Genomic DNA, 288,358 nt, shown 5'->3' on the forward strand with positions numbered 1-288,358 from the left:
AGCCGCCAACCTCGCCAGGTCGTCAGCTACTACGGAGGGGACCCTGGGAGATCCACTGACAGCAGAGCTGCAGCACGGGACACAAGCTGTCAGGGGCTGGAGGAAGCCCCAGGTAAGGAGATCAATTTATATTAATTTGCCTGATATTTCCTTTAAAGGTTGATTTACTTACAGTATATTCAGGTGTATAAGACTTTTTAACCCTTGAAAATCAACTGAAAAGTTGGGGTTCGTCTTATACGACGGGTGTCATTGATGCCAAGTGATACGCCCTATCCTGTTACCGTCTCTCAGATCTTGCTGCTGAGGACTGTAGTGAAGCGGCGCAGGCGCACATGTGTGAGATCTGAGAGGCAGAGAAGGAGGTAAATAGGATACAAGGGTGGGGCAAAAGGGTGAAAGAGGCGTGTTTTATGGGCACAGCGCAATCTATTCTTCCATACCGCTCTAATAAACAGGGAGACAAGGAAAGCTGACCAATCCGCTTAGGGAGAGGGAGAGCTGACCAATCCAAACAGTCAATCGTCTATATACTGTTGTATACTGGGTACCACATACAGTACAGCATCAGTATCTGTTCATACATAGCACCAGTCTTTGATGTTTTTTTAACTGCTATTTGGTGTGAAACTAAGCACAGACTTAACAATATGTCTGCTTCCATGAATCAGGAAGTAGAAACTATACAGATTTATTGCAGGATTTGTATCAGCTGTAACGAAATGTTTTTTGTTTAAAGGTTATTATGCTGTTGAGTATCTTTTAGAGCACAGAGGAAGTTCTAAGTTCAGGTCCGCTTTAAATAATAAGGGTCAGCCATACTATCCCAGGCAAAAAACAAATACATTATTTCATCCTCATACAAACAAGGCCTTATAACTAGAGATGGCCCGAACGGTTCGATCGCGAACTTATTCGCGCGAACTTTGGTGGTTAGCGTTCGCGGTGAACCGCAAACTTTATGTGAGTTCGACCCGCACCCTATATTACATCATTAGGGTCAACTTTGACTCTCAACATCACAGTCAGCAGGCACAGGGTAGCCAATCAGGCTACACTCCCTCCTGGAGCCCCCCCCCCCCCCCCCCCCTTATAAAACACAGGCAGTGTCAGCCATTTCACTCACTCCTGTGGCTGCAGTAATTAGAGAAGGGAGAGAACCTTGCTGCTGCTGACAGGGAAAGCTTAGTTAGGCTCTTGTGTTAGGCTTGTTAGCTTGCTCCTTCTTGCTGATCTTATTGCTAAAAAGCACTCCTCATCCTCAACAGCTCTTTTAAGAGCTAATGTTGTTCTTGTGATCTATTTTTGTGTGTGTGTCCCACAGACACTTGTGTTGCATATACAGCCTTGGTAATTCCTACTGTGCCACTGCCAGGCCCAGCACATTCAGTGACTACCTGTGTGTGTGACAGGCAGCTGCACATTTGCAATACCAATCACTGCATACCCACCTGTTGTTGTTCAGTGCACCTACCTACCTACGTGACCACACGAAGTTTTTTCTACCTGCACGGAAGGGGAGGCTACTTCTGACTACCTACACTGGGGGGTTTCCTCTGGCTACCTATACTGAGGGGATTACCTTATACTGGAGTTGGGCATTTCTGTCTACTGGGGGGGGGGGGGGACACTCAAAAATTTGCTATGGGGCATTATGATTTCTACCTACACCCCTGACTCCTTCCTACTCACTAGTACTTTATTAACCCAGCCTGAGCCTTTCTTATGACCATAACCTTATTTGAGGAAAATCTCTAACCCAACCACAACGATTGATTGCAATTCTTTATCATTTAGTTCATGTGCTGAACGGCTCTTATAGACTTGCACTGGTACCCTGAGTGAATGCCTATAAATGAAGTTGTGAATGCCGACAAATGGCAGTGACACCCGGCTATTGATGATATTCTATGATGTGATGCAGCGCTAGCGATGTGCACATTTCATCTTTATAGCATGGCAACACTTGTGTTAGAAACGTGACCTGACAGCGGAAACGAATTATTGTGCAATGGTGACCTTGGCAAATACAAACTTTGGGCCCACTCTTGATGGCCAACTGACTTTTTTTGAAAGATTTACTGGGGACTAGCATCAATATTCCCCAACTCTCTCTCAAGGCCCCAGGCACCTGCCTATGTTGCCTTGTGGATGATCCGCCTCTGCTTGACAGTCTGCATTTTTTGTAACCAGGCGTTCAAACTTCACATCTTGCCCAAAAAGAGGTGGTCCTGGCACAAAGGTACATCAACACCCAAGACACACATGAACATATCAAACACATATACGCACATATACACTTGCACACATACACAAATAAATACACATAAACATATACGTACCTACACAGGGAAATAAACAATTCCATCTTCCTTCTTCTTACGGATCACTGATTGTTCAGGAAGTCACGGAGTGTCTGTACAGGAAGTCATCAAGTAATTAAATACTTGTGACAGGATTAATAATTGAATACAATTTATGTTTTTATCCACAATAACACTTTTTATTTTAAAACCGAGAAATAGTTTTTTTTTTTCATTTTTTTCTTATTTGCTTCCTTTAAAATAGACCCAAATTAAAAATACAAGATTTCAAAAATAAAATCGATTTTCTAAATTATAATAATAAATAGCAGCCTTTTTTCAGCTGCATGATGACAAATATAAAATATTTTACATTTATTGGAGAAACCCCTCCCTTCCTTTCATATTGCCGGGACAGAATCTGGCAGACTGGTGGAGTAGGAGGTGTCCGGCAAAGGAGGAATTGCTAATGGCTGCCACCTGTATAACCCTAGTAATGAAAAGAGAAGGGTGAAAAGCAGGCACTGAAATGCTCATAGGCTTGTGAGGAGTGTTTATTTATCTTTGTATGTGTCAGAGTGGTGCAACTAAATATTTTGAATTAAAAAAATGTTTGGTTTGGGTCCTCTTTAAAATACATAGCAAATAATATAATTCTTGAAAAAAAATCACTCAGTTTGTGCAGTTGTGGAAAACAAGCAACAAGTGTTCTTTGTGCAGCTAATCACTCCTGCATGGAAGAGGAAGTCACTCGGTCTGCCAGTACTGAAAACTAATGCTGTATATATAAAAACAATGCAATTCAGACTTAAAACTAATGTCAAGTGAAAAAATAAAAAACAAAACAGATACTTAAAGGGAAGGTTCAGGGAGGGTGGGTAAAAAATAAAAATCAATTTCCACTTACCTGGGGCTTCCTCCAGCCCGTGGCAGGCAGGAGGTGCCCTCGCCGCCGCTTCGCAGGCTCCCGGTGGTCTCCGGTGGCCGACCCGACCTGGCCAGGCCGGCTGCCAGGTCGGGCTCTTCTGCGCTCCAAGGCCCGGAACTTCTGCATCCCACGCCGGCGCGCTGACGTCATCGGACGTCCTCCGGGCTCTACTGCGCATGCGCAGTAGTTCTGCGCCTGCGCAGTAGAGCCCGGAGGACGTCCGATGACGTCAGAGCGCCGGCGTGGGACGCAGAAGTTCCGGGCCTTGGAGCGCAGAAGAGCCCGACCTGGCAGCCGGCCTGGCCAGGTCGGGTCGGCCACCGGAGACCACCGGGAGCCTGCGGAGCGGCGGCGAGGGCACCTCCTGCCTGCCACGGGCTGGAGGAAGCCCCAGGTAAGTGGAAATTGATTTTTATTTTTTACCCACCCTCCCTGAACCTTCCCTTTAAGGAGAGGGAAGGCTATGAGTCCGATAGAGCAGTGTTTCACATTTTATTGGTATGTACCCCTTTTAAAATCCTGTACTCACCAAGTACCCCCTAGCATAGTAAACATTATCACAAGTACCCCTTTACAAATACCAGTATATATTTAATCGTAGTACATGATAATTGGTTCTAAACAATTTCCAAAGAATTACTATTGCTTTTAATTAGCTAAAATACTAATTTGGCTTTGCTAAATAAGATTTATTATTTTCTAAAGAACTCTAAATTTGTTATTCTTGGTTAATTATATCAAACCCAAGTACCCCCTGGAACCATCAGAAGTACCCCCTCTGGCACGCGTACCACACATTGAGGACCTAGGCCTTAGAGCTTTCCTGTTCCTCTCACGGTCCCCTCGTTCCAGCACTGTCACCTTGTTTTAATCTGCCACCACAGGAATCTACAGAGCAGAATTAGACTGTTCGGTCAGATACCGCTACTACCGGGGATGACAGCGCTGGAACGAGGAGCTGAAAGGCTCTATAAGACCCAGAGCCTTCCCTCTCCATAGGTAAGTAACTGTGTTTTTTTTTCTATTTTGGCGTGGACGCGGCGGCAGCCCTAGGACCGCTCAACGCCAATTGGCATGAAGTCCTGGGGTGGGGTTTTTGCAGGAGATTGTGTGCGCATCTCCGCTCCGTCATTAGTCTCCCAGCGGCAATTGCCGCCTATTTACACTGTACAGCGCTGCAATCTAAGGCAGCGCTATACTGGGGTCAGTTGTGACACACTGCTGTGCCCTGGGGAGACTCACAGAGTGATCCCCTTGCATAGGCTGATGCCTATCAGAGAGGATTGCTAGGATTGGCTGACAGGGGGTGGGAGGGAGGGGTTAACAAGGTAATAAACAAAAAATAGCAACATTTAACAAAAAAGCACAGACAAATAAACAAACAAACATGCTGGCAGGGATCAGAACCCACCAACAGAAAGCTCTGTTGGTGGACAGAAAAAGGGGGGAATCAGTTGTGTGCTGAGTTGTATGGCCCTACAGCGAGAACTTAAAGCTGTAGTGGCCTAATTAGTAAAAAATAACCTGGTCACTAAAGCCTGTGGTCCTCAAGTAGTGAAAGTAAGTTTGGGAAATTCATTGTTCTCTGAAAACTGAGATTGGAAGACATTTCATAAAGGATACCAGAGCCAAAGACAATAGGAGAAACAGGGGAGCAGGCATGTATGGGGAGCCGTCCTGATGCTCGACGTTCTCCTTTCTGCCCCTCCAATGCTTGTTAATGCCCACTGGCACACTCTTCTGGGTCGCTGGAGTCAACATCACTGCGTCTGCGCTGGCCTGGCTGTGTGCGCTCTGAGGTAATTGTTACAAGCATCAGTGGGACAGAAAGGAGAACGGGGAAGTGGTGGGCATCAGAACGGCTCCCCATACATGCCTGCTCTCCCTGTTTCTCCTATTGTCTTCAGCTCTCGTATCCTATAATAGGAGAGAGACCAGTACTTCACTTTTGAAGGTTTTGCACTGGGCATGATTTTAGAAGAAATTTCCTTCTGGAGGAATGTGTTCCAACACTGAGCTGAACTCCCGGAACCTCTGCCGGAGCTCTCAGGTGACTGTTGAGCATCTGCCTGCTCCAGAGGTGGCAGCTCGCAGCTGCTGCTTCTCCCAGAAGGTTCCTAATTAAAAACCTGAAAAACCGTATCGATCAATAACAGTTTCCTTTCATAACGGATGGCAACGAAGTTGAGCAGCTATCGATTTTGTGTTCCACTCTGCAGGCCTCACTTCTGTTTCTATATTAAAAGGAACATTTGTTTCGAGGGCTTCTGTCATGACAAATGAAAAGTAATAATGATTTTGCCAGCATGGGGGAATTCGTTCTATGACTTAAAGGTCGCTCGACTAAATAAAACAGTCAAAAGCCCATGAATCCAAATCTCGGTGATCAGACATGACTGGGTTTAGCTACCATTCGGTGATCAAAGCCTCGAACCTCATCCATCAGCGGTGACTCTCTTAACCTCATTATGCCTCTGGGATTTCAATGATCAAATTGGTTTACTTTTATTACATTTATTTATTTTAAAAAAAAAACCCTCCCCCTCCCCTCCACTAGTTAACAAGAAACATCGTCCGCGCATGACTCTGTAATCGTGCGAGAATAAACAGCTCAATATCTCTCAGGTCTGTAAATGGCAGATAATTTATACCTGTGTTATGTATTCTCCTAACAGCTCCTGTCTGGGGAACATATTTCATTTATCACTGGAAGAGGCATCGTTATGGACAGCACCAGAAACGTGAAGGCTGATACGGAAATCGGATAACGTTTTATTGCGAGCCGGGAGGCAATCCCGTTTTGGGATCCGCAGAGGAAACAGATATCTCAAGGGAAATTTTTAAAAATGTTTTATTTATTATCTTTTTTTTTCATACTGTAAGTCACAATAGCATAATTTAATCCTTCTGAAAAAAAAAAAAAAAAAAAACATACAGGTGAAACTCAAAAAATTTAATTTTTTTTCAAAAGTCCATTTATTTCAGTAATTCAACTTACTGAGGGATTGCCAGCCACAAAATCAAATTCCATTTGTCCACTGCTGTGTGTTTAATATGCAGCCCGCAACCTGACCTTGCATTGCAAGCATTCCAATATAACCATAAATCAACTATGCTGATGACATCTTAATTGTAGGTATTGTCACCACCAACAACGAGCGGGCATACCGTCAGTAGGATTACAGGATCTGTCACTGGTAGGGAGAATTGGTTGGTCCTCAATACAGTTAAAAAAATTTGAGATGACCATACATTTCAGGAAGCAGGCCCCCACACCACCTCCAATCTACATCGTCATCGACGGTACTGAGGTGCCAAGAGTACCCTGCGCCCGCCTCCTGGCTCTACAGTCTCCAGTGACCTAAGCTGGAAGGCTAACACTGGTTCCACCCTGCTGAAAGCCCAGAAAAGACTCTTCATCCTCCGTATGTTTGGTTCTCATAAGATTCTACTCCGCCAGGACCGCCACAACTGAATATGTCCTTTGCTCTTCCATCCTGCTCCTCCGCCAGCGACAGTCATAAACTTCAGAGGGTCATCAGATCAGCAGAGAGAATCCTCAGGAAACCTCTTCTCCAACTTGACCCCCACTGCAACTCTAGACTGCGTTCTAGAGCGATGAGGACCGCAAAGGAACACTCACCCAGGCCATTGCTACTTCAGTCGGCTCCCATCGGCCAGGAGGTTTTGAGCCATCCCCATCAGGACTACAAGACACAGGAATTATTTCTGCCCCACTGCTGTCAACATCTTGAATTCCATTCATGCGCTCCCAGTGTGGCCCCCCTCCCCAATAGGTTCACAGTGCAGTTGCTGCTATGGTTTACCTACGAAGGCACTGTAACGGCACTGAATATATGGTGTGCTGAGTTATGTATGTGCCAAACCCATGTACCAGTCATGCTTGGCGAAATAAAGAATATTGATTCTGAAAAGGCATTTTATTAATAAGAATAAAAATAATTAAATATCACATAGGAGGAAGAGTGATTTGAATAAGGGCCTATATTTGACACATGTGGCCCCACCCAGTTGTTGGCCCTTCTGTTTCCCCATCACCTTCCTCCAAGGGCAAATCGGTTGTGTGTGTCCCTCAAGTCAAATAGCCTCTATTCTGTAATCAGCCCACTTGTTTCAGGAGGGATTTTTATTTTCTAAAAAAGTTTATATTTACTTTTAAATGCTAGTTTTGGCTAGCGACAACCTCTAAACCAATGGCAAAAGAAAATATACTTGTATTATTTTCTCAAGAAACAGACATTTCAGCACTTTTATGTGAGCACAAATGGAACTATTGACTTATTCAGGAAAAAAATAAAAATCTAAGCCTGCAAATCTTTTTTCCCAAAAGCGGAATGTAAGTTGAATTTCTTCTATGTTTTATCAAACCGTGCTAATCCCCTTAAAAATACAGTGTTTGAAGCAAATGACACATTCATAATGCCACTGACAATCAGACTTAAGCTCCCCTGCTAGGCAGATGAGCTAAGCCATCCTGATGACATTCGCCTTCCGCCATCTTATGCTCACACAACTCGCGCCTTCCCAAGGACACACTGATAGCTTAACTAGGATAACTGCCTAGACATCGAGCCACATGGAACAAAACCGCTCATCTTACTTATGGCAGCGCTAGAAGTTCAAAGAGATCTCTTTCCGTGAAAGGTCACGAGATTTCAGCGTTTCAACATTGCATTGAGAGGGAGTCTGGTGAGACTGGCAGCTTATACAGTCTCCCTGTAGAGAGAGAGAAAGAGGGAGATGGAATTTCATACTTTGCACAACACAAGGACAAGCAGTCTTTGGGAACACAAACCAGATAACAATAGGATGCCGAGCAGGTAAAGGACACCCACCTATAATTACCTATTTGTGTCCAAGGGGAAGCAACGCATGTGGCTACTGGGCTATCTGGGCACCGCAATTGAGTATAATGCTAAAAAGTGGCAACCAGTTGCCAAGACAGAAACTTGGGAGCATGGGAAATTAGCAGCTACAGTAAGCGGCTATAACAAAGAGTATCAGATACAGCACATTTGGTATTGGGAAAGCTACAGCAATAAATAGCGGCTACAGCAGTACTGGAAAACAAGGCCGGATTTATACTTTGTGTGTCCAAAGGCCAAGTATGTTGTGGTTCCCCTTCCATGAGGCGGCAGTGACAGGAGAGAGGCATCTTCATCACTGCGGTGCTGCGGGTCGCCCAGAATCTGAGGTCTTTTAGTGAGGGGGGGATCGGATACTGTCGTTAAGAAGGAGGAGGGGGGGGGGCATGACCGGATACTGTCGTAGAGAAGGCAGCCGTCAGTCAGAAGGTAAAACGAACGCTGGCTGTGGGGAAGGAGCAGGCTGGCTACATATGAGGCCGGAGGCACCTAACTGGCTAACCTATACTGGGGTTACTATATTGGCTGCCTATACTGGGGGCAACTATATTGGCTGCCTACATTGGGGGCAACTATACTGACTAACTAAACTGGGGGCAACTATACTGGCTACCTACACTTGGGGCAACTATAGTGGCTGACTATACTGGTGTAACAATAGTGGCTGCCTATACTGGGGGCAACTATACTGGCTGCCTATACTGGGGACAACTATACCTGGCTACCTGTACTGGGGCAACTATACTGGCTACCTATACTCGGGGCAACTATACTGGGTGCCTATACTGGGGCAACAATACTGGCTGCCTATACTGGGGGCAACTATACTGGCTGCTTATACTGGGGACAACTCTACCTGGCTACCTGTACTGGGGGCAACAATACTGGCTGCCTATACTGGGGGCAACTATACTGGCTGCCTATACTGGGGCAACAATACTGGCTGCCTATACTGGGGGCAACTATGCTGCAGATTACTGGGCCCGCCTCCAAAACATTCATGGAGTCACCCTCAGAGCCGGTTCTAGACTTTTTGCTGCCTCAGGCAAACTGAGGATGCACCTCCTCCCCCCGATTTGAAATGATCGCACAGCACTTGAAAATGTGCACCATGCGTTATAGCTGCGGTGTGTTTCTTTATCACTGCGGCACTGTGAGGACTGTTAGTGGGGGGGGGACCAGGGCCTGTTATAGAGGAAGCGGCCCCGGGGAAGGGCGGGGGGAAGCCTGTCTCCTGTCACTGCCGTCTGATGCACGCCGTTTATGTGGCGTCCATACCTCCCAACTTTTTGAGATGAGAAAGAGGGACACTTAAGCCACGCCCCTGATCACGCACTCCCGCCACACCCCTAGTCATGCATACCATAAATATTTCATAAGAAAAATATGTTGTTTTATGATTCAAACCACACTGGTCCTTTCTATCCTGGCTAATTTTCCTTCATATTAACATTTTAAAATTAGTAATATATCAATTGAAAGGATGGGAATAAAGTTTAGAGTCAATAAAACACATTTTTTAGTAGAAAAATATATATATTTATATAGAAAGTGGGACAAAGTCCTGAAAGAGAGACAAATGAGGAAGAAAGAGGGACAGAGGGACAGGGCTCCCAAAGAGGGACTGTCCCTCCAAAAGAGGGACAGTTGGGAGCTATGGGCATCATGGGCGGACTGCCCCTGGTCCCCCTTCATATGTTACTTCATGTGACATGGGGAAAAGCAATACGGAGGTAAGCCCAAACACCACTGGTGCGCTGGATCAGCCGGGGAGCATAAGAGGGAGGCTTTGGGCCCTACTCCCTGCAGAGCTCCCCAGCAGTTGCAGTTGCAGGGGCTACTTCCCCATAATTACACCACAAATGTCACGTCTGAGTGTGGCTGCCACTATTTTTAGGTCCATTAGACGTGCATCACCCCAATGCCCCCCCCCAAGTGCTTTTTATCTGGATTGGCTTACAGTTGATGGAGGCTAAGCCTATCGGCTGCCTGTGTGGAAAAGGCAATGATGTGAGATTTCATCTTCATTTGAAACACGCAAAAACTTACATTATTGGCATATCAACCCGATTACAATATGTACTCACAACATAAGCTAATTTAACAGATTGTAGCAATTACTGAAACCCGTATATAGTGGCTCAATGGAGAAATGTTATTCGAAATGACTACACTATTCTGATATCAATAAACACTCGACTGGTGTATGAAAAAAATAAACACCATGATTCAGGATAATCTTCTGAGATTGGAGAGAGCCGTGAACTTAGTGGAAATGAAAGTGAGTCAGACATTATATATTTGTGTTCTGACTATGTGTGCTTTGGTTGAACCATAATATTAAAGCTCAGAAGGATATTACATATAAGTGTGAAAATAACACTGAAATGCAACATGCCCACAGAAATGGGGCAAATAAATGTGCATTTATGATGCTTTTGCTCTTTGATGGCATGCCCTAATAAAATAGATTTAAAGAGAAACTGTGACCAAGAATTGAACTTCATCCCAATCAGTAGCTGATACCCACTTTCCCATGAGAAATAGGGTTGTGTCAGGGGAGTGATTAGGGATGTGGCAGGGGCGTGGCTTAAAGAGGAACTCCGGTGAAAATAATGTAATAAAAAAGTGCTACTACAATAGCTTTTACAATAATTATGTATAAATGATTTAGTCAGTGTTTGTCCATTGTAAATTCTTTTAAATCCCTGATTTACATTCTGAAATTTATTACATGGTGCCATTTTTACTGTTGGCAGGTGATGTAGCTGCTGCATGTTTTTTCTTTGGCAGTTGGAAACAGCTGTAAACAGCTATTTCTCACAATGCAGCAAGGTGCACAGACAGGAAACTGCCAAGAGTACGTACTCAGAATTTCTTTGTGGGAGGTGTTTCACCACAATATCAGCCAAATAGCACCCCCTGATGGTCTGTTTGTGAAAAGGAATAGATTTCTCATGTAAAAGGGGTATCAGCTACTGATTGGGATAAAGTTCAATTCTTGGTCGGAGTTTCTCTTTAAGTATCCCTCCTTCTTATCTCAAAAAGTTGGGAGGTATGGGTAATGTATAGAGCACTGGGAGGGGGGAACATGGAACATTACAGGGGACAGCGTCTGGGTGAAGCGAGGCTGCGAATTTAGCACCACAAGGCCTTCCAGATCGATTTCAGCATGAAATTGATCAGGAATTGGCCTGTGGTGTATAGAGCAGGCAACAGATCTCTCTCCGCTCAGATTTGATCAGAGAGATCTGTCTCTTGGTCGATCTGCCTGTACATCGCCTGATGTATAGGCACTTTAAAGGAGGCTGAATTCACACTATAGGTGCATTTACAAAAGCTCAGTAAAGTTACAATGTGCAGGGAGTGCAAGGCGATTTCACCATTAATTACAATGATTTGGTAGCGAGCGTTAAAGGACACATATAGCATAAAATTGTAAAAAAAACATGCACATAAATATACTTTCTGCCAGAGCAAAATGCACTTTAAGTTATGTTTTCCTATGTCGCTATCACTTTCAGTAGTAAACAGTAAAAATCTAGAAATAAACAGATATAGCAGGTTTTGGACTAGTCCATCTCATCATGGGGGATGCTTGGTTATTTTTTAATCCAGAAAAGAACTTACTGAATGGTATTTGCCCAGTTAAACTGTCTATATAGTAGGGAGGCTGGCTGACATCCTTGTATAGATCCTTTGCAGGCAATGCTTTTATAAAAAAAAACAAAGGAACGAACTACTGAGATCCCCCATGAGGAGATGGATTACCCCAAAGTCAGACCTGTCAGCTTTTTACTATCTGCTGTACATGACAGAGACATAGGAAAAATTTATTTAAATTGCATTTCACTCTCTGAGAAATGTTAATTTTACGTGTATGTATTTTAAATGGTACTTACTTTTAACCACTTGAGGACCGTTGGCTTACACACCCCCTAGTGACCAGGCTATTTTTTGCAATTTAGGCCACTGCAGCTTTAAAGCGGAACTGTAGATATATAATAAACACATTGTTTCACCCCCAGCAGCCATCCTGTCCCGCGCCGCTCCTCAACGAGCCTCCTTTCTCCCTCGGCCAGCTACTTTCGGTTTCGCCGCCGGGCCACTGCGCCTGCGCGGCTCTGGCCACGCATATCCTTTCTTCACATTCACCACTATTTCAGATGGGAACGCAGGGCTGCGCTGGCCTCAACTTATGAGGTACGGGACAGAGCGGCGGCAGGAGAACGGAGGCTCGTTGAGGAGCGGCGCGGGACAGAACAGCTGCTGGGGGGCTTGGGGAAGCCCCAGGTAAGTGAAACAATGTGTTTATTTTATATCTACAGTTCCGCTTTAAAGGGAACGTAAACTGAGATGGATATGGATGTTTCCTTTTAAACAATACCAGTTGCCTGGCAGTCCTGCTGATCTCTTTAGCTGCAGTAGTGGCTGAATCACACACCTGAAACAAGCATGCAGCTAATCCAGTCTGACTTCAGCCGGAGCACCTGATCTGCATGCTTGTTGAGGGGCCATGGCTAAAAGTATTAGAGACACAGGATCAGCAGGCGATTCAGGCAACTGGTATTATTTTAAAAGGGAAAATCCATATCCTTCTCAGTTTAGGTTCCCTTTAAGGGCTCGCTGCAGGGCCTTACTACTCAGCACACAAGTGATTTCTCTCCCCCCCCCCTTTCTGCCACCAACAGATCTTTCTGTTTGTGGGCTGGGATCGCTGTTGGGGTGTTTGTTTATTTTTTTATGTATTTATTTTTTTAAATACATTTTGTGCAATTTTTTTTATTTTATTTCCGGCAGCCAATCCCAGCCATCGCCTCTCATAGACATCAGCCTATGAGAGCCGATCGATCTCTGACTGTGCCTCTTAAGGACGACAGCCATGTCAGACAGCTGTCAGTACAGCGCTGCCTTAGATCGCAGCGCTGTACATTGTAAATAGACTGTCTTCAAGCAGCGATCTCCGCTGGGAGACAGATGACGGAGTGGAGCGCGCACGATCTTCCACAAAACCCCGCCCCAGGACTTCACGCCAATTGGCGTTGAGCGGTCCTGGGGCTACCGCTGTGTCCACGACAATTGCCATTGAGCAGTCTTATAGCATTTAAGCTATTAGTTTGCCCAAAGATAAAGCATGTTCTGTTATTAGCATAGCACGTATTACTCTAACAACAGCTTACTAGCTAGTCAGTGTAAAGGTGCCCATTAACGGTACAATTTTTTCACCAAATGCGATCTTTCGATGCAATTTTTACGATCGAATTGTATAGAAAATTTGCCTTTTATGGAGGCAAGCGATAAGGAACGATTCTTCAGTTGATTGGTAAATAGGATAAAATCGATCCAACAATTGGATTTTACGATTGCATTTGAAGAAAGAATCGTTCAGTAAATGTGAATAATCGATATTCCGATTAGTTACGATGATTAAAATTGCATCAAAAGATCGCATTTGGTGAAACAATTGTACCGTTAATGGGCACCTTAACTGTCCCTTACTTTAGCAGAAAACCCCCTATACCTCTCTGACAACTGTCCAGGGAACAATCCTATATACTAAACGAACGATGTGATTATGCAAGGACACATTGTGGCCAGTTTATGGCTAAACTGCACAGTCAGCAATCAATAACTGTTTATTCAACAGCTGATCTGCCAGGAATCCTTACTAACCAACAGATGTAAATATGCATGGACCTGGATTCACCTGTGGCAGGCCCGGATTTACCTCACAGGAGCCTATAGGCACAGATGTCCCGGCACCCTAGACTTCTCCCTCCATGAGCCTACAAACACGCACTGAACTGTGTCGTAAGTCTGCTGGCTGGACCAGCTGCAGCTTTCACTTCTCTCTTACTTCCCTTGCCCTTCGTAGCTACAGGTGCCCCTTAGCATTAGGTAGCCAGAGGTAGCCTCAGTATTAAGCTGCCAGTGGTGCCATCGACTGAAGGGAGATCTCGTCAGTGGAATGCCAAGAGCTGTGTGAATAACCTCTCATTTACACTCTGTGCAGGACTCTGCATAGGGAAGGAGGCACTAGGGTAGGGAAGTGAGTCGCTTTTCCACCATCAGGCGCCTGTAGGCACGTGCCTACAGTGGCTTATGGTAAAGCTGGCAATGACCTGTGGGCTGCAGCTAAGTGTGGGTGGTGGTTTAGTGTGGTGGTGGCTTAGTGTGGTTGATGAAGTTGTGGGCAGGGGCTTAGTGTGGGTGGTCATGGGTGAAACCAAATGTTTAGATAGCCAGGTGCCCCCCCATTTAGATAGCCAAGTGTGCCCCCTTCCACTGTTGAAACAGCCAGTGTATCCCCGTAGATAGCCAGATGGGCCCCCCTTTAGATAACCAGATGTGCCCCACTTACCTCTGTTCAGATAGCCAGATGTGCCCCCTTGTTTAGACAGCCAAATGTGGCCCCTTCTACATAGCCAGATGTATCAGCAGAAGACTCACCAGCTACAATGTTCCAGTGATGACGTCATCTCTCCTCTGCAGTTTACCCAGCATCCTCTCCTTGGAAACAGCGGCATCTCTTGTCACATGATGCCGCTTTTACCAAGAAGAGGATGCTAGGCACGCTGCAGAGGAGCAGCGGTGGGCCGAAATTTCACACATGCAGAATTTTGCATCGAAAATTCGCAAATACGTATCGTAATCATAATGCGAAATTTCTGAGAAAATCGTATTTAATTTCGTATGTAATAGTACTATTTCATAATTTTGCCTAATTTCGCATGATTTTCTGCCGATTTTAGTGGTTAATAACAAAGCTCCCATACATGATATTGCTACCAAAATTAGTACATATGTTAAGCTGAACAGTGGGTACAAATCAAAAAAGAATTTTTCAAAAAGACCTTGTAGTTTTTGAGAAAATCGATTTTAAATATGCAAAAAAAGGTGGTTTTTAAACTGTCATTTTTCAGTTTAAAAAAACATTTTTCTTTGCATTTTTAAAATCAATTTTCTCAAAAACTACAAGGTCTTTTTGGAAAGATCTTTTGACTTGTACCCATTATTTTCCTTAACATACGTAGCAATTGAGGTGTCAATAGCATGTATGGGGGCTTTCCTATTCACTGCTAAAATTGGCATTAAATTACGCAAAGAATTCACAAAATTGTACGTGAAATTACGAAGGACTATATCAAATTAATTGAATTTACAAAATCGTAATTACGTATAGGCGTAATTGCAAAAATTCACGTGAAAATGTGCATAATCGTAATTAGCTAATTACGATCATCACTGCGAGAGATGACATCATCAATGGAACATCAGAGCCGGTGAGTCTTCTGCTGTTATTTTGTTATTAACGTTGCCAAACTCCTCTCCAGAGGGAGGGTGAGAAGCGGTGGCACTGAGGGTGGCCAGCGAGCCGCCCATTATGCACATGGAGATGCGACGGTCGTACTGAGTGCCCTCACAGTGCTGCGCCCGGAGACATATGCCCCCTTGCCCCCCCATAGCTACGCCTCTGTTAGTGTGGCGGTTGTGATGTGCGCACCAAATGTGCAATTCTTTTGAGAATCGGGGGGTTCCTGGTTGCTTCAGGACAAATGTGGAAAGGAGGATCCGCAAACCAGAGCAGGTTGAGGTAAAAAGGCTGATAAGTTTATTCGAAAAAAAATACACAGATAGTGCAATAAAATCACAGGATCAACTCACGCGTATCGAGCCTATCATCTGCCCTTAGTCGTAGTCCTGGTTGCTTCATGGCTGGAACCCACTAGAGCGATTTTTTGAGCGCTTGGAGAGCGCTTTGAATCGCTATCGCTTTCCCTAAATGCTCTGCCAATGTAAATAAATGTAACAAATTCCACAGTAGCGATTGCGATTAGCAAAATCGCAATCGCAGGACATGCAGCATTTTGAAAGCATTTGCGCTTCAATGTAATGCACTGAAGCGCTGGCAAATTGCTCATGAATCTCTACACATAGCGATTTGAGTGCGATTGCAAACTGTAAATAAAATTATGATACATTGAAAGGACCAATCAGAATTAAAATCACTAATCGCAAATCGCTACACAATTGCTGGCAAAAAGCTTACACTTTGTAAAATCGATCCCAAAAGCGCCGGAAAACGCTCATGAAATCGCTTACAAATCGCTTATTAAAAACGCTAGCGTTGTACTAGCGATTTGTAGTGGGTTCCAGGCCTCAAGGTGGACCTGTACATTGCCGCAGCACACGTCCATAAAATGCATAGTCACAGCAAATTCAATACAGCTACCCTAAAGGGATCTCCCGCATACACCACAGGTGAAACTGGGCGGCCTCCAGAGTGAAATAAACCCCAGACCTGCATTGTCTCACAGAGGGCAGCGCCAGAGCACGTCCAATTGGCCGCCACGACGAGTGCAGCTCAAAGTTAATCTTTGCTCAAGGCAAAACAGAATTGAAACTCGGTGGCTGCAGTTGCCAGGCAATCGGGACGAGGATGAGAGAACCTTGGCAGGGCGGAGAGGAGAATAAAAAAAACCCTGAATGAATATGGCTAATCTGAAGTATAAAACTCTGGATTTTGTCAGCCTTTTAATTCAGTTCCTGCAAGGCATGATTAAATGTCAGCGAAAGTTACTAAAAAGCAATATCCTTAATCAGCAATTCTGGCGCTGGAAATGCCAGGGTGTCTGGCAGCGCCGCGTTTTAAAAGATAAATGAAGTTATAATAAATAAATGACAAATTATCCTCTGACACATGAGACAATTATAGTGTATAGCGGATTCTGCCCTCGGAAGACACCGGAGAAAAATGCCGAGTTGTTTACATTGACTTCTGGTTAAAGCGGACGGTACTTGCGCGCAAAACGATGATCTAATATTGTAGAAGGGATTGCAGCGGCGTAACTAGAAATTACTGGGCCCTTCGGTGAAACTTTGGATGGGCCCTCCGGCTCCCCCCCTTCGCTTTCTGCACAGGTAAACTGAGAACCAATGTCATTCAATTGGCTAGTGCACACTTGAATGTGTTTTCCCCATGCAGATAATAACAGACAGCAGTGAAGCACTGCACGCAGTGGCGTAGCTACAGACCTCAGGGCCCCGATGCAGAATTTGGACATGCCCCCCCCCATACTTACTCTGCCAGTGCCCTATGTATTCTTTCAAGTGATGTGGAAGCAGACAGCAATATAGCTGTCACCTGCAGGCCAATGTAGCTGTCACTGCAGGCCAGTGTCCTCAGCAAACAGGCGTGTGCACCATGTGACGCCGGTAGCATTGGATCTGGGGGAGGGAGGGTAAGGAATATTGAGGGGGTAGTGAGAAGAGAAAGCGGGATTATTAGGGGTCTGGGAAAGGGAGGGTGGGAAATATTGAGGGGGGAATGAAGAGAAAAAGGGGGGTTATTAGGGGGGGTGAGTGAGGAGAGACAGGGGGGTTATTAGGAGTCTGGGAAAGGGAGGATGAGGAATATTGAGGGAGGAGTGAGGCGAGAGAGGGGAGCTATTATTAGGGGTCGGGGACAGTGAAGAATATTGAGGGGGAAGTGAGGAGAGACAGGGGGGTTATTAGGGGTCGGGGGAGTAAGAAGGGAGAGCAGTTAGGAGTCTGGGAAAGGGAGGGTGAAGAATATTGAGGGGGGAGTGAGGGAGGTTATTAGGAGTCTGGGGGAGAGAGGTTGAGGGGGGGGGGGGCTAGTGAGAATTCTGGGGGGTGGATAGAAAGACAGGAAATTACTAGGGGTCTGGTGGAGGAAGGTTAGTGAGCCCTGTTACGGGCTCTGGATACAGTAAAGGCTGATAAGCAGTGACAGGGAAATAAAGAGGGAGACAGCACTCACCTCTCATACCTCCCACTCTGTTTGCCTGGGGGAAGGGAGCTCTTGGCTCATCTCCATCTTCTCCCATGCTCTGTCCTCTGTTCTTGCTGTGCCAGCCAATGGGATTTGCAGGGGCAGGGCTCGGAAGAATCAAGCAACTCACAGGAACGATCCTGTGAGAGGCGGAGCTACCCGCGAGTTGGGGGCGGAGCTACCCGCGATTTGGGGGCGGAGCTAAGCGGCTGTCACGGAGGGCCTGGGGACAGAGGAGAATGCCGGGAGCAGGGGCTGGTACGGGCCCTAGGAGATCGCGGGCCCGGTCGCCAGTGCGACTGCTGCGACCCCTGCTCATTTTCTCTATCAATTACATTCGCTTCTGTGATAAAACGTGCATGTTTTCACACATATAGACACACATGGGGCTTGATTTACCAAACCGTGATAACTGATATCACGGCCACGCTAGCGTTTTGCATGCATTATAGCACACGTAATGGTTTTTGCGTGCAACTTCAAATTTTCGTGTGAAAACGCTGGCACGACCGTGATATCAGTTATCACGGTTTAGTGAATCAAGCTCATGGTGTGCAAAAAACGCATATAGAAACACAGACAGAAAACTAACAGTCCCAGCTTCTTATTACACTCACCCTGTCCTCCTCTGATGAAGCAGAATTGGCTCTGCAGACTCCAGCATCATTACAGTACTACACAGCACTTGGGAGAGTTTGGGGGCAGGGTTCTTTACACGAGACACTGCTGCACACTGGATAGGGACTGTCTAAAAATCTTTGTCTACAAAACTTTGTAAGATTCCTTATCAGTGGCTAAGCATATGCAGTCATTAAAACAGACGCGCAGAGAGCAGAACGTTTTTTCTCTCCGCACCTTTAGTTTTCAGTCTCTACCCACGGGGCCCCTCTGTGGGCTCACTGATTAGGGACTGTCTACAAATCTTTGTCTACAAAACGTTGTAATATTCCCTATCAGTGGCTGAGCAGATGCAGTCATTAGAACAATTGCGCAGAGAGCAGAAAGCTTTTTCAATCCGTTCCCTTAGTTTTCAATCTCTCAGGACAGGAAAAAAACAACATATCCCCCAAGGGCCCCCTGTGGCTTCTCTCCCCATGGGCCCCCTGCCTCTGCATCCCTTGCAGGGTCAATTGTTATGCCCCTGAGGGATTAAGTGGTTCTTGTAGGGACCAGAAGCACATAAACGAGAAGTTGAGAGAGACCAGGAGCCCAATGGTGCAGTATCGTTTGCTATAGGGGGATGAAAGTATAAAACGTTTATACACTCACAAAGGCGAGTTGCAGTGCAACCACCGTATAAGTCTGCAGGCAGGGAATTCACTGTCCCCACTCGTTGCTCCAGGTCCTGCTGGATACTAGATGGTCGCTCTCCTATATTTCAATACACTTTCCAGAAAACACCAGTTCAACTGGAACACATGGCCTGCTTCCCCAAGTCAATACAAAAGATGCCTAAAACAACAAATATACATATCTATATATATAATAGAGTAAGTGCCTCAACCTTCGAGCAAGAAGAAGAAGTAGCGCCCAGCCCCCAGGGCTGGTCCAAGCAAGAAGAAGGGGCTGGTCCAAGCAAGAAGAAGAAGTAGTGTCATATCAAAGCAAGGGCAAAGAGGGATAATTTGCATATTCAGTAGCAGTGCATTGTGGGTAACCAAAAATGTTCACTTATAGCTCAATTATTGCAGATTTGCTTCTGTTTTAAGAAGGAAAATTACACCAAGCTTTGCTTTTTTTTAGTAGGAGGGTTTTTTGGTCTCTTTTATCCTCCTATACATTCTTAGTAGTTTGGGTCACCCTGAGCTGCTTGGTTACTCTGTTGTACTGGTCAAAGCCCTATCTCATACAGCCATATCAATTCCTGCTATGTACTGATGAGGACCAAATGTCTGAAACAGGCTGTCATATGTGGGTTTGATATGACTGTGTAAAATTTAAAGCTATAGGCTTGCTTGACTTACTAAGGGAGAAAATGAATAATTTGCATATTTAGTAACAGTGCATTGTGGAAAATCACAAATGTTCACTTATAGCAGAATTATTGCATATTTCCTTCTGTTTTAGGAAGGCAAATTACACCAAGCTTTGATTTTTTTTTTTGTAGAGATGGGAAGTTTGGATCTTTGATCCGAATCTCAGATCATTTTACTAGGGAAGCATTCGGGGGTGAAATGACTAGCAGGACAGGACTTTCCCTACCTTGGACAGAGAAGGGGAGATGTTGAACTTAGACGGGCAGGGAGTGGACAGAGAAGGGAGGAGGGACGAGTAGAGAGCAGAAATGTTTGTTTGCACACAATACCCACATGCTGCAATCATATGCTTTATATATATATTTCAACTATATGTTCATCTGTATACTTTGAATGCAAATGTCGCACAGTGAAAGAAAGAAATCCCCAAAGCATTCCCAGAAGATAAGTGCAGCTGTTTAGAGCAGTGCAGGAGGATCATATTGCCCTGCAATCACAGTGCCTGCCCTTCTAGCCCAGCACGCTGTCTACAAAGTTACTGAGCTGTGCTTCTGAGCCAAAAGTTTCCAATTTGTTCACTGTGCACAACTACGGAACAGACAGCATAAAATAAGCAGCACATTGTAGCCAGTATGTGTGCTCTACACATATCTGGCAGTGGCACCTATGTCCCCTCTCTCTTATCTACCTGTCCCTGCAAGGCTGGCTCCCCTCCAACAGAGCGATCCATCTCTGCTCTGCTTCCAGGACCCCGCTGCCCGCTGAGAGGGGGCGTGCCGCTCCTGGTCACGCCCCCTTTGCGATCCGAATCACTCATTTTGATGATTCGCATGATTCGACTCACAAAAGAGATTTGGATCAAAGATCTGAATCGTTCATGATCCGGACAACACTATTTTTTAGTAGAAGGTCTTTTTGGTCCTTTTTACCCCACTATACATTCCAAGTGGTTTGGGTCACCCTGAGCTGCTTGGTTACTCTGTTGTACTGGTCCAAGCCCTATCTCATACAGCCATATCAATCCTTGCCATGTACAGATGAGGACCAAATGTCTGAAACAGGCTGTCACATGTGGGTTTGATATGGCTGTGTACATTTTAAAGCTATAGGCTTGCTATACATCAGTGGTTCTGGATGCTTGCTTGGCTTACTAAGGGGAAAAGAGGTAATTTGCATATTTAGTAGCAGTGCATTGTGGGTAACCACAAATGTTCACTTATAGCTGAATTATTGCATATTTCCTTCTGTTTTAGGAAGGCAAATTACACCAAGCTTTGCTTTTTTTAGTAGGAGGTCATTTTGGTCCCTTTTATCCCCCTATACATTCCAAGTGGTTTGGGTCACCCTGAGCTGCTTGGTTACTCTGTTGTACTGGTCCAAGCCCTATCTCATACAGCCATATCAATCCCTGCCATGTACTGATGCGGACCAAAAGTCTGTAACAGGCTGTCACATGTGGGTTTGATATGACTGTGTAAAATTTAAAGCTATATGCTTGCTATACACCAGCAGCTCTGAATGCTTGCTTGGCCTACCAAGGGGGAAAAGGGGTAATTTGCATATTTAGTAGCAGTGCATTGTGGGTAACCACAAATGTTCACGTATAGCTGAATTATTGCAGATTTCCTTCTGTTTTAAAAAGGCAAATTACACCAATACAGTGTGCGGCATTGCAGGAAGTGACGACAGTGGAACGCACGATGGAACACGGAAGAGGTGAGTCATCCCCGCCCGCTGCCTCTTACTAATAGTGGCGGCTGCTAATGTGCTTAAGGAGGGGGAGTGCACATGGGGGACCCAGGTGAGGGGGGGTCCAACCCCCCTCCCCGCCGCTGTGCCCAATACCCCCTTCCTGCCCTCTACCCTCTTATGCGGCGTATGCTACGCCGCGGGTCGGCTAGTATTCCATATTTCCCCAAAAATAAGACACTGTCTTTTATTAATTTTCCCCCCAAAGATTTGCTAGGGCTTAATTTAGGGCAGGACTGATAATTCTGAGGGGTGATACTATGTGCTCCCTGTAGCCAGATGTGCTCCCCTGTAGTCAGATGTTCCCCATGTGTCCCGGTCCCCAGCGGCAGCACCATGACGTGCATGCGTCATGTGACAAGTGCCGCCGTTGTCAAGGAGAGGAAGCCAGGCGCTGCTGAGGAGAGACGCTAATGCTGGCACGTCGGAAGCCGTCGAGTTCGGCGAGCTGTATTGGTAATGCTCCGCTCGCCACTCTGCAGAGGGAGGCAGGGAGTAAAGGGGGGACATTGGGCGGACAGTGAGCTGCCCCCTTTGCAGAAAGCTAGGGCTTATTTTTGGAGGGGGGCTTATATTTCAAGCATCCTTGAAATATAAGCTAGATCTTATTTTCGGGAGAAGTCCTTTTTTCAGGGAAAAACAGTACATATTTACATAAACATTCCCCTACATGTGCAGATATTCATATTTAATATACAATGTTGACATTTAAAGAGTAACTGTTAAGCAATAAATACAAAATTAATTTTCTAGTGCAGGCTGTTAAAATAGTCAAGAGGATTGCTAACCAGGCAAATCCAAACTTTAAAATCATTCTTAAGTTGGCCACTAACGGTCCAATTTCTAGCGAAAAATCGTTCGAGCGATCAGAAATTCTAATCGGACGAAAAATCGTTCACTACACCATCAACTAACCAATCATTGCTTCCTATCTATCACGACCACCAAGAAAATCCAAATTTTCGTTCGACGAAAATTCATTCGGGCGACATTTTTTTCACTCGTTCATAATCGATTGTTTCCACCAATGGAGGTTATTTACAACCAATCCGATCAGAATTTCTGATCGCTCGAACGATTTTTTTGCTAGAAATTGGACCATTAGTGGCCACCTTAACACAGACGCAAAAGAGAAGTGACATGGTATGCTGTATCAGCCTGATAAATGCTTGCTCTACTTACATGTCAGATGTATTGCACTGTCCACGTTTTGGTTTTCTCTTTGTTTTCAATTTGTATTAGTCACCTGGTAGGAGCCATCTTGTGCCCTAAAAACACAATGCAAACAGGAAAAAATGGAAAATGCCTAGAGCCAATGTGACCAAGGCAGCTCGCAGTGGCGCCATCTTGGTCATTTTTAGGCCATTCTTGCCTAGGGCCCCATTTCAAGTTAACCCTTCTTTGGCAGGATGGGATTACAACATATCAGAGCTTTGCAAATCTATCAGATAATCAAGTAAATCACACGCTTTTCCGTGAGTTCTCCTAGACATGACTATCACAGTCAATATAGGTATGTAGCTGCTTCATGAGATATAAAACGTATTGCCGCAGATTAGGTGACCTGTCAAGACACACAAACCACTCTCCCTCGCATGGACTTAGGCTTTTAGACTGCATTAGTGGTTTATAGCTTTATATTAAACTCCACAGATACAGAAAAGAAAAACAACCGCCTATATTGCGAAATAATTCCAACCAAGAAAAGATTGACTGCGGCTTTCAAGCAATTTGCTGCTTATTATGGCAAAGCTGTGATTGTTTTTAAGATGTGGCTTTTACTTTTACGATTAAAAAACAGAATCATAAAAGGAGACACTTTAAAAGTTAGCAGGTGTCAAAGCCCGAGACGTTTTAATAAAACTTCACCAAGCAAAGCACTTGAGGTTAGCCTCTCCCTGACCCACCTTAATCTGCCTTTATGGCTTAACTTGGACCAACTTTACCCCGAATGCAATAATCGAACGGACATACGCACAACGTACATATCATTATTAAACTTTGCCTGACCTTCAATTTTAGATCAATTTTTAGGGTAGGAGCCGCTCTGATGTGTCTGCGTCTGCAGCCTCAGGATCGTTCATCTTGGTTGCAGCCAATTTAGCAGGTTGGTGAGAGTATTTATCCATCATAAAGAACTTCAGCCTTTTCAACACTCACAGAGCTAAACCAAAATAAAAAATCTATTTCTGAGGGACAGAAATGGAATAGGTCAATCGTGAAGCAGTTTACTGGACTGAGGATTTAAAGCTGTGCTGGTGTAGAGGCTGAAAGTGAGGCAAAAATACTAAATATCCATTGATATGTGAAGCCATTTTTAGCAAAAGATTGATGTCGCCACTAAAGTAGTCATGTGACTTGCAGGGCTGTCATAGCCCAGCTACACAGTACAGTCAGCTTCCTGACTTGAGTTCTTTCCAGCAAAAGACAGGCCTGCAGTGACGTAGTAAGACTTACTCTACCTGTGGGTCAAATAATTTAATCGAGGGAGACAGCAGGGAACAAGGGCATGGAGAGAGAATCGGAAGGCTTTATGGAATACAGACGTCCCTCTAAATTTTTTTGTAGCTTTCTTTAGGGTCACTTTAATCCAGTACATACGTTCCCGGTGGCAGCTGGGTGTGGGGAAAAGCTGAGAAATGACTCTCCCTGCCCTAGGTAAGGTAAGGGAAAATGGCAAATATATTCCCCTACTAGTAACCTAATGTATCCCTCTGGTGGCATAATTAGGGCTCAGCTATTGTTGGCACCCCAATTACAGTGTTTTCAATGAAATTCCCCTTGGCACTGATATAGCCATAATTAACATTATGATCTATGGGCTGGCAATGCCCAAAGGTGCCAAGAAGACCTGTCTCCACTTAAACCTTTTTGCAGTTTCAAACGAAATAATTTGTTTTAAAACTGCTCTGCATTTTGATCTCTGCCGGCTAATCTCGTTTGGCTGCCTAGTGCAGCCATGCAGGGAGAAGTTATAGTTACGTGTTCCGGATGGCTTCTTCTCTTCCCCCATCACTGGCTCTGATCTTCCAACATGTCTTCTGGATTCCGATCACATGATATGACATGTGATGTGTATCCGGGAGATGGTGTCATCATTACAGCTCCACTCAGTGGTGGAAGAGGGGTGGTGAAAGAGACTCTTCCATCTCTACATTTCCATCACCGAGTGGCGCTGTAATCATCCCCATCACACGTCATATCATGTGATTGGAACCCAGAAGACATGTCGACTTGGGATTACATCACTGCTGTGGTGGAAGGGAGAAAAAGCCGATCCAGCCATCCAGACCGGTATGTATAAAAGCTCCCTGCCGCCCGCTCTGCATACTCTGCCCAGTTCACCCAGACCCTAGTCATCCTGCTGTCATGCGGTGCCTGTTCTCAACATTCTGTGGGTGGCATTTCCTGGCTTGATTTATGTCTGGAATGGCTGTATTGTTATGTATGCTACCAGCTTTTGCTGTTCAGATGTACACTATGTATATAAAGGCCTGAAGGTGGGTCACTTCGATCCAAAACCCGATACATTGAAAGAACTGTTCACTGATTGTGTCTTTTGCACATATTTGCATACAAAAAAGGAAAAAGTTTCTGAAAATTAACCACCTTAGCGTTACGGACAAGCTCAGCTCGTCCAATACCGCCACGGTGGATATCTCAGCCCCTGGTGGGTCTTTTTTTACAATTTTTTTAAAAAAAACACGCAGCTAGCACTTTGCTAGTTGTGTGTTTAATTCGATCGCCGCCGCTCGCTGCTGATCCGCCGCTACGCGCTGCGACAGAGGGGCCCCCAGACCCCCAGTGCAGTCTGGCCAATCACCGCCAGGCTATTGGGTGGATCGGGACTCCCCCTGACGTCATGACGTCGATGACATCATTCCGATCATCGCCATGGTGACGAGGGAAGCCCTAACAGGAAATCCCGTTCAGAGCGGGATTTCCTGTTGGGTATGATCGCCGGCGGCGATCGGAGGGGTGGGCGGGATGCCGCAGGGAGGGGCAAATCATGTAGCTAGCTCTAGGCCAGCTACATGATAAAAGAAAGTTAGGTTAAAAAAACCCACCCGCGACCGAGCGCCGCAAAAAATCAAAACGCCAGGGTGGTTAAAAGCCTTGCTATTGTTACATATCCTTGTATTTATTATAGTAGCCTGTCAGGCTGGGAAAGGCACACTTCCTCAGTGGCAGGAAAAATTCAGCCCTGCAGCCAAATAAAGTTAAAAGGTTAAACGCCTTCTTGGTGTTTCCCTACCTCTTTCAATTCTATATAGATGCAAGTAGTTTCATTCTCACAGTTTGCAGAAGGCAGATTGGCAACCCCAGTGAGCAACATATTCTACAGCTCTGACCAACAATGCTGGGTGACAATGTGCATGAATAGAACAATGCTGTATAGGTAGGTAGAACATGACAGAGGTTAGATCCGCAAGCCCGGATTTACATCACTGGAGCCGATAGCCTCCATGAACCTGCAAACCCCCACCAAACTTCATCACAAGTGTGCTGGCTGTCCCAGCTGTCACTTCTCCATGACTTCCCTTGCCCGTCATAGGTAGCTACAGGTACCCCTTAGTATTAGGTAGCCAGAAGTACGCTCATTATTAAGAAGCTAGAGGTGCCCCCGACTGAAGGGAGACCTGGTCAGTGGAATGCAGAGACCCGGGAGAGTAACCTCTCATTTACACTCTCATCAGGACTCAGCATAGGTAAGGCAGGAGGGAGTCACTTGGAGAGGGGAGTGAGCCCCCTTTCCATCATCCTGTAGGCCTGTAGGCACATATCGGTAAAATAAAAGTTTATTTCATGTTTTCTTTAACCTTTTGGGGACCGCATAATGTAAATCCTATGCTGCGCCTGCAGCTGTCTAAGCCTGATGCGGCGTAGGATTTACATCTCTTGCCATTTTCACCCCCTACGCGATCGTGCGCACCCGAGAGGGGAAATTAAGCTGTCATATGACAGCTGGCATCTCCCCTCAGTGATCAGGAGCCATCGTGATTGGTTTCTGATCACGTGATCACTACAATCGCCAGCAGATCGTAGTGATCACTATTACAGCAGCGGCGGTAGGTGGGGAAGAAGAGGATCCAGTCACATTCCCGATGTTTCCCCAGCGATCGTCGCTCCCCTCCGCTATGCTCACTCTGACATAAGTGTCGGGTCCAAGCTTGATGACATCATCAAGCCGGGACCCGACACTTATGTCAGAGCGACCCGGAACTTAACGGCAGTGTGAGCGGGGATGCTGGCCAGAGTGAAGGGGGCTAGAGCTGCTCACCGCTGGAGCCTGGGAGGTGAGTAAAGGCTGCTGGCTTTTCGGGGGACACCGAGCTACACAGGGGTCACCATGCCCAGCTAGCAATACTGCGGATCCGGCTGCCTGACCCCCCCTTTCAAATGCGCCCCCCCCCTCCGCATGTAAAATGGCCTGGTCCTTATCGGCGGGCGTTCGTAAGTCAGGAATTCCCTGTCTTTGCCGTATAAGACGCAGGGAATTTTTCTCCCTATTTTTGGGGAGAAAAAGTGCGTCTTATATGGCGAAAAATACAGTAAGTTGCATATGGGCCTTTCTGTCTAAAAATTTGACTTTAGCCAAAACTCTAATTTTTCAAGGAGTGAGTGATTAGGGGGTAACATACAAAGGTATGTGGATCCAGCATGAGCATACCTTTACTCTTCTTACCTTAGCTAGTGTTGCCTTGAAAATAATTATGTTTATTGATACATAAATCAATATAAAATGCAGCTTAAAAGAATTATACTGCATGTACCGTATTTTTCGGAATATAAGACGCTTCGGCATATAAGACGCACCTAGGTTTAGGGGGCAAAAATCAAAGAAAAAAAAAAACTAATCCTAGGTGCGTCTATGGTGCAGGGGGCGTCTTATGGACCCTTTCTCCCTAAACTACACTGTCCATCTACACCACACTGGCCTAAGCTACACTGCCCATCTATACCACACCACACTTCACTTCACTTACCCCTGCTGCCCCCACTACACTACACTTCACTAACTAACCCCTGCTGCTGTAACCACCTACTACACTACACTACACTACACTAACCAACCCCTTCTGCCACCACCAAATACACTACACTAGCTAAACCCTGATGAAACATCTCACCTGATCCTGTCGCCACGATTCTCTCCTCCCCCATCTGGCTTTCTTCATCAGAGGGCGCCCGTCATTCAGGATGCAGGTCTTCAGGGTCCAAGCTGCGGCACTCCTCTTCAGCTGCAGTCTCCTCTCTTCATCCCAGGACGTCTTGTCATGTATTGTGAACGTCTTCAGAGCACCAGCTGCCCGCGGTCCTCTTCGCCGCAGTCTTAGCATAGACTGCAGCCTTGCGATATACATGTGCTGCCGCCGCCATCTTTCCTAGTTACGGCGTCCTCACCCGACGTCCTCCCTAGTTACAGCGTCCTTCCCCGACGTCCTCGATAGTTACAGCGTCCTTCCCCGACGTCCTCCCTAGTTACAGTGCCCTCTGCTGGTTGATCTGCGAAGCACATGTGCGCGTGACGTCAGAGGCACTGTAACTAGGAAGGACGTCGGGGAGGACGCTGTAACTAGGGAGGACGCCGTAACTAGGAAGGATGGCGGCGGCAGCACATGTATATCGAAAGGCTGCAGTCTATACGAAGACTGCAGTGAAGAGGCGCGCGGGCAGCTGGGGCTCTGAAGACGTTCACAATGAATGACAAGACGTCCTGGGATGAAGAGCGCCAGACGAAGAGGCGAGGATCGCGGCAACAGGAGCCGGTAAGTATATTCCAGAGCCACATTTACCGCATCTTTGGAATATAAGACGCACCCACTTTCCCCCCTCATTTTTGGGGAAGAAAAAGTGTGTCTTATATTCCGAAAAATACGGTATTTGTTGCCAACTATTTTATAATAACAGTATAAACTGTTGTTATCTCCAACACATTTTCCTTGTGGTATTAAATACATCAAAATTAAATTAGGCAATCATAAACTTCAATCCACAGGGATATAAAACTCATAAATGGCAAGAAACAATATTCTCGCTACGCGTTTCATAAAGCAACTGTTTTTGTCAACAGGAGGTATAATTGGACCCGAAAAAAATAAAATAATGAAGAAAATAAATAAAATAATGAAATACTGAACAAAAAAAATGTCTGTGTGGACAACTGCCCCATTAAGAAGATAGAAATAAATCCAATAATCTTTATAACATAACCAAAATTAAAAACAATAACATTCCTTCCATAAAAACAGTTTGAGACACAGCCTTGGTTTACAATCTCACATGTACCCAGGTATAACTGTCAGCTGTGCATAAATGCAGAGAGGAAAAAAACAAAAATATTTCAACCAAAGAATAAATATTCACAATACAATACAATAACATTTCTATAGCGCTTTTCTCCCATAGGACTCATAGCGCTTAGGCTCTCTCAGATTCAGTAATTGGTAGTAGGATGAAGTATTCACACAACAAAAGTTATATTTCTGCAAATGCCAAACTAAACAGGTGGGTTTTCAGTCTGGATTAAACACGTCTAGGGATAGAGCTGTCCTGATCTGTTGAGGTAAGGAGTTCCAAAACGTAGGGGCAGCATGACAGAAGGCTCTGGGACCAAAAGTTACCAAGTGGACTCTGGGTATGACTAGATTATTAGAACCTGTGGATCTGAGATTGCAGGGATTGCTACGCAGCTGTAACATTTCTTTGATGTATCCAGGGCCCAGATTATTCAGTGATTTAAATGTCAGTAGGCCGATCTTGAATAGGACCCTCCATTCTATAGGTAGCCAGTGAAGGGAATGCAGGACTGGCATTATGTGGCAGTGACGGGGTTGGTTGGTTAGCAGTCTGGCAGCAGTATTCTGTTTCAGCTGTAGGCAGTACAAGTCCTTTTTTGGAAGGCCAGTGTAGAGAGCATTGCAGTAGTCCAGTCGGGAGGTAATGAAGGCATGAACGGAGACAACAAGAATGGAGACAACAGAACTCTCAAAACAAGTGGAACATAGGGTTCAGTAATGGATTCCTCCTTCCTCCTGTGGAAAGAAGGAATGACCTCATTAACTACTTAAGGACCAAGGTGACTGAAATCTACACCCTGTTTTGGTGGTTACCTTGCTGGCAGGGCTTAGATTTCAATCACCGCCGCAGCGCGCATCCGCCTTTTTCCTCGCTCTTGCCAGTCTCGCCACTGAATCTCCAACGTGTCCCATTCCAGTTCACTTGCTCTGCCGGTCTCTATGACGGCAGAGCCCTGTGAGCCGGTCAGGAGCCGATTTCATTGGCTCCTGGCCGTGTCTATCAATGTAAGCAACTCCCATTGGCTTACATTGACAGACACGGTCAGGAGACAATGAAAGCGGCTCCTGACCAGCTCACGTGACTCTGCCGTCATAGAGACAGCAGAGTGGATGTTCTGAGGATCTCGGCGCGCGGCGGTGATGGCGGTTGCTGTAGGTATATCCAGCAATTTGTCGGGATTCTGTAGTTATTGTAACAGCGGTCTCTTAAGGGGGCAGAGAGCGCTGGTACTTAAGTGGTTAAGATACATCCCTGAAACACCTCCACTCAGGCTTCTGCCACACAACTAGTCTAGTCATACTGCAAGGTAGACCCAGATTTACCACACAGGAGCCTATAGGTGGAGATGTCTTGGCAAGCTAGACTTCACCCCCCGATCAACCAACAAACACCCACCGAACCACACCAAAAGTGTGCTGGATGTCTCTCTTACTTCCCTTGCTCATCATAGGTAGCTACAGGTGTCCCTTAGAATTAGGTAGCTAGAGGTACCCTCAGTATTAAATAGCTAGTGGTTCCCCCGCCCGAGGGGAGAGCTGAGTGAGCAACCTCTTATTCACGCTCTGCTCAGGACTCTGCATAGGGAAGCAGGGAGGGAAACACTAGGAGAAGAGAGAGAGAGCCGCCTTTCCATCATCAGGCGCCTGTAGGCATATGCCTACAGTGCCTTAGGCTAAATGCAGCCCTGCTGCAAGGGCTTGACAAGCACAAGGAATAGTTTCATAACTGAAACCACATTAGACCTTTCCACTACTTTTCTGTGTGTCAGTAATGTTTGAAAATAAGCAGTGTAACAATTTAGAATAATGATGAAAATAAAGTTTAGAGGCATGAAAAAACATTCTTAGTTGGGAAATACTATGTATTTACTCTGCATATCCCAGACAACTGATCAACAGGTCAGTAGAGACACAAATGAGGTAAAGGAGGGAGTGGCAGAGAGGCTTGAGAGAAATACTGTATTATACAATATACTGAGTATATACTATATATATATACAGTTAGGTCCAAGAATATTTGTACAGAGACAACTTTTTCTAATTTTGGTTCTGTACATGACCGAAATGAATTTTAAATGAAACAACTCAGATGCAGTTCAGGGTCAGATTTACCATAAGGCACTGTAGGCACGTGCCTGCAGGCACCTGATGATAGAAAGGCGGGTCACTCCTCCCCTCTAGTGCCTCCCTCCCTCCTTCTATATGCAGAGTCCCGAGCAGAGCATTACTCACCCAACTCTTGCCATTCCACTGGGTGGACACCTCTAGCTACTTAATACTGAGAGTACCTCTGACTACCTAATGCTAAGGGACACCTGTACCTATTTATGATGGGCAAGGGAAGTGAGGCAGAAGTGACAGCTGGGCCAGCCAGAACACTTTTGGCGAGGGTTTGTAGTCTCATTGGGGAGGGGGGGGGGACTCTAGGGTGCCAGGACATTTGTACCTATAGGCTCCTGTGATGTAAGTCCGGGCCTGATGCAGTTGAAGCGCAAACATTCAGCTTTAACTCAGTGGCCTGTATGCAATTCATTTTTTCTCCTGAGTTTTCTCCCAGGTGACATTTTCACACCTTTTAAGCCATCAGCAAGCAAGAAAATAATCAAAATAAATTTGATAGTACTTTTTCACCAATGTTTAGGTAATTTTTCAATTGTAAAATGCCTAGAAATTGCTTAAAGGGAACCAGAGACGAAGCACCCTTGTGTATTTTACCATATATCAGTGGGAACATTAGAGAAAACACTTACCATGCTCTCTGGTCTATCCTCACTGCTAAAAGTGTCTGTTTCAGCTGTGATAAGAATCCCAGACTGAGCATTCAGTCTAGCTTTGCCGGGAATGATTTTAGCTGAGTCATTATAGCAGAGCCACAAGGGGGCAGGCTTGGGCTTGAAAAGACACCAGAGAAGACAGACTCAGCTATAATCATTCCATAGCAAAGCTAGACTGAGTGTTCAGTCAGGGATTCTTATCAGAGGTGATAACAGTCAGATTAAACAGAGAACAATGAAACAAAGAGCAGATTAGGTGTTTACTGTCATGTTCCCACTGATTTATAAGGTAAAATACAAGAGGGTGCTTCATCTCTGGTTCTCTTTAAAACTTATTTTGAAGAGAATATGAAAATGATCTCCTAGGAGAAAAAATAAATTGCATTTGGGCCAGTGGGGTGAACAAAACGATTGCGAAAAATGTGAGGCAACTAAAGCATTGTTTAACACAATCACATTTTAGGGGCTCAAAAGTAACTGGACAGAGTAAATGACTGGAAAAAATATGTTCATTTCTAATAGGTGGCTGAAAACCCTTTGCTGGCAACAGCCTGAAGTCTTTAACTCATGGACATCACCGGATGCTGTGTTTCCTCCTTTTCAATGCTCTGACAGTCCTTTTCTGTGGCGGCTTTCGGTTGCTGTTTAGCGTAGTATGGATACAGGGGCGCCAAAAGAATAAAAGTATCTAAAAAGTTTAAAACATGAAAAGGCAATGGTGGACTTATCTCCTCCAAGCAGATACAAAAATTGCAGGGGCGTAACAATAGACCCTGCAAGGGATGTCTCCGCAGGGGGGCCCAGAAGACACAAGGGGCCCCGTGGGGGGGAAAGTTTGAGAGACTGACAACTAGGGGCATGGAGAGAAAATGTATTCTGCTTTCATACCATTGTTATATTGACTGCATGTGTCCACAACACAGATAAGGAATCATACACACTTTGGAATTTGTACACTGTCCCTGCTCCCTAGGGTTCGTAAAAAACATCTGTCTCACACTGCAGCAAAGTTCTGATGACTTCATGTACAACGTTACAAACAAAGGAGTCATAGGTTAAAAAAAAGTTGTAGACTGGCCCTTATTCCTAGAGATTCCTAGATTATTATCACACAAAGGGTAGTGACTTAATGGTGTCTGATTATGGACACAGTGGAGTGGGTAAGATTGATGTCTGACTGTCGGTGCCTCATTGAGAGCTTGTTGTCTCATACTGAGTCCAAGTTCCTGTAATTACAGTATCAATCAGTGACTTTCTGAATGTTTTGCCAAAGTTACAGTGAATACTATATCTTATGTTCAGCATGTCATTGTTGTTCCTCCATATAGTATGTGCTCTCCTGTAGTAAAATAATACGGCTGTATGTGTATGCATGTACTGGGAGCAGAGCTGCAGCGAAGGACTTGTCGGCTGCAAGGGGCTGGAGGAAGCCCTGGCTAAGAAGATCAGGGAGAAGCATAGATTGCCTGACGTTTCCTTTAAGTCTAAGGCTGCATTTCCACTTGTGCGGTGCGAATCGCCGCGGTAAAAATTCGCATGTGGATGCGAATTTCGCATACGGGTCTATGCGAATTTTCATGCGAATTCGCATAAAAATTCGCATGGATGACGATGTATGCAAATTTAACCATGGCAGTGCTGGTGTGCTTTTCCATTGTTTCTATGTGAATTCGCATGCGATTTCGCATGAAAATTCGCATACCCAAACCTCATGCGAATTTCCTATTAAATACATTGTATGAGATTCGCATAGCGGTATGCCATATGCGAATTCTGATGGCTCTGCCATGCGAATTTTTTCTGCACAGAAAAACGCAAAGGAATCCTGACAAGTGGAAACAGTCCCATTCACTTGTATTGCTATGTGAATTTGCATGCGAAAAACGCATGCGAATTCGCGATAGTGGAAATGGGCCCTGAGTGTTTTTATCTGCATGGGGAAAACACATTGGTCCTCAGTTTTCCTGTGCAGAAAGCGAGGGAGATGGGGGGGAGGGAGCATCCAAAGTTTTGCAGGGGGGCCCAGTGATGTCTAGTTACGCCCCTGAAAAATTGCCAATGTGTTTGACAATTAGAACAAGTTTATTATTTACATACTCCGGGGACAATGCTCTTCTACTGTCCACATCTGTTATTACTCCGTTGTTATTGCCCAATGAAGCGGGCTCAAACCTGTGAAACGTGTTGCATTGTCCCCAGCAGTATGTAAATAAACTTGTTCTATTTGTCAGACACATTGCCAATTTTTGTGTCTGCTTGGAGGAGGTAAGTCCACCACTGCCTCTTCATCCTTTTGGCACCTCTGTACCCATACTACACTATATCAAGTCCACCAGTGGTGGGTGTTACCCCTTTTTTCCCTCATCTATGGAGAGCGACTTCTTAATCCTGAGTAGGGTCAGGTCTAATCTCCCCACCTGCCTATACAGTGGTTGCTTTTGAAGTAACCCTGCTTTGTAAGTATAGATTATTACTCTATTATACTTCATTTTAACTACCAGTACATACTACACTATATTTGGTTCTTGGTGTCCCTACTCTGTGTTCAGTTGCTGTTTGTTTGTGGGACTTTCCATCCAAAGATCAGTCTTCATCTTCAACAAGTGAAATGCATGCGCAATTGGGTGAAGATCAGGTGACTGACTTGGCCATTCAAGAGGGGGTTTGGCACCAAATGGTGGGAGGGGCACCTAACACTGCATATAGGCAGGGCAAGCACTTCCATAAAGGCAAAGTGGGCAATTGTGAGGCCCCCTCCCCCCAAGGTGCCTTCCTCCAGCTAGGGTGACTCATGAGAGTAGGGATGTTGTATGCACACTCCATATAGGCAAAAGGAGGAGGTGAATAATGGGAACCCCAAAAATGCTTTTTAGGGGATATATGGACACCTAATGATATTGTGTGAGCTGAGAGGGGATTGAATAGAGCCTGGCAGCTTGCTTAGGGGCTTTGGGGGTGATTTGGTTGCAAGGGGGTGTCAGGGGATCCCCACAAGTTACTTTTGCCCCAGGGCCCAGTTATAGCTAGAACCGGCCCTCCATATATGGGGGGGGGGGGGGGGTGATGGGGAGAGCAGGGCAAGGGGGCGTAGTGTTAATTTTTTCCAAGGGTTCATTTTAGCTAGACCCAGTCCTGGTAGGTTGGGGGCACAGCTATAAAGAATGTAGCTTTACCGATAGTTTAGATGTTAGCCATCTGCTTCGGGAGGCATTTAACCCCCTTGCCGTTCCAATTGTGTCAGCAAGGGGGCGGCGCAGCACTTTTTTTTAAATTTTATTTTATTTTAAATCATGTAGCGAGCCCAGGGCCCGTTACATGATAGCCGCTGACAAGCGGCATCCCCCTACCTAAGCCGATCGCCGCCGGCGCTCTCAGAAAGCAGGAAATCCCGTTCAGAACGGGATTTCCTGCTGGGCTTCCCCCATCGCCATGGCGACGGGGCGGGATGACGTCACCGACGTCATGGACGTCAGAGGGAATCCCGTTCCACCCCTCAGCGCTGCCTGGCACTGATTGGCCAGGCTGCGCAAGGGGTCTGGAGGGGGGGGGTGGCGCGGCGGGTAGCAGCGAATCGGCGGCAAGCGGCGGCGATCGAAATATGCACGCAGCTAGCTAGCTGCGTGCAATTAAAAAAATTGTAAATCGTCCCAGCGGGGCCTGAGAAATCCTCCTGCGCAGGATACCCAGAGCTGAGCTCGGGATAACCGGCAAGGAAGTTAAAGAGCAAGCAACACCCATGCTAACCTAGAAACAGAAAACACATATATAAGTAGATAAACACTACTTCTACTTACATAACAGATGTATTGTGCTATCCACGTAATGATTCCTGTGAATTTTATAAAGGAAAAGCAGAAAATCCTATTCTAGGCAGTGGCCAACTGGCCATCTTGCCAAGCTAATGTTGACATCATATCCTCCCTGACTCTTGTCCCCCCCCCCCCCTTCTCTTGCTCATTGTGTATTCATTAGCTGCCCTCCTCCCAGAGTCTTCAGACACTGCCACTGAGGTGTATACAAACAACTGCACTGACTTTTTTTTATTTACACATCCAATCACTGAGTCACCTCAGCCTTGCTTGTAAACACAAGTAATCAGAGGGTGTTTCTGATAAGCAGCTAGGCAGGGAAATAAATGGTAGAGGAGGAATATATTATAGATAAAAATAACTCCCAGCATTGAACTCTTTTGCACTATTTGGCACTAGGGCCAGTGCTCCTAAAGTATGTGATAATTACAAACCATAACAGCAGAAAAAGTTTTGCAAGTTTTGACTGTAGGATTAGCATCTTCATCACTTAATACACTCAGACCAGTTACTGTTGAAATTTAATTTTTATGGTGACAATCCCGCTTTAAGGGAATAGAGCTGTCTGAAGATGTATTATTACACATACTATAAATGTCCACCTCCTTCCATTAGCATAAACCTTGCTAAAGTTCTGAAAGTCACAGACCAATAAATCCAGACAGCAGACACATTAGCCTGCTTGGATTTATGTTAATCCGCCACACATTTATCAGTAATATTTGCAAGGGTTGGAATTACAATGACTTGTTTGCTGAGAAATGTGTACAGACTCAGATGTCTGCAGAGTTGTGAGACTCTCAGTGTCGCTGTACACAAAGCAGAGGCTTTCACTGCTGTTCCTCCGGGCTCAGGCTGCGTCCAAACTGATTATCAAGACTCTACACCATGATAGGAAAGCGTCAAAAGTATTGCTGATTATTAAGGTCAGGAAATGTTGAAGTGGACCTAAAGTCTAGCACAGGACAGAAGGAAAACATAGAGAAGTACACCCTGTATGTATTTATAGAGTTCAGACCCCTCATCTACGACTAATCACAACTTTAATTTGATTTATCAGCTGTGTCAGCTTGCTACCTCAGTAGATCAGCTAATTTGTAAAGACAGGATGTTAACCATATGTCTGCTTCCATGAAAGCAGGAAGTAGACACACTGCAGATTTATTGCATTGATTTGTATCCACTGTAACAAAGAAATGTTTTTCTTTAAAGGTTAGTATGCTGTTGCTTATCTTTAAAGTGTACCAGAGACGAGACAAATTACAAGTTTTATACATACCCAGGGCTTCCTCCAGACCCATCCGCACGGATCACTCCTACGACGCCATCCTCGGTCTTCTCCCTCTTCTGTACTGGGTGCTGTAACTTCGGCCAGTTGCGGGCAGTCTGAGCATGCGTGGTGCTCTCCTCCATCTCTCTCCATCTATCCCCTGTGGCTAGGAGCGTACTCATTTTCTTCACCAGACGAGTTAAAAAACACAACCCGGTGTGTCCCGGTGAGTCCGAGAATCTGTAGATGCCTCACCACCTGTCACTGCCAGCGAGACATCTGCCCGTCTTTGGACGGCCTCAGGTTTAATGAAAATTTGATTATGTATAATAAGTGAACTGAAGCAACAGTAACTGACTTTCCCATCGCGTCTCCCCTTATTGGCTGCACGAGAAAGTGATTAAAGGGCTGTTCTAGTCAAGCAAAGCACTTCTGTAGGACTGGCGGTAGACCGTACAAGTTGCCACACTACAGAGCTGCGCGCTATCGGTTTAGCCTTGATAGAATCAACCATCATTTTCTCTACATTCCCGATTACTGTCAGGGCTAATCTCAGTAAAAATTGACTCCATGATCTACTGCCGTTTTAACAAATGCTCTGTGTGAGTGGAGATGACTTGTTGAGGCTGTCATGTTGCACAACAAACGGAGATGTGCTAATTGAAAGGCTTTCCTTTATCTAAGATCCAGCGTTTGACATGACACTGCGCACAGAAGCATTATCCGTTCTTCTGAGCAAAGGCTAAATACGCTAATGATGTTGGAAGAGTACACTGTCAAAGAGCAGTACCTGTGGTTACCGGTGATAATTTGTGAGATAATTTTCTGTGTATCTGGGGTAAGTCGGAACATTTCAACATTAGTTCCACACAGTGGCGTATCTATAGGGGTGCATGCATGGCTAATGCCATGGGCGCCGCAGCACATAGGCCTGCACCCCACCTCCTTTTGCTTCCGTGCTTCTTCCACTCCATGTTATTGCGCCCGCCTCCCCAAAACCAGACCTCAGTTCATTGGCACTGAATAGAAAAGTGGCCAGCGGCGCTCAGTGACCGCCCCTCCCACACTTGTTCCCTGTCGCTCTACTTGCCGGGCAAGTTCGGAACTCCTCACACCATCATGCGAAAAATTCACACATAGTGGAAATGAGCATTTAATGACCCTTCGCAGGTACGCTCAGAGGCGTAAGTAAATCAGAGTATCATTGGAGGGCTGAATGATTTGTAGTTATGGCTCTAGGACTATTATAACCCCTAGGCAGCCCAGTACTGTGCCATCTAAATTGGAGAGGAGAGGTACTGACAATGTGCAGAGCTATGTGGATCCAGCATGGATGCCTCTACACTTACCTTAGGCAGCATTGCCTTGTCCTTTAAAGGACACCTGTGAGTTTAATAAAATAAAAACAGATACTTATCTGGATTCTAATGAGGCTCAGGGCCGGATTTCTGGAAAGGCCAGTAAGGCCACGGCCTAGGGCGATAAAATAAGATAAGATAAGAAGGGCATGACTTGGAGAGAGAAGAGGTCATATGTCAAAGTAAATCATCTCTTCTGGTCCCGCAGTGCAGCCAGCCAGCGCCCTGCTCTGCACTAATAGCTGATTTCCAGAGTTCCCCAATCCCTGCAAGTCTCTCACAATTTCTGGTGTGTTATGACAATCAACATCTGCTGTCACCTCACCTGATGATCAATTCCTCTTATCATGATCATACAAGTTGATGTGAGAAATACCAGGGATTTACATTACAAAGCAGATAGAACTAAGTTCCGCTGAGTTTTAATGCAGGCATTCACAGACATCAGTGAACTCTGCTAATGTCTTCACTTTCTCCTTTATAGCTGTGACACTGACCCCAGCAGCTCTAAATTACACTTTCTTATCTCTAGTCTAAGTAAATTTATGGCTTTAGGGTTTTTCTTCTTCCTAGCCAGCAGTGGTCTCAGTTAACTCTTTCCTGACTCATTTTCTGTCGATCAGTTCCTACCATCTATGAGAGGAATAAAAATGCTGTTTGCTTTACTTTCATTGCTAAACTGTCACTGTCACCTGAGCTGTTACTACCTCAATGCTAGTGTGTATGGTTTGGCATCCTTCTCCTTTCTTCAAATATAAATAAATATCATTCAGATACTTTAAAGTGGAGCTGAACTCTTGCACAGGACAGAAGGAAAACATACAAAAATCTACCTTGTATGTTTTTAGAGAGCCTGTGTAATTCCCCCTCATCTGTGTCTAATCTGACGTTGTAATTTGATCTCTCCCGTGTCCCCTGACTGCCACAATATCTAAGCTCATTTGAAAGCACAGGATGTTAACAATATGTCTGCTTCCATGAAAGCAGGAAGTAGACACTGCCAATTTATTGCAGGATTTGTATCAGCTGTAACAAAGAAATGTTTTTTTAAAGGTTATTATGTTGTTGTGTATCTTTTAGAGCAGAGAGGAAGTTCTGAGTTCAGGTCCGCTCTAATTACAACCAAACATCCAAAGTGGGTATTGAGAGGATGTTTGCTACTTACCTGTTCTCTGTTTCTCTCCATTGAGCTGTCCTGTCACCTGTTTGTGGCTCTGACTGCAGTCAGTTGCAGAGGACAAAGAAGCAGCACATGCTCTGGCCACTTGCGACTTGCGCAAGTTTTCTGCTCCTGCCCAGATGTGCACAGCAACCAACGCCAGTATAGTGTTATGCATTCTTGAGAAGTACATATATCAGCATCATTTCTCAAGTATGCATGCCCAGAACATGCCCATGCCCAGGCTGCTGTGCACATTCGGGCAGGAGCACAAATTGCAGGAATTATTGAGCAGACAGACCATCCTCTGATTCTTGGCTGAATGGGAGGCAGAGCAGCACAACTGAAATGAGCCCGTTCAAACCAATGATCGATAGTCAGAGTGTTGGACAGAATGTTTTTTGGTGGAGGTGGTGGTGGCGGGGGGGGGGGGGGGGGGGCTAGATGACTGCAGGCCTAGGGCACTGGAAAGTACAAATCCGGCCCTGATGAGGCTCCCCCCATCCTCCTCTGCAGGCCCGATCCAGCGCTTGCTCCCCCGGAGAAAGAGGCATCATAATATTTACATCAGCCTCTTACTTGGGCTTCAACAGAAATAGACAAGCCCGATTGTGTCCATGTACCCGCTGCTTCCTGCGTTGGGTCTCCATGGCCACAGGGCATCATGTGACACATATGCATCACATGACACACTATCAGGACATGCCAGCGTATTACATGCTGGCTGCCAGTGTGTAATACGCTGGCATGTCCTGACGGTGTTTCACAGGACACCCTATTGCAATGGAGACACAATGCTGGAATTGGCGAGCAGGTGAGTTTTAAGCCACTCTTATTGCCTGCTTACGACTCTGCAGGGGGGAGGGGGTAGAGGAATCCACCGTAGTTTGCCTACCGCTGCCCTAAGAGCACTTTCTTTCCCTTCAGGTACACTTAAAGGGGCACTATGGCGCAAAATTGTAACATTTAAAATATGTGCAAACATAAACAAATAAGAAGTACATTTTTTCCAGAGTAAAATGAGCCATAAATTACTTTTCTCCTATGTTGCTGTCACAGTAGGTAGTAGAAATCTGACAGAAGCGACAGGTTTTGGACTAGTCCATCTCTTCATAGGGGATTTTCAGCAAGGCTTTTATTCTTTATAAAGATATTCCCTAAAAAGGATTTAAACAATGATGCTGGCCAGCTTCCCTGCTCATTACACAGTTTTTTTGGCAGTTGGACAGAGCAACTGCCATTCACTAAGTGCTTTTGAAAATAAATAAATACCTGAGAATCCCCTATGAAGAGATGCACTAGTCCAAAACCTCACGCTTCTGTCAGATTTCTACTACCTACTGTGACAGCAACATAGGAGAAAAGTAATTTATGGCTCATTTTACTCTGGAAAAAAACGTACTTCTTATTTGCTTATGTTTGCACATATTTTAAATGTTACAATTTTGCGCCATAGTGCCCCTTTAAGTGTACCTGAAGGGAAAGAAAGTGCTCTTAGGGCAGCGGTCGGCAAACTACGGCAGATTCCTCTATTTGCTTATGTTTGAACAGATTTTAAATTTTACAATTTTTCGCCATAGTGCCCCTTTAATCATCGGCAAAGTAGTTACTTAGAAAGGTGGGGAGAACTTAAATAGCAGACATCAAAATCTGACATTTTGCCCTACAAAAAGTTTCTTTGAAACTTTACAATCGAAACAACAAAACAACAAATTACAGTATTCCAATCTATTAATGCAGCACGTCCCAGTCTCAGAGAGAATAGGGACGGGTGACAGTGGGTGTCCCATCTAGCGTGCCGCAAACATCCCAGGGTAGGAATACAATTACCGTTAAAAACAATAGGATCATTTACATTTTGTACGCCGGATCCTGTATTGTATTGTGTCTTCCTTTATTACTAGGATGTACAACATGCCTTTTATGCTGCCGGCATTGTCATTGTGATTGCAAGAGTCCCGTTTTTACGACGGTGAATTCTAAGAATGAGTCATTAGCTGCAGAGCTGTAATTAACAGATGGCCACCTACCTCTTCTGTCTGCTGATTCCTTTATTAATGAGCGCCACGCTGAGAGCCTATTATTTGCAGGTAAGATGGAAATATATTTAGCTATGCTATCTCTATGATTAGAACATCACTCAGCATGTTGTGGAACTCCTGCTTGACTGACTGCGCGGATGATAATATGCCTCCTGTAATCCCCATGCTAATGTACTGGCCCCGAGAAATCTCATGTATCAAAATGGTACAATGTGATGTAAAGGGAAACACCCAAAGCAAAAAGAAAAAGACAATGGGGTAGCTGCTGAACAATGATGCAATGGATCACATTTTATTGTTTTAAAAGTGTTAAAGTGAACCTCCAGACTAAAAATTGACTCAGCAGCACTGAAAAGGCCTGGTGTTTCTTTAACAGTTTCACAGCATCAGAACTTTGTTTCTCTTATACAAGTCTCATTTTTAGCTGCACAGAAGAAAACTGCCCGGGCTTTTTTCCCCTGATGCTGTGCAAAGCATGATGGGATGTCTGATGTTGTTGTTCTCGTTCTGCTGTTTTGGTGCAATAATTTTTTTTTGACATTTTGAATTTGACATTTAAAGCCTAGCGCATGCATCTGGGAGGCGTGATCAGCACACAGGACAGTTGGAACTGTGTCTCCTGCTCCTTATCACCTCCTTTCAACCAAAAAGATGGCTGCCCCCATAACCAAGATGGCAACCCCCATGAATCACAAACATTTGCCTGTTCTTTTAAAACCAGGTGGGTAAAAAATGATATCACCTATCAATTCTAATTAACATAACTAATGTAACTTAATGACAGTATGTTTGTTTAGGCTGAAGTTCAACTTTAAGGTGGCCGTACACCAGGCAACTTCAATGGCAGCTGATCGACCATCCGATTTGATTATTATAATCAGATGAAAATCGGTGGCGCCAAGGGCATACCTGATCGACGATGCAACCAATTTCAGTCCGAAATTGGTCATGTGTATTGATTGTATCAGATAAAGTTTGGTTCGCACATCTTCATTCAAATGCAGTTTCCGCATGTATTTATGCTTGAAAAAATCTATGTATCCCCTTTTGGTGCTGCATGTATAAAGCTGTCTGTACCTTCAGCCTGCAAGCAAACAGGATTTAAAGTCAATGGGAACCATCTCTAAAAAAAAAAAGGCAGATACCTAATGCCTAAGGAGAGGGAAGGCTCTGAGTCCTAATGAACCTTCCCTCTCCTCTCCCGGTGTCCTTGGTGCAGCGCTGGCTCCCCTGTTTGAATCCCCGGCCACGGGGGACTTGGGAAGTCTTCGGGAGCCGAGTCCTCCCAAAGACAGGTGGCTCCATGCTGCGCACAAGTGAGTGCGCGGGAGAGGGTGCTCGCGCGTGCGCAGAATGGAGCAGCCTGTCTTTGGGAGCACTCGGGCTCCCAAAGACTTTCTGAGATTTCCTTAATCAGCGGAGCGAGCAGTATTTGACTAAATTAGTCAAATACTGCTCCCGGGACAGTGCTGCACCAAGAGCACCGGGAGAGGAGAGGGAAGGCTCATTAGGACCCAGAAACTTCCCTCTCCATAGGTATTTGGCTTTTTTTTATATGCAGGGTTCCCACTGACTTTAAAGAGAACCTGTACTCTAATATTCTTACACTAAAAAGCATACCATTCTATTCCTTATTTTCTTCTGTGCCCCTCTGTGCTGTTTCTGCCACTTCCTGCTGCAATCCTGGCTTGTAATTAACAGTTTTAGGCAGTGTTTACAAACAACTAACCAGCTTGTGATAGGCTCACATAAGCAGAGTGCGTGAGTCATACAGAGCCTGCAGGGGGACTGCAGAGTGTGTGTATCGCTTCTATCCAATCACAAGCAGCCCTGCACATTCCACACATTCAAGCCTTAGCCCGACAGACACGACAGAGGAAAGGAGATAAGATTTATTACAGAGACAGTGCAATTAGGAAAGGCTGCAGTAAGTCAGAGCACATTAGAACAGGCATAGGAAATTATAGGATAGAAGAACTAAGGCTGAAAATTTTGTTACAGAGTCTCTCTAAGCCCGACGAAGGCTGCAAAGCCACCGGGGGCGCAATTCAATAGAAATGCGTATTTTCGCATTCCAAATGCAAACAGTTGTATATGAATGCAAAGGTAGATACATCCAAATCCATGTATATCAATATGCATGCAAAAATTTGAGAGAATTGGAGAATTATATGCATAAAATTTCAAAACTCGAAATCGCAAATATAAAAAAAATGTGTGGGGAAAAAAGGCCACAAAACACTGTTCAAAAAAAGGTACCCTAAGGGAGGGTTCACACTTATTGCAAAAAAAAGGACACAGGACGTCACAGGACAACTGCAGGGGGCCGGTAAAAGCCCCAGGTAAGTTCAACTCTTTTTTTTTTTTTTTTTTAAAGCTTACAGTTGACCTTTAAGTTGTAATGTGGCCCTGTTTAAGGTAGTAGATTTTGGGCCCCCTTGTGGTCCTTTTGGTAAGCTGAAGTGGAGAGAGGGCAGAGAAGGTGGCAGGTGGATCCCTTGACACCCATTAGGCCCCACGCACCTGCCTAGGTTTCCTGGTGGATGATGCTGCTCTGCCCAAACCCCTGAACTAAAGCCAACCAAACTTACATCCTGGTAAAGGCAGGGGGTGGATGAGCTTCTGTGTGGCCAGGGGCATAACTATACTGTATATCATGGGGCTCCCCAGCAAAACTTTGATAGAGCCCCCTTCATGTTCACAACCCTTCCTTTGCCTACCCTTGGTGACCCGCACAGCCTGGGGGCCCATCTCACATGGGTCATAAAACAAGTGGTCATCAGGATCTTCACAACTAGGGAGGATCGGAACCAGCAAATTCCGTTCCACTGGAATTCACAGATTCCGTCAGTGTTAAATTCCGTCGCTATGAAAATTCCGCCGGATTTGTACTAATTCCGCGGAATTCCGGATTCCGCCGGAAATTTTCTCTCAATCTCTCTCTCTCTCATCATCTTGTATCATCATCTTCCAGGGAATTGTAGTTTTTCAAAAGCCAGCTTACATACCATGGCTGGGAATTGACCCCAGGTCTCAGTGTGTGGTAGGTAGCTGACTTAACCACTATACCACCAACAGCACTACATGCTGCTACATGCTGAAGCCAGCCTGAACTCCGCGGAATCCAGCGAGCATCCCTATTCACAACCATAACAAGTGTACCCACAAAAACACCTGAAGTATTGGTGGGAACAAAGGTTAGTAGCCCCCCCCCCCCCCACACACACACACACACACACCCACAACTCAGTTGCAGGGGCTTCTCTGGGTGTGGCATTTTCAATGATGTGGCCCATGAGACTGAGTCAGGTGAGTTTGTGTCTCTGGACAGTCTGTAGTTCTCACTGAATACAGGATACAAGAACGATGGGCAGAACTAGAGGGGAGCAGCCCATGCGATCAGAGCTGTAGGGGGCACCATCTACTGGAAGCAGGAAAAAAGGGCGCTGGCAGCCAGCTAGTGGACAAAAAGGGTGCCGCCATTCACTACCATAATAAATATCATTTAGTAGGCGCCGAACAGGAAAAAAAGGTGCCGGAGATTATTAACGTTTTATAACTGCGCCCGTGACAAATCACATTTACAAATATATTAAACATATCTATCGTATGTGACTAAAACGGTATTTAAAATGTTATGACTTTCTGTTTGTAAAACATTATTATTCACATAATAAAGCGATCAGTAAGTAAATCGTATTATTTTTTTACAGTCACTATTTGTAAAACATTATTATCCACACAATAAAGCGATCACTAAGGGGGGTCTTAGGGTTAGGCACCACCAGTGGGGATTTATGGTTAGGCACCACCAGGGAGTGGTTAGGGTTAGGCACCACCAGGGGGGGGGGGGTGGTTAGGGTTAGGCACCACCAGGGGGGTGGTTAGGGGTAGGCACCACCAGGGTGGTCTCGGGATAGATACAGGGAGGGTTCTGTGTGAGAGTAGGGTTAGGTTTAGTTGTAGTAAAATGTTAGTAATATTTAGTAGTGTTTTACTACAGTTATTTTTCATTGTTACAAATAATATTTTCAGATTTTGTTTCATGAAGAAACGATAAATAAAGGTAATACACAATATTATACAATTATAATTATTATACATATATTATTATTTTTTAACAAACGTTATTATCACTTTCAAAATAGGGAAGATTATCGTTTTTACAATTTGCGAACTCATACACATTATTTAATGTTTTTTAATTGGTAAAACATTATTTTTAAACGAAATACAACACATTATTTCTTATAAACGTTATTGCCACTTATCGTTTACACCCCGTGCCCTCTTTTTCCGATGCCATATTTGCATGTACGCCCATCTACTAACCTTCCCTTCCTCCAATACAGAGGATTATACTTCAGATCAGGTGTTTTTGTGGCTACACTTGTTATGGGTATGAAGATCAGTGCTGCTCGGATACCCCTTTTCAAAATCCGGATTGGATCCGGATCCGGATAAAGGGAAACACTTATATGATTATGTGAGGACTTAAAATCCCCCTCCCCCCCACCCCCCCCCAAAAAAAATGGCACAACTGGGACATGGCAGTTTTCAGCCCAGACACCTCCAAAAAATTACGCAGCAATTGTGTTTTGGGTTAAATAAAGGTGGTATCAGCACAGCAGCAGTGGCCTGTGGCGTCCTGGCGGTGGGCTCAGCAAAGGCAGCAGGGCAATGCAGCAGCAGCAGGTGTAACGTCTGCCAGGAGCATCCTGGACATGGCACTGGGCAGTGGCACGCGGCACTTTGCATGTGGCACTTTGCACTTGGCACGTGGCACTTTGCACGTGCCACGTGGCATTTTGCACGTGCCACGTGGCACTTGGCACGTGGCAGGTGTCACGTGTAAAGTGCCTTGTGCAAAGTGCCACGTGCAAAATGCCACGTGGCACGTGCAAAGTGCCACGTACAAACTGTCAAGTGTCAAGTGCCACGTGCCGAGTGACAGTCAGACAGCAGAGGAGAAGACACTACCTGTCACACAGGCACTGCTCAGCAGCACAGCAGTTCTGTAGTAAGCTAACGCAGTAGTACTACTACTCTAACAACTACTAGCACTGACGGCAGTACTACAGTACTAACTACACAATAACACAGTAATCCTAACCTAACCTATACTGTAGCCAGCTAAGGCTAAAAGCTGGCCAGCAGGCAGCAGCTGGCCTGGTCTGTGCACAGCACACACAGACACATAGCAGCTGCAGCAGCCCTGCAGCACACACTCTGACTGTCACACAATGAAATCAAGCTAATTAACAATACAACAATAGTGTAGTGATAGTGAAGGGGTTAATCACTGAACTGCTTTAGGTTTATCACTGTGTACAGCACTTGCTAGGCCAGCAGCACTGGAGCATGTCTCTCAGTGAGCATTCACAAGCAAGGAGGATATTTATCATCATGGCAGCCCTCCTTATTATACAGGGGAGCCTGGCCAGGGTTCCTTTCTGTGATTGGTTGCTAGGGCTTCTGCTGGGAGTCCTCTGATTGGCTCAATGATGTCATCTCCTTAGTTACAGTATTCGAATCCAGATATCCGCCGGATATCCGTGGATATCTGGGTATGCTAACAAATATCCGCAGATAGCTATCTGGATTTCCACAGAAATCCGGAATCTGAATTGGATAGCTGAAAAAAGGTTGGATATCCGGGTTACCCGGATATCCGGAATCTGGATAAGCAGCACTGGTGAAGATCACGATGGCCACACTTGTTTTATGACCCTTGTGAGATGGGCCCCTCAAGGCTGTAACGGGCAACAAGAGGAGGCAAGAGGACATTGGAGGGGCGGGGGGGCATCAAAGTTTCACTGTGGGGCCCTATGAATTGAATAGTTACGCCACTGGCAGGAAGTATACTTTGACAAATCCATGTGCTCCGATTCGGTGGCTTTTTTGTTGTCTAAACTGTACGTTTTCCTCCTGTTTATTCAGAGTGAACCTAAAGCAACTTTTCTGAAGCACCAAAAAAAGCCGGCAAAATGGTAGCTATATAGAAGGCAGCCGATGCTTTTACAATGCTTTAATGGTAAGAGAAGTTCAATTCTCCTCCATTTAAGTTTAGTGCTACCTCGAAAAAAAGAAGTCCGAAAAAAGGGTCTTTTCATTTCAGAGCTGGGCGAATCATCAGCTTTTATAAGCAGAGAGTCGGAGAGGCCGCAATGCCTGCTCTACCTGCTTGTAAACAAGGATGGGCACAAGTTGTGCCGCGCGGTGTGTGCATGAAAACCCACGCGGTGTCTCTTTGTGGAGAAATACATTACTGTTTATGAAGTGCTGTTCCTGCAGCCCTGCTCCCCGCCATGCCAATTAAACCATGATTGAAAATACAGAGCGGCCTGCCTGGCCCACTCCGCTTGCAGTAGATGTCTAAGCTTCGTTTGTGGCGGTCAGATCTTAATCCAACAAGCTACCAAGGCTGAAGTCAACGCATAATGGATTCCGAAAAAATAAAATAGCTACAAAACATCCACGGCGCACAACTCTTTTTGTAATTTAATATTAATGGAAATGATCTTTCCATCTCAATTGGCAGACAGGTCCGGGGACACAAAGCTGTCTGTAAGTTCATATTGTACTTTTTTGCTAGCCTGTGCTGTCTTTGGAGTACACACTGCCTAGAATGTCCATCTTACGGCATCAGTAATGAGGTGAATGGTGCAGAAGGCTTGCATTCCTATCGTCAAGGATACACGAGGGGCAGTAGCGTAGCTTAAAGAGGAACTCCAGTGAAAATAACGTAATGAACAAAAGTGCTGCATTTTTACAATAATTATGTACAAATGATTTAGTCAGTGTTTGCCCATTTGTAAAATCTTTCCTCTCCCTGATTTACATTCTGACATTTATCATATCTTGACATTTTTACTGCTGGCAGGTGATGTCTGTGGAATGAGGTGCTGCTTTTTTGGCAGTTGGAAACAGCTGTTATTTCCCATAATGCAACGAGGCTCCCACAGTGTGATGTCAGAACCATGGTCCTGACATCACACTGTGAGGGCTGGAACCCACAGGAGCGCTTTTGGCAGCGTTTTGGCAGCACTGCGATACGCTAGCAGTTTGCCAAAACGCTGGGCTAATGTTAATGGATGGGGCAACTTCCACAGGAGCATTTGCGTTTCCCAGAAACGCAAACGCAGGACCTGCAGCATTTTGGGAGCGTTAGCGCTTCAATGTAAAGTATTGAAACGCTAGCAGAAATGCTCAGCAAAACCTAAACTGAGCGGTTTTGCTAGCATTTTGCGGTTCAGCACACTGTAACAAAATGAAAAATAATTCACAGGACCAATCAGGATAAAAACGCAAAACGCAAAACGCTAGGCACCCGCTGGGCAAAAAAATACAATGTTGCAAAACACGACCAAAAACGCGCATGAATCCGCTTGCAAACCGCTCAGACAAAACGCTAGCGGTTGCGTTTTGCGTTTGCTGATTTCAGTGGGTTCCAGGCCTGAGAGGAGTTTTAACACAATATCAGCCATAAAGAGCCCCTGATGATCCGTTTGAGAAAAGGAAAAGATTTCTCATGTAAAAAGGGGGTATCAGCTACTAATTAGGATGAAGTTCGATCCTTGGTCACGGTTTCTCTTGATGAGCTCTGGGCCCCAGTGCAAGTTTTACATTGGGTCCCCCAAGCGCTCTATACATAGCAAATGATATGGAGCACCAACACCTGCCAATGACAGCTGCAGTGTCAGAGAGGTGTAAGCTGGGGAGGAGAGCTGTCTATTAATGATTACAACTAATCAAACCACATATAGGCCCAGTGCACACCAAAAACCGCTAGCAGATCCGCAAAACGCTAGCGGTTTTTGAAGCGTTTTTTCTTATTATGAAGCGTTTTGCGGTTTTGTGTAGCGTTTTTTTGTGTAGCAGATTACAGATATTGTTACAGAAAAGCTGTTACTGAACAGCTACTGTAACAAAAACGCCTGGAAAACCGCTCTGATCTGGCGTTCTATCAAGCGTTTTGCGTTTTTACTATACTTAACCTCCTGCCGCCCGCGTCACGCCAGTAGGCGTGGCCGCGGCGGCAGCCCCAGGACCGCCTAACGCCAATTGGCGTAAAGTCCTGGGGCTCTGCTTAGCATGAGATCGCGTGCATGGTGCGAGCGCATCTCATGCTCGGAGGGCGGAGCTCCGCCCCGCCTTCAGTCTCCGAGCGGCTATTTCCGCTCGGGAGACTGTTAGACGGCGATTACGCCGTCTATTTACTAGGTGCAGCGCTGCGATGAGCAGCAGCACTGCACTGGGGACAGCCGTGTGACACAGCTGTCCCCATGGGGGACAAGAGAGTGATCGGCTCTCATAGGCAGAAGCCTATGACAGCCGATCGCCATAATTGGCCGGCTGTGGGGAGAGAGGGAGGGAGGGAGGGAATAAATTTAAAGAAACATAGGATTTTAGAAAAAAAAAACTAACAATAATATTTATTTTAAAAAAAATAAACATGGGGGGAGCGATCAGACCCCACCAACAGAGAGCTCTGTTGGTGGGGAGAAAAGGGGGGGGGGGATCACTTGTGTGCTGAGTTGTGCGGCCCTGCAGCTTGGCCTTAAAGCTGCAGTGGCCAATTTAGCTAAAAATGGCCTGGTCACTAGGGGGGTTTAGCCCTGCAGTCCTCAAGTGGTTAACATTGGAGGCAGAAACGCCTCCGAAATAAAAAAAATGCTGCAGCCTGGGAGTTTTCATTTCAGCTAAAACCGACCCGCTCTGGTGTGCACCAGCCCATTGAAATACATTACCCAAGCGTTTCCTCAGCCGCAAGCGTTCCTAAAAACACGACCGAACTGCTCTGGTGTGCACTAGGCCATAAAGGTGATCAATGCCAGGCACTAGAAAAGCTTGTCTTCCCACAAGAGGTGTGCATGAGTCAGGGGTTTTATTTGTTTGTTTTTTGCCCAGTGCATCCCCAGCATATCTTTAGATGTGTTGCAGCCACTAGGGGGCTCTTCTGTATACCCGCATATAGATATGCACAACTAAAGGGATACAAAAAATACTTTTTAAATGTCTTCTTCTCCTGCTCTGCTATTCTGTAGTTCAGAGTTGCGGCTCAAATAGAGTGAGAAGCAGGGCTGTGTGCCGCTCCCTATTGGCTGTCTGGCTCTCTCTATTGGGTGTCTGCTTTACTGCATATTACTGCATGGAGATGTGAGTTACCGGCTGGTCAGAACTGGATAAATACTAAATACTTTTCTTTGATTTACCAAAAGCTTTAATCTTTGTAAACTACAATTTATTGACATTTCCTGAGTGCCCTTTCACACTGGTGTGGTGCGCCGCGGCAATTTCCAGCGCAGCTACCAAGCTACCAGGGCAATGAAAGTCTATGGGTGCTTTCATATTACCTACGATGCGGTGCTCCGGAAGTGCTCAATCTAACCCGCTTCCAAAATGACGCTAGTGTGCGTACCTGCATTGAAATGCGGCAAACCGGAAGTCATGCAAGTCTATGGTGACGTGGAGTTTTAAAAATTTTGGCGCCAACGACGCGGCGACGTGCATCCGTAGAAGTGCATTTTTACAATATGCTTCCGTGCACTTCCATATACCTGAAACAGGAATTTACCGAAAACGCGCGTGTCCCAATGCCAGAAGGGGAGTACCGCATAGTAATGCGGTATTCCCCAAAGGACTGTTTGGGCGGCACGACATGCCCGCTGCACCGCACTGCGGACAGCAATATATAGTGTGAAGCCGGCTGAGGTATTTACAACATAAGTCAAACACAAACAAACACAGAACATTTATATCGCACTTTTCTCCTGGCGGACTCAAAGCGGCAGAGCTGCAGCCACTAGGATGCACTCTATAGGTAATTTACCTCACTAGTCGGTAATTTTTACTTTTCAGTGCGGTAATAGGTTTAGTGAATTGGCATTTGGCAAGGTGATTGTTAAAATCATCTGTTTTTTTGCATTACCGAATGCGGCAATGCTTAGTGAATTAAGGCCATTATGCAGGGCTGGTTCTCTCATGAAGCAAGGTGAAACACTTGCATCAGGCTCAGAGATTTCAGGGGTGACATGTTTGTACTGTGTTTACACTTACAGCATGCAGTCAGGCCTGGTGCACACCAAAAAACGCTAGCAGATCCGCAAAATGCTAGCAGATTTTGAAACGCTTTTTCTTATTTTTCTGTAGCGTTTCACCTAGTATTTTGCGGTTTTGGGAAGCGTTTTTGGTGTAGTAGATTTCATGTATTGTTACAGTAAAGCTGTTACTGAACAGCTACTGTAACAAAAAACGCCTGGCAAACCACTCTGAAGTGCTGTTTTTCAGAGCGGTTTGCGTTTTTCCTATACTTAACATTGAGGCAGAAACGCATCCGCAATCCAAAATCTGCAGCAGCCCGGGAGTATGCGTTTCTGCAAAACGCCTCCCGCTCTGGTGTGCACCAGCCCATTGAAATACATTACCCTAGCGGATCCGCACCCGCAAGCGGATCGCAAACCGCAGCAGATCCGCTCTGGTGTGCACTAGGCCTCAGAGTAGGAGGAGAAGCAGGAGGAGAGTGAGCAAGGAGAAGAGGCCATCATTGGGGAAAAGCAGCTTGTTGTGCTGTGTGAGGAGTCTGACAGTGAGTGAGGAGGGGAGAGGCAGGAGATCAGCAGTGTTTCATTTGACTTGCACAGCAGAAGGGAGGAGGTGGTGCGGCTGCCTTGTCTGAGGAGAAATGGAGGATGGGCTGAAGCTGAGGGTGAGCAGTTTGTGTGTCACAGACTCGCATGTCTCAAATTGTTGATTATGCTACCTTGCTGGCTGAGCAAGAAAAAAGAAGCAGAGTAAATTGTCGGGTGCTGTATGATGATTCCAAATCGGGAAGGGGGGGGGGTGCATCCACTAAAGTTTGCCTCAGGCAGCAAAATGTCTAGAACCGGCCCTGTTGTTATGTTTAAAAAAACAGGAAAAAAAAAAAGCAGCGACAGCTTGTCTCCAGGTCCATCAGTGCAACAGCCCTACACACGGCGCACAGAGGGACAGAGATGCGGCGGAAGCTGTCGCCAAAGGTTCCTCCGCCCCCCCCCCCCCCCCCCCCCCCCCGCCGGAAGCTCCATACATTGTGTATGGAGTTGCTGTCGCTAGTCCGCATACACGCGGCGGACTAGCGACAGTTGCGGCGAAGTTGCGGCGACAGCTGTTGCAGGTGATTGACCAAGTCAATCGCCCGGCGACAGCTCTGAGTAGCGACGGTTCGAGGCGCGCGTGCCACGTGGTTGCGGCGACAGTTGTAGCCCATGTGTATGGGCCATTATGCGTTAGGCCTGTTCCCTTTCACTGCAAGAAGCCTTTTTTATATAACTCTCATTATAACCAAACCGTACATTTTCAGTTTGCGTTCTATGTTCTTCTGGGTCCCGACCTATACATTAGCCTTTCCGGCCTCTAACGCTGCAGTAGGTTACAAATCCTTTTTTATATATATATAATACATTCAACTCAGTATTTATTTCTTTGGCCCAGTATGTACATATCATTATAACAGCTTGAATCATTCAGGTCACGATTATACGGCGCAGTTGACTTTTAGTGCTCCGCTCACAATACATGAAGATGTGCAATGATCAGACTTTGAGTCGCACCGAATATTTTGTTTTAATTATAGCACAAGCAGACTTGTGGCTCTTTAACGTTGTAATTGCTCATATCGGTGTAAAGAGTCTGGCTATTCTGTAATAATTGCAGTCTTGCGAATACGCCATCCATTATAGGGCTGCGTTGTAAATCAAGCAGCTAAGGTTAAATTATCAAAGCATTTCTGCAGCGTTATTTTATTCAAAGCTTTAAATCTAGCACTAAACCGGCAAAAATTACAGCAGGTAGCGATAGCCTTTAATTAAGTAATTAGGAATTTATGCAATGGAAGGCCAGGGAGCTTGTAGCAGTTTGGTTAAAAGAAGAATAATCCAATTGATATTGACACAGAAAAAAAGCTGTAAATTTAAAGGGAACTTGAACCGAGTAAGATTATTTAAAATAAATACATGATGTGCCTGGAAATAAATATTACATACTTACCTTGCAGTCAGTTCCTCTCAGAAGCTCACCATTTTCTTCCAACAATGATTCCTTCCATTTCTGACAACATTCTGTCAGAACTGAAATATATCAGTTGCTCTCAGTTATATATCAGTTGCTGTCAGTTATAACTGAAAGGACAACTGATGTGCAAAATAATGTTCATGTCTCCATATGGCTTGAGTGGGCAATATTACAGTTTAACATTGTGCTTACCAGGAAGCTGTTTTGGGGTAATGGCCATTTTCAAAATGAAGGACAGAGAATCAGTGGCATGAAAAAGGGGTAGTGCCTCCCCTGGAGCCTCAGTGTCCTGCCGCCGTGCAGAGTATAGCGCGCAACGGAAGTGGTGTGGCTATCTCACCTGCTCCCTGGAGTCCAGCGATGTCATACTGCCTGTCACCGCGAAGGCTTCCTGCATGTGTGTAATCACGTTATGCAGGAAGTGGTGCCAGGCAATAGGCGAGAGCTGAGCAGTGACAGGAAGTCTGACATGGCTGGATTCCAGCGAGCAGGTGAGATAGCTGCAGTGCTGCTCGGATACCCCTTTTCAAAATCTGGATTGATCCAGATCCGGATACCCAGAAATCCGGATCCAGATCGGATATCCGGATTTGACCTTTTTGGTATCCGACCCGGATCGGATATCCGACCCCAGTATCCGGGATATCCAGGCAAATTCGGATATCTGGAGAGAAAAACTGGAAGTGGCCTTTAAATTGCTTTAACCAATTTGTCCTCCTTGACGTATAAAAACGTCAAGGAGGACATGTGCGCTCCCGCGGCCGATCGCGCACGTGCACGCGCACTCCCGGCCGCGGATTTGTTAGCCCAGGAATCAATGTATCGGGCTATGGTGCCCGATCACTGATTCCTCTCCCCCGCAGAAAAAGCGACAGCTTCTCTCGGAAGCTACGCTTTTTCTGACTCTATGTCCCTCTAAGCGTACATTGTACGCTTAGAGTGATGTCATGTAAACAAACTCAAGATTGCCATCTTGTGGCCAAAAAGTAAAACTACATCTAAAAGTCAAAAAACATTACAATACACAAATATTTCCCCAAATAAAACACTATTTATATCCCATCCTCCCAAAAATACCCACATAAAATGTTTAATAAAAAAAAACAAAAACATTACTCTAAAAAAAACACATAAATATTTACCTAAGGGTCTAAACTTTTTAAATATCTATGTAAAGATAAAATATTTCTATACATTTTTTTTAATAAGCTTGTAAATAGTGATGGATGCAAAACGAAAAAAAAATGCTCTTTCATTTCCAAATAAAATATTGTCGCCATACATTGTGATAGGGACATAATTTAAACGGTGAAATAACCGTGACAAATGGGCAAATACAATACGTGGGTTTTAATTATGGAGGCATGCATTATTTTAAAACTATAATGGCCGAAAACTGAGAAATAATGATTTTTTTCAGTTTTTTTCTTATTCTTACTGTTAAAATGCATTTACAGTAAGGTAGCTCTTAGCAAAATGTACCCCCCAAAGAAAGCCTAATTGGTGGCAGAAAAAACAATATATAGATCAGTTCATTGTGATAAGTAGTGATAAAGTTATAGGCTAATGAATGGGAGGTGAAAATTGCTCGGATGCATAAAGTGAAAACGACTGAGGGCTTAAGTGGTTAAAAACGTTTTTTAGGGTAAATGAGGCATGTAGCATCATTATTTTTATTAAAGGGAAACACTAATTGATGATGTGGGGACTTAAAATCTCCCCCCCCCCCCCCCCAGCAGGGCAATGCAGCAGCAGCAGGTGTAACGTCTGCCAGGCAGTGCTGGGCCGAAATTACGCATTAGCGTAATTACGCATCGTAATTCACTACAAATGCACCGTAAGCGTTACGTGTAAGGTTACGGTATTACGCATAATTAATTACGCGTAGACCGTGGGGTTACGTTTTACGCGTAACAAATTACGCGTAAGACAGTAAACTCCCATTGAAATTACACAGTCTGCCGTAATCGCGTAATATTACGCTCCCGTATAATATAAAAAAGCCGCCGACTTTAAGGGTTAATAGCAAAGTGCTAAGTGCTAAGAGCCTCAAATTTGGAGAATATATTAAGGAGATCAGAAGGAATAAGAGGAAAAAAAAATTTGCAAAAAGACCTTATAGTTTTTGAGAAAATCGATGTTAAAGTTTCAAAGGAAAAATATATACATTTAAAAACCCGCCGACTTTAACGGTTAATAGCAAAGCCTGCTTAAAATTTAGGAACACCAAATTCACAGGGTATATTAAGGGGATCAGTGGGAATAAGAGGAAAAAATTTTTTTCAAAAAGACCTTATAGTTTTTGAGAAAATCGATTTTTAAGTTTCAAGGGCAAAAATGTCTTTTAAATGCGGAAAATGTCAGTTTTTTTTGCACAGGTAACAATAGTGTTTTATTTTCATAGATTCCCCCAAGTGGGAAGAGTTTTACTTACTTCGTTCTGAGTGTGGGAAATATAATAAAAAAAAAACGACGTGGGGTCCCCCCTCCCAGACCTCTTTAACCCCTTGTCCCCCATGCAGACTGGGATAGCCAGAATGCGGAGCACCGGCCGCGTGGGGCTCCGCACCCTGACTATACCAGCCCGCATGGTCCATGGATTGGGGGGTCTCGGAAGGGGAGGGGCAGCCAAGCTTTCCCCTCCCCCTCCGAGCCCTTGTCCAATCCAAGGACAAGGGGCTCTTCTCCACCTCCGATGGGCGGTGGAGGTGGAGGCCGCGATTTCCTGGGGAGGGGTTCATGGTGGCATCTGGGAGTCCCCTTTAAAAAGGGGTCCCCCAGATGCCCACCCCCCTCCCAGGAGAAATGAGTATAGAGGTACTTGTACCCCTTACCCATTTCCTTTAAGAGTTAAAAGTAAATAAACACACAAACACATAGAAAAAGTATTTTAATTGAACAAAAAACATAACCACGAAAAAAGTCCTTTAATATTCTTAATTAACCATTAATACTTACCTGTCCCTTTAAAAGCCAGTTCCCACGCAATATCCTCGGAAATATACTAATCAGTTACAATGTAACAAAGTTATTACAATGTAACAACTTTGTTACTTTGTAACACCACCGCACCCGACGTCACTCGCCGCTCACCCGCCGGCCGCCGCATACACGCTAATCCCCGCCGGCTCCCGCCGTCCACTCCGCCCACACCTGTCACCCATATCCATGCTGGCACCCATGGGTGCCAGCATGTATATAGGTGACATGTGGGAGAGGCGGGGAGGGCAGCGGAGCCGGCGGGGACTTAGCGTCCCTTCACCCGACAGAGCTCTGAGCTATATTAGCTCAGAGCTCTCGAAAGCATCTTTGTATTTGGGCTCCAAGGAGCCCCATTGGTCCTTAGCAGACCAATGGGGTTCCTTCAAATCAGAAGGAACCCCATTGGTCTGCTAAGGACCAATGGGGCTCCTTGGAGCCCAAATACAAAGATGCTTTCGAGAGCTCTGAGCTAATATAGCTCAGAGCTCTGTCGGGTGAAGGGACGCTAAGTCCCCGCCGGCTCCGCTGCCCTCCCCGCCTCTCCCACATGTCACCTATATACATGCTGGCACCCATGGGTGCCAGCATGTATATGGGTGACAGGTGTGGGCGGAGTGGACGGCGGGAGCCGGCGGGGACTAGCGTGTATGCGGCGGCCGGCGGGTGAGCGGCGAGTGACGTCGGGTGCGGTGGTGTTACAAAGTAACAAAGTTGTTACATTGTAATAACTTTGTTACATTGTAACTGATTAGTATATTTCCGAGGATATTGCGTGGGAACTGGCTTTTAAAGGGACAGGTAAGTATTAATGGTTAATTAAGAATATTAAAGGACTTTTTTCGTGGTTATGTTTTTTGTTCAATTAAAATACTTTTTCTATGTGTTTGTGTGTTTATTTACTTTTAACTCTTAAAGGAAATGGGTAAGGGGTACAAGTACCTCTATACTCATTTCTCCTGGGAGGGGGGTGGGCATCTGGGGGACCCCTTTTTAAAGGGGACTCCCAGATGCCACCATGAACCCCTCCCCAGGAAATCGCGGCCTCCACCTCCATCGGAGGTGGAGAAGAGCCCCTTGTCCTTGGATTGGACAAGGGCTCGGAGGGGGAGGGGAAAGCTTGGCTGCCCCTCCCCTTCCGAGACCCCCCAATCCATGGACCATGCGGGCTGGTATAGTCAGGGTGCGGAGCCCCACGCGGCCGGTGCTCCGCATTCTGGCTATCCCAGTCTGCATGGGGGACAAGGGGTTAAAGAGGTCTGGGAGGGGGGACCCCACGTCGTTTTTTTTTATATTTCCCACACTCAGAACGAAGTAAGTAAAACTCTTCCCACTTGGGGGAATCTATGAAAATAAAACACTATTGTTACCTGTGCAAAAAAAACTGACATTTTCCGCATTTAAAAGACATTTTTGCCCTTGAAACTTAAAAATCGATTTTCTCAAAAACTATAAGGTCTTTTTGAAAAAAAATTTTTCCTCTTATTCCCACTGATCCCCTTAATATACCCTGTGAATTTGGTGTTCCTAAATTTTAAGCAGGCTTTGCTATTAACCGTTAAAGTCGGCGGGTTTTTAAATGTATATATTTTTCCTTTTAAACTTTAACATCGATTTTCTCAAAAACTATAAGGTCTTTTTGCAAAAAAAATTTTTCCTCTTATTCCTTCTGATCTCCTTAATATATTCTCCAAATTTGAGGCTCTTAGCACTTAAGGGGGCTTTGCTATTAACCCTTAAAGTCGGCGGCTACCTAACATTGATCCATGCGTCAACTTTTCCGCTTGGCAGCATGACCTTACGCATTAATTGCTAGTAGGATTTTACGCGTAAGCCTATAACGTAATAACCTGAATTACGGTATACTTACGCGTAATTGCGTAAGTGCTATGCGTAATTACAGACATGTACCGAAATTGAATGTCTATGCCGTAAGCGTAATTTCGTAATGCGTAATAGCGTAAAATTACGCGTAATGATCCGTAAGCGTAGCTTTCTCCATTACGACCAGCACTGCTGCCAGGAGCATGCTAGACGTGGCACTTGGCAGTGGCACATGACATGTGGCATTTTGCACTTGGCACGTGGCACTTTGCACTTGGCACTTTGCACTTGGCACGTGGCACTTTGCAAAGTGCCACGTGCAAAGTGCCACATGCCAAGTGCCACGTGCCAAGTGCCGAGTGACAGTCAGACAGCAGAGGAGAAGACACTAACTGTCACACTGGCACTGCTCAGCAGCACAGCAGTTCTGTAGTAAGCTAACACAGTAGTACTACTACTCTAACAACTACTAGCACTGACTGCAGTACTACAGTACTAACAACACAATAACACAGTAATCATATTCCCTAACCTATACTGTAGCTAAGGCTAGCTGGCCAGCAGGCAGCAGCTGGCCTGGTCTGTGCACAGCACACACACAGACACATAGCAGCTGCAGCAGCCCTGCAGCACGCGTATGTACAAAAAGGGCGCTCGGACAAAAAGGGCGCGGGGTGTAAACGCTAATTAACAATTAATCATTAATAGCGTTTATAAAAATAGTGTGCTATATTTCGTTTACAAATAATGTTTAACAAATTTATAAATCATTAAATAATGTTTATGAAATCGGCAATTGTGAAAACTTTAATCTTCCCTGTTTCAAAAGTGAAACTTAGAATTACGTTTATTAAAATAACGATAATATATTATTAATTGTTAAAATTGTATATTATTGTGAATAACCTTCATTTATGGTTTGTTCTTATAATAAAATCTGAAAATATTCTTTAGAACGATGATATAAATATAACTACGTTCGTAATAAGTGTTGTAAAACATTAGTAAATATTAGTAAAATTGTAGTAAAACTATACCTAAGCCTACTCTCACACAGAACCCTCCCTGTACCTATCCCTAACCCCTAGACCCCCCTGTTGGTGCCTAAACCTAAGACCCCCCTGTTGGTGCCTAAACCTAAGACTCCCCTGGTGGTGCCTAAACCTAAGACTCCCCTGTGGTGCCTAAACCTAAGACCCCCCTGTTGGTGCCTAAACCTAAGACCCCCCTGTTGGTGCCTAAACCTAAGACCCCCCTGTTGGTGCCTAAACCTAAGACCCCCCTGTTGGTGCCTAAACCTAAGACCCCCCTGTTGGTGCCTAAACCTAAGACTCCCCTGGTGGTGCCTAAACCTAAGACTCCCCTGGTGGTGCCTAAACCTAAGACTGCCCTGGTGGTGCCTAAACCTAAGACCCCCCTGGTGATGCCTAACCCTAACCACCCCCCTTAGTCATCGCTTTATTATGTTGATAATAATGTTTTACAAATTGTGAATCCAAAAAATATATTGCAATTTACATTACGTACTGATCGCTTTATTTTGTGAATAATGTTTTAAAAACAGTAAGGTATAAAACTTTAAATAATGTTTTAATTAGTTAAATAAGATAAACATGTTTAGTATTTTTATAAACGTTATTCAGCACTGGTGCATTTTATAAACGTAAATCACCACAAGCTCAGTTATAAATCATTAAACATCTCCGGGCGCCGTTTGTAAACTTTATTTAGCTCCGGCGCCCTTTTTTCCTGCTCGGCACCCATTAAACGTTATTTATTATGGGAGTGAATGGCGGCGCCCTTTTTGTCCACTAGCTGCCTGCGCCCTTTTTTCCCAGCTCCCTGCAGCACACACTCTGAGTGTCACACTATGAAATCAAGCTAATTAACAATACATCAATAGTGTAGTGATAGTAAGGGGTTAATCACTGAACAGCTTTAGGTTTATCACTGTATACAGCACTTGCTAGGCCAGCAGCACTGGAGCATGTCTCTCAGTGAGCATTCACAAGCAAGGACGATATGTCTCATTATTATACAGGGGGGCTGGCCAAGGTTCCTTTCTGTGATTGTGTGCCAGGACTTAGGCTGGGAGCCCTCTGATTGGCTCAATGAGGTCAGGTGGGGCTGGGTGCCAGGGCTGGGAGCCCTCTGATTGGCTCAATGAGGTCAGGTGGGGCTGGCCAGGGTTCCTTTCTGTGATTGAGTGCCAGGGCTTAGGCTGGGAACCCTCTGATTGGCTCAATGAGGTCAGGTGGGGCTGGCCAGGGTTCCCCTCTGTGATTGGTTGCTAGGGTTGCTGGGAGCACTCTGATTGGCTCAATGACAGCCTGGACGTCATACAGTATCTCAATAGTCGGATTTCTGCGGATATCCGCAGATAGCTGTGAAAATCCGGAATCTTGAAACAAATTCGGATAGCTGAAAAAAGGTCGGATATCCAGGTTACCCGGATATCCGGAATCCAAATGAGCAGCCCTGGATAGCGGCACATCTTCCCGGAACTTCCTCCAGCCCCCTTCAGGCTGATCGCTCCCTCCCATTCTCCGCTACCTCCGCTACCATTGATGAGCCGGTTACTATACCTTAGAATGTGGGGCTGTGCGGACTTATAGCTGCTGGCTCCCGCGGTCTCTCCCCACCTGCCTGCACCTGTCACCCTCACCTAGGCTGGCACCCATGGGTGCACCAGGTGTCAGGCTATGTGAGGGTGACAGGTGAAGAGGCGGGGAGGACTGCGGGAGCCGGCGCTATGCGTCGGCAGGACGCATTCTAAGGTATAGTATAGGTAATTGCCGTGGGAGATCTTCAATCAACTTAATTGAAGATCGCAAGATAAGAGGATACTGTATACGTTGGATCATTACCGAGGATATTGCCGTGGGAACATTTTTTTAAAGGTACAGGTAAGTATTTCTGGTTAATTAAGATTATTAAAGGACTTTTTTCGTAGTTGTGTTTTTATTTCGTTTAACACTTTGTGGAAATGGGTAAGGGGTACTTTGTACACCTATACTCATTTCTCCTGGGAGGGGGGTGGGCATCTCCCAGTTGCCACCATGTACCCCCCCAGGGAGTCGTCGCCCCCAACTCCTCCTGGGGCACCGGAGGTGGGAAAGAGCCCCTTGTCCATGGATTGGACAAGGGCTCCGGGGGGAGGGGGAGGCTTGGCCGATCCTTCCCCCCGGAGCCCCCCCATACCATGGACCATGCGGGCTGGTATAGCTCAGAGTGCGAAGCCCCAGTCGGCTGGGGCTCCGCATTCTGGCTATCCCAGCCTGCATGGGGGACAAGGGGTTACAGAGGCTCGGGAGGGGGGACCCCACGCCATTTTTTTCCAGATTTCCCACACTCAGAACATTCCCCAAAAATAAAAATGTTTAATTTTTTTTTAAATATTGTTTCCCACTATCTTTTTAACATATCCTGCACATTTGGTATTGCTAGGATGTAAGGGGCCTTTGCTATTAACCTCCTTAGCGGTAACCCCGTGCTGTACAAGGGGTAAGCCGCCGCAGAGGATTTCTCAGGCCCTGCTGGGCCGATTTGCATACATTTTTTTTCAAACACGCAGCTAGCACTTTGCTAGCTGCGTGTTTGGTCCGCTCGCCGCTGATCCACCGCTACCCGCCGCGATACATGGCCCCCCCTCCCCCCGCAAACCCCTTGCGCAGCCTGGCCAATCGCCGCCAGGCTGCGCTATGGTGTGGATCGGGACTCCCTGTGACATCTCCGTTTGTCACCATGGCGACAGGGGAAGCCCTCAAGGAAATCCCGTTCAGAACGGGATTTCCGGATGGGCATATGCGCCGGCGGCGATCGGACTGTACGGGGGACGCCGCAGGGAGGGGGAAGCATGTAGCTAGCGCTAGGCTAGCTACATGCTAAAAAAAAAAAAAAGTGGCCGCCAGGGAGGTTAACTGCTGGGGAATATTTCCCACGATCTGTCATTGACCGGCATTTAAATGTATCGTTTTTTTCTTTGAACTTTTAAAATCGATTTTCTCAAAAAGTATAAGGTCTTTTTGAAAAAAATGTTTCCCCTTGCTAGTGTTGGGCGAACACCTAGATGTTCGGGTTCGAGAACGTTCGCCGAACATCGCCGCGATGTTCGGGTGTTCGCGCCGAACTCCGAACATAATGGAAGTCAATGGGGACCCGAACTTTCGTGCTTTGTAAAGCTTCCTTACATGCTACATACCCCAAATTTGCAGGGTATGTGCACCTTGGGAGTGGGTACAAGAGGAAAAAAAATATTTGAAAAAGAGCTTATAGTTTTTGAGAAAATTGATTGTAAAGTTTCAAAGGAAAAACTGTCTTTTAAATGTGGAAAATGTCATGTTTCTTTGCACAGGTAACATGCTTTTTGTCGCCATGCAGTCATAAATGTAATACAGAGAAGAGGTTCCAGGAAAAGGGACCGGTAACGCTAACCCAGCACAAGCAGCAGAACACGTGATGGAACAGGAGGAGGCGCAGGAGGAGAAGGCCACGCTTTTTGAGACACAACATCCCAGGCCTTGCATGAGGACAAATAGCGTGCGGATATAGCAATGCTTTTTGCCGCCATGCAGTCATAAATGTAATAAAGATGAGAGGTTCAATAAAAAGGGACCAGCAACGCTAACCCAGCAGCAGCAGCAGCAGCACACGTGATGGAACAGGAGGAGGCGCAGGAGGAGAAGGCCACACTTTTTGAGACGCAACCCAGGCCTTGCATGAGGACAAAAAGCATGCGGATATAGCAATGCTTTTTGCCGTCATGCAGTCATAAATGTAATAAAGTTGAGAGGTTCAATAAACAGGGACCGGAAACGCTAACCCAGGCCAGCAGCAGCAGCAGCACACGTGATGGAACAGGAGGAGGTGCAGGAGGAGAAGGCCACACTTTTTGAGACACAACATCCCAGGCCTTGCATGAGGACAAATAGCGTGCGGATATAGCAATGCTTTTTGCCGCCGTGCAGTCATAAATGTAATAAAGATGAGAGGTTCAATAAACAGGGACTGGAAACGCTAACCCAGCAGCAGCACACGTGATGGAACAGGAGGAGGCGCAGGAGGAGAAGGCCACGCTTTTTGAGACACAACATTACAGCAGTAAACACAATGCTATATAGTGTGGCTGAGCGAGGTACACAGAGTGGCAGTAAACACAATGCTATATAGTGTGGCTGAGCGAGGTACACAGAGTGGCAGTAAACACAATGCTATATAGTGTGGCTGAGCGAGCGGTGTACTACTGTTCCCAGCAGACACAGAGTGGCAGTAAACACAATGTTATATAGTGTGGCTGAGCGAGGTACACAGAGTGGCAGTAAACACAATGCTATATAGTGTGGCTGAGCGAGCAGTGTACTACTGTTCCCAGCAGACACAGAGTGGCAGTAAACACAATGCTATATAGTGTGGCTGAGCGAGGTACACAGAGTGGCAGTAAACACAATGCTATATAGTGTGGCTGAGCGAGCGGTGTACTACTGTTCCCAGCAGACACAGAGTGGCAGTAAACACAATGTTATATAGTGTGGCTGAGCGAGGTACACAGAGTGGCAGTAAACACAATGCTATATAGTGTGGCTGAGCGAGCAGTGTACTACTGTTCCCAGCAGACACAGAGTGGCAGTAAACACAATGCTATATAGTGTGGCTGAGTGAGGTACACAGAGTGGCAGTAAACACAATGCTATATAGTGTGGCTGAGCGAGCGGTGTACTACTGTTCCCAGCAGACACAGAGTGGCAGTAAACACAATGTTATATAGTGTGGCTGAGCGAGGTACACAGAGTGGCAGTAAACACAATGCTATATAGTGTGGCTGAGCGAGCAGTGTACTACTGTTCCCAGCAGACACAGAGTGGCAGTAAACACAATGCTATATAGTGTGGCTGAGCGAGGTACACAGAGTGGCAGTAAACACAATGCTATATAGTGTGGCTGAGCGAGCGGTGTACTACTGTTCCCAGCAGACACAGAGTGGCAGTAAACACAATGTTATATAGTGTGGCTGAGCGAGGTACACAGAGTGGCAGTAAACACAATGCTATATAGTGTGGCTGAGCGAGCAGTGTACTACTGTTCCCAGCAGACACAGAGTGGCAGTAAACACAATGCTATATAGTGTGGCTGAGCGAGGTACACAGAGTGGCAGTAAACACAATGCTATATAGTGTGGCTGAGCGAGCGGTGTACTACTGTTCCCAGCAGCGACACACAATGAGTGACTGGGGGGACCCTGGCTAGCGTGGCTGGAGCGCGAACTACCCTGCCTGCCTACCCAAAGCTAAACCCACAGACAAATGGCGGAGATATGACGTGGTTCGGGTATTTATTTACCCGAACCACGTGACAGTTCGGCCAATCAGAGCGCGTTCGGGTCCGAACCACGTGACCCGTTCGGCCAATCACAGCGCTAGCCGAACGTTCGGGGAACGTTCGGCCATGCGCTCTTAGTTCGGCCATGTGGCCGAACGGTTTGGCCGAACACCATCAGGTGTTCGGCCGAACTCGAACATCACCCGAACAGGGTGATGTTCTGCAGAACCCGAACAGTGGCGAACACTGTTCGCCCAACACTACCCCTTGCTCCCACTTTTCTTCTTAAAGTGGACCCAAATTAAAAATACAAGATTTCAGAAATAAAATCTGTTTTCTAAATTATAATAATAAATAGCAGCCTTTTTTCACCTGCATGATGACAAATATAAAATAATTTACATTTATTGGAGGAACCCCTCCCTTCCTTTCATATTGCCGGGACAGAATCCGGCAAACTGGTGGAGTAGGTGGTGTCCAGCAATGGAGGTATTGCTATTGGCTGCCACCTGTATAACCCTAGTGATGAAAAGAGGAGGGTGAAAAGCATGCACTGAAATGCTCATAGGCTTGAAGGAGTGTTTATTTAGCTTTGTATGTGTCAGAGTGGTGCAACTAAATATTTTGAATTAAAACAACGGTTTGGTTTGGGTCCACTTTAACATAACCTGCAAATTTGGTGATTCTGGCATTTAAGGGGGCTTTGCAATTACCGTATTTGGTGCCGTATAAGACGCTCCGGAATATAAGACGCACCCAGGTTTAGAGGGCAAAAACCAGAGAAAAAAAAATATACTAAACCTGGTGCGTCCATATTCCAGGAGCATCTTGTACATGTTATCCCTCAAATGGTGTCCTCATGTCTCCGACATTGTTTCCCATGTCTGCCCTAAGTGTCCTCTGTGTCCCCAATACCTGCCCCATGTGTCCCCTGTGTCCCTCATACATGCCCGATGTGTCCTCTGTGTCCCTCATACATGCCCCATGTGTCACCCGTGCCTGCCCTATGTGTCCCTCATGCATGCACTATGTGTCCTCTGTGTCCCCCATACCTGCCCCATGTGTCCTCTGAGGCAACCCTGCATGCCCCATGTGTCCTCTGTGTCCCTCATGCCTGCCCCATGTGCCTGTGTCCTCCATGTGTCCTCTGTGTCACCCATGCATGCCCTGTGTCCTCTATGTGTCTCTCATGCCTGCCCGATGTGCCTGTGTCCCCTTGTGTCCTCTGTGTCACCTATGAATGCCTCGTGTCCCTCATGCCTGCCCTATGTGCCTGTGTCCCCTGTGTGCGTGTCAACTGTGGCTGCAAGTGACGTGTGCCTCTGCCCTCTCCCGATGCCTGTTATGTTTGGCTGCGTGTCCCCGCGAGTGTATACTATGCCCGCTCCCCCCGTGTGCCTTATCTCCCTCCGCCATGTGGTTGCTGCCCCCCCCCCGGGTGTTAATCTGCAGCGGGCTTACCTTTCCGCCATGCCCGTGAGGATTGGAGACTTCCTTCACAGCCGCGCATCTCGCTCTAGTGATCGGCATGTGATAATGACGCAAGATCGAGATGCGCGGCTGTGAAGGAAGTCTCCAATCCTCGCGGGCATGGCGGAGAGGTAAGCCCGCTGCAGATTAACACCCGGGGGGGCCAGCAACCACATGGGGGAGGGAGATAAGGCACACGGGGGGAGTGGGCATAGTATACACTCGCGGGGGACACGCAGCCAAACACTCAACAGGCATCGGGAGAGGGTAGAGGCACACGTCACTTGCAGCCACAGTTTACACGCACATGCAGGGAATTCCCGACGTGGTGGCGGGTCGCGGTCCGTATCGGTGGGCGTTTATATGTCGGGGATTCCCTGCCTTTGCCGTATAAGATGCAGGGACTTTTTCCCCCTATTTTTTGAGGAAAAAAAGTGTGCCTTATACAGCAACAAATACGGCAACCATTAAATTCGGCGGGTTTTGAGTCACAAATTTGCGATCGCGGCCAAATTTTCCCCTGACCAGGATCCGAATGAATGCACCCGAATCAAATTCGAGTCCATTCCAACTGGGCGAATCCGAATTTGACCCCGACCCGAATTCGAATGTACTCGAATCGAATTTGGGTACATTCGAGCATCACTGCCTCTTAGATCTTCCACATTTGGCCACAGTAAGTTGTCCAGTAGGAGAAAGTTGGTGCAGACGCAGTCTGGCCACATGCCCTCTCCCAGGCCTCGCGCACGCGCAGTACGTCCCAGACCGCAGGAATATCCAGGGCTGATTGCGGAAGATCCAGGGAGTGGCAGTCTGGCAGAGGATGGCGAGGGAGCAATCAGCCTGGAGGGGGGAGGAAGCCCCAGGTATGAATACATTTTCTCTCCTGCCCCATCTCAGGGTTACTTTAAAAAAAAAAATTGAAAAACTGAATGAAGGCAAAGGTGAGATAATTAAAGAGAAAAACAAATTGTGAATCAACTCCAACGTTCTATTTATGCGGCTGGAAAAAAATACACAGTAAAATACCTGAAATATATAAAGACGATTTGGAAAATACTTTTTTTTTGAGGAAAAGTGAAGATTTCTTCGCTCGTTTAATCTCCTGCTCCCCAGCCAGAATGAATGATGTCCGTGGATATCGAGCTCACAAACAGGGGGCGGTATTCAGCGAGTCCATCCACCACGTCTAAGAATAATAGAGTTCCAAATTGTCAGTGATTCCAGACAGGAAGATTCTGATGCAAATGACTTGCGGATTAAAAATAGAAGATCGCTGAGGCGGTAATTACTTGCCAAGGGATTTTACCGGCCCCGAAAAGAGAAGATTGACTTCCTGTAGAACGGAAATCATCTGGGGGGATTGGACCTGTAGCGGAAATTACAGTGACACTTACGGATGATTATAAGGGTAATAATGCAGATTAATGATGCAGAATGAGATAAGAACAGGCCTGTGGACAGCGGAGAGTAATGTCCTAGGCTGTCCACAGCAGCTGGATTCATCAGATCCCAGAAATGTTACCCAAAGCTGATAATAGAGTGACCTGACTGCTGAATATATGTCGGAACACACAGCGCACTGAGGCGTGAGTCCCATAGAAATAGCTACATTTCTAGCGGTGCTAATCAGACAGAAGGAAAGATCATTTCTCGCATGCCGGGCTTGACTGCTAAAATTCCTCCTAAACCGCCCATTAGCGGAAATGCCTTCCTGTGTTTATTCGAGACGTGTTTAGCAAGGATGATCGTAATATGCTAAGTACGATTACGCAAAATTTCACAGTTATAGCCACATGTGCTTACAATTTGAATAGACAATTCATTTTACATAATCCATCCATAATTTTGCATAATTATGTGTAAAAATGAAAAAATGTTTTAAAAACGTTTTAACTTTTTAAAATCGGTTCTCTCAAAAACTACAAGGTCCTTTTGAAAACATTTTTTGGCTTGTTCCCACTATTCCTTTTAATATACGATGTGAAGCAAGTAAGAAAAAGAAAAGCTAGCACTGCTGCAGGTGCTTAATGTATTAAAGTGGATGGGAACAGCATTTAAAAAAAACCCGAAGCAAATACCTAAGGAGAGGGAAGGCTCTGGGTCGTATAGAGCCTTCCGTTTCAATCCCCCGTCCAAAGGGTATTTGGATGTCTTCGGGAGCCGTGTCCTCCCGAAGACGTGCGGCTCCATACTGCACAGGCATGAGCGTGCAGGAGAGCGTGCTTGCGCAGGTGCAGTACAGGGCCGCCCTTCTTCAGGAGCACTTGGGCTCCCTGAAGACTTCTGAAGCCTCCTACAGCCGGGTAAAGCAGTATTTGACTAATTTAGTCAAATACTGCTACCGAGCGAGCCAGCACTGGAACGAGGGGACCAGAAGAGGAGCGAGATGGCTCTATAGGACCCAGAGCCTTCCCTCTCCTTGGGTAAGTATCTGTCTCATTTTTTTAAATGCGGTTCCCATTCACTTTAATACAAAGTGGTTCACAGATGCAAACTTCAAGGAATATACAAAAGTCGTAATGCACATACCAGATGTGAGAGGAGGCACAGTGGTGGTGGGTGCTGGGTACAAGATGCTTGACGGCCGTTTGACGCACTGCTGTGCTTCTACGGAGGCTTTAAATCCATGTGTAATGGCTTCTGGCTAACATAACGCCTGCAAGCCAGAGTGTGACATCACGTCACATGGTAGTGCCGCCATGTAGTCCTCCGTACGCTGCAAACGTCTGGAACGCATTGTAGTGCGTTTGTAGCCTCCGTAGAAGCGCAACAGTGCGCAAAACGGCTGTCAGGCATCCTGTACCCAGTATCCACCACCACCACTGTGCCTCCTCTCACATCTGGTATGTGCAATACGTCTTTTATGTATTACGTGAAGTTTGCATCTGCGAACCACTTTGTAAATAATAAATTAAGCACCTGCAGCAGTGCCAGCTTCTCTTCTTTCTTACTTGCTTCACATCGATTGTCTATTGGCTAGAGCACGCTGATGACGTTTACCAGGAAGAGTGCACGTTGGATTCCACTAGTGCATAGTTCAATACATGTATGTGTTCCAGAAACACTGTAGTGCCAACCTACTGCAACCTCTTTGGCCACCTCCCTTTAACATATGTTAATACATTTCGGTGATGATAACTTTGCTATTAACAGCTAAAATCAAAAGAAAATAATGCAAAATTACGCCTAACTACAAAATTTTCACTCCTGATTACGGATTCAAAAGAAATAAAAAATGTTCCCAATATTTTGTGTAACCGACCAATCGATTACTATCACAAGGAGAGAGTTCCCTTATTACTCTTAAAGCGGAAGGACAGCGACTGACCAGGAGGATAAATTGGTGAAAAATAACAATTGATTTTATTTGGCAAACAAAGAAATAATGTCCACTAACATGCAGAACAAGAATACAAACCCCCAATTGAAATCCTCAATATCAAGACCACCCTTGAAATACACTAAATTAATGAAGTCAAATAAGCAACAAATTCAGAGTTAACACTTCTTGCTTGAAGATCTAGCACCTGAAAAGAAAAAGGTTACTTCCTGAAATATCATTAGAGGCTACTACACTTGGACCTTGCTTGAAGTTCCTGCACCTGTAGGAAAAACAAAGAACAAAACACAGCAAATACACATTTCACAATACTTCATCAGACCTTTTTCTTCATCTCACTCTCAATACGTCTATAGCGATACAGTTTTCTCTTTCCTATCTAAAAATATGTATGCATACATGTATGTGAACAAATACACCTGAGAGAAACCAAATAGGAAATGGACTAATGCTTCTGGTTGGGTAGATAAGTAGTGACTGACTCGAAGTAGTCCTTACTGTATGGTAATGACCCTAACAGTCTTCAGTTCCTTGCAAAAGTCTTATCTAACCATACAGTGGCTATGAATTCATATTCACACTTAAGCCTGTATATGATCATGGAGTAGGGGTACCCCTTTAAAAGAACTGATGATAAGTTGCTGATGAAAGATCTTTTCCTGAAGCAGATGATAGCTTATAATAACCTTACTTTACTTTACATGCAGCACACTCCAAGATGCCAGTTCAATAACTCTGAAGTAAGTTTCTTCCCTTTATTGTTATCAAAGTTTTTCTTTTTCCTGTATGTCACATATGTAAGTATCAATTCTCTCCTTTTATTACTTCTCACTGCAGGTTGGTTTAAGCTCTAAATGCAATCACTTCACTTGCAGAACACACAGAACACAGCAACAGATCTCTTCACAGGTAAGTTCCTATTTTTCTCCCATGAACTGATAAATTTCTTTACTAATGTGTTATTCTCTTTTCTCCACACAGAGAGATTAACACTCTAAAAATATCGTCAGGTAAGTGTCTTTTCCACTCATATCAGGCAGAGCCACACTGGGGATTATTCTTGAGGCATATGCACAGTCAATGTACAGAGCAAATGCATTCAAACACAGGCTGACTGGCTTTACTGTGGAGAGACAGATGAATAATCAGTACCAGTGAGTGCACACACAGATTCTCTCACTGATCAGCTCTGTGGTGACAGGTAGGGAAACACAGTCATTGATTCACATTATACAGTACTCTGGTGTTGCTATGACAACATTTCTTCTCCTCACACACACTGTATATATATTATCTAACTGTAGAGAATCAGACGAAGAAGATTTAGCTGATTTGATTTGACAGTCTGATTTTTGTGTCATTACTATTAGGAAAACTCCTGTCATTTTCTTTCTGTGTTTCTGTGTGGTGAAATTTCACTTATCTGTCAATTTTTCCTGAAGCGGTCTCCTTGGCCTTGCTGAGCTATCTCTCACTCCTCTGTGGATGAGGTGTCTCCCTGTTTTGACTCAGGGAGCTGTCTCTCATGGTCCCCTTTTTGTGTGTCATAAGTGAGCTAAATTCCTCTGCTACTGAATGCCATTTCTCTCTCTGTCAGCTCAGTTTCTCCCCTTCTGGTCTCTGTCATCTCTCCTCACGCTGCCTGTGTCACCTTCTGAGGTAAAAATCAGAGAGGGCTTGCCTCTTCAGCTGGAGGGGCGTTCCCAACCTGTGTAACTGACACCCACCCCCTGACTGAGAGCAGAACAGCCATCTTGAGTGCTGGCTGCTTGCTCTGTGTAAATACAGCCTGTGCCAGCACTAATTCTCATAACTGATGCTGGCCAGGAATAAAAATACATGTTGTTGTTTTTTTTAAATTAAAGAAGCTGCACTATTTGTAGCAGGGCTACATTTGCATTACTTTTTGTATCGTAATTGAGAATTACTATGCGAAATTATACTATGGGCTTGGTTCACTAAAAGCGTGAGAAGACAAATATCACACCTTATCAAAGATATCACACGATATCAAAAGTTATCACGCATTATCAAAGTTAACAAGAGCAATTCTAAATAATGAATAATAAAGGAGCTTCAAATTTATTTTATAGTTTAACGTCAGTGAACAAAAAAATCAATGAAATGCAGAAAGGTATGTAAATGTCCCGAAACGCTCTCTCCAAAGATTGATGGTCCCCAGGTGTGGCGCACAAATCCAGCCAGTGCTAGCCACAAAGGTTCTAGTAATTAACTGAGAGGCATCAGGAATTATATGAGGCCTTGATATTAAGCCCAAATCCACAGTGGTTACGTGATTTAAACCCTTGCAAAGTTCAACTGGATCTCCATGCAGTAAGCAGAGTATATCAAAAGCAGATGCCGGTGAGAATATTCCAGAACTTAGGGGCACGGTGTATAACTACTTTAGGACATTTACATATGGCATGAGTGCAAAGAGACACTGAAGCGAAAAAAAAATGATGATTTAATGAATTGTATGTGTAGTACAGATAATTACTAGAACATTAGTAGCAAAGAAAAGAGTCTCATATTTTTAGTTTCAGTTATATAGTGTTTTTTATAACATTGCATCATTCTCTTATATTTGCTGTTTACACACTACTCAGCATTCTAAATGATTTTGCAGAGCAGCCCAATGAACTATTGACCTGTCCGCTGGAGAGAAAAAAAAAATACAGTGACTGACAGTTGAGATAACAAGCTTCAGAAGACAGAGCCCTCTGCGACTTTGAAAGTCATGGAGCTCAATGGCTCTTTTGCATAGATAACAACTGGAGTTTCTTAACTCTTCCTGTACTGGAAACAATATTAGACTTATGTCTCTGCTCCTAATGTTTTATTTCTTAGCTGTACAACACATACAAATCATTATATGATAATTTGTTTTTCGCTTCAGTGTCTCTTTAACCAGTAAATGGCAAACTGACTTATTAAAACGTCCTGTTTGACGCTGTTAACAGCAACAGGACGTTTTAATAAGTCACCCACTCGCGACGCCGCTCCGCACGTGTGCGCGCCGCTATTTACTGTCGGGTTTTCGCGATCTGGGATTGGGGAAGAGAAACGAGCGGTCCTCTACCCAATAGCAATGCTTGGAATGAATGGATGTGTCCGCGAACAGCGGCCACGTCCATTCATAAAACAGGAAAAATTTACAGCATAGTTAAAGGAATACTTAAGTCTAAAATAAAAAATTATCTTTACTCACCCGGGGCATCCCTCAGCCCCCCGAAGCTGGATGGTGCCTTCGCAGCCCCGCTCCGATCGTCCTGTCCCCGCCGCCGGCTACTTCCGGGTTCGGCGACAGCCGCCGACAGGCTGGGAACGCGGCTGATTTTCCGCGTTCCCAGCCGCTATATACCCCTCTATGCTGCTATAGCGTATAACATATATATATATATATATATATATATATACAGTAAGAAGAACATTTATTCCAGAGTAAATTGCACTGTAAATGACATTGCCTATGTTGCGGTCAACCTTTTAATTAATCTGACAGGTCTAAACTTCTTACAAACTCTTTTTGGACCAGTCCATCTTTACAGTTTCCTTTAGGGCTAGATCATAGTGTTCAGTTGCGTTGCAGGATAATTCTACGAATAATACTGCCCATACAATTCTATGGGCCAGTTCTCAGTAACGGATTGGGTCCAGTAAAAAATGGCGCACATGAAAAATGGTGCACGGTGATGCTGCTGTTTTTTTTTTTTTTTTGCCGCTTACTGTTATTTAACAATAAGCTGTAAACGTTATTAAACATTATTTAACGTTTAGCTATACAATTTTATCAGCCAGATGACAGAGGTTACAAATATAAATGGCAGGGCTCTGCCACTGTCACTGAAAGTACTTTCATACCCTGTGCATGATGCTCCAGGCTGGTGGCTGGCAGGCAATGCCCGCTGTCTAGTGGTGCTGGAAGTGGTCAGGCAGCCTATCCCGTGTGGGTGACCCAGCACACTGCCGCCTGTGTGGCATTCCGGCTCCTGCTGCTGCGCTCGCCTCCTGCCAGCATCCTCACCCCAGGAGGGCAGCGGGTGCAACGTTATCATCGCATCGCGCACTATAACTGTGCTGCCACGCTGCGCGCGATCTGGGTGGTCCAGTGAGTGATGTAGCTTTGCGCTGCTATTACTGCGCGCAAAGCTACATTTTGTGCACTAAGTGGCTTTTCACAGCGGCACTAACACTTAGCGCCGCTTTGTGAATCAAGCCCAATGTGGGCTGCACGACCGCTAGAACCAGTCCTGATGTTAATTTACAGCCCTTTTTTGGGGGGGATTATAACTCCCAACATAAACAATTACTGTTTTTCTTTAAAAAAAAAAAAACATGATGCTACATGCATCATTTACTATAAAATACGTTTTGGAAGCAATTTAAAGGCCACTTCCGGTTTTCAATTCGGATACTTGGTTTAACCCGGATAATGGGTTCGGATATCCGGATCTTTTTTTCTTTCAATTCGGATTTTAAAAAGTGTATCCGAGCATCCCTGGCCTTGACTACTAGGACTTAGAAGCAAACCTGCTGGCCTGGCGGTGATTGAGTGGGGCTCTGGGTGTAAAGAGGGGGGTTTGAGGGTAGCATGTGGAGTATGAAGTTTACCAGCTGGTCTTGGGAGGGTTAAGGAGGGTTTACAGTGGGGATATTTGAGTACAGGGGTATACAGGGAGTACTAGGAGCAAGTGATAGTGGAGGTGTAGGGTTAATATTGGGATGCTCAAGGGAGTGTAAGGTGGATATTGGGAGTTATCAAATGTTAGCACTTGTCTTGGATGCAGTGCATGCATTTTTCAGTCTAGCAGAGGCGGTGTATGCCTGTGCGATTAACCATTCAATTGCAGCATGTGTTTAGGGATGCGCAGCCTTTCCCCCCACCTTCTCTTAACTTTCTAACTATGTAACTGTCAGGTTAGCTGCTACCAGCCCCTCCTCCTGAGTTTCCTGTTTGCATAATAAGTAGTAGCAGATTTGCATATGATTTGCATCTGAATTGAATGCAAAGTGTGCAGAAAATCTATTTAGGTGCTGCACACTGAGCTGGTGGTCATTTCGGATGCAGCCTCAGTGGTATGCGCTGGCGTTCTCCTCGCTGTTCAACCAAATGTAAGTTACAGATTTTTTTGCTTAGCTGCTCCCAAGGTTTTAAATTTAGGTTAGGTCACTTGCCCGGAGGTTTGCCTCACCGTGGCGCAAGTGTCTAGTATAATATACTTTGCATGCAAACCATATTGGAAGCTAAAGTTCCTCCTAGTATAATAAATGTTAGCACTTGTCTTGGATGCAGGGCATGCATTTTTCAGTCTAGCAGAGGCGGTGTATGCCTGTGCGATTAACCATTCAATTGCAGCATGTGTTTAGGGACGCGCAGCCTCTCCCCCCACCTTTTCTTAACTTTGTAACTATGTAACTGTCAGGTTAGCTGCTCCCAGCCCCACCTCCTGAGTTTCCTGTTTGCATAATAAGTAGTAGCAGATTTGCATATGATTTGCATCTGAATTGAATGCAAAGTGTGCAGAAAGTCCATTTAGGTGCTGCACACTGAGCTGGTGGTCATTTCGGATGCAGCCTTAGTGGTATGCGCTGGTGTTCTCCTCGCTGTTCAACCAAATGTAAGTTACAAATTTTTTTGCTTAGCTGCTCCCAAGGTTTTAAATTTAGGTTAGGTCACTTGCCTGGAGGTTTGCCTCACCGTGGCGCAAGTGTCTAGTATAATATACTTTGCATGCAAACCATATTGGAAGCTAAAGTTCCTCCTAGTATAATAAATGTTAGCACTTGTCTTGGATGCAGGGCATGCATTTTTCAGTCTAGCAGAGGCGGTGTATGCCTGTGCGATTAACAACCATTCAATTGCAGCATGTGTTTAGGGACGCGCAGCCTTCCCCCCCCCCCCCTTTTCTTAACTGGATATTGGGAGTGCTTAGGGGAGGTCTGAGGTGGATATCGGGGTGCTCAGAGGACTGTGGGGGGGTATAGGGTGGATATTGGAGTGCTTGGGGGGTAGCGTGATTATTGATGTGCACGGGGGAGTGTAGTATGAATATTGGAGTGCTCAGGAGACTTTGGGGGTGTAGTATGGATATTGGGGTGCTCTGGGGGTGTAGGGTGGATATTGGTGTGCTCAGGGAAGTCTGGAGGTGTAAAGCGAATATTGGGCTGGCGGAGGGTGCTCAGGGTACTGTGGGGTATGTAAGATGGATATTAGGGTTCTCAGGGGACACAGAGCATGAGGTGCCCCAGCTGCAGTTATGTGACTAATTGGGACTCTGTGTACAGAGGCAATAGTGAGAATATAACATTAATGAGCCATCTTGGGGGGTAATGGGGATAGTTCCTGAAAGTAGATGGAGATAATGAGGTGAGTGAGGTTGTTGTTTGGTGAAAGAAGTGTACCATTTAGTCTGGGGTTGAGGAATACTCTGGCTAGTGTATGGAGTTTTTTTGTGTGTGGAGGAACTGCTGGGCAATTATACGTTTTTCTTGAGGGGGAAAATCTGGCTAGTTAAGCGTTGTTCTGGGAAATCTGCCTTAATTGGTGTTGTGAAACGTATGGAGGGGGGGCACATGATTTTTTGCTGGGGGGAGGGGCAGGTTTCTAGTTATGCCTCTGCTTCCATCAAGTTCAACTTGATGGATGTGTTAGAAAGGCTTACGTGGGAGTCCTTGGTATAGGCACATTACCCTTAATTCAACTGATTTGATTGCCTTTCTATAATCATCCGCTTTGTTTAGCTTTGGGCAGCAGCATATGGCCATTCAGGATGACAGATGAGATGAATAACATTAATTAACCTCTATCAGATGAATTTCTGTAGGAACATTGTCATGGAGCAGAGTGGTCTGTACATTGCAGATAGACACCCCCATACCCCATATTGTCCCTTACACCCTCCACACACCTATGGACTATATACCCCAACCCCCTATATCCTTCCCTTATTCCCACAATCCCCCCTCCCCATGTTAATGTTTTGTTTTGCTTTGGCAATGCTAAATGTATTTGGTCCTGCCAATAAAGCTTTTTTGGATTTCGATTTGGATTTGAACACCCGGTATAACAAGTTAGGACTCTTTACTAAAGAGTAAAAAAAATATGCAGAGATAGATCATACACCATCATCAGGTAATGCAGCTTACTGACAGGTGCCCCCCAGTGTATGTAGTGACAGGTGCCCCCAGTTTAGGTAGTGACAGGTGCCCCCCAGTTTAGGTAGTGACAGATGCCCCCCAGTTTAGGTAGTGACAGGTGCCCCCAGTGTATGTAGTGACAGGTGCCCCCAGTGTATGTAGTGACAGGTGCCCCCCAGTGTATGTAGTGACAGGTGCCCCCAGTGTAAGTAGTGACAGGTGCCCTCCAGTGTATGTAGTGACAGGTGCCCCCAGTTTAGGTAGTGACAGGTGCCCCCCAGTTTAGGTAGTGACAGGTGCACCCTAGTTTAGGTAGTGACAGGTGCCCCCAGTTTAGGTAGTGACAGGTGCCCCCCAGTTTAGGTAGTGACAGGTGCCCCCAGTTTAGGTAGTGACAGGTGCCCCCCAGTTTAGGTAGTGACAGATGCCCCCCAGTTTAGGTAGTGAGAGGTGCTCCCCAGTGTATGTAGTGACAGGTGCCCCCTACCCCACTGTAGGTAGTGACAGGTGCCCCAAGTTTAGGTAGTGACAGGTGCCCCCCAGTGTAGGTATTGACAGGTCCCCCCAGTTTAGGTAGTGACAGATGCCCCCCAGTGTAAGTAGTGACAGGTGCCCCCCAGTGTATGTAGTGACAGGTGCCCCCCAGTTTAGGTAGTGACAGGTGCCCCCAGTGTAAGTAGTGACAGGCGCCCTCAGTTTAGGTAGTGACAGGTGCCCCCCAGTTTAGGTAGTGACAGGTGCCCCCAGTGTAAGTAGTGACAGGCGCCCTCAGTTTAGGTAGTGACAGGTGCCCCCCAGTTTAGGTAGTGACAGGTGCCCCCCCAGTGTAAGTAGTGACAGAGAACCCCAGTTTAGGTAGTGACAGATGCCCCCTAGTTTAGGTAGTGACAGGTGCCCCCAGCCCAGTTTAGGTAGTGACAGGTGCCCCCCAGTTTAGGTAGTGACAGGTGCCCCCCAGTGTATGTAGTGACAGGTGCACCCTAGTTTAGGTAGTGATAGGTGCCCCCCAGTTTAGGTAGTGACAGGTGCCCCCCAGTTTAGGTTGTGACATCGACCGGACCACGTGACCCGTGCCATGGAGCGCAGAAGACGCCACCCCGGAACCCAACCTGGCAAGGTCGGCTGCGCCACGGAAGAAAACCAGGAGCCTCCGGAGCTGCTGCGAGTGCACAGGACGGCTGCCACGGGCTGGAAGAAGTCCCAGGTAAGTGGATCTTTGTTTTGTTTTCTTACTTGGACACTCCCTTTAAGGATTTCAAAAAATATTCAAGCTTTTTACGGGATTCATTTCACTCCATTCCATTTCTTAAATGTATTGGAGACAGTTATAATAATGATTACTCTAAAAACCTTTTGTTTAGAGATTCAAAACTACTGAAAATTCTGAGTTAACGACTTTTTATTACAAAGTTGTTGCCGAGTTCTAGAGTTTAATATTGTCAAATCCCAAATACAGTAAATAGGTACTTCCAAAGAAAGGTCTTAACTTAGTTCGAGGCCCGCTATCAGGATTTTTATTTTTTTACATTTAAAATACATACCTATAAAATATACATTTATCCCATACTACAATGTAGTTTGCCATCAGTTAGTAAAAAAAAACTGACAGATCTGACAGATTCTGAACTAGCCCATCTCCTCATGGAGGATTCTCATTATCAACTTTAATCTTTACTAGCACCCTCCTTGAAAAGATCTATACAAACATGTCAACCAACATCTATACTTGTTTGCACACTATTTTGCCAGTTGAACTGAGCAACTGCCCTTCACCTTCAGTAACTTCTTTTGTAAATTAAGAAATAGTGGAGAATCCCCCAAAAGGAGATGGACTAGTCACAAACCTGATAGTTCTGTCAGATCTTCACTTCCTACTGTAAGTGACAGTGACATGGGAAAAATGTAATTCATAGTGCACGTTACTGTAGGAGAAATGTGCATTTTATATGTACAGTATGTATTTACATTTTTTGCAATAGTTGTCCTTTAAAAGGGAACTTTACAGAAAAAAATATGTAGAGGGAAAAAAAATCAATCAATTCATTGCAAAGTGAGAAGTTAAAAATAGAAGAGAGATCAAAAAATGATTGCTATTCGACATGCAATTCTTCATGTTGTTTGATCCACAATGTGTCTGCAGACAATCATCTTTATTACTGGCAGGCAAGAGAAAAAAAGACTAGACATACCAACTGCCATTACCTATAACCACACCCACTAACAATGCGATAGGCCAAAAAGTTGTTTTTTTTATAGCTATACAATATATATGCACAGAAGGAGATACTGGTTGCTTGGCATGTTGGAAACAACCGTTATTTCCAGTGCTGCTCGGATACCCCTTTTCCAAAATCCGGATTGGATCCGGATCCAGATACCGAGATATCCGGGTCGGATATCCGAGTTCAAAATGTTCCAATCCGAATCGGATATCCGACCTCAGTATCCGGGCGGATTCGGATATCTGGATAGAAAAAACGGGAGCGGCCTTTAAATTGCTTTCAAAAATTTTTTTTTAGGGTAAATGAGGCATGTAGCATCATTATTTTTTAAAGGGAAACACTAATTGATGATGTGTGGTCTTAAAATCCCCCCCCCCCCCCAAAAAAAAAAATGGCTGTCAATTAACATCAGGCCTAGGTTCCAGGCAGCGGTCATGCAGCCCACATTGTGTCCAAAGTCCAACCGCACAACTGGGACATGGCAGTTTTTAGCCCAGACAACTCCAAAAAATTACGCAGCAATTGTGTTTTGGGTTAAATATAGGCGGTATCAGCACAGCAGCAGTGGCCTGTGGCACCCTGGCAGTGGGAGCAGCAAAGGCAGCAGGAGCAGGACAATGTATCAGCAGGAGGTGTAACGTCTGCCAGGAGCACGCCGGACGTGGTACGTGGCACGCTTCTGTTCTGGGAGGATTTTCTCCGCTGCCCTGAGACCGAGGAGGACAGGGGAAGCCTCAATAGGATTCGGAGGCTTCCCCACCCGCGGAGAGTACCCCCCAGGGGAGGTTTTCTACATTACAGGTTTTCTTTAAAGAGGAACTGTAACGACAAAACGTCCCCTGGGGGGTACTCACCTCGGGTGGGGGAAGCCTTCGGATCCTAATGAGGCTTCCCACGCCGTCCTCCATCCGTCAGGGGTCTCGCTGCAGCCCTCCGTGCAGCGGTGACGTAATATTTACCTTCCTGGCTCCTGCGCAGGCGCTCTGACGGCTGTCGGCTCGGAAGTAGGCGGAAATACCCGATCGCCGTCGGGTCTGCTCTACTGCGCAGGCGCAAGTTTCCGGCGCCTGCGCAGTAGAGCGGACCCGACGGAGATCGGGTATTTCCGTCTATTTCCGTGCCGAAAGTCGCCACAGCGCCCCCGCTGGAGCCAGCAAAGGTAAATATTGAAGCTACAGTCGGCTCTGTCGCCGGCTGTTCGGAAGGGCTGCAGCGAGACCCCCGTGGGACAGAGGACGGCGTGGGAAGCCTCATTAGGATCCGGAGGCTTCCCCCACCCGAGGTGAGTACCCCCCAGGGGAGGTTTTTGTTGTTACAGAGTCTCTTTAATACCAGGCTACAGATTCAATGTAAACTGTCCCCTTAGAATAACTAAGGGCCCTTTTGTACTTGAGCCGCACGCGTCTGCGAGACGCGCGGCGGCACTTCCGGGGCTGCGGCTATGGAGACGAATCCCATCAGCCGTGCCATGCATGGCTATGGGATTCGCAGCCTCCCGCACCATTTCGGATGGCAATGTCGACCAAATCGCTAGCCCAAGCGATTCGGCCGGCGGTGCCATTGTACCTATGGCAGAGTTTCCCTGCGCGATTTGCCTGCGGGGAAGCTCTGCGATTCGACGCAAAAACCGCGCAAGTGGAAACGGGCCCTTACTGAGTCTACCTATTAAAAGGCTTATTAATCCAATTAAGAAATTAATTAACTTTCTCCTGCTGCCTGCTGGAAATAACCTCATTTTCGGGCAGATCCAGCTATATTTAAAATAGAAACAGTGTGCACAGTTAATTGTTTGATGGCAGAATTGGAAGGAAAAGCACTATTGGCAACTCTTATCTGGAACAGGACACACAATAAATATCAGATAAGCAGAACTGGGCATCATAAACAGTAAATAAACAAGAATGTAAAACTGACAAGAGGGAGCAACACAAAGACGTCAGAGCGCCGATTAGGTACAACATGACCAAGAGGACTGTTTGAATGATTTACAGCATATACATTATTATAAGTTGCAGAAGTTAAAGACTATGGAAAAGGAAATCTGAACTTTCCTGGAATTTCCTCCAGCCCCCTGTAGCCCTCCAGGTCCTCTGGCATCTTTTGGGTCCCTTCCGCGGTACCACTAGTACGCGCAACTAGGGTGTCATCATGCCGGTCGCCTTAAGCGTCCTGTGCATGTGCGAAGTCCTCGGATTGATAGAGCTGGTAATTCAGCGACTTTGGCTGCACGTCATCACGCTGGCCGGTGTAAGGGTCCTGCGAATGTGCAGTTCTCTAAGACTAAACCGGACATGCACAGGACTCTGCGTTAAACGCTCCCATTCAAGTTCAGATCCCAATTTTCCCTGGTGTTCGAGTTGACCCTGGACGCTACATGTAGCGTCCTGGGACGGTTAACCGCTGCGGCTAATGTCCCCCTGTAGGGGAGAAAAACGATGACTGCAACTGAATGCCAGGGAAAGTCACTGAAAGCTCGAATGTGACGCTGCCACAACGCCGCCGAACGCAACGCCTCCGAAAGCCGGGCAGAGGCCCGTGTGAACCAGCCCTTAAGCTAGCCGTCATAATGACGTGCAGCGGAGCCCGCATGGGCAACTTCACCCGAAGCCACCGGATTACCGGACCCGGGACCAGGAGGACCACGGAAGGGAACAGGAGGAAGCCGGGGGACCTCGCGGGCTACGGGGGCTGAAGGAAGCCCCAGGTAAGTGCAGATTTTAATTTTAAGGGTCTGCTCAGGATACCATTAAACAGCAGTCCGCACTATAATTTCTCAGTTATTTCAAAACAGACAAATGGCTCCTTCAATCACAGCCTTCAATAACACCATGAAAACACTTCTAATTCTCACTTCTCCTGTATGCAGCGGGTAACAAACCAGGCTGGTTAATTCAGGTCTGTGCCGCTGACACGGCATGTTCTTAAAATATGTAATTCTTTTATATATTGATCATTACAAACTAGAAAGTAAATCAATAGGCGGCATTTTAGCCATTAATCTTGCCGGTTCCTATGTTTTAGATTTATGCTGGTGACACATCATTCAGCACCTTGTGATTACATACTGTACCTCTAGAATTAATGGTTATCAAAAAACGTACTAGTCCATAAATTTCTCCATCGATCAAGAATGTCAGAGGTTTGTTTCTTTGTTAGACAGGTCTGACTTTTGAGTGCAGAGTAGGCAGCTCCTGAGGTCATCCGCCTGAGGTAACTGTGTGTCAGGGGCAGACTAGGGTCTGCTGGACAAAGGATGGAAATTAGGGCAAGTCCTGAAATCGAGGGGACAAGAGGACAATTGCTGAGAGCAGCTGCTGAGACCAACCAATCAGGAGAATAATGCAAGACCTTCTGGTTACAAGTAACTGGTCAAGAATCCCCAGGCATTAACAGGTGACCACTTCTTTAGAAACATACTGGAAGATAATGCATTTACATAATGACATTAAGTAAAATGCATTAAATTATTCAGGATACCCACTTTTACGTGAATTATCCTGGTTTCAGCATCAGAAACACTAAACATTTTTCGGATCGATTTTCCGTTCACTTCTACATAAAATTGATCAGAAAAACGATTGGGAATGTGATCGGACCTGTCGGAAATTATTAATTCGCCCACACCTATCTTACGGGAAATAGCATGGTGTGTACCAGGCAGTAGGGTGCCCATACATTATTTGATTTTGCAGGCCGATCAACCTTTCGATCCGATAACATTGCTGCCTAATCACTCTTATAAGCGATTTCCGGATGAAATCGGTCAAAGGATAGATCAGTAATGCTGGAAAATCTTGCGATGATCAATTAACCCCTAGTCAGTGCCCCTCAAGTGAATGTGTGGTATGTATGTCACCACCACCCCATCCCCCCCCCCCCACACACACAAGTTTGGCATCAATGTTATGCTGCGCGGGATGCGTAAGGGTAATTCGGGCTCCGCCCGTTGCCTGACCCCAAATTACAGCTCCCTCTGACAGAGCTGGGACAAGGTCCTTCAGCACCCAAGGCTGAGACACTAAAATGTGCCCCTCCATCCCTCCTACCTCCGCCGTCACACACTGATTGCTATTAGACTAAGAGGCACCCCAGGGCCCCCAACACCTTAAACTCTAGTTATCTGGTTTGCAGTCACTGCCATGTATCCCCTTTTCTCAAACACAGTAGGGGAATGATAGCTGAGTGAGTTGTGCGCCCCCTCCTACACTGCGCCCTGAAGCTGGAGCCTCTCTCGTCTCTGCCCCGGGCCACCCCAGCCCTGCTCTCCGAGTTACAACAACTATGAGGGGGAACAGTATTTAATGCCACTGTGGAGTTTTGTGGCAGCAGGGAGAACCATCATCAAGCTCTTTCGATGCTTAACTCACCGGCGACGCGTACAAACTAACACCCCCACCCCCTCCCCCATGCACGTGTGTAGTGGAGAAGGCTAACCTGTCTACAGACACAAATCCTGGGCTTTGGAGTCACAGTGAGCACCTGTACCATGTCACTCACTACATGCGCGTGGTGTCACGTGGTCAGGGCCGCCATCAGAAATTTTGGGGCCCCTCACACAACATCAAGCCTGGGCCCCCCTACAGACTGCTGTGCACGCCCAGTACAGTGCCCCAGTATAGCCAGTACAGTGCCCCAGTATAGCCAGTATAGTGCCCCAGTATAGCCAGTACAGTGCCCCAGTATAGCGCGCCAGTATAGTGCCCCAGTATAACTAGTATAGTGCCCCAGTGTAGCCAGTATAGTGCCCCAGTAGTGCCCCAGTATAGCCAGTATAGTGCCCCAGTATAGTGCCCCAGTATAGCCAGTATAGTGCCCCAGTATAGCCAGTATAGTGCCCCAGTATAGCTAGTATAGTGCCCCAGTATAGCCAGTATAGTGCCCCAGTATAGTGCCCCAGTATAGCGCGCCAGTATAGCGCCCCAGTATAGCTAGTATAGTGCCCCAGTATAGCCAGTATAGTGCCCCAGTAGTGCCCCAGTATAGCCAGTATAGTGCCCCAGTATAGTGCCCCAGTATAGCTAGTATAGTGCCCCAGTATAGCCAGTACAGTGCCCCAGTATAGTCAGTATAGCGCGCTAGTATAGTGCCCCAGTATAGTCAGTATAGCGCGCCAGTACAGTGCCCCAGTATAGCCAGTATAGCGTGCCAGTATAGTGCCCCAGTATAGCTAGTATAGTGCCCCAGTATAGCCAGTACAGTGCCCAGTATAGCCAGCACAGTACCCCAGTATAGTGCCCCAGTATAGCCAGTATAGTGCCCCAGTAAAGTGCCCCAGTATAGTCAGTATAGTGCCCCAGTATAGCCAGTGCAGTGCCCCAGTATAGCCAGTACAGTGCCCCAGTATAGCCAGTATAGTGCCCCAGTATAGTCAGTATAGTGCCCCAGTATAGTCAGTATAGTGCCCCAGTATGGGTAGGTGGTGCTCGTCCCCGCCGCTGTTGTTACCTTAACAGCGGCGCTCTCCCCTCTCCGGCGCGTACTTTCCAGCAGCATCTCCCGGCTGCTCTGTGTGAGGCGGCAGGAAGCATGGCAGCGGCTTCCTGTAACGGCGATCTGTATCGCCGTTACTATGGGAACCGAGCCATGCTTCCTGCCGCCTCACACAGAGCAGCCGGGAGATGCTGCTGGAAAGTACGCGCCGGAGAGGGGAAAGCGGCCGCTGCTAAGGTATTAACAGCGGCGGCCGCTGGGGGAGGGGAGGTGGGAAAAGACCTCTCAGGAGGTTAATGCCTGGGGGGGGGGCCCGAGGCTGCGGGCCCTAGGCCCGCCCCGGGCCCGTGACGGCAGTCACGCTTGTACCCCCCTGATGGCGGGCCTGCACGTGGTACAGGTGCTCGCTGTGATGCTAGACATGGGAAGAGGCCAGGACAGGTGAGCCTTCACATGCACTTGAGTAGCAGCATCAGGATGACTTTCAATAGATTTCATTAAAGAGGGATTGACAGCCATAAAATCAAATTCCAATTACACATTGCTGTATTTATTAAGTAGTCTACATCATGACCCTGCAATGCAAGCATTCCAATTTAATCATAATTGTGTGCTGTAATGAATCTTATCTCAGTCAGCCTGGCACTTTTTTTGTACATTGCCGATGAGAGGGAAGCCCAAAAAAAAATACCGTGTTACCTTCCCTTCTTCTCCTCTCACATTCTTGCTCCTCGCTGATGGGCTAAGGGGAGTTCAGGAAGATTGTGTGATTTAATGCTGAGAAGAAAAATAGAAGCAAAATCTCCTCACCCCTCTGCAGAAGCTGCTGAAATACGATCTATGCTGTGCTCGCATGTGTTTACCAAGCAAGCTAGATATGACAGTGCAGTTCATACTACATAGCTTAGTGGAGACGAGGGCGAGAAATGCATACACCATATCAGGTCGAGGAGAAAAAGAGACTAAGGATGGAAATTATATTATTATTGACTTTAGTTAGAGGCAGTAAAGATAGAAAATGCCTGGAACAGTTTTCTTTTTATTTACTATATATATTTACTATATAAAATTCACTAAAATCAAAACACAGACTGTACAATACATAAGTTATGTAAGTAGAACAAGTATTTATCAACTGGTATTGCTTAAAAGGAAATAAATATGGCAGCCTTCATATATACTACAGTTGTCCTTTAAGAAATCCATTGGAAATCACTGTGCAGTGTGTGAGCAGGTAATAGATCCCTCTCTGATCAGATGAATTGGTCTTGATAACAAAAACATTATTTTTTATGGAATTATTATAGCCAGTAGCTGATTATATGAAAGAAGGTTGGAATGGATTTGTGGTATAATTATGGGCAACCCACAATTAGCATATTTGTGGTGTGACTAGTGTTGTAAATGAGAAAATTGTTCTTTCCTTTCCATATCCATGGCAGCATTACTACGGGGTTAGTCCCGCCTCCTAACCCCTACAAGACCTGTCAGTATAAGCAGAGCAGGGACAAGGTCCTCCAGCACCCAAGGCTGAGACACCAAAGTGCGCCCCTCCATCCCTCCCACCCCAGCTGTCACACACTAATTGCTATTAGACTAAGAGGGCAACAGGGCCCACAACCTCCCCAACACCTTAATATCTAGTTATCTGGCTTGCAGTCACTGCTATGTATCCCCTTTTCTTATTTCTTTCTGCTTCATACACAATTAGGAATGACAGCTGAATGAATTGTGCGCCCCCTCCTACACTGCGCCCTGAGGCTGGAGCCTCTCCAGCCTATGCCTCGGCCCGGCCCTGAGTATAAATCCCTAGGCCTGCCCCCTTCCAGGTGCTTTTTTTCCCCGTCGACCTACAGGACTGTCACCTTTTATTTTATTGGTATCTTTTTTGCCTTACCGGCTGCTTTCCTGCCAGCTACCGCACATTGCTTCCATGCGTGAAGCCCCGCCGTTTGATCTTAAATAAATGAAGGCGGCAGCTTCCCCCTCTTTCTGCTGGTTTTTCTGGGGGTCTTAAGACTTGTTGGATGATGGAGCGAAACACTCTGTAAATCAGGAATGAATTAAAGTGGGCGGCAGTGAAGATTGTGGAGCGCTTCACGCTAGGAAGCAGAGCAGGGCAAGAGAGGCTCCAGCCTCAGGGCGCAGTGTAGGAGGGGGCACACAACTCACTCAGCTATTATTCCCCTATTGTGTTGGAAGCAGAGAGAAATAAGAAAAGGAGATACATGATAGCAGTGACTGCAAGCTAGAAATTAAGGGGTTGGGGGGGGGGGGGTTTGAGGGCCCTAGGGTGCCTCTTAGCCTAATACCAATCAGTGTGTGACGGCTGGGGTGGGAGGGATGGAGGGGCGCACTTTGGTGTCTCAGTCTTCGGTGCTGGAAGACCTTGACCCAGCTCTGACGCAGAGTACTTCCGAGTGGAAGTTGTGACAGCTATTTCCTTGCGAAGGCGGAGCAGAGTGGTGGTGCTGTTATTCTCAGCTGGGACGCTGAACGTCAGACCATATTGCGGGGATTCCCGCCGTGCATTCTGCTGGAGCTGGCTCTTCCCTGTGGTGAGCAGGTATGTGATATCCTGAGTGGGTTTTAATTATTGTATATGAATGCGCAGAGTGACAGGATATAAGTATGTCTTTGTTCTTGTTGCCTCAAGTAAACTGTGTACTAAAGCCTTAAAGTGACTCTGTAACAAAAATTACAACGTTTTTTCTACCATCCTACAAGTTCCTAAACCTATTCTAATCTGTTCTGGCTCACTGCAGCACTTTGTACTATCACGGTCTCTGTAATAAATCAATGTATCTTTCCCCTGTCAGACTTGTCGGCCTGTGTCTGGAAGGCTGCCAACTCTTCCGTGCTGGTCTGTTCCTCTATGCACACTCCAGTGTGTGTTTTATTTACATAAGCCAGCAGCTTCTCTGCTATCTTATCAGTGATAGAAGAGAGCTGGATAAAAATCCTCCTCTGGAGGCTGTGAAAGGAGCTGGTCTGTCACATACTGAGGAATTAACGACATAGGTAGAGCTGTCTGCAGGAAGCCTGTAATGTTCAGTGCATGAGAGAAGCTGGTGACAGAAGGTAAACACACACAAGTGATCTCTTGAGATTCAGAAGTAAGGCTGTATACAGCCTGCTTGTGTATGGATGTATTTTCTATGTGTGGACATGCTGTACATCAACCTACTTCCTGTTTTGGTGGCCATTTTGTTTGTTTATAAACAAACTTTTTAAAACTGTTTTTGACCACTTTTAATGTGGCGGGGAGCGGCGAAATTGTGACAGAGGGTAATAGGAGATGTCCCCTAACGTACTGGTATGTTTACTTTTGTGTGATTTTAACAATACAAATTCTCTTTAAAGAGACTCTGGATTCTCTAAAAAAACATATTTTTATTTCATAAATGTGTTTAATATGTTATCCCTAACTAAACCGCCGCACCCCCGCCGCAGTACGCTATCTAAATCCCCCCTACCTCTCTCCCGCAAAATCCACGACTTTCTTGGTCGTGGATTTTGCTGCCCTGTGTGCTTCCGTGTGAGGCAGAGCTATGGGCTGCAGCCCTGCCTCACACGTGTCTGTCAGCGGCAGATCTCCGCCTCTCCCCTGCCTCTCTCAGTGAAGGAAGACTGAGAGGGGCAGGAGAGAGGCGGAGATCCGCCACTGACAGACGCGTGTGAGGCAAGGCTGCAGCCCATAGCCCTGCCTCACACGGAAGCGCTGCCTGGATTGCCCCCCGAGGAGTTTGGGGGGATTTAGATAGCGTACTGCGGCAGGGATGTGGCGGTTTAGTTAGGGATAGCATAATAAACATATTTATGAACTAAAAGGACGTTTTTTTTTAGAGACTTCAGAGTCTCTTTAAATAGCCAGCATTTAAAGGTACAGCATTTCTTATTAGGTGTACGTGTCTTCTTGTTGGCAACTGTTACACGCTCCTCATGCATTCTCCTGTTTTCATCAGAGCCCGTTGCTTGTGGAAACATGGAGGATGCTGCAGCTGCCCATGAAACAGTCCTGCCAGATGATAATAGGTAGGGCACAGACTACTAAGACGCCTTAAAGGTCTATGGGCAAAACTCCGCCAGAAGACATTACAGCACATTCTACATGTTCGATTGCCTCTTCTTGGGCGGTATTCGTGAAGGTTTCTCCAGAGACTATTTGCCAATTGGTCTTCAGAAAATATTTCTCATTATAAAGTAGACCTAGGAGCGTTGTCTACGCTCAAGTTTGGACGGGGGGGGGGGGCTTATCTGCTGTTAAGACCACCATAACTAGTTAAATTTATCATTTACTTAAGATTGACCTGGCGAGTGGCAAGTTATAGAACTAATTTTGTTTTTTTGTTTAAACTGAATAAAGAGTTATTTGTTCTGATTTCAAAGCAGGAAACGGTGTCCCTCCCTTTTTGTGTGCAGTATAGTTAGATCCCCGTAGCAATGCTGCCATGGAAATGTAAAGGAAAACTGAAAATTGTATACTTACCTGATAGTAATTTTCCTTTTAATATCCATGGCAGCATACGGAGATTCCACCCTAGTTATGTTCAGTCAATTGGTGGAACTATCAAAAAAAAGCACCTTGGAGGGGGCAGTCCTAAAGCTTTTATACTGACAGGTCCTGTAGGGGTTAGGAGGCTGGACTAATGCCGTAATAATGCTGTCATGGATATGGAAAGGAAAATTACCATCAGGTAAGTATACAATTTTCCGTTTTGCTGGACCCTCAGACTGCATCTATACTGTAGATATAAAGCAAAAAAGCTAAGAATAACCGTAAAAGAAAAGCACAGTGAAGCTTCGTCTTCTTACACTCAGCCTTTCTATACATACTAAGCACTAAACATTGGAATGGAAATTGTATGTTTCCATAAATGGAGGAAAGCCAAGCATTCCAAAGTCATAAAGAGGATTCATAATTATCTTCAAGGATGCTTCTCAAACATTGGCTTATTCAAACACTTTAATTAATTTCGCTCTAGACCATTTCACAGAATAGTATAACTGCTTCAATTCATTCAATGAGCTGCAATATGAATTATTTTGGTTTCTGATATCTTGGATATAGAAACTCAGGAGAGCATTCCATTGGGTTTGGAGTCCCCTCAGTTGTTATATGGTGAAATGTATTTTGTAGATTATGTTTTAGATATCAATGCTGATCCTAGAGCATGTCCACTAGTGAGATAGATGCAGATCCTAGAGCAAGTCCGCTAGGTGAGATAGATGCAGATCCTAGAGCAAGTCCGCTAGGTGAGATAGATGCAGATCCTAGAGCAAGTCCGCTAGGTGAGATAGATGCAGATCCTAGAGCAAGTCCGCTAGGTGAGATAGATGCTGATCCTAGAGCAAGTCCGCTAGGTGAGATAGATGCAGATCCTAGAGCAAGTCCGCTAGGGGAGATAGATGCAGATCCTAGAGCAAGTCCGCCAGGGGAGATAGATGCAGATCCTAGAGCATGTCCACTAGTGAAATAGATGCAGATCCTAGAGCAAGTCCGCTAGGTGAGATAGATGCTGATCCTAGAGCAAGTCCACTAGGTGAGATAGATGCTGATCCTAGAGCAAGTCCGCTAGGTGAGATAGATGCAGATCCTAGAGCAAGTCCGCTAGGTGAGATAGATGCAGATCCTAGAGCAAGTCTGCTAGGTGAGATAGATGCTGATCCTAGAGCAAGTCCGCTAGGTGAGATAGATGCAGATCCTAGAGCAAGTCCACTAGGTGAGATAGATGCAGATCCTAGAGCAAGTCCACTAGGTGAGATAGATGCTGATCCTAGAGCAAGTCCGCTAGGTGAGATAGATGCTGATCCTAGAGCAAGTCCGCTAGGTGAGATAGATGCAGATCCTAGAGCAAGTCTGCTAGGTGAGATAGATGCTGATCCTAGAGCAAGTCCGCTAGGTGAGATAGATGCAGATCCTAGAGCAAGTCCGCTAGGGGAGATAGATGCAGATCCTAGAGCAAGTCCGCCAGGGGAGATAGATGCAGATCCTAGAGCATGTCCACTAGTGAAATAGATGCAGATCCTAGAGCAAGTCCACTAGGTGAGATAGATGCAGATCCTAGAGCAAGTCCGCTAGGTGAGATAGATGCAGATCCTAGAGCAAGTCTGCTAGGTGAGATAGATGCAGATCCTAGAGCAAGTCTGCTAGGTGAGATAGATGCAGATCCTAGAGCAAGTCCGCTAGGTGAGAAAGATGCAGATCCCAGAGCAAGTCTGCTAGGTGAGATAGATGCAGATCCTAGAGCAAGTCCGCTAGGTGAGATAGATGCAGATCCTAGAGCAAGTCCGCTAGGTGAGATAGATGCAGATCCCAGAGCAAGTCCGCTAGGTGAGATAGATGCAGATCCCAGAGCAAGTCCGCTAAGTGAGAAAGATGCAGATCCTAGAGCAAGTCCGCTAGGTGAGATAGATGCAGATCCTAGAGCAAGTCCGCTAGGTGAGATAGATGCAGATCCTAGAGCAAGTCCGCTAGGTGAGATAGATGCAGATCCTAGAGCAAGTCTGCTAGGTGAGATAGATGCAGATCCTAGAGCAAGTCCGCTAGGTGAGATAGATGCTGATCCTAGAGCAAGTCCGCTAGGGGAGATAGATGCAGATCCTAGAGCAAGTCCGCTAGGTGAGATAGATGCAGATCCTAGAGCAAGTCCGCTAGGTGAGATAGATGCAGATTCCAGAGCAAGTCTGCTAGGTGAGATAGATGCAGATCCTAGAGCAAGTCCGCTAGGTGAGATAGATGCAGATTCCAGAGCAAGTCCGCTAGGTGAGATAGATGCAGATCCTAGAGCAAGTCCGCTAGGTGAGATAGATGCAGATCCTAGAGCAAGTCCGCTAGGTGAGATAGATGCAGATCCTAGAGCAAGTCTGCTAGGTGAGATAGATGCAGATCCTAGAGCAAGTCTGCTAGGTGAGATAGATGCAGATCCTAGAGCAAGTCTGCTAGGTGAGAAAGATGCAGATCCCAGAGCAAGTCTGCTAGGTGAGATAGATGCAGATCCTAGAGCAAGTCTGCTAGGTGAGAAAGATGCAGATCCCAGAGCAAGTCTGCTAGGTGAGATAGATGCAGATCCTAGAGCAAGTCCGCTAAGTGAGAAAGATGCAGATCCTAGAGCAAGTCCGCTAGGTGACTGTGAGATAGATGCAGATCCCAAAGCAAGTCCACTAGGTGAGATAGATTCAGATCCTATCGCAAGCCTGCTAGGTGAGATAGATGCAGATCCTAGAGCAAGTCTGCTAGGTGAGATAGATGCAGATCCTAGAGCAAGTCCGCTAGGTGAGATAGATGCTGATCCTAGAGCAAGTCCGCTAGGGGAGATAAATGCAGATCCTAGAGCAAGTCCGCTAGGTGAGATAGATGCAGATCCTAGAGCAAGTCTGCTAGGTGAGAAAGATGCAGATCCCAGAGCAAGTCTGCTAGGTAAGATAGATGCAGATCCTAGAGCAAGTCCGCTAGGTGAGATAGATGCAGATCCTAGAGCAAGTCCGCTAGGTGAGATAGATGCAGATCCTAGAGCAAGTCCGCTAGGTGAGATAGATGCAGATCCTAGAGCAAGTCCGCTAGGTGAGATAGATGCAGATCCTAGAGCAAGTCCGCTAGGTGAGATAGATGCAGATCCTAGAGCAAGTCCGCTAGGTGAGATAGATGCAGATCCTAGAGCAAGTCTGCTAGGTGAGATAGATGCAGATCCTAGAGCAAGTCTGCTAGGTGAGATAGATGCAGATCCTAGAGCAAGTCCGCTAGGTGAGATAGATGCAGATCCTAGAGCAAGTCCGCTAGGTGAGATAGATGCAGATCCTAGAGCAAGTCCGCTAGGTGAGATAGATGCAGATCCTAGAGCAAGTCTGCTAGGTGAGATAGATGCAGATCCTAGAGCAAGTCTGCTAGGTGAGAAAGATGCAGATCCCAGAGCAAGTCTGCTAGGTGAGATAGATGCAGATCCTAGAGCAAGTCCGCTAGCTGAGATAGATGCAGATCCTAGAGCAAGTCCGCTAGGTGAGATAGATGCAGATCCTAGAGCAAGTCCGCTAGGGGAGATAGATGCAGATCCTAGAGCAAGTCCGCTAGGTGAGATAGATGCAGATCCTAGAGCAAGTCTGCTAGGTGAGATAGATGCTGATCCTAGAGCAAGTCTGCTAGGTGAGATAGATGCAGATCCTAGAGCAAGTCCGCTAGGGGAGATAGATGCAGATCCTAGAGCAAGTCCGCTAGGTGAGATAGATGCAGATCCTAGAGCAAGTCTGCTAGGTGAGATAGATGCTGATCCTAGAGCAAGTCTGCTAGGTGAGATAGATGCAGATCCTAGAGCAAGTCCGCTAGGTGAGAAAGATGCAGATCCCAGAGCAAGTCTGCTAGGTGAGATAGATGCAGATCCTAGAGCAAGTCCGCTAGGTGAGATAGATGCAGATCCTAGAGCAAGTCCGCTAGGTGAGATAGATGCAGATCCTAGAGCAAGTCCGCTAGGTGAGATAGATGCAGATCCTAGAGCAAGTCTGCTAGGTGAGATAGATGCTGATCCTAGAGCAAGTCTGCTAGGTGAGATAGATGCAGATCCTAGAGCAAGTCCGCTAGGGGAGATAGATGCAGATCCTAGAGCAAGTCCGCTAGGTGAGATAGATGCAGATCCCAGAGCAAGTCCGCTAAGTGAGAAAGATGCAGATCCTAGAGCAAGTCCGCTAGGTGACTGTGAGATAGATGCAGATCCTAAAGCAAGTCCGCTAGGTGAGATAAATGCAGATCCTAGAGCAAGTCTGCTAGGTGAGATAGATGCAAATCTCAAAGCAAGTCCGCTAGGTAAGATAGATGCAGATCCTAGAGCAAGTCCGCTAGGTGAGAAAGATGCAGATCCTAGAGCAAGTCCGCTAGGTGAGATAGATGCAGATCCTAGAGCAAGTCCACTAGGTGAGATAGATGCAGATCCTAGAGCAAGTCCGCTAGGTGAGATAGATGCAGATCCTAGAGCAAGTCCACTAGGTGAGATAGATGCAGATCCTAGAGCAAGTCCGCTAGGTGACTGTGAGATAGATGCAGATCCTAGAGCAAGTCCGCTAGGTGAGATAAATGCAGATCCTAGAGCAAGTCTGCTAGGTGAGATAGATGCAAATCTCAAAGCAAGTCCGCTAGGTAAGATAGATGCAGATCCTAGAGCAAGTCCGCTAGGTGACTGTGAGATAGATGCAGATCCTAGAGCAAGTCCGCTAGGTGAGATAAATGCAGATCCTAGAGCAAGTCTGCTAGGTGAGATAGATGCAAATCTCAAAGCAAGTCCGCTAGGTGAGATAGATGCAGATCCTAGAGCAAGTCCGCTAGGTAAGATAGATGCAGATCCTAGAGCAAGTCCGCTAGGTGAGAAAGATGCAGATCCTAGAGCAAGTCCGCTAGGTGAGGTAGATGCAGATCCTAGAGCAAGTCCGCTAGGTGAGATAGATGCAGATCCTAGAGCAAGTCCGCTAGGTGAGATAGAAGCAACCAAGGGTGCAGCATCCTCTGAAGTCTTTACTGGAGATTAAAAATGGAAATTTAAACGGTTTGTCTAAAATGAGTTAAATGATGTTCGTTAACTCAATCAAAGCTTTATTCTCGAAACACATCACTGGTGTTTTAGTCATACTTGTCCAAAGAAACTGCCATTATTTAAAGTATAGAATGGAAAGGCTGGAAGCTGCAGGACATCAATGGAGGTGAGTATGGATCTTCTCTTTACAGACATCACTGAACATTCGTGAGTTAAACCATTGGGGGCTCCTGCTGCCTAATTACATGTAGCCAATCTGTCTATTTTTACTTGAGGGTATATAGCAATTTTTTGGGAAAAGGGAATGGGGATACAACACCTCTTAATGTTGTTTGGGAGGACTGTACTGCCTAATTATGTTGTCTTGGGCTACAAGCTGCCTTAGTATGTTGTTTTTAATGACACTCAAAAAATTGTGGTACTGGGGGAGGGGGCACTTGTTTTGGGTATATGCTGCCTAATTATGTTGTTGTTGGCAGTGGGGCTGCTTAACTACATTGTTTTGGAGAATACTGTCTAATCATGTTATATGGAGGGATGCTCTACATAATTATATTGTTTGGGGGACAGGCTACCTAATTATGTTATTCAGGGAGACACTGCCTATTTATGTTATTTGGGGAGATGTTAATCAAACTTTGTTGGTGGACTGGATACGCCTGCTTAATTGTGGCCTAAGTTTTTAGAAGTGTTTTTTATGGGAAACAGTATGTACAGTGTTTAAATGTAAATGTCATATGGCTGCTTAGTGCTTATACGATAGTTGGAGCATAATGTATTCTTTTAAAAAAAGGGAGCATCCAAAGTTCTGCAAGCAAGAGGCACAGCTGCCAAGCATTTAAGAGAATCATGCGAGGAGAATCTGTCCCTCAAAATTGTAAATAGATAAAAGAGTCATTTTATTTAGCAGCTTGATAAGTAAAACCAAATGAACCAGGAAACTGGAAAAGTACAAAAGAAGAATGCTAGGAGCCAATATTGTGAACACCTTATAATCAAGGGCTTGGGAATATTACTCATACTTTTGCAATGAACCACAACACATATATATCTTATGGGAGAATGCCGCTCGGGTTGGGGTAACCGCCCCACGGTGGTCACTCTCCAGATCTTAGACTACTGGGTGGAGGTAGATTGCCAAAAACAAACTCCCACCTATGGGTAAAAACTAAAATTACAACATCCCAACAAAGGTACAAACGGTAATAACTGACGGGTGGATAAATAATAAATAAAGTCTAAAACTCCTAAAAAGGAGACAGTCATTGCACAATAGCAGACAATGAGTTTTGCAGGTGCCTTCCTGCTTCCTCAGGTCAATAAAAAATGTGCCTGGAGACTGTAGTGAACAGGGAACGAGCTGCCAATCAACCCCCACCCTGTACATGTCACCTAATGGGAGAGCTCAAATAGTGTGGCATGTATCAGTTATTTGACAATTGTCAACAACTATGGTTTTCTGGCTCAACCCTGGAAACACTTTTGACTGAATTAATTAGTGCCCTCTACTAGTGGGAAGAGCAGCTCAAGAAAGTGAAAGTTTTATTTTAGAAATGTGCAGGTCAAACAGAATGAAGTGTCTTTTGGGGTGTGTGTCACTGAGATCACTTCTAGCGTTGCTGTTCCAATCGGGGTTTCTTAATTTAGTCCATTGCACTTCAGCACCAAAGCTAGAGGATAGGAGCAGGAGGTAACAGTCCCCACTGCTCTAAACGTTATTCGGATGCTTCTCCTTCCAAGCTGGAAGGGGAGAGCATAGGAGCCTCATGCATCGTGATGTGAGTGACCTCCTCTTGACTCTCTCCACTAGCTTTGGTGCTGAAGTGCCGTGTTCTCATAATTATGGTTTCCAAGTGCAGGAACCCGAATTCGAAGCACTAATCATTTCTACTTGAAAGATGAACTGTGACCAAGGATTGAGCTTCATCCCAATCGGTAGCGGATACCCCCTTTTCCCATGAGAAATTATTATTATTTAGTACTTATATAGCGCCAACATCTTCCGCAGCACTGTACAGAGTATATATTGTCTTGTCATTTAACTGTCCCTCAGAGGGGCTTACAATCTAGTCCCTACCATAGTCATTTGTCTATGTATGTATCGTGAAGTGTATGTATCCTAGTCTAGGGCCCATTTAGGGGGAAGACAATGAACTTATCTGTATATTTTTGGGTGTGGGAGGAAACCGGGGAAACCCATGCAGCCACGGAGAGAACATAATAATCCAAACAAACAAACATTTGTATAGCGCTTTTCTCCTGTTGGACTCAAAGCGCTCAAGAGCTGCAGCCACTGGGACGCGCTCAAGAGGCCACCCTGCAGTGTTAAGGAGTCTTGCCTTGAACTCCCTACTGAATAGGTACTTGACCTAGCCAGGATTCGAACCCTGGTCTCCCATGTCAAAGGCAGAGCCCTTAACCAGTACACTACCCAGCCACTACAGTACACTACCCAGCCACATAACAGCTCCTTGCAGATGTTGACCTTGCTGGGATTCGACCTTGCTGGTATTTGGGGACCCAGTGCTGCAAGGCAAGAGCACTAACCACTAGGCACCGTGCTGCTCGTGCTTTAGCTTTTTTGAATAGATCTTCAGGGGTGTCTGTATGGCGGAAATTGTGGTGAAACCCCTCCCACAGTGTGATGTCAGCACCTAGGTCCTGAAATCACACTGTGGGAGCCTTGTTCTATTGTGGGAAATAACTGCTGTTTCCTAATGGCAAGCATCTCCCTCTATGCATATTTATATCTATAAAAAACCTTTTAGTCTATCGCATTGTTGTGGGTGTGTTTATAGATAATGGCAGTTGGTTTTGTCTGTTTTTTGGCATGTCTGCCAGTAGTAAAGATGATTACCTGCAGGCTGATTGTGGATCAAACAAAATGAACAAATTACTTGGCGAATATCAATCATTTCTTGATCTCTCTTCTATTTTGCAACTTATCACTATAAGGAACTTGCCTGCTCTTGAAGTTTCCGCCGAGACCCGGGCGGAATCCGTCGCTTCCGAGTCTCAGCGCTTGTTCCCCACTGATGACCTCACTGCTGAGACACAAACCACAGATGCTGATAGGCGGAGGACGCGTTCACAATACGCCCTCCGCAAATGTAAACAATAGTCAGCTGACTCAGGTCAGCTGACAGCCCGGTGTCAGCTGACGTTACAGCTGACACCTATGTAGGCTGTACGCTGTGTGATTGGATGTGGGAAGTGTGGCCAGCCACTGATTGGTTGAAAGTTGTATTTAAACCTGCAGGGTGCTCCCAGTCATTGCCTGTGATAAGCATAGCTGTGGCTAGTTGCTGGGTGCGCACTCACTTGTTGATATTACTGGATCTTGACCTTTGGCTTGTATTGACAATTCCTGTTTGCTGTGATTAACCCTTGCCTTGTTTCCTGGATAACCCTTGCCTGCTGCCTGGACTGACCTCTGCCTTGTTTCCTGGATAACCCTTGCCTGCTGCCTGGACTGACCTCTGCCTTGTTTCCTGGATAACCCTTGCCTGCTGCCTGGACTGACTTCTGCCTTGTTTCTTGGATAACTCTTGCTTGCTGCCTGGACTGACCTTTGCTAAGTTACTGGACACTCTAAGTAAGCCTGAACTAATCCATGCATATTGAATAACCTTGCATGTGATCTTCACATGAACTCTCTCCTTGCCTGGAGCATTCACTGCCTGTTGAATAATGTTGCATGTGGACTTGCATGAACTCTCTCAAATCTGCCTGAATTCCTCACTGCCTGATCCTCATACATCTGTCATCACTGGCAATTGGCACAGAGGGCCTCATCCTCCTGAATCAAGGTAATTGCCCTGTCTAATACTAATGAAGTATCTGAACTGTGTTACTAGCCTTAGTGGGGTCCTACTTCAGTTTGTATGCCTTGCATGTTAAGACCTGGGGATAACCGATCGATTGGGGCATAGAGACTGATTGGGAACATACCCTGTAAGGCCTTACAATCACCCTGCAATGTATTGATTCATTTCCCCCCTCCCTCCCCCCCCCCCCCTTCAGCTTAAGTTCTCTTTAAATGATGTCCATCTCTACAGGGCCTTTAGTAAATCAGATCTGAGCTGGTGGCTGGGAATATAAATTTCAAAAGTGCATCATATTTACCAATATTTTGGCAAGCAGCATAATTCCCGTATATATATTTTTTTCTTTACTAGCGTTGTGTTTTAAATTGCAATGTATAATGTGCTGTCTTTTTACCCAGAAAATCTGCTTATAGTTCCATTAAATTCTATTGCCTGAGAAAAATCCATATTTCACGGCTAATTTTCAGCATGATGGTGGCTGTAAAAGGTTTCCAGTGGTCTCATAAAGCACTTCTAGAGATGCGTGAGGATTCCCAATGAGGAATGACTTCCCTCCGAGCGCATAAAACGCCAGTGACCTATGCGGGACAATTTACTATGGGAGATGTGCGCTGAAGAGTACAGACGTGGTGCCGTCCTCATCTCCATACATCCAATCTTCTGCAGATCATTCCCAGTATTGCTTTTTAATGTACTAGTTCAGGGTTTTTTTTTTGTTTTTTTTTAAGTGAACCCGAGGTGAAAATTAACTAACGAGATCAACAATTATCTTTATCCTCCTACTCCTAAAAAAATTACTTTTTTAAGTATCTCTGGTTTTCTTTTATATTTAAACATTTAGATTGATTGTTTTATTGTCTCTAATCAGTGGCAGCCTAACAAGTGTCCCAGAGTTAGAAAAAGGACAATAGTTCATGTATCTTATTTCCCCCTGCCCAAGTTATGTTCTGCCAGGAAAATTGTTATGGCTGTGATTAGCTTATCAGTGATGTTTACTATATTCCCGACAAGCTACTGACAAGACAGAAGCCGTCACTTCCATGGCTAGAAATTAACTCTTTCAGACAGAAAAATAAAACAAATAAAACAGCCTGGTTATTGATATGGTGTGCGCTGTACATACACAGGTTTATCTCATCATGTGACACACTTTAAAGTGTACCTTAGCCAAAGCTTAAGTCCAAAAGGAAATACTTAAGAAAAGGTAAGCCTCTGGATCCTATAGCGGCTTTCTGGGTCCTCCCCACTCCTGCTGCTGCTCACCGGGACCCTCCTCCAGAAGATCTGGGCCGTGCTACTCCCATGCAATCACAGCTGCGCTTGTACAGTAGAGCAGAGCCGCTCCTGCATGAGCGGTTCTGAATTACTGTGGAAATCTTTGGGATTTATGTGAGTGAAGGACACCATGGGAAGCTTCTACTGATTCCAGAGGCTTACGTCATCTTAGGTAAGTATTTCCTTTTTGACCCGAGCTTCGGCTTGGGTACACTTTAACCATTTGGGGACTGGCCGCCTAACCCCCCCTTAAGGACCAGGCATTTTTGCATGGGTGGGTGCGCTTGGGGGGGGGGGGGTCAGGCAGTCGGTTACCCAGCGTGGCTAGCTGGGCATGGTGTCTCCCCCTGTAGCCAGGTGCCCCCCCGTAGCTGGCAGCCTTCACTCACTTTCCAGGGTCCAGCGATGAGCCTCATTGGACCCCTTTGCTCCGGCCGGCATCTCTGCTCCTATTGCCGCTCAATCCTGGGTCGCGTTTTGATTATGTCATCAAGCCAGGACCCGGCGCTGACGTGAGAGGGAGTAGAGATGCTGGCCAGAGTGGTGGGCGACGCTGATCGTCGTGGGAACTGCAGGGAGGTGAGTAGATCCTCTTCTTTCCCCCCTACCACTGCAGCTGTTACTGTTGATCACTATGATCTGCCGGCGATCGTAGTGATCACGTGATCAGCAGCCATACGCGATGGTTGCTGATCACTGAGGGGAGATGCCAGCTGTCATATGACAACTTAATCTCCCCTTTTGGGTGCGCACAATCGCGTCGGGAAGCGGTAACGGCGGGCGGCGTAGTTCCTACGCCGCATCAGGCTAGAACAGCCACAAGTGCGGCGTAGGATCTAATGCAGGCGGTCCAGGAAAAGGTTAAAGTGGACCTGAACACTTACACAGGACACAAAGGAAACAGAGGGAAATGCATCCTTTGTTTTTTTTGAGAAAAGAGCCTGTCTAATTCTCCCTAATTTTCAAGTAATAACCTGTGTAATTTGATCTCTCAGCTGTGTCAGCACAGGAGTTCGGCAGTCCTCGGCATGCACAATGATCATGTAAACACAGAATGTCTTAACCCTTTGTCTGCTTTCATGAAAGCAGGAAGTAGACACACTGAAGATTTATGACAGAAATTTCTGTAAGTTAGTTAATTAGCCATGGATATATATCGGGTTGTGTTTTCTAGCGCTGCAACATGTAGCCTAGTGCACGCTTTGTGACCTTAAATGGGACATCTAAGTAAAGAATGTCAAAATTCTGCACAGTTACACATTTTCCCTCCCTGGGGTTATGTTATTCATTAGGGCTCTTTCACATCAGAGCTTGCGTTGGAGAACGCTCAAAGCATACGTTTTGTTGTATGCCTTTTACTGCGTTTTGATATGCGTTGCACTGCAGTGAGTGTGCGTTTTTAATCCGTTTTCAATGCGTTACTGCACATAGAAAAACGCAGGTAATTTTTTTTTCTTTTAGTTGTCAACTTTCTAGATTGTTCCTCTGTTGCATTCTGGGACTGATTGCCTGCGTTAACGGATTAAAAACGCGCATAGTGTGCGTTTTACATTGACTAACATTGTAACGCATAAAGCTAGCGTTGGCCAAAAAACTGCGCCTGGGTGCAGTGGAACGCAACGCACAAAAAGGCTGCGTTATATGTGAAAGCTAAAATGAAAGTCTATGGACTTTCATTTCACCTTGGGTAACGCAAACTTTATCCTTTGCGTTGAAACGCAGAAAATCTGCCCTAATGTGAAAGAGCCCTTAGTGTTAAAAGGTCGCAGGAGTGAATGGGAGCAAGTGAGTTAAATTTAGTGTTATAACCTGGTCACTGGAGGTTCAATATGGCACCTCATAGCAGAGAACTCTCTGAGGGTCTTGCAAAATGAATTGTTGCTCTATGTAAAGATGGCGTAGGCTATACGAAGATTCCCAACACCCTGAAAAGAAGTTGAGTGTACATGCTCCATACAGTAGTTCCATTTTCCAAATAGACTTATGAGTGCTGGCAGCATTATTGTGGAGGTTGAAGCAGTAGATCAGCCTGTCAGTGCCCAGACCATATGCCGCACACTCCATCAAATTGTCTGACTGTCATCCCAGAAAAGAGCCTTTTCTAAAGATGATGCTTAAGAAAGCTCGGAAAAACTTAGTTGAAAACAAACAAACAGAAATAACACAATTCAGATCACGCTAGCCTAGTGATAATAACCACTTAAGCCCGAAGGGTTGTTTATTTTTTGCATCTAAGCAACTTTCACCTCCCATTCATTTGCCAATAACTTTATCACTACTCATCACAATGAATTGGTCTGTATCTTGTTTTTTCCACCACCAATTAGGCTTTCTTTGGATGATACAATTTGCTAAGAATTATTTTATTCTAAATCCATTTTAACAGGAATATTAAGAAAGAAATGGAAAAAAAAAACATTATTTCTCAGTTTTTGGCCATTATAGTTTGAAATTAATACATGCTACTGTAATTAAAACCCATGTATTTTATTTGCCCATTTATCCCGCTTATTACACCATTTAAATTATGTCCCTATCACAATGTATGGCGCTGATATTTTATTTGGAAATAAAGGTGCATTTTTTCAATTTGCGTCCATCACTATTTACAAGCCCACAATTTAAAAAATTATATTAATATACTCCTTTGACATGCATATTTAAAAAGTTCGGACCCTTAGGTAACTATTTATGGTTTTTTTTCTTCTAATTGTAATGTTCTTATTTTTTTTGTATTAAAGATTGTATGTGGGCAATTTTTGGTGGGGGAGGTAAACAGCTAATTTTAAATGTAAAAAAAATGTATTTATTTATTAAAAAATAGATGTGTGTGTAGTTTTAGTATTTGGCCACAAGATGGCCACAGTGAAAAAGTCCTGGAAACGTGATTGTACGCTTTCAGGAAGAAGAATGAAGACGGGGAACTTTTTTTAACTCAGAAAAACCGCAGCTTCTGATTAAAGGCTGTTGGTTGTACTGCGGAGGGCTTCGATCAATGAATGGGATCTATAATCCCATTCAATGATTGCTGGGCTAACAGTCGGCGGAAGGAGAGCACGGCCCGCAGGAGTGCGCGCAGCCCAACTGGATGAGAATGTTCGTCCAGTTGGGCTTAAGTGGTTAAGGTAAGTGAAAAAGTATCATCGATAGTTATTTTAAGTGTTTATTCACTGAAGAAGATGTGGTGTGATCCATTTTTGCATTAATATGAGTGAGTGTTATCTTATCATGCCAGGTGGTGATCCATTTTTGCATTAATATGAGTGAGTGTTATCTTATCATGCCAGTTATCGCCTCTGTAGTTATTCTCACATGCAGTATATAGGGAGGGGAGGAGCACACACAGGCAAGATGTAACTCCACCCCTTCTGCTGCATCCTTTGTGGGGATGATTACAACCAGGCTGCAGTAGGATCCTATGTATGGCAGCCAGGGAAGGAGAGAGAGGGAGTGTCTGTATGTGGCTGTGCGTATGAGTGTGTCTGTGTGTGTCTGGTGCGAGTATGTGTGTGTCTCTCACACACTCCGATGAAGCCATAATTGGAGGGTGAAACGTGTCATGGAGGCTGGCGTGTGACGCATTCCCTGTGGGCGAACCCAGGAAGCACCAGCCACACCATGCTGCAAGCCAGGCTTGGCCCCTGTGAGGGAGTGGACCATCCCGCATAATGACCAAGAGCGGCTTGCATATGGTAACTGCCATCAACGCAAAACTTTTCAACCAGTCTAGCATGCATACTATCTCGGAAGTAACCGATCACACAGTACAGTTGGATTAGTCTCTGGACTGTCATTGCATTAGCAGGAGCCTTGCAGTGAGGACTTGTGGTGTACCCACTTGCTGGGCTTGATTCACTAAGACAAATAGCATGCCTTATCAGAGTTAACACCCCTTATTAGAGTTGCCACGACCTATCAGAGTTACCACACCTTATCAGAGTAGCATAGCAAGTGATAATGTCCTTCAAAGTGATTGGACACGCAGGGGCTCAGGGTAGGATGAGTGGAGCTCTCATCATTGCCAATTAGCAGGCATAAGTTAGTTGCGCTCGTTATGCTACTCTGATAAGGTGTGTCAACTCTGATAAGGTATGTCAACTCTGATAAGGCATGCTTTTTGTCTTAGTGCATCAAGCCCACTGTCCTGGCCAGGCAGCATGACATGTGTCTGTGGTATATTAGTGAGTTGCACAGCCGACTGTGTGTTGTGTATCATTATTTTTATGGGAGGATAGGGTTGTCACTCATTCTCTGTTAGGATACCGTAATACAGTTGTGATTTGTTATGCAAACACTGGGTTTTGATTGGTTTACTCACTTTTATTGCCAGACATCAACGGCTGTGTGTTGAGTTATTTAGTTGGGTCAGCAAATTTACACTGTTATACAAGCTGTACACTGACTAATTTACAATGTATCAAAGTGTTATATCTCCAGTGTTGTCCCATGAAAAGATATAATAAAATATTTACAGAAATGTGAGAGATGTACTCACTTGTGTGAGATACTGGCCACAATTCACTAAGATCATGCTGGTGATAATAAAGTAAGTGAAAACCTATCACCATACTTTGATTGATATTTCAAGTGTTAATTCACTAAAGAAGCTTGCCTTATTAACATGTAGTGATAAACAATCACAGTGACAGTGTAGTCTTATCACTCTAGTCCATCACCTCTGTAGTTATTCTCACAGGCAGTAGGTAGGGAGGGGAGGAGCACATGCAGGCAGGATGTAGCTCCAATCCTCCTGCTGCCAGGAGGATTACAGCTAGCCTGTGCAGGACAGCAAGGGAAGGAGAGAGAGGCTGTGTGTGGCTGGGTCTGTGTGTGTGTGTGTGTGTGTGTGTGTGCGTGCGTGCGTGCGTGCGTGCGTGCGTGTGTGTGTGCGTGTGTGTGTAAAAACAGGCAGCTCAGAATGTTTCACTTTAACATTGCAGTCTGTAGTGACACTCAATTTAATGACAGCCCAGGTCAGGTGATAATTCCTCACACACTTTATACTTGTGTACCTTCCTGTAAATTAACATCCTGTCTTTTACTTTAGAATTCTGTCCTTATTTTAAGGATCGATACCTTAACTTTAGAAATCACTCCTTAACTTCAAGACAGAATCCTTATTTTAAGGTTTGCCTGAAGCAAATTGCTTAGTGAATACTACATGCATGACTACCATGGTGATAACACTGCTTGCTTGCCACTTTTCTTTACATCTGATCCGTTATAATTGCAGTGAATGGATGTCAGGGCTGGACGTGGCTGCCTCCCATAAAGGTATTAGAGGCTTTCACTTTCTCCCATGCAGGTGCAGAAGATAACCACTTGTAAATGTCATCTGGTAATGCACTATACATTTTTTTGAACAGATGAAGACTGATTCATAGGAGTGGTTTAAGACCTCTATAACTTTACTGAGCTGCTGGCAATATATCTAAATGACTGATTATCACCCCAGCTCTCAATGAGGAGAATCAAAACAGTGTGTCGCTTCACAAATGGCATCATAACAACAGCTCTGGCAGCAGCTTCTTGCAATAAAACCGAATGTTTTCCATGTAAGTGGAGCGTCGCAAGCAGAGCATCTCAGGGAGAAAGACGTAAAACCAGCTTCTGGAATGATCCGCAGTGTGTGCCGCAAGCTAGTAAGCTCACTGTTGCCTTGGAGTGAACCTGAGGTGAGAGAGATATGGAGGCTGACCTGTTTGTTTCCTTTTAAATAATGCTGATCCCCTGCCTCTAATACTTTAAAGGGAACCCGAGGTGAGAAGGATATGGAGGCGGCCATATTTATTTCCTTTTAACCACCTGAGCGGTCTGGACGAGCTCAGCTCGTCCAACACCGCCGGAGGCTGCCGCTCAGGCCCTGCTGGGCCGATTTTAATGAAATAAAAAGCAGCACACGCAGCCGGCACTTTGCCAGCCGCGTGCAGCAGCGAAAGAGGGTCCCCCCAGCCGCCCGAGCCCAGCGTAGCCGGAACAAACAGTTCCGGCCAGCGCTAAGGGCTGGATCGGAGGCGGCTGACGTCAGGACGTCGGCTGACGTCGGTGACGTCACTCCGCTCGTCGCCATGGCGACAAGGTAAGCGAAACACGGAAGGCCGCTCATTGCGGCCTTCCGTGTTACTTCTGGCCGCCGGAGGCGATCAGAAGAACGCATCCGGAGCGCCCTCTAGTGGGCTTTCATGCAGCCAACTTTCAGTTGGCTGCATGGAATAGTTTTTTTTTTTATTTAAAAAAAAACCCTCCCGCAGCCGCCCTGGCGATCTTATCAGAACGCCAGGGTGGTTAAACAATACTAGTTTCCTGCTGATTCTGTGTCTCTATTAGCCATAGACCCTGAACAAGCATGCAGCAGATCAGGTACTCTGACTCAGTCAAAAACCTGGAACAAGCATATATAATCCAGTAAAACCTGAAACACTACTTATGCCAGAAGACAAGACAAATAACATTTATATCGTGCTTTTCTCCTGGCGGACTCAAAGCGCCAGAGCTGCAGCCACTAGGACGCGCTCTATAGGCAGTAGCAGTGTTAGGGAGTCTCCTACTTAATAGGTGCTGGCTTACTGAACAGGCAGAGCCGAGATTCGAACCCTGGTCTCCTGTGTCAGAGGCAGAGGCCTAACCATTACACTATCCAGCCACAATGTCACAGACCGCAAGGGCTGGTCTGCGGACGGGTCAATCGATCGGCGTCAGAAATCCTCTCACACTGTCATTTTGCTCAACACGAAGCGTAACCTGACTTCGCAATTTGATGAGCCGACTCGCGGAGGGAGCGTTCAGAGGCCAAAGGATTCACCACATACATACAATTCAAAGATCTGCCACCAAGACCAACAGCGCTGCAAGGCAACTTGCATTGTTTACAAGGAAATTAACATGGCAGCCTCCATATCCCTCTCACCTTGGGTTCCCTTTAAGCCAAAGACACAGAACAAGCATGCAAATCAGACAGAGCCGGGACAAGGTCCTCCAGCACCCAAGGCCGAAACACCATCATGCGCCCTTCCATCCTGACCACCGCACTTGGCTGTCGCACACTGATTGCTATTTGACTAAGAGATGCGCCCTCCCAACACCTTAACCTCTAGTTATCTGGGTTGCAGTCACTGCCATGTATCCCCTTTTCTTATTTCTCTCTGCTTCAAACACAATAGGGAAGTGATAGCTGAGTGAGTTGTGCACCCCCTCCTACACTGCGCCCTAAGGCTGGAGCCTCTCTTGCCTCTGCCCCGCCCTGTGCCCCCTCCTACAGTGCACCCTGAGGCTGGAGCCTCTCTCGCCTCGGCCCCGCCCTGTGCCCCCTCCTACACTGCGCCCTGAGGCTGGAGCCTCTCTCGCCTCTGCCCTGCCCTGTGCCCCCTCCTACAGTGCACCCTGAGGCTGGAGCCTCTCTCACCTCGGCCCGCCCTGTGCCCCCTCCTACACTGCGCCCTGAAGCTGGAGCCTCTCTTGCCTCTGCCCCGCCCTGTGCCCCCTCCTACAGTGCACCCTGAGGCTGGAGCCTCTCTCGCCTCGGCCCGCCCTGTGCCCCCTCCTACACTGCACCCTGGGCGTGGCTATGACCGGATGGGGCGGAGCTAATTTAAAAGTGCACCCAAGTTTTAGTCAACCTTTCTCCAGAAAATTCACATCATTGCGCAGCTTTTCTCCAGAAAATACACAAAATGTCAGAAGCTTTCAACATAAAATACACGTAATGCGAGAACATTTCACCAGACATTACACGTTATATGAGCAGATTTCACAAGAAAATACATTCAATCATGTCGGCAGATTTGACCAGAAAAAAATCATTCAATCTTGCGGTAGATTTGACCAGAACATACACAATGTCAGCACCAGATTTCACCACAAAATACACAATATCGGTAGTTAAACTGACCACAAAATACACAATGACGGTAGTTAAACTGACCACAAAATACACGACGGTAGTTAAACTGACCACAAAATACACAATGACGGTAGTTAAACTGACTACAAAATACACAATGACGGTAGTTAAACTGACCACAAAATACACAATGTCGGCAGTTAATCTGACCACAAAATACACAATGTCGGTAGCAGATCTGACCACAAAATACACAATATCGGTAGCAGATTTGAGTGTTGGCAAGCTGATAGCCTGGTGGGTAGGTGGTTAAGGGTGAGCAGCCTGATTGCCTAGTGGGTAGGTGGGCAGCCTGCTGGGTAGCAGTGGTGGGTAGGGGGGCAGCAGTGGTGGGTAGGTGGGCAGCCTGCTGAGCAGCCTGGTGGGTAGGTGGGCAGCAGTGGTGGGTAGGTGGGTAGCATGGTGGGTAGCCTGGTGGGTAGGGGGGCAGCAGTGGTGGGTAGGTGGGCAGCCTGCTGGGTAGCAGTGGTGGGTAGGTGGGCAGCCTGCTGGGTAGCAGTAGTGGGTAGGTGGGCAGCCTGCTGGGTAGCAGTGGTGGGTAGGTGGGCAGCAGTGGTGGGTAGGTGGGCAGCCTGCTGGGTAGCCTGGTGGGTAGGTGGGCAGCCTGCTGGGTAGCCTGGTGGGTAGGTGGGCAGCAGTGGTGGGTAGGTGGGCAGCAGTGGTGGGTAGGTGGGCAGCAGTGGTGCGTAGGTGGGTAGCAGTGGTGGGTAGGTGGGCAGCAGTGGTGGGTAGCCTGGTGGGTAGATGGGCAGCCTGCTGGGTAGCCTGGTGGGTAGGAGGGCAGCAGTGGTGGGTAGGTGGGCTGCAGCGGTGGGTAGGTGGGCAGCAGCGGTGGGTAGGTGGGCAGCAGCGGTGGGTAGGTGGGCAGCAGTGGTGGGTAGCCTGGTGGGTAGGTGGGCAGCCTGCTGGGTAGCCTGGTGGGTAGGTGGGCAGCAGTGGTGGGTAGGTGGGCAGCAGTGGTGGGTAGCCTGGTGGGTAGGTGGGCAGCAGCGGTGGGTAGGTGGGCAGCAGCGGTGGGTAGGTGGGCAGCAGTGGTGGGTAGGTGGGCAGCAGTGGTGGGTAGGTGGGCAGCAGTGGTGGGTAGCCTGCTGGGTAGCCTGGTGGGTAGGTAGGCAGCAGTGGTGGGTAGATGGGCAGCCTGCTGGGTAGCCTGGTGGGTAGGTGGGCAGCAGTGGTGGGTAGGTGGGCAGCAGTGGTGGGTAGGTGGGCAGCAGCGGTGGGTAGCCTGCTGGGTAGCCTGGTGGGTAGGTGGGCAGCAGTGGTGGGTAGGTGGGCAGCAGCGGTGGGTAGGTGGGCAGCAGTGGTGGGTAGGTGGGCAGCAGCGGTGGGTAGCCTGCTGGGTAGCCTGGTGGGTAGGTGGGCAGCAGTGGTGGGTAGGTGGGCAGCAGTGGTGGGCAGGTGGGCAGCAGCGGTGGGCAGCAGCGGTGGGTAGCCTGCTGGGTAGCCTGGTGGGTAGGTGGGCAGCAGTGGTGGGTAGGTGGGCAGCAGTGGTGGGTAGGTGGGCAGCAGTGGTGGGTAGGTGGGCAGCAGCGGTGGGTAGCCTGCTGGGTAGGTTGGCAGCAGTGGTGGGTAGGTGGGCAGCAGCGGTGGGTAGGTGGGCAGCAGTGGTGGGTAGGTGGGCAGCAGTGGTGGGTAGCCTGCTAGCAGTGGTGGGCAGGTGGGCAGCAGCGGTGGGCAGGTGGGCAGCAGCGGTGGGTAGCCTGCTGGGTAGCCTGGTGGGTAGGTGGGCAGCAGTGGTGGGTAGGTGGGCAGCAGCGGTGGGTAGGTGGGCAGCAGCGGTGGGTAGCCTGGTGGGTAGGTGGGCAGCAGTGGTGGGTAGGTGGGCAGCAGCGGTGGGTAGCCTGGTGGGTAGGTGGGCAGCAGTGGTGGGTAGGTGGTGGGCAGCAGCGGTGGGTAGGTGGGCAGCAGCGGTGGGTGGCCGGGCCGGTGCACCTGTAAAAGAAAAAAAACCCATTCACTTACCTGCAGATGAAACCTCTCTTCTGAATCCCAGGCAGCCTCCGCAGCTCCTCTTGAATGTCCCGCGCCGTCTCCTGCTGCGTCATCAGTGCAGGGCTACGGGAAGATGGCCACCGAAGCCCGCACTGGAGACAAAAATAGACGGCAAGATGGCGTCGGCGGCCATCTTGCCGTCTATTTTTGTCTCCAGTGCGGGCTTCGGCGGCCATCTTCCCGTAGCTCTGCTCGGGTAAACTGAGTGCCCGTGCCCGTTGCCGGCGCCCGTGGAGGGGAAGCGCCGAAGGAGGGGACCCAGGTGAGGGAGATGTGGGGGGGTATTTCCCCCCTCCCCGCCGACGCTGCCACCCCTCCTTCAGCGCTGCTTCCCCTCCTGTGTCATCAAGGCTTCTGGGGAGGCCTTGATGACACCCCCCCTGGAGCTGACACCCGGAGCGGAGCGCTCCTGGCCGCCCCATGGTAGGGACGCCACTGCTGGAGCCTCTCTCGCCTCTGCCCCGCCCTGTGCCCCCTCCTACAGTGCACCCTGAGGCTGGAGCCTCTCTCGCCTCGGCCCGCCCTGTGCCCCCTCCTACACTGCACCCTGAGGCTGGAGCCTCTCTCGCCTCTGCCCCGCCCTGTGCCCCCTCCTTTACTGCACCCTGAGGCTGGAGCCTCTCTCGCCTCGGCCCGCCCTGTGCCCCCTCCTACACTGCACCCTGAGGCTGGAGCCTCTCTCGCCTCTGCCCCGCCCTGTGCCCCCTCCTACACTGCACCCTGAGGCTGGAGCCTCTCTCGCCTCTGCCCCGCCCTGTGCCCCCTCCAACAGTACACCCTGAGGCTGGAGCCTCTCTCGCCTCGGCCCGCCCTGTGCCCCCTCCTACAGTACACCCTGAGGCTGGAGCCTCTTTTGCCTCTGCCTCTGTCCTTAAATCAGATGTGTATCACAAATCTGACAAAATTAACTGCATGCTTGTTTCGGGTGTGTGATTTAGACCCTACTGACCAAAAAAGATCAGCAGGACTGGTATTGTTTAAAATGACATAAATATGGCAGCTTCCATAGGTCTCACACCTCGGATTCCGTTTAAACCCTTTGGCAGGGATGGTCGGAAATGTTGATTTCCGATTACGCAGAAAATCCGATTTCCGCCAATGCCGATAACCGATTTCACGGATTTCCGATCGGTTTCCGATTTCCAAGTTGGGATTTCTGACTTCCGAGTAGTGCATTTTTTAGTCATTTTTTGCATTCTCTCATTGACCAAATACTTCTGAGTTGACTCTGCAGTCTGATTGGTCCATTGATTTTGAGTTCTGTGATTGGGCTAAAATTATCAAGTTGTGGTAATGCGCTATTTCTGCAGAAATCCGATTTCTGAGTACGGATTTTCGATTTTCGAGTAGTTTTTTTTTTTGTCATTTTTTGCATTCTCTGATTGGCCAAATACTTCCGAGTTGTTTCTGCAGTCTCTGATTGGTCCATTGATTTTGAGTTCTGTGATTGGGCTAAAATTACCAAATTGCAGTAATGCCGTATTTCTGCAGAAATCCGATTTCCAAGTTCCGTTTTCCGAGTTCCCATCGGAAATTCGGAAATTTCAATTTCGCAAAATCCGAATCAGCATCCCTACCGGCCACCCCAGATAAGCAATCTAAAATTAAAGTCAGTCAATAATTGGGCAACAATCGGTAATCAGTCAGATGGTGTATATTTGGCTTTGTCTTTGTCGAGTAGGGAAACAGTTCTTGCTTTAGGATTTTTTGTCAGCAGTTTCTGAATTTGTCACCATGTTGTTCACACTTGCTAACCTCATTTATACACCCCCCCCCCCTGCAACCCCCCTCCTCAACCTCTCTTTCCTGATGCATAGGGGTGAATTTGCTGCCAGGAGGGGTCACAGGCGACCCTTTGGCCCTGTGGCCCATTGTACCTAGAACCATCTATGAAGCCGTTGACTGGAGTACAGGGCCTCTCCCTTCCTGATTTGGAATGATTGAACAGCACCCGACAATTTACTCTGCTTCATTTAATGCTCTCACATGACATGCTGCAGCTCAACCCAATAGCACACTGGATGGCTGTGAGTCTGTGACAAACAAACTGCTCACCCTCAGCCAGTCCATTCCTAGTCAGTCAGGACAGCAGTGACACCTCCTCCCTTCTGCTGTGCAAGTCAAATGAAGCATTGCTGCTCTACCTTCCTCACTCACTGTCAGACTCCTCACACAGCACAACAAGCTGCTTTTCCCCAATGATGACCTCTTCCCCTCGCTCGCCTCTTGCTTCTCCTCCTACTCTAACTGCATGCTGTTAGTGTAAACACACAGTACAAACATGCTGCCCTTGTAATCTCTGCACCTGGTGCAAATGTTTCACCTCGCTTCATGAGAGAACCAGCCCTGGCCTCTCCTGCTTGCCAGACCTCTCAGTTAGGTAGTCAGGCTCCATTGCCCACAAGCTCCCTCAAAGAGCACCTCTCACCACCACAGTGTATACGGCGCTGGGAATTTGCTACTCTGTTAATTCTCCAGATCTGCTGTTGCTATGGATTTACAAAAAGGAAAGATAAAAATAAAACATAATTTAATTTAACTTCAGCATGACAAACACCCGTAACCCGGCAGATCGAAGTTCTAATAAAAATGAATTGCGATTCCAAGCCAATTCTGTAAATAAAAGTCGGCACTTGTTTTTAATTGAACTTTCTCGGTATGTAGTTGGCATGTTATTTCCATAATTTATAGAATATGGCGATGAGAAAATAAATAGCACGTTCCCCCTGGACGTCTCAGTCTGCTGTTTATTACGCCTGTGTGTGTAACGGGCTGTGATGGAACCCGCGACTCTGGGGAAGCCGATAACAGGCGAGCGCACAGAGCTGTGTGAACACCTCCAACGTAGCGTGATCTCATCAGCATCAATCAAGGTTCTGCACCCCAGAGACGAGAGAGGCCATAAATGAACAAGAGCGGGGCTTGTCTGTGATACAAGGGTGGTTACACTTCCACAGAGAGACGTTAGAGGTGCTTCCTAGGGGGAAAGCACTACACAGCCCTCTGACAGGAACTTCCCTGTGAAACGAGCTGCTGGGAGACAATGTTTGCATACAGGTGGTTTTCAGGTTACTTTTGGATGGCGTATGAGAAGCATGCGTGTCATTCTAATTACACATCCTATACAAATAAAATGCTACGGTAGCTGCATCTTCCTGCTGTTTTCTTCCCTTTTTCCTACCAATTGTTTTGCCCCGTGAAGGTGTGCAGTGTAGCCCATCTGGTGTGGGTCGTGGGAAGTTAGGGACCTGGAGTTTTCTCCACGTTGCTGCTGCCTGTGTCTGTGCAGGTACAGGCTGTGTGGAGGTCACTGCTGCTACCCAAGAGGTCGGGACTCCACTGAGGTCATAAGACACCGTGCCGATCGGGACACCTTTGGCCATCGCTGGATGCTGGCTCCATCCATTCATTGGCTGCTGCTGCTCCTCTGCAACAGAGACACCTTTGGTTCAGCCCCTCCATGATGCCAGCCGCTAATACAGAAGTAAGGGCCACTGCGGCCGGAAATGGGTGTGACAGACATGATCTTGACCAGCCCTGCTGAATGCTGCCAAGGAGTTGGGACCCACCACAGAAACGAACACCACTTCAACTTATGAAGTGGAACACAGTGGCCAGCACTGCAAGATGCCAGATATGGGGATCCTCAGAAGCATCAGCCGTCACCGCTGGATTCTTTCATGAAGAACTGTGCCATCACTGCTGAACCTTTGCCTCCCTCTGTTCCCCCCTTCGAAGTCTACTTGCAGTTGATTGCCAAGGGCGACTGGTAGCGCCGTAGTACTGTTGCTGTACTGTTGCCTAGCAACGTGTTGGTAATGGTACAGCACTGGGGTTCTCAAACTGTGCACCCTCCACCAGTGATACATTTCAGAATGTAAATCGAGCTGAGGGATGATTTTAAAATGGGCAAACATTAACCAAATAATTTAATAACTTTTACTCATTAACCACTTCAGCCTTCAGTGTTGTTTCACTTATGCATCCAAGCAACTTTCACCTCCCATTCATTCGCTAATAACTTTATCACTACTTATCACAACGAAACGATCTATATCTTGTTTTTTTCCGCCACCGTTTAGGCTTTCTTTGGGTGGTACAGTTTTCTAAGAATTATTTTATTCTAAATCCACTTTAACAGGAAGATTAAGAAAAAAAAAGAAAAAAAATCATTTCTCAGTTTTCAGCCATTATAGTTTTAAAATAATACATGCTACCGTAATTAAAACCCATGTATTTTATTTTCCAATTTGTTCCAGTTAGTACACCGTTTAAGTTATGTCCCTATCACAATTTATGGCGCCGATATTTTATGTGGAAATAAAGGTGCATTTTTTCAGTTTCTGTCCATCACTTATTACAAGCCCATGATTTAAAAAAATAACAGTAATATACTTTACTACATACATATTAAAAAAAAGTTCAGTCCCTAAGGTAACTATTTATGTAATTTTACTATTTGGCCACAAGATGCCCTCGCAGCTCACTTCTACATGCGGAAAGTTCCTCCGCAAAGCGGAAGTAATGATTGGATGGGACAGAAGGGGATTTGTGAAAGACGGAGCCGTCTCGTTGACGGTGTCGGTCTTTCATACGGAGACTTTGATCAATGATTGGGAACTTTGTTATATCCATCCAGATAGGACTAAGTGGTTAATGTTTAATCAACAAAGTTCCTCTTCTGGGCCGTTTCAGGCCGATGGCTGCCAGCGCCTGTCCTCGTCATTTACCGCTGGGATCTGCAGTGTCTCGCATTGGAGGTGGATGGAAGCATTCATCTCAATTCGTTTTTACCGTTGATTGCAGACGATTGTGCAAGAATCACGGTCTATCAATTCTTCTTAGACACTGTAGCTTCTAGCATTGGCTGCGTTTGCAGTTCTGTATTATCCTAGAGGCTCAAAACTATGCCATAGTGACGAACCGACAGGAAACAATGCCAAGCGCTTTTCTACTAAGTAGCAAAAAAGTGTTTAAATGAGTCATCAGGCAATTATAAGGAAAATAAGTGCTACTTACCCGGGGCTTCGTCCAGCCCCAAGCTCCCAGCATGTCCCTCGCCGCAGCTCCGCAGTGAGCCGTTCACCTGTGAAGCTTCCCAGTCCCCGGCGATGACATCTGCGCCTGCGTGAGCGGCACTGTCAATCACCGACATGTGGACCGGAGCGTACTGCGAAGGCGTAGAACTATTGTGTCTGGGCAGTACGCTCCGACCACGTGGTGGTGATTGACAGCGCCGCTCACGCAAGTGCAGCACAGGCCGACGTCATCGCCGGGGACCGGGAAGCTTCACAGGCGAACGGCTCACCGCGGGGCTGCAGCGAGGGACATGCTGGGAGCTTGGGGCTAGATGAAGCCCCGGGTAAGTAGCACTTATTTTCTTTATAATCGCCTGATGATCCCTTTAAGCATGCTGAAATGATCAACAGCCAGTTGGCCATGTGAACTGCCCCCTTAAAGGACCACTAAAGAGAAAAAAATTGTAAAATGTCAAATATATGTAAACACATAAAAATAAGAAAAAAAGGGGGAGACACCAGGAGCCCAATATAGTGTAGTATGTACTGGAATAAGGAAAAATGAGAGAGTATAAACGTGTTATACTCACAAACATGGGTTACCTCCTAGGCAACCATTGTATAGGCAGGTGAGGAGATTAACCTGTCCCCACTCAGGATTAAGAAGTCGCTCTCTGTGGATAGGAAAAATGGGCGATCCCCCTCCACCAGGGTGGATATAACACAGCAAAAAATGAACAGAGGCACCAGAAGAGTGAAAACAATCCTAAAATTGTTAAAAATTGCTTGGAAGGCAGTGGTGGACTTACCTCCTATAAACAGACACTAGAAACTGTCAATTATTTAAACATACGATTTATTGGCATACTCCACAATAAGATGCAATGCGTTTCGCAGGCGTAACCCTGCTTTCCCAGGCAATAAAAATGGGGGAGCATACAACAGTACCGTGTTCAGGCACCTCTGTTTTTACTACATACAAATAAGAAGTACGTTTCTTCCAGAGTAAAATGAGCTACAAATTACGTTTCTCCAACATTGCTGTCACTTACAGTAGAAATCTGAAGGAATTGACAGGTTTTTGACTAGTCCATCTCTTCATGGAGGATTCTCTGTATTTAATTTATTCTTTACAAAAGCACTCCCTGGAAAGGATCTATACAAAGATGCAGGCCACCCCCCTACCTGTTTGCATACTATTCTGGCAGTTGGACTGAGTAACTGCTGTTCACTTAGCATTTTTAAAAATGAGAACCCCCCCCCCCATGAGGAGAAGGGCTAGTCCAAAACCTCTCACTTCTGTCAGATTTCTACTACCTACTGTGAGTGACAGCAACATAGGAGAAAAGTAATTTATAACATGGTTACCTCTGGAGGAAGTCTACTTTTTTATTTACATGTGTGTTTCAAGTACTGTATTTTAAATTTTACAGTTTTTCATGGTAGTGGTTCTTAAAGGACAACTGAAGTGAGAAGAATATGGAGGCTACCATATTTATTTCCTTTTAAACAATACCAGTTGCCTGGCAGCCCTGCTGATCTATTTGGCTGCAGTAGTGTCTGAATAACACCAGAAACAAGCATGCAGCTAATCTTCTCAGATCTGAAAATAATGTCAGAAACACCTGATCTGCTGCTTGTGTCTAGTGCCCTCCTTCCTCCCTGCCCTATACAGTTCAGTGGTGTCTAGTGCCCTCCTTCCTCCCTCCCCTATACAGTTCCTGCTGTCTAGTGACCCCTCCCCCCTATACAGTTCCCTGGGGACTAGTGGCCCGCCCTAATGGCCAGCGGGCCAGAGTTTTACATGGATGGTCTGTGGCTAAAAGTATTAGAGGGAGAGGATCAGCAGGATGGCCAGGCAACTGGTATTGCTTAAAGGGGAGCTGAAGAGAGAGGTATATGGAGGCTGCCATGTTTATTTCCTTTTAAACAATACCAGTTGCCTGGCAGCCCTGCTGATCCTCTTCCTCTAATACTATTAGCCATAGCCCCTGAACAAGCATGCAGCAGATCAGGTGTTTCAGACTTTAACCCTCCTGGCGGTTTGTCAAAATCCGCCAGGGGGCAGCAAATACGTTTTTTTTTTTATTTATTTTTTTTCTTCATGTAGCGAGACGAGGTCTCGCTACATGATAGCCGCTGCTCAGCGGCATCCCCCCAGCCCCTCCGATCGCCGCCGGCGATCGGAGATCAAGAGATCCCGTTCAAAGAACGGGATCTCCTGGAGGGCTTCCCCCGTCGCCATGGCGACGGGGCGGGATGACGTCACCGACTCCGATCCACCCCACAGCGCTGCCTGGCACTGATTGGCCAGGCAGCGCACGGGGTCTGGGGGGGCGGCTGCGGCGACGCGTATAGCGGCAGATCGGCGGGTAGCGGCGACGATCGGGCACTGCACGCAGCTAGCAAAGTGCTAGCTGCGTGCAGCAAAAAAAAAATGATGCAAATCGGCCCAGCGGGGCCTGAGCGGTGCCTCCCGGCGGCATAGCCCGTGCTCAGCACGGGCTTACCGCCAGGGAGGTTAAAGTCAGATCTGACAAGACTAGCTGCATGCTTGTTTCTGGTGTTATTCAGATACTACTGCAGAGAAATAGACCAGCAGGGCTGCCAGGCAACTGGTATTGATTAAAAGGAAATAAATATGGCAGCCTCCGTATACCTCTTACTTCAGTTCCCCTTTAAGAAGGAAACAAATATGACAGCCTCCATATCCCTCTTGCTTCAGTTGTCCTTCAAAAGTCACACAAGCATCAGGAGCGCTAGGCTCGTAATTGAATTAGCTGTTAGCGCTGGTACGATGCAGGGAGACAATAAGAAACTCACATGCAGTGAACCTTTTATCTGTAGTAATTGATTCAGGTCCTTTATATTGCTTGTAAGATAACTCAGTGGATTGGGTTATTATTTCTCCCAGTATCTGGCATGGCAAAGCGTATTAGCATACTGATACACTTCATACTGATTGCAGCCGCTGGAACCTCTCAGTCTCCAGGAAGTCATATACTTTACTGATATCTCCAACAATCACAAAATAAAGATGAAATGAGCACTAATGAGCAACTGCTTGGCGGGCCGGAGGGGCCGATCGGTCAGACCGATGAAATATGGAAACGCCGGCTTTACCCAAATGTATTTGTATCATTTGTGTTGTGAAAACAGAATCATAATAAGCTGATAAAATATGTTTTCTGACTCCTTAATACACTTTTAGACCTCAGTGGATTACAGGCCGGTTTTCTGCAATTTTTAAAGTATATGATTATATGAGATGGTAATAGGATACACTGTCATAAGAATAGCAGAAAAGGAGGCTTAGGAAGTTTATTGGATGTTTATAAAGGAAATATTAAATGTATCTATATACGCAAGAGGACTTATAAACAGGGCTGTGGAGTTGGAGTCGGAGTCGAGGAATTGGAGCAATTTTGGGTGCCTGTAGTCACAATCAGAGAATCAGAGAAGAATGATTTTTGTACCAAATCCACAGCCCTGGTAAGTATTAAACTAAGGAGTCGGAGTCAAGGATTCAGAGCCATTTTGGGTACCTGGAGTTGGAGTCGGTGGTTTCATGAACTGAGGAGTCAGAGTTGGACCAACTCCACAGCACTGCTTATAAATTACAGGCCTGGGTTTAAATCACAGCAGCCTATATGCTCAGATGTCCTGGCACCCTAGACTTCACCCTCCACCGAGTTACAAACCCTTGCAGAACGGCACCAAGTGTGCTGGCTTGCCCAGCTCTCACCTCTCCCTTACTTCCCTTGCCTTGTGTAGGTAGCCACAGGTGCCCCCAAGTATTAGGTAGAGATGGCCCGAACCTCCGATTTTCGGTCCACGAACTTCCGCAAGAGTTTGGTTCGAGCGAACTTTCGCGAACCGCAATAGACTTCAATGGGAAGGCGAACTTTGAAAACTATAAACACTTATGCTGGCCACAAAAGTGATGGATAAGATGTTTCAAGGGGTCTAACATCTGAGTTTTTGCATGGATGAGTGGGATAGACGGCAAAAGTCCCGGGGAAAAAATCTGGATTTGACGCAAAGCAGCGTTTTAAAGGGAACCAGAGATGAACGTTTCACACAAAATAAGCTCTCGTCATTGCCAATTAACAGGCATAGGTTCGTAGGGCTCGCTATGCTACTCTGATAAGGCATGCTATTTGTCTTAGTGAATCAAGCCCAAAGAGCGCAGCACAGTGTGGTCCACTACAGTCCAAGTATTTTCCTCCTCTGTGAGCTGTGTCCAGTCGGCAGAATACAGCACATGACTTATTTGTTCTGCAGTTTCTAATAAGACCACGGAAATAGTGAGTTCAGCCAGGTCAGGTAACTTAACAGTGTTCTGAGAGCATGTTGGAAATGTCAAGGTTTTCCTCTAAGTGCTGGCTATATTATTTGTGGCAGAGCGTGTCTCTGGGATGTAAAATGGGCACAAAGACAGATTTTCACTCCACATGTTCAAGTTTGATGGTGGCAAACGGTCATTCTGACCTCGAGAGTCATCAATAAAACGTTTCAGAAATGTTTGTGATCTACAGAAAATGCTTAAGAGAAATTCTACAGTCTGGCAGCTGGGAACATGCAAAGACGTCAGGCTTCTAAATGAGTCCAGCGAGTAACATACGTACATCGACATGAATATATATCGATAACATCCCCCCCCCCCCCCAAAAAAAGAAAAACATTTGCATTACACCTAGGATTAATGGGTTATCTGTAACCACAAGAGGATGCCTGAGAGAATCAGATTACCGGTCTTCACAAAACAAAGGGGTGAAAAAGCTCATGTGTCATGTTTACTGGCGTCCTCAGGTCCAGAAGTCGGCACTCTAACTGGTTGAGGTGAGTAACAGGGTGTGCACATTCAATGCATGTGAATTCCGAGCTTCTGTGTCAAAATGTATGCACATGTGACGATAAAACATCCTTATGATATAATGAATTGTATGTGTATTACCGATAATGGATGAAACATTAGTAGCAAAGAAAAGAGTCTCATATTTTTATTTTCAGATATAGCTCTTTTTTTTCTTTTTCTTTTTTTTTTTATAACAATTTATCATACTGTCACAGTCGCAGTTTTAACTGTAAGGAGGGCTAATGCAGGAGATAAACAAATAAGGCAAGATAATTCATGAGATAAATAGACAAGGAGAGCTAAACCATGATTTAAGTCAGTTAAAAAGACTTATACAATGAATTAACCTGCTGGGCGGTCTGGACGAGCTCAGCTCGTCCAGTACCGCCGGAGCCTGCCGCTCAGGCCCTGCTGGGCCGATTTGGCTCAAATAAAAAGCAGCACACGCAGCCGGCACTTTGCCAGCCGCGTGTGCTGCCTGATCGCCGCCGCTCTGCGGCGATCCGCCGCGAGCAGCGGCGAAAGAGGGTCCCCCCAGCCGCCTGAGCCCAGCGTAGCCGGAACAAAAAGTTCCGGCCAGCGCTAAGGGCTGGATCGGAGGCGGCTGACGTCAGGACGTCGGCTGACGTCGATGACGTCACTCCGCTCGTCGCTATGGCGACGATGTAAGCAAAACAAGGAAGGCCGCTCATTGCGGCCTTCCTTGTTTATTCTGGGCGCCGGAGGCGATCGGAAGAACGCCTCCGGAGTAGTGTTGGGCGAACATCTAGATGTTCGGGTTCGGGCCGAACAGGCCGAACATGTCCGCGATGTTCGGGTGTTCGACCCGAACTCCGAACATAATGGAAGTCAATGGGGACCCGAATTTTTGTGCTTTGTAAAGCCTCCTTACATGCTACATACCCCAAATTTACAGGGTATGTGCACCTTGGGAGTGGGTACAAGAGGAAAAAAAAATTTAGCAAAAAGAGCTTATAGTTTTTGAGAAAATCGATTTTAAAGTTTCAAAGGGAAAACTGTCTTTTAAATGCGGGAAATGTCTGTTTTCTTTGCACAGGTAACATGCTTTTTGTCGGCATGCAGTCATAAATGTAATACATATAAGAGGTTCCAGGAAAAGGGACCGGTAATGCTAACCCAGCAGCAGCACACGTGATGGAACAGGAGGAGGGTGGCGCAGGAGGAGAAGGCCACGCTTTGAGACACAACAACCCAGGCCTTGCATGAGGACAAGAAGCGTGCGGATAGCATGCTTTGTACCACCATGCAGTCATAAATGTAATAAAGATAAGTGGTTCAATAAACAGGGACCACGCGGCAACGCTAACCCAGCAGCAGCACACGTGATGGAACAGGAGGAGGCGCAGGAGGAGAAGGCCACGCTTTGTGAGACACAACAACCCAGGCCTTGCATGAGGACAAAAAGCGTGCGGAGAGCATGCTTTGTACCGCCATGTAGTCATAAATGTAATAAAGATAAGAGGTTCAATAAACAGGGACCACGCGGCAACGCTAACCCAGCAGCAGCAGCAGCACACGTGATGGAACAGGAGGAGGCGCAGGAGGAGAAGGCCACGCTTTGTGAGACACAACAACCCAGGCCTTGCATGAGGACAAAAAGCGTGCGGATAGCATGCTTTGTACCGCCATGTAGTCATAAATGTAATAAAGATAAGAGGTTCCATAAACAGGGACCGGCAACGCTAACCCAGCAGCAGCAGCAGCAGCAGCACACGTGATGGAACAGGAGGAGGCGCAGGAGGAGAAGGCCACGCTTTGTGAGACACAACAACCCAGGCCTTGCATGAGGACAAAAAGCGTGCGGATAGCATGCTTTGTACCGCCATGTAGTCATAAATGTAATAAAGATAAGAGGTTCCATAAACAGGGACCACGCGGCAACGGTAACCCAGCAGCAGCAGCAGCAGCACACGTGATGGAACAGGAGGAGGCGCAGGAGGAGAAGGCCACGCTTTGTGAGACACAACAACCCAGGCCTTGCATGAGGACAAAAAGCGTGCGGATATAGCAGCAATGCTTTTTGCCGCCATGCAGTCATAAATGTAATACAGATGAGAGGTTCAATAAACAGGGACCGGAAACGCTAAACCATCCCAGATGTTCATCGGTCATGTTACTTGGTTGGGGTCCAGGAGTGTTGCGTAGTCGTTTCCAATCCAGGATTGATTCATTTTAATTTGAGTCAGACGGTCTGCATTTTCTGTGGAGAGGCGGATACGCCGATCTGTGATGATGCCTCCGGCAGCACTGAAACAGCGTTCCGACATAACGCTGGCTGCCGGGCAAGCCAGCACCTCTATTGCGTACATTGCCAGTTCGTGCCAGGTGTCTAGCTTCATGCCCGGTTTCAGGTCCAGCGGTGCCAGCCACAAATCCGTCTGTTCCTTTATTCCCCTCCAAATTTCCTCCCCTGTGTGCTGCTTATCCCCAAGGCAGATCAGCTTCAGCAACGCTTGCTGACGCATGCCAACAGCTGTGCTGCACTGCTTCCACGATCCTACTGCTGCTGGTGCTGGGTTAGCATTTCCGGATGAGGTACAGCTTTGAGATGCGTTGGAGGAGAAGGAGTCAGAGAGGTAGGTGCTGCTGTTGTTATCCAGCTGTTTGCGGCGTGGGCAACACCCGCGCCGTAGCAGGTGAGGAATCGCTGCCAGGCTCCACAAGGTTCACCCAGTGCGCGGTAAGGGAGATGTATCGACCCTGGCCGAACGCACTCGTCCAGGTGTCAGTGGTGAGGTGAACCTTGCAGGCAACGGCATTCTTCAAGCTTCGGGTTATTTAGCTGACCACGTGCTCATGCAACTCAGGCACTGCAGAGCGCGCAAAGTGGTAGCGGCTGGGAACAACGTAACGTGGGATGGCCACTGACATCATGCCCTTGAAGCTGTTTGTCTCCACCACTCGATATGGCAGCATTTCGCAGGCCAGAAGCTTGGCTATGCTGGCTGGCTGTTACTGCCACGGCCCGGGGGTCATTTGCTGGCAATTTCCTCTTGTGCTCAAACATCTCAGAGACAGACAACTCAACCGTAGCGCTGCACACCGAAGGGCTGTTGGTTGTTGTGTTTGATGAACACTGGGAGACCTCAAGAGCACTAGTCCGGAAAGTGACAGTGTCAGCATCGTCTGATGTTTGTGAATGTTGTGAACCACGCAATGGCTGGGCTACTGCTGCTGCTGAGGCGGGTCTGGTGGTGAGTCTGGTGAACCCAAGGGAGGCAGTGTTGCTGGTGGTACCCTGTCCTGCCGCGTTTGCCCACAGAGTGGGATGTTTGGATAGAATGTGGCGGCTCATGCTGGTGGTGGAGAGGTTGTTAATACTTTTCCCCCTGCTCAGGCGGGTCTTGCACACCTTGCAAATCGCCATGGTAACATCCTCAGTGCAGTCTTCAAAGAAAGCCCAGACTTTAACTGGCTGAGGACTCGGACCTCGTGCGTGATGTGCTGGTGCTGCTTAACCCACTGCTGGACGCTTGAGAGGTCATCCAAGTAATTATCTGGTCCTGTTCTTTTGGATCTGTGAGGGTTGTTGTCCTGGACAACATGGGCAGTATTGAGTGGGTTTTCTTGGGTGCTCCCCTGTGGCCTGTACGTGAACCGTCAGGGGAAACACCTCTTCCCTTGCCCCTCCCTCTTTCACCGGATTTCTTCCTCATTTCACTTATCCTTAAAGTACACGCTGACTGGCAGCAGTACAGTGGCAGTACAGAAATGCTATACAGTGGTGGGTGAGCGGTGTACCACTATTGTCAGCAGTGACACAGAGCACAATGCTATACAGTGGCGGGTGAGCGGTGTACTACTGTTCCCAGCAGACACAGAGTGGAAGTAAACACAATGCTATATAGTGTGGCTGAGCCGTGTACACAGAGTGGCATTAAACACAATGCTATATAGTCTGCTATATAGTCACCCCGAACAGGGTGATGTTCTGCAGAACCCGAACAGTGGCAAACACTGTTCGCCCAACACTACTGGGAGGGAACGCAGATTTTAGTACCTAAACACACGATACAACATGTTTTCCGGGGTCGGACTCTGAGGCACATACAGATGGTCCCGATCATCATCCTCATCATACAACTCTTCTCCTGAGTCTGACCCACCCACCACCTCTGCCACCCCAACATCCCCAGACACAGACCCCTCATCGTCCTCAACATTAACTTGGGATGCTGGCCTGAGCCAGACCTCCTCCTCCACATCAGGCCCCATCATCTCCTCAATGGCAGCCCTCATTAATCGCTCTGGCGACGGACTGATGGACACAACGTTCTCCTCCGGGGAGGGCTGCTGCTGACCACTGGCTGCTGGGGTGGATGTTATAGCTTGCGTGGGGCGTTGGCTGTTGCTGTTGTTGGGAGTGCTGCTCACAGCGGAGGTCTCTGGGGAACTCATGTTGAGCTCATATAGTGGTTGACGGTGAGTGGAGTATTACTGATCCCAGCAATATACACACTGACTGGCAGAGTACGCAATGCTATATAGTGTGGCTGAGCGGTGTACACAGAGTGGCAGTAAACACAATGCTATATAGTCTGGCTGAGCGAGCGGTGTACTACTGTTCCCAGCAGAATCAGAGTGGCAGTAAACAATGGTATATAGTCTGGCTGAGCGGTGTACACAGAGTGTCAGTAAACAATGGTATATAGTCTGGCTGAGCGAGCGGTGTACTACTGTTCCCAGCAGAATCAGAGTGGCAGTAAACAATGGTATATAGTCTGGCTGAGCGGTGTACACAGAGTGTCAGTAAACAATGGTATATAGTCTGGCTGAGCGAGCGGTGTACTACTGTTCCCAGCAGAATCAGAGTGGCAGTAAACAATGGTATATAGTCTGGCTGAGCGGTGTACACAGAGTGTCAGTAAACAATGGTATATAGTCTGGCTGAGCGGTGTACACACAATGCTATATAGTCTGCTATATAGTGTCAGTAAACAATGGTATATAGTCTGGCTGAGCGAGCGGTGTACTACTGTTCCCAGCAGAATCAGAGTGGCAGTAAACAATGGTATATAGTCTGGCTGAGCGGTGTACACAGAGTGTCAGTAAACAATGGTATATAGTCTGGCTGAGCGAGCGGTGTACTACTGTTCCCAGCAGAATCAGAGTGGCAGTAAACAATGGTATATAGTCTGGCTGAGCGGTGTACACAGAGTGTCAGTAAACAATGGTATATAGTCTGGCTGAGCGAGCGGTGTACTACTGTTCCCAGCAGAATCAGAGTGGCAGTAAACAATGGTATATAGTCTGGCTGAGCGGTGTACACAGAGTGTCAGTAAACAATGGTATATAGTCTGGCTGAGCGGTGTACACACAATGCTATATAGTCTGCTATATAGTGTCAGTAAACAATGGTATATAGTCTGGCTGAGCGAGCGGTGTACTACTGTTCCCAGCAGAATCAGAGTGGCAGTAAACAATGGTATATAGTCTGGCTGAGCGGTGTACACAGAGTGTCAGTAAACAATGGTATATAGTCTGGCTGAGCGAGCGGTGTACTACTGTTCCCAGCAGAATCAGAGTGGCAGTAAACAATGGTATATAGTCTGGCTGAGCGGTGTACACAGAGTGTCAGTAAACAATGGTATATAGTCTGGCTGAGCGAGCGGTGTACTACTGTTCCCAGCAGAATCAGAGTGGCAGTAAACAATGGTATATAGTCTGGCTGAGCGGTGTACACAGAGTGTCAGTAAACAATGGTATATAGTCTGGCTGAGCGGTGTACACACAATGCTATATAGTCTGCTATATAGTGTCAGTAAACAATGGTATATAGTCTGGCTGAGCGAGCGGTGTACTACTGTTCCCAGCAGAATCAGAGTGGCAGTAAACAATGGTATATAGTCTGGCTGAGCGGTGTACACAGAGTGTCAGTAAACAATGGTATATAGTCTGGCTGAGCGAGCGGTGTACTACTGTTCCCAGCAGAATCAGAGTGGCAGTAAACAATGGTATATAGTCTGGCTGAGCGGTGTACACAGAGTGTCAGTAAACAATGGTATATAGTCTGGCTGAGCGGTGTACACACAATGCTATATAGTCTGCTATATAGTGTCAGTAAACAATGGTATATAGTCTGGCTGAGCGAGCGGTGTACTACTGTTCCCAGCAGAATCAGAGTGGCAGTAAACAATGGTATATAGTCTGGCTGAGCGGTGTACACAGAGTTTCAGTAAACAATGGTATATAGTCTGGCTGAGCGGTGTACACAGAGTGTCAGTAAACAATGGTATATAGTCTGGCTGAGCGGTGTACACAGAGTGGCAGTAAACACAATGCTATATAGTCTGGCTGAGCGAGCGGTGTACTACTGTTCCCAGCAGAATCAGAGTGGCAGTAAACAATGGTATATAGTCTGGCTGAGCGGTGTACACAGAGTGTCAGTAAACAATGGTATATAGTCTGGCTGAGCGGTGTACACAGAGTGTCAGTAAACAATGGTATATAGTCTGGCTGAGCGGTGTACACAGAGTGGCAGTAAACACAATGCTATATACTCTGGCTGAGCGAGCGGTGTACTACTGTTCCCAGCAGACACAGAACAGTGAACAGAATGCTATATAGTGTGGCTGAGCGAGCGGTGTACCACTATTCCCAGCAGACACAGAACAGTGAACAGAATGCTATATAGTGTGGCTGAGCGGGCGGTGTACCACTATTCCCAGCAGACACAGAACAGTGAACAGAATGCTATATAGTGTGGATGAGCGAGCGGTGTACCACTATTCCCAGCAGACACAGAACAGTAAACAGAATGCTATATAGTGTGGCTGAGCGAGCGGTGTACCACTATTCCCAGCAGACACAGAACAGTGAACAGAATGCTATATAGTGTGGCTGAGCGAGCGGTGTACCACTATTCCCAGCAGACACAGAACAGTGCACAGAATGCTATATAGTGTGGCTGAGCGAGCGGTGTACCACTATTCCCAGCAGACACAGAACAGTAAACAGAATGCTATATAGTGTGGCTGAGCGAGCGGTGTACCACTATTCCCAGCAGACACAGAACAGTAAACAGAATGCTATATAGTGTGGCTGAGCGAGCGGTGTACCACTATTCCAAGCAGACACAGAACAGTGAACAGAATGCTATATAGTGTGGCTGAGCGAGCGGTGTACCACTATTCCCAGCAGACACAGAGTGGCAGTAAACAGAATGCTATATAGTGTGGCTGAGCGAGGTACACAGAGTGGCAGTAAACAGAATGCTATATAGTGTGGCTGAGCAAGCGGTGTACTACTATTCCCAGCAGACACAGAGTGGCAGTAAACAGAATGCTACATAGTGTGGCTGAGCGAGGTACACAGAGTGGCAGTAAACAGAATGCTATATAGTGTGGCTGAGCAAGCGGTGTACTACTGTTCCCAGCAGTGACACAATGACAGGGGGGACCCTGGCTAGCGTGGCTGGAGCGCGAACTACCCTGCCTGCCTACCCAAAGCTAAACCCACAGACAAATGGCGGAGATATGACGTGGTTCGGGTATTTATTTACCCGAACCACGTGACCGTTCGGCCAATCAGAGCGCGTTCGGGTCCGAACCACGTGACCCGTTCGGCCAATCACAGCGCTAGCCGAACGTTCGGGGAACGTTCGGCCATGCGCTCTTAGTTCGGCCATATGGCCGAACGGTTTGGCCGAGCACCGTCAGGTGTTCGGCCGAACTCGAACATCACCCGAACAGGGTGATGTTCTGCAGAACCCGAACAGTGGCGAACACTGTTCGCCCAACACTACTCCGGAGCGCCCTCTAGTGGGCTTTCATGCAGCCAACTTTCAGTTGGCTGCATGAAATAGTTTTTTTTTTATTAAAAAAAAACCCTCCCGCAGCCTGCCTGGCGATCTTAATAGAACGCCAGGCAGGTTAAGTCAGTTAAGGAGAGCTAAACCATGAGTTAAGTCAGTTAAGGAGAGCTAACTCGTGAGTTAAAGGGAACCTGAACTGAGTAAAATTATTTAAAATAAACACATGATGTACCTACAAATGGATACTACATACTTACCTCACCATCATTTCCTCAGAGAAACTCACCATTTGCTTATTACAGTGATCCCTTCCAGTTCTGACAATGTTTTGTCAGAACTGAAGTATATCAGTTGCTGTCAGTTATATATCAGCTGCTGTCAGTTACAACTGAATGTGCAAGGTAATGGCCATGTTTCCCTATGGCTTAAGTGGGCAATATTACAGTTTAACAGTGTGCTGACCAGGAAGCCATTATGGGGTAATGGACATTTTCAAAATGGAGGACAGAGAATACCACTGATCACAGTGGACATACAGGGTGCAGGAGAGGCAAAAGAGATTGATGAGTAGACAACACAGGAGGTAAGTATGACCTGTTCATTTTTATTTTGACTTTTAATGTTCAGTTCAGGTTCTCTTTAAGTCATTTAAGGAGAGATACATTGTGAGTTAATAAGTAAGGTCAGATATTTTAACAGATAAGCTTTGTGAATTAGGCCCATTATCTTTTAAGCTATAAAACAAAGTAGAAATAATGACTCATTTAACTTTCCTGCAGTAAAAACCTTATCTGAAGCTGTCTCTCACTGTTTCTTGGCTGTTGAAGTGCTTCAGAAAACAGGACTGTATTGGACCCAGTGGGTGGAATCAGAGAAGCTCTTTTGCTTAGATAACGACTCAAGTTTTTGAACTCTTCCTGTACTGGAAAACAATATGAGACTCTTGTCTTTGCTACTCATGTTTTATTTCTTAGCTGTACATATATGTACAATTCATTATCTCATACGTTTATTTTCGCTTCAGGTTTGCTTTAAAGAGACTCTGTAACAAAATGTTCATTCTTATTTCTTCTATCCTATAAGTTCCTATACCTGTTCTAATGTGCTCTGTCTTACTGCAGCCGTTCCTACTTGCACAGTGGCTGTATTATCTATGTTATATGATCTAATCTTCTCTCCTCTGTCGGCTCTGTAGGGCTGAGGCTGGAATGTGTGGAATGTGCTGTGCTGCTTGTTATTGGCTAGAAGCTATACACACCCTCTCCAGGTCCCATGCACACTCTATATGACTCACACACTCTGCTCTTGTCAGCGTATCAATTGCTATGTCTTTTGTTTGTAAACACTGGATAAAACTGGCAATTACAAGCCAGGATTGCAGCAGGGAGAGGCAGAAACAGCACATAGGGGCCCAGGAGAATTTTAGAGAACAGATTCTCTTTAAAGAGACTCTGAAGCGAGAATAAATCTCGCTTCAGAGCTCATAGTTAGCAGGGGCACGTGTGCCCCTGCTAAACCGCCACTATAGCGCCGCTAAACGGGGGTCCCTTCACCCCCAAATCCCCCACTGCGACACTTGGTCGCAGACTTGGTCGCTCCTGGAGGCAGGGCTAACGGCTGCAGCCCTGCCTCCAGTCGCGTCTATCAGCGGCACATCGCTGCCTCTCCCCCGCCCCTCTCAGTGAAGGAAGACTGAGAGGGGCGGGGGAGAGGCGGAGATACGCGCTGACAGACGCGCGTGGGGCAGGGCTGCGGTGGTTAGCCCTGCCCCAACCAGGAAGCGCTCCCCCGCTGAAACGAGGGGATTTGGGGGTGAAGGGACCCCCGTTAAGCCGCGGGATAGCGGCGGTTTAGCAGGGGCACATGTGCCCCTGCTATCTATGAGGTCTGAAGCGAGATTTATTCTCGCTTCAGACTCTCTTTAAGAGCGCTTTGCAAGAAACACAAATTTTTTAAATGAAACTCTGACTTCTTAAGCACGCACCTTACATCATCACAACTGAGCTGACAGTTCTTCTCTCTTTAATACGGCAGGATTGTGCTTAATTGTACTTATTCTGAGAGTAGGGACTGTACATTGTCACGTTTCCATGGGATGCTCAAGAGTAGGCAAAAGCAATTGTCATTGAAAAAGCTTCTTGTTAAAGTACCACTGAACTGAAAGGGGGTTTGATTGCTCTAGGCAGGCCCGTTTCTAGGCTACCTATATTAGAGGCACCCACCTAGCTAACCTGTACTGGGGCACCTACCTATCTAACTTATACCGGGGGCGCCTGCCTATCTAACCTATACTGGGGGCAACTATACTGGCTACCTATACTGGAGGCACCTACCTAGCTAACCTATAGCGGGGGCAACTATACTGGCTCACCTATGCCTGGCTACCTATACTGGGTTACCTATTCTTGGCTACCTATACTGGGGGGACCTATACCTTGCTCGGGGGGGGGGGGGCGCAATTTTTACACCCTCGCCTTGGGTGCATTTTAGCCTAGAAACTGCACTGGCTCTAGGTGCCGTTCTGTGGATGGTGCTGCGACATATGTTACAGCACCATCCACTCAGTCCAGAGCCCCGAGGGGCTAGTAAGCCAAAACCTTCGACTGACTAGAATGTCGAATATGGATGGGGAGGAAGTGGCAGTTGTCCATCTAGGAATGCCCCCGATCACGCCCACTAGTACTGCATCATTTTATTACCGATTAAAAAAAATCCACAGCATAACTTACCTACTCCGGGTTCCCTTCACTGTCTTTTCCGTCCAGTCAGCTCTCTCGTTCTGCTGCTGTGTCCTCTCGTATCTGCCAGCATTTCCACCGCTATGGCGCTGACCCGGAAGCACTTCTGGTTTACTTCCAGGTCAGCGGCATAACAGTGAAAATGTTGAGAGATACGAGAGGACACAGCAGCAGAACGAGAGAGCTTATAGGGCGGAAAAACAGTGAAGGGAAAATTATGCTGTGGGTAAAGAAATTAAGAAATGAAGGTAGAGGAACAAGAGTACTTTAAAGCGACACACACACACACACACACACACACACACACACACACACACACACACACACACACAAACAATTGGGTTGAGCCAATACATAGCAATGATTCTATTGGTTATATATAACGATTGTGGAATTATCTCCGTGGTCAGCGCACAAGATGTGCACTGACACTGCGGAAATCCTCCACAAGTGTATAATTTGACAGAACCCAGCTATGGTGCTATGCACCTGTAGAGGGAAATTCCCACCGGCAGATGGAGCTGTGGAGTGCAGACGGCCACAGCCTCTGCACTGCCACAGATGTCAGTTGGGAATTGTACGAGCTGAAGCAATGCAGGGCAAGATAGCCCTTAAAGAGAGAGAGCACAGGGACAGAATGTATGTGTGTCCACCAATCTAGTCGCCACCCAGCGACTGTGAACACACAACAGCGGAAATGAAGTGGGAATGCAATCGCAAGAGTGGCGATTGCCAAATAGTGACACAAGACCGAATTAGACAGAGCACAAGTGTAGCAAGAAAGACATAGCAAATAACAATGATCAGAACATCAAGGAAAATAACAAACGCTAGCTAAACGCGAACACCGCACTCATTCGCAACAGCGAACGCGTTTAAGACACGATCACCGCGCGTTAGGCGCCCAGTGATAAGCGTGCCACCCTAACTAACCAATGTAACACAAACACGAAATAGAGAACGCGAACGCTTGCTAAACGGTTACCTCACAGAGCCTACAACAAGCGTTCGTACCAGACAATACAGAGAGAAGGAGTAGCCAGTAGCAACCGCAGCTCTGGCCTACACTCCCAGACAGAGTACAGAAGGAACCACCGCCACTACCGCTAGATCGGATGCGATCCAGACAGACAGAACGATTTCCTGTCGACCGCCGCTGGCGACAAGACAATCGCAACAGACAGAATAGGCAGTACAACCATATACTAGCTGACTGCACTAAATAGGAATGCAAGGAGCACTCCCCAAGAATTTACTACACTAAGATAGCAATGGCTGACACTCCAGGTGAGTTTAGCAGGAACAAACCTCTATGACCAGCAAGGGAATCTGGGAGCAAAAGGTATTTATACTGCAAGCCATCAAAGGAAGGAGCTAAGCAATTTGCATGACAAGTGTATGCAAATTCCTCACCCGCAGAGCAACTCTGAAACTTAGAAACACTGCCTGGTTCACAAGGAAGTGTTTCGTCTTTGTTTTTTCCCGTTCATACATGTACTTTATTATGAACTAGCTGGACGCCCAGCGTTGCCCGGGTATGTATTTGGCTAGTGTTGGCTCTGCCCACTTTTCCTAACCCTAACACACAATTACTTAATGACCAAGTATGTGAGCTTTGCGGTCTTTGGCATCAATAATTTGCAATGAAATAAAATTAATCTGATTGGATGTGGCTCCACCCCTTTTCTGAATTTAAACCCCAATCACCCAATGGCCAACTGTACCATGTACACGTGATTAACAATGCAAGAATGGCAGCAATTAAATATTCCCCTTAAAAATCAATAGGTAAATTTTGATTGGCTTTTGTAGGCTCCACCCACTTCTCTGAATATTAATCCCAGTCACCCAGTGACCAACTGTGCAAAGTTTGAGAACCCTACCATTAAAAGTGTAAGAATTGCTGCAGTTTACATTTTCTCAGTGAAATTTGCATTTGTCTCCGCCTACTGACCCGGCATTGCCCGATTATGTATTTTGCAGGTGCTGGCTGCGCCCACTTTTCTTAACCCTAACACACAATTAATCAATTACTCAATGACCAAGTTTGTGAGCTTTGCGGTCTTTGGCATCAATAACTTTCATTAAAATGAAACAAATCATATTGGCTGTTTGTTGCTCCACCCCCTTTTATAAATTTAAACCCCAGTCACCCAATGATCAACTGTACCAGGTTTGAGGCTTGTACCATTAACAGTGCAAGAATGGCAGCAATGAAATATTCCCCTGAAAAATCAATAGGTCATTTTTGATTGCCTTTTGTAGGCTCCACCCACTTTTCTGAATATTAACCCCAGTCACCCAGTAACCAACTGTGCAAAGTTTGAGAACCCTACCATTAACAGTGTAAGAATGGCTGCTGTTTACGTTTTCCCAGTAAAATTTGTATTTGTCTCCGCCCACTTATGACCCAGCGTTGCTCGCTTATGTATTTGGCTGGTGTTGGCTGTGCCCACTTTTCTAACCCTAACGCATAATTAATCAATTACTCAATTACCAAGTTTGTGAGCTTTGCGGTGTTTGGCATCAATAATTTGCATTGGAATGAAACAAATCTAATTGGCTGTTTGTGGCTCCACCCCCTCTCCTCTCTGAAATTGAACCCTAGTCACCCAATGACCAACTGTACCAGGTTTGAGGCTTGTGCCATTAACAGTGCAAGAATTGCAGCAATGTAAATATTCCCTTGAAAATCAATAGGTTAATTTTGATTGGCTTTTATAGACTTCATCCACTTTTCTGAATATTAATCCCAGTCACCCAGTAAACAACTATGCAAAGTTTGAGAACCCTACCATTAACAGTGTAAGAATGGCTGCTGTTTACATTTTCCCAGTAAAATTTGTATTTGTCTCTGCCCACTTATGACCCGGCGTTGCCCTTTTATGTATTTGGCTGGTGTTGGCTGTGCCCACTTTCCTAACCCTAACACACAATTAATCAATTACCAAGTTTGTGATCTTTGCGGTGTTTGGCATCAATAATTTGCATTGAAATGAAACAAATCTAATTGGCTGTTTGTGGCTCCACCCCCTTTCTGAAATTGAACCCTAGTCACCCTATGTTCAACTGTACCAGGTTTGAGGCTTGTGCCATTAACAGTGCAAGAATGGCAGTAATGTAAATATTCCCCTTGAAAATCAATAGGTGAATTTTGATTGGCTTTTATAGACTCCACCCACCTTTCTGAATATTAATCCTAGTCACCCAGGGACCAACTGTGCAAAGTTTGAGAACCCTACCATTAACAGTGTAAGAATGGCTGCTGTTTACATTTTCCAGTGAAATTTGTATTTGTCTCCGCCCCCTTTTTGGTTATGGGAATAAAAAGTATCCTATACTTTATTCCAGGTAATGTACTATGTGTGTGCCAAATTTCATTCAAATCCGTTCAGCCATTTTTGCGTGATCGAGTAACAAACATCTAAACATCCAAACATCTAAACATCCAAACATCCGAACTTTCCCATTTATTATATTAGTAGGATGGACATGGCACCTGATTAGGGTCATGTCCATTCATCACAGGTACTGCGGTTGGTTCGGGGAAGTCTTTGCTTCCCTTCCCCAACCGCCGCTACGGAAAACCACCGGGGTGCGCGGGTTTAAAGCCTGGATGGATATATCCCTCCAGATAGAATGAAGCAGCGCCTATCTTGACGGAAATACCCATCCAGATAGGAATGGTTAAAGGAAACAGTGGGAACCAGTCAAATAAAGAATTGTTCAAGAACCTGTAGTTTTTGAGAAAATCGATTTTAAAAATGCAAAAGAAAAATGTTTTTTAAACACAGAAAAAAAAATGTTTTAATTGATTTTTTTTTTAGTTGTTTTTTCGCCATTTCCCTAAACACACATTGCAATTTTTGTTAAAATAGCATATATGGGGGCTATGCTATTAACTGTTTAAGTGTACCTGAGATGAGATGATAGAAAAAATGTATACATACCTGGGGCTTCCTCCAGTCCCCTTTGGCCTGATCGCTCCCTTAACACTGTCCTCCGGCCTCTGGATCCTCCGTAAGGGCTCTCGAAAGTTCGGGCAGTCGGTGCATGCGCAGTGTGACTGTGTGCGCACCCCTGTCGAGCTCCCGTGGCTGGGACTGTCTTGCGCCTGTGCAATCGTACAACGCTGCCACCCACAGGAGCGCAACGGGGACACGCACACGGCCGGGCCACACATGTGCAGTAAGCCCCGACTGGCTGAACATACGGGATCCCTTACGGAGGATACAGAAGGCGGAGCATGGCGCCGAGGGAGCGAGCACTGGTTGAAGGGGGCTGGAGGAAGCCCCAGGTATGTATGAATTTTGTCTTACATCTCATCTCAGGTTCACTTTAAAGTTGGCATGAAATTACATGAAAGTGCGCAAAAATATGAAATTACGGTTCCTGATTACAGTTACAAATGAAATATAGGCTTCCTGTACACTGCAAATCACAATTTTGATTTGCAATTCCAATTTTCACTGGATGCTAGCAACACATGTAGAAAAACACAGAAAAAATGCTGCACTTTTTTTTTAAACACATTAAAGTGTACCAGAGCTGACATAAAGTAAACATTGTATACATACCTGGGGCTTCCTTGAGCCGCATGCGCACAGATCGCTCTCCCTCTTGGGTCCCGGGTCCCGTCACTTCAGCCAGTCGGGGCCAGTCTGTGCAGGAGAAGTTCGCCCTCTACGTATCTCTCTGGCGGCTGCTGAAAAGAAACATAAATAGCGCACTTCACTTGCGTCAGACTAGCCGCGACTGGCCGAAGTGACGGGACCCGGTACCGAAGAGGGGGAAGACTGAGGACGGCGGCATGGGAGCGATCTGTGCGCATGGGGCTGCAGGAAGCCGCAGGTATGTATAAAATGTTTACTTTATGTCAGCCTTGGTTCCTTTTAAAGAGGAACTCCAGTGAAAATAATGTAGTAAAAAAAGTGCTTCATTTTTTACCATAATTATGTATAAATGATTTAGTCAGTGTTTGCTCATTGTAAAATCTTTCCTCTCCCAGATTCACATTCTGACATGTATTACATGGTGACATTGTTACTGTGGGCAGGTTATTTAGCTATCTCTAGCTGCTCTGTCTGTTACAGACAGCTAATAACAGCTATTTCCTGTCTCTGAACATTGTTACATTGTGGCAGTTTGCCAGCAGTACCGCGGTATTCAGAGCCTCTTGTGGGAGGGGGTTTCAGCACAAAATCAGTCACACAGCGCCCCCTGATGGTCTGTTTGTGAAAATCATTGTCTTTCTCATGTAAAATGGGGTATCAGCTACTGATTGGGAAAAAGTTCAATTCTTGGTTGGAGTTTCTCTTTAAAGGCTGGAACCGGAAATCACATGTAGAATGGCACAAAAATCGGAATCAGAATCTCATTTGATGTAAAAGAGCCCTAATTATGGTTTTTCCCGAAATGTCACATTATGATTAGGGTTGAGCCGAAATTTTCGAAATTTCGCATTACTATAATTACGCATGCGAAATTTGCTATTACGGCACAAAATTATGGTAGCGTAATTGCCATTAAAATCGTAATTGATAATACCGTAAGCGTAATTTCCAACGCGTAATTTCGCATTTCGTTCATAACGTAATTTCACGTACAACTATACCGTAATTTCACGTTAAACCATAACGTAATTTCGCATTTCTTCGTAATTTCGCGAATTTCGTAATTACTTGTTAGCTATAAAAAGAAATACATTTCAACCATTTCTCATATACTAAAAAAAATACGCAAACACATACGCGAACCGCAAATGCATACAAACACACGCAGTAAGCATGAAAAAGGCACCTGCATATAAAAAAACGCAACACCCAAACACAACAAAAAAAACAGTAAAAACGCATTACCCTAACACAAACGCACCCGCGGAAAACGCTATGTTCTATGTGAAGCTAGCCTGAAGGTAACAATGCTACAATAAATACAAACCCTCTGTAAAACCTGTGAGCCTTTTAGATGGTAAAGACATTCACAAAAACAGTTTAAAAAATGATATACAATGTGTTTGATTCATTACCTTAATCAGCATTTATGTTAGTTGAAGGAACACCGCTCTACCCCACCAGTGGATAGTTGTGCTGGACCAGGTTAGCAAGACCTCAGAGACACTCCAACAGAAGGAAGGTCCGCACCAATTCACCACGAATCCTCTTTATTGTTAGGACGTATCCAGTATTAAAACATCACATCTCAAGCTGACATGTTTCGGACCTACTGGTCCTTAATCATAGCTGAGTTCACATGGAAAACCTTTGACACATTAATACACACCCGACCTAAAGCTCCACCCCCCGCCCACCTCCATGGGGGCGGTCTCACCCAGGAGGGCGGAGCCAGGATACAGGTCAGTTCTAAAAGGTGCATGAAATTTAAAACAATACGACAAAGTATGTCATTGTACATGATAAAACAGAGTAAAAAAATGTCAAAAAATTGTTCTCATGAATGAGATCAATAAAAAGAGTAAAGCAGTAGTACAGGCAGACACTGGAAAACAGAGAGAAATAAAGGGGACACACACCATCATAAGCCAATAGAGGGATAAATGAGGTCACTGTGTTGTGAGACTCACGTCCCACCTAGCATTCAAGCCTCGAGGGGCTCTAGTGTCCAATTTAAATATCCACATAGCTTCTCTCCTAAGTAAACACCTGTAAAGATCCCCACCCCGTTTGGATGGAAACACTCTCTCTATGCCCTGGAATTGGAAGCCAGTCATATTCCCACTATGTACCTCCCTGAAATGTTTCGCAACATTAGAGACATTGGTGGTAAGCCACCCTTGTCCTTAATCAGCATTTCTTTCATGCCTGGAGGGATTCTGGGAGGCATCTCTCAGTCACTTCTCAGCACTTCTGTCAGTCTCCTGTCCTCGCTGGTGCTGTAGCACGTGCAGGCAGCCTCTTCCCCTATGAGATTGCTCAACTTCCTGTTGTTTTTGTTCGCATTAGCCAATCAGAAGCGAATCAGCGGTAGTCAGACGAACACTAACAAATTTTCGCATATGAACGCTTTTTCGCGTTAAATAATGTAAAAACTAAGCATGCGCAGTTCAAGGGTGTATTGACAAGAATGTTTCTATGCATAGAGCAAGCTTTTTCGCAATAATTACACTGTGATCAATGAGAGTAATATGAACTATCGCGAAATTACGTTACGTAACTACGCTTACAAAAGTTTGCATGCAAGGCAAACGTAATTTCGCGATACCCACCGTAACGCAAAAAGTACGCGAAAATTAACGTTTACAGTAATATGAACTATCGCGAAATTACCTTATGTAACTACGCTTACAAACGGTTGCATGCAAGGCAAACGTAATTTCGCGATACCCACCGTAATGCGAAAATTACGCTTACGCGGAATTTCGTGAAATCCTTCTTCATTACGATTATGTACTCACGGCCATAATCGTACTTACACTAATAACGCGAAATTTCACGAAATCGTAATTAAGTCATTACGCTCACCTCTAATTATGATTGCGAATCACAATGCAAAATTACGATTATGCAAAACTCATGGTCGTCACTAATTGTTACTATATACAGTACAGTACTTTGCATGAAATGTTTTTTTATAAATGTTTTTGGATTATGGTATGAAGTTTACATTAATCCTTATGGGGAAATTCGCTTTGGATTACAAGCATGTTTCCAGAACAAACTCTGCTCACCAACCAAGATTCCACTGTAGTTGTAAAATGTTTCATCATTTTTTTCTTTTATCATCACACTGACATGGCTGCTGTTTGTTCAGGTCCCACACAGAGAAATGATGACCTGTTGAACTCCTCATAACTGTGCTGCTATCATAAGTGTTTGTTCTGCCACACAGAGGGCTTTTAATTCGGATCAGCTCATTTTGGCGCGCGGCTCTGAGAGCCGAGTCCCGAAACTGGACGCCGTCATAGCAACAATGCTATGATGCGCGCTACGCGTAGTGGTAATTCGGTGCTCTGGCGGCTGTCCGACCCCCGAATTACATCTCCCTCCGAGCTGCGACAACTTGGAGGGGGATTAGTATTTAATGCTGCCTCAGAGTTTAGCGGCAGTGGGGAAAGCCGTCATTCGGCTCTCCCCGCACGGAACTGAGCGGCGCCAATATAATATGCACCCCTTTTAATTTAGTTATGTGTCAACAAGTAAGGGTGAATATGAGTATGAATGACAACTCTAGCGATCACAGAGAGAAGACTTTGTACAAAGAGTTAGGGCCCTTTTCCACTAGTAATCGCTAGCGTTCACGCTGAACGCTAGCGATTGCTGAATCGCAATTACCGGCGATTCCCCGACGTTCGTGGCCGCGATTTTGCTATGCTATGCACTGCATAGCAAAATCGCGGCAATTATCGCTCCGGCGCGCGTTCGCGTTCCCGGCAAAAACGAATCGCGGTAGTGGAAATGACCTACCGCGATTCCTATGTTAAAAAGCAAACCGTAGCGATTGTAAAATCGCTAGCGGTTTGCGTTTTTGCGATTCAGTCAGCGCAAACGCCCTGGTGGAAAAGGGCCCTTAAAGTAACTTGTGGATACCGGTGAGTGTTATTATCATACAGCTTCTTAAATAAACACTGGCAGTGACTAATGTGCTGGTAAATCTATCCAAATGAGAAACAACCTGTAAAAGACAGTTGAAAAGGTCACTATGCTTTATTACAAATGAGACCTTTATGCTACAGTGCATGTCTGGCCACAGTAGCAGTAATATAATCAGCAGCCACGGCCTGAAAATAACATTGCCTTCATATTTTATTAATCATTTGCATTCTCAGATGCGTATAACAAAGTTTAAAGGCGGATTCCGCTCTCAGATAAATGACTTGTCTGTGTCCTTGTTTAGCATCATATTTACAAAGTCTGCTCTGTCTTAATCTTCTTATCTAGTTTTCTGGAAAGCCTAGACTTTCTTTGGGTGGTACATTTTGCAAATAATTATTTTATTCTAAATGCATTTTAACAGGAATAATAAGAAAAAAAAATCATTATTTCTCAGTAGGCCATTATATTTTTTAAAATAAAACAGTTCCACTGTGGATAAAACCCCCACATTGTATTTGCCCATTTGTCCCAGTTATTACAATGTTTAAATTATGTCCCTAGTACAATGTCTGCCGACAATATTTTATTTTAAATAAAGGTATAGGTTTTCTGTTTTGCATCCTTGCATCCTTCACTAATTTCAAGACCATATTTGCAAAAATAACAATAATATACTGTCATAACATACATATTTAAATAGTGCAGTCCCTAAGGTAACTATTTATGTAATTGTTTTTAATGTGCAAATGTTTTAATTGGGTAACTATGGGCAAACAGTTTCATTCCAGCACAGGAGACTTGGGCGCAGCAGTGAGTGACGTCGGCGCAGTCAGAAGATGGCGCTGAAGTTACTTATAAAACACTATAATTCGACCTCCAGCAATTGCTGGAAGCTGAATTATTTAATTCCCTACCATCCATGGCAGCCTGGAGGGAGAATAGTATTTAATACGGCCGGGACTTGTGCAGCAGCAGGATCAGCCATATAAAGGCTGTATCTTGCGCCCAAGTCTCCTGCGCCGATTCCTCTCGTACGCAACTATGGGATGGTGGGGGAGGTAAGGAGTTAATTCTAATAATATATGTATGTACGATTTGACCACAAGATGTCCTCACAGTTTTCTTCCTGTGCGCAGGGGTGCTCAGCAAGATTTCGGATATCCGAACTACCCAGATAATCCGAACTTTTTCCACTATCCACACTTTGAATAGCAATTCGGATATTTTTTCAAATCCGAATAGACTATCTCGGATTTCCCATCTGATATCTGAAATCCGGACGGATAGCTAGTTTATATATTAGATATCCGAGCAGATGCCAAAATCACCTTCAGTGGCAAAAATCCCATTCGAAGGCATCCAGGCCTAGAGAGAGAGAGAGAGAGAGAGAGAGAGAGACCTCCGAAAGGGTTTTTTGCCATTTTCAGGTTACTTCCGGCTTTCTATCCGGATATCCGAATCCGGGCGGATACTGAGGTCGGATATCCGATTCGGATCCGGATTGGAACATTTTAAACTCAGATATCCGACCTGGATCGGATATCTGGGTATCCTTATCCGAATTAGATCCAGATAGTGAAAAGTGGTATCCGAGCAGCACTACCTGTGCGTAGTGTAAGTACGCTAAGAGGAAGTAACATGTGTATGTGTTACTTTTGTTTTTACAATGACTAAATGCATCTCATTGATGCCAGCGATTATTGACTAAGATCAATGAATGGCGTTCTCATTCATTGATCTCCCCACTAACGGGCGGCGCAGCTGTGGGAGACGCATTTCTACATCCCTGGGTCTTCAGATGAAGTCCTGCAGGGTGTAGATATACTGCACGCTGTGCTGTAACAAGTTCAACAAAAGGTGAAACATTGCCCTTTATTCAATTCACTTTTTCTCTCTTAAGTTTACTCCTAAGTGATATTTTCACATCGCATATCAATAAAATGCCTTTTAACCTCCCTGGTGTTCTATTAAGATCGCCAGGGCGGCTGCGGGAGGGTTTTTTCTAAATAAAAAAAAAACTATTTCATGCAGCCAACTGAAAGTTGGCTGCATGAAAGCCCACTAGAGGGCGCTCCTGTAGCGTACTTCCGAATTAACAAGGAAGGCTGCAATGAGCAGCCTCCCTTGTTTCGCTTACCTCGTCGCCATAGCGATGAGCGGAGTGATGTCAGCCGACGTCCTGACGTCAGCCACCTCCGATCCAGCCCTTAGCGCTGGCCGGAACTGATTGGTCCGGCTGCGCAGGGCTCGGCGGCTGGGGGGACCCTCTTTCGCCGCTGCTCGCGGCGGATCGCCGCAGAGCGGTGGCGATCAGGTAGCACAAGCGGCTGGCAAAGTGCCGGCTGCGTGTGCTGCTTTTTATTTGATACAAATCGGCCCAGCAGGGCCTGAGCGGCGACCTCCGGCGGTAATGGACGTAACAATACATCCATACCGCTAAGGAGGTTAAGCCACTAACAAGCAAGAAAATGCTTTTTAAATCTTCAGCCAGAAAGAAAATACTACAAATAATTTTGATAGTTCTTTTTTGCCTACTTTTTGGTACTTTTTCAACTGCAAAGTGCTGAAAGGTTATTTTAAAGAAAAAAATGAAAAATTACACCCTAGGAGAAGAGAGTGAGAAAAAGTGTGTAAGGGCTCATTTCCACTATCGCGAATTCGCATGCGTTTTTCGCATGCAAATTCGCATAGCAATACAAGTGAATGGGACTGTTTCCACTTGTCAGGATTCCTGTGCGTTTTTCTGTGCAGAAAAAATTCGGATGGCAGAGCCATCAGAATTCGCATACCGCATACCGCTATGCGAATCGCATACAATGCATTTAATAGGAAATTCGCATGCGGTTTGGGTATGCGAATTTTCATGCGAATTTTCATGCGAATTCGCATAGAAACAATGGAAAAAGCACACCAGCACTGCCATGGTTAAATTCGCATACATCGTCATCCATGCGAATTCGCATGCGACTTCGCATGAAAATTCGCATACACCCGCATGCGAATTTTTACCGCGGCGATTCGCACCGCACAAGTGGAAATGCAGCCTCAGAGAAGGGAGACAAGGGCCCTTACTCAATTACTTTTTCTCCCAAGTTTTCTCCTAGGAGATAATTTTTCATTTGCTGTTTAAAGGGATACTGTAGGGGGTCGGGGGAAAATGAGTTGAACTTACCTGGGGCTACTAATGGTCCCCCACAGACATCCTGTGCCCGCGCAGCCTCTCCCCAATGCTCTGGTCCCGCCTCTGGTTCACTTCTGGAATTTCAGACTTTAAAATCTGAAAACCACTGCGCCTGCGTTACCGTGTCCTCGCTGCCGGTGATGTCACCAGGAGCGTACTGCGCAGGCCCAGTATGGTCTATGGCGACATTGAAAATATCACTTAGGAGAAAACTCAGGAGAAAAAGTTAATTGCATACGGACCTTCATCTATTGAACAGTGATTGATTAGTTTGAATTTCGCATAGTAGTAACTATGCGGTGAAATTCGCAGTTATGATGTAAAATCGTAATGTGAAATTTCAACGATTGCAAAATTAATTTCATGGGTAGTTGTACTTATAATAATAACTTTCTCATGCCCATAGACCTTAATGCATTTGTGCAAAAATGTTTTGTTGTTTTAATTTGGCGCAACTTACAAAAATGACATCAATATTACCTATAATCAGTGTTGCTTGTGAATAGTCCCCACACTCATTTTTGCATTGTAAATGCTATTTTCAACTTCAAAAATACAGTATATTTGTAAAAATACATTTATTTTTTTTATATATTATTTTATTATTAAGATTTTTTTTGCCAAATTTTTCAGAATTTTCACCTAAATTGCCATTCAAGAAGTAAAAGCAAATTACTCTTTAAAGCTAAAAAAATAGCAAAAAAAAAAAAAAAAAAGCACAAGAAAAAAATCACACCCTTTAAAGCAAAAATCGCGAAAAACTTGAAAAATAATCAACGTATTACAGAATCATTTTCGCTCTAAAGTCAAATTTTACATTATTGATGAACTAGGTAACCTAAGCCCATTTAAAAGTGGGCTCTAGGTCTCTACAAACCACAGCCACCGCCGCCAGTCAGTGCACATGTGCTCGCACCCATCCGCTGTGCACGCATCTGTCCACAGCGCACCCGTCCGCCGCGCACGCATCTGTCCACAGCACACCCGTCCGCCATGCTCCCTGGCCCCATCCTCCTGTCCCAACGGCTGTCCATGCTGTGCACATGGACAGTAGCAAAAAACCATGGACACAGGGACAGGATGATGCAGGGACAGGATGATGCAGGGACACCTGCGTTTTTAATATATAGGATGCATAAAGAATATCGTCATTTTCGCTCATCACTGACTATGAGACCATAATGATGAATGGAATCCTATCTGCCAAAATGATGCAAGACTTCACAAAATTACCCATTACAATTAACCCTACTGTTATCCATGCGACTGCCTCCAGCCCCCTCCTTTTCTCCATTCTCCTGTTCTCTCTTTTCTGTCTTGGATTCTCACCTTGCCTCTGTTTTTGTCAGTTTCTGTGTTCTTTTTTTTTATATGTAAGTGCAGATGGCATTTTCACTTTCAGTAGTTACTAATTACCGACATCCTCTGTAATTTGGAGGCTGCTGTAAAGGTCAGACTGTAATAACAGTGCTCACAGCTGTGTAGTTCCATGGAGCTCACAGAAGTCTGCCTGCTCTTGCTAACTACCCTCCTACTGCCAGCCCTTGCCAGTTGCCACTGACACACAATACATGCTGTGAGGCTTCCAGTGACCGGACAGGATGCCTAAAAAAAAGAATGACTGAGGCCATCTTGTGGCCAAATAGTAAAACTACATCTACATACATTTTTTTAATGAACAGACCCACACTTATATTTAAAATTAACTGTTTACCTCCCACACTCTCCTAAAAAAATAGCCAAATAACATTTTTAATAAAAAAAATTACAATAAAAAAAAAACCCATACATACATACCTAAGGGTCTGAACTGTTTTAATATGCACGTCAATAGGGTATATTGCTATTATTTTTTAAATTATAATTTAAGAAATAAATAATATTTAATTTGAATAAAATGTTGGCGCCACACATTGTGATAGGGACATAATTTAAATGGTGTAATAACCGAGACAAATGGGCAAATCAAATATGTGGGTTTTAATTATGGTAGCATGTTTTATTATAAAGCTATAATGGCCAAAAACTGAGAAATAATGCATTTTTCCATTTTTTTTCTTAATTTTCCTGTTAAAATGCATTTATAAAAAAATAATTCTTAGAAAAATGTACCACTCAAACAAAAGCCTATTTGGTGGCGGAAAAAAGATACTGATAATTTAATTGTGATAAGTAGTAATAAAGTTATTGGCGAAAGAATGGGAGGTGAAAATTGCTCAGATGCATAAGGTGAAAAACTGCAGGCTGAAGTGGTTAAATTATGTCCCTTGTACAATGTTTATTACAATGTTATATTATTTGGAAATAAAGGTGTTTTTTTCTGTTTTGCGTCAGTCACTAATTACAAGCCCATATTTGCAAAAATAACAGTAATATACCCGAATGACATACGGTACATATTTAAAAAAAAAGTTGAGTCCCTAAGGAAACTATTTATGTTTTTTTGTTTTTTTTTTAATGTCATTTTTTTTAACATTTTTTATAAAAGTGTTTAATTTTGTTAGCTATGGGGAAGAGGTAAGGGGTTATTAAGGGGGGTATTGGGGTATATTATGTATTTTTTTTATTAGAATGTATGTAAATGTAATTTTACTATTTGGCCACTAGATGTCCCCCACTTTATCTTCCTGTGCGTACTGTTAGTGCGCTAACAGGAAGTAATGTGTGTATATTTTACTTTCGTTTGCCCAATGACCATGGCATCTCATTGATGCCGATGGTCATTGATCACAGGTGCTTAGATTAGTGAAGGGGAACTGTGACCCCATTCACTGATCGGTATACTAACGGGCAACGACGTGAACGCGCACAGTGGCGATCATGGTGAGATACGTATATTTACACCCCTGGAACTAAGATGAAGTCTCCGGGGGCATATATATACTGCACCGAGTGCATTAACTGGTTAAAGGCCCACTATTGTGAAAAATTTTAAAATGTAAAATACATAAAAGCACATAAAAAGTATATTTCTCCCAGAGTAAAATGTGCTATAAATTACTTTTCTCATATGTTGCTGTCATGCACAGTAGGTAGTAGAAATCTGACAGAGCCGACAGGTTTTGGACTAGTCCATCCCTTCATGGGGGATTTTCAAGGTTTTTTTTATTTTCAATAATAATAATAATAATAATAATACTACATCACTAATACATAAATAAATACATGAACAAATACACAAAGACTGTAAATAAATATACAACATTGACCTCCAATTGGATGCAAATGAATTAATTTGTTAACTAAAATTGTTTGAATAGATAAATGTGAATGAATAAGTAGTGGGTTACTGCAGCCAAAAAAATACTGAGGAGTCTTACAGACTCTTTAAAGGGACTCTGAGCAGTGCAGAAACTATGGAAAAATGCATATCATTTTAAAGCTCTCTTTCTCCTCTCTCCAATGATATATAAACCACCACCCTACGTCTTTTAGTTTTCGCTATTTTCGCGATTGAAATTGCCGCGACCGCGATTTCGATCGCGAAAATAGAGAAAACTAAAAGGTGTAGGGCAACGATTTAGGTGTCGTCAGAAAGAGGAGAAAGAGAGCTTTAAAATGATATCCATCAAGCCATAGTTACTTGTATTACACAGGACGACACTTTCCCCAGTGTCAGCAGCTCCATTCTGCTGAATGCAGCTGCTGACTTTGACAAAAAGTCGCCCTGTGTAATACAATATAACTATGGCTTGATGGATATCATTTTAAAGCTCTCTTTCTCCTCTTTCTGATGACACCTACATCGTTGCCCTACGCCTTTAATTTTCTCTATTTTCGCGATCGAAATTGCGGCCGCGGCAATTTCAATCACGAAAATAGCGAAAACTAAAAGGCGTAGGGTGGCGGTTTATATATCATTGGAAAGAGGAGAAAGAGAGCTTTAAAATAATGTGCATCTTTCCATAGTTTCTGCACTGCTCGGAGTCCCTTTAAAAGGAACCTTAACTGAGCTGCAAAAAAAGAGTCTCACTTATTTGCGGCTTCTACCAGGCCCCTGCAGAGGTCCTGTGCCCGTGCCATCACTCACCGATTCTCCGTTCCCCTGCCGCGAGCCAGTTACATTTTCAGTCAGTCGGCAAGCCACTGCGCCTGCTAATGTTGCCATCGCTGTTCTGCACATGCACAGTATGAGAAATCTCGTACTGCGTATGCGCAGGATGAGGATGGGAGCATAAACGAGGACATGCTCAGCTGGAGCATTGGCAAAAACAAAACTTGCTCGCTGTGGGGGACCGGAGGATCGGTGAGTGACGCGCAGGCCAGGGGCACCGCTAGGGCCTTTGATCCGGGGCACCGGCCTGGAACCTGTTGCCATGGTGCCCTGGATCTATTGAGTGGCAGGAGGGGGCACTGGGCGGAGCGGCGGGGGGGGGGGGGGAGGTGCGGGCAGTTAAAAACTCACCTTTCTTCAGATCGCTGCAGACACAGCTTCCATGTGCTTCCGACTTCCTCCCCACGGTGTCCATCGTCTTGGTTACAGCACTCCCTGTGATGACATCACAGGGGCACTGTTACCAATGCAAGGGACGCTGCGGGGAGGAAGTCTGAAGCACATGGAAGCTGTGCCTGCGGCGATCTGAAGACAGGTGAGTTTTTAACTGCCCGCTCCCCCCTGCCGCTTCGCCCAGTGCTCCCTCTTACACTAGGGGAAGCTGCCTAATCTACGCTGGGGGAACCTACCTATTTAACCTATACTGAGGAAACCTACTTATCTAATCTATACTGGAGGGACACTGCCTATCTAACCTCTACTGAGGGAACCTACCTATCTAATCTATACTGGGGGAACCTACCTATCTAATCTATACTAGGGGAACCTACCTATCTAACCTATACTGAAGGAACCTACCTATCTAATCTATACTGGGGGAAGCTACCTATCTAACCTACGCTGGGGGAACCTACCTATCTAGCCTACGCCGGGGGAACCTACCTATCTAATCTACGCTGGGGGAACCTACCTATCTAACCTACGCTGGGGGAACCTACCTATATAACCTATACTGGGGGAAGCTGCCTATATAATCTATACTGGGGGAAGCTGCCTATCTAACCTATACTGGGGGAAGCTGCCTATCTAATCTATACTGGTGGAAGCTGCCTATCTAATCTATACTGGGGGAAGCTACCTATCTAATCTATACTGGGGGAAGCTGCCTATCTAATCTATACTGGGGGAAGCTGCCTATCTAATCTCTACTGGGGGAAGCTACCTATCTAATCTATACTGGGGGAAGCTGCCTATATAATCTATACTGGGGGAAGCTGCCTATCTAACCTACAGTGGGGGAAGCTGCCTATACAATGTATACTGGGGGAAGCTGCCTATCTAATCTATATTGGGGGAAGCTGCCTATCTAACCTACACTGGGGGAAGCTGCCTATACAATGTATACTGGTGGAAGCTACCTATCTAACCTACACTGGGGGAAGCTGCCTATCTAATCTCTACTGGGGGAAGCTACCTATCTAATCTATACTGGGGGAAGCTGCCTATCTAATCTATATTGGGGGAAGCTGCCTATCTAACCTACACTGGGGGAAGCTGCCTATACAATGTATACTGGTGGAAGCTACCTATCTAACCTACACTGGGGGAAGCTGCCTATCTAATCTCTACTGGGGGAAGCTGCCTATATAATCTATACTGGGGGAAGCTGCCTATCTAACCTACACTGGGGGAAGCTGCCTATCTAACCTACACTGGGGGAAGCTGCCTATACAATGTATACTGGGGGAAGCTGCCTATCTAATCTATATTGGGGGAAGCTACCTATCTAACCTATACTGGGGAAACCTACCTATCTAATCTACACTCGGGGAAGCTGCCTGCCTATATAATCTATACTGGGGGAAGCTGCCTATCTAACCTATACTGGGGGAAGCTGTCTATATAATCTATACTGGAGGAAGCTGCCTATCTAACCTATCCCGGGGAAGCTGTCTATATAAGCTATACTGGAGCAAGCTGCCTATCTAAGCTATGCTGGGAGAAGCTACCTATCTACAGCCAAGAAAAGCCCCAGGGCCAGAGCCCAGCAAAGCAGAGCCCTCAGCAAAGCAACCCCCCAGCCTAGCAAAGCCTCCTGGTCCCAGCCCAGCAAAGCATACAGCCAAGCAAAGCCTAGTAAAGCTCCCAGCCCAGCAAAGCCCCCAAAATGCCACCAGCAAATTGCCCAGCCCAGCAAAGCCCCAGCAAGTCACCTAGCAAAGCCAGGCCGGCACAGCATCACCACCAGCCAGGCCAGCACAGCATCACCACCAGCCGAATACAGAGTATAGGCCAGCCAGCCGAAGGCAAGAGAGAAGCCAGGTGAGGGGCTTATATATGTGAAATACTGCCTATTGAATATATTTAAGTTACGGCACTGCTATGTTCAAGTAGATTTGGCCTCACCTATGGCCACGCCCACTTTACATGGCGTGGCCACGCCCATTTTTGCTGCGGCGAATGTCTGCAGGGGACGGCTCAGTTAAAGTTCCCTTTAAGTTCACTGAGTGGAGCACCAGCCTATCTGTGGAGGAATTGGCACTCCACAATTCATACGATCGGCCTGTGACCTGACTCAGGAAGTGCTGAAGTAGCAGTAAATTGTCGAAAGTAGATTCATCGCCTGGATGAAGTCTGGTGTTCTGTTTAACATGAATTACCTCGTCAGACTGAGCTACCACAGAGATTGGGAGAGCCTGAAATTATAGGTATGAGCATAAAAATAAGCTACCTCATAATAATCGGCTGCCTATTCAGACTGAACAACTGTCTTAAATGGCACTGTAATAAAATAGTAGAAGTTAGGCAAAAAAAAAAGTAATTACAACAGAACAAAGCAGCAGATCATTTTTAAAGGATAACGGCTTCACTATCCGTCACACTGCGCTACCTACCACAAAACAAAATGTGACGAGGGCACCAAAAATGACTGATATGCTCTCTTCACAGTGTGATGATTTCCTGGGCTGGGCGTGCTGTACACTTGCACTGGTGCACGCAGGGGGAGGTTACCGATGCCCAAAACATCCCTACCACCCCTATCCAGCGACCCTCCTCCCCCCCTTGTGTCCTGGCTGGCGGGCAGTGGAGGAAAAAAATTATCACGCCACCAGCCGCCAAAGTGTAATGTAGGGAGGGAGGCCGACATCCCTCCTCCCTCCCTCCCCATCAAGTGCCCCCCGAGTCCCCTTGCAGAGAACGCGCAGTCGGTGTTTAGTTTACTGGTTTGTATACTCCGGCCGGCTTCATTCAATTTCCTGTTTCCCGTGATGTGAAACAGGAAATAGAAAGATGAAGTCGGCCAGAGCGCACAGACAGGTAAACTAAATGCCCACTGCAAAGGAACCTGGGAGGGGGCACTTGATGGAGAGGGAGGGAAGAGTGATGTCAGCCTCCCTCCCTGCATTACACTTCGGCAGCTGGTGCTTCAAGCTTTTCTTCTCTCCCCAGTGGCACCCTCCAGTCCACCCCCACAGGGTGATACCCGCCTTCCTTCTCTCCCCCAGAGTGGCATCCTTCACCCCACCCATGTTGGCACCCTCCTCCTTCCTCTCCCCCCAGAGTCGCACACCTCTCCCACCCAAAGTGGCACCCTACCACCCACCCATGTTGGCACCCTCCTCTCCCCCCAGAGTGGCACCCTCCTACCCACTCACTTCTACCCACCCAGAGTGGCATCCTCCTCCCTCCTCTCCCCTCAGAGTGACACCCTTCTTTTGTGGGCAAACACATGCACGGTAGTGTGTGGCTTGCCGAAAGAGACCTTTCAGGAATATCCCCCCCCCCCCCCTTGAAAATCCTGGGTTTGCCCCTGACTTGAGTGACAGATTTACTGAGCCCTCTGGCTTGTGCCCCAAATTACCAAAGCTAACTTAACTAGAGCCCGACAAGGAGGTTGATTCACAAAGCTTACTTATTTTTCACCTTCATATCAATTGGACATGCTGAAAATCTCAGGCCGACATGTTCGATCAGGTGCGCTGCGATAATCACGAACAACAAACACGATGGAAACCCTTGGCTGCTGTTCCTCCTAATGTACATGTCCCTCTCCCACCCCACCACTTCCTGTGCCACATCATTAATACATTTCTTTTCCAGATTCAGGCCCTTTGTGGTTGCTGGCGCATTACAAGATGGCATCGGTCTACAATCAAGATGTTGTGAAGAGGACACTACAGATTACATTGCAAACAAACAGCCACTTTATTTGAAGATTGTGTGTTAGGCGTGGCGTGAGGTTATTGTGAGGTTATTTTTTCAACTGTGGGACATTTATTTAGAGGATACATCATGCAACTGTTTTTCTGCCACAGGTCATTCATTTCAAAGATACAGCTTAGTAATTCATTTGGAAAGTTGGCACTATAGACCTCTGTGCAAAAAGGTCCAATTTGCACTTTTTTTGTGGCAAAATTCATCTACACCCAGACCCACTAGAAAGACAAAATTCTACTTCAGCCTGAAGCGCAACACTACTGTAATTTTTTATTTAAATAAATAAATATGGCAGCTTCAATACCCACATATTAAAAAGGATGCAAGGAAACAAGGGCAATGAGTGAAGTTTATAACACTTTTTTTTATTGTTGAGTGAAGTTTATAACAATTTTTTTATTGTTTCTTTATCTCAATTAGAATAATAAATATGTTAAAATAACGGTATTAAAAGGGCGTGGGGTGAAGCCAAAATTGGAAAATAGTGTATATAACAATGTTTTTAATTTTTTTTTTTATGAATATCTCTGTTAGACTAATAAATATGGTAAAATTGCAGTATTACAAGGGCATGGGGTGAAGCTGAAATAAGTGTAAATATATAGTAGTAGTCTTTTTTTCATATAACCTCACCAGTCTCTCACAATTTGGGCCCAATGCTTAAAGGGACTCCGAACAGTGCAGTAACTATGAAAAGATGCATACCATTTTGAAGCTATCTTTCTCCTCTTTCCAAATTCCAATGATATATAAACCGCCACCCTACGCCTTTTAGTGTTTGTTATTTTCACGATCAAAATCACGGCCGCCATCTTGGATTCCTTATTCAGCATTGTATTACACAGGACGACACTTTCCCAAGTGTCGGCAGCTCTATTCAGCACAATGCAATGAAATACAAGGAACCGAGGGGAAATAATTACAAACATCATGCTGGTAGGTGTGAGGATATAATTAATTAGTTGTGGGTATGCTTAAAGGCATACCCACAGGCACTGCTCGGAGTCCCTTTAAGTTCTTTGAGGTTTGCGGGCATTTGTTTATACACGGCATTCTCAAGCTTCTACAGCATTTTTATTGTTTCGTGGTCTGGACCTTGACTATGCCATTGCAACACCTTAAAACTTTCCTTTTTTATTTAATGTGTTGTAAGTTTTCTGGTGTGCTGGGATAATTGATCTGTTGCATGAACCAATTTCAGGAACGCTGTATTTGTGATAAAGATGGCCTAATTTTTGACTATAGGATCAGGCCCGGATTTACCTCACATGAGCCTATAGGCACAGATGTCCTGGCACCCTAGACTTCACCCTCCATGAACCTACAAAGCTCCACTGAACCGCACCGCAGGTGTGCTGGCTGTCCCAGCTGTCACTCCTCCCTTACTTCCCTTGCCAGTCATAGCTACAGGTGTCGCTTAGCATTAGGTAGCCAGAGCTACTGTATCTTTAGTAGCTAATGGAGCTGATGGGAGATCTCGTCAGTGGAATGCTGAGAGCTGGGTGAGTAACCTTTACTTTACACTGTCATCAAGACTCTGCATAGGGAAGGAGGGAGGCACTAGGAGTGGGGATTGAGCCACCGTTCCATCAGCTAGCGCCTGTAGACACGTGCCTACAGTGCCTTATGGTATACCTGGTCCTGTCTAGGATACCTTGGTAAACAGAGGAGTTCATGTTGCACCCAATGACTGCAAGATGCCCAGGTTGAATGCCTGCAACGCCAGCCCAAATCATCACCCCTACGCCATTGTGTAAAAGTTGGAATGACGTGTTCATATGCGCCCAAATTTCCTTCTTCCCAATACCCCCTCAAGTCATATTTCCCATAACAACCCATTTCTACTTTTCACAGATGATTACTTGTCTACACCCAGTTACATCATCTGATGTCAATTTGCCTTGGCGAACTACGACAAGACTTGTTTCAGGAATTACATAACATTATTGCAATACTTCTTAAATCTTGTAATTATTACATTTATGTCACTGGAATTAAGTATGCCCAGTATGGATGACATCTAGCAGATGTAATAGGTGATCCATAATACGGAATTATTAGTGTCTTCCTAATACCTTTTAGTATCGCTTCCCAAAGACAGCGAAAGTGTTGCTGAAGCAATTACCATCAGATACGTGTTTTGTACAGATTAGCAGAGAAGGCACGTCGTCCACCTGCGGGCTTGTACTACTGTAAATCAAAATAGCTCCATATGTCCAGCGAATGCTTTATTGCCACAGCGGATCTGTCCCTAAGAAAAACATTGTGTACATTGTTATGTGCTTTGCTTTAGGTTATGATGTTTTTCTGAATCCCAAAGAAGTAATGATTATGAATCAATTATTTTGTAAATAGGCGGTAAATCTAGATTATTCAACTTTGAGCATATTTATAAATGTGCTTAGAGGTGCTTCACAAAGCAAAAACTGGCAAATCTCTTCCTGAGCTACAAGCTGGCGAACTCAGACCTGGCAGCTGTTCATGACTTATATAGTTCATGTAGCAGGATCATTCACCAGGCAACTAGGCAGGTGCTTGGGGCCTAGTGGGTTTCTAGGGGCCCACATGCCACCTTCTTTGACCTCTCTCTTTTTTTTTTTTCCTCCTGGCGCTTACCGGCATGCTTCGATTTTGTATGAAGTGGTTTTGTAAGCACTTTTGCAGAGCGATTCCTTTTTATCACTTCCTGACATTAGTCAGGAAATGAACTCTTTCACCCGGAAATGAATAAATACAATGTATTTATTCATGAAAGCGCTGGGAAAATGGCTATACAAAGCGCTTTTTCAAACGCTTTGCGATTTCCCAATACCTTCCATTGAGCAAAAACGCTCAGAAAATGGTAGAGGCAGTGCTTTGCTGAGCGGATCGCAAACGAACTGCTCATATGTGAACGCTCTCATAGGGAGTGCTTTTAGGGTGATTTTGAAAATTGCCAGCACTTACTAAAGGGCAAAAACGCCCTAGGTGTGAACAAGCCCTAACAGTAGATCAGGCAAGGCCAAGGCAATCCGGAGTCAGCAACATGAACGGGAGAAAAAACAAGTTGTCACCACAAGCTTTTGGGACACATAGCACTGGGTGCCACGTCAGAATCAGAATCAGAATCGGTTTTATTCGCCGAGTGCGCTGTTGGCGCCCCCGGAATTGGTTGTGGTACACATCGCAATGGCGGAGAGCAAAAAGACATAGGACATACATACATAAATACATGCATTTTCAGGTATATCAGCATAGCATTGGTGCAGAGTGCATTGTTACAGGCGGGGGCTAGAGTCACTGTTGGCGACTGGGGAACTGCGTTGTACATGGGCTAAGCTTGAGGGGGCCAAGTCCTAGAGCGTACGCACACAGCATCTGTGTGTGAGAACGTGGGCACGCACAGCATCTGTGTGTGAGAACGTGGGCACGCACAGCATCTGTGTGTGAGAACAGGGGCGAGCACAGCATCTGTGTGTGAGAACGTGGGCGCGCACAGCATCTGTGTGTGAGAACGTGGGCGAGCACAGCATCTGTGTGTGAGAACGTGGGCGAGCACAGCATCTGTGTGTGAGAACGTGGGCGAGCACAGCATCTGTGTGTGAGAACGTGGGCGCGCACAGCATTTATGTGTGAGAACGTGGGCGAGCACAGCATCTGTGTGTGAGAACGTGGGCGAGCACAGCATCTGTGTGTGAGAACGTGGGTGCGCACAGCATCTGAGTGTGAGAACGTGCGCGCGCACAGCATCTGTGTGTGAGAACGTGGGCGCGCGCAGCATCTGTGTGTGTGAGAACGTGGGTGCGCACAGCATCTGAGTGTGAGAACGTGGGCGCGCACAGCATTTGTGTGTGAGAACGTGGGCGAGCACAGCATCTGTGTGTGAGAACGTGGGCGAGCACAGCATCTGTGTGTGAGAACGTGGGCACGTGCAGCATATGTGTGTGCGAGAACGTGGGCATGCACATGCACAAATGTGGAAACCATAATGTTCAGGCCCTGTCACCGCAACTTGTGGCGCACAAGTGCACATGCCCCGCAACAGGCATGAGGCTGTGCCTGGTATGCGCTCATGTGATGGATAACATGTGAAAATCCTTTCATTTACTATGAATATGTAACATTTCCTCATATTTGGTCAGCTTACAGCAGTTGAGTAACTTTATGGCGTGGACAAGGAAGGCTTTAACTAATATGTTCTATGATTCACAACACTTTTCATGCCCATCATATTAAGTCGATTTCATGTTACATCACATTATGCAAATACCCAGTAGTACTCAGCAGTGACGGGGCAGACAAATTCCATCATTATCTGTCAGCATTAGGGATAATCAATCAGATTCTGCGGAATTGAAATCTCCCCATTTCTGAACAGAAATCAGCATTTCCAACCAGAAAACGAAAATTGGAAATCAGCATTTTGTGGAAATTCGATTTACCGCAACCTGGTCGTTTTAACCCAAACACAGAACTCGGAAGCATTTGGCCAATCGGAGAATGCAGAATTTTTCCACAAAAATTGGGTTAATTACCACAGTAGTTTTAGACTAGGGGTAAGGAACCTATGGCTCGGGAACCGGATGTGGCTCTTTTGATGGCTGCTTCTCGCTCACATACAAATCAGTAGGGGTTGATTCACTTAGCTGCACTGCTCAAGCAGCGCAGCTTAGTGTGGCAACGCAAGTAACATTTTCAAAGTAGGCACGCTACTGCTGTAGTGTGCACTACTAACTTACTCACGGTACTCCAAAACTAACAACGGCTGCTCCAATTGTCCCACCCTGTCACTCTGTCAGGTCCAGTGACTTTGTAGGATAAGATCCCCACACTTTCATTGAGCCAGTAGGCTACCTGTCACTTGACACAATGTGTGGGGATCTCGTCCTACAAAGTAAATCAACCCCCAAGTCAGCTAGCTAACTGTACAAGCTGTTAGTTGGTATTTCCACTATCTGGCTCTCAGGAAAATTGCTGATGTTGCTGAAACCCAAGAGAAGCTAAAGACGTGTCTGACACTGCCGCTGCCTGGCGGATCAGCTGTATACACATCACCATGGCAACAGTGACATGAGCCCTACTCCCCCAGTTTGAAACATATTGTATGGCTCTCATGGAATTACATTTTAAAATATGTGGCGATTATGGCACCGGGTTCGCGAACCTTCACCAAACGTTCAATTCGCGCGAACTTTCGCGAACCGCAAAAGACTTCAACGGGAAGGCAAACTTTGAAAACTAGAAACATTTATGCTGGCCAGAAAAGTGATGGAAAAGATGTTTCAAGGGGTCTAACACCTGGAGGGGGGCAAGGCGGAGTAGGATACATGCCAAAAGTCCCGGGGAAAAATCCGAATTTTACGCACAGCAGGGTTTAAGGGCATAAATCACATTTTATTGCTAAATTGGAGGCCTAAATTGCTTTAAAACATCTTACATGTGTATACATCAATCAGGGAGTGTAATTAGAGTACTGCTTGACACTGACACACCAAACTCACTGTGTAACGCACCGCAAACAGCTGTTTGTGTAGTGACGGCCGCAGTGGCGTATCTAGGCAAGACAGCGCCGGTGCAAATACTAAAATTGCGCCCCCCCCGCCCTTCACTACATACACACAATCAACAGCATCCTGTCTAACCTTTCTGGGTAGGGTAGCCCCTTCACGCAACCAGAACACAGACGTACACGCAAATACCAGAATGTAACAGTCACTAAATAAATTAGGCTATCCTGCCAATCCTAAACCATAGACCCTGTATAAGCATGTAGGTCAAATGTCTATGACTAATCTGACAAGATTAGCTGCATGCATGTTTCAGGTGTGTGATTTAGACCCTACTGACCAGAAAGATCAGCAGGTTTGCCAAGCAACTGGTATATTGAGTAACAGAAAATAAATATGGCAGCCACCATTCTCATATGAATGAAAACAATGAAACATTTGCAGTGATGATTATAACATAACAAAAGCCTGACTACCTATTACACATCAGTAGGAAGATACTGAGCTAGAAATAAAGTGCATTTTGACATTTGCTGCCAGCATCACTGTGTCCCCCCCTGTTGTTGGAAGAGGGAGGGTGCCTGGGGCATGTGCCATGCCTGCACGCTTAAAGATACCCGTCTGGATGGCCATGCTGGACTGGTGTGCACCATGGTGAGAGTGCAGGCGATAGCGGCTTTCAAGCCCATATGGTCGTCGGGCTGAGGTAGCTCAATAACAGAACAACATTGACTGTCCAGCTGATCGAATTTGGTCTGTCCACAATGAAGCAACGACCTTATTATCTTGGGTTTGCCCCAAAGCCCCCCCAGAGACACTCATATAGCCGGTGGTCATTGCTTCATTGTGATACGCAAGCTCCTTCACTCCGGCAAGGTAACGATCACGAAGGGGAATTGGCACATGTACATGCCTTTTGTTTTGTTGTTGCAGCTGCAGTGCAGCTAAAAAAAATTAGGCAGGCATGTACACGCACCGGAAACATTAGTATAGCGGCCTTAAAAATTCAGGAATCCGCCTTGAGTCCTGGACCCTGTTGGTGGTGGTGGAGAAGGCAGTCAAGCAGCCTACAGGCAAAAATGCTGTGTGGGGAGCGACTTAGTCTTGGGGCAGGCAGTCACACGGCGTGCAGGCAGAGATGCTGTGTGTGGGGACTGACTTAGTCTTCGGGCAGGCCTGAGCGTGCTTTGCAGACATCGTGGTCAGATGGACCCTTGACCCAACGCTGGGTGCCAGAGATGACACCACTTGCTTTTCAACATCACGGTACAGTCTGAGTATCACCTTATTGAGAAATAATTGCGGCCTGGTATCTACCACTGCGGTGTGTGGCTTTGCTTTTGTGTGCTGCTTTTCCTCAGGTGGTCATCCCATTGCAGTTTGTGCTTTGTCATCATATGCCTTCGTAAGAAAGTTGTCTCTACGGGGATCTTGATCTTTTCACGGCTCAATTTTTGGTGGCAGAGAATACAGATGGCAGTGCTCTCATCTGAGGCAGACACACAAAAGAATTTCCACAACGCTGAGCCCTGGGGTGGTGGCGGCCGACTGAGTGTTAAGTGGGGTGCCAGAATCAGAGCAGGAGGAGCAAGATATTTCACTCTTCCGTGCGGAAGCTGAGGAAGATGAGGTGTTCTCTGTTAAATAGTCCACTACGTCCTGACAATCTTGGGGGTTGATGGCACGTGCCTTCTGAAAACTGTACTTTGGTCCAGGGCCGCACTAAATCACAACAGCATGACTTCGAACAGACCTGCCGGGTGGACTGCCTCTGCCTGTTTTGCCCATATTGGGGGGGGTGAAGTGAAAGGTATGCACTGACTTGACTAATACAATATGCAGTCACACAGGTGCAGTGAACAGGTATGCAGTGACTGGTATCAATATGATGTGCAGCTGTCACACACACAGGTACCGTGAACAGGTGCAGTGAATGGTATATAATATAACACTGCTTGCGGACGGTCACATAGGTAGGTGCACTGAACAGGTATGCAGGGATTGGTATTACAAATGTGCAGCTGTCACACACATAGGTACCGTGAACAGGTAGTCTCTGAATGTGCTAGGCCTGGCAGTGGCACAGTAGAAATTACCAAGGGGCCAAGGGCCAGCTGTGACTGGCTGACAGGGCTGTATATGCAACAAGTGTCTTTGGGACACACACACACAAAAAAAAAAAGATCACAAGAACAACATTAGCTCTCAAAAGCGCTGTTGAGGGTGAGGGATGCTTTTTAGCAATAAGTATCAGCAAGGAGCAAGTTAACAAGCCTAACTAAGCTTTCTCTAATGTCTCTGCAGCTAGCTCTCCCTTCTCTAATTACTGCAGCCACACAAGTGAGTGAAATGGCTGAAGCTGTCTGCTTTTTATAAGGGGGGGGGGGCTTGGACCGGTCTGCGCCTGCACAGTAGTACAGCATAGTACTGCAGTAGTACTGCGCAGGTGCCGAACGTTCCAAGCCACGGGAGTGCGGCAGGGCGAGCAAGCGTGGCCTGGCCGTGCATGTTCACTGCTCTCCAACTTTCTTACTTACCAGGACCCATAGCGGAGAATGGAAGCAGAGAATGAGGACACCGCGGGACTAATCAGCCCACATGGGGCTGGAGGAAGCTCCAAGTATGTATTAATTTTTAATTTATTTTTTTTTGCAGGTCATCTCAGGGTCTCTTTAAAGTGAACCAGAGACGAAGCACCCTCATGTATTTTACCATATATATCAGCGGGAACATTCGAGAAAACACCTACCCTGCTCTCTGTTTCATTCTTCACTGCTCAGCCTGCTTCTTTTAAGCCCTGATAATATCCCCAACTGAGCATTCAGTCTGGCTTTGCTCAGGAATCATTATAGCTGAGTCATTCTAGCAGAGCCAGAAGGGGGCAGTCTTAGGCTTGAAAAGACATCAGAGAAGACAAACGCAGCTATAATGATTCCTGAGCAAAGCCAGATTGAATGCTCAGTCGGGTATTTTTGCGGGTATTTTATCAGGCCTGATAACAGGCAGATTAGCAGGCTGAGCAGTGAAGGATGAAACAGAGAACAGGGTAGGTGTTTTCTCTAATGTTGGCACTGATATATATGGTAAAATACCATGAGGGTGCTTCATCTCTGGTTCACTTTAAAGCTGGCTGCAAATCGAAACAGAAAGGTAATTGCAGCAGCATAAAATTACTGAAGCGTTTGTGCAGCCCTGATACATGTTTATTGCAAATTTCTAGTGAGATTTTCGCTCCATTCTTGGTTATTGTGAGTACCGAATTCAGCCTTAGGTAGGATAAGATGAACAGAGAATTACAACCGAAAAGTTTACATTCCCCCGGAGAAAGTGATTGATCTGAATGCAGAATCATTTGTAGAAAAACACAATGGCGTGCTCATTAGAGATGTAATCCCGCTATTGCTGGTTTTCAACCCAAATTCATTCTAACCTCCCCCGAATCACCTGTACTGTACACGGAAAAATTAAGCAGGCCATGTAAAATGTGCTACATTTGCATGGTAATGGCTTTTTGTCTGGCTGGCTCGCTCCTCGACTCCTAATGCGAGATATGATGAATTGTTAATGTCTTCTTGTGTTTGGCTGTTTGATGGAGGATGCATCGTAATTCCCAATTTAAAGGACAGGAATGTACAAGCTGTAATACAAAACAGCCTACAAGCCCATCACCAATTACTGCTGCAAATAAAACACACAAAGTCTGCATGAGAAATGACCAGGCCCTCATCCATAATACATTCAGTTAAGTCAGGTTCAGAGGTGTATCTAGAGGGGTGCAGGCATGGATTGTGCCATGGGTGCCACAGCACCATGGGCGTCATGACTGCTCCTGTGTTGTGCCCTATGCCCAGGGCCAGCGCTACCATAGAGGCAAAGGAGGCAGCTGCCCCAGGGCCCCAGAGCTTGTAGGGGCCCCCAGTGGCTACAAGAGGAAAAAAAAATTTTCAAATCGGCCTTATAGTTTTTGAGAAAATCGATTTTTAAAGTTTCAAAGGAACAAAAATACACATTTAAAAACCTGCCGACTTTAATGGTTAATAGCAAATCCACCTTAAATGCTAGAAACCCTAAATTTGCAGGATATGTTAAGGAGATCATTAGGAATAAGAGGAAAAAACTATTTTTCAAAAAGACCTTATAGTTTTTGAGAAAATCGATTTTAAAGTTTCGAAGGAAAAAAGTATACTTTTAAATGCGGTAAATGTCACTTTTAGTAGCAAACCTAACGGTAGTGTAATTTTACATGCATCAAACGAAAGCGCAATACATTTCCTGACGGGGTTTCCAGGGGGTCTATATGCAGCCGCAGCACTTTGGCCAGGGATCGCTATACAGCCGCAATATGGCTGTATGAAGATCCCTGGCATTTTTTTCCTATTTTCCCAATTTTTTTTTTTATGTTTAGAGTGTGGGAATTTCTTTTAAAAAAGAATTATGTGGGGTCCCCCCTCCTGAAACTTTTTAACCCCTTGTCCCCCATGCAGGCTGGGATAGCCAGAATGTGGAGCTCCGACCGATTGGGACTTCACACCCTGACTATACCAGCTGCAAAAAAGGTCCCCTAATGCCGATTTTTGTACCGGGGTATATGTTGGGGGGGGGGGCAGGTTTATTTTGCCCTGGAGCCCCATTGTTGCTTAAACCGGCCCTGCCTATGCCAACCCTTGTGTTGCGCCCTATGCCTGCCCCTGTGCCTCCCCATCACTCACACCTCAGATCAGATTAATTCTGTTATCTGGGGAACATGGCTACTTAACTTAACTAAAGTGAGTTAGGAAAGAGGACAGAGAGGAAATACGATACAATAATAAAAATACAATACAATAACATTTCTATAGCGCTTTTCTCCCATAGGACTCAAAGCGCTTAGGCTCTCTCAGATTCAGTAATTGGTAGTAGGATGAGGTATTCACACAACAAAAGTTATATTTCTGCAGATGCCAAACCGAACAGGTGGGTTTTCAGTCTGGATGTAAACGCGTCCAGGGATGGAGCTGTCCTGATCTGTTGAGGCAAGGAGTTCCAAAACGTAGGGGCGGCATGACAGAAGGCTCTGGGACCAAAAGTTTCCAAGTGGACTCTGGGTATGACTAGATTATTAGAACCTGTGGATCTGAGAATGTGTGGATTGCTACGTAGCTGCAACATATCTTTCATGAATCCAGGGACCAGATTATTCAGTGATTTAAATGTCAGTAGGCCGATCTTGAATAGGACCCTCCATTCTATAGGTAGCCAGTGAAGGGAGTGCAGGACTGGTATTAAGTGGCAGTGACGGGGTTGGTTAGCAGTCTGGCAGCAGTATTTTGTATCAGCTGTAGGCGGTACAAGGCCTTTTTTGGAAGGCCAGTGTAGAGAGAATTGCAGTAGTCCAGTCGGGAAATAATGAAGGCATGAACTAAAGTTGGTAGATCTTCTGGGGGGATGAGGTGCTTGATTTTTGCGATGTTCTTAAGGTGAAATAGGATGATTTCACTACAGCAGAAATGTGAGTTCTGAAGTTTAAATCCCCATCAATTAGAACTCCCAGGCTACGCACATGATCAGAGCTGAGTAGATCCATGCCTCCTATTCCCAGTGGTGAAGACTGCAAGTTAAGTTGTTTTGTTGTCATGCGCTGCCCTCCGATCAGAAGTTTTGTCTGCATTTAGTTTCAGGCAACTGTCTTTCATCCATTGCTGTAGTTCACGTAAGCAGGCGTTTATAGTTAGAGTTGGGTCTGTCACCCCAGGCTTGAAGGAAACATATAGATGAGATACTTGCAAAAAAGTTACTTTAGCAATAACCCGAGCCAAACAACACAGTCAACCGCAATTTCGGTGTTTGCCATAGGCTTTTTATTGCCCAGATATGCCCCTGGTCAGGTTGCCCCCCCTTTTGCGGCAATTACAGCCTCAATTCTCTGAGGTATTGATTCATACATATTGTAAATTGTTTCCAAAGGAATTTTAGCCCATTCTTCAGTTAAAACACCCTCCAGTTCTTTTGGAGATGATGGAGGCAGAAATCGACTTCTTACTTGAATCTCTAAAAACGACCATAAATGCTCAATAATGTTGAGGTCTGGGGATTGTGGTGGCCAGATGAGATGTTCAACCTTATTAGAATGTTCCTCGTGCCATTCTTTAACAATTCTAGCTGTATGGATTGGGGCACTATCATCTTGAAAGATGGCATTCCCCTCCGGAAACAGTTCTTGAACCATAGGATGAACTTGGTCACCCAAAATTCCTAAATAGTCTCGGCTGTTCATTCTTCCATGAAGGGAAATCATTAGCCCGGCGAATTTCCAATAAATAGCACCCTAGATCATCACAGAACCCCCGCCATGTTTTACGGTTGGGAGAAGGTAGTCTCGATGAAATGCTTCTTTCGGCTGTCTCCAAACGTACACATGGCTGGATATCGGAAATAAGGTAAACCATGATTCGTCAGAGAAAATCACATTTTTCCACTGCTCGAGGGACCAATTCTGGTGGTTTTTACACAACTCTAAATGCTTTGAAACATTTGTCTTTAAGAGCAGAGGTTTTCTAATTGCAGTTTTTCCATGGAATCCAGATTTGTGCAGCTCCCGATGAACAGTTTTGTGGAAACTGGGTTCTGGAGGTGTTCAGTCCCCTCTGCAGTGATTTTAGGAGCCGTGGTCTTGCAAGCTTTTCTAACAATTCGATTTAGAGTCCGACGGTCTCTCTCAGACAACTTCGACTTTCAGCCACAACTGTGCTTTGCTGAGGACGTTTTTCCTTCTCTTTCAAAGCCAGTCATTACTTTTGAGACAGTACCTCTTGAAATGCCAAGCATTCTGGCAGTTTTTGTTACAGTAGCGCCTGCCATACGAGCACCAACAATTTGGCCTCTTTGAAAGTCTGAGAGATCTGCCATTTTTTATAAATTATAACCAACTTTAGTTTAAATATCTGTAAAAAAAACAATTATTTTAATTAAACATATCAAATAACAAAAATAATAAACAAAAAAATTAACATATGCAAAGTTTTGATTGCTTAAAACATGTTCAAAGATTATGATGCCAAAATGTTAGGTGTTACCATTATTTTGTCCAACCCATATAATATATAAATATATACAGGATCTTCTCAAAAAATTAGCATATTGTGATAAAGTTCATTATTTTCTGTAATGTACTGATAAACATTAGACTTTCATATATTTTAGATTCATTACACTACAACTGAAGTAGTTCAAGCCTTTTATTGTTTTAATATTGATGATTTTGGCATACAGCTCATAAAAACTCAAAATTCCTATCTCAAAAAATTAGCATATCATGAAAAGGTTCTCTAAACGAGCTATTAACCTAACCATCTGAATCAACTAATTAACTCTAAACACCTGCAAAAGATTCCTGAGGCTTTTAAAAATTCCCAGCCTGGTTCATTACTCAAAACCGCAATCATGGGTAAGACTGCCGACCTGACTGCTGTCCAGAAGGCCATCATAGACACCCTCAAGCAAGAGGATAAGACACAGAAAGAAATTTCTGAACGAATAGGCTGTTCCTAGAGTGCTGTATCAAGGCACCTCAGTGAGAAGTCTGTGGGAAGGAAAAAGTGTGGCAGAAAACGCTGCACAACGAGAAGAGGTGACCGGACCCTGAGGAAGATTGTAGAGATGGACCGATTCAAGACCTTGGGGGACCTGTGGAAGCAGTGGACTGAGTCTGAAGTAGAAACATCCAGAGCCATCGTGTACAGGTGTGTGCAGGAAATGGGCTACAGGTGCCACATTCCCCAGGTCAAGCCACTTTTGAACCAGAAACATATATATATATAATATTTTCATTTGCCAGCGTATAGGATGCACCTTTTCTCCACCAAAAATGGGGAGATGGCCCTGCGTCTTATACGCTGAATGCAGGGAATGCCGACTTATGAACGCCCACAGTTACTACGAACCACTAACCTGCCACGACATTTGGGACTCCCTGTACTCCGTCCCCCGTGTGTCTCCTGCACCCCCGTGTAGCCTGTTCTGCCACCCGTACATATGAGAAGCAGCAGTACGATTCACCTCATCAACAGGAACTCAGACCTATCGTCTCCTGTGCGGCTCCCCCTAGTGACGGCTTCTGGTGATCGCATCATCAGCAGAAGCCATCACTAGGGGGAGCTGCGCAGGAGACGATAGGTCTGTGTTTCCCGCCGGAGCTTTTGATGAGGTGAGTCCCACTGCCGCTACTCATATGTGCACACAGGGGCAGAGCATGCTAAACGGGGGACACAGGAGGCCACCCTGGGGACACATGAGGCATAACGGGGGACACATGAGGCATAACTGGGGAGAAATGAGGCCACACTGGGGATACAGTAGGCACAACGGGGGACACAGGAGGCCACACTGGGGACAGGAGGCATAGCGGGGTACACAGGAGGCATAACGGGGCACACAGGAGGCAGAACAGGGGCAGAAGAGGCTACACTGGGGAAAGAGGAGGACAAAATAATTGGGGGAGAACATTTACAAGACGCTCCTGGTTTTTGCCCTCTACACCTAGGTGCGTCTTATATGGCGGCAAATACGTTATATGGTCTAAGGAGCTTACAGTGGAATGTTCCTAAAGCTTCAAACACAGCAGTCGGAAGGGGGCAGAGGAGTGTATTGATGAGTTTTAATGAGCCAGATGCAAATCTGACCCAATATATTCCCCTCTGTGGAGCTCAGCTCGGCTTGTGATGGCCAGTTTAGTAATGCAAAGTACGGGTATCAGTTGAAAAGGGCGCCTGTGCCATCTGGGTAGAAAGGGTGCCAGATACAGCCGAGATTTTCTTTTGGTTATAAAACCAAGATTTTTTTTCAGTAGAAAAATTCCGCCGTATATAGCAGAGATATTTTTTGGGGGGGTTATAAAAGAACACTTTTTCAGTAGTAAAAGTCCATCGGATATAGCAGATATTTTTTTATTAGCTAGAAAAGGGTGCTGGATATAGCTGAGATTTTTTTTTTTTTTTGGCTACAAAAGGGCGCCGCATGTAGGCAACATTTTTAATAAAAAAGCGCCATATAAATGCAAAATTTGTTTAGCAGTATATAAGAAGAGAGCAGCTGGGAACATCCAAGCATACAACTCCTATTTGTTGAAATTTTTTTAAAAGCATGTACAATTCCACGGCAGAGGCCACAAAGAGAGAGAGAGGGTGTATAAGCCACACAGAGGTCAACAGCTGTTTCGCCCCCTTAGCTGGGGTGCTTCATCAAGACACTGAGCCCCCCAATTGTCACCCCTTAAAGCGGTATAAAATCCTGACATAATATTCAATAACAATACTTTTTATATGCCATACGGTTATCATACTTGCATTTGTGCATAAGTATTATTATTCATTAAGAAATTACAAGTTCCCAAAAGTACAGTTTTTTTCTTTGAGTGCTGATATTTTATTCATAACTGGTTTTATTCATTATGTATTGAATGCAGAAATGCTTTGAGTTTCTATCTATGTCCACGAGCTTCTGCACAGTCAGAGAATGTCTCACATTCCTCACTTGATACAATTAAGTAAACACAAGATAACATTATCTACACTTCGGATGCGTCCATATTTCTCTGCACTGAACTGTCAAGTCCTGTGTGTAACCCTTTGAATGCTGTTCTAGTAAAAACAAAATGCTGTAAAAATGCTGTAAAAAAATATGCTGTAAGTAATTTTTTAGAGCAAAGAAGAAATGCTGGGTTTCATTCCGCTTTAAATAGTGTATTTACTCCTCGAAGTTTGGAGGCAGGCAAAACGCTCACGCCGCACACTTCCCCTCCGTCCATTCACTTCCTGGTCTCATCTGCACTCCAAAGGCCGGAAGTGATCTCTAAAGTGAGCTCATTGAGTGATTGGCTGCCAGTGGGTGTAGTCAAGACTTTCCTAATCCAAGATTTTTTTCCTGCTATTTAAGGATTCCGGATATAGCCAATATTTTTTTTTAGCTAAAAAGTGTTCCGGATATAGCCAAGATATTTTTTTTGCTATAAAAGGGCCCTGGATATAGCCCAAATTTTTTTCCAGGTAAAAAAGAGCGGCTGATATAGCCAAATTTTTTATAGCTTTATAAATCCGGCTACAAGCAGGACGTCTAAAGATTGGTTATATCAGCAGGTGGCTAAACTTGGTTATATCAATTAATTTGGTTATATCAGTTCAAAATAACATACAGTATATGTTTGACATGAAATGTGGCAAAGATTAGGCACCACCATGGAGGACTAAGGTTAGGCACCACCAGGGATTGTTAGGGTTAGGCATCACCGGGGGGGGGGGGGGGGGGGAGTCTTAGGGTTAGGCACTTAGGCAACATCAGGTGGGTCTTAGGGTTAGGCACTACCACCGGTGAAGGGTTCTGTTTGAGAGCAGGGAGAAGTTAGGTCACAGTAATCACTTTTCTCAGCAATATCTGGCATTTTTTTATAACGGGAAAAAAAATTCCGGCTGTATTTGGCGCCCTTTTATACCCCCAAAAATCTTGGCTATATTCAGCTCCCTTTTATAGCCGAAAAAATATCTGGCTATATCCACCGCCCTTTTATAATCGAATTTACGGTTCTCAGCTACATCAGGCGCCCTTTTTACCAGCCATATGTGAAGTCCCACTTCCTCTCTGAATACATTGGCGCCTCATGTGACCCGGCAGCATGTAACCGGTCACTTGAGGCACCGCTGTAGCCATGGATACAGGAAGCTGGAGTAGTGGATGGAGATCCTATTGCTGGAAAGCTGAGCGCAGGTCAGTGAAGCAGCGCGGTGTATCTATGGAGGGGGAGATGGGGAGTGCCAGGAGGGGGACATTTGGGGAGGGGAGCTGCCTCTTGTTGCCGCTCTGAAGCACATGATTCACCTTGCTTCATGGAAGAGCCGTCCCTGGATCTCTGGGTAAATAAACTGGTTTCCCAAAGGGAATTTCACTGGAACAGCTGCATCAAATATGGAAATCATGTGAGTAATGGTACAGTCCTCAACTCATCCTTACTAACATGAAAATTCTGGGAGGGTGAACTTCACAGTTAACAAGTTAAAGAGAATCTGTATTCACAAAATGAAGTGTAAACAAACATCCCTGCCTGTTTGGGGTCATCTCCTAGCCCCCTCTGTAATATTTTTGCTGCTCTCAGCTGCAATAAAGAGGGTAAAAAAATTGTTTTATAAACTGTTTTGTAAACAGAAAAGATGGCCACCAAAACAGGAAGTACATCAGCAGAGCAGTGAACTCAGTTAATACACAGTGAGTACACAGAGAATTCAGCTAGTTACACACTGAATTCAGTCTCCAGAGGTTATGTGCAAGTTGTGAAAGAGCTCTGTGTCAATGAAGCATGACAAGCTGTGTCCCGTTTCCACTATAGCGTTGCGGAATCGCCGGCGAATCACCGCAGGCAAATCGCATGCGGGTGCGATTCCGCATGCGTTTTTTGCCGCGATTTCGCATAGGTAAGGCTGTATGCGAATTTAACCATGTCACTGCCTGTGTAAATTAACATTAATACCTATGCGAAATCGCATGCGATTTCCCTATTAAATACATTGCGTGCGATTCGCCTGCATTCCACACGCAGGCGAATTCTGAGGGCCCTACCCTGCAGATTTTTTCTGCACAGAAAAACGTGCGGGGAAACGCACAAGTGGAAACAGTCCCATCCACTTGTACTGACTGTGCGAATCCGCATGCGGGCAACGCATGCGGATTCGCGATAGTGGAAACGGGCCCAAGAGCCTGGAGTCCTGTCAGCCTAACAGGCAGCTTCCTCCTCAGCCAGCTATTCTTTGTTCAGTTTATCAGTCTGTGTTTATCAGCATCACAGATAGCAGACAAGCTGACAGTGAGAGCAGGGACATTGTCTGTGAGGAATAATCACAGGAGCACTGGAGGGGCTTGGAAGGAGTTAACGTGTTCACATTACTGAAGAGTTGGCAGCCTTCCAGACACAGCCGACAAATCCGACAGGGGAAAGATAAGTTGATTTATTACAGAGATGGTGCAAGTAGAAAGTGCTGCAGTAAGCCAGAGCACAATGGAACAGCCTTAGGAACTTGTAGGATATGAGAAATACTGCTAAAATTTTTGTTACAGAGTCCCTTTAAGCATAAGCTAGGTCCCCCTCTCCTGGCCCATATGACTGTCACAGCTATATTTATATGCTCCTAGTGCTGTTCCCATCCGCCATTTTTTCTTTAACAAGCTATTTTATCCTCCAAAGAGAAATAATTGGTACATAATTTATAAAAGGTACCTATTATATCCAATTAACATTCAAAAGACTTTTATTTAGGGCTCTATTTTATTTTTCAACAATTCTGAATAATGAATCGTCATTGTCCTTTAAGTGTATTATTCTCCAGGACATCTGCGTATCTATTGTTTATTAATGTAACCATTAGTCATAGACCTTACAGGAACCTTCAACCCCCCCCCCCCCCCCCTTCTACTAATGAGGAATGATTCCATTCCAGTCGGCTACAGAACTCAGTCAGTTATGAGCTATTGCTTCTATTGCTGCTCATTGCTTTTATTAAATAAAAAACTTAAGTCAGCCTCTCTCTGTAGGCTCAGATGAACTGCTCTTAAAAGAGGAACTTTAGCAAAAAGGGGGGAAAAATCAATCCATTGCAAAGTGAGTAAAGTCATCTTTACTGGGAGACATGAAAAAAAAACAGCACCAACTGCCATTATCGATTACCACAACCCCTAACAATGCAGTAGACTAAAAGGTTGTTTTTTTTATATATATACTTATGCACAGGGGGGAGATGCTGGCTGCTCGGCAGTTGGAGACAGCTGTTATTTCCTACAATGCACTAAGGCTCACAGTCAGGAAACTGTCAGGACCTAGGTCATGACATCACACTGTGGGAGGAGTTTCACTACAATATCAGCCATACAGACCCCCTGATGATCTATTTGAGAAAATTTAAATATTTCTCATGGGAAAGAGGGTATCAGCTACTGATTGGGATAAAGTTCAATCCTTGGTTACTGTTCCTCTTTAAAGTTTAATTTTCTGTTTAAATTCAGATACATTTGCGGACTAAAAAATTGCTATATTCTTTGATAGGGTTGAGCTTCCATATTCCGTGGAATTCGGAGTCTCCGATCAGAAATCGGCTTTCTGCGGTGGAAATCAGAATGCGGAAATCGCGATTTACGCAGAAACTCTGCATTACCAAAACTCAGAAACTTTAGGCCAATCACAAGACTTGGAAGCATTGGCCCAATCAGAGAATGAAATTCATCAGATGTACTCGGGATTGCAGTGAGTTTTGCATTTTCAATTTGCGCCAGGAAAATAAAAATGAGCACGAAATTGCCAAATCATGGGGAAAATCTCACAGTGGTGCGGCTGGTATGCGATTTTTCTTATACAAAGTATAAGAGCTGAATCGCAGACAAAACGAGGAAGGACAACGATTGGGCTTGTGATAAAATTGCACCGCAAATGGATCACACTAATGAAACGGTGGCCGTGGGGTGCCAACTAGTTATCCTCGCTCTGATAAAGGACTTAAGCTGGGTACACACGGGTACAATTTTCCATCAGATCGACAGATCGATCCGATAATTTCTGTCCAGTCCGATCAGATCGCAATCAATAACACGATCGATTTTGGGTAGTTATCAATAGAAAATCGATCGCGTTATCAACTGGGAATAGTTTGGATGGCTACACACGATACAACTTCTTATCAGATCGCTCGTCCATCTGATAGAAAATTGAAACATGTGTACTAGGCTTAAGGGATTGATCCAATCCACTTTCTCTCCAAAGTTTTCTCCTAGGAGTGAATTTTTCATCTTCTGTTTTAGATAACTTTTGCACTCTGCAATTGAAAAAGTACCAAAAAGTACCGTAAGTGAAAAAATTAAAATGCTTTTCATTTATAATGTGAAAATATCGCCTGGGAGAAAACTTAGGAGAAAAGTTTTAGGCTTGCCACTTCCAAGGTAAGTATCTAATTTCTTATTTTTACAACCACTTCAGAGATACTTTGAAGCAAACCTGAAATAAAAATAAACCGATGATGTCAATAATGGTATCTATTCAACTACTTCTACATATGACTTTTTTTTTTTTAGAATCCTACAGTTTTGCTTTATGTTTAAAAGCTTAAAAAGCGGATTAAATTTATTTATTCGCTAGCGATAAATGACACAATTTTTAGTGTTCCAGAGCCATAATCCATAAACTATTGACCTTTTATAAATCTACTCTTTGCACTTAAAACATCTTCTCTGCCAAGCAAGAGTTTTATGGCTTGTAATTTGTTTCCACCAGTGAGGGTTATGCTATTATTATTATTTAGATTTATATAGCGCCAACATATTACGCAGCGCTGTACAATAAATAAGGTTACAGACAATGATAACAGGGGTGACAGAACAATACAGGTAATAGACAATAGATACAACAATACAGGTAATAGCAAAAAGATACACAACACAATGCAGACAGTAGTACAATGCCAGATCATAAACTGGAGTGGTAGTGGTAACAAGTTCCAAATTCTGGGTAAAGTGCACACAGTCAAGTATGATACACAAGGGGAGAGGGCCCTGCCAAAGGCTTACAATCTAGAGGGAGGGGTTGGTGACACAAAAGGAGGGGGGAACTATTAGAACTAGAGATAAATAGTGATGGTCAAACATTGCGATTTCGATGTTAGACGCCCGGCAAACGATTCTGCCATCCCTAGAAAGAAACTGTAATTTGCATACTCAAATTACTAACCCATAGGCTCGGTGCACACTTGTCTAGTTGCAGATCGGATCCGTTTCAAACAGATCCATTTTTCTGTAAAAAAAAATATTTTCTCTCACCGTTTTTTGGCAAAATTTTGTTTTTGCAGCATACATTTCCAGTCCGTGGAAACGTATCCCCAGCCTTTTGTGGGTGGGGAGCAGTGATGCTCATCCGGATTTCGGATATCCGGTTAACTCGGATATTCGACCATTTTTCCACTATCCAGCCAGATCCGGATTCCGGATAGTTAGGCAGAAATCCGGATAGCTATCTGCAGATAATTTGACTACCGACCCGGATATGTGCGGATTTCTCCCAGATATCCAAATCCGGATTACAAGTTCAGTGGCAAAATAAAATCAATGATTTTATGGGGCTGTATGTGTGTCTTTTGGAGGGAGGAAGTAAGTCTGCTCCAAGAAGTTTAACGTCACTTTTTCCTACAACAAAGCATTCCCTGTGTGGCAGCAGAGTGGTGCAGCAGAAGTGTGCTGGGCCCATAACCCAGAGGTTGATGGATCAAATCCATCCTCTGCTAGGTATGATTTCATTTTTGCACTTCGCTTTATCGCATGGGCAAAACGGTTTCCATAGCCATGTAAGAGAAAGTGTAATAAGGGCCCTGCCGTAACATAGATATTACGGTAGCTAAGACTACTCCTGGGCCTTTTTTATAGTTGAAGAGATGAGTGAACTGTGTCACCACACTTAAAAACAAAAGAAAAGAAGCAAACAGCAAACAGAGAAGCTTCCCCATATTGGAGCATTGGATTTGGTAAAGTCTTAAGCCAATGTGTTGACTCACCACACAGCCCTGCACCTGGCATGTGTCTCATATGACTGTCTATAGGATCACTCACCACACAGCCCTGCACCCGGCATGTGTCTCATATGACTGTCTATAGGATCACTCACCACACAGCCCTGCACCCGGCATGTGTCTTGTATGACTGTCTATAGGATCACTCACCACACAGCCCTGCACCCAGCATGTGTCTCGTATGACTGTCTATAGGATCACTCACCACACAGCCCTGCACCCGGCATGTGTCTCATATGACTGTCTATAGGATCACTCACCACACAGCCCTGCACCCGGCATGTGTCTTGTATGACTGTCTATAGGATCACTCACCACACAGCCCTGCACCCGGCATGTGTCTCGTATGACTGTCTATAGGATCACTCACCACACAGCCCTGCACCCGGCATGTGTCTTGTATGACTGTCTATAGGATCACTCACCACACAGCCCTGCACCCGGCATGTGTCTCGTATGACTGTCTATAGGATCACTCACCACACAGCCCTGCACCCGGCATGTGTCTCATATGACTGTCTATAGGATCACTCACCACACAGCCCTGCACCCGGCATGTGTCTTGTATGACTGTCTATAGGATCACTCACCACACAGCCCTGCACCCGGCATGTGTCTCATATGACTGTCTATAAGTAAGCTTTAGGTTAGCAGGATTGGTTGCATGGCCACCTAGCTTTTCATCCTTCCCACCCTTGCCCTGCAATCTTCCAGACTTCAAAGTGCTGTCCTTTGCTGTGTGTGTGGTTGGTGGTATAGTGGTGAGCATAGCTGGCCTCCATGCAGTTGACCTAGGTTTGATTCCTGGCCAAAGTATGTGAGCTTGCTTTTGACATACTACAAATCCTTGGAAGACCATAGAGAGAGAGAGAGAGAGAGAGAGAGAGAGAGAGAGAGAGAGATGTGGTGGTGGTAAGTTTTTAGCTTTTAAAAGAGTTAAGAAGCCTTGAAAAGACCATTTCCAGTTTTCAATCTGGATATCCGAATCCGGCCGGATACTGGGGTCGGGTATCCGAATGCAATTCGGGTTTCAAAATTGCAAACTCTGATAGCCGACCTGGATCGGATATCTAGGTATCCAGATCCAAATTAGTTCCAGATAGTGAAAAGTGGTATCCGAGCACCGGTAGTGGGGTAGCGGCCAGGAAGGGAGGCAGCGTGCACAGCGGCAGGTGGGGCCTCCTCCCTCACCTACGTCCCTCCTTCCCCACCAACCCCCCTCCAGCTAGTTTCATTCATCATCATCAATCATTTAAAATCAATTTAGTAGCAAGAGGCGAGCGGAGAACTTATTTCCTTTCGTTTCACCACTCGCCGCGTCACTTCCTGCAATGCCGCCCTTGGAATTACAGGAAGTGACGCGGTGAGCGGTGGATCGCAAGAAAGTAAATTTTGTTTTATGTTTAAAAGCTTAAAAAGCAGATTAAATTAATTTATTCTCTAGAGCTAAATGACACAATTTTTAGTGTTCCAGAGCCATAATCCATAAACTATTGACCTTTTATAAATCTACTCTTTTCACTTAAGAAAATCTTCTCTGCCAAGCAAGAGTTTTATGGCTTGTAATTAGTTTCCACCAGTGAGGGTTATGCTATTAGAACTAGAGATAAATAGTGAAGGTTGAACGCAAGGAAGTAAGTTCCCCGCTTCCTGCTAAATAGATTTTAAATGATTGACGATGAAACTAGCTAGAGAAGGAGTGGGGAAGGGGGGACCCAGGTGAGGGAGGGGGCTGACCCCTCTCCCTGCCGCTGTGCACGCTGCCCCCTTCCTAGCTGCTACCCCCTCCAGCATGGCGGCCCCCTCCCCACTCACAGAAAGGGCTGGGACACAGAAAACAAATCAGTTTCTGTGTCCAAAGCTGTCTGTGTGGAGGGAGGTCTGTTTTTTTGCTTAGGTTTTCACTACCCTTCCATGTATCCGGGGTTCGTGAAAACCCTGCAAATTCGGACCCTCCATTCAGTTTTTCAAGACGGATCCCCCGGATCGCCCCACGGATCCGTTTTGACAGTGAGTGAAGATGGCTGCTATATTTATCATTGGTTTCCATGGCTCCGGTTTTGGTCCGGGCCCAAAAACGGTGCAACAAATACATTTTTACAAGTGTGAACCGGCCCTTACAGTGAGGAGGAGAATTACAAAGTAACAAAGCCTTGTATGCTTGACACCGTACATACACTTGTTTATCTCATCATGTCAAATGTCACTTTGGGTACCCTTTACATTAAGTCATAGCTGGTGCCTGACTATAACCCTGCACTCAAAGGTAACCTTAGATGTAGTTTAGTGACTTACTTCTATAACTTCTGGATTGGATGGAGAAGAGTCTCTGGCTCTTGTAGCCCCTGGGCTGTGTTCAGCTTGCTGTGAAATGTTTTCTTGGCAGATGGGCCATCATGAGAAGCAATCAGGAGGAATGCGCCTGTAGCGTCAAATGTGGCAATACGTTGAAGTCAATGTGCATTTTATTGGCATGCAGCATAATGGGAGGGGGCACTATGCTGTGCTGGAGAACAGCTATTTTTCTCCATTCACACCGGATAACCTGACATCAAACGGCACTTTATGGATATGGAAAATAGCTCCTAAGTGCTCATTTATAATATCTGTGAGCTTCAAGGAAAACTCTGTAAACTGGAATGGACATTGGATAGCACTTGTAATTTGTGGCTTTAACCCTTTAGCAGCCTATTTATTTAGAGACTTGCGGGTGCTCCAGGCAAATTTATTTTAGCATTTTTTTCAATTTCTTCTTTGTTACATTTCCCTGCTTCTAATTAGTACTGCTGTAATAAGTATTAATGGCCACTTGTCACAAGGGGCAGTGTGAGTCAATAATAGAGAACTTTCAGTTTCTGTATTTTCTGCTAGTAGAGAGAGAGAGATCAAAGCATTCCAAGAATTTACAGCACAACGAGTTCTGCCGACTGAAGTCAAAAGCAGTGCAGTTTTCTCCAACAAGATTGAATGAATTTTAAAATCAAAGTCCTTCAAAAGTTATTAACTCTCTCTAGCAAGCTTTCTGACTTGTATATCTGAATTAGTCAGGGCTCTAACTAATGAGCACTGTGCTCATCAAAAGCTCCAAAAAAGACATTGACATCCTTCTGGCAAATCAGGTTCCAGTAATGTACTGCAGCCTTGGAACAGAGTGGTTAAACAGAATAGCTGATGTATCATGGCCTGCCAGATCTCCGATCCCAACCCAAGTCCAGATTATCCTCTGTGAAGTTCACTTAAAGAGTACATGAGGTGAACTTGAGGCAAATAATCCACCAGAGGCTCCCCATGTCCTTTTGGCACCCACCATTGCCGCCCGCAGACCCACAAAAGAAATCCTATAATCGTTTCGAGGACACACAGGATCCCCTTTGTCAAGGCAAAAGGCAAAGTTATGATCATGTGGTGACAGTCAGAGCAATAAAAAGTTCCTCTTAGTGGTGTGCGGTACGTATACCTCTATTGACTTTTGCTACATGGTCCTGCACCCATCATCTTTACTGAACATTGATGTGCGATCTTTTTGGAACAGCCTGAAAGATATCTGACAAGAGCCTGTCTGATTTCTGAACGCCACCACACTCCTAATTATGCATGAGTGCAGCTGTACTCAGGGCTGGTTTCAGCTACAATTGGACCCCAGGGTAAAAGTAACTTGGAGGGCCCCCTACCACTGCCCCTCCCCCCACACCAAATTTTCCACCGAGGGCCCCCAAGCTGGCTGCCAGGCTCCATCTCCCCCCCCCCCCCCCCTCCCTCCAATCATAATATCATCAGATGTCCATCAGATGTCCCAAAAAGCATTGTTGGTGTCCCCATTATTCCTTTTCTTCTTTACCTTCCAAATGCAGAGTGTACACAAAGCCGTGTCTTACATAATCCAGGCAGGACACAGGAGGCAGCACCATGCTCTATTCTCTGGACTTCCTTTCCCCACCAATGCCTCTCTTCATTGCTCCCTGCAGGCATGTAAAGGGTCACCATAGCTGGAGAGGAGGGGGGGAGACACCTTTGGGGGGGGAGGTCCTACAGGCTCAGAGGCCCTGTGGCAATTGCCACTTTTGCCTCTCTGGAAGCACCAGCCCTGGCTGGACTGCACTGCACGAGTATGGACATGCATACACAGCTAAAAGCTGGAGCTGCAGCCGTAATGGCGTGGGTGCAGCAGGGCTGCGCTCATGCCTGATGAGGAGTGTGGGAACAAACTTCAAGTGTCCCAGGCAGCCGGGGTGATCGGGAGGAGTATTCTTAGGTAAGTATGTATTTATTTGACTGCTGTTTGGCGCAGGTTCTCTTTAAGAACGCAGAGTGCAGATAAAGCTCACTCCACAAATATGAGCCGATGATGAACATCACTGCTAAAATCCGGAATTTAACTGGATAAATGGATTTAAATGTTGCTATGGTGACAAGTACCCAGATGTGTGTCAGACAGAATGGAGGTCACTTTCAGCACTTACTGTAACTTATAAGGTACAGTTAATCAAGAGGAAAAGAATGAAGAGAAGCTTTAATCATCTTAAATACTTCTTAAGTTGTTATTATGTGATTTCTGTGTCTTTCTGCAATTTTTTAAATCAATTCTTAATCCTTAAACTTTTGAGTTTGATGCATAGTTTTTTTTTTTTTTAGACTTGAGAGTTTCTTTCTATACATTTTCAAAATTAGTGGTTTGGTTAAACTTGACTTTTTCTTTTAAAAAAAGTTATTAGTCAAAAACCACTAATTATTAAGACTAATTCTCACAATGGATGCATTGGTGAATCAGAATCCTGTGAATATGGTAATTACAGCAAAGGAAGTCCATATTAGCATTTAAAGGAACCGTTAGCAGTGGCCTAAATTTAACATATAGACTTACCTGGGCTTCCTCCAGTCCCCCGTAGCCCGCGAGGTCCTCCGGCATCCTCTTACTCCCTTCCGTGGTCCCCCTGGTGGCTCGCATGCGCGCCCCAGGTGTGCACCCAGTGCATTGTCACCCCAGTCAGTGCACGCGTCCTGCCCATACACGGTTCAGTCTTTAGAAAACGCTTGCGGCGACCTGTGTGATGACGCGCGGATTACCGGAGCCGCCAGTAGCAACACGGAAGGGAAGAAGAGGATGCCGGCGGGCTATGGGGGCTAGAGGAAGTCCCAGGTAAATCCCGATTTTCAATTTAGGCCACTGCTCAGGGTCCTTTTAATGTGCTCAGAGTACATAGTCATGTCACTGACTGTCCTAAGAGGAGCTCACAATATAATCCCTAACAGAGTCATAGGCCTCAATTCACTAAGATCATGCTGGAGATAATAAGGCAAGAGAAAACTTACCTCCACATAGTAAGAGAGTTATCTTATCTCTTCATTCCTTAAGTTACCGCCTCTGTAGTTAATTTACCTCCTCTGTAGTTATTTTCACACGCAGTTAATTTACAGCCTGTCTTTAACTCTGGAGTTATTTTAAGGATTGAAGAGTTAACTTAAAGACAGAAGAGTTAATTTTAGGCTTGCCTGAGGTAAAATGTTTCCTGAATACTACAGGCCTTATCACCATGGTGATAACTCTAGAAACCTTATTAAAGACAGGAGATAAGCTTAGTGAATTGTGGCCTAATGTCTTATGTCCTAACATTTTATTATGTATTCATATAGCACTGACATCCTCTGTCTGTACCACATTACAGAGTACATCATCATGTCACTCACTGTCCTCAGAGGAGCTCACAATCTAATCCATAGTCTAATGCCTAGAAAGTTATTATTGTGAATTTATATAGCACTGACATCTTCTGCAGTATGTAGTCATGCCACTGACTGTCCCCAGGGGAGCTCACAATCGAATCCTACTATAGTTAGAATCTTTTGTCATCCACACTCCCCCCCCCCCAACCCCCCCATAAACTAACGGTCGTACAAATGCTACAGAATTCTTGGCTGAGGCAATTGGTCGACCCCATCACTTGCAAAAATCTAGTATGAGTACAGCTGCACTTTCGCTGAATGATCTGGAATGCTAAATCATTTCAGCCAAGTTCATCTCTTTACCCTGCCGGCTAAAGGCTGAATCGGCATGCGCTGCACCGTTGTCACTCCAGCCCAGGGCTGGATTTAGACCAAGGCCACTTAGGCCATGGCCTAGGGCACCAAAGCAGCAAGTTCACAAAAGCAGCAGGCTAAACTGCAAATGCCACAATGCAGGGAGATCAGTCGAGCGTCTGACCGTGGTACTCTGCTGCTACCCGCCTGTGCAGCAGCCACCTTGCTGTCTGTGCACATTTGCATTGTGGTCATTGACTATGGACTTGGGCAGCATTGGAGAAGGAGAGGAAAAGGAGGCTTTTGCACAGGAGACGAGCAGAGAAATGAGTGACGCGGGTGGCTGGTGCGTTATGAAGGTGAGCTGGCTACCTATACTGAAAGGGGAAGGGGAGGGGGAAAGATTAAGGGAGTTGTCTGGCTACCTATACTGCAGGGAAAGGGGGGAGAGATCATCTGGCTACCTATACGGGGGGGGGAGGTGTCATCTGGCTACCTATACTAGAGGGAACAGGGGAGGGATCATCTGGCTACCTATACTGGGGGGGTCATCAGGCTACCTATACTAGAGGGAAGGGGGAGGGGCCATCTGGCTACCTATATTTGAGGGAAGGGGAGGGAGGATCAACTCGCTACCTATACTGAAGGGAGGGCGGCTGGTAACAGTCAGGAACGGATCTAGACCAAATTGCGCCTGGGGCAAGGTCAGGTTTTGGAGCCTAAACTGCCATTCCCCATCCAGATTTTGGCGCCTTTTTAAGATTTCAATAAACTGCGCCTGGGGCAAGATACCCGCTTGCCCTCCCCCCTAGATCCGTTACTGGTAACAGTGGCCTTGGGCAGTAAAGAGTACAAATCCAGCCCTACTCCTGCTCCCTCCATAGTAATAGAATGTGTCATGAGGCAGTAGGCTAGTGACATTTCTTTACGCCACTGAGTTCAGTATCGAGTCCCCAATACTTGTGTGTAAAGATAGCTGTGTGTGCGTATTCACCTTTAGGGCACTTTTAGGGAGAACCAATAAACTTGACCGTATGTTTTTGGGAAATTCCCTCTCTTGCTATTGTAAGCAGGCATGAGAGAACTAATGGGGTGCACCAGTGAGTCTGTGTGCTGTGCTGGATTATTCCAGCAGGGCTGCCATCAGGGCAGTACAACCAGTACTGCCCTATGGAACATAAAGGAGAATATGGAGCCCTGCCTTTGTTGTAGTAGCATCACACTCCTCACCTATGGTATGGAGGAATGAAGGGGGGGGGGGGGAGTACATTTGAAATCGGCGCCGGTAGACTTGGGCGCAGGATACAGCCGGTATATGGGTGATTCTGCTTCTGCACAAGTCCGGGCCGATTTAATTACTATTCCCCCTCCAGGCCGCCATGGATAGTGGGGGAATGAAATAATTCGGCTTCCAGCGATTGCTGGAGGCCGAATTATTACGTTTTTAAGCAACCTCGGCTCCGTTTTCTGACGGCGCCGACGTTACTCACTGAGCGCTGCAATAGGAATGATTCCTATTGCAGTCTATGGAGACGCCGGCTGCGCCCAAATATAGCAGTGCTGAAAAGCACTGCTGGACAAACAGCTACCGACATTCTGCAGTCATGTGACAAGCAGCACAGGGACAGAAGAGAATAACCTGACAGATGCAAGTTACATTTTGGATAGTGCACTCTTATCCTCTATTTTTGTTTATGCAAGTTACATTTATACAGTAGAATTTTTTGAGTGGCAGATGAAAGCAAATGGCTGTCACTTTGTGGATGACGCTCGTGCTTAGCGCACCCTCTGCTGCAAAATCATTTGCAACCACTCAGGGCCGGTTCAATGCCCGATGGGGCCCTTGGGCAAAGGTAACCCAACAAACTTAGCCTCCAGGGTTTCCAAGCCAGCTGACGCCTCCTGATCTCACCCCTTAACTGTGATGTGCCCCCTGGGGCCCCTCCAGTTTAACAGCATTGGTATCTCACCTGTCCCGGCACCGGCCCGCTGCTCCCGTCTTCTTCCTGCTGTCTACCTTGTGTGATCCGGCATGTGGTGCGTAGTGACATGCACCAGTCACAAGAGGCAGGCAGCAAGATATGAAGATGAGGAGTATGAAACAACCGAAACAGTGCACAAGCCGTCGGGACAGGGGAGATACTAGTGCTGTTATAGTGCAGGGGCCCTGGGGAGCACGTCAGAGTTAACCTCTTGCCGACTGCTCCACGCCAATTGGTGTGAACGTGGTGGCAGCCCCAGGACCGGTCAACGGCAATTGTTGTGAAGTCCTGGGGTGGGGTTTTGCTGGGGACCATGCGTGTGCATCCCCCGCTTGAATGACGGAGCGGCGACTGTCTATTTACAGTGTACAGCACTGCGATCACCGGCAGTGCTGTACTGGTGGCAGCCATGTCAGTCGGCTGTCATCTACAGAGGATCAGGAGTGATCGGCTGTCATGGGCTGATGCCTATGACAGCCGATCGTGGTGATTGGCTGGCGGGGGAGGGAGGGCAGGCTGAGAAATAAAAAATAAAAAATACACAAATTTATAAAAAAAAATACACAAATAAAAAAATAAACAAACAGGCTAACAGCAATGATAGCCCACCAACAGAAAGCTCTGTTGGTGAGCAGAAAAGGGGGGTAATCACTTGTGTGCTGAGTTGTACGGCCCTGCAGTGAGCCCTTAAAGCTGCAGTGGCCTAAAGTGTAAAAAAATAGCCTGGTCACTAGGGGGGTGTAAGCCTATGTTCCCTAAGTGGTTAATAGGGAGGTCGGTGATTTGGTTGCGGGGGGTGGCGGCAGCGCTCCAGGCAATTGTCCATCTTGCCTTTATTGAAGTGCCGGCCCTGCAATCATTATACCCCACTCCAAGAGCACAGCCTACATTGGCTCATCGCTGGTGCATGCACGCACCTTCCCCCCACTGATCGCATATATATCATTTACATATGAATAACTTGCCAGTGCACGTCACCTAATTACACCCTGTAGTTGGAAAGCTCATTCTCTAGTGATTGCGGATATATCCAGCCATTATTTCCCTCTTCATTTGGTTATTGTGTTATTCACTCTGTGGTGATTTATCTTGCCCCGTCTTATGAAACGTGTAAACATTGGGCAATAATTGGCGGGAGATAAGAAAGCACAGCTTAGCAGCATTTATCATCGATGTTGCCACGTTTGTTAGGAAATTGGCGAATAAACATAATAATTATATTCCTGTGGGGTTGTTTTGAGTTGTCTTGACATCTTGTAAATATAGAAGCGGGCGTAGAAGACAGACGCTCCTGCATGCTTGACACGAACGCAACGATGGAATCTGACCTGCATTTATGTCTGTAACAAACAGAGACAAGTGTGTATATAAATGAATGCTGTTTAAAGGGACCAAAAGCATTCATTAAAAATGAAATTGTGACTTACCTGGGACTTACTCCAGCCCACCATAGGCCGCAAGGTCCCTGGGCATCCTCCTGGCTTCTCTCCCGGCTGGCACTCTGTTATGGTACGACTTTGGCCTGAAGTCGTCAGGCCTGCTTCCCACTTTGCCAATCTGCGTCATCATGCCGGCCGGCTACACCTCATCACACCAGTCGGCGTGAGAGTCCTGCACATGTGCAGTTCTCTAATCTTGAACCTCGCATGTGCAGGACTCTCATGAAGCAGATCAGCAAAGCGGGAAGCAGGCCTGACGACTTTAGGCCAAAGTCGTACCATAACAGAGCCGCCAGCCGTTATTGGGAGAGGATGCCGGGGGACCTTGCAGCCTACCGAGGGGTGGTGGGGGGGGGGCTGGAAAAAGCCCCAGGTAAGTCAAAATTTCATTTCTAATGAGTGTTCAGGGTCCCGTTAATCTTCCAAGAAATCTGTGAATATGGTGCTGGTTCGGGAAATTCATGTAGATAACCATAACTACTTAAAGGGAACCCGAGGCGAGAGGGATATGGAGGCGGCCATATTTATTTCCTTTTAACCAATGTAAGTTACCTAGCCCCCCCCCCCCCCCCCCAGGAAGCAGGGCCGTGGAAATTTGAGCACCGCCATACATGCCCATAAAATATCATTTATAGGTGGAAATTTGTAGCTGTACTTTGGGCGCCAAAATTTTCACCTGGTAACTATATTTAGGAAGTGGTTAAGGAGGGAGGTTTAACCAATTATGCAGTTTAAGACCGATTATCTACATCCTGCAGGACTTCAGTTCCTGCCCAGGGAAGTAGATAATCGTCTATTGAGGCGGATTGCCGCCGCGCGCTCCCGTGCTCGCTCCCGCACGGGTACTCATCGCCGCCCATTAAAGGGGAGATGAATTAATGGGATGCTCTCTTAATTATTAATTTATGCCGCCTGGACATGATTGTCACGTCCAGGCGGCTCCTGCGCACTGCTACGCGCGCACGTGTTGTCCCCCATTAGCCCGGAAATCAATGAATGAGAACATAGTTCCCATTCATTGATCTAAGTTCCCGTTAGAAAGACTGACGGCTTCTAATCAGAAACCCCCATCTTTCTGATAATAAAAAGTTTCTCGTCCTCCTTATGCTTTCTGAAAACGAGAGCGTTAACTTCCAAGACTAAAAGATTTTTTGGGGACTGTGGCCATGTTGTAGCCAAATAGTAAAACTACATCTACATACATTTTTCAATGAAATAAACACACATTAATACATTTAAAATTGTGTATTTACTGTTTACCTCCCACACCAAAAATTACCCAAATAAAATTTTTAATGAAAAAAAAAAGACTATAAAAAAAAACATAAATAGTTACCTAAGGGTCTGAACTTTTTTTAATATGCATGTGAAGAGGGTATATTACGAACATTTTTTTAAATTATAAGCTTGTAAATAGTGATGGACGCAAAACTTAAAAAATGCACCTTTATTTCCAAATAAAATATTGGCGCCATACATTGTGAAAGGGACATAATTTAAATGGTCTAATAACTGGGACAAATGGGCAAATAAAATACATAGGTTTTAATTATGGTAGCATGTATTATTTTAAAGCTATAATGGCCGAAAACTGAGAAATAATGATTTTTTTTCCATTTTTTTTTCTTAATACTCCTGTGTAAATGCATGAAAAAAAATAATTCATTTCTTAACAAAATGTACCACCCAAAGAAAGCCTAATTAGTGGCAGAAAAAACAAGATATAGATCAATTTATTGTGCTAATTAGTGATAAAGTTATTGGCGAATAAATGGGAGGTGAAAATTGCTCTGATGCATGAGGTGAAAAATACCCGCAGGCTGAAATGGTTAATATGTAATGCTCTCTGCTGGACCCCCCCCATTTCAACATACTGTTCTGCCTCTCTGGTTCTCCTGCTGTGGAGGTAAGCTGCTCTGTATTGCTGTGCATATACTATATGTCTGATCAGCATCATGGTCAGTAGAACAACAACAACTTTATCGAGACACAATATTAACACACAGCTAGAATGCAGTATTCTTATGTCACTGTAGGTGGAGAAGACATATGAATCTCAACATCCTAACCCTATATGCCTCACAAAAGCATGCTGTGCTTGCATGCTTGTTTCACAGCTGACTCCTTTCTTACAGAACTCCCCATAGAGCTTTCACTGAGCCTCTGTTTACAGTAATAGAATTCTGAGAGTAACAGCCCATTATTGTAAATGGTCCCAGAGTAAGTAATCACAGAGCAGATGACTGTAAATAAACATTAGTGTTGTGTGCGCACTGACCTCAGGGGCTCATAGGCTGCCTGGTTACAGCAGGTGGATACGGCACACCGTAGCCTAATAAAACACATATTTCATGTTCTGTCTCATATCATTGTATTGATCCATGGCCCAATTAGTCGCAAGCCTCTTGTGAAGTCATACTGTGGACTCTCTGGTGGCCACTCTTTACACTGATACATGGATGCCATATAATTCCCAATGTAACTCAAGGAGACCGAAATTGAGAGGGACATGGAAGAGGACTTTAATTTCCAAATTATACCGAGCAGTCGCGCTGAACTTCTTCCTCTAATTCTTTCTGGATCGCTGATGCAGAATAAAATATGCAGATCAGGTGTTCCAGGTCAGCTGACTGCATACTTGTTCCAGGTGCAGAGCAGGTTCATCCACCAGGCAACCTAGGTAGGTGCCTGGGGCCCAGTCGGTGGCAAGGGGCCAACCAACCACCTTCTCTGACCTCTCTTCACTTCAGCTTACCAAAAGGACCACAAGGGTGCTCCAAATCTACTGACTTGCCCAGGGCGAGAGGCTCCTTCTCTAGACAGCTTTAAAAAAAAGTCTAAAAACTCACCTCTTTTCCCGAGTCTTTGAGACTGCATAATGCAGGGTCACAGCGCTTTGAGTCCTCAGGGAGAAAAGTGCTATATAAATATTATTGTTATTGTTGTTATTGTTATCTTAATCCATCTCTGTCCAGGTGTGCCGTGATGGGCAGATATTTTCCATGATCACGGACTAGCCGGTATCACGAGCATTTTTTCACTATTTGGCTTTGGTATTCGACGCCATGATCGATTCTGGATCACGGAAATCGGCCACGGAAATTCCGTGATTACAAATATTTGGAATGCAATCACGACACATTAATTATAAAAATATATATATACATATTTTTATTTTTAATATATATATATACATATATATTTTTTTGTGCTGATAGTGGGAAATTTCCCCCAAGGGGCTCTTCCCCACCTCCGGTGCGCCTGGAGGAGGTGGGGGAGTTGACTCCCTGGGGGGGGGGGGTTCATGGTGGCATCTGGGAGTCCCCTTTAAGAAGGGGACCCCAGATGCCTGCACCCCTCCCATGAGAAATGAGTATAGGGGTACAAAGTACCCCTTATCCAATATCCATTTCCATAAAGGGTTAATTGAAATAAAAACACAACCACAAAAAAGTATTTTATTATTCTAAATTAACCATAAATACTTACCTGTACCTTTAAAAAAGGTTCCCACGCCAATATCCTCAGAAATGTCCCACGCCAACATCCTCTAATCTTGCGATCTTCATTAACTTGATTGAAGTTCTCCGCCGCCCCGACATCACACACGACGCCCACCACGCAGCTATACTAATTAGTATAGCTGAGAATGCGTCCTTGCACATAGCCACTGCCACTGCCTCCTGCTGTCCTCCCCACCTCCCTCACCTGTCACCCTCACCTAGCCTGGCACCTGGTGCACCCATCTTCAATCAAGTTAATGAAGATCGCAAGATTAGAGGATATTGGCGTGGGACATTTCCGAGGATATTGGCGTGGGAACTTTTTTTAAAGGTACAGGTAAGTATTAATGGTTAATTTAGAATAATAAAATACTTTTCTCGTCGTTGTGTTTTAATTTCATTTAACCCTTTCAGGGGAGAGGGGAAGGCTTGGCCGCCCTTCTCCCCCGGAGCCCCCCATACCTTGGACCATGTGGGCTGGTATAGCTCATGGTGCGAAGCCCCAGTCGGCCGGGGCTCCGCATTCTGGCTATCCCAGCCTGCATGAGGGGCAAGGGGCTACAGAGGCTCGGGAAGGGGGGACCCCACGTCATTTTTTGGGGTGCAAGTTTTCCGCTATCAGCACAAAATTTATTTATTTATTTTTTTACATATTGTTTCCCACTAACTTTTTAACATGTCCTGCAAATTTGGTGTTGCTACCATGTAAGGGGGCTTTGCTATTAACTAATAAAGTCGGCGGCTTTTTAATCACGAATACTTTTTTGTTTATAATTTTAAAATCGATTTCCTCAAATTTTCTTTTTTTAAGTTGTTGCCGCATCTCCCCTTTATAATCCATGTCATTTTGGTGATTGTAGCATGTATGGGGGCTTTGCTATTAGCTAAATCGCTTTTCCGCAATCACGGCTGTGAATTTCCGTGACTGCCTCATTCACGGGAAAAATCCCGGTCGAATTTGTGAGTCCTTTTCAAATCCGGAAATTAATCACACCATTTCCAGACTTTTTTTTTTCAACCATGGCCAAATCCGTGATTGGGGATTATCCGAGCATCACTGCAGCTGTGTAACCCTGGCACTGCTCTGGGCAAAGAAAAAGCATGACAGCCAAACAACCAGCATTTTTTAAAATGAAAAACAACATTGCCAGCCCTCATAGTTCTCTCACCTCAGATTTCACTTCAGTGCAGGCACTGTGGGTGGGTTAGCTGGTTAGTTATTTTTCAGGGCCAGGGCCAGGGCAAACTGCGCCTATAATCAGTAGGCGTAACTAGAATGGCAGCATCAAAAATATTGGCGGAAAGGGTAAGGTGGTGGTGGGGTCTTAAGGGGTAGGCGCTAGTGAGCGGGCCCTTAGTGTTAGGCATTGGGGTGCGGGTGTTTTAAGGTTGGGCACCATCTAGGAGGGTTAGGCAGCGTCAGGGGGGTCCATTGTATTAGGTACTACCAGGGGGGTATTAGGGTTGGGCAATGACATGGGGGTTAGTTAAGGTTAGGCATCGGTAGAGGGAGGATACTGTTAGGGTAAAGCTAGGCTAGGTCAAAGTAAAGTATCGGAAAAGATTACTTATATTTTACTATCAGAGTTAACTATTAGAATATCGGTAATTTTGCACATATTCTACTAGTGGCTGTCTCTGGTGCCCTTTTTACTGCGGGCCCTTTTTACATGTACACGGCAGTTTTGCTTCCTGGTAAATCTGAATGGCCCCCAGTACCAGACATACAGACAACCTCTGACAGTCGGCTAGACAGGACCCAAAATGGCCAGAAACAGAGACATCCTCACCTGTTGGCTATAGTGTCCAGCAATTTAGAGGTTTACATCTAGTTTTTAGTTAGCTGGCTGTGCAGAGGGAAGGCAGTTCAGACTTGTGTTTGATGCTGGTTTGGAGAACACAGAGAGAGAGCAGAGCGTTTGGTCCTGTTATCTAACGGAGGGCAACCCAGCTAAAAACATAAAAGTGTGGTACAGGCATTTGTGGTGACACCGGAACAGGTGAGCCTTCACCACTACATACATATTGACTTGGGATCTGTCAGTTGTCGGGGTATTGAACAGAGTTGCCCGTGCACCCGATCAAGCCCTTGACCTGAGATTTTCCAGTATTTCCTGCCAACAGATCATTCAGATGTCCATATTGGGGTACTGATTCTCCTCCGATCCAATAAAATTAGCAAACCGAAAGGTCGATTGGCCACCAAAACTGGGTGACACAGGGACTTTACTATACAGCAGCACAGCAAGAGGAGGTGGCACGGCTTTCCAAGGCATCTGATTGACCAACTTCATGGATGTGCAGAGGCTAAATATAGGCAGGTTACACAACTTACATTCAAAACAGATACAAAAAAATGGAGGATGTTGGCTTCCAAAAACAGATTGTGTGTGCAGAGTGTTCCGTACTGGACTCTTCCACCATGTTGAGGTATCCTCATGGAACAGACCCTAACCTCTAATTAACAAAAAACACAATGTGAACCTGGGGGCAGCTGGCCATTAAATGGTTTACACATTTTTTTAGCCTGATTAGGAGCGCTGCCAATTTCTCCCTGTTCCCCAAAAAATGGGGAACATTTACTGACAACTTCCTTTCCTCCTTAACTGCATTATTGAATTCCTGGAGGTATTTTTTTCAGAGGGGGAGGTGGACGGTACTGACGGATATGTTAGGTTTGGAGAAAGAATAATATTTGATACCAGGATAGGGGAGTGGGGTGCCAGGATTGGGGGGTATTGCTAGCAGGGAGAGATTTTCAGGAAGTAAGGCTAATTCTCCCTTAAGGGGACACAGACATTAATGAAATAAAAGGGAAGTGTTAACCCCCTAAACAACTTTCTTGCCTGGAGTTGGAATTACCAAAGCCTTGAGATGGTATCAAGCAACCTAGTAAAATGTGTGTGTGTGTGTTGTGTGGGTTATTCTCTGTTTTGCAGCCGGTGACAAAGGGGAAATATGGGTGCCAGGCGGCACCCGGTAATTCTTGGTTTTGGTGCAAGAGGGATGGTTAGGCGCCAGGAAGGGGGGTTGTACAGGGGGGTCTTAGGGTTAGGCACCACCAGGGAAGGTCTTAGGGTTAGGCACCACCAGAGAGGGGTTTTAGGGTTAGGCACCACCAGGGAGGGGTCTTAGGGTTAGGCACCAACAGGGGGATCTTAGGGCTAGACACCACCAGGGAAGGTCTTAGGGTTAGGCACCACCAGAGTGGAGTCTTAGGCTTAGGCACCACCAGGGAGGGATCTTAGGGTTAGGCACCACCAGGGAGGAGTCTTAGGGTTAGGCACCACCAGAGAGGGGTCTTTGGGTTAGGCACCACCAGGGAGGGGTCTTAGGGTTAGGAACCACAGGGGGTTAGGGTTAGGCATCAGTAGTGGAGGGTTCTGTAAGTGTTGGCGTTAGCTTTAGCTTAGCTATAGTAAAATATCGGTGACAATTACGAAAACAATTATGAAAATAACAAAAATTAACACTTTAAATAGTAGAATATTGATAACTTTATCGATATTCTACTACCGTCACTGTTCCTGCTCCCGATTTTCTATGGTGCCTGAAATTCACATACGCGGTGGTGGATTGCTATAGAAGTTTTACATTTAAAGGTCTAAATTTAGTTTGTAGTTAGCCGGCTGTGCAGAGGGAAGACAGTTCAGACTTATGTTTGATGCTGGTGTGGAGCACACAGAGAGAATGCAGAGCATTTGGCCCGCTAGCCGACGGAGGGTAACCCAGCAAGAACATAAAAGCTGGATTCTCTGTCTGAAGTCAATGAGAAAAGAGCAGCTAGTCTACATTATACAATAACACATTTCTGTTTGCTATTCAATAATTCCCCCACATCACTGTATAGCTGGCTGTGTAGCTTTCAAGTTCTTTATCAAGGTCGATGTTTTTTTCTGTGCTGCCTGCTGGATATCTCCATGAACATAATAAACAGCAGAGCTCAAACTGAACTACCTTCTAAGGCTACTTAAACACGAGTTACCATCCCATTTTGAATTTTTTTCAGTACACGTATAATATCCTCCTCTCGGCCCTGCATCCCAGAGCCCCTGGTACTTAGTAGCATATTTTGTGGGGCAGGAGGTGCAGCGGCGGAGGGGATCGCACATTTGCACGTAGATTGCACATTGGGAGGGGTTGTGTTGGAAGCTCTCTGGCTACCTATCCGGGGGGGGGGGGGGGGGATGGTTCTCTAGCTTCCTGTACTGAAGGAGCTCTCTTTAATTCCCGTAAGTTGCAGGTTGGGGTATCCGTGGATCAGACTAGTTTTTCCAGCACATCACATGGCTGCTAGATCATATTGAGAATATGAAGGGAATAGAAAAGGGCATTCATCATACAAGGATGCCTTCATCCATTTATCCGGGGCTGCCATCAGGTGAGTACTACCCATTACAGGAGTACGGGGCTCTGCTTTGGAGATTAGGAATTCCACACTCAAGCATACAAATTGTGTTTTTCTCCACAATGGCAGAGTTTAGATTGTGAGCTCCTGTGAGGACGAAGAAGATATCAGTACTATAATAATAATAATAATAATAATAATATGGTAGGAAATTAGACTATGACTATGGTGGGGATTACAGTGTGAGCTCCTTTGAGGACAGTCAGTGACATAACTATGTACTCTGTAAAGTGCTGCAGAAGAGATCAGTGCTATATAAATACTGTACATAATAATAATATGGTAGGACATTAGACTATGACTATGCTAGATAAATGCTTAATAATAATAATTAGGATGCAACACTGATGGAATTATTTTAGAGATGGAGATATCAAGAGGAATGAAGGAAAGATTAGAGACCGGGAGGGGAGGAGGAGAGGAGGTAAAGGGCAGAAACAGAAGGGAGGAATGGAGACTGGTAGGGGATAGAAGACAGCATTCTAGCCTTTCAGCAATGGCGTCCTATTTCCTAATCTGGGCCACAACACAGTGGGGATACTGGGAGTATATGACAATGAAGGTGACACATGGGGAAGGTGGGGGGGGGGGGAGTCAGGGCTTTACTAGGGACTCTGGAAGACATAGCTGTAATCAGGAGACTGGGGGGACATTGGAATACTGGGGTGACACTATAGACATTAATTGCTATGCTGAGGATTCTGCAATACTTGGGGGACAGCACCACAGATTATGAGGGAACATTATTGATGGGAAGGGGGGGAGGATAATATGTAGCTACAGATCTTTAACCCCCTTGGCGTTAGGATTCTTTCCGGATTTTAGGGTCTAAAAGCGGTGCAATTTTTTTTGTACCCTTTCAGACCCTAAAACCTGGAAAAAACCATGCTGCCAGGGAGATCTGCAGCAGTTCTGCAATCACTCACCTCCATGGGCTCCAGCACTGCAGTTATGTCTCCATCCTCCGGGTGGCGCTGCAACTCTAAAGTGAGATTGCCGGCTGCCGTCATGACGACAGCCGGCGATCTCACCAGCAGGAAGCAGAGCCCCAGAGGAGAGGAAGAAGAATGCCGGCCGACGTCGGGATCCCCGGGAGGTATGTAGAAACGCTCCCGCTGCATGCATTGCCCCGCACACAGCCTCCGGTGGCTACCCCGAGCAGAGGTTGGGATTACCGCTTTGAGCTGCGGTTTTCCACCCCAACCCTAGCTAGGGGTTACCGCCAAGGAGGTTAAACAAGGAGTCTGTAAGGAACTTACTTGCTGGCTCCCGCAGTGTCCCGTCCTCGGCGGCCTCGCACGCGCGTCATGGCACTTCCTCTTCGCTGCGACGCTCTTCCTCTTGCTCCGCCCCCAGCATCCATGGTAACCAGGACGCTCGGGGAGTCTCTCGTGACATCACTAGACAGGCGTCTGCCGTCAAGCGCCCGTCCTATTCACTGAGACGCAGGAGGGTTTAGTGTCAGCTGACACGTTGTCAGCTGACACTTTGATTAGAGCCTGACACTGATTGGTTGTTGTGGTCGGGGCCGGCCTTGGTCAGGCTCTGAACATACTTAAATCCTCATCTCACATTCAGTCCTTGCCCATGATAGCAATCAGAATGCTGGTCTGCTGGGCACTTTGTCACTCTGTGATATAATTGTTATTGTATTTCTATGCGACTTTACTACTCATATATTGTATATTAATGCCACTGCCTTACTGACTTTAGTTTTGACCTCAGCATTACTGACCATTCTCTCGCCTAGTCCTATTGTACCTCAGCCATCTGATCACCTGTGTATGACCCCAGCCTGTTAACGACCTAGCCTTTAGGTGCGTACACACATGCGACTATAGTCATTTGAAACAATCGTTCCCCGATCATTTCAAACGACGATCGTTTAAAAAAAGCAGCCAACAACCATTAAGTCTAACGATGGACGAGCTAGATCGCTAAAAACAAACGATCTAGCTTGACGGATTTTTTCCACGATGATCGTTTGCAAAAGTAGTACACTGTTGGAAAACGGTCATTCGTACTAGGCTTGACATGCGCATTTCGCTATTTCTCCATAGAACGTTTCATTTTCATGCGCAATAGTTGCTTTACGTGATGTAACGTTCGTTCTAACGATCAGATCGTTACACACCTTTAAAAGCTAACTTTACTTAGGTCGTTTTTTCGTCAATAAAAAGTTTGTTCGTTGTTCACAACAAACGATCGTTGTCGTATGTGTGTACGTAGCTTTAGTCTCAGCCTATTGTACCGCAGCCATCTGATATTCCGTGTATGACCTTAGCCTGATATCGACCTAGCCTTTGTCTCAGCCTTCTGTATCGTAGTTATCTGATCTCATGTGTATGACCCTAGCTTACGTTTTTGACTACGATTAATCTGAGCCTCGGTATATACGCCTGGTACCTAGCGTGATAGAGTCCTTACGATTACGGTAGAGTGGGAGAAGGAATGGAGGGGGGTAAGGGGGGGGAGTGCGTCAAGGTAGGGAGTAAAGCAGATTAGGTGTAAGTTAGCAGGATTCTATGCAGAAAGAAAGGCATTTGCTGCAGTCATAGTGCCCCAGCATCTCATACAGGCTTTAGTCATTGTAGTGACATCGCAGTCTGCCTTGTCCAGAGAGTGAGACCAGAGGGTGAGACTCAGGCAGGGGTCACACTTGTCTTTCGGTTTTCTAAAAAATGTAGAACACTGAAAGACAAGTGTGACCCCTGCCTGAATAGTGCAAATAAACACTGTGTACAGACCCATCTATGAAAACACACACACTTTATCCTCTCAGTGCCTCCTCAACTCACATAGCTACTCTTGCAGCTTGCATCTCCCTGGCCTGCTCTGATCAGCCCCCCCGCTTGGTGTGAGAGTGGAAAGGAGCAGGAGGGGGCGCTCTGCCTACAGGGGAGATCTGCCGCTAAAATCGAATGCTAAATACTGGAATTCACTTCTCTGTATTGCTCTGTAATCTGACCTGTTGCTCAGTTATCAGAAGAAAAATTGCATACACTCAGCTTACAGGGATGCCTTCTGTTATGTATGCTGAAAATGGTATGTCCTGGTCTGGATAGCCAGTGAATTAGCCAGTGAATTAATAAGCTGATAACAGAGGAATTCGGTTCTGACTGAAAAAAAAAATGCAGGATTACTCCTGTAATGGGTGGAACTCCCTTCACAGCAGCCCTGGTTTGCGGTACAGTAGCTTTTCTGTGACAGCATACCTTGCAGGCTAGTGTTCATTCCCCCATGTGTATCAATGATCCTTGGGTGCTCATTACCTTGGTTGTCTTCTTTTAGGTGCTAACCACTGAATACTGGGAACATCCCAACAAGGCCTACCATCTTATACAGTAGATACTCTCTGACCCTGCAACAATTGACACAGCAGTTCCCATTTAGGTGTTGAAATTTCCATCTATGCCTTTCTTAATAGAACTAGCAGATGGCTATAAAGTACAGTGTGCTAAGTGGTTCCCCCTCCTACAGTTGTAGCCCCAAGCATCTGCTTAATTTGCCTATGCCTAAAAACAGCCCTGGTTGGTGAGCTGCCATCAAGTCTGTGAAGCAATCCAGCAGCAGGCAGTGTGAGCAGGGCCTTATATTTCCCATCCCTTGCCATTGTGATGTGATAGTCATTGTTATACACGTCACCTGTCCATGGTTATGACTAGGGATGGGATTCACTATTGCCACAGCATAGGTTCACCAGCAGTGATCTTCCATGCCATAATGCTTAGCGTGAACTCTGACAAATCAGCTGGCCAGTGCCATTCACGAACCTACATGTCCCAACAGGAATGTGGGTTCACAATTTCTGTCACCATAGCAAACTTCATCCTTACCTGTCAGGGGACTCCAGGTCGGAAGCAGTAAAAAAGGGCGCATATGGCTAGTAGACAAAAATGGCGCCACCATAGACTGCAATGCAAAATATCGGCTATTGGGCGCCCGATAGGAAATTTGGGTGCCCGAGAAATAGCGGTTGCAGGGATCGTGTTAACAAACGTTTTCGTTTACAGAATAAGGTTTATTACAAATTTGTTTACAAATTCATTTTGACTTTGTGGTTTACTTATTTTTTCGTTTTTAAATTTCGCTTTCAGGACTGTAACAAGTAAATTTTCGTATACACTTATTTTATCATTTTAAAATTTGTTTTCATACGTATAATGCTGAAATTTCGTTTTCAACCTTATTCTATTAGAAATACATCACTTTTGGTTTTAACTTTGTTTTTTACACTTATAATGCGTCGATTATAGTTTTCCGATTTATTAACTTACTAATAATTATTTCCTCCACTGTATATCGCTTTTAATATTATCATTATTTTAAGATTTTTAATGCGTATGTGATCGTAAGGCTATTTATTAATTTTTAATGCGTACGTGATTGTAAGGCTATTTATTTTATACACACTTTTTTTTAAATAATATTATTAATGTGTATGTGATTTTAAGGCTGTTTATTCTATTACAAATATATAAATTATTCTATTCATGTTATTTATAGTGAAGTATTTAAGGGTTTAACATATTATTGTTTATATGTGTGTAAGGCTGTTTGTGCAGTGGGGATGGTTAGGTTTAGGCACCACCAGGTGGGTGGTTAGGGCTAGGCAACACCAGGGAGGTCTTAGGGTTAGGCACCACCAGGGACATGGTTAGGGTTAGACACCACCAGAGACGTAGTTAGGGTTAGGCACCACCAGGGGGGTGGTTAGGGTTAGACACCACTAGGGGGGTGGTTAGGGTCAGGCACCACCAGTGGGGTCTTAGGGTTAGACACTACCAGGGGGGTCTTAGGGTTAGGCACCACCAGGGGGGTGGCTCGGGTTAGGCACCACCAGGGGTGTTTTAAGGTTACGCACCACCAGGGATGTGGTTAGGGTTAGGCACCACCAGGGGGGTCTAGGGGTTAGGGAGGGATAAGTACAGGAAGAGTTCTGTGTGAGAGTAGGGTTAGGTATAGTTACAGTACAATATTTGTAATATATACAATTTATTAAATTATGTATATTTACACAAAGGGGGGGGGGTGGTCTAGGGGTTAGGGATAGGGAAAGGGAGAGATCTGTGTGAGCCTACGGTATAATTGCAGTAAAATACCTGTAAAATCTACAATTGTATTACAATAAATTAAGACCTGTAAGCTTAACATCAGTTGTATGCAAACTATTTGAGGGGTTACTAAGAGATACTATACATGACTTCATAGTAGAAAATAATCTTATTTCTCAGCATCAACATGGGTTTACTAAAGACAGGTCCTGTTTGACTAACATGCTCAGCTTTTATGAGGTTCTGAACGCTAATGTGGATATTGGGAATGCTGTAGATGTGAAATACTTGGACTTTGCAAAGGCCTTCGACCCTGTTCCCCACAAAAGTCTGGTGCAAAAGTTGAGGATGCAAGGACTGGGGAAGAGTCTGTGTTCATGGATAGGGAACTGGCTAATGGACAGAAAACAAAGAGTTGTGGTCAATGGATCGTACTCAAAATGGGAGACTGTTAGCAGTGGGGTCCCACAGGGGTCTGTACTGGGTCCCAGTGGTGCTCAAATACCCCTTTTTAAAATTCGAGTTTGGTCAAATTCGAATAGTAAATTATTCGAGGTCAGTCGAATATTCGAGTCGAATAATTTTTACTATTCGATTCGACCTCGGACTTCGAGCTCACTATTCGAGTCGGTATTCGAGCTCATTATTCGAGCTGACTATTCGAATTGGCCTTAAATAGCTTCCAACACTTGTTTTGAGGGTGAATGATGCAAGAAACATCTTTTTTTCCAAGTAACAACAGCAAGTGATTATGTGGGGATGTTCCTTTAAAAAAAAAAAGGTGGAAAGAGAAGTTGTGTCCAGAATTTTGTTCAGTACTGTATATACTTCTTCTTCTTCTTCTTCTTCTTCTTCTTCTTCTTCTTCATCTTCTATATCTTCTTCTTCTATATCTTCTTCTATATCTTCTTCTTCTATATTGTCTTCTTCTTTTTCTTCTTCTTCATCTTCTTCTTCTTCATCTTCTAATCTTCTTCTTCTTCTTCATCTTCTTCATCTTCTTCTTCTTCTTCTTCTTCTTCATCTTCTTCTTCTTCTTCATCTTCTTCTTCTTCATCATCTTCTTCTTCTTCTTCATCTTCTTCTTCATCTTCTTCTTCTTCTTCTTCATCTTCTTCTTCTTCATCTTCTTCATCTTCTTCATCTTCTTCATCTTCTTCTTCTTCATCTTCTTCATCTTCTTCTTCTTCTTCATCTTCTTCATCTTCTTCTTCATCATCATCTTCTTCTTCTTCTTCATCTTCTTCTTCTTCATCTTCTTCATCTTCTTCATCTTCTTCTTCTTCATCTTCTTCATCTTCTTCTTCTTCTTCATCTTCTTCATCTTCTTCTTCTTCTTCTTCATCATCTTCTTCTTCTTCTTCTTCTTCATCTTCTTCTTCTTCTTCTTCTCCTTCTCCTTCTCCTTTTTCTATATCGTCTTCTTCTTCTTCACTTATTTCTCTTTCCATTTTTTTTGTAAAGAAATGCAGCTATTTTTGAGCGTAACAAATAGCTGGTGGGCGCACGCATGTTGGAAGCGCCATTGTATGTGCTCCCTGGCAGTGGAAACACACAGACAGCAGGAGGTAAATTCAGCAGCAGGAGAAGGAGGATGAGTGTGTGGCAGCAGGCAGTCAATGAGGCAGGCAGCGTGACATAATAGCCCTGGTACCTAGCGGTGATACCAGGGCTGTAAATAAACACAACAGGAGGTCCCAGACAGCGGTCGTGCAGCCCACATCGTGTCCAATACACAACTGGGACAACACAGTTTTCAACCCGGGCACCTCAGAAAAATTAAACCTTTTTTTTTTTTATGGTTTTTTGGTTTTGGTTTTACAACCAATTACACAGATATAGCTATTATTTGACGTAATAGCTGGTGGCAGAGTGGCAGCAGAAGGTAATTCTGTGTACCCTGGCAGTGGGAAACACAGACAGACAGCAGCAGCAGCAGGAGGAGGAATGGAGGAGGAGCAGTGTGAGTGTGGCAGCAGGTAGGCAGCGTGACATAATAGCCCTGGTACCTAGCGGTGATACCAGGGCTGTAAATAAACACAACAGGAGGTCCCAGACAGCGGTCGTGCAGCCCACATCGTGTCCAATACACAACTGGGACAACACAGTTTTCAACCCGGGCACCTCAGAAAAATTAAACCTTTTTTTTTTTTTAATGTTTTTTTTAGTTTTGGTTTTACAACCAATTACACAGATATAGCTATTATTTGACGTAATAGCTGGTGGCAGAGTGGCAGCAGAAGGTAATTCTGTGTACCCTGGCAGTGGGAAACACAGACAGACAGCAGAAGGGCAGTACACAGCAGCCCACTGTAGGTGTAAAATGTGTGGCTGCAGGTGACGTAATAGTCAAAGTGAACCAGGCTGGCTTAGTGAGCAGGAGCCAGGAGGTGGTAAAGGGTGGTAAGGCACATTAACGATGGTTCTAAGTTCCGGCAGCCAGTTCATGCCCCCTCTCGCCGACAACAGGGGCCAGGAACTCGCCTTCCACCCACGCCTGGTTCATCTTGAGAAACGTCAGTCTGTCCACAGACTTGTGAGACAGACGTGAGCGTTTCTCGGTGACCACGCCACCAGCTGCACTGAAGCAGCGCTCGGACAGCACGCTGGAAGGGGGGCAGGACAGCACTTCCAGGGCGTACTGCGCCAGCTCGCTCCAGATCTCCAGGCGCTTGACCCAATACTCCATGGGATCAACAGGGGCATCGCTGTCAAGCCCGCTGTAGGACCCCATGTAGTCAGCCACCATGCGGGTCAGGCGCTGGCTGTGACCGGAGGAGGATGCTGCTGCATGCACCTCCTCTCTAGTCACTGCTGCCGGAGCCTCTACAGTCCTGTAGAGCTCGTGGCTGAGAGACAGCAGGTCTGTGGGGCGCTTGCTGCTGGATGCAGGCACCTGCTGCTGCCTCTGTGCTGGCTGCTGGACAGTGGGGGTGGAAGGCTGGGGGAAGGCTTCCTCCAAGCGCTCAACAAGGGCCTGCTGCAAGCTCCTTATTTGTTGCGCTGGGTCTCCTCCTGCAGGCGGCAGGAACTGGCTCAACTTCCCCTTGAGGCGTGGGTCCAGCATCATGCTGATCCAGATGTCCTCCCTCTGCTTCATCTGGATCACCCTGGGGTCCCTGCGCAGGCACCTCAGCATGTGCGCTGCCATTGGGAAGAGGCGGGCCACGTCTGCTGGCACATCGACGGCAGTGCTGCTGTCCTCATCCTCCTCCTCCTCCTCTGCCTCGTCAGCCTCATCCTCTCTCCACCCCCGCACCAACTCAGCTGCACTGTGCTGCTCCCCCTCATCAGCAGCAAGGTCAGGGACCTCCACCAAGTCCTCCTCCTCCTCCCCCTCAGAGGTGGACTGTGCAGCTGCTTGCCGCTCCTGCTGGTCCAAGGCTGCCGCTCCCTGTTCCAGCAAAGCATCGAGGGCCCTGTTCAGCAGACAAACCAGGGGCACCCACTCGCAGACCATAGCATGGTCCCTGCTCACCATGTTAGTGGCCTGCAGAAAGGGAGCCAGCACTAAGCACACCTGCTGCATGTGCCTCTAGTCATCATCGGGGACGATGGACGGGATGTTGCTGGTCTTGTCCCTTCTCTGAGCGGCGGAAACAGTGGCCAGGGCAAGGTACTGGTTGACAGCGTGCTTCTGTTCAACCAGACGCTCCAACATCGCCAGGGTGGAGTTCCAGCGAGTCGGAACGTCAAGGATCAGCCGATGGCGTGGCAGCTCCAGCTCCTTTTGCACGTCTTCCAGGCTCGCACAGGCAGCAGCCGAGCGCCGGAAGTGACGCACAACGTTCCTTGCCGTTTCCAGCAGTTCGCCCATCCCCTGGTAGGTGCGCAAGAACTTCTGCACCACCAGGTTCAGCACGTGGGCAAGACAGGGGATGTGGGTCAGGTTTCCCCTGTCTATTGCGGCAACCAGATTGGCCCCATTGTCGGCCACCACCTCTCCGACTCTGAGGCCTCTGGGGGTCAGCCAAATCCTCTCCTGCTCCTGGAGTTTGGCCAACACATGGGTTGCCATCAGCTTGGTCTTCCCAAGGCTGACCAAGTGCAGCAGCGCTTGGCAGTGGCGGGCCTTCACGCTGCTGCTGAGGCGGGGGGTTTGGCCAGGTGTGCCGGAGGATGGCAGAGGATCGGAGGAACCTGCTGCAGTTCCCCTGACCCTGCGGGGTGGCACCACCCACTGTGTTGCTGCTGCTGCTGTGCACGCTGCTGCTCTCCCATCCTCACCCCCTTCCACCAAGCTGACCCAGTGGACAGTGAAGGACAGGTAGCGGCCTGTCCCGAAGCGGCTGCTCCAGGAGTCCATGGTGACGTGGACCCTTTCACCAACCGCGTGCTCCAGCCCTCGCTCCACATTGGCCATCACAAAGCGGTGCAGTGCAGGAATGGCCTTGCGGGAGAAAAAGTGTCTGCTGGGAAGCTGCCAGTCTGGGGCTGCGCAAGCAAGCAGCGCACGAATGTCGCTCCCCTCCTGCACGAGCGTGTACGGCAGGAGTTGGGAGCACATGGCCCGTGCCAGCAAGCCGTTCAGCTGCCGCACGCGACGGCTGCTGGGAGGCAGAGCCCTAACCACCCCCTGGAAGGACTCGCTCAAAAGGCTCTGGCGTGGCCTTTTGCTGGCACGGGAATCAGCAGACACAGCGGAGGAGGCCACTGAGGACTGGCTGCCAGAACAGGCCTCAGTGTCGGCGGGAGGAGTTGCAGAGGGGGGAGGAGCAGTGCGTTTCCGCACTCCTGCTGGTGCTGCTGGAGGAGCAGGAGGGCGGGTGGCTGCTGTTGCTGCTGCTGCTGCTGCTGAAGGCTGTGCAGTGATGGGTGTGGTGCCACTGCCAGCACCAGATGCCTTCAGCCTCTGGAACTCCTCATGCTGGTGGAAATGTTTCGCAGCAAGGTGGTTGATGAGCGAGCTGGTGCTGAACTTTAAGGGGTCTGCACCTCTGCTCAACTTCCGCTGACAGTGGTTGCAAGTGGCGTACTTGCTGTACACAGTGGGCATGGTGAAATATCGCCAGATTGGTGACAGAAACATCCCCCTACGGCATGGAAGCGCTGCTGCCTGTCTCCCTGTGGTGGTTGGGGGGGGGGCTTGGGTGCGGCTGGTGGTGGTACTGGCAGATGCTGCTGCTGCTGCTGCTGAGCCTGAGACACCAGCAGGCTGTGGGACCTGCCTACTGCTGCCAATGCTTGCAATGATGCGCCTCCTTGCAAGGCCCACAAGAGCATCCTCCTCCTCCTCCTCAGAGCTGCTGAGGACGACATCCCCTGGAGGTGGTGGCACCCAGTCTCTGTCTGTCACCGGGTCATCATCATCCTCCCCCTCCTGAAACATGTCCTGCTGGGATGATGACCCCCCAAACTCCTCTCCTGATGCATGGATGGGCTGCTTGACTGTCGCCACAGTCTTGCTGTCCAATCCCTCATCCCCCAAAGTGCCCATCAGCATCTCCTCCTCAAAATCGCCAACAACAGCAGACAATACCCTGATGGTGCCTGGGGTAAAAATACTGCTGAGTGACAGGTCGCCAACTTGTGACGGTGAACTGGCCTCCTCCCCAGACCCTGCTGGGCGGCTGCTGCGAACAGGGGTGGTGGTGGTGGTGGTGAGGGTGGAGGCCTCGGATGCAGAGCTGATGGCGGGCTGCTCATCCTCCGTCATGAGTTGCACCACAGTGTCTGCATGCTTTTCCTCAATGGGACGTTTCCGACCCGGCTGGAGGAAAATCGGAGCAGGTGCTACACGCTGCTGCTGCTGTGTCTCTGCAGCGTGAGTTGCAGATGCTCCTGCTGGGCGGCGCCCAAGGCGTCCACGGCCAGTGGCTATGGGAGGAATGTTAGCCACTGACGCTGCTGCTGCTGCTGCGGAACTGTGCATGGTGGCGCGGCCGCGGCCTGCCACAATGCTGCTCCCTCTCCTCCTGATTCCCTTGCTGCCCTTCCCCTTGCCCAAACCGCGCTGGCTGCCACTTCCAGACATCTTCGATGTTTTGGGCGTATAGACAAAAGTTTTTTAAAAGGGCGGGTGAAAAGTGGGGTACTTTAATGGAGTGGGTTGGTGGGTGAGGTGACTGAGTGAGTGTCCCTAGTACAGTAAGTAAGTAGTAACAGTCAGGAAGTACAACTAGCAGTTACAATAATCAGTAGTAATCACAAGTAAATTTAGTGTGTGTACACTACAGACAGTGAGTGCACGCACGCGCAAACACGCGCAGGAGCTAGCCTATGAACAGTGACTGAGTGAGTGTCCCTAGTACAGTAAGTAAGTAGTAACAGTCAGTAAGTACAACTAACTAATTACAATAATCAATCAGTAATCAGAAGGAAATAGAGTGTGTGTAGTGTGTGTACACAGACAGTGAGTGCACACACGCAGGAGCTAGTAGCCTATGAACAGTGACTGAGTGTCCTAGACTCCTAGTACAGTAAGAGTAAGTAGTAACAGTAAGTACAACTAACTAATTACAATAATCAATCAGTTATCAGAAGGAAATAGCGTGTGTGTAGTGTGTGTACACAGACAGTGAGTGCACACACGCAGGAGCTAGTAGCCTATGAACAGTGACTGAGTGTCCTAGACTCCTAGTACAGTAAGAGTAAGTAGTAACAGTAAGTACAACTAACTAATTACAATAATCAATCAGTTATCAGAAGGAAATAGAGTGTGTGTAGTGTGTGTACACAGACAGTGAGTGCACACACGCAGGAGCTAGTAGCCTATGAACAGTGACTGAGTGTCCTAGACTCCTAGTACAGTAAGAGTAAGTAGTAACAGTAAGTACAACTAACTAATTACAATAATCAATCAGTTATCAGAAGGAAATAGAGTGTGTGTAGTGTGTGTACACAGACAGTGAGTGCACACACGCAGGAGCTAGTAGCCTATGAACAGTGACTGAGTGTCCTAGACTCCTAGTACAGTAAGAGTAAGTAGTAACAGTAAGTACAACTAACTAATTACAATAATCAATCAGTTATCAGAAGGAAATAGAGTGTGTGTAGTGTGTGTACACAGACAGTGAGTGCACACACGCAGGAGCTAGTAGCCTATGAACAGTGACTGAGTGTCCTAGACTCCTAGTACAGTAAGAGTAAGTAGTAACAGTAAGTACAACTAACTAATTACAATAAGCAATCAGTTATCAGAAGGAAATAGAGTGTGTGTAGTGTGTGTACACAGACAGTGAGTGCACACACGCAGGAGCTAGTAGCCTATGAACAGTGACTGAGTGTCCTAGACTCCTAGTACAGTAAATAGTAACAGTAAGTACAACTAACTAATTACAATAAGCAATCAGTTATCAGAAGGAAATAGAGTGTGTGTAGTGTGTACACACTACACAGACAGTGAGTGCACACACGCAGGAGCAGCTAGTAGCCTATGAACAGTGACAGTGAGTGTCCTAGTACAGTTACAGTATATAACTACAATACTAATACAATCAGTAGTAAAGGACAGCAGAAATACTGGTATAGATGAGAGAAATAAACAGAGGACAGGAGGACAGCTGCCCACACAGGCAAGGCCCTGAGGCCTAAAGCTGTAAGCGTGCAGCAGCTGTCTGAGTCTCTCTCTATGTAACACAAAAGCTACTAACTAAAATACTGATTGGCTCTAAGGACATCAATCTGGGCTATGACGCTATTCGAGCTCGGTACCGAGCTCGAATAGCGCCGGTTTGCTCGAATAGCTCGAATAGTGAAAGGGCTATTCGAGTGTACTCGAATAGCCCATTCGAATAGCTACAGCTATTCGGAGCTCGAATACCGAGCTCGAATAGCTGAAAAAGAGCTCGAATATTCGAGCTACTCGAATATTCGAGCTCTGCTGAGCACCACTGCTGGGTCCAGTGCTCTTCAATTTATTTATTAATGACCTAGTAGATGCAGTAGTGAGCAATGTTGCTATTTTTGCAGATGATACAAAATTGTGCAGAATCATCAACTCTCAGGAAGATAGTGTCATATTGCAACAGGATCTGGATAGGATGGCCATATGGGCACATACATGGCAGATGAAGTTCAATGTTGAAAAATGTAAAGTCATGCATTTTGGTCGTACCAATGGTCTAGCACCATACAAAATAAATTGGATACAGTTGGGGACATCAAACTTGGAGAAGGACTTAGGAGTACTCATCGACAACAAGTTAAATAATCGTACTCAATGCCAAGCCGCTGCAGCTAAAGCTAACAAAATTTTGGGATGCATTAAAACGGAAATAAAAACTCATGTTGCTAGCATAATATTGCCCCTGTTTAACTCTCTAGTAAGGCCACATCTGGAATAGGGTTAATAACTTGATAAAGCAGAGGATGTTCCTCTGCGAAACGCGTTGTCTTTTAATACATTTTTATACTTTCTTGACCTTTTAGTTTGGTCTGTATATCTAGATCTGCGTGCATTAGCGGCTTTTTATATTTCTATCCGTCCCCCATGCGGAGAAATAGACGCATTCCATCACGCAGCTACAGTGCGTGTGACTGGCGGCGTCTCGCTCTCCATAGTTACACTTGTGGGAAGTGCTGAGAGGAGTGACGTCACATCCACCACGCCGGAACGGAGAGCCCGGTCCCCGGCTTGGCTAAGAGGGACGCATGCTTATCGGGGCTGTGTATGCTGTGCCGGCCTTAGGATAACAAGGTGAGACCTCTCCTATTGGAGCTTTCTTTTGAATTACTGGGAGTCTCAGAGCGCCCCTTCTTCCTTGCTTTTCTTTTCAGTGAACAGTTTCAGGGAGCAGCCGAGCGATACCAAGTGGCCTGATCGCACCTATTTGGGGGAATTTTTCACTACCCTACACGTACTCTTCACATCTGGAATATGGAATTCAGTTCTGGGCACCACATTACAGGAAAGATATTGCAGTTTTAGAGCAGGTGCAGAGACGAGCAACAAAATTGATACGTGGGATGGAAGGTCTCACTTACCAAGAAAGGTTAGATAAACTGGGTTTATTTAGTCTAGAGAAAAGACCCCTTAGAGGGGATCTTATTAACATGTATAAATACATCAGAGGGCAATATAATAGCTTGGCGGATGAGCTTTTTGTCCCTAGGCCTTCTCAAAGGACTAGAGGACATGATCTGCGCATGGAAGAAAAACGTTTTAGCCATTTATTTAGGAAAGGGGTCTTTACAGTAAGAGTGATTAAGATGTGGAATGCATTACCACAGGACGTAGCTATGGCAAATTCTATACTGGCATTTAAAGGGGGCTTAGATGCTTTCCTTGCGTTGAAAGACATCCATGGCTACAATTACTAGGTAATGCCTAATGATGTTGATCCAGGGATTTTATCTGATTGCCATCTGGAGTCGGGAAGGAATTTTTCCCTTTTGGGGCTAATTGGACCATGCCTGATTTTTCGCCTTCCTCTGGATCAACAGGGATATGTGAGGGAGCAGGCTGGTGTGTTGTGCTTTGTTCTCTGGTTGAACTCGATGGACGTATGTCTTTTTTTAACCCAAATAACTATGTAACTATGTAACTATGTAACTATTGTTTTTTTTTATGTTGTAGACACTATTTGATGTTTCATTTCCGAATTTGTTTTTGTTATAGATGGTATTTTGCGGTTTCATTCGTTTAATCAAACTATTTAGCACTAGATTTTCATTTACAAGCTATAATCCAGCACCCTTTTTTCCAGGCTCCCTTTTTTGATGCACGCCCCTAGGTCAGAGGTCATACTGGGCATTATGGGAAAGGAGTTTTCAGCTGGTGAACCCACACACCGTGAAAAATTAAATTCCCTGTTGTCATAGCTCCCAATTGTCCCTCTTTTGAAGGGACATTCCCTCTTTGGGAACCCAATCCCCCTGTCCCTCTCTCTTCCTCATTTGTCCCTCTTTCAGGACTCTTGTACAGATCTATGTAAATATATGTATTTTTCGAGTAAAATGGATTTAATTGACTTAAAGCGGAGCCAAGATAAAAAACTAACTATAACAAGTAGTTTGTCTATATATCTTATCTAAAGTTTAGAAGTTTACACAGCAAATCTAGCTGCAAACAGCGTCAACAATATATGATTATTTCTTCCTGCAATGAGAGCAGCCATATTCTGCTTGTGATCATTACACACAGGCAAGCTTGCTCTGCATCTCCAGCCCTCAACTGGAAGTCCTCTTCCCTCCTCCCCTCTGCCTCTGAAATCTCTGGCTAGTAACACCTCCTCCTCCACCTGCCCAGACTGAGCTCCCATAAGCCCTTTCTACATTGGTCTCAGAGTGCCTAGGCACTGGAGGAGCTGTGGGCAAGGCTTGTTTAGTTTATAGGGAATTAGGGTATTAAAAGAAAAAAAGTATTTGGCTTGAGGAATGTCCTATAAACTACATGAAAGGAACACAATTATGCAATGAATAAAAGTTTATCTCGGATTCACTTTAACTGATATATGTCTTGTTTTCAAATGTAAATATGAAGGGAAATGAACCAGGATAGAAAGGACCAGTGTGGTTCATAAAACAGCATATTTTTTCAAAGCAGGGTACTTCAGCGCACGTCGCTCAGCGTCAAGCGCCGAAGCTGGGAGCACTCATAGCATTAACGATATAATGCGCGCCCGCGTAAGAGTAATTCGGAGATCTGGCGGGGATACTACTCAGAGGGGGAATAGTATTTTAACGCAGCTGGGGAGTTTAGCGGCAGCAGTGAGAGCCGTCATTCATCTCGCCCTGCGCCCAACTCACCAATGGCCGAACATTATATGCGCTATTTTTCTTATGAAATCTTTAAGGTATGCGTGACCAGGGTTGTGGTGGAGGCATGATTACTTGTGGGACAGGGGCGTGGCTTAAGTGTCCCTCTTTCTTATCTTAAAGGGGTTCTTTTGCGAAAAAAGTAGGCAGTTAAAAAAATGTGACAGATGACAGGTTTTGGGCCAGTCCATTTTTTTAAGGGGGATTCTCAGGGCTTTCTTTGTTTTCAACAGCATTTCCTGAACAACAGTTGCAAAATCTAAATCGAACAACAAATGAGAGAATTGGCTCTTGGGTGCATGAAAAGCAATAAATACCTTTTATTAATTATACAATAGTCTAACACACATATATACAAAACCCTAAAATATATAGAAAAATTAAAAGTAATGTATGTAAATCTCTGCTCCGCCAAATAAAGCCACTCAGGCTCTAAGACCCTGTGAATATATAGAGATTAGTAAAGACCGTGGGGCTGCAGTCCCCAAGGGCTTAATCAAGAAATCACTGTGTCAGCAATTATAAGGCCGGTTGGAAATCATTGACATGAAGCGTTGTGAACTAATATCTCATCTTTGACATTGGTGAAAAGACCACAAAAATCCGTGGGCTTGTGCCCCCCAATCGCGGGGGCCGATGTAATGGAGAGCAAATAACTTTGAGGAAAAACAAAGATGTCAAATAGTCCCGCTGTAGGTTCCACAGAAAAACACCCCTCACTCGCAGGGGTGAAATGGCATCAAGTAGAAGAACAGGCAAACTGTCATCAGAAGATGATAGGATAAATCATGCTGTTAGTTGGAGAATCATGCTGTTAGTTGAAAAGCTTCAAAACATATAGCAGGTTTGTAGTCAGGGGCGTCGCTAGCCCTGTTTTAGGGGGGCACGTGCCCCCAATCTTTCCTGGGGTGCCACGGATCTCCCGGCCGCCGCTGCCCCCTCTGTCAGCGGCTCCCTCCAGCCGCCGCCGCCGCGTCTCAGACCTCAGGATCAGGCGGCGAGCCGGCGACCAATCGTGCGGGCGCTAGGACCCAGCGCCCGCACTGATATGCGGAAGTGACATCACTTCCGCATATCGAGCGGGTGCGTCCAGCGCCCGCTCGTACATCTGGTCGGGTCGCCGCTGATCCTGAGGTCTGCTGAGAGGTAGGGGGGGGAGCGGCGGCGGCTAGAGAGGGGGCCTCCCTGTCACTCACTCACTCACTCACTAAAGGGGCTCCCTGGCACGCACTCACTCCCTAAAGGGGCTCCCTGGCACTCACTCCCTAAAGGGGCTCCCTGGCACTCACTCACTCCCTAAAGGGGCTCCCTGGCACTCACTCACTCCCTAAAGGGGCTCCCTGGCACTCACTCACTCCCTAAAGGGGCTCCCTGGCACTCACTCACTCCCTAAAGGGGCTCCCTGGCACTCACTCACTCCCTAAAGGGGCTCCCTGTCACTCACTCACTCCCTAAAGGGGCTACCTGTCACTCACTCACTCCCTAAAGGGGCTACCTGTCACTCACTCACTCCCTAAAGGGGCTCCCTGGCACTCACTCACTCCCTAAAGGGGCTCCCTGGCACTCACTCACTCCCTAAAGGGGCTCCCTGTCACTCACTCACTCCCTAAAGGGGCTCCCTGTCACTCACTCACTCCCTAAAGGGGCTCCCTGTCACTCACTCACTCCCTAAAGGGGCTCCCTGGCACTCACTCACTCCCTAAAGGGGCTCCCCTGGCACTCACTCACTCCCTAAAGGGGCTCCCCTGGCACTCACTCACTCCCTAAAGGGGCTCCCCTGGCACTCACTCACTCCCTAAAGGGGCTCCCCTGGCACTCACTCACTCCCTAAAGGGGCTCCCCTGGCACTCACTCACTCCCTAAAGGGGCTCCCCTGGCACGCACCCACTCCCTAAAGGGGCTCCCTGGCACGCACCCACTCCCTAAAGGGGCTCCCTGGCACGCACCCACTCCCTAAAGGGGCTCCCTGTCACTCACTCACTCCCTAAAGGGGCTCCCTGTCACTCACTCACTCCCTAAAGGGGCTCCCTGGCACTCACTCACTCCCTAAAGGGGCTCCCCTGGCACTCACTCACTCCCTAAAGGGGCTCCCCTGGCACTCACTCACTCCCTAAAGGGGCTCCCCTGGCACTCACTCACTCCCTAAAGGGGCTCCCCTGGCACGCACCCACTCCCTAAAGGGGCTCCCTGGCACGCACCCACTCCCTAAAGGGGCTCCCTGGCACGCACTCACTAAAGGGGCTCCCTGGCACGCACTCACTCACTAAAGGGGCTCCCTGGCACGCACTCACTCACTAAAGGGGCTCCCTGGCACGCACTCACTCACTAAAGGGGCTCCCTGGCACTCACTCACTCCCTAAAGGGCCTCCCTGTCACTCACTCACTCCCTAAAGGGGCTCCCTGTCACTCACTCACTCCCTAAAGGGGCTCCCTGTCACTCACTCACTGCCTAAAGGGGCTCCCTGTCACTCACTCACTGCCTAAAGGGGCTCCCTGTCACTCACTCACTGCCTAAAGGGGCTCCCTGTCACTCACTCACTGCCTAAAGGGGCTTCCTGTCACTCACTCACTGCCTAAAGGGGCTTCCTGTCACTCACTCACTGCCTAAAGGGGCTCCCTGGCACTCACTCACTGCCTAAAGGGGCTTCCTGGCACTCACTCACTGCCTAAAGGGGCTTCCTGGCACTCACTCACTGCCTAAAGGGGCTTCCTGGCACTCACTCACTGCCTAAAGGGGCTCCCTGGCACTCACTCACTACCTAAAGGTGCTCCCTGTCACTCACTATCGGGGTCCCTGTCACTCACTACCTAACTGGAGGCGCCTGTCACTCACTAGCTAACCTGGGGGTCCCTGTCACTCACTACCTAACTTGGGGGGGCTACCATATTAAGGGGGCATTCTGCCTATTTATGTGAAATGCTGTCTATTTATGTGCCTCATGACTGCTGAATGTGTCTTGTTGGGAGCCTTATGATTTGTTGGGGGCCTCATGATTGCTGAATTTGTCTTGTTGGGGGCCTCATGATTGCTGAATTTGTCTTGTTGGGGGCCTCATGATTGCTGAATTTGTCTTGTTGGGGGCCTCATGATTTGTTGGAGGCCTCATGATTGCTGAATTTGTCTTGTTGGGGGCCTCCTGATTTGTTGGGGGCCTCATGATTGCTGAATATGTCTTGTTGGGGGTCACATGATTGCTAACTGCGAGACTATGGGAAAAGCTGAATCCTTATCATATGAGACAATAGCATTAAACCTACTTTTTTAGCGTTTTAAAACAGAAAATAAAACTGTGAGGTTCTAAAAAATTGAATACATTTTTCAGGAGTAGGATGGATGAAATTGTTTATCTTCACAGTTTATTTTCAACTTGGATTTTCCATAATGTTCATGTATGAGTTAAAACGTTTGTACAGTATTTAGTTTAAATTGCTGTTGCCACTTTGCGATAGATACCGGTAAGTGACTTTTGGGTTGCAGTTTGGGCACTCGGCCTCCAAAAGGTTCGCCACCACTGTCCTAATCTGATGTCCCACCATTGCTAGGTTCATGTAAATTTGTCTCCACCCGTTACCACACCTATATTCTGGTCCATGGCCCACCCATTTTTTGGTGCGGCGCGATAAGCACGCCACACAACGTGATCGTCATATTTTTGGCACGCTAGCTGCAGTGTGCTGAATTCTGCTGCCTACAGTATGTACAGTATACGCTGTTCTCTAGTGCTTGCACTGTGTGCTGATTTACCTCCAGTGTGTACAGTGTAAGGTGTTACTCTGTGCCTTTATTGATTGTAAACCAGCTGTATTGTATGCTGATCCCTGCTACTTTCAGTATGTACAGTATTAGCTGTAAAGCCTGGTACACACATACAATTTTGATTAGCCAATTTTAGCTCTGTTCATAAAATTCATTGTCTGTTGGCCCACTTACTGCACGGGGGTGGGAAATTGGGGGTCAGTGATTGACCAATCAAAATTGTATGTGCGTATACATCTTTGATCTATGCCTATACTGATTGTAAATGATCGAAATAAAGGACAGGGGGCTCCGTCCAATATTTCGATGGGCAGGCCCGTTATCCGTAGCTTACACCGCTGCTAAGTTCATGTACATTTGGCCCCACCCATGGCCACACCCACTCACCGCATGGCCACGCCCATTTTTTGCCCTCCTGGTGCCCACAGGTGCCACTGATCTCCAGGGACCCTAGAAACGCCCCTGTTTGTAGTTATGCAGCAGCATGTGATAGTATGTAGAAATCACTCAGCATTGATAGCGGGCATGCATTATGAAGCTAAAGCAAGAAATATTCCAGCAGAAGTCCAAATGGCACATCTCCACTTGTAATGGACCTCAACAGCTGATCAAAGCATAGATGCACTAATAGCCATGCCAAAACATGTTCCTTCCAGCAGTGTGACTTAAATCATGACAACAAAGCTCCAGCATGCAAGACACAGATCCAGTGCTGAATAGATGAATCACAATGATGTTATATAGTTACCAGTCCAACTGGATATTGACAAGGTCCCAATGTCATAATGAATAGAGATGTCGCGAACCTCCGATTTTCGGTTCGCGAACCGGGTTCGCGAACTTCCGCAGAAGGTTCGGTTCGCGGAAAAATTCGCGAACCGCAATAGACTTCAATGGGGAGGCGAACTGTGAAAAATAGAAAAAATTATGCTGGCCACAAAAGTGATGGAAAAGATGTTTCAAGGGGTCTAACACCTGGAGGGGGGCATGGCGGAGTGGGATACATGACAAAAGTCCCGGTGAAAAATCTGGATGTGACGCAAAGCAGCGTTTTAAGGGCAGAAATCACATTGAATGCTAAATTGGAGGCATAAAGTGCTTCACAACATCTTGCATGTGTATACATCAATCAGGTAGTGTAATTAGAGTACTGCTTCACACTGACACACCAAACTCACTGTGTAACGCACCGCAAACAGCTGTTTGTGTAGTGACGGCCATGCTGGACTACTGCGCAACATGGCGTGATTGCTCTTCCTCACTCAGTGATGTCAGGTAATGTGTGACTTCCTTCTCAACTTTCCATGGCATTGTTAAAAAGCTTACGTTTTGCTTTTAATTTACATTTTCTACTTGCTGTGTACTTGTTCAGTACCGCTACAATGAGAATCCTGTGGAGGCGGGCAAGTCTGCCATTGTGACCCCGGGTAATGGCCGGGGAATGAGAGGTTTGAATCCGGTGTGGAGCCTGAGCAACGGCTACCACTACACATCCAAGGAGGGCAGCGGGCAGGCATGCACGCCCGCCCGCCCCCGAGGTAGTGACCAAAAATAACAATACAGGAGGAGGACTTTCGAGGCCCTGCTGTGTATTTGAAATGAATGTACTTTAAATCCTTTAACGAGAACCAGTTATGGCGGGCAAAGATGACACCACATTCCTTTCACGAGAATCATATGGAGGCGGGCAAGTCTGTCATATGTGACCCCGGGTAATGGCCGGGGAATGAGGGATGGAATCCGGTGTGGAGCCTGAGAAACGGCTACCACCACACATCCAAGGAGGGCAGCAGGTAGGCATGCACGCCCGCCCCGAGGTAGTGACCAAAAATAACAATACAGGAGGCGGACTTTCGAGGCCCTGCTGTGTATTTGAAATGAATGTACTTTAAAGAGACTCTGTAACATTAAAAAGATCCCCTGGGGGGTACTCACCTCGGGTGGGGGAAGCCTCCGGATCCTAATGAGGCTTCCCACGCCGTCCTCTGTCCCACGGGGGTCTCGCCGCAGCCCTCCGAACAGCCGGCGACTGTGCCGACTGTCAGTTCAATATTTACCTTTGCTGGCTCCAGCGGGGGCGCTGTGGCAGCTTTCCGTTCCGAACTACACGGAAATACCCGATCTCATTCGGGTCCGCTCTACTGCGCAGGCGCAGGAAACTTGCGCCTGCGCAGTAGAGCAGACCCGACGGCGATCGGGTATTTCCGTGTAGTTCGGAGCCGACAGCCGTCAGAGCGCCTGCGCAGGAGCCAGGAAGGTAAATATTGACGTCACCACTGCCCGGACTCCACGGAGGGCTGCAGCGAGACCCCTGACGGATGGAGGACGGCGTGGGAAGCCTCATTAGGATCCGGAGGCTTCCCCCACCCGAGGTGAGTACCCCCCAGGGGATCTTTTCATGTTACAGTTCCTCTTTAAATCCTTTAACGAGAACCAGTTATGGCGGGCAAAGATGACACCACATTCCTTTCACGAGAATCATATGGAGGCGGGCAAGTCTGTCATTTGTGACCCCGGGTAATGGCCGGGAAATGAGAGATGGAATCCGGTGTGGAGCCTGAGAAACGGCTACCACTACACATCCAAGGAGGGCAGCAGGTAGGCATGCACGCCCGCCCCGAGGTAGTGATCAAAAATAACAATACAGGAGGCGGACTTTCGAGGCCCTGCTGTGTATTTGAAATGAATTAACTTTAAATCCTTTAACGGGAATCCGTTATGGAGGGAGGGCAAGTCTGCCATTGTCACCGCGGGGAATGAAGGTTGGATTGCGGCCCGAAGTGGGAGCCTGCTGAGACCCATGCTGTAGCTGCCCTGACCGTGCTTTGCAGACCAGGCATCTGTGGTCAGATGGACCCTTGAACCAGCGGAAGACAAACCAAGTCGAAAGCATTTGCCAAGAATGTTTTACGGAGGGCAAGTTTTTTTGCCCTTTTTTTAAATTTTTTGAAAATGATAGATGGTTGTATTTTTAAATTGTTTGAAAGTTTAGATGGTTGTATTTTTAAATTGTTTGAAAGTTTAGATGGTTGTATTTTTAAATTGTTTAAAAGTGTATCCATTCTTCCTCCCCCCCAGCCACGAACAATACCATGGGAACGTGGAGCAGCAGAACCCCCCTGTGACGGCTGCCACGGTTGTTCTCCGCTGCTTGTCTTTTGAGGGGTGCTTCTTTTCCTCAGGTGTTCTTGCCATAGCTGTTTGTGCCTTCTCTCCAGGTGCCTTCGTAAAGCACTTGTCCCTACGTGACAATTGGCCTTTCCACGGCTCAATTTTTGCTGGCAGAGACAACAGATGGCTTTGCTCCGATCTGAGACACACACGTGAAAAAATTTCCAAACCGCTGAGGCCCCCTGGGGTGATGGCGCTACGGTGGCATCAGCAGCAGCTGACGTTGAAGGGCATGTGTGCTCCCTGGCCATAGCTGGCGATACATGGCACCGGACACTGCCCCCAGCTGTTTCTGAGGACGAGCTCCCTCTGCTTCTATCATGGAGTCGTCTCCTCCTACTCCTCTCTGACTCCTCCTCTGAACTGTCCCCCTGGTCATCTCCTCTACCGGGAACATATGTGGTATCCGTATAATCGTCATCATAATCCTCCTGGCCAGCTGCGCTTTCCTCAGACACCTCCTCAAGTGCACCAACTTCAGGTGGTCCACCATCATCCCCATCCACACACGTTACGTCCATACTATCGCCACCTAACTCAGACGTATGAGGTGGTGTACCTGCGCCTTCTTGTTGTTGTTGCAGTAGTGGCTGGGAATCAGTGATTTCACCACCACCACCAAATAACTCCTGCGAAGTGTCAAATGCAGCGGATGTGGTGCTTGTTGTAGCGCTGGTGGCTGCGGGAGATGAGGTGTTCTGTGTTAAATACTCAATCACCTTCTCACGATTTTGGGAAGTGATGGCACGTGCCTTCTTCTGAGCACTGTATTTTGGGGCAGGTCCGCATGAAATCACAGCAACACCACCTCGCACAGCCACAGACCTGCCGGTGCCTGGTGGCCTTCCTCTGGGTCTGCCTCTACCTCTTCCTCTACCTGGTTTGTCCATTTTGTCCATCTCGGGGGTATGCTAGCTATATGCAGTGAGGTGGGTTCTCACTCAACACAACAGGTAGTTAGATGCAGTGAGCTGGGTTCACTCAACAGTAAAGGTACTTAAGATGCAGTGAGGTGGGTTCTCACTCAACACAACAGGTAGTTAGATGCAGTGAGGTGGCCAGGTGGGTTCTCACTCAACACAACAGGTAGTTAGATGCAGTGAGCTGGGTTCACTCAACAGTAAAGGTACTTAAGATGCAGTGAGGTGGGTTCTCACTCAACACAACAGGTAGTTAGATGCAGTGAGGTGGCCAGGTGGGTTCACACTCAACACAACAGGTAATTAGATGCAGTGAGCTGGGTTCACTCAACACAAGGCTAGGTATATGCAGTGATGAGGTGGGTTAAGTAAACACAACAGGTACTGGGTAGTTAGATGCAGTGAGCTGGGTTCACTCAACAGTAAAGGTACTTAAGATGCAGTGAGGTGGGTTCTCACTCAACACAACAGGTAGTTAGATGCAGTGAGGTGGCCAGGTGGGTTCACACTCAACACAACATGTAGTTAGATGCAGTGAGCTGGGTTCACTCAACAGTAAAGGTACTTAAGATGCAGTGAGGTGGGTTCTCACTCAACATAACAGGTAGTTAGATGCAGTGAGGTGGCCAGGTGGGTTCACACTCAACACAACAGGTAGTTAGATGCAGTGAGCTGGGTTCACTCAACAGTAAAGGTACTTAAGATGCAGTGAGGTGGGTTCTCACTCAACACAACAGGTAGTTAGATGCAGTGAGGTGGCCAGGTGGGTTCACACTCAACACAACAGGTAGTTAGATGCAGTGAGCTGGGTTCACTCAACACCACGCTAGGTATATGCAGTGATGATGTGGGTTAAGTAAACACAACAGGTACTGGGTAGTTAGATGCAGTGAGCTGGGTTCACTGAACAGTATACAGTAAAGGTACTTAAGATGCAGTGAGGTGGGTTCTCACTCAACACAACAGGTAGTTAGACTTAGATGCAGTGAGCTGGGTTCACTCAACACAACGCTAGGTATATGCAGTGATGAGGAGGGTTAAGTAAACACAACAGGTACTGGGTAGTTAGATGCAGTGAGCTGGGTTCACTCAACAGTAAAGGTACTTAAGATGCAGTGAGGTGGGTTCACTCAACACAAGGCTAGGTATATGCAGTGATGAGGTGGGTTAAGTAAACACAACAGGTACTGGGTAGTTAGATGCAGTGAGCTGGGTTCACTCAACAGTAAAGGTACTTAAGATGTAGTGAGGTGGGTTCTCACTCAACACAACAGGTAGTTAGATGCAGTGAGGTGGCCAGGTGGGTTCACACTCAACACAACAGGTAGTTAGATGCAGTGAGCTGGGTTCACTCAACAGTAAAGGTACTTAAGATGCAGTGAGGTGGGTTCTCACTCAACACAACAGGTAGTTAGATGCAGTGAGGTGGCCAGGTGGGTTCACACTCAACACAACAGGTAGTTAGATGCAGTGAGCTGGGTTCACTCAACACCACGCTAGGTATATGCAGTGATGATGTGGGTTAAGTAAACACAACAGGTACTGGGTAGTTAGATGCAGTCAACTGGGTTCACTGAACAGTATACAGTAAAGGTACTTAAGATGCAGTGAGGTGGGTTCTCACTCAACACAACAGGTAGTTAGACTTAGATGCAGTGAGCTGGGTTCACTCAACACAACGCTAGGTATATGCAGTGATGAGGTGGGTTAAGTAAACACAACAGGTACTGGGTAGTTAGATGCAGTGAGCTGGGTTCACTCAACACAAAGCTAGGTATATGCAGTGATGAGGTGGGTTAAGTAAACACAACAGGTACTGGGGTATATGCAGTACTGGGTAGTACAATGTGCAGCTCCCTGTCACACACACAGGCAGTCAGTCACTGAATGTGCTGGGCTGCTGGCAGTGGCACACACACTATCAATTAGCAAGGCTGTGCATGCAACAAAAGTGTCAGAAAAAAAAAATGTACAGGTTGAGCTCTGAAAAGAGCTGTTGCTGGGTGCTTTAAAAGCAATATTAATCAGTCAGGAACAAGCAAAGCAGCCTAGAACCTAACTAATCTGTCCCTAAGAGAAAAAGTCTGCAGCAGCTGTCCCTTTCCTCTCTCTAGCAGGCACACGAGTGACTATAATGGCCGCCGGAGGCTGCCTTATATAAGGGGGGGTGGGGCTCCAGGGCTTACTGTAGCCTGAATGGCTACAATGTGCCTGCTGACTGTGATGCAGAGGGTCAAAGTTGACCCTCATAGTGCATTATGGGGCGAATCGAACTTCCGGAAAAGTTCGCCTGGCGCAGGCGAACGCGAACCCCCAATGTTCGCCTGGAACCGTTCGCCGGCGAACCGTTCGGTACACCTCTAATAATGAATAAGGAGTCCCAAGTGGCAGATTGGCGGAGCTGGCTTGCTGGAGATAGCCTGACATGTTTCGCCGTTTACTAACGGCTTTTTCAAAGGCAGCAGCAGAGAGTATGTTGCTAAAACGCCATCATGGCGTTCTTATAGTAGCTGTGTCCGTCCTCAACCTCGGCACCGCCCACCACGCAGACCACGCAAGCGGCCCGCGTCAAAACGCAGATACGCCTGGCCGCACGTCGCTGGAGCGCAACTGCTCTATATATTCACAGGGTCTTAGAGCCTGAGTGGCTTTATTTGGCGGAGCAGAGATTTACATACATTACTTTTAATTTTTCTATATATTTTAGGGTTTTGTATATATGTGTGTTAGACTATTGTATAATTAATAAAAGGTATTTATTGCTTTTCATGCACCCAAGAGCCAATTATCTCATTTGTTGTTCGATTTATATTATTGTTGGCAGGTTGCATGAAAAATTGATCTCATATGTTTAATTATTAAATATTATTATATTATTATAGTTTGATTTTTTCCTATTCGAATCTAGGCCTCCCTTTTTGAGCAATTTATACATATATAGTTGCAAAATCTAACTGACATAATAGTGTGCAAGTGATTAGGGAGGCCGGCTGGTATCTTGCTATTTTGGCAGTTAAACTGCCGTTGAGGAAATGCTGTTGAAAACAAAGAAAGCCCTGAGAATCCCCCTTAAAAGGATGGACTGGCTCAAAACCTGTCATCTGTCACATTTTTTAACTGCCTACTTTTTTCGTGAAAGAACCCCTTTAAAGAGAAACCATGACCAAAAATTGAACTTCATCCCAATCAGTGGCTACCCCCTTTCCAATGAGAAATCTTTTCATTTTCACAAATGGATCATCATGGGACCTCCCATGGTATGATGTCAGGATCATGGTCCTGACAGTTTCATGTCTGTGAACCTCATTGCATTTTGGGAAATAACAGCTGTTTACAGCTGAGTCCAACTGCCAAAAAAGAAAGCAGCACTCCTTCCACTGACATCACTCCCAGCAGTAAAAATGTCACCATGTAATAAATGTCAGAATGTAAATCAGGGATTTAAAAGATTTTACAATGGGCAAACAGTGACTAAATCATTTCTACATACTTATTGTAAAAATGAAGCATTTTTAATTACATTTTTTTCACTGGAGTTCCTCTTTAAGAAGTTGGGAGGTATGCTGTTGTGATTGATTCATTTATATGTATTCCTGCTGCAATCTGACCTAATATCAATCGATGAAAGGTGGTAAGCAGGCAAATGGTCAATATCGAGGAGATTTCGATTGTTTACCTCATCGAATAGAGTGTGGTTACCTTTAATGTAAGCTGTCTGCTGCTTGGTATGTTAATGTCCCGCATGCCATTCAGAGGAATATAAATGCATGTGTTGTTTATAATTGTGACAGACACGTGTGTTTTCGATCTACACTCTGTTCTGTGTGATGTTTGAGGAAGAGGATTCCAGATTTGTGACAGATGGTGACAAGTCGGTCCCGCCCGATGACACAGGAAGTCTGCCTGGCTGCAGGTATGTGTCACAAGGAGGAGGCGGGGCAAAGCACAGCAGACTAATGCCATCCTGACTGATGAACACACCACAGGGAATCTCCAGCTCTGAGCATCGCAAGCAAAACCAAATAAAGATGCTTAGAAATTCAAATGGAGGCAAGCACTGACAGGCAAAATAAAAACATAAGCCTGCCACGACCCAAACCCCAGTGCCTCCTGGGTGGCACAGTCCAGAGCAACAAATTGCTTTATTCCATGTAGTTCATGGCAGCAGTGGCAGACTGCTGTTTTCAGATATGTCTCCCTTTATCAAACTGCATAGCCACAATAAGAAATGACACCATACACCTCCCAGTGTGTGCCCAAGCAACACGCCCCCTGCTGGCTGAACCACAAGGTCACCGTTGTGGGAACGCAGCGCCCACAGGAGGAGAGGTGGAGAACTCTTCTAGCATTCCGAATAAGATCTCTGGTGTAATGACAGATAGTGCAGCCCCGCACGTTGGGCAGCCCCGCATGCGCAGTAGGAGCCTGCATCCCTTTTAATTTTTGTGCCGCGCTAAATGTCCCAAATATCTCCACAGCCACACCACCTATGCTCCCCAAATTTTCAGGGTAGGGAGGGGATTCCCAGAACTACCTATGTGCCAAATTGCAGCCCCAGAGCCCCGCAGATTCCCGAGATAGGTTTGCTGTAATCAATCTCAGGAACTAGCGAGGCTCGGGGGCTGCAATTTGACGCAGAGGTAGATCGGGGGGTCCCCTCTCTACCCTGAAAATTTGGTTAGTGTAGGAGGTGCAAAAACTATGGCCACCTTAAAGGGACACCGAGGAGCGCCCTAAGTTAAAAGAATACACTTACCTGGGGCTTCTTCCAGCTCATGGTAGGCGACGAGGTCCCACGGCGTCCTCCTGGCCCCTTTCCTTCAGCCTCCGCCGCGCCCCCCCCCCCCCCCATTAGCGGCGACACCCGGGCCTGGTGTCGGGCGGCTCTTCCTGGTTAGTGACAAATAATGACCAGTGATGACGCGAAGCGGGCGGCGTCACGCATCACGCATTGCGTCACTAACCAGGAAGAGCCGCCCGACACCAGGCCCGGGTGTCGACACTAACCGGGGGCGGCGGAGGCTGAAGGAGAGGGGCCAGGAGGACGCCGTGGGACCTCGTCACCTTCCATGAGCTGGAAGAAGCCCCTGGTAAGAATATTTTTTAACTTAGGGCACTCCTCGGAGTCCCTTTAAGAAAATAAAGTTAGTTCACAATCAGGTTACCTGAAGTGAAAACTTTAGCTACATGCCCCAATTATGCCCTTGTTATGGGAAAAATCGAAAAATACCTTCTGATTACTTTAGAATGGTAAAAAAAAATCATGTCGAAAGATTGCATCTGATGAAAAAATTGTGTAGTTAATGGGTACCTTTGAAGTGGTTGCTTTTCTTCCAATAGTAACATAATGCGATGGGAGTTTCTCAGGCATTCAGCGCTCACCTACAAAAAAATGAAACAGTTACGCTTAATACACACAACACAATTTTCTGACAGATTTACTGTCAGATCGATTATTTCCAAAAGGTCTAATCTGATTTCAGAACGATTTTTCCATAGAAGTGAATGGAAAAGCCAACAAAAATTAGATCGAATCTATCGGAAAGCTCAAATTACAGTTCTGATTAGACACAGATGAGGGGAAATTACACAGGCTAAACTCTCTAAACACATACAGGGTGCATTTCTCTGTTTTCTTTTTGTCCTGTGCAAGAGTTCAGGTCCACTTTAAACAATAATTGTCAGGCTCTACGTGAGAGCCGGCTCCTCCAGCTGTTATACTGAGATTGTTTTCACTTATTGAAAACACAACTTTCCATATGCGTTCCAAGCCCAGCTGCAGTTACCCAAATTAGCCTTCCTGCTTGTCTTTGTTCCGGATAGAGAGCTGTAAGGAACAATGGGAGATAATTGCAGTGGGAAATTCAGGTGAACGCTGGTAAAGAGAGTCACCTGCATTAACAAGAGAGATGACTATGGCGACAAATGGATAAATCATGTGACTAATATGGCTCTGTTGCTCTGGAAACAATACAAACACAGGTGTTAGCAAATCTATCGGACTGATCACAACACAGATCTATTTCGGCACCTAACATGCTGTTTTCCAGCTAAACAAAATGCATATTTCAGTAAAGAGAGTTTATAGCTATCGTATATATAGAAACAGAACGTAAGGCCTGGTACACGTATCCAATTTTGATTGGCCAATCGCTGGCCAATTTTACCACCTCCAGGTAGTATGAAGGCCAACAGATTGTGTAAACTAGGAACAGGTAGTGCAGGGGTGTAACTACAAATCATGCCCCCCCCCCCCCCCCAAGCAAAACTTAGATCGGACCCCCTAATGCTCACACCTTCACCCCTGGTTACCCCTGGTTACCCTCACAGCCTGTGGAAGAGCATCTTAAAAGGGTCAGAAGGCAAATGTGGTCATCATGATCTTCCCACCCATAACAAGTGTAGCCACAAACACACCTGATCTGAAGGATGGTTCCCAGTATCGAAAAGAGTGAAGTAGTAGTCCGGGCCCCTTATAGCTCTGCGCTCTCCTGTGGTCGCAGGGACTGCTGCTCTGCAGTCAGGGCCAGAGCTACCATAGGAAAAAATGGGCAATTGCCCCAGGGCCCAGGAGCCTGTAGGGCCCCCCCAAGGTGTCCCTCCCCCATCTTAACTGTTGCTCCCCAGGGACTCTGCAGAGTCTTTGGCAGAGTAGCGTCTCATCTGTGCTGGTGGGCAGGTGAAACACTACACTGACATAGACACTGCAGAGGTCCTAGGGAGCACAGTTAAGCTGGGAGGTGATTGGGGGAGGGTCAGCAGCCAACTCAGCGGCCCAGGAGGGAAATTTGGCTGCAACAAAGGGCCCCTAATGATGCTTTTTGGTCGGGGGGGGGGTTCATCCCCAGGCTACTTTTGCCCTGGGGCCCAACTGGTACTTGAACCGGCCCTGTCTGCAGTTACGCCCCTGAGATAGTGTAGGTAAGCTCTCATACTACATTAAAAGTGGTAAATTGGCCAATCATAGTTGGATGTGTGTACCAAGCTTGAATCCAATAACGAAGGCATTTGTAAAGCACGATCATATTTTAATCACTGTACAGAGTGTGAAACAGATAACACTGTGTACCATAAACACACACATAGTTTATTCAGAGTATAATCAGAAAAACCAGCAGAACAGGTACAAAGCTTCAGACGAAACTGATGTGTAGGATGATAACATCCAAACTTACAGCTACATATTCATTTAGTACATGAGATTGAGCAGAAAAAGGAAACACTAGAGGGGGGACTCTGTCCATGCAAGCTTACAGTTCAGAAGGGGGTGGTTAGGAATCCGACAGGTAAGGTAACACAGGTGAAGCTAGCAGGTGAGGCATTGAGTCTTTTGACATCTGGCACAGATGTAGGCGTGTGCTTGCAGGTTATATCATATACGAGGGGTCATCGTTAAAGGAATACTATCGATACCCAAGTGTTCTAAAATGACAATGTACAAATAATGTCTAAGTAGCTGTGTAAACATTTTCCTACTTTTCGTGTTAAATATCAGAGGCAAAAGCTGTAATTTATTGAGGGTAGGATTTAGCTATATTGGGACAAATCAATTGCAGAAGGGGTGTCTGCTTTAATGCACAGCCAGAGTTGCATATCAGACTACAGAAAGCAAATATCAAACATATCAAACTCTGAAAGCAAAAACAATATGAAAGAGCTGTGAGAATTAGTTACATTTCCTCTGCTCTCTTCAGACACTTCAGTCAGAAACAGAGCTCCCAACAGCTGCAGCTCCTGTGTCCTGTCTCTCTCTGTCACACACAGAGCTACACATAGAGTTAACTGATCAAGTGTGAGTGGAATTTCCCCTCTCCTCATGGCTCAGTCAGCCCTCAGTTTTGGTGTCAGTAAACTTTGAATGTATTTTGCTAACAGTAAACAAAGAAGTTGCTACTAAAATGTATACACCAGTACTTAGCAGCACTTCCCAAACAATTCCTGTGTCAATTGAAAAACATATGTGAATCGATAGTATTCCTTTAAGTTTTAACCTCCTTGGCGGTAACCCCGTGTGTGACACGGGGTAAGCCGCCGGAGGGTGCCGCTCAGGCCCTGCTGGGCCGATTTTCATAATTTTTTTTGCTGGACGCAGCTAGCACTTTGCTAGCTGCGCCAGCACCCCGATCGCCGCCGCCGCGCGCCCGATCGCCGCTATCCGGTGCGGCGCGCGCCCCTCCCCCCCCCCCCAGACCCCTGCGCTGCCTGGCCAATCAGTGCCAGGCAGCGCCAAGGGGTGGATCGGGTCTCCTAATGACGTCCCGACGTCGCTGATGTCAGTGACGTCATCCCGCCCCGTCGCCATGGCGACGGGGGAAGCCCTCCAGGAAATCCCGTTCTTTGAACGGGATTTCCTGATCGCCTATCGCCGGAGGCGATCGGCGGGGCTGGGGGGATGCCGCTGAGCAGCGGCTATCATGTAGCGAGCCCTGGGCTCGCTACATGATTTAAAAAAAATAAATAAAAAAAAAACTGCTGCGCTGCTCCCTGGCGGTATTTTTCATACCGCCAAGGGGGTTAATTATCTCCTGTAGGTTATAATGGTATATTGATAACATTTTGTCAGTGTCATCATTGGTCCCTGAGTGCATAATGTTGAGAAAATCAGTTCATTGTATACTTTATTTCTTTTACAGATTGTTTCAGAAGAGACTAAAATGTAAGATGGAAAAGATTGGGGCTCTGTAGGGTAATGGTGCCCGACCAAAAAATCTTTTTCATTCAGTTCCAACTGTGTCAGCATCTTGAAAGGTCACACCATGTATATTTCTGGGAAGGGGTTAGCCAACGTGGAACTCAGCATGCAGACACTTTACACATGTGCAGTTCGTTATGAATACTTTTCCATAGACTACCATAACTTAGGCCATTTGGTTGTTCATGTGTCTTTCAGAATTAAACACTCCACTTTTTCACTGTGACCACATCGTCCATCAGTGATGGTCTTCCAGGTCGTGGCTCATCTGTGAGGGGCATGTGACCAGTTCCTTTTCCTTCTTACCAGGGATGCTCATCCGGATTTCGTATATCCGGGTAATCCAGAAATCCGAACTTTTTTACACTATCGGATTCGGATTCTGGATTTTTTTTTAAATCCGGATAGCTATCTGCGGATATTTTTACAGCCAATCCAGATATCCGCGGATTTCTTCCAGATATCCGAATCACAGATTCAATGGCAATGTTTTTTTAATTTATAATCAAAAAAAGTATTTCTATAGCACTGACATGTTATCCATCGCTGTACACAGTATAATCTTGTCTGTCCCTCGGAGGGGCTCACACAATCTAATTCCTGCCGTAGTCCTATGGCTATGTTAGTGTAGTATACGTATCTTAGTCTAGGGCCAATTGGGAGGGGGGGGGGGGGGGAGAGAAAAAAAACAACTTTTATTTTTGTAAAAATGTCAGTCTTTTTACTAATAAAAAAGAAAAACCGAAAACTAGCAACAACAATCAAATACCACCAAAAGAAAGCTCTCTTTGTGAGAAGAAAAGGGGGTCAAATTAATTTGGGTGCTAAGTTGTATGACCGAGCATAAACCGTTAAAGTTGTGAAGTGCGAATTGTAAAAAATTCCCTGGTCACTCACTAGGGGGTATAAACCACTGATGCTCAAGTGGTTAAGGATGTGTAATATAACATTGCAGAATATTGAGTACATCGTGTGATTTATTCAGAAAATAATTGCGAATTTACATAGTTTAAGTCCATGCCTTGGAAATTCGCCTTAACCCTGTCAAGTCAGAAATATCTGCTGATGGGCCTTTGAGAAGCTTGAAAAGTTTTGACAGCGATTTGACTTCTTATTCGCTTTCTCCTGAAAAGAGTGGAATCATTTGGGAGTTGTCGTGAAATGAAAGCCCTGTGACCCCGTTCTGTGCGTACCGCCAGGACCAGACACAGGGCCCTTTGAGTTTCAGGTTCTTCAGTAATATTTAATACCCGTTCAACAATAAATAGATGCTGTCTACAACTCCTCTCTCACGGCTTGTCCCAGCCTTACCTTTCATTCAGCCCGCCGCTTTGTACTGCCAGAGGAAACTGGGCCTTTCATGTTTTCCCTGGGGAGACAGACCGGTCTTGTTGTGAGTCTGGCAAAGGAATTAACATTTTACAATATCATAACTGATTACCGATACAGTGTTTGAAAAGAGAGACACATCCAACCGAGCACAATTAACGTTTTTCAAAGAGATAATGAATATTACACTCTGTTCCTGGACTGGAGAGGGATTTTTTTTCTTAGTCATTTATTCTCATAACCATGAACAAGGTTTTATTTCACCCTTCTGTTCTGTGTTTAGGTTCGCCAAGTGTAAAGCAAAATTCCTCCTTGGTTATAAGATGCTAAATACTTGAATAAATACAGCACAAGTGGCAATAGCCAGACCCGAATTACATGCCCCTGTGTCCGTCCCCCCTCCGGAGTTGATACAACTTGAAGGAGGATTAGTATTTAGCGCCTCCGGGCATTTTAGCGACAGCAGGGTAAGTGTGAGCCAGCATTTGCCTTGCCCTGCGCCCAATTTCCCATGGATGCTGTAATATGTACGCAGTTTCCCCGTATAGAGTATAGTAGTATTGGAGCCTATGGCGGCACTCAAAATTCTGCGGTGCCTCAGGCGCACAATTTCTTGCTTGCCTCTTGCGTTCATGGAGGTGGCCAGGGCAGAGATGGTTAATTTACCTGTAAATCCACCACTTAGCGTAGTGCTCCATGATGCTCTCCATCCCCCCGACACTTCCTGCTTCACAGCCGGAAGTTCACTCGTGAAGGAGGAAGTGTGGGCAGCGTGGAGTGCAGCGTGAAGCACAGCAGCAAGAGGCGGACATAGAGGTAAATTGATTCTCTCTGCCCTGGGCCCCCTTCTTTGACACAAGTGGGTGTAGTTGTGCTACTTGCAAAACTGTTGTCGAACATCCTTAGTTATGAAACAAGCATAAGCTTTTTATCTCAGTTTGCATCAAGCTGTAAATTTCACGCTCTGACACTAAGCTCAAATTAAAGTGTAACTAAACTCAGAACTTCCTCTGTGCTCCAAAAGATTACCCACAGCATGATAACCTTTATGACAAAAAAAATTTCATTAAAATTTATTGCAATCCTAAAAAAAAAAAAAACTGAAGTTTTAGTTTGGTTTCACTTTGCAGGGAGCACTGAAAGGGTTAAAAGGCAACTGAAGCAAGAGCGATATGAAGGCTTGTATACAATACCAGTTGCCTAGCTGCTGCTCTATTTGGCTGCAGTAGTGTCTGAATCACACCACAAACAAGCATGCAGCTAATCTTGTCCGATCTAATAAAAATGTTGAAAACACCTGATCTGCTGAATGCGTGTTCAGGGTCTATGGCTAAAAGTATTAGAGGCAGAGGATCAGCAGGGCTGCCAGGCAACTGGTATTGCTTAAAGCGGACCTGAACTCAGAACATTCTCTCTGCTCTAAAGGTGCATACACACATCAGACTATAGTCTTTGGAAACTGAAAGATCACAGACCAATCTTACCACCCTTCATGTAGTATGAGAGCCATCCTCTACACAGTCTTTTCTATGGAGCTGAACTCCACATCAGAAAAAAATCTTTGCAAGATGCTGCACACACAGATGCTGTACAGACACAAAAGATCAGTATCTGCAAAAGATCCGTTCCTGCCAAAAATCCATTCCTGCAAATTGCAATGATAGTCTATGAGATCTGCAGATCATCATACACACATGATTTAACTGACATTCATCTGCAGATCAGATCCACCAGGATGGATTTTCAGATCTGCGGATGATTGCTTGATCTGCAGATTAATGTCAGTTAACCAGCCGGGCGGTATGGACGAGCTCAGCTCGTCCATCACCGCCGGAGGCTGCCGCTCAGGCCCTGCTGGGTCGATTTTCATCAATTAAAAAGCAGCACACGCAGCCGGCACTTTGCCAGCCGCGTGTGCTGCCTGATCGCCGCCGCAGCGCGGCGATCCACCGCGTGCAGCGGCAAAAGAGGGTCCCCCCAGCCGCCTGAGCCCAGCGTAGCCGGAACAAAAAGTTCCGGCCAGCGCTAAGGGCTGGATCGGAGGCGGCTGACGTCAGGACGTCGGCCGACGTCCATGACGTCACTCCGCTCGTCGCCATGGCGACGAGGTAAGCGAAACACGGAAGGCCACTCATTGCGGCCTTCCGTGGTACTTCTGGCCGCCGGAGGCGATCAGAAGAACGCATCCGGAGCGCCCTCTAGTGGGCTATCATGCAGCCAACTTTCAGTTGGCTGCATGAAATAGTTTTTTTTTTATTAAAAAAAAACCCTCCCGCAGCTGCCCTGGCGATCTTAATAGAACGCCAGGGTGGTTAAATCATGTTAGTGTTAGGCGAACAGTGTTCGCCACTGTTTGGGTTCTGCAGAACATCACCCTGTTCGGGTGATGTTCGAGTTCGGCCGAACACCTGATGGTGTTCGGCCAAACCGTTCGGCCACATGGCCGAACTAAGAGCGCATGGCCGAACGTTCCCCGAACGTTCGGCTAGCGCTGTGATTGGCCGAACGGGTCACGTGGTTCGGACCCGAACGCGCTCTGATTGGCCGAACTGTCACGTGGTTCGGGAAAATAAATACCCGAACCATGTCATATCTCCGCCATTTGTCTGTGGGTTTAACTTTGGGTAGGCAGGCAGGGTAGTTCGCGCTCCAGCCACGCTAGCCAGGGTCCCCCCAGTCATTGTGTCGCTGCTGGGAATAGTAGTACACCGCTCGCTCAGCCACACTATATAGCATTCTGTTTACTGCCACTCTGTGTACCTCGCTCAGCCACACTATATAGCATTCTGTTCACTGTTCTGTGTCTGCTGGGAATAGTAGTACACCGCTCGCTCAGCCACACTATATAGCATTCTGTTTACTGCCACTCTGTGTACCTCGCTCAGCCACACTATATAGCATTCTGTTTACTGCCACTCTGTGTCTGCTGGGAATAGTAGTACACCGCTCGCTCAGCCACACTATATAGCATTCTGTTTACTGCCACTCTGTGTACCTCGCTCATCCACACTATATAGCATTCTGTTTACTGCCACTCTGTGTCTGCTGGGAAAAGTAGTACACCGCTCGCTCAGCCACACTATATAGCATTCTGTTTACTGCCACTCTGTGTACCTCGCTCAGCCACACTATATAGCATTCTGTTTACTGCCACTCTGTGTCTGCTGGGAATAGTAGTACACCGCTCACCCGCCACTGTATAGCATTGTGCTCTGTGTCGCTGCTGGGAATAGTGGTACACCGCTCACCCGCCACTGTATAGCATTGTGCTCTGTGTCGCTGCTGGGGATAGTGGTACACCGCTCAGCCACACTATATAGCATTCTGTTTACTGTTCTGTGTCTGCTGGGAATAGTAGTACACCGCTCGCTCAGCCACACTATATAGCATTCTGTTTACTGCCACTCTGTGTCTGCTGGGAATAGTAGTACACCGCTCACCCGCCACTGTATAGCATTGTGCTCTGTGTCGCTGCTGGGAATAGTGGTACACCGCTCACCCGCCACTGTATAGCATTGTGCTCTGTGACGCTGCTGGGAATAGTGGTACACCGCTCAGCCACACTATATAGCATTCTGTTTACTGTTCTGTGTCTGCTGGGAATAGTAGTACACCGCTCGCTCAGCCACACTATATAGCATTCTGTTTACTGCCACTCTGTGTCTGCTGGGAATAGTAGTACACCGCTCACCCGCCACTGTATAGCATTGTGCTCTATGTCGCTGCTGGGAATAGTGGTACACCGCTCACCCGCCACTGTATAGCATTGTGCTCTGTGTCGCTGCTGGGAATAGTGGTACACCGCTCACCCGCCACTGTATAGCATTGTGCTCTGTGTCGCTGCTGGGAATAGTGGTACACCGCTCAGTCACACTATATAGCATTCTGTTTACTGTTCTGTGTCTGCTGGGAATAGTAGTACACCGCTCGCTCAGCCACACTATATAGCATTCTGTTTACTACCACTCTGTGTACCTCGCTCAGCCACACTATATAGCATTCTGTTTTCTGCCACTCTGTGTACCTCGCTCAGCCACACTATATAGCATTCTGTTTACTGCCACTCTGTGTCTACTGGGAATAGTAGTACACCGCTCACCCGCCACTGTATAGCATTGTGCTCTGTGTCGCTGCTGGGAATAGTGGTACACCGCTCACCCGCCACTGTATAGCATTGTGCTCTGTGTCGCTGCTGGGAATAGTGGTACACCGCTCACCCACCACTGTATAGCATTTCTGTACTGCCACTGTACTGCTGCCAGTCAGCGTGTACTTTAAGGATAAGTGAAATGAGGAAGAAATCCGGTGAAAGAGGGAGGGGCAAGGGAAGAGGTGTTTCCCCTGATGGTTCACGTACAGGCCACAGGGGAGCACCCAAGAAAACCCACTCAATACCGCCCATGTTGTCCAGGACAACAACCCTCACAAATCCAAAAGAACAGGACCAGATAATTACTTGGATGACCTCTCAAGCGTCCAGCAGTGGGTTAAGCAGCACCAGCACATCACGCACGAGGTCCGAGTCCTCAGCCAGTTACAAGGAGCCAGTGGGCACAAAGCTGACACAACCGGCAGCGACACCACGCACACAACTGCCAGATAACCAGTCCGATGAATTACCTCAGGACACAATGGGGTATTCGCAGGAGCTATTCCCAGCCCAACAAACTTCCACCTTTCAAAGGTCAATGGAGGAACAGCCAGAAATGTTGTGCCCGGATTCACAACCATTAACTGTGGGAAATGCACCGCGCACTGAAATACAAGGCGAGTCCAAGGGGGACTCGGAAACCCAAATCCCAGAGCAAGTTGGGCAGGAGGGGTTGCAATTGCAGGAGGTCGGCCGACAAGATCTGGAAGACGACGTTGGAGTGAGCTGCGCAGAGGTTGTTCAGGGGAGCTCTACTCCCCCCACAATGACATATGACGAGTTTCAGGAGATGGAAGAGGAGGGTATGGACAATGTGGACAGAGACCCAGATTTTGTTTGTGAACGAGAACATCGCCGTCGTAGCAGCAGCACAGATGAGTCTGTTGAAGAACCCACTGCTGCACGAGTTCGCCTTGTGCCACAAGGTAGGCGGCGCGCAATTTCAGGCACCACAAGCAAGGAAGTTCAAGTGAGAGGCAAAAGAGGCGCAAACAGAAATCGCCAGCAAGGCAGGTGCTCCAAAGTCTGGGCTTTCTTTGAAGACTGCACTGAGGATGGTACTATGGCGATTTGCAAGGTGTGCAAGACCCGCCTGAGCAGGGGGAAAAGTATTAACAACCTCTCCACCACCAGCATGAGCCGCCACATGCTATCCAAACATCCCACTCTGTGGGCAAAAGCGGCAGGACATGGTACCAGCAACACTGCCTCCCTTGGGGTCACCAGACTCACCACCAGACCCGCCTCAGCAGCAGCAGTAGCCCAGCCATTGCGTAGTTCACAACATTCTCAAACATCAGACGCTGACACTGTCACTTTCCGGAGTAGTGCTCTTGAGGTCTCCCAGTGTTCATCAAACACAACAACCAACAGCCCTTCAGTGTGCAGCCCTACGATTCAGTTGTCTGTCTCGGAGATGTTTGATCGCAAGAGAAAATTGCCAGCAAATGACCCCCGGGCCGTGGCAGTAACAGCCAGCATAGCCAAGCTTCTGGCCTGCGAAATGCTGCCATATCGAGTGGTGGAGACAAACAGCTTCAAGGGCATGATGTCAGTGGCCATCCCACGTTACGTGGTTCCCAGCTGCTACCACTTTGCGCGCTCTGCAGTGCCTGAGTTGCATGAGCACGTGGTCAGCAAAATAACCCGAAGCTTGAAGAATGCCGTTGCCTGCAAGGTTCACCTCACCACTGACACCTGGACGAGTGCGTCGGCCAGGGTCGATACATCTCCCTTACCGTGCACTGGGTGAACCTTGTGGAGCCTGGCAGCGATTCCTCACCTGCTACGGCGCGGGTGTTGCCCACGCCGCAAACAGCTGCACCGCCGTCCCTCCCACTGGATAACAACAGCAGCACCTACCTCTCTGACTCCTTCTCCTCCAACGCATCTCAAAGCTGTACCTCATCCGGAAACGCTAACCCAGCAGCAGTAGGATCGTGGAAGCAGTGCAGCACAGCTGTTGGCATGCGTCAGCAAGCGTTGCTGAAGCTGATCTGCCTTGGGGATAAGCAGCACACAGGGGAGGAAATTTGGAGGGGAATAAAGGAACAGACGGATTTGTAGGCTGCCACCGCTGGACCTGAAACCGGGCATGGTTGTGTGTGATAATGGGAGTAATCTCATTCGCGCTTTAAGGTTGGCTAAGCTGACACACATCCCTTGCCTGGCGCACGTGATGAACCTAGTAGTTCAGCGGTTCCTGAGGACATACCCAGGTGTGGCCGATCTTCTGTTGAAGGTGCGACGAGTGGCCAAACATTGCAGAAATTCCAGTACTGCTTCGGGGGCACTCGCCAAGATGCAGGAGCGCTTCAATCTCCCCCACCATCGCTTGCTGTGTGATGTCCCTACGCGCTGGAATTCTACGCTGCACATGCTAGCCCGCTTTTGCGAGCAGAAGAGTGCAGTGGTCCAGTACATGACGGCGCAGTACCGAGGCGCATCCGGACAGCTGCCAAGCTTCTGTGGATCCGATTGGGCCAACATGTTGGACCTCTGCCAAGTCCTCCAAAATTTTGAGCAATCCACGTTGCTTGTGAGCAGTGACAACTCTTCAGTCAGCATTACCATACCACTGCTGTGTTTACTGAAGAGGTCAATGTTGAAAATCAAGGAAACAGCTGTCATGATGCAACTGGGGGAATCTGAAGGAGAAAACGATCAGCGTGATGGTACCAACATCAGGCCATCCGCCTCAGGAAACGCTGGCCCCAGCAGCTATGACGAAGAAGAGGAGGAGGAACAGCTGGAGTTGGAGCAGGAATTTCATGCCACCACTGACGAGGGCCAGAGCGGTGCACGTTGGACTTCCACAATTCAGCGCGAATGGTCAGCAGAAGCAGACCAGGAAGAAGGTGACGACTATGATGCATCACAACAACTATCACAACGCTCACAAGAGGATGATGAGGATTCTGGCAGGACTCTGGCACACATGGCTCAATTCATGCTAGACTGCATTGAACGCGACCCACGCATTGTGCGCATTCTGGACAACACCAATTACTGGGTTTATACCCTTCTGGATCCACGGTACAAACACAATGTTCCAAAACTGCTTGAAGAAAGAGTCAGACAGGTCAAAATGGAAGAATACCAGCAGGCCCTTGTGGAGACTTTAGAGAGGAGATTGACATCCTCCCCCTCCTCTAGCCAGTTGTACGCTGACTTCCGCAAACCCAGGACGACCAGGAGGGCAGCAAACAACACAAGCCGCAGCTAGTGCCCAAAAGGGAATGGTATCGGCAGTGTCCTTGGAGTGGGAAAATTTTATGACACCCATGCAGCAGCAGCCCACAGAACAGCAAGCGTGCAGATCCACCTCCAACACCGATCGCCTGGAGAAGATGGTCAAGGACTACATGTCAGATGGCGTAGCTGTGTTGAACAATCCATCTGCACCCTTCAACTATTGGGTATCGAAGCTAGACACCTGGCACAAACTGGCAATGTACGCAATAGAGGTGCTGGCTTGCCCGGCAGCCAGCGTTATGTCGGAACGCTGTTTCAGTGCTGCCGGAGGCATCGTCACAGATCGGCGTATCCGCCTCTCCACAGAAAATGCAGACCGTCTGACTCAAATTAAAATGAATCAATCCTGGATTGGAAACGACTACGCAACACTCCTGGACCCCAACCAAGTAACATGAACAATGACCATCTGTGATGGGTTAGCGTTTCCGGTCCCTGTTTATTGAACCTCTCATCTTTATTACATTTATGACTGCATGGCGGCAAAAAGCATTGCTATATCCGCACGCTATTTGTCCTCATGCAAGGCCTGGGATGTTGTGTCTCAAAAAGCGTGGCCTTCTCCTCCTGCGGCTCCTCCTGTTCCATCACGTGTGCTGCTGCTGCTGCTGGGTTAGCGTTTCCGGTCCCTGTTTATTGAACCTCTCATCTTTATTACATTTATGACTGCATGGCGGCAAAAAGCATTGCTATATCCGCACGCTATTTGTCCTCATGCAAGGCCTGGGATGCTGTGTCTCAAAAAGCGTGGCCTTCTCCTCCTGCGCCTCCTCCTGTTCCATCACGTGTGCTGCTGCTGCTGCTGCTGGGTTAGCGTTTCCGGTCCCTGTTTATTGAACCTCTCATCTTTATTACATTTATGACTGCATGGCGGCAAAAAGCATTGCTATATCCGCACGCTATTTGTCCTCATGCAAGGCCTGGGATGCTGTGTCTCAAAAAGCGTGGCATTCTCCTCCTGCGCCTCCTCCTGTTCCATCACGTGTGCTGCTGCTGCTGCTGGGTTAGCGTTTCCGGTCCCTGTTTATTGAACCTCTCATCTTTATTACATTTATGACTGCATGGCGGCAAAAAGCATTGCTATATCCACACGCTATTTGTCCTCATGCAAGGCCTGGGATGCTGTGTCTCAAAAAGCGTGGCATTCTCCTCTTGCGCCTCCTCCTGTTCCATCACGTGTGCTGCTGCTGCTGCTGGGTTAGCGTTTCCGGTCCCTGTTTATTGAACCTCTCATCTTTATTACATTTATGACTGCATGGCGGCAAAAAGCATTGCTATATCCGCACGCTATTTGTCCTCATGCAAGGCCTGGGATGTTGTGTCTCAAAAAGCGTGGCCTTCTCCTCCTGCGGCTCCTCCTGTTCCCTCACGTGTGCTGCTGCTGCTGCTGCTGGGTTAGCGTTTCCGGTCCCTGTTTATTGAACCTCTCATCTTTATTACATTTATGACTGCATGGCGGCAAAAAGCATTGCTATATCCGCACGCTATTTGTCCTCCTGCAAGGCCTGGGATGCTGTGTCTCAAAAAGCGTGGCCTTCTCCTCCTGCGCCTCCTCCTGTTCCATCACGTGTGCTGCTGCTGCTGCTGCTGGGTTAGCGTTTCCGGTCCCTGCTTATTGAACCTCTCATCTTTATTACATTTATGACTGCATGGCGGCAAAAAGCATTGCTATCCGCACGCTTCTTGTCCTCATGCAAGGCCTGGGTTGTGTCTCAAAGCGTGGCCTTCTCCTCCTGCGCCGCCCTCCTCCTGTTCCATCACGTGTGCTGCTGCTGCTGCTGGGTTAGCGTTACCGGTCCCTTTTCCTGGAACCTCTTCTCTGTATTACATTTATGACTGCATGGCGACAAAAAGCATGTTACCTGTGCAAAGAAACATGACATTTTCCGCATTTAAAAGACAGTTTTTCCTTTGAAACTTTACAATCAATTTTCTCAAAAACTATAAGCTCTTTTTCAAATATTTTTTTTCCTCTTGTACCCACTCCCAAGGTGCACATACCCTGCAAATTTGGGGTATGTAGCATGTAAGGAAGCTTTACAAAGCACGAAAGTTCAGGTCCCCATTGACTTCCATTATGTTCGGAGTTCGGCGCGAACACCCGAACATCGCGGCGATGTTCGGCGAACGTTCGCGAACCCGAACATCTAGGTGTTCGCCCAACACTAAATCATGTGTGTATGATGATCTGCAGATCTCATAGACTATCATTGCAATTTGCAGAAATGGATTTTTGGCAGGAACAGATCTTTTGCAGATACTGATCTTTTGTGTCTGTACAGCATCTGTGTGTGCAGCATCTTGCAAAGATTTTTTTCTGATGTGGAGTTCAGCTCCATAGAATAGACTGTGTAGAGTATGGCTCTCATACTACATGAAGGGTGGTAAGATTGGTCTGTGATCTTTCATTTTCCAAAGACTATAGTCTCATGTGTGTATGAGCCTTAAAAGGTACACAACAACATAATAACCTTTAAACAAAAAAAAATTCTTTGTTACAGCTGATACAAATCCTGCAATAAATCCGCACTGTTTCTACTTCCTGATTCATGGCAGCAGACATATTGTTTACAACCTGTGTTTTCAAATGGGCTTATCTGATTATTTGCCATAGGCAGTCATGTGACACAGGGGAAGATCAAATTACAGCTTGTGATTAGACACAAATGAGGAGGAATTAAACAGGCTAAACTCTCTAAATACATGCAGGGTGCATGTATCTCTGTTTTCCTTCTGTCCTGTGCAAGAGTTCAGTTCCACTTTAAAAGGAAATAAATATGGCAGCCTTCACCATAACCCTCTTGTTACAGTCAAGTCTCAGTGATTACTGTATGGGGAGAGCTGCCTTGCCAGTGCTCTTGCAGTCTATTCACCCCTGCTGATCAGAACTAATTATTAGACACTTTGATCTGGCTAAACAACACAGCACACAGAGTAGGGAATTCATCAGCAACTATATGTGGACTAAAAATTGTTACATTGTGTACTGTGCAAGTGTTCAGTTTTGCTTTTACTTTTTTTTTATTTTTTAAATCTGGGCTTTTATTGGCGTTCAGACAGCCTTGATGTTTCCTCCTTCCTAATTGGCTAAAAAGCAGGGGCCTGTGTTAACCATTTTAAATTCCTGGACTAATCCAGTGATTGTCAAGAGCCCCTTGAGCACTCCCTTTTGACAGCCTGTAGGAAACACTGTGGAAAGGCTGTGTTTTGTATGCACACACACACACAAAACTTTAAGGCCCCGTTCACACTGCACGCGTTTCCAGCCGCGTTTTGGAAACGCGTGCAGGTGGCCGACATGCACGACATCAGACATTGCATAGAGTGCAATGTCTGATGTTCACACTGCATGCGTTCCGGACCTGTGCGGTCCGGGAACGCATGCTGCACGCATTTTGTGTAAAAACGCATGGCTGTCCCATTCACTTTTCAGTGATGGGATCAGCCACGCAACGCATACGAACGCGGATGGCGTGTGTTCGTACGCGTTGCGGTCTGCGTTCTGCAGTCTGAACGGGGCCTTATAGTGTTTGTAATTAAAGGCCGTGTACACAAGAGGAGTTTTTCTGAGCGTTTTGAGTTTTTAAATCTGCTGCTAATGTTATCCTATGTGTCTGTGCACACTGGAGCAATGAGGTTTTGTAAAAAAAAAACCCATAGCATTACATTGGGAAGAGCTTTTGAAACCTCTAGCCTTTGGTGAGCTTTTCTGGTGTGTCTCAGCCCAAAGTTTGGAGATGATATGCACACACACAGGCCCAGTGCACACCAAAAACCTCTAGCAGATCTGCAAAACGCTAGAGGTTTTTGAAGCAGATTTTCAGAGCAATTCTAGGCAATGTTTAGAGAGGTATTCTAAACATGCCTAGCGTTTTCTGGAGCGTTTTTGGGTAGCAGATTTCATATATTGTCACAGTAAAGCTGTTACTGAACAGCTTCTGTAACAAAAAGGCCTGGAAAACCGTTCTAATCTAGAGTTTTTCAGAGCGGATTGAGATTTTCCTATACTTTACATTGAGGCAGAAACGCATCTGCAATCCGCAAAAATGCTGCAGCAGCCACGTTTGCGGTTTGCTAAAAACCTCTAACCGCTGGTGTGCACCATCCCATTGAGATACATTAGCCAAGCGTTTTTCACAGGTGGCAGCGGTTTTGAAAACGATACCAAAAACGCTTGGTGTGCACCAGCCCACACTCTGTTCATTTCCTCTAGCGGCAGTGATTCCTGAGGAAGGTGTCTATATCAACAAAATACATTGTTTAGCGCTTTCTCAAGGTGCGTACACACATGCGACTATAGTCGTTTGTAACGATCGTTCCCCGATCTTTACCAACGACGATCGTTACAAAAAACGAACCACCGACTATTAAGTCTAACGACGAACGAGCCAAATCGCTACAAAAGAAAGTTCTGTCTCGGCGGATTTTAACCAACGACGATCGTTTGCAAAAGTAGTACATCGTTGGAAACGATCGTTTGTACCAGGCTGGACATGCGCATTTCACTTTTTCTCCAGGGAACTTTACAATTTTATGCGCAGGCGCATTGAGTGCTTTTACGTGGTGTAACGTTCGTTCTAACGATGTGATCGTTACACACTTTTTAGAACTAACTTTACTCCGGTCGTTCTTTCGTCAATTAAAAGATCGTTCGTCGTTAACAACGAACCATCGTAGTCGCATGTGTGTACGTAGCATCAGCCACTTCCCTACCGCAGGTTTTTTCCCCTTGAAGACCAGAGCAATTTTCACATCACCTTCATTCGCCAATAGCTTAATCATCACTTATCACATTGAAACGATCAATATATTATTTTTTGCGGGACAAACTAGGCTTTGTTTGGGCAGTACTTTTTGCTAAGAATTATTTTTTACTCATTTTACAGGGAAGTATAGCTAGAGCCGGCGTGAGCAGCGGTGTGTGACGTCGGATGCACGGCGGAGATCTTCACTCAAGCACCAAGTTAGACAATATTAGCGTGGGATCAAGAATAGCTAACCAGCCTAGGCTAAGCATTACTGTGAGGGTGGTGCTACATAATAATATACAGCAATATACAGATAAAGGGATTTCTGATGCTAAAACCAGGAAAATCACTGTAAAAGTGAGTCTCCTGAACAATGTACTGCATTCTACTATGTGTCTTCAGTGGCTCTTTAACCTCTCAGCGACTGCTCCACGCTAAGTGGCGTGAGCAGTGCGGCAGCCCCAGGACCACTCCACACCAATTGGCGTGAATGGCTAGGGGCGGAGATTGCAGGGGATCGTGCATGGTGATGCCATCAGTCTCCCAGCGGCGATCACCGCTCAGAGACTGTTAGACATCGAAACCGCCGACTAATAAGACTGTACAGTGCTGCGATCTAAGGCATCGCTGTACTGGGGACAGCCGTGTCACTCGGCTGTCCCACCCAGAGGCACAAAGGCGTTCCACTGTCCTAGACTGATGCCTATGACAGCCGATCACTGTCATCGGGTAGCAGGGGGAGGGAGGGCGGTGTTTTTAAAAAATAAATAAAAAAAGTTGAAGAATTTATTGAAAAAATAAATAAACAAAAAATAAATAAACAAGCTGGCAGGGATCAGACCCCACCAACAGAAAGCTGTATTGGTGGGGAGAAAAGGGTGGAGGTTGATAACTTGTGTGCTGAGTTGTGTGGCCCTACAGCAAAGCCTTAAAGCTGCAGTGGCCTATTTAGTAAAAAAAATGGCCTGGTCACTAGGGGGGTTTAACACCGCAGTCCTTACGTGCCAAAAGGATAAAAATCGCTGAAAAGTTTAAAATAAGAGGAGGTCAAGGTGGACTTACCTCCTCCAAGCAGACACAAGATACTCAGAATCAGAATCAGAATTTATTTCGCCAAGTACAACGGTGGATTGTACCCGGAATTGGTTTTGGCGCATACAGGGTCGTTGGTGAAAAACAAGAAAATAGCACGGTTAAGCATGGTACATACGTAGACAATGAGACAAGCATACATAGGACAACATTACAGTTTGTGCGTACATTTAAGCAGAGCGTCGTATACAGTTAAGCATGGTACATACGTATAAACCATAAAAGCAAAATCAGAAGCAAACACAGAGAGCATTACAGCATACACGTACAGTTAACGTAATACAAGCAGAGCATTACAGCATACACGTACAATTAACGTAATACAGACATAGCAAGACATACACTGATAGCAAGAGCAGAAAAGCGTGGAACTGGAGGAACAGCCTGAGAGCTGATATGAGCGCTGCCATTTTCGGCACTGGACGCTACACAGCGACACGCTCCCAACTAGACAGGTGCTACTGATTGTCCTCGAAAAGTAGAGAGGAAGCTGGGGGGGATCCTGATGGAGGCGGACAGCAGGGATCACTTGAGCCAGATTGCTCGAGGAGCAGCGCTTCTAATTTCAAAGTCCGCATGGCTGGGTGATAAGGGTGCAGATGCAGTGAGGGCCCTGTGGTGCCAGGGGGCACCTTTGCTGGGCAGCAGTGGTGGACGTGGGGCCTGGGGCCACCCGGGCTGGGCAGCAGTGCTGGAAATGAGGCCGGGGGCACCTCGCCTGGGCAGCATTGGTGGACATCGGGGGGGGGGCACCCTGGCTGGGCAGCAGTGGTGGACGTGGGGCCTGGGACCACCCGGGCTGGGCAGCAGTGGTGGACATGAGGCCGGGGGGCATCTCGTCTGGGCAGCATTAGTGGACATAGGGTGAACATAGGGCTGGGGGGGGGCACCCTGGCTGGGCAGCAGTGGTGGACAGGCCTGGGGCAGCATACCTACTCTGTGGCTGCGATGGAGCAGCAACAGGCCCTCCATTTACATGGTGGCAGCGTGGTTTTTCCCATGGTGACCGGAGAAGCCGCTGCAGTCAGGCCTCCTCTGCACGTGGAGGGTGTCCCATGTGCCCTTGCTGGTCCCTAGGCCCCTGGGAGACCCGTGGTGGAGGGGGTCCGGCAACCCCAGCAATCCTGAGTTGCAGACGTCGGGTCCCCGCCCGGTGATGTGGAGGTCTCTGGGGGAGGTCTCCGGCGGCGGCCCTGGGCTGCTGGTGATGATGGCGACGGGAGCACATGGCGGCCTCTTCCCGGGCGGCAGCCCCAGACATTCAGGATGGCAGCTGGCAGATGAACGCGGCCCGCAGAGCCACTCATGCGGTGAGGAGCTCCTCCACGTGTACGCCGAGCAGGAAGCGGCGGCGGGTGGGTCGGCTATAGGTGGCAGTGCAGCGGGTGTTGGAGCAGCCAGCAGCGCCCGGAGGTCTCCCCGTGGCCTGATCAGCTGCAGCCCGCCGACGTGTGCAGCGGCAATGTGCTTCCCATCGGCGGCGGCGATGGAGTGGGCTGCATGGTGGGAAAGCAGCAGCCCTGCGGCAAGCAGTGTGGAAGACCCGAAGAGCATCCCCGCACCCTCCATCCGTGGCGGCATCTCCTGCATCGCAGAGCGCCTGGGCTCCGAACCTCAGACGCAGCTGTACCCCCTGGCTGGAGCAGGACAGAACCAGCACGCCCGCGGCGGGCAGGGCAGTGAGCGATGTTCGGCTGCCTGGCGCCATGTCCCCGCTCTCCCCAGCTTCAGTGGTGCATCCTCGCCGAAGCAGAGCACGTGGGCTGGAAAGCGTCTGCCCTCCCGATCCGCCAGCCGTTGCACGCCCGAGGCCCTCGCATCTTCCCAGGTGGGTTTAGGAGGTCGGGTGGGTGCAAGCAGGAGAGGTTTAGGCGGAAAAAGAAGAAAAAGACCGGAGCCCTGTGGCCGAGGCGTCCGAGCACGGCGCCATCTTGTTGATATTATTCAACAAAATATTTATTTATATACTCCAGAAAGTGCAACGTGTTTCGCAGGCATATCCCGCTTCCTCAGGCCATGAACGGAGCATATAGCTCATGCAAGTCTGGTATCAAATTTAGCTTCTATTTCAGTAATTCAACTTAAAATGTGAAATAATATATGAAATAGACTCGTTACATGCAAAGCGAAATAATTCAAGCCTTTATTTGTTATAATTTTGATGATTTCGGCTTACAGCTTATGAAAACCCCAAAAATCAAAATTGCAGACTATTAGAATATTGTGAAAAGGTTCAACATTCTAGCCTCAAAGAGTCAGACTCTAATAAGCTAATTCCTCCAAAACACCTGCACAGGGTTCCTATTCCATATATTAGTTTCACCTTTTAAGTTGATTTACTGGAATAAATGGACTTTTGCACAATATTCAAATTTTCTGAGTTTCACCTATACGTTTTACCAACTAGATCTTACATAATTTCAGTATTGGAAACACCAGGCCCCCTATGCAATTAACTTTTTCACCTAAGTTATCTCCTAGGAGATAATTTTCATCTTCGCTTTAAACTAAATTTTCAACATTTTACCATTGAAAAACTGCCCACAAGTTGGTGAAAAAGTGCTATTAAATTTATTTTGAGTGTTTTCTTGCTTGCTGGTGGCTTAAAAGGCATTTTATGACATGCTGGGAAAATATCACCTAAGAGAGAAAACTCAGGAGAAAAAGTAAATTGCATATTGACCCAAATGTCAAAAATTAGAATCCTTCTGCAGAATGTGAAAAAGACTCACATTAAACCTCAGCATGTTGATTAAAAGATGCATACGGCAGGAAATGCAATAAGGTCAGATTGATGTAGGCATCCTGCCAGCATGACTATTCAGTACCGATACAAAGCATATTCTCTGTGTAATCATACAGCTGGGATTTGTGGTTCTATGAAATCAGCTCTGAAACAGTTAGGTAAAGCGGAATATAACCCAGCATTTCAACTTTGCTCTAAAACATTATTTACAGCATATTATATGCAACCAGCATTTTTTTTTTTTTACTAGACCAGCATTGGAAGGGTTACACACAGAGCTTTAAAGTTCCGTGGAGAGAAATGCAGACGCATCCGAAGTTTAGATAGATACATTTAAGTAAACTCAATGTAACAAGTGGTGAATGTTACACACTCTCTGGCTGTCCTCCAGCTCCTGCGTCACATTCCACACTTGTTACATTGTGTTTACTTAAATGTATCTATCTAAACTTCAGATGCGTCTGCATTTCTCTCCATGGAACTTTAAAGCTTTGTGTGTAACCCTTCCACTGCTGGTCTAGTAAAAAAAATGCTGGTTCCATATAATATGCTGTAAATAATGTTTTAGAGCAAAGTTGAAATGCTGGGTTATATTCCACTTTAAATAGTTTGCTGTTTGCAGTTGTCCCTCCTACATCTAGGTGTAGAATTCCTCTCACCAATAAGAGAACAGATTTTATACTGTTTAAATTTTGTAGCCAATGAGAGAATGTCTGCGTCTTAGCTCTGAGAGGAAGGAATATTCCAGAAGAGGAGTTTTTAGTGAGCTGGGAGCAGAGGAGAACTGTCTGGAGAGAAAAAGAAAAAAGCCTAATGGAGATCTGAAGAGCTGAGCTGTCTGTGAGGTAAAATTCTTTCTCCACAGTGCATCTTTTTTAAAGAGGCATTTTCCACACACAGAGTCCTCTCTCTACAGTGACTGTATACTTTCTGACCAAGAGTGTTTACAGGCCACTATACGTGTGACTGTTTCTTCCTGTCTCATCTGAAGGAACTGTAAGCATTCTGTGTTATACTACAGTAATCAGCGGATGAATCCAGTTTATTGGTATGTCTTACCATCTGCCCGAATTGCAGCCCTGCAGATTCACAGAGCCAGCTTTGAGTGAGTGATTCCTGAAGGATTGTGACTTTCACATGGTCAGCCCTCCCAGGGTCTTATGTAAAGCAGTTCTAGTTAGGACTAGAGACAAAAACTATCATATTGGCCTAACAGTCTGCTCTGGGGTGTCTAAGCCTATCTGAAGAGGATCATTTATATGATCATTTATATATATCTAATAATAATCCAGCTTGTCATCTTCCTGCTGCTGCTCTCCTGAGTGAAGCTCCTCGTGGATAACAAATACTGTTTTATATATGAGCTCCAACTGCCGGCTTGCTTATTAGGCTAACGCTGGCCAGTGTTTAGGGAAATTAGCTTGAATGTTTATCTGAGTTTGATTATAACAGACTGTTTATACATGTGTCAATCAAAGTGCACTTAATAATCTACTGTGATTTGGGAATTTGATATCTGGATTTTCTGTTGCTTCTTTGGGCCCAACCCTTCCCAGAGACTTTGTAGGTGCCATTTTCTTTTGCATTCCTTTGTAAGCAACATAGTTACATAGTTATTTGGGTTAAAAAAAGACATATATCCATTGAGTTCAAACAAAGAAAAAAGTACAACACCAGCCTGCTCCCACACATATCCCTGTTGATCCAGAGGAAGGCGAAAAAACCCTTACAAGGCATGGTCCAATTAGCCCCAAAAGGGAAAAAATTCCTTCCCGACTCCAGATGGCAATCAGAAAAAATCCCTGGATCAACATCACTGGGAATTACCTAGTAATTATAGCCATGGATGTCTTTCAACGCAAGGAAAGCATCTAAGCCCCCTTTCAATGCAGGTATAGAATTTGCCATAACTACTTCCTGTGGCAATGCATTCCACATCTTAATCGCTCAACCCAACCCACCCAACAATAATGTTGGTATTCCATTATTGCTGTAGCTGTGAGTTCAGATGCTCTGACCTATCTGTTAGAACATATTGCTAGAAGGTAAATTGTTATTTTATCTGAATTACTGGGTCCCCGGGCCCGGATCCAATAAAATTGCTTAACATTATACTGCTGGTTTATGTGTATCACTGGAGGTTGTGGGTGTCACCAGAGTTGGACAAGAGCAGGACCTATCTAACACAGCTACACCTACGGATGGGCTACATTGAGTAGTCTGTCTAATGGACAGGGAAAAAAAATCTGGACCAAAACAGCCTATTCATTAGATCCATGAACTCAATTACAACTGCGTCACAAACCATGATGGCCCAAAGCTAAAAAGTATTGGTGTGCTTGCCATGCTGCTAGTGTTTCCCGATCTATTATCTGATTGACATTTAAAAGTAACAGGGGCCCCAGGCTCTGCCACTATCCGAGACCCCAACTCCGCATGCAACACCAAAAGGGCAGCGCAGCAGGGGGACCCCAATGCTCTCACCACCAGGGGAATCACCTGCAGCTGCCATAGAATGAAAAATGCAAAACACAAGAACTGATTGCTCACTCCAAGACAGCAAATTGCCATTTAAATTGGGCCACAGACAGCCTGTCAGCCAATAATTAGCCATTGTGTGTGTGTGTGTACACTTTAGCATGTCTTTGTTTCCGCTTAAATGGCCTGCTACAAGGCATTTCCATACCTTTCACTGTACTAACAATAGGGTAAGCAAGATAAGCAGGTTTCCCAGCCACTGTCTATTGTTCACCAGGCTGACTCTATTGTCTTTGCAACTGTCAGTAAATATCTGTCACTCTAATTATCTCTCAGACTGGACATAAGGTAGCCATACACTACAATAGATTTCCAGCAGATTCAACCATCATATAGATTTCTGTCAGATGCCTGTCAAGTCGAATCTGACTTGCCACACACCAGGAACAGATTTCCAATAGATTTCAGAATCTATTGAAAATTTATAGGAAATCGATCTAAATGCATTGGACCGTTAGCTCCAATGCAACTCTACGGGCTATTGATCTGCTGCCAGCAGCAGATCGACCTAGATTTTCCATCCTGTTAGATCAAATCAATTGAAATAGATAGAAATCGGCCGCAAATCGTTTGACCGATAGATGTGATAGAATCGATTTCCGATCGTTCGGTTCCATAGAAACGATTGATGGCTGAAATTGACCATTGTGTGGACCCCTTAGGCAATAGCTCAGATTCTGACCAATGCTAGGTGCACAAAGGTACACATTTTTTAGATGTGTAAAACAATCTACGTTTGTTGTCAATCATTTGCCACCTTGCCATAAAGCACGACATATTAGATGAGCTCTAATCTAAGCTTTGTAATGTTCCCTTCAGTACAAAGCTATGGAGCCCGGCTCTCTTGCTCCTATGCCTGTGACACCTCCTCTCTAATGTCCAGCAGTCAAGATTGGACTGATTTACAGTGATGCCCCCTAGACCAGCTTTCTTGTTGCTCCTCCTCCATGTTCAGTATTTGCCCTCCCCTTCCATGTGCAGCCCCTTCTTCACATATGTAACATTATATACAGCAGCCATTTTCATGTACAGCTCCCTTGGGCAGCAGCTTTCCTCTCCCATGTGTTCCTCCCCATTTGCAACCTCCCTTCCTCCATATGCACCAAGCCCTCTTCCATGTTGATCTGACCCGCAGCTGCCCAAGACTCAGGCCTTTGTGGTTTTTCAAGAAATCCAGGCCGGCCAACACACTGAGTTCCGTCTGCTGAAATGTTCAATGATTTAATGAGAAAGAAGAAGAGATCCCACCCTAGCAGAACTGTTTATATGGCAACACTTAAAGGATACCCAAAGTGACATGTGACATGATGAGATAGACATGGGTATGTACAATGCCTAGCACACAAATAACTATGCGGTGTTCCTTTTTTCTTTCTCTGCCTGAAAGAGTTAAATATCAGGTATGTAAGTGGCTGACTCAGTCCTGACTCAGACAGGAAGTGACTACAGTGTGACCTTCACTAATAAGAAATACCAATTTCTACCTCTTTCTTGCTCTCAGAAGCCATTTTCTGCTAGGAAAGTATTTTAGAGTTGGAATTTCTTATCAGTGAGGGTCACACTGTAGTCACTTCCTGTCTGAGTCAGGACTGAGTCAGCCACTTACATACCTGATATTTAACTCTTTCAGGCAGAAAAAAGATGAATACAGCATAGTTATTTGTGTGCTAGGCACTGTACATACACATGTCTATCTCATCATGTCACATGTCACTTCGGGTATCCTTTAAGCCGGGTTCATACTATACTGGATGAAAAACTGATTCTGTAAAAACTGATCCTTTTCCATTTAAATGGATCAGTTTGTCACATTGCGCATCAGTGTGTCATCTGATTTTCCATTCTAGCTCCACTACCCAACCTCAGTACCAGTTGTGGTACCTATATCGCTGCATTCCTCTGCTTCTGCTGTCCCTGCATGTTAGAAGCCAATCCCAGAGCTCCATCCAAAGCATCAGCCTCCCACTGGTTTGCAAAAGACCAATAGAAATCTTCCCTGAGTCTGGTCAATCCATAAAAGTTCTACGGGATCCAAACTTGCGTTCTGCTCACCGAAACAAGCCAAACAGATGCGTTCCTAATATACTGATGTAGATGAATCCTTTTCTTTTGTATAGGATCCATTCGCAACTGTTCCTCTAAATGCAATGTTTTTATTGTGAGTGTGGACCCAGATGCAGATGATCACAATGTCCTGTACTACTCTCTTGACATGAGTTGACAAATGTAACGGTTCTGTAAACGAGCACGCAGGCGCATGCAGAGGGAGGGGCTCTGGGTGCCCTAGCACCCACTTTACATTTCTATAAAAGGCCCCTTTGGCTGTAAAAACGAAGCTCCGCCTCCGGCTGCAATAAGCCCCACTCATGGCACTAAGTACTTACAATCAACACCCACGTGACACTTGATACCCACCCATAGCCAGAACCCACATGACTCTGTACTCACACCCAGAACCATCATGTCTCCCAGCATCTGCATTCAGCACCCACATGACAACCAATACCCCCTAGCCAGAAACAAGGAAGGGGGGGAAGGGGAGCTGCTGCTACGGCCTTCCCTATTACTGTGAATGGCTTTGAGAGCTCGGTGATATATAATGCTGTGCACCAAAAAACTGATATTGGGAAAATTTGGAGAAAATCCCCTGGACTGTAAGATTAGAGATACACTATGGTTCCATACTTAAAGGGGCAGCCAGATTGGAGGGAGGGGGGAAGCTATCTGGGCAGATCTGGCTACCTTTATGAAAGGGGGCTACCAAATAATGGGGTAAATCTGGCTACTTACATGGATGGCGGGGCTTACTAATATTAAGGCACATTGGAAGGAAGCACATTTGAATGTCTATGGGGTGTGTGTGAGGGGTGTGACCTGTGTTAAGTTAATGGGTGGGGTTTAGGGCGCCAGAGCTTATGTGCCTATAGGCTCCTGAGCTGTTAATCCGGCCCTGACCGGCAGCATGCTAAAAATCCCCCCCCCCCCTCTCCCATCCAGCACAACGCAAAGGGTTCCCCCCTCTCTCTATCCTCCCCCCTTCTCTCCTCTTCCCCACAGTGCTAAAGCAGTTTTGGAGCTGAAAATACCCTCCCATCCCTTACCCCCCGTGTAATATAATGCAGAGTGCCACAGCGGAAGCCATCACTTACAGATCCATCACTGAGCGCGACATCTTCTATTTTTCCTCTGCTCACGCCGCTCTGTGTGCATTGGCACAGCTCCGGTTCCCGATGTCATGTGATTTCATGTGTGTCATGTGACATTGGGAGTCAGAGCTGTACTAATGCACACAGAGCGGCGTGAGCTGAGGGAGAAGAGAGGATGCAGAGCTTGGGGATGGATCTGTAAGTGACGGCTTCCGCTGCGGTCCTCACTCTGCATAGCATTACACAGAGGGGGCAAAGAGAGAGAGGCGACCTCCCTTTGCGTGGTGAAGGGGATGGAGGGAAGGGGGGTTACAACACACTGGCTGCTTCCAGAGGTCAAGAGAGAGAGCCCATATCCCCCCCCCCCCGCCTCCATTCACACACGCACACCTATAAGTGGGGACATTTAGGACTGACTTGAGTATAAGGCGACCCCCCCCCCCCCCACACACACACACACACACACACAAATTTCTCTACTTATAATCCTATATACAGTATGCAGTAAACACATACTAATAAGAAGTACATTTCTTCTAGAGTAAAATGAGCCATCAATTACTTTTCTCCTAGGCTGCTGTCACTAACAGTAGTTAGTTGAAATCTGACAGAACTGACAGGTTTTTGACTAGTCCATCTCTTCATGGGAGATTCTCAGTATTCTATTTATTCTTTACAACAGCTCTCCCTGGAAAGAATCTATACAAAGATGCAGACCACCCCCTACTTGTTTCCACACTATTCTGACAGTTGATCTGACCAGCTGCCGTCCAGGATGTGCTTTTGAAGATCAAGAAAACCCTGAGAATCCCCCATGAGGAGATGGGCTAGTCTAAAACATATCAGTTCTGTCATATTTCTGCTACCTATTGTAAGTGACAGCAATGTATGAGAAAAGTAATTTATGGTTCATTTTACTCTGGGAGAAATGTACTTCCTATTTATGTGTTTTCATATATTTTACATTTTACAATTTTTCGCGATAGTGGTACTTCAACTAACTCCGCAGGTGCAGAACGCTCCCGGCTACGTGTGCAGGAAGCCCAAGGTTTTACTAAAACTGCCCTAGTCACTAGGGGGGTTTAACACTGCGGTCCTCAAGTGGTTAAGATCATCAGGGGCGCGGTATGACTGATATTATGGTGAAACCCCTCCCACAGTGTGATGTCAGCACCAGGGTACTGACATCACACTGGTAGCCTTGTTGCATTGTGGGAAATAACAGCTGTTTCTAACTGCCAAAAATGCATAATCTCTTTCCACAGACATCACCTCCCAGCAGTAAAGATGATGCCATGTGATAAACGTCAAAATGTAAATCAGGGAGAGGAAAGATTTTACAATGGCCACACTGACTAAATCATTTATATATATATTTATTGTAAAAATTAAGCACTTTTTTTTCATTACATTATTTTTACCGGACTGGAGTTCCTCTTTAATTCTGCTCCCTCCTCCCTTCTCTGCTAAATAGACACATCACCTTGGCAACAAAGTCACTTCAGCAGAAAAGGAGGGCAGCAGAGCGAAGACACAAGCAAAGAGATTCTTGCCGGCAATGATTACATTTTCCGATTAGCCAGCGATAAGAAAGTATGTACTGACGTGAAAATAAACATTTTTACACACAGGGAATGCTTGGAAATGCTTTAAAATTTTCTTTTATGTACCTAAGTAAATAGTTACTGAAATTTTCGTTTTTAGAGTATAGTCCCACTTTAACTGCTAAAACTGAGTAAGAAAAAAATTCAAAACAAGATATCACACTTTATGTTCGATTTATTCATATTTACAGTATTTACAACTGATATACTGATCATATAAAATAATCTACAGTAGATGGTTTCAAAAGCATATAATAAAACAAAAAAAGGTTAATTTATTTTTACATTCATAAATATTTACATCAATACTTGCTCAATAAAGTGCTCCTGGATTAAAAACAAAACGGTAAATCCATTTTTCAAAATGGAAGTTCACTTAAGAATGGGCAATGTTTGCCTTCTATATATATTCGCTCCGGCTGCTGCAGCGAATGGGGTGCTCTGGAACACTTGATGTGCAGTCCGCCTGATTCTCAGGAGGCAGTGCATAGTCGTCGCATGGGTCGCACTTGCATCTGCAGTGATACCAACACATGATTCCTCCGGCAATAAGAAGGAAGACAAGAGTGGGCCAGGCTAAGAAGAGGGCTTCACCCAACTCAATCCTCAATGCTCCCTTGCATACTTCAGCTGCGTAGGCTTGGCGGACAATGTTGCTCGTTGTCCAGGACACTGGAATGATGATGATGGCGGCACTTATGATATACATGACTCCAGATGATAGAAGCAAGCAGTGCTTCATCGGCCGATCTTCTTCGTTGCATCTCCACAGAAAAAATCCAACCAGTGAGAATATGAAGGCGATGACTGCCAAGGTCACGGAACAGCTCATCAAAACCCTTCCAGCTTTCAAGTCCGTGGTCAACGACACCATCGTTTCGTAGGGGCCGCACTGCAAGGCCATGCGACCATTGCTGACGCAGGTTGTCCACAATCCATCCCACCGGCTGATCCAATATCCATCAATACGACCACCGGTCAGTCCATTGTGTTCTGCCAGAACAGATAGCCTCCACTGAGGCATGATCGTGATGATCCAGGTCAATATCATTCCAATAGCTCCACAGATAATCCCAATAATCTGCATCAAGAACCAAGGCATGGTGGACTCTTTGGAGGAGCAAGGACCTCAGATGGAAAAGCTGTAGACCTGACTCTAACAGCAGCTAGTATGGCAATGTTAGGAGAGCATGCTGAAGCAGGCACATTTATAAATCTAGGCACGTGTGGAAGACAATAGGATACATGACTGAAGAGTGACATAATATACAAACAATACTGCTAATTATGACATTCAGTGGAAGCTAATGTGCTTTGCAACTCCTAGAGAGATTACTCAGTCCCGTGTTGTTGCCCTCTAGGTATTAATACAGTTTGAGTTTGTGCCCGTGACAAGCTTTTTAGTACAAATTTTAAACGTTAATTCATTTAAATATAGTGTTTATATGATCGGCGTAAACACTGTCACACCCACTGTAAAAGCCCCAGGATACAATGCCACACAATGAAAATTAAAGTGTCGTGAGAATATAACTTTCAGCCTCAACTTTAATTTATTGTCAGCTGTAAAATTGCTACTGTACAGGGGCGTAACAATAGACCCTGCGAGGGATGCATCCGCAGGGGGGCCCAGAAGCCTCAGGGGGCCCCATGGGGGGAAAAGTTTCTTTTCCCTGTCCTGAGAGACTAACAACTAAGGGTGCGAAGAGAAAAAGCTTTCTGCTTTCTTCACAATTGTTCTAATGACTGTACCTGCTCAGCCACTGATAAGGAATCATACAAAGTTTTACAGACAAAGATTTGTAAACAGTTCCTATTCAGTGTGCAGCAGCCTCTTGTGTACAGTGCATTGCCCCCAACCTCTCTACCCCTCCCCAAGTGCTGTGTACTGTTGTGATGCTGAAAAACGCTTCAGGGCCAGTTCTGCTCCATCAGAGGAGGACAGAGTAAGTGTAATAAGCTGAGGCTGGAAGAACACTTGTCTGTTGGTTTTCTGTCTGCGTTTTCTGCACACCATGTGTGTCTGTATGTGTGAAAACACGCTTGTTTTATCACAGAAGCTAATGTAACTGATAGAGAAAATGTGTGCAGTGCTTCACTGCTGTCTGTTTTATCTGCATGGGGAAAACACAATCAAGTGTGCACTAGCCAATTGAATAACATTAATTCTCAGTTTACCTTTGCAGAAAGCGGGGGGGGGGGGGGCATCCAAAGTTTTGCAGGTGGGGCAAAGGTATGCCCAGATTTGCTTTTTTTTTTTTTTTTTTTTTTTTTTACCTTTTTAGGGTCCCTTTCAGGGCTGGTTCACACTGCACGTATCAAAAACTGATCCTTGTAAGAACTGATCCATCAAACGGAGCAGTTTTTATTAGGCAACAGTTTTTGATCTGTGACCCTCTGTTCCTAGATTATCCTCTAGGCAATAGAATTAGTTGCTTGGGGTGGGGGGGCTAATTCCGAATCTGAGGGGCCCCATCAGCCTTCGGGCTGGCAACAGGAGGGGGCACACTGCAAAAAGGGGGAGCAGTGGTGTGCACAGAGGGGCAGGGAGGGGCGCAGCCTCCCCCCCTCCCTCGGGTCCCCCCTTTCGTGCTCCTCCCTCCAGAATTTAGCAAAGTGGCAGTGAACGAGGAATGACCACTACCTGGTTCCAGAGTGAGTGCCGCTGGTCTGGTCTTCTCTGTTGCCCAATGCTGCTCTCACTTTACTTCCGGATTAGCGGAAGCACAGCCAGAGTGGCATTGGACAACTGAGAAGACCAGACCAGTGGCATGCAGAGCTCCGGCACCTGGAACCAGGAAGAGAAGTCGTTCCCCGCTCGCTGCAGCTGTGCTAAATTCTGGAGGGGGGCACACGGAAGAGGCACCCCAGGTGAGGGGGAGGGATCAAGTCCTGATCGAAGCAGGTCGTTACGGGGCATGGCGCCAAAACTAAGTGCCCCATGCAGTAATGTTATACTGCGCAGGGTGCATAACAGTAATTCGGGGCTCTGGCGATCACTGGACACTGAATTCATTCTCCCTCCGAGTTGCAACGACTCAGAGGGGAATACAATTTTACACCACTGGGGATTTGCGCGGCAGCAGGGTGACCTGTCGCTTAGCTTGCCCTGTGCCCAGCTCACTGGTGGCATACATATACGTACACATCCTAATCCCTTGGGTGACTGTAATTGCATGAGTGTACATAGCTGTAGATTACACCATTTATTACAGCACACGTTTATTTTTGTCTCAGCTACAAGTGCTGGACCCTACATTAGGTGATTATTTTAGAAATCTTAAGTGATTTTGATTAATTTGGGTTAAAAGGGGAGGTCAGGGTTACTTGCTGCAACAGGCAGTGGAAGTGCTACACTATAAATGCAGACAGAGGCAGAACCCGGGCTTACATCACAGGAGCCTATAGGCACAGATGTCCTGTCACCTTAAACTTCACCCTCCACGAACCTACACCCAAGTGTGCTGGCTGACCCAGCTGTCACTTCTCCCTTACCTGTCATAGGTAGCTAGAGGTGTCCCTTAGCAATAGGTAGCTAGTATTAAGTATCTAGAGGTGCCCGCGGCTAAAGGGAGATCCGATCAGTGGAATGCAGAGAGCTGGGTGAGTAACCTCCCATTTACGCTCTGCTCGTGACTCTACATAGGGCAGAAGGAAAGAAGGCACTATGGGAGGGGAGTGAGCCGCCTTTCCATCATCGGGCGCCTGTAGGCACGTGTCTACAGTGCCTTATGATAAATCCGGCCCTGGACAGAGGCATAAATATAAGGGGAGCAGCCTCAGGGGGTGAGGGGATGGTGGCGGGCCCCCAAGTTCCTACCAATAGTTTTTTTTTATATACAGTGGGTTGCAAAAGTATTCGGCCCCCTTGAAGTTTTCCACATTTTGTCACATTACTGCCACAAACATGAATCAATTTTATTGGAATTCCACGTGAAAGACCAATACAAAGTGGTGTACACGTGAGAAGTGGATCGAAAATCATACATGATTCCAAACATTTTTTTACAAATAAATAACTGTAAAGTGGAGTGTGCGTAATTATTTAGCCCCCTGAGTCAATACTTTGTAGAAGCACCTTTTGCTGCAATTACAGCTGCCAGTCTTTTAGGGTATGTCTCTACCAGCTTTGCACATCTAGAGACTGAAATCCTTGCCCATTCTTCTTTGCAAAACAGCTCCAGCTCAGTCAGATTAGATGGACAGCGTTTGTGAACAGCAGTTTTTAGATCTTGCCACAGATTCTCGATTGGATTTATATCTGGACTTTGACTGGGCCATTCTAACACATAGATATTGTAACGATCGGTGTCCGCACACAGAGAGAATCTGATTATTGGTGATCTGCAGTATCACCAAGAATACAGATATATACCCGATTATTGATAATCTGCAGAATCACCAATAATACAAGTATAACTAACCTCTGGACACCTAGATAGTGTGAGTGTTTGGTGCAACAGTAATGACTTTGAGTGGGACCACCCGAGGAGCAGGTGGTCCTTGGCAGTATGAGAAATACCTCCCTCTGGGAAGTGCGAAGACCTTCCAACAGCCTGAGACTTCCAAAGGGGTGGAGCCCTAGGCTGAATAGCAGGAAGGCCCTGTGGCTAAGTGACACCTAGAAGGTGGGCGTCACAAGCAGGACTGGAGACTAATCTCTCAATGGAGAGGGATAGCTTGCAAGGTCGGGCAGGCTAGGTTGGCAACACAGATAAAGTGCAGAGACAGAAGGCTGATTCGGTAACCAGGGACAGGCAGGGTTGGCAACAGGTAATCAGATATGCGTAGGTACCGAATCAGAAAGCTGAAGGATAGTCAGGAATGCAATAGGTCATAACAGATATCAAACAATGCCTAGTCTTGGGTGTGAGGTCCGTGGTCTCAACACCCTGGAACTAGTCTGAAGTATAACACAATGGTAACACAGTATCCCTAGTCTTGGGTGTGAGGTCCGTGGTCTCAACACCCTGGAACTAGTCTGAAGTATAACACAATAGTAACACAGTATCCCTAGTCTTGGGTGTGAGGTCCGTGGTCTCAACACCCTGGAACTAGTCTGAAGTATAACACAGAAGTAATCTGGCTCAGTGTGAATTCCCAGGTCCTCCTGGTTCTAACACACTGTGGGATCTGACTATGGTCTGAGTGCTTTCACGTAAGTGTTCGCAACGGCAGACAACTTGAGACTGACCAGCAATAACTATACATAAAGCGGCGCTCCCCGGCGCCACCCATCGCTGATCAACCAATAGCCACCTGCTCTGAGATCAGCTGACCAACCTGGTCAGCTGATCCTTCCTCGTTTGTCATAAAGGTTCTGCCTCTCAGTGCGCGTGCGCGTATTCCTCAATCTGTGTGCACTAACAGGCCCAGCCACATCAGACGCACGCTGCCGCGTGCAAACCGCCGAGCTGGACGCGGAACCAGCCGCCTTGCTGCCAGTCCGCGCGGCGGCTTTTCCGCAATCTATTACAGATATGTTTTGTTTTAAACCATTCCATTGTTGCCCTGGCTTTATGTTTAGGGTCATTGTCCTGCTGAAAGGTGAACCTCCGCCCCAGTCTCAGGTCTTTTGCAGTCTCCAAGAGGTTTTCTTCCAAGATTGCCTTGTATTTGGCTCCATCCATCTTCCCATCAACTCTGACCAGCTTTCTGTCCCTGCTGAAGAGAAGCACCCCCCGAGCATGATGCTTCCACCACCATATTTAAGAGTGGGGATGGTGTGTTCAGAGTGATGTGCAGTGTTAGTTTTCTGCCACACATAACGTTTTGCATTTTGGCCAAAAAGTTCCATTTTGGTCTCATCTGACCAGAGCACCTTCTTCCACGTGGTTGCTGTGTCCCCCACATGGCTTGTGGCAAACTGCAAACGGGACTTCTTATGCTTTCTGTTAACAATGTGTAACGATTGTGGAATCGTCTCCGTGGTCAGCGCACCAGACGTGCGCTGACACGGCGGATTTCCTCCACAAGCGTATAATTGAGGACACCCAGGCTAGGTGCTATGCACCTGCAGAGGGAAATTCCTGTCGGCAGGTGGAGCTGTGGAGTGCAGAGGAACAGCTCCTCTGCCCTACCACACACGCCAGACAGGAATTGTACGAAGGGAAGAAACGCAATCGCAAGAGAAGCGATTGAAAGTGAGCACAGAGACAGATTGTGTGTGTGTGCATAAAATTAGTCGCCAACCCGCGACTGTGCACACACCACAGCAGATAAGAAGCAGGAACGCGATCGCGAGAGGTGCGATCGCCAGACGTGACACAAGGTACAGCAAGGCGGAGCACGAGAGTAGCAAAGGCACAGCAAATAATACAATAAGGAAATACGGAAAATAACAAATGCTAGCTAACCGCGAACACCGCACTCATTCGCAACAGTGCACGCGGTTATGCGCGGTCTCCACGTGATAAGCACAATAGAGACAAGCACGCCTAACTAACCATTAACAGACAAACACGAAACAGAGAACGCGAGCGCTTGCTTAACGGTTACCTCACCGAGCCTACAGCAAGCGTTTCGAATCAGACAAGACAGACACACGAAAACAGGGACAAGCGAGAGATAGGATCCACAGCACTAGCGAAAAGTGGCTAGCGCGATCCAGTTACAGAGTAGCAGAACAGAAGGATCCCCAGCGCTAGCGAAAAGTGGCTAGCGCGATCCCAGAAGACAGAACAGAAGGATCCCCAGCGCTAGCGAAAAGTAGCTAGCGCGATCCCAGAAGACAGAACAGAAGGATCCCCAGCGCTAGCGAAAGGTAGCTAGCGCGATCCCAGGAGACAGAACAGAAGGATCCCCAGCGCTAGCGAAAAGTAGCTAGCGCGATCCCAGGAGACAGAACAGAAGGATCCCCAGCGCTAGCGAAAAGTGGCTAGCGCGATCCCAGGAGACAGAACAGAAGGATCCAAACACACGGCAGACAGAACAGATGAGGTAGGCAGAAACAACCGCTGTTCCAACCTACACTCCAGACTCAATCAAAAGGATCCACAGCCGCTAACGCTAGGGCTTGTGCGATCCAAACACAAGACAGACGGAACAGGCAAAACAGATAATACAACCTGACTGGACTAGAAGGGGAGCCTAAAGCAACCCCCAGGAATTAACTATACTAGATAGCAATGGCTGACACTCCAGCAGTGTCCATCAGGAACAGACCATGGAAGGGAAATGTCCAGCAAAGCATTCTGGGAGCAGAATGCTTTTATAGTGCTAGTCATCAAAAGAAGGCAGGTAACGGATTTGCATGACTAATGTATGCAAATTCCTCAGCAACACAAGCTGCAGAACTGACAGAAAGTCTCTCTTAAAGAGACCTGCAGAATGCAGATGTGAACAGTGGTCAAAACGCTGCCTGTCTGCACAGGCAGCTGAGCAGATTCTCACAGTACCCCCCCTTCTAGGGTCGAATTCCAGACGACCCTCAAAACTGATATCTCCAAACCACTCTAACAGAAGACTCATGAAGGTCGGGGCAGCCCGACAAGGTCCAATTCCAGAGTCAGTCCACCCGAAGCCGACCTCATCGGAAACAGAAGCCACCGAAACATGCCCATCAGTACTACCAGTCTCAGTATAACACCCATCAGGACTGTGAACGCCAGAGAAGAAGCCATGGACACCCTCCAGACAATACCCACCACCTTCCAAGGAGCGTCCGAAAATACCAAACCTGCCACAATACCTGTTCGAAGTGTCCCTTACAACACAAAAGCCACCGTTGATCTTATCCAGGGTACCAAGCAAAATCTCTCCCGGAATCTCCCAGAACCTTTTGAAGCTCCACCGAGATCCCAAGAGGGTAGAACAATCACCAGGCTCACATGGAGAATTACCAAGAACCCCCATGGAACCAATGACAATTCCGGATTCAGAATTACGAGGACACCCATCAAGATCAAGGCTTTCAGGGACCACTTCTGGGCATGCAAGCAGGCAGGCCATATCAGAGCATGTCTCCACCGAGGAAGCATCTGAGTACGCTGGTAACCGAGGCACACTTGGGCTTTCTGGGTCACAGAGCACACTGGGGTACACCAGCACAGGAGAAACCTCAGGACATGTCGGGGAACTGCCAACCTCAGAGTCCGGCACGTCAAGACCAAAACCAGTACCAGGCAGAGAATCATCATGAGTGGAGGTCACAGGCACTGGACTTTCAAAAGAAGACTCGGATACAAATTCAGAAATTTCTGTGACAATAATATCATCATTGACTACACAGGCGTGAAGCTCCATCAGAGCTGAAAAGGTAGCCAGCAAGGCAGCAATGCCTACTGAAGTGGGCAACACCTCAGAAGGACTTGGGGGGCAGGAGACGTCTCCTACAAGTTCTGCACCCTTTGGGAGGAACTCGGAGATCTCCAGGAGGTCAGACAGGACCTCAGGAACATCCTTTTTCAAGTTTCCTAAGAAGGATTCTGAACTATGCATGTTACAGGGCAAGGCTTGAACTTTATTTTGTGAACAGGGCAGATGTCTCAGGGAAGGTTCCACTATAAACTGAGACTGAATTTCATCATCAGGACAGGGATACACAGAAATATCTAGTGAAACTAACTCTGGCTTTCTGAGTTTCGTTTCACTGCAGGGAAATTCCTCCATAGCAGTCAAACCAGACTGCAATTCAAAAATAGCAGAGAAACAGGTAACAATGGTTGCAATACCTAGACGAGCCTCTAGGGACACTGCAGGAGATTTTAAACAAGGTAGTATTGACTCATCCAGATTACTGGGTGGAGAGTCAGTACTTACTTCAGAATCAGACTCGCAAATGTCAATGCGAGTGGACATAATGTCTTTATTCATGATACAGGGCAGGCTCAGAGACATCTTCTCTGGACAGAGCAAAGGTGCTTCAGTATCAGGTTCACAAAACCAAAGTGCTGTCTCATTCTTAGACTCGGCTAACGATGTCGAATCCGAGGAGACAGAACGCAAAATTTGCGAATCCACAATCGCTTTAGGTTGCGAAACCGAACACTCCAAAGACAGGGATTCTGAGGTCTCCAGGCTGCATTGCTCGATCTCAGAAACGCCAGCTGACAGTGTACCTTTACAAACGTCACCTGAATGACGTACACGTAATTCATTCAGAATCATTTTCCACATACAAATCAGCGGACTCACAAACTCAAATTCACACCCCTCTTTTTCTCTTAAGGCGGAAGCATAACTTATACATGCTCTCAAGACAGATTCACTTCTGGCAATGTAGTACTCACAAAACGACTCTGAATCGTTCTCCAATTCATACGACAACGCTTCGAGCTGTTTTTTCTGGAACGGGGGCTCCCATTCACACCTGACTAGGTCTGAGCATTCATACTGAACAATGTTAGGGGAAGTTGTGGCAACAACATGAGGAATCATATTAATTTTACTCTTGAAACTGCATAGTTTGGGAATTTTCCCCATAGCAAGATCATAGATGGAGGATCTTAAAGTAGTACTGAGAGAAGAAGATCTGTTTTTACATGACAAAGGATCCCACAAATCATTGACAAAACTGACACACTCACGCCGATCACAATCGGCAGGAACATCTGAGAAACAGGCATCAGATCGCACAGATTTAACCTCTAAACAAACGGGAGAAACTCTATCAGAATTCACGCAGGTGTCCACAGTCGAGGCACACCCATTCATTTCAGGTCGCACAGTGTCCAAACTCACTTGCTTTACCCCAGAAAGAGAGGAATAATCATGTGACAATGGTGTCTCTTTATTGGAAATAATTGGTTGGTGTGTGTGCAATTCGTCCAAAATAGTCTGCCACACATAAATCACCAGATCCACATCACACTCATCACATTCATCAGAATCGATCAAAAGGTACATGGAGTCGAGACAATCATTCAGGTCATCCGCGCTCTTTGCGATATAAAAATCGCAAAAGGCTTTCCAATCGAAATCAAATTCTTCCAACAAGGCCCCAATTTCCCATGAGGCAAATGGCGGTTCAAACAACCCAGTATCTAGGTAATCTCCATATGGGTTGGGGTCAGGAACGAGGACAGACTTTTTAACTGCTTTAATGTAGTGTGCGATCCTACCTATAATAGGATCCACATATGCCTTTGCCTCAGGCAATGACATCTGAACAAAATCGAAGGTTCCCTCTGCCCTGGGAATTTTGGTTTGGCTGGACATTCTGTAACGATTGTGGAATCGTCTCCGTGGTCAGCGCACCAGACGTGTGCTGACGCGGCGGATTTCCTCCACAAGCGTATAATTGAGGACACCCAGGCTAGGTGCTATGCACCTGCAGAGGGAAATTCCTGTCGGCAGGTGGAGCTGTGGAGTGCAGAGGAACAGCTCCTCTGCCCTACCACACACGCCAGACAGGAATTGTACGAAGGGAAGAAACGCAATCGCAAGAGAAGCGATTGAAAGTGAGCACAGAGACAGATTGTGTGTGTGTGCATAAAATTAGTCGCCAACCCGCGACTGTGCACACACCACAGCAGATAAGAAGCAGGAACGTGATCGCGAGAGGTGCGATCGCCAGACGTGACACAAGGTACAGCAAGGCGGAGCACGAGAGTAGCAAAGGCACAGCAAATAATACAATAAGGAAATACGGAAAATAACAAATGCTAGCTAACCGCGAACACCGCACTCATTCGCAACAGTGCACGCGGTTATGCGCGGTCTCCACGTGATAAGCACAATAGAGACAAGCACGCCTAACTAACCATTAACAGACAAACACGAAACAGAGAACGCGAGCGCTTGCTTAACGGTTACCTCACCGAGCCTACAGCAAGCGTTTCGAATCAGACAAGACAGACACACGAAAACAGGGACAAGCGAGAAATAGGATCCACAGCACTAGCGAAAAGTGGCTAGCGCGATCCAGTTACAGAGTAGCAGAACAGAAGGATCCCCAGCGCTAGCGAAAAGTGGCTAGCGCGATCCCAGAAGACAGAACAGAAGGATCCCCAGCGCTAGCGAAAAGTAGCTAGCGCGATCCCAGAAGACAGAACAGAAGGATCCCCAGCGCTAGTGAAAGGTAGCTAGCGCGATCCCAGGAGACAGAACAGAAGGATCCCCAGCGCTAGCGAAAAGTAGCTAGCGCGATCCCAGGAGACAGAACAGAAGGATCCCCAGCGCTAGCGAAAAGTGGCTAGCGCGATCCCAGGAGACAGAACAGAAGGATCCAAACACACGGCAGACAGAACAGATGAGGTAGGCAGAAACAACCGCTGTTCCAACCTACACTCCAGACTCAATCAGAAGGATCCACAGCCGCTAACGCTAGGGCTTGTGCGATCCAAACACAAGACAGACGGAACAGGCAAAACAGATAATACAACCTGACTGGACTAGAAGGGGAGCCTAAAGCAACCCCCAGGAATTAACTATACTAGATAGCAATGGCTGACACTCCAGCAGTGTCCATCAGGAACAGACCATGGAAGGGAAATGTCCAGCAAAGCATTCTGGGAGCAGAATGCTTTTATAGTGCTAGTCATCAAAAGAAGGCAGGTAACGGATTTGCATGACTAATGTATGCAAATTCCTCAGCAACACAAGCTGCAGAACTGACAGAAAGTCTCTCTTAAAGAGACCTGCAGAATGCAGATGTGAACAGTGGTCAAAACGCTGCCTGTCTGCACAGGCAGCTGAGCAGATTCTCACAGTACCCCCCCTTCTAGGGTCGAATTCCAGACGACCCTCAAAACTGATATCTCCAAACCACTCTAACAGAAGACTCATGAAGGTCGGGGCAGCCCGACAAGGTCCAATTCCAGAGTCAGTCCACCCGAAGCCGACCTCATCGGAAACAGAAGCCACCGAAACATGCCCATCAGTACTACCAGTCTCAGTATAACACCCATCAGGACTGTGAACGCCAGAGAAGAAGCCATGGACACCCTCCAGACAATACCCACCACCTTCCAAGGAGCGTCCGAAAATACCAAACCTGCCACAATACCTGTTCGAAGTGTCCCTTACAACACAAAAGCCACCGTTGATCTTATCCAGGGTACCAAGCAAAATCTCTCCCGGAATCTCCCAGAACCTTTTGAAGCTCCACCGAGATCCCAAGAGGGTAGAACAATCACCAGGCTCACATGGAGAATTACCAAGAACCCCCATGGAACCAATGACAATTCCGGATTCAGAATTACGAGGACACCCATCAAGATCAAGGCTTTCAGGGACCACTTCTGGGCATGCAAGCAGGCAGGCCATATCAGAGCATGTCTCCACCGAGGAAGCATCTGAGTACGCTGGTAACCGAGGCACACTTGGGCTTTCTGGGTCACAGAGCACACTGGGGTACACCAGCACAGGAGAAACCTCAGGACATGTCGGGGAACTGCCAACCTCAGAGTCCGGCACGTCAAGACCAAAACCAGTACCAGGCAGAGAATCATCATGAGTGGAGGTCACAGGCACTGGACTTTCAAAAGAAGACTCGGATACAAATTCAGAAATTTCTGTGACAATAATATCATCATTGACTACACAGGCGTGAAGCTCCATCAGAGCTGAAAAGGTAGCCAGCAAGGCAGCAATGCCTACTGAAGTGGGCAACACCTCAGAAGGACTTGGGGGGCAGGAGACGTCTCCTACAAGTTCTGCACCCTTTGGGAGGAACTCGGAGATCTCCAGGAGGTCAGACAGGACCTCAGGAACATCCTTTTTCAAGTTTCCTAAGAAGGATTCTGAACTATGCATGTTACAGGGCAAGGCTTGAACTTTATTTTGTGAACAGGGCAGATGTCTCAGGGAAGGTTCCACTATAAACTGAGACTGAATTTCATCATCAGGACAGGGATACACAGAAATATCTAGTGAAACTAACTCTGGCTTTCTGAGTTTCGTTTCACTGCAGGGAAATTCCTCCATAGCAGTCAAACCAGACTGCAATTCAAAAATAGCAGAGAAACAGGTAACAATGGTTGCAATACCTAGACGAGCCTCTAGGGACACTGCAGGAGATTTTAAACAAGGTAGTATTGACTCATCCAGATTACTGGGTGGAGAGTCAGTACTTACTTCAGAATCAGACTCGCAAATGTCAATGCGAGTGGACATAATGTCTTTATTCATGATACAGGGCAGGCTCAGAGACATCTTCTCTGGACAGAGCAAAGGTGCTTCAGTATCAGGTTCACAAAACCAAAGTGCTGTCTCATTCTTAGACTCGGCTAACGATGTCGAATCCGAGGAGACAGAACGCAAAATTTGCGAATCCACAATCGCTTTAGGTTGCGAAACCGAACACTCCAAAGACAGGGATTCTGAGGTCTCCAGGCTGCATTGCTCGATCTCAGAAACGCCAGCTGACAGTGTACCTTTACAAACGTCACCTGAATGACGTACACGTAATTCATTCAGAATCATTTTCCACATACAAATCAGCGGACTCACAAACTCAAATTCACACCCCTCTTTTTCTCTTAAGGCGGAAGCATAACTTATACATGCTCTCAAGACAGATTCACTTCTGGCAATGTAGTACTCACAAAACGACTCTGAATCGTTCTCCAATTCATACGACAACGCTTCGAGCTGTTTTTTCTGGAACGGGGGCTCCCATTCACACCTGACTAGGTCTGAGCATTCATACTGAACAATGTTAGGGGAAGTTGTGGCAACAACATGAGGAATCATATTAATTTTACTCTTGAAACTGCATAGTTTGGGAATTTTCCCCATAGCAAGATCATAGATGGAGGATCTTAAAGTAGTACTGAGAGAAGAAGATCTGTTTTTACATGACAAAGGATCCCACAAATCATTGACAAAACTGACACACTCACGCCGATCACAATCGGCAGGAACATCTGAGAAACAGGCATCAGATCGCACAGATTTAACCTCTAAACAAACGGGAGAAACTCTATCAGAATTCACGCAGGTGTCCACAGTCGAGGCACACCCATTCATTTCAGGTCGCACAGTGTCCAAACTCACTTGCTTTACCCCAGAAAGAGAGGAATAATCATGTGACAATGGTGTCTCTTTATTGGAAATAATTGGTTGGTGTGTGTGCAATTCGTCCAAAATAGTCTGCCACACATAAATCACCAGATCCACATCACACTCATCACATTCATCAGAATCGATCAAAAGGTACATGGAGTCGAGACAATCATTCAGGTCATCCGCGCTCTTTGCGATATAAAAATCGCAAAAGGCTTTCCAATCGAAATCAAATTCTTCCAACAAGGCCCCAATTTCCCATGAGGCAAATGGCGGTTCAAACAACCCAGTATCTAGGTAATCTCCATATGGGTTGGGGTCAGGAACGAGGACAGACTTTTTAACTGCTTTAATGTAGTGTGCGATCCTACCTATAATAGGATCCACATATGCCTTTGCCTCAGGCAATGACATCTGAACAAAATCGAAGGTTCCCTCTGCCCTGGGAATTTTGGTTTGGCTGGACATTCTGTAACGATTGTGGAATCGTCTCCGTGGTCAGCGCACCAGACGTGTGCTGACGCGGCGGATTTCCTCCACAAGCGTATAATTGAGGACACCCAGGCTAGGTGCTATGCACCTGCAGAGGGAAATTCCTGTCGGCAGGTGGAGCTGTGGAGTGCAGAGGAACAGCTCCTCTGCCCTACCACACACGCCAGACAGGAATTGTACGAAGGGAAGAAACGCAATCGCAAGAGAAGCGATTGAAAGTGAGCACAGAGACAGATTGTGTGTGTGTGCATAAAATTAGTCGCCAACCCGCGACTGTGCACACACCACAGCAGATAAGAAGCAGGAACGTGATCGCGAGAGGTGCGATCGCCAGACGTGACACAAGGTACAGCAAGGCGGAGCACGAGAGTAGCAAAGGCACAGCAAATAATACAATAAGGAAATACGGAAAATAACAAATGCTAGCTAACCGCGAACACCGCACTCATTCGCAACAGTGCACGCGGTTATGCGCGGTCTCCACGTGATAAGCACAATAGAGACAAGCACGCCTAACTAACCATTAACAGACAAACACGAAACAGAGAACGCGAGCGCTTGCTTAACGGTTACCTCACCGAGCCTACAGCAAGCGTTTCGAATCAGACAAGACAGACACACGAAAACAGGGACAAGCGAGAAATAGGATCCACAGCACTAGCGAAAAGTGGCTAGCGCGATCCAGTTACAGAGTAGCAGAACAGAAGGATCCCCAGCGCTAGCGAAAAGTGGCTAGCGCGATCCCAGAAGACAGAACAGAAGGATCCCCAGCGCTAGCGAAAAGTAGCTAGCGCGATCCCAGAAGACAGAACAGAAGGATCCCCAGCGCTAGTGAAAGGTAGCTAGCGCGATCCCAGGAGACAGAACAGAAGGATCCCCAGCGCTAGCGAAAAGTAGCTAGCGCGATCCCAGGAGACAGAACAGAAGGATCCCCAGCGCTAGCGAAAAGTGGCTAGCGCGATCCCAGGAGACAGAACAGAAGGATCCAAACACACGGCAGACAGAACAGATGAGGTAGGCAGAAACAACCGCTGTTCCAACCTACACTCCAGACTCAATCAGAAGGATCCACAGCCGCTAACGCTAGGGCTTGTGCGATCCAAACACAAGACAGACGGAACAGGCAAAACAGATAATACAACCTGACTGGACTAGAAGGGGAGCCTAAAGCAACCCCCAGGAATTAACTATACTAGATAGCAATGGCTGACACTCCAGCAGTGTCCATCAGGAACAGACCATGGAAGGGAAATGTCCAGCAAAGCATTCTGGGAGCAGAATGCTTTTATAGTGCTAGTCATCAAAAGAAGGCAGGTAACGGATTTGCATGACTAATGTATGCAAATTCCTCAGCAACACAAGCTGCAGAACTGACAGAAAGTCTCTCTTAAAGAGACCTGCAGAATGCAGACGTGAACAGTGGTCAAAACGCTGCCTGTCTGCACAGGCAGCTGAGCAGATTCTCACACAATGCCTTTCTTCTTGCCACTCTTCCATAAAGGCCAACTTTGTACAGTGCATGACTAATAGTTGTCCTATGGACAGAGTCTCGCACCTGAGCTGTAGATCTCTGCAGCTTGTCCAGAGTCACCATGGGCCTCTTGACTGCATTTCTGATCAGTGCTCTCCTTGTTCGTCCTGTGAGTTTAGGTGGATGACCTTGTCTTGGTAGGTTTACAGTTGTGCCATACTCCTTCCATTTCTGAATGATCGCTTGAACAGTGCTCCTTGGGATGTTCAAGGCTTTGGAAATCTTTTTGTAGCCTAAGCTTGCTTTAAATTTCTCAATAACTTGATCCCTGACCTGTCTTGGACCTGTCTGGTGTGTTATTTGGACTTCACGGTGTTGTTGCTCCCAATATTCTCTTAGACAACCTCTGAGGCCCTCACAGAGCAGCTGTATTTGTACTGACATTAGATTACACACAGGTGCACTCTATTTAGTCATTAGCACTCATCAGGCAATGTCTATAGGCAACTGACTGCACTCAGATCAAAGGGGGCTGAATAATTATGCACACACCACTTTGCAGTTATTTATTTGTAAAAAATGTTTGGAATCATGTATGATTTTCGCTCCACTTCTCACATGTACACCACTTTGTATTGGTCTTTCATGTGGAATTCCAATAAAATGGATTCATGTTTGTGGCAGTAATGTGACAAAATGTGGAAAACTTCAAGGGGACCGAATACTTTTGCAACCCACTGTATATATACAAGGGCCACCCCTATAGAGTGGGTGTTGATGTGGCCATTCCTCTTACTGGAGTGGGAGTTACTGTGGACACACTTGCTATACAATTCTTGTCAGATGGGCCTGTAGGCTGGTGCTAGTAAAAAAGGGCGCACAGGGATAGTGGACAAGAAGGGCGCTGCCATAGACTGCAATGCAAAATATCGGCTATTCGGCGCCCGACAGGAAAAAAGGGCGCCCGAGAAATAGCGGTTACAGGGATCGTGTTAACAAAATTTTTCGTTTACAGAATAAGGTTTATAACAAATATTGTTTACAAGTTCGTTTTGAGTTTGTGTTATACTTATTTTTTTCGTTTTTAAATTTCGCTTATATCAGTTTTTACTTATTATTTAGTTTAAAAATGTCGCTTACAAAAGTATAACAACTAAATTTTCGTTTACACTTCTTCTTTGATCATTTAAAAATTTGTTTTCATATGTATAATGCGTAAATACCGTTTTCAACCTTATTGTATTAGAAATACATCGCTTTTGGTATTAACTTTGTTTTTACACTTATTATGCGTTGATTATAGTTACTAAAATATCGCTTTTAATATTACTGTTATTTAAAGGTTGTTTTTACACTTATAATGCGTTGATTATAGTTACTAAAATATCGCTTTTAATGTTACTGTTATTTTAAGATTTCTAATGCTTGTAAGGCTATCTATTGTATTGTATATATTTATATATACTTTTCTCTATTTATAATATTAATGTATACGTGATTTTAAGGCTATTTTAAGGCTATTTATTCTATTACAAATATATAAATTATTTTATTCATGTTATTTGTAGAGAAGTATTTTAAGGATTAAATATATTATCGTTTATATGTGTTTAGGGTGTTTGTGCGGTGGGGATGGTTAGGTTTAGGCATTACCAGGGGGGTCTAGGGGTTAGGGATAGGTACAGGGAGGGTTAGGTATAGTTACAGTATAATATATGCATTCAGGGGGTGGGTAGGGTTAGGCACCACCAGGGGGGTCTTAGGGTTAGGCACCACCAGGGGGGTCTTAGGGTTAGGCACCACCAGGGGGGTGGTTAGGGTTAGGCACCACCATGGGGGTCTTAGGGTTAAGCACCACCAGGGGGGGCTTAGGGTTTGGCACCACCAGGGGGGTCTTAGGGTTAGGCACCACCAGGGGGGTCTTAGGGTTAGGCACCACCTGGGGGTCTTAGAGTTAGGAACCACCAGGGGGGTCTAGGGGTTAGGGATAGGTACAGGGAGGGCTCTGTGTGAGAGTAAGGTTAGGTATAGTTACAGCACAATATATGTAATATATACAATTGATTAAATTATATATATTTAAACAGAGAGGGGGTCTAGGGGTTAGGGATAGGGAGAGATCTGTGTGAGCCTACAGTTTGGTATAATTACAGTAAAATATCTGTAAAACCTACCATTGCATTGCTATGCTTAATACAAGTGTAAATATCGTTTTTGTTATAGACGATATTTGACGTTTCTTTTCAGAATTCGTTTGTTGTTATAGACGTTATTTTGCCATTTCATTTCCGTTTATTTAACCTATTTAGCACTAAATTTTAGTTTACAACCCCTTAAAAGAAAAATATGGTTTTGCATTAAAACTTAAAATTTCAGCTATACCCCGCGCCTTTTTTTCCAGGCGCCCTTTTTTGATACACGCCTGTAGGCTATGAGGGTCACCATGAGGCCAGAAGGTATGAATTATGGGGGGAAAACAAAGTTTTTGTGGTTAGCACGATGATATATAGCAGTGTTTTTCAAACCTGTCACCCACCGACAGCTCATGTATTGTGGAAATTCACACAGGTAGTTAATCCACTATTAGTGGTGCTTGTAATTGGTCAATTACGATTCCTTGAAATTTTGCATAATTTTTTGCAATTGTACATTGCGTAATTGCGATTACATTAGGTACAGCATACCACGTCTGTGAATCGTAATTTCGCCTGTAATTACGCAATTATGCGTGATTCGCGTAAAAATATTTGCATGTATTTGCTAGTGTACTGTGCATGCGTGCCTATTAGTTAAACATTTAGGGCTTGATTCACTAAAGTGTGATAACTGTTATCACGGCCAAGCTATGCAATTCGCGCGATTTTGCATCGATTTTTCTGCGTGAAAATTTTTCACGTTTGCATTGTAGAGCATGTTAACCTTCGCGTTCCTGCGAATGCGATGGTTAACACGCACTAAAATTTGCAATCACAAAATATTTTCATGCGCAAATCACGGCAAACTCGCGCAAACCGCATAGCGCGGCCGTGATAACAGTTATCACACTTTAGTGAATCAAGCCCTTATGTGAAAAATGCATTTCGAATGCGAAAAAAAAAATTGCATTCATCAGTCAGTAATTGCTGACTGCGCATGCGTAGCTATCATTTAAATATTCAACACAAAAATTGCATTCGTATGTGAAAAAAAATCTCGTTCATCAGCCAGTATACTGCACACGCCTGACTATTATTTAAATATTCAGTGCGAAAAATCTGTCCATGTGCGTAAAAATGTTCACATCCGAAATGACATGAATATTACACTAAAATGAGTAATTACGGTTAGCAATTACAATTCCGTGCAAAATTGTAAGCGTTATTCACAAATTTTGCCTTACGATTATGATGCGTAATTGCGAATTACGATGCCTCATTACGCATAGGCATTATTTCTGCCCACAAAGCTGAGACACTAATTACCCCCTCTGTACATATGTGAGGTTACCTGGACAACATACATTGCTGGTGGGTCTTGAGGACAGGTTTTAGAAGCAGTGATTTATAGGTACAACCCTGCTTAGCACGGGAGTACTGTTTGTACTGCCGACTGGTGGCGGCCCTGCTTAACATTATACATTGGGGGCAATGCTGGGGTATGTGAGTGGAAAAGTATTATTATTATTATTATTATTTTTTGTATTATTTATATAGGTGCTCGTCCGGCTTCATATTTATCTGCAGAGCCGCCATCAGAAATTTTGGGGCCCCTCACACATCATCAGGCCTAGGCCCCCCTCCCTGAGCCCACCCACTGATTGCTATGCCCGCCTACTAGCCACCCCACCCCGTGTCCATGCGCGAAGTGCGCTGCGGCGAAAAATGTGCATGGCTCCATCACAAGAGTAGGCTCCATCACTGAAGAAAGCGGCATACAGTGTGATGCGGCAAAAAGTGGGTGTGAACATGACATGTTGTAGGTGGAGCCAAATACAAGGAAAATACAATTAGTCCCCGGTTAACAAAAGGGACTTGTAGGTTCGTTCTTATCCTTTATCCGTTCTCTTTTGTCCCCCTCTTTTCTTCCTGTGCCTCTTTTGTCCCCCTTTGTCTCACCTCAGTTTGTGCCTCTTTTGTGTTCCTCTGTGTGACCTCATGTTCCCGTCTCCTCTCTTTTTTCCCTGTGCCTCTTTTGTCCGCCTCTGTTTCCCCTGTGCCTCTTTTATACCCCTGTGTTACCTCTTGTCCCCTTCTGTCTCAGCTCGTCCTCCTGCCCTAGCCAGGTACAGGTGCCCCCAGTATAGGTATCCAGGCATAGGTGCCCCCAGTATAGGTAGCCAGGTAAAGGTTCCCTCAGTATAAGTAGCCAGCTATAGGTGGTGCCCCAGTATAGGTAGCCTGGTATAGCTGGTGCCCCAGTATAGGTATTCGACTATAGGTGGTGCCCCGGTATAGGTAGCCTGGTATAGTTGCCCCCAGTATAGGTTGCCAGGTATGGGTGGTGCACCAGTATAGGTTAGCCAGGTACAGGTGCCCCAGTATAGGTAGCAAGCTATAGGCACCCCAGTATAAGTAGCCATGTATAGGTGGTGTCCCAGTGTAGGTAGCCAGGTACAGGTGGTGCCCTCAGTAAAGGTAGCCAGGTATAGATGGTGCCCCAGTATAGGTAGCCAGGTATAGGTGATGCCCCAGTATAGGTAGCTAGGTATAGGTGGTTCCAGCCCTAGTATAGGTAGCCAGGTATAGGTGGTGGCCTAGTATAGGTAGCTAGGTATGGGTGGTTCCATCCCCAGTATAGGTAACCAGGTACAGGCGGTAACCTTAATAAAGGTAGCCAAGTATAGGTGGTGCCCCAGTATAGGTAGCTAGGTATAGGTGGTGTCCCAGTAAAGGTAGCCTGTAGCTAGATATAGGTGGTGCCCCAGTATAGAAAGTCATCTGTAGCCAGCTCACTCATCTGCTCCCCACGTTCAAGCCCTGATGTCAATCTTCTCTCAGTGCTGGAAGGCTGAGTGCTGGTCAGTGAGCTACAGGCCCTCAGCCAGCACATGTGGCCCTTCCAGTGCTTTTGGGGGGGGGGGCAGGGTCCCCAGAAGCCCTGGGCCCCTCACTGCAGTGTCAAAATTGCTACAAATGTTAAAGATAATAGTGTGTACAAGGCAAAAATTTGCGTAATCGTAATAAACTGATTACAATCATCGCTGCCCCAAAGTGTCCACCCTTCAATTTACCTGTGCTCCCCAAGGACCCTGCAATGGGGCAATGAAGGACTAACAGAGGACCGTGTCTGCCCCGGAAGGGCAAGATGCTACTGTGTTGAAGGCATTGCAGGGGCCCCAAGCAGAGCTGGTACAGGGTCCTCCAGCACCCAAGGCTGAGACACCAAAGTGCGCCCTTCCATCCCTCCCACTACCAGCTGTCACACACTGATTGCTATTACATTAAGAGGCTCCCCAGGGCCCCAACACCTTATTCTTCAGTTATCTGGCTTGCAGTCACTGCCATGTATCCCCTTTTCTTATTTCTCTCTGCTTCAAACACAATAGGGGAATGATAGCTGAGTGAGTTGTGCACCCCGCCCTACACTGAGGCTGGAGCCTCTCTCGCCTCTGCCTCGGCCCCGCCCTGCACCCCCTCCTACTCTGCACCCTGAGGCTGGAGCCTCTCTCGCTTCTGCCTCAACCCGGCCCAGGCCCCAAGGGCACAGTTAAGTTGGGGTGTGATCTGGGTGAGGGAGTGACAGCTCAGGGGCCCTGGGGGGGGGGGGGAATTTGGCTGCAACAAAGGCCCCCTAATGCCTCTTTTTGACCTGTCGGTGGGCCCCAAGCTAATTTTTCCAGGGGGCCCCATTTTTACTAGAACTGGCCCTGCTGGCGCAAACAGAGCTGAGAGACTTTGCCAAGCTATACAAAATGCTTTGGGGTTTTTTTGCCCAAAGTTATACCTACAAAAAAAAAATACACAATATCAAACTAGAGGGAAAATACAAACAAGGAAAAGCAAAGAAACAAAAACAAACATTGCCTCTGTTTTCTTTGACTAAAGGTCTAAAGAGAATATATCCAGATTCCGGCTTCAGCTTCACCGTTTACAGCCTTCTCTACCCATCAACTACACTTCATCAGCTGCAGAGAGTTTGTGTAACGTTTAGATGCTCCCTGAGGCAAAAGGTGCCCGAGATGTGAAATCATGAATTATTTACATTGCTTCTTCTACTGCTTGTTATTGTTGTTTTTTTTATTATTACAGCATCTGTGTTGTAGCAAAAGTTAAAAAAATAAAAATAAAAAAAGTCGTTAGCCAAATAAAACAGCGGCAGCTATTTAAGGCGTTGGCACGTGTCGCTGGCACTAGATTGCCTTTCGTAACCTGTGGTACAGTGCGGCTAATTGGTAATCGGTTGGAAGGATCGCTGTGTGGAGGTGACAGGATGTGGAGTCACCGGCCGGCCAGACACAGCATTCTATCCTCGCATGACTTCTCCTCCCCTGGCTGTTTGTCATCTTTGCATTCGTGCGGCTTTCCTCAGAGTTTCAGTCAAGTGTTCCCTGGATAGGTGTCGCCTGCTGGAGAGCCTGAGGTGCTCTTGGCAGGTTGAATGTAATTTCACGTTACTGTGGCTGTTTATCTTTGTAGCGTTACGTGGCCACAGGTACGCGAGCACGCGAGCGCCACACCTGAGGCATGCTGCGGGGAATTTTTATGATGCGTCTTATTTGTAAATATGCACGATAATCGTGTTAGGCAGTTTCATTCATATTTACGTATTTACAGTCTGCTTAAAGGCACGAGGAACTCTTTTGCGGAAAATTGTGCAAACTTCTACGTCAGCTTAGCGCTGATGAAGTGAAAGTTTGCAGCTATTTTGTTTGCTTATATTGTTCGACATACAATCACAGAAACAATTGTATTACTCATTTAGCTAAACCCTATGAACTGTATTCCCAAAGAGTCATAAAACTTTAACCCCCTTGGCTGTATGATTCTTTCTGGATTTTAGGGTCTAAAAGCGGTACAATTTTTTTGCACCCTTTCGGTCCCTAAAACCCGGAAAAAATCATGTTGCCAGGAAGATCTGCACAGCCCCAGCAATCACTCACCTCCCTGGCTCCAGGGCTGCAGTTATGCCTCCATCCTCTAGGTGGCGCTGCAACTCTAAACTGAGATTGCCAGCTGTCGTCATGACGACAGATGTGATCTCACCAGGAGGAAGTAAAGACCCAGAGGAGAGGAAAAAGAATGGCTTCCGACGTTGGGATCCTCGGGAGGTATGTAGAAACGCTCCCGCTGCGCGCATTGCTCTGCATAGAGCTCGGCTACGCCGAGCAAAGGTCGGGACCACCGCTCTGAGCTGCGGTTTTATGCCTGGACCCTATCTCGGGGTTACCGCCAAGGAGGTTAAAGTGAACCTGAGGTGAACCTTGGAGCAAAAGATACTTACCCAAGAAGAGCCTCTGGACCCTATAGAAGCTTCCTGTGTCCTCCTTAAAGGACTACTATTGCAAAAAAAGTAGGTAGTTAAAATCTGACATAACTGACAGGTTTTGGGCCAGTCCATCTGCTCAGGGGGGATTCTCAGGGTTTTCTTTGTTTTCAACAGCATTTCCTGAACAGCAGTTTAACTGCCAAAATAGTAAGATGCCAGCCAGTGCCCCTACTCACTTGCACACTACTTTGTCAGTTAGACTTTGCAACTGCTGTTGAAAACAAAGTAAACCCTGAGAATCCCCCATGAGGAGATGGACTGGCCCAAAACCTGTTGGTCCTGTCAGATTTTAACTGCCTACACTTTTTTTTGCGGATAGTGGTCCTTAAAGCCTGCACCTGCTCTGAAAGAGCCAGTCCACGCTTGGTTTCATACATGAGTATAGCCGTGCTATATTCGGACAGCCGCGCCTGCGCAGTAGCGTGAGTGGCTCAGACTTACTCAGGCATACTCAGGAATAGTAATGATCATAATCTGTTATTTACGATTACGTAAAATTTGCCATACGTATTTACGACCTGGACATTCAATTGATTTTGCGCAATCTGTTTGTAATTTCGCATAATTGCGCAAAATTGCCCATTATTTTGTGCTGAAATTAGCGGTTAAAGAAAAACTGTAAGCAAGAATTGAACTGGATCCCAATCAGTAGCTGATATCCCCTTTTACATGAGAAATCTTTTCCTTTTCACAAACGGATCATCAGGGGGCTCTGTATGGCTGATATTGTGGTAAAACCCCTCCTACAGGAAACTGTGAGGACCATGGTCCTGGCAGTTTCCTGTCTGTGAGCCTCATTGCATTGTGGGAAATAGCTGTTTACAGCTGTTTCCAACTGCCAAAAAAGCAAGCAGCATCTCCTTCCACTGACATCACCAGCCAGCAGTAAAAATGTCACCATGTGATAAATGTCAGAATGGAATTCAGGGAGAGGAAAGATTTTACAATGGGCAAACACTGACTAAATCATTTATACATAATTATTGTAAAAAACGAAGCACTATTTTTATAACAGTATTTTTACTGGAGTCCCTCTTTAATAGCAAAGTCCCTGCATATGCTAAATGGGAACACGTCAAAACAAAAGTTTTCAAAAAGACTTTTAAAGCAGTTGCATAATAAAGGTGGAGTTGTATCCAGGGAAAAAACTGTAAATCATGGGACCTTATGGCAAGTTTATGAGGTGCTTACTGCCTGTTACCCCACCAGTGAGAGCTTGTTCACTCTACAGGATTTTATATTGTTAGCAGGGGCATAACTACAAATTATGCTCCTCCCACAAAACAACACCTGATGATGAGACCCCAATGAACATCTACTGTACACCCCTTTACCTCTTTATCCCTGTCCCACATGGTGACCCCCACAGCCAGTAGGGCAATCTGCTAAGTATATACATTTAAAGAGGAACTCCAGTGAAAATAAAGCAATAAAAACAGAGCTTCATTTTTACAAGTATTATGTATAAATTATTTAGTCAGTGTTTGCCCATTGTAAAAGCTTTCCTCTCCCTGATTTACATTGTGACATTTACCACATGGCAACATTTTTACTGCTGACAGGTGATGTCAGTGAAAGGAGAAGCTGCTTGCTAACAACTATGGTCCTGACATCACACTGTGTGAGGGGTTTCACCACAATATCAGTCATACAGAGCCCACTGATGATCCATTTGTGAAAAGGAAAAGATTTCTCACGGGAAAGAAGGTATCAGCTACTGATTGGGATGAAGTTCAATTCTTGGTCACGGTTTCTCTTTAACAAGTCTAGCCGGGGGAATAATATCAGCAACCTAGAGCCCCAGGAAAATTATTTACTGTATTTATTTTATACTAGCTGGTCGCCCGGCGTTGCCCGGGTATGTAATAGGCTAGTGTTAGCTCTGTCCACTTTTTCTAATCCAAACACACAATGACCTAGTTTGTGAGCTTTGCGGTCTTTGGCATCAATAATTGGCTGTGGCTCCACTACTTTGAAAATCAATAGGTGAATTTTGATTAGCTTTTGTAGGCTCCACCTACTTTCCTGAATATTAATCCCAGTCACCCACTGTGCAAAGTTTAAGAACCCTGCCATTGACAGACAGTGTAAGAATGGCTGCAGTTTACATTCTGGCAGTTAAATTTGTATTTTTCTCTACCCACTGATGTCCTGATGTTTCCCGGGAATGTATTTGGCTGCTGTTGGCTGTGGCCACTTTTTCTAACCCTAACACACAATTGTCAATAGTCAATGACCAAGTTTGTGAGATTTGTGGTCTTTGGCATGAATAATTTTCATTGAAATGAAACACATCTGATTCGCTGTTTGTAGCCCCACCCCTTTTCTAAATATTTAACCCCAGTCACCCAATGATCAACTGTACCAGGTTTGAGGCTTGTGCCATTAACAGTGCAAAAATGGCAGCAATTAAATATTTGCCTTGAAAATCAATAGGTGAATTGTGATTTGTTTTTGTAGGCTCCACCCACTTTTCTGAATATTAATCCCAGTCACCCAGTGACCAACTGTGCAAAGTTTTAGAACCCCACAATTAATAGTGTAAGAATGGCTGCAGTTTACATTTTCCCAGTGAAATTTGTGTTTGTCTCTGCCCACTGAAGACTCGGCATTGCCCAGGTATGTATTTGGCTGGTGCTAGCTCCGCCCACTTTTTCTAACCCAAACACACAATTACTTAATGACCAAGTTTGTGAGCTTTGAGGTCTTTGGCATCAATAATTTGCATTGAAATAAAATAAATCTGATTGGCTGTGGCTCCTCCCCTTTTCTGAATTTGAACCCCAATCACCCAATGGCCAACTGTACCAGGTACAGGTGATTAACAGTGCAAGAGGCTTGTGCCATTAACAGTGCAAGAATGGCATCAATTAAATATTCCCCTTAAAGATTAATAGGTGGATTTTCATTGGCTTTCGTAGGCTCCACCCACTTTTCTGAATATTAATCTCAGTCACCCAGTGACCAACTGTGCAAAGTTTGAGAAACCTACCATTAATAGTGTAAGAATTGCTGCAGTTTACATCTTCTCAGTGAAATTTGTATTTGTCTCCGCCTACTGATGACCCAGCATTGCCCGATTATGTATTTGGCTGGTGTTGACTGCACCCACTTTTCCTAACCCTAACACACAATGGCCCATATGCAATTATTTTTTTCATCTGAGTTATCTCCTAGGAGATAAATTTCATCTTCTCTGTAAACTAAATTTTCAGCATTTTACAACTGTAAAAGTACCAAAAAGTTGATGAAGAGGTACTATAAAAAATATTTTGAGCATTTCCTTGTTTGCTGGTGGTTTAAATAGCATTTTATGACAGTGTATGAAAATATCACCTAGGACAAAACTCTGGAGAAAAAGTTAATTGCATATGGGCCAATTACTCAATTACTCAATGACCAAGTTTGTGAGCATTGCGGTCTTTGGCATCAATAACCTGCATTAAAATGAAACAAATCAGATTGGCTGTTTGGGGCTCCACCCCCTTATATAAATTTAAACCCCAGTCACGCAATGATCAACTGTACCAGGTTTGAGGCTTGTGCCATTAACAGTGCAAGAATGGCAGCAATGAAATATTCCCCTGAAAAATCAATAGGTAATTTTTGATTGTTTTTTGTAGGCTCCACCCACTTTTCTGAATATTAATCCCAGTCACCCAGTAACCAACTGTGCAAAGTTTGAGAACCCTACCATTAACAGTGTAAGAATGGCTGCTGCTGTTTACATTTTCTCAGTAAAATTTGTATTTGTCTCTGCCCACTTATGACCCTGCGTTGCCCGCTTATGTATTTGGCTGGTGTTGGCTGTGCCCACTTTCCTAACCCTAACACACAATTAGTCAATTACTCAATTACCAAGTTTGTGAGCTTTGCAGTGTTTGGCAACAATAATTTGCATTGGAATGAAACAAATCTAATTGGCTATTTGTGGCTCCACCCCCTTTCTGAAATTGAACCCCAGTCACCCAATGATCAACTATACCAGGTTTGAGGCTTGTGCCATTAACAGTGCAAGAATGGCAGAAATGTAAATATTCCCCTTGAAAATCATTAGGTGAATTTTGATTGGCTTTTATAGGCTCCAACCACTTTTCTGAATAATAACCCTAGTCACCCAACGACCAACTGTGCAAAGTTTGAGAACCCTACCATTAACAGTGTAAGAAAAACAAAAGTTTGCTTTCTTAAAATAGAAAGAATTTGCGATAATTCAGGTTGGAGTAAGCTTGCGATGTCTCCCAGTGCATCACTGCTGAAAATATGCTAATTAACCATTGTTACTCTTAGAAGCTAAACACACCTCCAGAACCGCTGGAATGCAATGATGGGTCAGCTTGTTAAATTGTACAGAGCCATAATAATCCAACATGCATACAGACTGTTTTGGATTTTTTTTTTTTTTTTAGCCTTTCAGATTAAAATCACTTAAAAACCAGCCCTCACGCGGATCTCTCCATCAGGTTGGCAGCGATCTTGCCCTTCCTTCACTGTTCAATCATCATGCCGGCTTTTATTAAGTCTGTTCTTTATCAATAAAAAGAAAACAAAACATTTTAGAGCAATGAGCTCCACGCCTTTTGCTTCCACAATTCTTGCGCCTTCTCCTCTCCAACACCTTTTTTTTCCGCCAGGTACACCACATACAATCTTGCTAAGAAAATATTGCACACTGCTTCAAGTCACAACTCCTCCTTCTGGAATATTATTAAGTTTCTTGCATCCCACAAAACTTCCTTAAGTACAGAGAACACAATCTACCCCTTCCTATCCTTCTCCTTTGCACCCAGTGACACTCCACCCATCACCATTGAAAGAGATGTGACCCTAACCTCCACCACCACCTCTAAAAATTTCCTCAACTTCCTCCGAAAACCCTTTGCAAAATCACAATCCCAAAACACGTGGTCCACATCCTCTTCCCCTCCACACCCTTCTCTTGGACACCTTCCTGAGGGAGTCATACCCCTCAATTTGCAAAAAACCCTAGTAGGGAGCGCTGACACCAGAGCCATCCAGACAACATCTTTTTGCCTGTTTGTTATTCCTTTAATACTCATTCTTTTCCATACTGTCTCCGCTTGTGCACTTGTCATTACTTTTATATAACATACTAGCTGATTGCCCGGCGTTGCCCGGGTATGTATTTGGCTGGTGTTGGCTCCGCCTACGTTTTCTAACCCTAACACACAAACACTCAATGACCAAGTTTGTGAGCTTTGCGGTCTTTGGTATCAATAATCAGCATTGAAATGAAACAAATCTGATTGGCTGTGTGTGGCTCCACCCCCTTTTCTGAATTTGAACCCCAGTCACCCAATAACCAACTGTACCAGGTTTGAGGCCAGTGCCATTAACAGTTCAAGAATGGTAGCAATTAAATATTCCCCTTGAAAAGCAACAGGTGAAGTTTGATTCACTTTTGTAGGCTCCACCCACTTTTCTGAATATTAATCCCAGTCACCCAATGACCAACTGTGCAAAGTTTAAAAACCCCGCCATTAACAGTGTAAGAATGGCTGCAGTTTACATTTTCCCAGTGAAATTTGTATTTGTCTCCACCCACTGATGACCCGGCGTTGCCCGGGTATGTATTTGACTGGTGTTGGCTCCGCCCACTTTCTAACCCTAACACACAAACACTCAATGACCAAGTTTGTGAGCTTTGGTGTCCTTGGCATCAATAATTTGTATATTCCCATAGAAATTAAACAAATTAGATAGGCTGTTTGTGGCTCCGCCCCTCTCCAGCATTTGAACCCCAGTCACCCAATGACCAACTGTAGCAGGTTTGAGGCATCTGCTATTAACAGTGTAAAAATGGCAGCAATTTAAATATTACACTTGAAAATCAACAGGTGAATTTTGATTGGCTATTATAGGCTCTACCCACTTCCCTGAATATTAATCTCAGTCACTCAGTGACCATCTGGGCAAAGTTTGGGAACCCTGAAATAAACAGTGTAAGAAAGGCTGCAGTTTACACTTTCCCAGTGAAAATTGTTTTTGGCTCCGCCCACTTTTTGTAACCTGGACACAAAGTCACTACTCAATGCCCAAGTTTGTGAGTTTTGGGGTCCTTGGCATCAATAATTTGTATTTTCCCATGAAATGAAACAAATCTGATTCACTGTTTGTGGCTCTGTCCCCTTTTCTGAATTTGAACCCCAGTGACCCAATGACCAACTGTACCAGGTTTGAGGCTTGTGCCATTAACAGTGCAAGAATGGCAGCAATTTTAATATTCTCCTTGAAAAGTGACATGTGATTTTTGATTGGCATGTTTAGGCTCCACCCACTTTTCTGAATATTAATCCCATTCACCCAGTAACCAGCTATGCTAAGTTTGAGAACCCTGCCATTAACAGTGAAGAAGGGCTGCAGTTTACAATTTCCCAGAAAAATCTGTTTTTAACTCCACCCACTTTTTGTAACCTTGACACACAGTCACTACTCAATGACCAAGTTTGTGAGCTTTTGGGTTCCTGGCATCAAAATTGTGCTAATGGAAGCAGTTTATCCAGCAAAGAAATCTGGCTGTTTTTGGCTCCGCCCCTTTACTGAATTTGAACCCCAAACACTTAACGACCGACTGTAGCAGGTTTGAGGCCTCTGCTATTAACAGTGTGAGAATGGCCGCAGTTTCAATATTCCCCTTGAAAAGCGATAGGTGAATTTTGATTGGCTGTTGTAGGCTCCACCTACATTTCCGAATATTAATCCTAGTCACCCAGTGACCAACTGTGTGAAGTTTGAGAACCCTGCCATTAACAGTGTAAGAAAAGCTGCAGTTTACATTTCCCCATGTAAAAAGTTAGTTGTTTTTGGCTCCGCCCACTATTTCTAACCTTGACATACAGTCACTTAATGACCACGTTTATGAGCTTTGGGGTCTTTGGCATCAATAAGTTGCATTTTACCATTGAAATTAAACAAATCTGATTGGCTGTTTTTGGCCCGCTCCCTTCAGAATTTAAACCTCGGTCTCCCAGTGACTGACTGTAGCAGATGTTAGGCCTCTGCCATTAAGAGTGCATGAATGGCAGCAATGTAAATATTCCCCTTGAAAATCAAAAGGTGAATTTTGATTGGCTGCTGTAGGCTCCACCCACTTTTCTGAATATTAGTCCCAGTCACCCAGTGGCCAACTGTGTCACGTTTGAGAACCCTGCCAATAACAGAATGGCTGAAATCAATCTAACAAATCTGATTGGCTGTTTGTGGCTCCACCCCTTTAGTGAATTTGGACCCCAGTCACCCAATTATCAAGTTTATTAGCTTTGGGGTCCTTGGTATCAATACTTTCTATATTCCCATTGAAAAATAAACAAAACTGGCTGTTTGTGCCTCTGCCCCCTTCCTGAATTTGGACCCTAGTCACCCAGTGACCAACTGTACCAGGTTTGAGGCATCTGCTATTACCAGTATAAGAGAATGGTAGCAGATGAAATATTCCCTTTGAAAATCAAAAGGTGAATTTTTATTGGCTGTTGTAGGCTCCACCCACATTCCAAAATCTTAATCTGTCACCCAATGACCAACTGTGCAAAGTTTGAGAACCCTGCCATTAACGGTGTAAGAATGGCTGCAGTTTGTATTTTCCCTGTAAAAGCTGTTTTGGCTCCGCCCACTTTTTTGTAACCTTGACACACAGTCACTCAATGACCATGTTTGTGAGCTGTCAGGTTCCTGACATCAAATTTGTGTAAATGGAAGCAATTTATCCACCAAGGAAATCTGATTGGCTGTATGTGGCCCCGCCCCTTTAGTGAATTTGGACCCCAGTCACCCAATGACCGACTGTAGCAAGTTTGAAGTCTCTGCCATTAAAAAGTGTAAGAATAGCAGCAGTTTAAATATTCCCCTTGAAAATCAATAGGTGAATTTTGATTGGCTGTTGTAGGCTCCACCCACTTTCCTGAATATTAATCCCAGTCACCCAGTGACCAAGTGTGCCAAGTTTGAAAACCCTGCGAGTGTAAGAATGGCTGCAGTTGAGATTTTCCCATTTAAAATGAATGGCTGAAATTTGATTGGCTGTTTTATGCTCCGCCCACTTTTCCTGGAATTGTAACCTCGGTCACCAAGTGACCAACTGTGCCAAGTGTGGGGACTCTGGCTTGTTTACTGTGAGAATGGCAGCCTTTTAAATTTTTTCCATTGACATGAATGGGTGGAATCTGATTTGCTGTTTGTAGCTCCGCCCAGGTGTGCAGGGGGGACGCGAGACCCCCAGAACGTATCATCCCAGGTAGTAAGGGATCTGCATACCAAGTTTCGTTCAAATCGGTCAAGCCGTTTTTGCGTGATCGCGGCACATACACACACACACACACACATACACACACACACACACACACACACACACATACATCCGATTTTATATATATAGATTATATCATTTCTTGTGATCCATTTTTTTATATTCTGCTTGTTTATGTCTGTTAAGGCTGCTCCTGCCATATTGAAATTGTCCAGAATTCCTTTAACTTTTTGGTAGCATGATGTAGTAGTGAATGCAACAGGCTTGCTCAAATCCTTAGCGACCCATCCCAACCTGTTCCACAACCATCCTCCCAAGTACCTCACAAAATCCTTCACCCTCCCCTCTGACTCCAACACTCTACGGACAGACACCAGATAGTGCAGAGACAAAAAGGAAGCAACATCAGGGAAATCCCAACCACCCAGAGACACACCCTTGTGAACCGTCACCCGTGCCACCCTCTCCATCTTTAAACCCCAGAAGAAGACAAACAACATTCTCTGCACCTCTTGCATCCACCTTTTGCCAGGAGGCAAGACCAAACAAAAATACAACAACAACGGCAATATCACAGCTTTCACCACCAACACTTTCCCTGAAAAGGACAACTTCCACAACCTCCACAAATTCAACTTTCTTACCACTTTCCCTTTCCCCTCATCCAAAGTCTTTCTACCTTTCATCTCTGCATCAAACACCACACCCAACACCTTGATCTCCTGACTCACCGGCACTTTCTCCACTTTCAAAGGTACAGGCCTCCCAAAGGAAACCAGTTGGGACTTCTCCCAATTCACAGCCATTCCAGACATTCCACAAAACACCTTCACATGCAAATTCACCCTGTCAATATCAGCCTGTGACCCACCCACAAACGACACATCATCCATATAAGCCAAATACTTCACCTGCTCTCCACCACCACCTGGCACAACAAACCCTTTCACCACTTTATCCCGCTGGACATACCTCAGCAAAGGCTCCACCACACAAATAAAAGCCATAGGCGACAGCGGACACCCCTGCCTGACTCCGGACAAAACGGGGGAATGACCTGGACAAAACCCCATTTACCAAGACTTGGCTCGAAATTCCAGTGTAAAAACTTCTAATAACTTTTAGGAGACAATCAGGGACCTCTAATTTTGCCATCACCCCGAACAGGAAGGAGTGTGATACTCTATCAAATGCCTTTTCCAAATCGATACCCTCAATGACCATAGGCACTTTATTTTCCTGTGAAAAATGTATCATGTCCCTTAACAAAACCAGGTTATCGACGCTTCTTCGACCGGGGACCGCACAGGTCTGCCCCTCTCCAATCATAGATGCTATCACACTCCTTAACCTGTTTGCGACCAATTTCGCCACTATCTTGTAGTCCACATTCAACAGCGAAATCGGCCTCCAATTTTTTATCAATTTTTTGTCTCCTTTCTTATAAATCAGGGTGATGACTCCCTCCCGCATTGATGGGGACAACCGTCCAGAAGAAAAAACCTCCTGGACAACCTCCACCACTTCCCCACCAATGATAGGCCAGGCCCACCTAAAAAACTCCACTGGGAGCCCATCCTTCCCTGGAGTCTTGCCTGTTTGCATGGCACCCACTGCCGCCCATACCTCCTCCGTGGCCACCGACTCTTTCAACTGCTGCACCTCCAACGGATCCAAACACTCCTCCAACACCTCATCACAATACTCTTCCATCTCCACATCCGACACAACATTCCCTCCTCCATACAAATCCACATAAAACTTCTGCACCTCTTCCACCACCTCAGAACCAACCACTTCTTTCTCATCCACCACCACTGACTCTAACACTTCCCTACTGGACACCACCTTCTTAAAGAAGAAACGGGAGCAAGACTCCCCCTCTTCCAAATCTCTCACTTTCGCCTGATACACAATCCTCTTCCCACGCTCCATCAACATTCCCTTCATTCGCTGTCTTGCCTCCTCCAACTCTTCCTCCACCTCATACCCCCATTCCTTCATCTTCACCAGATACTGCAATCTCACTTTCCACCTTTCTTCCTCCTCTCTCTGCAAATACCTCTTCTCATATGCCAGATTCCTGAAAAAGCCAGAAATCCTCCTCTTCACCCAATCCCACCATTCCAACAAATCCACAAAACCTCTCTTCCTGCGCACCCATCCTGCATATTCCACCCTAAATCTTTCAAGTACATCCACATCCTCCAACAACTCCACATTCAACTTCCAGACTCCCTTCCCAAACACCACTCTCTCCGACGCTTCCAGGGAACAAAGAATGGCTCTGTGATCAGAAAAAGTGACCTGGTGATAAGAGACAGCAGAAACCAACACATACCTAGAAAGTAAAAAGTAATCTATGCGTGACTTAACCGTGCCCGTATCCGAAAAGTAAGTATATTCCCTGTCCCTACTGCCTGCCGCCAAAGCTGCATCCTGCAGTCCAAAATCTGTCACAATCTGGTTGAGGATCGTACTGGTGGAGTCCAGCTTGGTCTCTCCTGACCCCACTCGATCCCCAACCGATCTTATACAGTTCAGATCGCCGGCCACAATGGTCTTAATGCGGCCTGGCAGATTGAACTTGAGCACCTCCAAAAAATCCGCCCTCTCTTTCTTGTCTGCAGGAGTGTAACAGTTAAAAAGACGGTACTGGGAACCAAAAAAATCAAAATTCACAACCATCATCCTTCCCGGAATGATGACAGCATGTGACAAAACCTTTATGCCTGGGTTATTAAACAGCACGCCAATGCCCTCATTCCTACTCTGGCAGGCAGGGGACCAGATGGCATTGCCCCCTGCCCATTCCCCAGAGCCTGGTACCGTCTTCAATATACACTCCTGCAGACAAAAAGTATCCGCCCTAAAATTTGCGAGGTCGTGCAGGACTGCAGCCCGGCGGTATGAGGAGCCGATCCCCCTCACATTTACAGACAGCAGGGACAGGACCATCACCAAAAGACACCACGTGTTATGCACCCTACACTCAGCCATCATCACTTCTTGGATGCCCTGGGACTCTTCCTTAAGCCCACTGTAGCGGGCTCCTGCTTTCCTTTTCTGTTTTTCTTTCTTTTTTGTTTCTTTGACTCCGCCATATTCCAGTCCTCTGGACCAGAATCTCCAGCAGCACTCTGCCCAGGCACATCTGGGTTAATCCTCCTAGCTGGTTTGGTGTTTTTCCAGCTAGTGGGTACAGGAGACTGCGTCATATCAACTTTTAACTCTCCCTCAGAAATGTCACTGACAATACGCATTTTTGACACATGGGTGTCATCACTCTCTGATTCCGTCACAGCCTCTTTTCTTTCCTGATAAGGTGGTGGATAATCGCTGTCACTCTCTTCTATCACCACCTCTTTCTCCCCTTCCACCTTCCCAGGGTCTGTTATGTCCATCTCACACTCCTCCTCCTCATTTGCATAACCTCCTCCCACCTCCTCTGACATCATGCTGGCTGATTTCCCTCCTTTATTTGAATTTGGGGAGCCGTTTTTTTTTGGAGGGAAAAGAGGGAGTCCCCTGCTGGGATCTCCCTACAGCAGTGTCAGCCTTTATCTTTTTCCCTGCGCTTTTCACAGGGCTGGAATGTGCTGGCAGAGTCTTCTGCGAGAGAGCAGAAGAAGGGGTGGAGTCAGGATTGTGCAGGGGATCAGCTGACTGTACAGCTGTTTCCCCACCTGCATTCCTCTCATTCTCACCGGCTGAGCCGGCTGCAGGGACTGTGGCACTACTGCTCCCAGCGGACCTGCGGCTACTAGCGTTCATGGCAGGCCACTGGGAGTCTGTGCAGACATCAGGCACCTCTGCCTGGCTGATGAGAAGCACGGGGGAGGCTTCGGTACTGGTGGCAGGGGTCGGGGAAGCCTCAGCATGCTCTCCAGGCTCACGCTGCGGGTCCCGCTCAGCAACAGCTGAGCTGGTGACGTCACTGGCATCGGGGGAATCCCGCTCTGCTTGAGAGCCGGGCACATCTTCGGGGAGCCGCTCTGGGGGGGTTTCCTCCACAAAATCTCTCTGCACAGCCCCAGCCTGACTTCACAGCGGGGGGACTCGGGGCAACCTCAGTCACAGCACATAACTCAGCTTCTCCAGTCCTACTCGCTGCCGACACGGCAGCGGCATCCTTCTTGCAGGCAGGACCGGCAACATTCTGCACATCACAGGGAAACTCTGCAGACAGAGGCACGGCGTCTTCTTCACCCCCACTCCCCACAGCATCATCATTTTCATTCACATCCTCGGCAAGTTTCCTTTTTTTAACTCGCTGCGGCTTTGGCACCTCCTCTGCCTGCAGCATCTGGGAATCAGTCACATCATCCACAGGGGGGACAGGGGGGGTCTCAGCAGCGGTTGGGCCCAAATGACACACACTGGTGCCCTCTCCAGCTGCATCAGCAAAGGGAGGCTCAGTAACAGCCTCAGGGTCCCGGGGCTCCACACGGGGAGCCAGTGACCACCTCCTTCCCCTGCTGTATGAACCAGCTGCAGCAGCATACGTGTAAATCCTTGTTTTGCCATGCTTTTCACAATCTTTGGCCAAGTGGCCACTTATCCCACAGAGGTCACAAACTTTCACCTTCTTACAGCTGGAGCCAGGGTGCACTGGCTCCTTGCAATGTCTGCACCGCTCCTCAGAAACACAACTTCCGGCTCCATGCCCAAACATATAGCACCTCCGGCAGTAGAGAGGCTGCCCAGGATACGTGACATAACCTCTCTCCCCAGCAATAGAGAAAACAGGGGGTGGGTGAACTACATCATGCCAGCAACCCTCCTGTCTCTTGAACTTCACAAAAAACTTCATTTTGCTTCTGTAAACACCAATATGGTTATATATTTTTTCAGCATAACTCACGTCCTCAAAATATCTGAGCATAAACAGCCTGACCACATCTGGCTCCACGACTGGATTGTACATATGTACATAAATCTGTCTCGCCTTTTTGTTAAATAATGGCGTGACCGACTCCAACCAATTAACATAATCTTCCCTGCTCTCTCTATAATCTGCCAGCACTTTTAGCGCATCTTCCTCATTATGCATAATAATATCATAGGCCCCTTGTCCTGGAAAATCTTGTATTGCGAACATCTTGCTCTTATTCAGCTTCAACCCCTCCACCAGTACCTTATCAATGAACGCCTTTGGTCCATGCTTCCTCCACTGCGTCTTTACAACAAAGCGAACTGAGTTCCGAAGTTTTGGCATGCCTCCTCCACTCGACGCAGCTGCCATCCTCCCCTCATTTATCCAGGGCCCCCACAAGGAGGACCCTTAGAATACTTCTCACACCAAGACCAAGTAACTATCCTCCACTTGATCTTCACCAAATGGCCGAGAAGTGATGCACAGACTGTTTCAGATTATCCGATCCTCATCAGTGCATGGCATGGATTAATTTGGTTCTATGCAGTAGGGCTTGTAACACCGAGAGGGACATGCTACCCAGCAAGCTCATGGGGACCCAGAACTCATTGGAGTGTGTAAGGGACTACAATGGTCCTAAAAGCCCCCTTACTAAGATGTTAAGAAAAACAAACGTTTGCATTCTTAAAACAGAAAGAATTTGCGATAATTCAGGTTGGAGTGAGCTTGAGATGTCTCCCAGAGCAACACTGCTGAATATATGCAAATTAACCATTCTACCCTTAGAAGCTAAACACACCTCCAGTGTAACAGTGTAAGAATGGCTGCAGTTTATATTTTCCAGTGAAATTTGTATTTGTCTCCACCCCCTTTTTGGTTATGAGAATAAAAAGTATCCTATACTTTATTCCAGGTAATGTACTATGTGTGTGCCAAATTTCATTCAAATCCGTTCAGTCGTTTTTGCGTGATCGAGTAACAAACATCCAAACATCTGAACTTTCCCATTTATTATATTAGTAGGATTGAGTATCCTGGTTTCAGCATCACATTTATGTTTATATGTTGCTGTATTGGTATGTAGCCTGTCTAAGCTATGATGTCATGCAACCTTCTGCTCCAGAGCACTCTGGGAGATCATGTGATGTTTCTCCTCACTACACAGAGGAAAGAAAAAACATTTCACAGTGATTCACCTCACCAGGCAGCAGTAAAGATGCCGACTTCACTGATAAATTTAAGAATGCAAATGATGGTGAGGTAAGATTTCACGATGGACAAACATTGCCTACATAATTTATAAATGAATACAGTACCAAATAAACAAACATATTCATCAAGTTATAGTCAGAATAGCTCCTCGTTAATGCTTTGTGTTATTAAAGCGGACCGGAACTCAGAACTTCCTCTCAGCTCTGAAAGATAAGCAGCAGCATAATAACCTTTAAAGAGAACCCGAGGCGAGGTCCTAACAATGAAATCCCCATACAGAGGCTGGGTCTGCTTATCGAGCCCAGCCTCTGTTGCTATTTAGATTCCGCCTAACTTCCCCCTGCGCTCAGCGAAACCCCATAATTCGCAGCCGCGCTGCCGACAGTGAGCGTGTCAGCAGCTGCTGTGTTTACCTTCTTGATGTCAGTCTCCGCTCTCCCCCGCCTCCTCCAGAGCTCCGGTCCCCGCCTGCGTCCCTTCCCTCCAATCAGCGTGGAGGGAAGGGACGTGGGCGGGGACCGGAGCAATGCAGGAGGCGGGGGAGAGCGGAGACTGACATCAAGAAGGTAAACACAGCAGCTGCTGACACGCTCACTGTCGGCAGCGCGGCTGCGAATTATGGGGTTTCGCTGAGCGCAGGGGGAAGTTAGGCGGAATCTAAATAGCAACAGAGGCTGGGCTCGATAAGCAGACCCAGCCTCTGTATGGGGATTTCATTGTTAGGACCTCGCCTCGGGTTCTCTTTAACCACTTGCCGACCGCGCACTCATAACGCTGCTTCCTGTCAATTCACGGCGGGGGGCTCCGTAAATAGCCTGTGGGCTGCCGATCGCAGCTCGCAGGCTAAATGTAAACACAAGCGGAAATAATCCGCTTTGTTTACATTTTTCCAATGCTGCTAACAGTAGCAGCGTTGTACTAGATCAGCGATCCCCGGCCAATCAGCGGCCGTGGATCGCTGTCACATGACAGGCAGGAGCCTGTTAGAGGCTGCACAGGACAGATCCGTTCCTGTGCAGCCTCCGATCTCCGGGGCAGGGAGGGAGGAGAGGGAGAATCCTGCGGTGGAGGGGGCTTTAAGGTGCCCCCCCACCAGCCACACGCAGGCAGGAGTGATCAGACCCCCCCAGCACATAATCCCCCTAGTGGGGAAAAAAGCGGGGCGATCTGGTCGCTCTGCCTGGTATTTTATCTGTGCTGGGGGCTGTAGAGCCCACCCAACACAGATCTTAGAAATCAGTGCTGGTCCTTAAGGGGGGGGGGGGGGGGTGTAAAGGCTGAGTCCTGAAGTGGTTAAAGAACAACATTTCTTTGTTACAGCTTATACATATTAGCTGTGTCTGCTGAGGACTGCCGAATTTCTGTGCTGACACAGCTGAGAGTTCACATTACACTTGTGATTACTCACAGATGATGAGGGGAAATTAGGCAGGCTAAACTCTCTTAATACATACACGGTGCATTTCTCTTTGTTTTCCTTGTGTCCTGTGCAAAAGTTTTGGTCCACTATAAAGTGAACCTGAGATGAATGTAATGAAGAAATGTACACATACCTGGGGCTTCCTCCAGCCCCTCCAGGCTAATCAGTCCCTTGCTGTCATCTTCTGCCTACTGGATCCTCTGGCTCCCGGTAATCCGGGCACATGGCGGGAGTGTTCTGTGTCTGTGCAGTACTACTTTGCAGGTGCAGAACGTCTGCGGCCATAGCCTGAGCCTGATGGGGCAGCACGCAGCCAGACTGTGCCTGTGCGGACTAGCCCCAACTGGCCGAATTACCATGCGCCATAGTGGAGGATCCAGGAGGAGGAAGAGGAGGACGAGGGACCGATCAGCGAGGGACCGATTTTAAGCTTGCAAGGGCAGGGCTCTCTCACCCTTTTGTGTCTTGGATTTCGTTGCTCATTTCATAGCTTGCACTCTCATTTTATTCATCATGTTACATCTGTCATTGTAACCACTGCTCTGTATTTTGTACCAGTGTCCATATTTGATGTATATTATATTGTCTGTATCATTATGTACCCCTTGTTTGTGTTCCTACTTTGCCACGGAATATGTTGGTGCTTTATAAATCACTAATAATATTAATAATAATTAGGGGGCTTGAGGAAGCCCCAGGTATGTATACATTTCTTCATTCCTTTCATCTCAGGTTCACTTTAAACATTTATGCCGCCCGGACGTGATCCTCACCTCCAGGCGGCTGCTCTGCTGCGGTGCCTCGCTTTGGGACGTTCCCACGCACGATCGCGCACGCACCCCCGTGCCTTTCCCCGGTAGCCCTGAGATCAATGAACGGGAACATGGTTCCCATTCATTGATCTAAGTGCCCAGCAGAAAAACCGACGGTCTCTTATCAGAGGCTGCATCTTTCTGAAAAAAAAAAATTCCGTCCTCCTTTCTATCCTGGTTCGTATTCTTTCATTTTACCATTTGAAAATCAGGAATGTATCAATTCAAAGGATGGGGATACAGTTTAGAGTCAATTAAAGACATTTTTAGCAGAAAAACCGACGGTCTCTTATCAGAGGCCGCATCTTTCTGAAAAAAAAAGTTTTCCGTCCTCCTTATGCTTCCGGGAAGCAAAGAGGACATAACAAAACTCAATGTGGCCATCTTGTGGCCAAATAGAAAAACTACATCTACATACATTTTTCAAGGCAAGTTACACACATTATAACATTTAAAATTAACTGTTTATTTCCCACACCACAAAATTACCCAAATAAAAATTTTAATGGAAGAAAAAAACTATTACAATTTAAAAAACAAACAAACAAAAAAAAACCATAAATAGTTACCTAAGGGTCTGAACTTTTTAAATATGCATGTAAAGAAGGTATATTATGAAAATTTTTTAAATTATAAGCTTGTAAATAGTGATGGACGCAAAACTGAAAAAATGCACCTTTATTTCCAAATAAAATATTGGCACCATACATTGTGATAGGGACAAAATTTAAATGGTGTAATAACTGAGACAAACGGGCAAATAAAATACATGGGTTTTAATTACAGTAGCATGTATTATTTTAAAGCTATAATGGCCGAAAACTGAGAAATAATGCATTTTTTCCATTTTTTTTCTTAATATTCCTGTTAAAATGCATTTATAAAAAAAACAATTCTTAGAAAAATGTACCACCCAAAGAAAGCCTAATTAGTGGCAGAAAAAACAAGGTATAGATCAATAAATTGTGATAAGTAGTGATAAAGTTATTAGCGAATGAATGGGAGGTGAAAATTGCTCTGATGCATAAGGTGAAAAATCCAAGCGGGCTGAAATGGTTAAAGGAGTCATTAAGCAAATTAACTTACAGCCGACTTACTTTCCTGGGGTTTCCTCCAGCCCCTTGCAGCTAACTGTTCCACCCTGACAGCTCCATTCGCAGTCGCAGGCCCGGGGTCCCCACACGGTGCAGAGGACGACCTTGAGGTCGTCCTTACTGTGGCTGCGTGAAGCGCTGTACGCCATGGACAACATGGGCTTGATTGACAGCGGCGCTACACGCAGGCGCATTAAGGATGACCCCAAGGTCATCCTCTGCACCGTGCGGGGACCCCGGGCCTGCGGCTGCGAATGGAGCTGTTAGCGTGGGACAGTTAGCTGCAAGGGGCTGGAGGAAGCCCCAGGAAAGTAAATCGGCTTTAAGTTAATTTGGCTGATGACTCCTTTAAGGCTGATTTCACACTACAAATTGGCGTTCACATTGCGGCAGCAAAAAATCCCATGATGCATGTCAATAGCTGTGTATGGCAGGGCTAGAGGGATGCGGATGTGTTCTTGCATCAGAGCAAGTTTTGGGATGCGTCTCGGAGATGCATGCCAGCTGTAGTGAAAACTTAGCCTTAGAGGATGATCCAGATGACACATAAACCTAACTCAGAATATCATACATCCAGGGCAGATGAGCCCTGTCCAAGTGAAACTGAAGTCAGTTTATTTACTCAATTTTTTGTGAGCGCACAGCTGATGATTTACACATAAATAAGTAAAGTTACAAATCTCCAACTTTGGCCCCGCCTTATTTTTTCCTCTGGAGCCATGAAATCTTACTACATTCTAAAAGTAAACAAACACTAACTTGTGAGCAACCAGCGCCACCTTGTGGTAAGCTGGAAAAATAACATATGCTAACACAATCGTAACTGAAGAATGATATTATTACCATAACAAATGTGTTTTCAAAGCCTCTTTAAGGATGGGGACATTCACCAGTTTGTCTTGCAGCAAGACATAAATGGTGACAAGCAGGAATAGGGTGTCACAATGTGGTAACTACACTCTCTGAAAGGAGTACTGACCATTTATCTACCATGCAGCTCTGTGCAGACATGTCCTGTACATCATACCGCCCAACATTTTGAGTTAAAGGAACACTATCAATTAACAACATTTTTTTTTAACCTGGGATTGAGAGAGTTCCAGAAGTGCTGGTAAATAATGATGTATACATTTGACTTGCTTTTCTCTTTTGTTTACTGTATCAAATTCCTTTCAATCTTAACTGACAGCAAGTCTGCTCTAATCTGACGGCAGAGTGAACCATGAGGGGAGGGGGAATTCCCTCACAGTGCATCTCTTAACCCTGTGTGTGAGAGAAATCTCTCAGCAGCTGCCTGTGTCTTGTGTCTCTGACTGAGCTGTCTGCAGAAAGCGAAGGAAATGTAACTTGTTATAAATATTTGTAATTGTCTGTGAAACCTGAAACCACAGCTTTTCATACTTTTTTTTTTGCTTTCAGAGAAAAATACTCTGTTGTCTGATATGCAAAAAAAAAAAAAAGAAAAAAAAAACCAACACTGGCTGTGCATTGAAGCAGACACCCCTTTTGAAAATGATTTATTTTAATAGAGCTAAATCCTACACACAATGGGCTTGATTCACTAAGACAAATAGCATGCCTTATCAGAGATAACACGCCTTATCAGAGTAGCATAACGAGCGCTACAAACTTATGCTAATTGGCAATGGTGAGAGCTCCACTCGTCCTGCTCTGAGCCCCTGCGGGTTCGTAGCGCTCGCTGTGCTACACTGATAAGGCGTGCTAACTTTGGTAAGGCGTGTTAACTTTGATAAGGCATGCTATTTGTCTTAGTGAATCAAGCCCATTGAATGAAAGCTTTTGCCTCTGATGTTTAAAATGAAAAGCGGGAAAATGTTTACACAGCTACATTGTAATGATCGCTGCTGCAGCAGCTATTCCTGGAAGTAGCAGTGCTGCAGCTCAGGCAGTTCTGATCTATTTCCATGCAAGCTGCATAGCTTTGTCTGTCTTTCCCTGCTGTCAGCTTGTGACTATCATTCACCTGTGTGGGAATCTGCATGTCTGCTCCCATTGGATGACCTCAGTATAAAGATCTGCTTCCTGCAGGGTTTCCTTGGGTTTTCATAGCTTCAGTTTAAGCCCGTCTTGCTGTCGCTTCAGCCCCCGATCGTGTTTCTTGTTCTAAAGATACTTTGCTGGTTTTGCATCATATATTGGTTCATTGCCAATATATATGCATACCAGCACGTTTATTATTTTCCTTGTATTCGTGTTACGTTGATACATCAGTGTCGCTGATATATACGTACACGAACTGTTTATTTCCTGTGTTCAGTTAGTCAGTTTTCCAGCACGTTTTGGTAGTTTGCGCGTACCGTGAGCACCCGTGCTGAGCTAGTTATCCTGTTCCTGGTCCTGTTTGTGGATTGCGTTCATCTCTGCGAAGAGATAACGAATCCTTCTGAATCCTGTTCTGTTTCCGTTTGTGGATTGCGTTCATCTCTGCGAAGAGATAGCGAATCCTTCTGAGTCCTGTTCCCTGTATTACTCCAGTCCTAGTCAGCGTTCCTGCTTATGTCATATATCGGTTCATTGCCGATATATACATATGTTAGTCAGACGTTACTAATAGTTTCATTGATAGCTGTAATTGTAATACGCTAGGAAAACATACTTATTGTATATTTATCTGTGTTACGTTCATCTATCTTGATCCTGCTGTTTCCTGACTGTCCTGTCCTGTCTTTGTGAGGCACGCCATCGCCGCAGCGCATTGGCTGCCTCATTCCAGTCTGTCTGGTTTTGGACGCTTGCTGTCGCTAAGTAGCCGCTGGCTAGCAAGCGTTCATTCTGTCTACCTGTCCTGATCTCCTCAGTTCTGGTTTGTGCGCTCAGCGCTACTTTGCGCTGAGACGTTATAACGAAAGCATTGTTTATGGCTGTCAGATCTGCACCGGCTCTGTGCGCCACAATCTCCTATTGGAGTCAGTCCTCCCCTCCACTATACTAGGGATAGCCTATTTCCTGGTGCTAGTGTGTGTACCTCCTCCACGCCAGCTCATGCGTTGCATGCTGACTGTGGAGAATACACCACCAAGCCTTAC

At 46.1% G+C, this 288,358-nt stretch overlaps 1 protein-coding gene and 1 long non-coding RNA gene across 2 annotated transcripts; both read right to left on the reverse strand.

The window, feature by feature from the left end:
• Positions 1–67,118: 67,118 nt before the first annotated feature.
• LOC137545044 (uncharacterized) lies at positions 67,119–221,006 on the reverse strand. The gene is made up of 3 exons (XR_011025980.1): positions 220,964–221,006; positions 216,272–216,342; positions 67,119–67,179 (listed from the first exon to the last, which is right to left on the reverse strand). It is a non-coding gene; the product is annotated as an uncharacterized lncRNA (long non-coding RNA).
• Positions 221,007–244,660: 23,654 nt separating this feature from the next.
• On the reverse strand, positions 244,661–245,362 carry LOC137545270 (claudin-8-like). Its single transcript, XM_068266385.1, has one exon. It carries the CDS (start codon positions 245,360–245,362, stop codon positions 244,661–244,663), a length of 702 nt encoding a protein of 233 aa, XP_068122486.1.
• Between the last annotated feature and the right edge of the window lie 42,996 nt (positions 245,363–288,358).

Source organism: Hyperolius riggenbachi, chromosome 2, assembly GCF_040937935.1.
Source record: "Hyperolius riggenbachi isolate aHypRig1 chromosome 2, aHypRig1.pri, whole genome shotgun sequence".
NCBI lineage: Eukaryota > Metazoa > Chordata > Amphibia > Anura > Hyperoliidae > Hyperolius > Hyperolius riggenbachi.

Bases quoted from the DNA above. Each gene is read 5' to 3' on its own strand.
- LOC137545270 (XM_068266385.1), bottom strand. From the start codon at position 245,362: ATGCCTTGGTTCTTGATGCAGATTATTGGGATTATCTGTGGAGCTATT.